This window comes from Urocitellus parryii, chromosome 15 (genome assembly GCF_045843805.1).
Source record: "Urocitellus parryii isolate mUroPar1 chromosome 15, mUroPar1.hap1, whole genome shotgun sequence".
Taxonomy (NCBI): Eukaryota; Metazoa; Chordata; class Mammalia; order Rodentia; family Sciuridae; genus Urocitellus; species Urocitellus parryii.
Window position 1 is genome coordinate 5,349,510 of NC_135545.1, and position 231,344 is coordinate 5,580,853.

General features: G+C 56.1%; 16 protein-coding genes and 1 pseudogene across 17 annotated transcripts; 14 read left to right on the plus strand and 3 right to left on the minus strand.

Moving 5' to 3' along the window:
- Positions 1–5,456: 5,456 nt before the first annotated feature.
- Positions 5,457–19,281, plus strand: LOC144250357 (sialic acid-binding Ig-like lectin 12). Its single transcript, XM_077793032.1, has 7 exons — positions 5,457–5,877; positions 12,293–12,310; positions 15,005–15,364; positions 15,551–15,829; positions 16,048–16,095; positions 17,914–18,171; positions 19,229–19,281. Exons 1-7 carry the CDS (start codon positions 5,457–5,459, stop codon positions 19,240–19,242), a joined length of 1,398 nt encoding a protein of 465 aa, XP_077649158.1. The 3' UTR covers positions 19,243–19,281.
- Positions 19,282–31,031: 11,750 nt separating this feature from the next.
- LOC144250492 (sialic acid-binding Ig-like lectin 13) lies at positions 31,032–34,103 on the plus strand. The gene is made up of 6 exons (XM_077793327.1): positions 31,032–31,452; positions 31,638–31,916; positions 32,135–32,182; positions 33,044–33,301; positions 33,610–33,703; positions 34,031–34,103. Exons 1-6 carry the CDS (start codon positions 31,032–31,034, stop codon positions 34,101–34,103), a joined length of 1,173 nt encoding a protein of 390 aa, XP_077649453.1.
- An 11,070-nt stretch (positions 34,104–45,173) lies between these two features.
- Positions 45,174–53,928, plus strand: LOC144250369 (sialic acid-binding Ig-like lectin 13). 2 transcript variants are annotated; one of them, XM_077793100.1, is made up of 7 exons: positions 45,174–45,603; positions 45,787–46,065; positions 46,284–46,331; positions 47,210–47,479; positions 48,071–48,167; positions 48,527–48,608; positions 53,712–53,928. In XM_077793100.1, exons 1-7 carry the CDS (start codon positions 45,174–45,176, stop codon positions 53,898–53,900), a joined length of 1,395 nt encoding a protein of 464 aa, XP_077649226.1. In that variant the 3' UTR covers positions 53,901–53,928. The 2 variants fall into 2 exon arrangements, with proteins under 2 accessions (XP_077649226.1, XP_077649225.1); XM_077793099.1 differs by having other exon boundaries at positions 47,210–47,467.
- Positions 53,929–60,425: 6,497 nt separating this feature from the next.
- Ceacam18 (CEA cell adhesion molecule 18) lies at positions 60,426–68,394 on the minus strand. The gene is made up of 8 exons (XM_077793379.1): positions 68,312–68,394; positions 66,366–66,725; positions 64,903–65,184; positions 64,027–64,321; positions 63,937–63,959; positions 63,165–63,279; positions 60,793–60,848; positions 60,426–60,511 (listed from the first exon to the last, which is right to left on the minus strand). Exons 1-7 carry the CDS (start codon positions 68,361–68,363, stop codon positions 60,830–60,832), a joined length of 1,146 nt encoding a protein of 381 aa, XP_077649505.1. The 5' UTR covers positions 68,364–68,394; the 3' UTR covers positions 60,426–60,511; positions 60,793–60,829.
- Positions 68,395–74,658: 6,264 nt separating this feature from the next.
- Positions 74,659–78,393, plus strand: LOC144250493 (myeloid cell surface antigen CD33-like; annotated as a pseudogene).
- A 4,791-nt stretch (positions 78,394–83,184) lies between these two features.
- LOC144250494 (myeloid cell surface antigen CD33-like) lies at positions 83,185–88,444 on the plus strand. Its single transcript, XM_077793328.1, has 5 exons — positions 83,185–83,331; positions 84,225–84,699; positions 84,885–85,163; positions 87,960–88,081; positions 88,385–88,444. Exons 1-5 carry the CDS (start codon positions 83,185–83,187, stop codon positions 88,442–88,444), a joined length of 1,083 nt encoding a protein of 360 aa, XP_077649454.1.
- A 4,954-nt stretch (positions 88,445–93,398) lies between these two features.
- Positions 93,399–99,190, plus strand: LOC144250495 (myeloid cell surface antigen CD33-like). Its single transcript, XM_077793329.1, has 6 exons — positions 93,399–93,545; positions 94,441–94,915; positions 95,100–95,372; positions 96,897–96,999; positions 97,310–97,391; positions 98,942–99,190. The coding sequence occupies exons 1-6, from the start codon at positions 93,399–93,401 to the stop codon at positions 99,185–99,187; spliced, it is 1,326 nt and encodes a 441-aa protein (XP_077649455.1). The 3' UTR covers positions 99,188–99,190.
- A 6,484-nt stretch (positions 99,191–105,674) lies between these two features.
- On the plus strand, positions 105,675–133,899 carry LOC144250496 (myeloid cell surface antigen CD33-like). Its single transcript, XM_077793330.1, has 6 exons — positions 105,675–105,754; positions 108,409–108,478; positions 129,655–130,189; positions 130,376–130,647; positions 131,249–131,314; positions 133,849–133,899. The coding sequence occupies exons 1-6, from the start codon at positions 105,675–105,677 to the stop codon at positions 133,897–133,899; spliced, it is 1,074 nt and encodes a 357-aa protein (XP_077649456.1).
- A 14,125-nt stretch (positions 133,900–148,024) lies between these two features.
- On the plus strand, positions 148,025–153,213 carry Siglec10 (sialic acid binding Ig like lectin 10). Its single transcript, XM_077792741.1, has 11 exons — positions 148,025–148,064; positions 148,140–148,523; positions 148,653–148,937; positions 149,174–149,221; positions 149,329–149,592; positions 149,848–149,895; positions 149,990–150,247; positions 150,326–150,610; positions 150,722–150,812; positions 150,897–151,005; positions 152,947–153,213. Exons 1-11 carry the CDS (start codon positions 148,025–148,027, stop codon positions 153,211–153,213), a joined length of 2,079 nt encoding a protein of 692 aa, XP_077648867.1.
- An 11,289-nt stretch (positions 153,214–164,502) lies between these two features.
- C15H19orf84 (chromosome 15 C19orf84 homolog) lies at positions 164,503–165,772 on the plus strand. The gene is made up of 2 exons (XM_026382241.1): positions 164,503–164,540; positions 165,262–165,772. Exons 1-2 carry the CDS (start codon positions 164,503–164,505, stop codon positions 165,770–165,772), a joined length of 549 nt encoding a protein of 182 aa, XP_026238026.1.
- A 1,160-nt stretch (positions 165,773–166,932) lies between these two features.
- On the plus strand, positions 166,933–170,635 carry Lim2 (lens intrinsic membrane protein 2). The gene is made up of 4 exons (XM_026382242.2): positions 166,933–167,107; positions 169,044–169,193; positions 170,229–170,363; positions 170,574–170,635. The coding sequence occupies exons 1-4, from the start codon at positions 166,933–166,935 to the stop codon at positions 170,633–170,635; spliced, it is 522 nt and encodes a 173-aa protein (XP_026238027.1).
- Positions 170,636–174,367: 3,732 nt separating this feature from the next.
- Positions 174,368–175,353, plus strand: Nkg7 (natural killer cell granule protein 7). The gene is made up of 4 exons (XM_026382243.1): positions 174,368–174,675; positions 174,751–174,897; positions 174,980–175,114; positions 175,209–175,353. Exons 1-4 carry the CDS (start codon positions 174,519–174,521, stop codon positions 175,265–175,267), a joined length of 498 nt encoding a protein of 165 aa, XP_026238028.1. The 5' UTR covers positions 174,368–174,518; the 3' UTR covers positions 175,268–175,353.
- Positions 175,354–177,552: 2,199 nt separating this feature from the next.
- On the plus strand, positions 177,553–178,911 carry Cldnd2 (claudin domain containing 2). Its single transcript, XM_026382244.2, has 4 exons — positions 177,553–177,721; positions 178,082–178,222; positions 178,477–178,596; positions 178,838–178,911. Exons 1-4 carry the CDS (start codon positions 177,553–177,555, stop codon positions 178,909–178,911), a joined length of 504 nt encoding a protein of 167 aa, XP_026238029.1.
- A 653-nt stretch (positions 178,912–179,564) lies between these two features.
- Etfb (electron transfer flavoprotein subunit beta) lies at positions 179,565–191,536 on the plus strand. Its single transcript, XM_026382240.2, has 6 exons — positions 179,565–179,676; positions 186,310–186,468; positions 186,587–186,745; positions 188,547–188,609; positions 190,374–190,532; positions 191,325–191,536. Exons 1-6 carry the CDS (start codon positions 179,620–179,622, stop codon positions 191,493–191,495), a joined length of 768 nt encoding a protein of 255 aa, XP_026238025.1. The 5' UTR covers positions 179,565–179,619; the 3' UTR covers positions 191,496–191,536.
- Positions 191,537–194,379: 2,843 nt separating this feature from the next.
- On the plus strand, positions 194,380–202,219 carry Vsig10l (V-set and immunoglobulin domain containing 10 like). The gene is made up of 10 exons (XM_077793304.1): positions 194,380–194,419; positions 194,506–195,363; positions 195,802–196,095; positions 196,226–196,510; positions 197,163–197,417; positions 198,344–198,622; positions 199,664–199,960; positions 200,774–200,887; positions 201,102–201,256; positions 201,742–202,219. The coding sequence occupies exons 1-10, from the start codon at positions 194,380–194,382 to the stop codon at positions 201,811–201,813; spliced, it is 2,649 nt and encodes an 882-aa protein (XP_077649430.1). The 3' UTR covers positions 201,814–202,219.
- Positions 202,220–204,610: 2,391 nt separating this feature from the next.
- On the minus strand, positions 204,611–218,333 carry Iglon5 (IgLON family member 5). The gene is made up of 8 exons (XM_026382246.2): positions 218,255–218,333; positions 210,633–210,711; positions 209,729–209,961; positions 208,207–208,326; positions 206,834–206,968; positions 206,527–206,647; positions 205,896–206,050; positions 204,611–204,699 (listed from the first exon to the last, which is right to left on the minus strand). The coding sequence occupies exons 1-8, from the start codon at positions 218,331–218,333 to the stop codon at positions 204,611–204,613; spliced, it is 1,011 nt and encodes a 336-aa protein (XP_026238031.1).
- An 8,539-nt stretch (positions 218,334–226,872) lies between these two features.
- LOC113177703 (SIGLEC family-like protein 1) lies at positions 226,873–229,329 on the minus strand. The gene is made up of 5 exons (XM_026382237.2): positions 229,146–229,329; positions 228,443–228,724; positions 228,203–228,305; positions 227,044–227,162; positions 226,873–226,877 (listed from the first exon to the last, which is right to left on the minus strand). The coding sequence occupies exons 1-5, from the start codon at positions 229,327–229,329 to the stop codon at positions 226,873–226,875; spliced, it is 693 nt and encodes a 230-aa protein (XP_026238022.2).
- Positions 229,330–231,344: the final 2,015 nt, after the last annotated feature.

Consider the following 231,344-nt stretch of genomic DNA (forward strand, 5'->3'; position numbering starts at 1 on the left):
TCACGCCTCATTCCAAGAGCAGCTAGGGCCTCAGGAGTCGTGCAAGAGTCTGGTTAGAGAGGAGCCATTTCACACGGAGAAAATGTCACCCAAGGGGAAGGATGTCCACAGGGAGGGAGGAGATGGGGTGTTCTATCTCTGTCCTCGGGGCTGCAGGTGGTGGTGGGGGCTGCTCTCCAAGGGCGGAGGCCACCCTGGTACAGGCGGGCTGATGTTCCTCCTCTAGAAGGTCACCATCCCTCCTTGTCCCCTTCCTGTGGGGCTCCTCCCTGTCTTGTAGCCATTAACTTTACAGAGAGGAAAGCAGACTTCCCCTGTGGCTCCGGAGACATGCTGCTGCTGCTGCTGCTGCCCCTGCTACGGGGCTGTGGGCGGGTGGAGGGCCACGGGGGTTATGCCCAGCCAGGTTACACCCTGAAGGTGCCCAGGGAGGTGACAGTGCAGGAGGGCCTGTGTGTCCATGTGCCCTGCCAATTCTTCTACCCCTGGAGCAGCTGGACTAACTGGAACCCAGTTCATGGCTACTGGTTCCGTGTACGGGACAGGAAAGAGGATGCTCTAGTGGCCACCGACGACTCTGGCCACAAAGTGCAGGAGGAGACCCAGAGCAGGTTCCAACTTCTTGGGGACCCAACAACCCACAACTGCTCCCTGAGCATCAGAGACGCCAGGAAGATGGACGCGGGGTCCTACTATTTTCAGGTGGAGAGAGATCACTTGAGATACAATTACCTATCCTACATGGTCTCAGTGCATGTAACAGGTAAGACTCGAGCAACGGGGACCCCAGGGAGAGTTGAGGGTTAGGGACACTGAGGGCCTGGTTCCTGGGGACAGACGTAGGAGAGGGAGCCCAGACTCCACCTTCTGTGCTGACTCTGGCTGTAGACGGAGGGGGGCAGCATCCATGGCCGCACCCCCACCCTGAGCAGGAACTTGCATCTCGTCCCAGACCTGCTCTCCCGGCACCACCGCCTTCAGTGACGTTCCAAGTAAGAAGGAAAGGGTGGGTCTCCGCCACCCCATGGCAGGCCAGAGCCCCAACTCATGTGGGCAAGGCTGGGGTCAGAGATGGGAAGTCCTTGTTCCCCTGCAGGCAGGTTCCTGTCCCACGACACCTTGACCAGCCCGTGACCAACTCAGGAGCTCTGCTGCAGTCCTCTCAGGTGTCACACGCTGAGCTTGGGGGAGCCTGGGGGGGCTGCAGGGCAGGGGCCTCAGCACCCAGTGCTCTGAGGGAGATGCTGGTGGGAATCCCAGGGGACTGTCCTCTGCCACCTGAACGTTCCCTTGGTAACACTGCACTGTCCTGACCCCACCCTGAGGCTCTGTTGCATTCTAGATTTGTTGTCCCCCCATAAATCTGTGGCTTTAATGGTCTGCCTCTGTGTCACCTACAGTGGGCACAGCCACCCCAGGGTTCTCAGGTTACAGACGTGAATGGGGGTCATGGGACATTTGGGGACAGGAATCCCGCCCATGACAATACCTGGTAACACTCAGACTGGCTCCTGCTTGCTTTGTAACTCTATGTCACCTGTTGTGGCTGGAATGTGTCCCCCAAAGTCCACATGGGGAAAGGTGGTCCCAAAGCCACAGGAGGAGGGACCTTTGGGAGTTGAGGAGGATTAGATGAGTTCATGGGGGTGGGGACCCCTGATGGCATTTGTGGCTTTGTAAGAAGAGACCTGGGCTGGCGGGCTTGCCCCACCCCACCCTGTGGTGGCCTCTGCCATGTTATGACGCAGCAGGGAGCCCCCCCAGGGGAGAAGATGGGGCTCCACGCTCTTCATGTGGAGCCTCCAGAGCCATGAGGCAAATGAACTTCTGCTCTTTCTAAATCACCAGACTCAGCCGCTTCATTATAGCATCAGAGAAGAGCCTGACTCTGTAGTGTCTGCCTGGCTGTCTCTCCCACCTCATACACACACACACACACACACACACACACACACACACACACACCTACCTAGGCACTGTACATTCTGAGTCCTGAGATGGGCCTTACCCTGCCCCCTTTCCTGGGAGGATGGGGCACTGTGAATAGGACCCTGGAGGTCAGGTCAGAGTCCTAGGTCACTGTCTTGATAAAAGTGAAATATCAGGGACGACATTTTCCCTGGTTGTTTGCATGTTGCTGTCCATTTCAGTCTTGGCCACTTGGGTCCACCTGGGCCACCAGTGCTTGCCCCAGCACTCAGTGATCCCTCTCCCAGTGGCTGTCCCCAGGACCCTCCCTCTGGCCTGGATGTAAGGAGCCATTGCGTCACACCAGTGAGATGACCAACAGATCCTGGTGACCTGTGACCCATCCCTGTAATAGCCCAGGCTTCCTGACCCTCCCAGCCCTGTGGCTGCTTCTCCTTCCGCCTGGTCCTGGGTCTGCTTTAGCCTGGAGCATGTGGAGCAAAGGATTCTGGGAATGCAGTTCTGGCCTGGCCAGGCTGACCGAGTGGAAACCGCCAGAGGGTCTTCACACAGGGCTCCTCGTGGCCAGCTAAGAGCAGTCCTCTCAGATCAGTGAGCAAGAAGAGCAGCCCAGTGCAGTCCCTCCTTCTCCCTCCGCTGTGCCCCGTGGCCTGCTGTTCCAGGCAGGTACTGCTGCCCATCAGCCCCAGGACTCATTGGATTTTACGTCCCCTGCTGTGGGTGGGCGGGACCCCGGCTGGGCACTGTGGCTGGTGGTTGGCCCTGGGCTCTCTCAGGCAGCTGCACTGAGATGGTGGCCTCTGTCAGGGTGGGACATGTGACATCTTGGTGCTCCTCCACGTGGGTCTCTGTCCAGCAGAGGCCCAGGATGCCCAGGTGCCCAGGGATCCAGGGGTGGGGTGGAGGCCGCCTGACCTCCTCAGTCTCAGAACTTCTCAGCCTCCACGTTCTATGGCCAGAGCAGCCCTGGGCTCCAGTCACCCCAAGAGGAGGGGCTGTGGGAAGGGGATAACCCTCTAGTGACCGAGGAACCCCTTGTCCTGTGGTTGGGGTCTGGGTTGTGTCTGGAGACTGTTTCCCACAGCGGCTCACCCACCTGCACACCAGCTGCCCCGTCCCCCTGCCAAGGACAATCCCCCCTCAGTCAGGGGTGTAGGGAGGTGAAATGGGGACAGAGCCAGCAGCCTGGCGTGGTCCATAGGGCATTCCTGAGGGTGGACAGGACAGAAGCAGAGATCTGTCCCCCTCCTGAGTGCCCCCTTCCAGGTGGACCTGGGCTCCCCCTGGCACACCTGACGTGCTGACCCCTGACTGCAGACTCTTGGTCAGGCTCCTGCACAGAGCTTGGGCATCTCCTGGGTCAGAACCCACTCTCATAGCACCATGGACAGCACCCCAAGGCCTCCCATCCCCAAGCCAGAGCCAGTCCTGAGCAGAGGCAGCGCCCACTCTGAGCAGCGCCCTTTTCCCTGCTGGGCAGAGTGGGAGTGGACACAGACGGAGCACAGACTCACTGCTGGCTGAGGACTTCAGCAGAGGGGCTTCAGAGGTGTGGGGAACTCAGCCAGGAATGGCCTTTGTCTCAGCGTCCCTTGGGTCACCCATGTCCCTCAGGTCTGCCCGACGTCCCCACCATGTCCTTCTGCCTGTGTCCCCTGAGAGTTCACCTTCCTCTCCAGAAGAGCAAGATCCCCCCCACCCCCAGCTGGTGCCCATCTCAGCCACCTGCCCTGTGGCACTGGCATTGTCTGGGGACTTGTGTGTCCCCAACCAGACGTTGCTGTCCCTCAAGGAAACCACTGGACCTGTCCTCTTCACCCCTTAGCTGCAGACCTCAGGGCCCAGTGTGAGTGGGCACCACCTGGCTGTGGCATGAATGCAGCTTCTCCTTGTCCCCTGGACAGACTGGACAGTCCTTCCCTCCCCATCTGACGGGACTTCTCCTCCCCAGCCCAGTCAGCCCTGGTGGACAACGTTTGATGAGGTGGTTGCCCCAGACAAGAGGCAAGAGGGGACCCACTTGCCTTCTGAGTCCTTGGGCTGTGGGGCAGAGGCCATCAGCTGGGGCTGTGCACAGCAGAGATCTGCTCCTCAGAGTTCTGGAGGCTGGACGCCCACAGCCCAGGGGCTGGCAGATCCCATGTCTGGGGAGGCCAGTGTCCTCCTCGACCCTGCCTCCTCCTTGTGTCCTCCTGTGGCAGGAGGGCAAAGGAGCTCCCTTGGGTCCCTTCTGTAAGGACACTAATCTCATCCATCAGGGCTCTGCCCCAGGACCAATCACCTCCCAAAGTCCCCTCCTGCTGTGACCCTCCCCTTAGCAGTTAGGATGTCAACATGTGGATTTTGGAGGGACACAGTATTCAGCCCAGAGCACTCACCACTCTGACCTGGGTGTCTTCTTCTAAATTGGGGAAGTGGAACAAGAGGGCTTCTCCAGCTCTCTCAGAAGTTCCTCTCTTACATGCAGATGCTCTGTGGCTTCCCCAGGTCTCTCCTTCCCGTTCTTCTGTTTTTCTTTGTAAAACAGAATGGTCATGACCTGCCCTTCTGACCACTGGGCTCTGCAGTTGCTCCTGCTGGGAGGGTGTCTGGGCAGCGGGGGGCCTAGGAGTGCTGCAGGTGGGACTGCAGCTGGCAATGCAGGGGGTGGGGGGGGGCTGTGTGTGGAACCCTGTTCCCTTCCAGCCATCACAGGGCACGACCCCACCCCAGGTTTTGGGAGCTGGTTCTGGGGATACCATGGAATGGACAGGTCCATGGGGCTGAGTGGACGAACACAGACCAACTTTCTGTGTGCACAGAGTCTTTGGAGGAAGCCATAGTGTTTGAGTGTTAGGGTGGCCTTAGACCTGAGCCTAAGCAACTCCATTTTAAAAACTCCAGTTTAACCTGCAGTCTCACCAGCATGCCCACAGAGCCCTCCAGGGTGGCCTCAAACAAGTCACTTTCCCTCGTCTCCTCTGCACAGTCCCCTGAGACCAAAGTCCAGCCAGGGCAGGAGTAGACCTCCATGCTGCCTTGGTGACCCCAGTGTGGCCCAGGTGCCTGAGGACTTAGTGTCTCTCCCCAAGGTGGTGACTTCTTGGGGACAGTGTCCACGTCTGCTGTGCAGAGAGGGTGTCACAGTGTGTGGCTGCTGAGGGAGGGAGGAGAGGGGACCTGCTCACTCCAGTGGCCTCCCTTGTCTCCTGACCCCACATCCTCAATGGCCCTGGGGTCACTCAGGGCTCTGGTTAGAGGAAGCCCATGAGTGACATTGCAGAAAAGTCTCCCAAGAGGAAAGACGTCAACAGGGAGGGAGGGACAGGGTGACTCAGGGCACCTCAGGGCTGCAGGCTGGATGTGGTGGTGGGGGCTGGTCTCCAAGGGCAGAGGCCGCCCTGGCAGAGGCTGGCTGAGGCTCCTCCTCTAGGAGGCCACCGTCCCCTCCTGTCCCCTTCCCGTGGGCCTCCTCCTGTGGGCTCTTAGTTCCTCAGAGAGGAGCTCTGGGGGCAGACTTCCCCTGCGGCCCTGCAGCCCCGGCCGACATGCTGCTGCTGCTGCTGCTGCTGCCCCTGCTGCGGGGCTGTGGGCGGGTGGAGGCCCAGGGGGGTTACACCCTGAAGGTGCCCAGGGAGGTGACAGTGCAGGAGGGCCTGTGTGTCCATGTGCCCTGCCAATTCTCCTACCCCGGGAGCAGCTGGACTAACGGGGACCCAGCTCATGGCTACTGGTTCCGGCGACGGGACAGAATGACGGATGCTCCAGTGGCCACCAACAACCCTGACAGGAAGGTGCAGGAGGAGACCCAGGGCCGGTTCCAGCTCCTTGGGGACCCAAGAACCGACAACTGCTCCCTGAGCATCAGAGACGCCAGGAAGATGGACGCGGGGTCCTACTACTTTCGGGTGGAGAGAGGACGCTTGAGACTAAGATACCTATATGACATGGTCTCAGTGCATGTGACAGGTAAGTCACCAGGTCAAGGCAGCCTCAGGGAGGTCACAGGACAGGGCTGGGTGGGACCCTGCCCTGGGGGAGCTGGGGTCAAGCATTAGGGGCTCAGGGAGCAGCTGGGTCAGAGCCTGAGCTTCTCTCAGGGCCCCACCTCCCACCCTCCCTCCTGACCCTGCCTGTCCCCTCTGCTCACCAGCCCTGACCCACACCCCTGACATCCTCGTCCCTGGGACCCTGGAGTCTGGCCGTCCCAGCAACCTGACCTGCTCTGTGCCCTGGGCCTGTGAGCAGGGGACGCCCCCCACCTTCTCCTGGGAAGGGCCCTCTGTGTCCTCCCTGGGCCCCAATATCATCCACTCCTCGGTGCTCACCCTCACCCCGCGGCCCCAGGACCATGGCACCAACCTCACCTGCCAGGTGACCCTGCCTGGGGCCCGTGTGACCAGGACAAAGACCGTCCACCTGAACATCTCATGTGAGAGCTGGGCTGGGACACCTGGGGCTCTGATGGGGCTGGTCCCTGAGGGAGAGGGAGAGGGGTCAGACCCTGGACACTGGGTGCTGGGTCCTGAAATCATGTGGGGTTGGGCCAGGAGGATGCAGCCTCCACCCCTCCCCACCATGAGGCTCCTGGGACAGAGGCTGATGTCCCCAGCCTCCCACTGACAGGTCTGCGTGTCCCCCTGCCCCAGACTCTCCACAGAACCTGAGTGTAACTGTGTCCCGAGGAGCTGGCCCAGGTAGGGAGGGGCCTCGCTGGGGCTGGGGGCAGGGCCTATTCAGCTCAGGGCGGGGCTGGGTCCCCTCACCCTGGACTCACCTTGTGACAGAACCCCATGTTGCAGAAACCAATGACCCCTCCTCATGGCTGCCTTGAGCTCCTGTCCCCACCCTCCCAGGCTCCCTGGACTCCAGCACCTGCCCCTCACCCCCACAGGGACAGGGTGACACTCTCACAGCAGAACTGGGCTCCCAGGCCCCCTCCCAGCCTCCTCCTGGACCCGCCTCCAGCCTCCTCTTCTTATTCCCCAACAGCTTTGATCTAAGTGCTTGTGGGAGGAGGCACAGTCCAGCGCACATGCAGAACACACTCAGCACGCTGTCCCCGGAGCCTAGGTCCCTCCCAGAGGTGACCACTGTCCATTCAGGCTGCGCTGAGCTTTGGATTGTCCACCTGGGGACTGAGAGGTCACTGCATGTCAGTAGCACTCAGGGTCCTCATTCTGGGTGATGAGGGTGTCCCATGCCCAGATGGACCCTGGTCTGTGGGTGTCCTCTGACAACCAAATTGGTGCCATGCACCCAGTACTGGTCATCTCCCAACAGGACTGTGCAGGGAACTGTCTCCTGTGTCCCTCCCTCAAGTCAGCTGTGAGGCTGGACAGTACTTAGGGTCCAGCTGCTGGGCAGTCAAGGCCTGGGGACAGCCTGGGCTGATGGCCCAACACTAGGGATGGAGGAGGCCTGAGGACCCATGTCCATGGCCTCAGGTGGAGGAGGGACCTGGGTTGTGGATTAGCAGGTGACCCTGGCCTCGTCCACTTTTTTGCAGGGAGGTCAGGGCCCATGGCCCAGGTGGTCCTGGTGGCCATTGGGGAGGTGGCTGTCAAGATCCTGCTCCTCGGCCTCTGCCTCATCTTGCTCAGGTCAGTGCTGCCCAGGGGTGGAGAGGAGGTGTGGGCAGGGCAGGCACCTGGCACTGAATCCCAGAGTCCCAGAGCTGGGGACCCAAAGGGTGAAGATTGCTCCGGCCAGGCAGGGGCTGAGTGGGTGCTGCCTGGGCCATGGGCCATCGCTGTCTGTCCCCAGTTCTGGCCCAATGTGGGGGGAAGTGGGTCTCATCAAGGAGGTCTTCAGGCCAGGCCTCCTCGGCCTCCCTCAGTTACCTCCAGCCTCCTGACCGGCTACAGGGCAGAGACCACTGCCCACTGCACCAAGCTGCCCCCCTGAAGGCCCTGGTCTCTTCCCTCAGAGTGAGGTCCCCCAGGAAGAGGGCAGCTAGGCCAGCAATGGGAGAGGAGCTTGGAAACACTGTCACCAGGTAGTCTCAGGTCAGTGACGCAGCGTCTCAGCCTCCCACATGATCAGGGACCCCTCTCTCCTCAAGGCCCCAGGTTGGCCACCTCCCCCTGGCCACAGGTGAGCTGCCCGTTCCCATCTGAAGCCCACCCTTCCTGCTGAGTCCCATATGGATAGTGGCTCTGGGCCCTTCTCTACAGCAGAGCCAGGTGGGTCCCCACCTCGACCTTGCTGAACTCCCTGGTCCCCTCAGCACCTGGCCTTTGTTTCCTCCTAAGCTGGGCCTCCCTGATGTCTGTCCATCCTGATGCTGGTCACGCTTGTTTCTCATCTCCCCTGATCACGGGATCCACCTCAGCTCCCACCATCTGTCCCCAGCACCAGCCTCCAGCATCGCCCACTTCCTCCACGGCTTGACCAGCTGCATGTCCCCTGGGAAACAAGGGAGCTAGGACGAGAGGGCCTCCCAGGGCCGTGTTGTGGACTCTCCCCAGAGCCGTCCTCCCTCCTCTGCAGACCCCCACACCCTCAGGGCCAGGCTGCTGGGGTCTGAGACTTGGCAGGCGCAGACCCTGTTCCCGACACACAGCTCCGCCCCCTCCTGCCTCTGCACGACTTGGTCACCTCCAGGTCTTGGTCACCAGTCTTCGGGGAGCCTGAGGCTGGGGGATTCCCTCCAACTCTGTGGTCCAGGCTTCCACTCGGCCTGAGGCTCCAAGGGCACTGCTGGGCATCTCCTCTGCGGCTGCATCAGGGTGCGAGAGGACCGTGGTGTGGATGAGGCAGAGGGCTGTTGCTGGTGGATCGCCTGGAGGGGACACGGCTTGTCCTGATTTCCTGGTTTTGTGGTCACTATAGGCTACAGGAATTATAGAACATAGGATTTGCACCCTTGGAGGTGGGTGATAACGCAGCCTAATTCCCTCTTAAGATGGGGAGCCATCCTGTCACTAAGGCATGAAAAGTTAACTTCAGCTTTACTATGAATCACTGCGATTTCTGCACTTGCTTGGAATGCCTGCCCGTGCCTCGACCTCACCCAGCCTGGCTTTCCCCGACCAGATAGCAGCCCTCTCTGAGACTTTAGTGACGCCCCATAACTCTTGGCCTTCCCTGGCCAGATAAGGACCTCTCTGAAGCTCTAATGGCGCCTTATGAATTCCGATGCTGGAATCCAATTTACTCCCCAAGTGCTCGACCATTACCTACTGCCTGCCTCTGTCTTATGCTTGTCAAAATCCTGCCATCTGTAAGTTCTCCAGACACCCCCCCCCCCCCCCCGTTTTCGTAACTTTCTGTGCTGTAAAGCTGTGCTCCTCAGAGCTGCGGGCTGTCTTCTGTTCCCACGGTTTTCAGGAGACAGCCCTGGCTGGTCAGAATCACAGGCTTGCTTTAATTTGATGTCAATTGGAGTTGGTGGCCTTTCTTTGCATCGTTGTTTAACAGTGGGGTTGCGGGGAGGGAGTGAAGTGGGGATGGGGGGGTGGGGGGGTGCAGAGACTCAGGACTTGTACTGGGCAGAATGCACATGCACAGGGCAGAGTCTTGGAGGATGAGGATGGAGTGGGTCTGTGTTGGCCCTGGGGGTGGTAGTGGTGCGTGTGCACAGGTGAGTGTGGGAGAGAGCTGCGATGGTGGGTGCACTTGAGGTTCTCCGTGCAGACCTCGGGCAGTGAGACGACTACCCTCTGATTTACCGTGGACCTGGGGTGGAGCTCAGGGTGGAGGACGTGGGTGAGGCAGGTCTTGATGGGATCCCCAGATGCGGGAGACCCAAAACTGAGGGGCCCAAAGGCTTCCCTGGCCCGCCTTTCTCGAATCTCCGTCAGAACCTGAGTCTTCCCTCAGAGTTCCCGATGGATGAGTGTCTCTCCCTGTGAGGACCCTGGCAGGGCTCCCCAGTGCCATCACGATAAAGCCACCTTCCTCAGACTGCACTGCAGCCCTGCCCACCTGCCGCCTCAACATGCCTTGCTCTCTGTAGGGTCACTGAAGCAACTGATGCCTGGTAGAGGGGACAGTGGTCTGGCCTGTCCCTGCCAGGTCTCTGTCTTTCTGTGGCCCTGGGGACTTTGGTCCATGCAGTGTCGTCCTACATTTCTGAGGGTGGCCCTGCACTGGCCCTGAGGGAGGAACTTGGGGATGCAGAAAAGTAAAGATATAGTGAGTCTCAAAAGAGAAGCGTCCATGAGCCACTGGCATGCCAAACAAGCCCTCCTGAGGCACCAACTCAGGACCTCAGCCCCTGCCCTGTCTGCAAAGATGGACTCGAGGGCAGTGCACAAGGGCCAGAGAAACAGCCCTGCTCCCCTCTAGTCCAGTCCCTAACTACTGTCCCTGTGTAAATGTGGACACCCCAGACCAAGGTGTTGCTGTTTCCCCTGGAGATGGCCCACGCTCCCCCTTGAACGTGAATTCTATTCTTTACTCCAGAAGCTTCTCACCCCCACGATGGCCTGCATTCTGTCTTGAACGTGTGTCTGCTGTCATTAATAAATCAGTGCCTCTGACTGGTCCTCCACCAGCAGCTTCAGGACCCGACTCCGTTCCCCAACCTCGAGAGTCGTCCTGGGGGACTCCTTCCCTTGTCCTTCAAATGACTGGAGCATCCGTCGGATCATGGCCTGTGAGAGGCCTTATGCTGTAGGACCTTACTCAGCTGCTCTCTGATTTCAGACCAGAGAAACCATGAGATTTGAAGGACGTGTAAGATCCACTGAGTCTTGTATCATTGGTTTGGCAGAGTAGATAATAAGGTGGTCATAGAGCGAGAACTGATGATTTTGAGCTTTTTCCACGTGCAGAACAATGCTGGGGACACTCCCAGGAGTCTTCTTAGTCTTTAGGATTGTGGCCAAGTTCCCCTGTCATTGGAAGTTGTCCCTGGTGGCCCCAGGAGGACCCTTTACTCTTGACTCAAGCTCCAGGACACAGTAGTTAAGTGTCTGTGAAAGGAGTCTAGTGCGTGGGCCCCAGACTTGTGAAGGCCTGGGCTGGCTCTGGTTTTGTTATGGGGAGGGGGAGTGGGGAGACGATGGGAGGGTCCTGAACCCAAAGGGGGGAGTAGGGGGGCCACAGATGGTTCACTCCTAATCTTATCCTCTCTGAGGATCCAGAGTTAGAGTGCTGAGGCCCTGAGACTGGCCACTCTGAAGATTACAGCCTGATTCCTCCTCATGGTCAGGTCACTGCCCTCCCCTCATCCTGACCCACACACCATCCATGTGTCCTCAGAGTGTGGCCACCCCAGGAGTCGACCTGCAGCATGCCAGAGCCCTCAGAGGGTGACCTCCTCCATTCCCATGGACGCCAGTCTCCCTTATATCCTGCCCCCAAGGAGTCCGTGTGGCCCAGTGTCCATCCCTCTGTAGCCTTGGAGTCCTTGGTTCTCCATTAGGTGAAATCCCCAGAGTCAGTGTGGCCAGGAGAACTGTCTTATCCCACATTGCTTCTCTGTGCAGAGGAAATGGGATGGCGGGTGGTGCTGGTGGTCAGAGCTGTGGGTGACTTGTGTCTGGATTCTGGTAACGATTGGGGAGCTGGTGGCACATCAGTCACCAATTCCTTCCTCGGATCCATGCTTCTTGAGTCCACACCGGCCCTCCTGCACCAGAACTTTCTTCTCTAGACGCTTCACAGAGACTGGCTAATGGCATGTTCTGGTGAAAGGGCGGTGGTAGGGCATGGCATGCCACCAAACTAAGAGCAGAGTTGGGACTGTCACTAAGTGAGGGACGGTGCCCAGTGTGCAGAGAGGCCAATGCTGGGTACCAGTGTATGCAAAAGAACTTTATTGCATGAAAGCAGATGAGGAGGGGAGGAAGCGAGCCCAAAGCTCCCCATCTGGCCAGTCGAGGGATTTAAATGACCCAGTGGATGGGGAAATAGGCCTGTTGTAACCTGGAGTCTGGGTGGCAGAGCCCACGTCTAGTGGCTGGTCCAGGTGTGACTGTGGGTATGCTACAACTGAGGGATTTCCAGTGTCTCTCATCAGGTCTGGGCTCTGGCTGTTGGTGGCCCCCCCCAGCTTTTAATCCAGGGCTGTGAGGCCCTGCTCCTGGGAGACTTTGGTCCTCTCGTGCCATCAAGGTAACTTTAGGCCGTCCTAGGTGCTGGGCCTCCACCTGAGGAAGCCTGAACAGTGACTCTGAGCACGGACGTTGGCACTTTATGGCTCCGTACCAGGACCTCTGGGAACTGAGGACAGAGATGGGACAGCTCCTCTCATCCTCCAGCTGCTGCCCACTCCTTCCTTGGAAGCCCTGTCCGGAGGCTCTTGTCCACCTCTGGCCTTGTCCTGCTCCTCCCCCAGGAGGCTCCTCTGAGTCTCCACACCTGCCCGGCCTCCCTTCTCCCTCATGGCCCCCGGTGGCTCTCCCTCCTTCTGTCCTGTCCCGTCTGCAGGGAGCCTCAGAGGAGCTCCTTTTCCCTCTTGGTGACGGAGCTGCCACCACTCCCCAGTGAGGACCCTAGGAGTCCCTGGGGTCTCTCTCACCCACCACACCCCACGACACGAGTCTTGCGAATGTCCCTTCCTGAAGGTGACTCACTTCCTCTGCCACATCCCCGTGGCCTCCACTCCTGGTGGGTTGTATTCACTTCCTCTTCTCAGCTTCACGCTGATCTCCTCCCATCTCTCCCACATGGGTCTTCCATACCGTCCCCTGTCCCCTCGGGGTTCTTTAAGAAGGGCCCGTCCCTCCCTTGCTCTCACCCTCTGCAAGTCTTTAGCTGACACTTGAGTCCTGCTCAGCCTAGTTCCCTCCTCTTCCTTCAGTGTCACCGTGCCTGGGTACCTCTGGGGTCATTAGTAAGTTCTCTGCCTTGCATGACCCATTTGTGAACACTGTCATGTGCAGCCTGGCCCTGGAGGGGACAAACCCTTAACAGCCCCTCTCCTTTATCTGCCTGTGCCACCCCAGGCATCCAGTCCTCACTGCCCGTTCCCAGGGCAAGTCTTTGCCCAATATTCGATGCTGGATGAAGGTGTTTTTATCTAGTTTCCTCAGCAAGGATGGTGCTGGATACATCCTCCCAATAAGTGCTTTTGTAATTTAGAAAAATGGTGCTACTGTTTACATGAACTTCTCATCTCAGGTCTTTGTTCTGACCCCAGCATTCTCCTGTCTGCCGTTCTGTCTTTAGTGACAGTTTCAGTGCCCCTTGTTCTGTCCTGCCAGATGGTGAGTGTATAACGGGGATCAGGTATTTGGTGGCTCTCAGGGTGACTTGGTTAGTTTTACTGGTAAAACAAGCTCAGAGAAACTTCTGGCTCAGCGAGATCCCCCAGGAAGCAAAGCAGACCAGCTGGAGAACCTAGTGGTTTCTGGGAAGCAGGATGAGCCTGCTCCATGTCCTGGGGAGACACTGTCTCATCCCCAGGGGTGCTCCCTGCAGGCACAGCCTGAGAACGTGGGTAGAGAAGTCAGTGCCTCGGGTTTCGGGTGACCCACCAAGATGAGCCCAACACAGAGACTCCCGGGGGACCCCCCTCCCCAGCAGGTTGCCCCCCTCTTCTTTAAGGTGTGGGCGAGCTCCTAGGTCTTCCTTTCCCAGGAAAGGGAGTCTGGGCAGCGGGGGGCCTAGGAGGGCTGCAGGTGGGACTGCAGCTGGCAATGCAGGGGGTAGTGAGGGGGGGCTGCGTGTGGAACCCCCCCTCTCCCCAGTCATTGCAGGGCACGACCCCACCCCAGGTTTGGGAGCTGGTTCTGGGGATACCATGGAATGGACAGGTCCATGGGGCTGAGTGGACGGACACAGCCCAACTTTCTGTGTGCACAGAGTCTCAGAGGAAGCCATGGTGTTGGGGGGGTGAGCTCAGATGGGGATCTGCAGAGGAGGCCAGGGCTGCCCGAGAGGGGCAGGGGCGGCCACGGGGAGCAGGACAACGGTGGCCCTGGGAGCTCTGCGGCCTGTCCTGCAGGACAGTCATTTGGCCCTCTATCACGGAGCTGTTGTTTTGGGGGGCACATTTACCCACATGACACATCTTTCCTGTCTCCCCCAGAAAAAGGTTTCAAGGAAAACCCACACGAGTCACAGGGCCCCCCTCCCAGGACCCCCATGACCTGCCCCAGCTGCAAATCACTCTACTCAGGCGCATGCTGCTGCTCACACGAAATCCTGGCCACCCCAGGGGGGACGTCCACACTGGCACTTCGTGCTCTGTGCCTTCTGTTCCTGGGACTCCTGGGGCAGAGCCAACCAGCTCTGGGGGCCCCAGGTCCACGTGCTCTGGAGTAACCGGGCAGCAGAGAGCATGGCGGTGAGGGAGTCGTCCTGGTGGCTGATGATGGAGGGGACGTTTGGTCCCTTTTAAAATCTGCCTCTTCCCTTCCCACTGTCTTCCTGGCCAGTCCCCCCTCATGAGGCCTCAGCCTGCGTCTCTGTCCCTCAGGCCACCTGCCAGCCGGGTCCCTCTGTGTCCTTGGTTGTTTTACCATAGAGAACGCAGCCCTGTGTCTCCTCTGCACAGTCCCCTGAGACTAAAGTCCAGCCAGGGCAGGAGCAGACCTCCATGCTGCCCAGTAGACCCCTCCATGGCCCAGGTGCCTGAGGACTTAGTGTCTCTCGCCTAGGTGGTAACTTCTTGGGGACAGTGTCCAGGTCTGCTGTGCAGAGAGGGTGTCACACTGTGTGGCTGCTGAGGGACAGAGGAGAGGTGGCCTGCTCTCCCCAGTGGCCTCCCTTGTCGACTGACCCTACAATCGTCAATGGCCCTGGGGTCACTCAGGGCTCTGGTTAGAGGAAGCCCATGAGTGACATTGCAGAAAAGTCTCCCAAGAGGAAAGACGTCAACAGGGAGGGAGGGACAGGGTGACACAGGGAGATCCCTGTCCTCTCTGTCCTCAGGGCTGCAGGCTGGACGTGGTGGTGGGGGCCATGGGCAGAGGCCACCCTGGCAGAGGCTGGCTGAAGCTCCTCCTCTAGGAGGCCCCTGTCCCCTCCTGTCCCTTCCCGTGGGCCTCCTCCTGTGGGCTCTTAGTTCCTCAGAGAGGAGCTCTGGGGGCAGACTTCCCCTGCGGCCCTGCAGCCCCGGCCGACATGCTGCTGCTGCTGCTGCTGCTGCCCCTGCTGCGGGGCTGTGGGCGGGTGGAGGGCCAGGGGGGTTATGACCTGCCGGACTACACCCTGAAGGTGCCCAGGGAGGTGACAGTGCAGGAGGGCCTGTGTGTCCATGTGCCCTGCCAATTCTCCTACCCCTGGAGCAGCTGGACTAAGAAGGACTCAGCTCATGGCTACTGGTTCCATGAAGGGGACAAGAGCACTGATGCTCCAGTGGCCACCAACAACCCTGACCGGAAAGTGCAGAACGAGACCCAGGGCCGGTTCCACCTCCTTGGGGACCCAAGAACCAACATCTGCTCCCTGAGCATCAGAGACGCCAGGAAGACAGACGCGGGGTCCTACTACTTTCGGGTGGAGAGAGGACGCTTGATACACAGTTACACGGATCACAGTGTGTCAGTGCGTGTGACAGGTAAGACTCCAGTTCTGGGGCAGCCTCAGGGAGGTCACAGGACAGGGATGGGTGGGACACTGCCCTGGGGGAGCTGGGGTCAAGCATTAGGGGCTCAGGGAGCAGCTGGGTCAGAGCCTGAGCTTCTCTCAGGGCCCCACCTCCCACCCTCCCTCCTGACCCTGCCTGTCCCCCTCTGCTCACCAGCCCTGACCCACACCCCTGACATCCTCGTCCCTGGGACCCTGGAGACTGGCCGTCCCAGCAACCTGACCTGCTCTGTGCCCTGGGCCTGTGAGCAGGGGACGCCCCCCACCTTCTCCTGGGAAGGGCCCTCTGTGTCCTCCCTGGGCCCCAACATCACCCACTCCTCGGTGCTCACCCTCACCCCGCGGCCCCAGGACCATGGCACCAACCTCACCTGCCAGGTGACCCTGCCTGGGGCCCGTGTGACCAGGACAAAGACCGTCCACCTGAACGTCTCATGTGAGAGCTGGGCTGGGACACCTGGGTCTCTGATGGGGCTGGTCCCTGAGGGAGAGGGAGAGGGGTCAGACCCTGGACACTGGGTGCTGGGTCCTGAAATCATGTGGGGGCTGGGCCAGGAGGATGCAGCCTCCACCCCTCCCCACCATGAGGCTCCTGGGACAGAGGCTGATGTCCCCAGCCTCCCACTGACAGGTCTGCGTGTCCCCCTGCCCCAGACTCTCCACAGAACCTGAGTGTAACTGTGTCCCGAGGAGCTGGCCCAGGTAGGGAGGGGCCTCGCTGGGGCTGGGGGCAGGGCCTGTTCAGCTCAGGGCAGGGCTGGGTGCCCTCACCCTGGACTCACCTGGTGACAGAAACTTGTGTTCCAGAACACAATGACCTCTCCTCACCACAGCCCCACATGTGCCTTGAGCTCCTGTCCCCACCCTCCCAGGCTCCCTGGACTCCAGCGCCTGGCCCTCACCCCCACAGGGACAGGGTGACACTCTCACAGCAGAACTGGGCTCCCATGCCCCCTCCCAGCCTCCTCCTGGACCTGCCTCCAGCCTCCTCTTCTTATTCCCCAACAGCTTTGATCTAAGTGCTTGTGGGAGGAGGCACAGTCCAGGGCACACGCAGAACACGCCCAGCAGTCTGTCCCCAGAGCCTAGGTCCCTCGCAGAAGTGACCAGTGTCCATTCAGGCTGCGCTGAGCCTTGGACTGTCCACCTGAGGACTGAGAGGTCACTGCATGTCAGTAGCACTCAGGGTCCTTGTTCTGGGTGGTGAGGGTGTCCCACTGCCCAGATGGACCCTGGTCTGTGGGCGTCCTCTGACAACCAAATTGGTGCCATGTGCCCAGCCCTGGTCATCTCCCAACAGGACTGTGCAGGGAACAGTCTCCTGTGTCCCTCCCGCGTGGGTCATGGCGTACATTCCTAACCACAGGAGCTGGCTCGTCTGTCCCTCTGACCTGGAGGAAAGGCCGAGGGTCTCCGGGGAGTCCCCTCCCAGCTCCGAGGGGGAGAGCGGGTCCTCTCTGCCGTGTTGGTGACGCCTGGGTGGCGTGGTCCGCATGGGCACTGTCTTCCCGGGATGAGGCCTCTCCCCAGGGCAGTTCCGGGGACTCCCACCCCCTCTGCTCAGTGCCCAGGTGACGTCCTGTCTGACTGTTGGTTCTGGGAGCTCTGTCCAGGCCTGAGGGCCCTCCTCCTCACACCAGGCCTGGCCTTTCCCTTGGAGCTCGCTGACTGTCCAGGGAGCGGGTGGAGGTCTGTCCTGCGTCATAGTCCTCAGGCTCTGTGGCAGCTCTGGTGTCCCCTCTGAGTTCCCAAGAACAAGCTCCTCCCCTGACCTCTGAGGCCCTGTGTGAGTGCGCCCCCACCTCCCTGCACACCCTCCCGCCTGCCCTGCAGGTCCTGGGCTCTCCCTGGTGCACCTGGCCTTGGTCCTTGGGCGCTCTCTGTTCCCCTTGGGAGCCCCTTCCACCCCCCACCATCTTTGCCAAACTTGACCTTCACTGGGTACTTTGTGTGTAAGGAAGCTCCGCCTCCTCCAGGAAGCCCTCCTGACCACATCGTCTCCCTGTCTCATTGACATTGCTGTCCCCATCACTTGTCACATGGCCTTAGGACACCTGCTCCTGGGTCCCCAGTCCATCAGACTCTGAGTGCCTGGGAGTGAGTCCCTCTTAGAAACAGGCTGATAAACCAGAGGCTGGCATCAGGTGAGGATGTGGTACAGGGCAAGAGACCCCAGGAAAGTCTGGCATCTGAAGTGTCACCAAGGGCCCCTGGGGACCTGGAATCTAGGGCTGGACTCACAACTTGCCTGAGGATCCTGTGGAGCCCAAGATGCTTCCTCTGAGAGAGCTGGGGCCTGAGTCCAGGGGACAGAGCCCATCAGGACAGAGATGGAGCTAGATCACCACGCAAGTGGGGGGCGGCTGAGTCAGGGCCCAGGGTCGTGCTCGCCATCTCTGGGTCTGTGTTTCTCTCAGTCTACGTGTCTGTCCCTGAATCGACCCTCTGCAGTCTCCTGTATTCTTCCTCTTTTCTATTTGCTCTCTTTGTCACTCTGACCCTCTGTCTCTTTCCCCACAGCATCCACAACCTTGGGGAATGGCTCATCTCTTTCCGTCCTGGAGGGTCAATCTCTGCGTCTGCTCTGTGTCGTCGACAGCCATCCCCCTGCCAGGCTGAGCTGGTCCTGGGGGAACCTGACTCAGTATCCCTCACAGACCATGGACCCTGGGGTGCTGGAGCTGTCTGCAGAGCACCTCAGGGGTGGAGGGGAATTCACCTGCCATGCGCAGAACCCTCTGGGCTCCCAGCACATCTCCCTGAGCCTGTCACCACAGAGTGAGTGTCCTGGGGCTGCTCACCTGACCCCAGCCCAGGAAGGACCTGCAGGTCCCAGGCCTCTGAGCAAATGCCCACGTGCCCAGCAGGGGGCATGAGGGTCCTCTGCTCAGCCTCAGGTCAGCTGTGAGGCTGGACAGTGCTTGGGGTCCAGCTGCTGGGCAGTCAGGTCCTGGGGAAGGCCTGGGCTGATGGCCCCACACTAGGGATGGAGGAGGCCTGAGGAGCCATGTCCATGGCCTCAGGTGGAGGAGGGACCTGGGTTGTGGATTAGCAGGTGACTCTGGCCTCGTCCACTTTTCTGCAGGGAGGTCAGGGCCCATGGCCCAGGTGGTCCTGGTGGCCATCGGGGAGGTGGCTGTCAAGATGCTGCTCCTCGGCCTCTGCCTCATCTTGCTCAGGTCAGCGCTGCCCAGGGGTGGAGAGGAGGTGTGGGCAGGGCAGGCACCTGGCACTGAATCCCAGAGTCCCAGCGCTGGGGACCCAAGGGGTGAAGATTGCTCCGGCCAGACAGGGGCTGAGGGAGTGCCGCCTGGGCCATGGGCCATCGCTGTCTGTCCCCAGTTCTGGCCCAACATGGGGGGAAGTGGGTGTCATCAAGGAGGGCTTCAGGCCAGGCCTCCTCGGCCTCCCTCAGTCACCTCCAGCCCCTGACAGGGCACAGGGCAGGGACCACTGCCCACTGCACCAAGCTGCCCCCCTGAGGGCCCTGGTCTCTTCCCTCAGAGTGAGGTCCCCCAGGAAGAGGGCAGCTAGGCCAGCAATGGGCGAGGAGCTTGGAAACAGTGTCACCAGGTAGTCTCAGGTCAGTGACATGGCGTGTCTGCATCCCACATGCCCAGGGACCCCTTCCTCATCATGGCCCTGGATTGGCCACCTCCCCATGGCTGCAAGTAAGCTGCCTGTCCCCATCCTGAAGGCCACCCTTCCTGCTGGGGTCCTGTGTGGCTACTGGCTCAGGGCCCCTCTCTACAGCAGAGCCAGTGGGTCCCCACCTGGACCTTGCTGTACCTCCCTGGTCCCCTCAGTCACCACCTGGCCTTTCTTTCCTCCTAAGCCTGGCCTCCCTGATGTCTGTCCACCTGACCCTGGTCTCCCTGCTCACCGGATCTAGCTCATCTCCCGCCATCTGTCCCCAGCACCAGCCTCCAGCATGTGCCCACTTCCTCCACGGCATGTCCAGCTACGTGTCCCCTCCATGGACGGTGACAGAGGAACAGGGGACCCTGGAAGAGAGGGCCTCCCAGGGCTGTGCTCTGGACTCCCCCCCCAGAGCCGTCCTCCCTCCTCTGCAGACCCCCACACCCTCAGGGCCAGGCTGCTGGGGTCCGAGACTTGGCAGGCGCAGACCCTGCTCCCGACACACAGCTCCGCCCCCTCCTGCCTCTGCACAACTTGGTCACCTCCAGGCCTTGGTGTTGCCTGGCCTACGACTCCCAGAATGCACCAGTCCTCGGGGAGCCTGAGGCTGGGGATTCCCTCCAACTCTGTGGTCCAGGCTTCCACTCGGCCCGAGGCTCCAAGGGCACTGCTGGGCATCTCCTCTGCACCTGCGCGGGCACTGAGCAGTCCCTGCTGTTGCTCTGGCAGAAAGCTTTGGCCATTGGATCACGTGGAGGGGAAACGGCTTTGTCCTGATTTCCTGGTTTTGTGGTCACTATAGGCTACAGGAATTATAGAACATAGGATTTGCACCCTTGGAGGAGGGGTTGCGGGGAGGGTGTGAAGGGGGTGCAGAGGCTGGGGACTTGTTCGGGGCAGAATGCACATGCGCAGGGCAGAGTCTCGGAGGATGAGGATGGAGTGGGTCTGTGTTGGCCCTGGGGGTGGTAGTGGTGCGTGTGCACAGGTGAGTGTGGGAGAGAGCTGCGATGGTGGGTGCCGTTGAGGTCGATGGTGGGTGATCAGGTCTTGATGGGATCCCAAGATGCTGGAGACCCAACACTGAGGGGCCCAAAGGCTTCCCTGGCCCGCCTTTCTCGAATCTCCTCAGAACCTGAGTCTTCCCTCAGAGTGCCCGATGGATGAGTGTCTCTCCCTGTGAGGACCCTGGCAGGGCTCCCCAGTGCCATCACGATAAAGCCCCCTTCCTCAGACTGTACTGCAGCCCTGCCCACCTTCCACCTCAACACGCTTTGCTCCCTGTAGGGTCACGGAAGCAACTGATGCCCGGTAGAGGGGACAGTGGTCTGGCCCGTCCCTGCCAGGTCTCTGTCTTTCTGTGGCCCTGGGGACTTTGGTCCATGCAGTGTCATCCTACATCTCTGAGGTGGCCCTGCACTGACCCTGAGGGAGGAACTTGGGGATGCAGAAAAGGAAAGGTCTAGTGAGTCTCAAAAGAGAAGCGTCCATGAGCCACTGGAATGCCAAACAAGCCCTCCTGAGCCACCAACTCAGGTCCTCAGCCCCTGCCCTGTCTGCAAGGATGGACTCGAGGGCAGTGCACAAGGGCCAGAGAAACAGCCCTGCTCCCCTCTAGTCCAGTCCCTAACTACTGTCCCAGTGTGAATGTGGACACCCCAGACCAAGGTGTTGCTGTTTCCCCCTGGAGATGGCCCACGCTCCCCCTTGAACGTGAATTCTATTCTTTATTCCAGAAGCTTCTCACCCCCACGATGGCCTGCATTCTGTCTTGAACGTGTGTCTGCTGTCATTAATAAATCAGTGCCTCTGACTGGTCCTCCACCAGCAGCTTCAGGACCCGACTCCGTTCCCCAACCTCGAGAGTCGTCCTGGGGGACTCCTTCCCTTGTCCTTCAAATGACTGGAGCATCCGTCGGATCATGGCCTGTGAGAGGCCTTATGCTGTAGGACCTGACTCAGCTGCACTCTGATTCAGACCAGAGAAACCATGAGACTTGAAGGATGTGTAAGATCCACTGAGTCCTGTGGCATTTGTTTGGCAGAGTGGATAATAAGGTGGTCCTAGAGGGAGCACTGATGATTTTGAGCTTTTTCCACGTGCAGAACAATGCTGGGGACACCCCCAGGAGTCTTCTTAGTCTTTAGGATTGTGGCCAAGTTCCCCTGTCATTGGAAGTTGTCCCTGGTGGCCCCAGGAGGATCCTTTACTCTTGACTCAAGCTCCAGGACACAGTAGTTAAGTGTCTGTGACAGGAGTCTAGTGCGTGGGCCCCAGACTTGTGAAGGCCTGGGCTGGCTCTGGTTTTGTTATGGGGAGGGGGAGTGGGGAGACGATGGGAGGGTCCTGAACCCAAAGGGGGGAGTAGGGGGGCCACAGATGGTTCACTCCTAATCTTATCCAGAAGTTAGAGCGCTGAGGACCTACAGTCTATGTTCACTCACTGTACCTGTAGGAGGGCTGTCACAGAGCACAGCCGACATCAGGAAAGGGGGAGTCCTCTGGTCTCCCCTGGATCCCCTGAAACTGTTGAATTAGCATAAACTGTACCAGCAAAGTCTGGTGAGAAGCACCTTTGAAAGACCCTGCTGGGAGACCGTCCTAAGGACAGTGACCCCACTTCTTGGTATTATGATGATCAATCTCTGGAATAGATGCCCCTCACCCATGCGTCCTTGTCACTCAGTTGTCCCCCTCTGTGCCCATGGCCCATCTCCCTGAATCCTTCTCTCTTCAGGTTTGGGATTTTCAACCTGAGGCCCCATGGGGTTCCCTGGAGACTCAGTGTTCCTAAAAGAGCAGGGACAACAGGAGAGTCCACGATGGACCAGGAAGGGGACGGCAGCTTTCCAGATCCCAGCCCATGGACGAGGTCTGCGTGTTCCCAGATCCTTCCTGTCACACAGGCCTGACCTTCCCGCCCACTCTCCTGGCCTGAGCTGGGTCCCCTCCCGTGGGCCCTGAGTCCTCTGCAGAGCTGGGTGGGTTTTAAGCCCAGGCCCCACCAACGCTGCTCAGCACCGTGGACAGCACCGCCCATGGCCTGGGACTCCCCAGGTCCCTGTCTTGGGAGGACAGTTTCACTGTGTGCTGAGCCACCTCCATAGGCCTCCAGACAGACGGGGTCAGGGTCAGGCTGGAAGGAGAAGGTTGACCCCAGGTCAGAAAGAGCAGGGCGCTGGCAGCCATTTCCAGGTCCTCGCTCTGTATCTGGGAAGGTGACATCAGGCACCACGCACGCTGTGTTCTGGGGCCGGTGAGTGGAGGAACTGTCCAGCTGGATGTCTCCTAGGAGTGGGGCTAGGACTCCAGGACCCTGAGAGCAACGGGGACCCCAGGGAGAGTTCAGGGTTAGGGACACTGAGGGCCTGGTTCCTGTGGACAGACGTAGGAGAGGGAGCCCAGACTCCACCTTCTGTGTCCTCCTGCTGAGAGCCACAGCCGAGTCTCTATGGCCCCTGGCATTTTGCCAACAGTATTGATTGACAGGCGAGGCATTACTATCCGCCTCTGCCACTACTTTTGACTTCTCGCACTATTTTGGAGTTCTCGTGGGGATTTCCGGGAGAGATATTTCTGGCTGGGGGTTCCTGGACGAGCCGTGTGGCATTTGGGAGAATTCCCCAGGAGAGTGTGTGAGGTTTTTTCTGGCAGTTCAAAAATAAAGTTTGTTCCTGCTTCAGTAGCTTGTGATTTGTGTCCAGCCAGACTGCAGCAATTGGTGGCCCGTACAGGGAATGTCTGAAGCTTCGGGGTATGTGAAATTGCTTGCCCCTAAGGGAAGGCAAGAGAATGGGTGACCATTTTAAAAAACAATGTGTTCTTGTTTTGATTTGTTTTGTGTTTGTTTCAAGCTGCCTATCCCTAGAATTTTCTCAGGCAGACTGGGAAAAATGGTTGGGTCAAGGTTTGAAGTTGTTCCTCCCTGAGGAAGAGATAGAAATAGACCACAAATGCACATGTCAAGAAAATAGGAAAATTGATACAACGATTTTTTGTTCCGTTTTTGTTTCATTCTGTTTCGGTTTTGTTTTGTATTATCTTATTGGGTTGTGTTAGCTTTATAACCGATTAGAAATTAGTAAAAAACAAACTGAAAGAGTGTTAAATAAATTGTTAGAGGTTCAAACCATGGAGAAAGACATTTTAGATCAAGCAAAAGGGAAGGTCTCTTGAGCTAGTCAGACAGAGGAAGAAAATTTAAAGGAAGAAAGCTTAGAGGAGAAACAGCTATTAGGGAAAAAGCTACAACAGGAGGCTACTACTAACACCGTTCTATCACCAGAGGGCATAACTCAACCAACAGCTCCACCTATGGAGATAGCTGAGTGGCCCTCAACCCCCGTAGTTGACAGATGGTATCCTGAGACAGGACCTCAAAGATTAGCATGCCCTGTACTTGAGCAGGCAGGAGGGCAGCGAATTCACCATGCTTTAGATTTCAAAACAGTGAAGCAGTTAAAAGAGGCTGTAACAACCCATGGTCCTCAAGCACCCTTCACTGTGAGCATGGTCGAATCCATTACCAACTTGGACCTGACACCAGCAGATTGGGCTAGTATGTGTAAATCTGTGCTAAATGGAGGACAATATTTGTTATGGAAGGTTGCCAATGAGGAATTTTGTAGGGAGACAGCTAGGTGCAATGCAGCATCCGGTGACCCTCAAAGAAATCTAGATATGTTGTTAGGAAAAGGACCTTATGAGGGTCAACGGCAACAAATCGAATATGATCCTGGCATATACGCACAAATTGCTGTAGATGCGGTTAGGGCATGGAAAATTTTACAGGGGCATGGAGATTTACAAGGTCAATTATCTAAGGTAATACAAGGAACTAATGAACCTTATGCTGAATTTGTAGATAGGCTTATTCAAGCAGCTTCCAGAATTTTTGGGGATACAGAACAAACAATGCCATTTATAAAACAACTGGCTTATGACCAAGCAAATTGTTGCTGCAGAGAGGTCATTAGACCATGGAGACATGAAGATTTAAACACATATATTAAATTATGTAGAGACATTAATGAACAAGGACAAGTCTTGGCAGCAGTACAACAGGCTTTGGATGCCAGGCCAAAAACATGCTACAATTGTGAACAAACAAGACATTTTAAAAGGAGTTGCCCCATAGGAGGAGGGTTTAACAAAGCTAGGTATCAAAGGAATAGAATACTGGGTATTTGCCCATGATGCCGTAGAGGGAGACATTTGGCTAATGAATGCCATTCTCAAACGACCATTGAGGGTACTCCGTTATCAAAAAATGGGCAAGGACCAAGTGTTTACCCATGATATTGTGTAGAAAGTCATCGGGCTCCATTGCCAAAAAACCGACAGGGGGGCCCAATGCTCCGGGGCCCATGACCACAAATGTACAGGGCACTGGAGGAACCCAGAAACACCATGGAGGAACCCAGCAACACCATCAGGGTAGTGCCCAGGACACATTATCCATCAGATCTCTCATCAGACGAACCAGAGGAGGGAGTGCAGGGTTGGACATCTGAGCCTCCGCCAGAGCAGTACTAACTCCAGAGATGGGAGTTCAAATCATTCCCACAGGAGTAAAAGGACCTCTTCCCCAAGGAACAGTAGGCTTATTGTTAGGACACAGTTCTTCTACACTAAAAGGACTTATGATAAGTCCCGAGGTAATTGATCCCGATTATGAAGGTGAAATAAAAATTATAGCTAGTTCCCCAAAGGGTATATCAGTAATTTCACCAGGAGATAGAATAGCACAGTTATTAATAATACCCAGCCTACATGATAAAATTTCCAGTAGTACTATGGAAAGAGGTTCCAGGGGATTAGGCTCCACAGGTGTAGATTGGGCTATGCTGTCTTTGAATTTAGATTCTCGCCCCATGCTAAAACTAAATATTCAAGGACATGAATTTAATGGGCTAATGGATACAGGTGCAGACCTTAGCATCATCTCTCGTCAAGAATGGCCAAAACATTGGCCATTACAACAAGCCACTCAAATGCTTTTAGGCCTAGGAGCAGCAACTAATCCCCATAGAAGTGCAATGGTATTAGATTGGAAGGATCCTGAAGGACATGAAGAAACTATACAGCCATATGTATTGGATCATCTTCCTATAATTTTATGGGGAAGAGATGTCCTAGATCAATTAGGTTTGACATTAACAAATAACATCAATCCAAATGCGCCCACTATTAGGGCTAGACAAGGTTTCAGGAAAGAAAAAAGATTAGGAGAACAAGGTATAGCAGCACCAATTCAAATAGATCAAGGAATAAATAGACATGGACTGGGTTTTCAGAAGGGGTCACTGAGGCATTAAAAATTACTTGGAAATCAGAAAGACCAGTATGGGTTCCTCAGTGGCCCCTGATTAAAGAAAAGATACAAGCAGCCCATGACCTGGCCAAACAACAATTAGCAGAGGGACATATAAAACCTTCCTATCTCCCTATAATACTCCCATTTTTGTCATTAAAAAGAAATCTGGTAAATGGAGAGTATTGCAAGATTTAAGAACCATTAATAATGAGATGGTTATTATGGGACCTGCTCAATCGGGGATTCCTCAATTGTCTGCTTTGCCAAAAACCTGGTATGTTTTAGTTATGGATATTAAAGATTGCTTTTTTTCAATTCCAATTTATCCTGAGGATAGTCCACGTTTTGCATTTACTATCCCTGCACTGAATCATGAAGGTCCTGATCAGAGATATGAATGGAAAGTACTCCCTCAAGGGATGGATAACAGCCCAACTATGTGTCAAATTTATGTTAACAAAGCAATCCAGCCACTTAGAAATCAAAATCCTGAACTACAAATATTTCACTATATGGATGATGTATTGCTAGCACACAAAGATAAAAACACATGGATAGAATGTTATGCCACACTTACAAACTTATTAAAAAATTATAATCTAGAGATTGCAATAGATAAAGTACAATTAAATTTTCCAATTAATTATTTAGGAGTTCTATTATCCTCAACCATGGTCCGACCACCAAAATTTTAAATACGAGTAGATCAATTCAAATCACTTAATGACTTTCAAAAGTTATTAGGAGATATAAATTGGATAAGACCTTATCTAGGCATACCAACAGGAGAGTTGGGACCTTTATTTGATATCCTAAAAGGTCCATCAGATCCAAATTCACCCCGCATGTTAACGCCTGAAGCAAGAAAGGCATTAAAAATTATTGAAACGTATATGGAAAATATGCATTTGGATAGAATTGATATAACTTTGCCTTTATTATTTATTGTAATACCAACAAAAAATATTCCTACAGGAGTATTTTTGCAAAAAGGTCCATTATTGTGGATACATTTATCTTATTCTCCTAACACTATTCTTACTAGGTATCCTGAGGCTGTAGGACAATTATACTCAAAGGAATAAAAGCAGCAAAGGGAGTGTTTGGAATTTCTCCCAATAAAATTATTACTCCATATACTATGAACCAAATTGATGAGTTAGCTAATGAGTTAAATACTTGGGCAATAATCATGTGTAAATCTAATGTTTCATTTGATAATCACCATCTAATCCTTTGTTGTCTTTTTGGTCTTCACATCCTGTAGTTTTTCCAAAAATGACAAGAAAAACCCCTATCATGAATGCTCCAAATATATTCACTGATGGGTCAAATAATGGTACAGCAGCAGTAGTTACCCCTGTTCAAACTTTTACATTTTTAGTACCCAAACAATCAGCTCAAAAGGTAGAGCTTAATGCAGTTTTACAAGCTTTTATGATGTTTAAAGATTCTGTATTTAATTCATTTTCTGATAGTCAGTATATAGTTAATGCTATAGTATCCCTTGAAGATGCTGGTAGGATTTCCCCTTCCTCTACTGTTTTCTCTTTGTTTTCCACTATACAAAGTCTAATCTGGGACAGAAAAGATCCATTCTTTATAGGACATATCAGGGCACATACAGGATTGCCTGGAGCCCTTAGTTTGGGCAATGATTTAGCAGATAAAACTACACATGACATACATATTTTCTCTACACTAGAAGAAGCTACACATTTTCATAAAAGGTTCCATGTCAATGCTAATACTTTACAAAAGCGTTTCAAAATAACTAAGGAAAAATCTAGACAAATAATACAACAATGTCAAAATTGTGTGACCTTTTTACCACAAGTTAATCTTGGAGTCAATCCTAGAGGACTGATACCTAAACATGTTTGGCAGATGGACGTCACACACTTGCCAGAATTTGGAAAATTAAAATATTTACATGTTACAGTTGATACTTCTTCCAGATTTTTGATGGGCTCCCTTCATGCTGGAGAAAAAACTAAAGATGTTATAGCTCATTGCTTACAAAATTTTGCCACTGTGGGCGTTCCAAAACAGTTAAAAATGGATAATGGTCCTGGTTATACTTCTACCTCTTTTAAACAATTTTGCTCATCATTTGGCATTACTCATATAACAGGAATCCCATACAACCCACAGGGACAAGGAATAGTTGAAAGAACTCATCAAACTATTAAAATGTACTTATTAAAGCAAAAAGAGGGAATTGGAAAGGGGTATATATCCCCCAAAGATAAACTTAAAATAACCCTTTTTACTCTAAACTTTTTAAATTTGGATTCATCAGGGCTGAGTGCTGTGGAAAGGCATATGTGTCCAAAAAATGTACATAAGCCCAAGGTACTTTGGAAGGATATTCAAACAGGACAATGGAAAGGTCCTGACCCAGTGATTGTCTGGAGTCCGGGTTCTGTTTGTGTGTTTCCACAGGAAGAACAGCAGCCGATTTGGATTCCAGAGAGATTAACTAAGGTTCTGACCCAGTGATTTTCTGGAGTCAGGGATCTGTTTGTGTGTTTCCACAGGGAGAACAACAGCTGATTTGGATTCCAGAGAAACTAACCAAAGCAAATTCTACGGACCAAAAAAAAAAAAAAGGTGAAAAAAGGTGATTTGACTCAAATCCGTAACAGCTGATATCCAGAGCTCCAGTTTGGCTATTCTTACATCTGCGACAGTGATTAACCAGGATGCTTTTTTCAATATTTATTTTATTATTGCCTTTTCCCACATCATAAAGTTCTATTTTATTTTTGAGCTCATACAGACCTAGGTTAATGTTTTTCTGATCAGTTTTATTTTTTGACTGTGGAGTTTTTAAACATTGCAATGGAGATTTCACCTAGGTAAAGCTACAAGGTCTTTACTATTGTCTTATGTGTTGTATGTTATGTGTGCACACTTCTGTTTTGTGTTGTATGTCTGTATGTGCGTATGTCCATATATCATATATGAGGAGTGCTCATGAATAAATGGATCCGAATTTTTTTTATTCACGTGATTTTAATGGTTTAATTTAGATTGGGTAAACAGCTGTTGAAAATTTTTTTTCTTTTTTTATTGGTTGTTCAAAACATTACAAAGCTCTTGACATATCATATTTCATACATTAGATTCAAGTGGGTTATGAACTCCCATTTTTAACTGAAAATTGTTTTGATATGTGAACAAATAAGGAGGTTAACAGATCGGTTTGTTTACTTTCACCTTTCCTTCTCATTATATTTAATAATTCTGTTCAGGATAATGTAAATTGTTCAAAAAATTGTTTTCTTAGTGCCTGTTGGAATGTTACATAATTTTTTCTTAGCATCATTGCCAGAATTCCTATCTTCATCCCAGTGCCGGTGAAGACAAAGATAAAACCAAACTACAGCTTCTTTGATTGTTATCACAACAAACTGTATAAACTGGTGCATGAATGAATAATAACTCAACCAGTAATGCTCAATCAAGGAGTCGATTTACTTTGGGAGGAAATGGACATATTGACAGATTCCTCTACTTTGAACTGCTTGCAGAACTTGCCTGGAGTATGTATCACTTGTATGCATTGTGAACTATCGTTTGGTGCAGCGAATTGTCGTAGTGTTGGGGTATTTTTGCTGATGGTGTCACCGGTGGTACAATTTTTCAAAGGAGCCCTCAATTGGCTTAGTGTCATGGCATTTTGCATCCTCCTCCCTTCTACTAGCGATGGTCTAAAATTTGGGGGCCAACAGAGGTGAGGCAAAGAACCTCACCCCCCACACTGGTGCAAAGGCCTATCCACAAGTATGGCTGTATGCTGGACAGGTAGTCAGTGACAGGTATGATCCAATTGCAGTGGTACCAACCTAAGACAGGAGGCTGACGCCTAGAGGTCAGCTCATCCGATGACGGGTAAGGACCATATGTTGAATTGGACTACCTAACAGGCACGGTCCCTAAGCCACATTGCTTGTTGTTTAATTAAACAGAAGGGGGGAGATGCTGAGAGCCACGGCCGAGTCTGTATGGCCCCTGGCATTTCGCCAACAGTATTGATTGACAGGTGAGGCATTACTATCTGCCTCTGCCACTACTTTTGAGTTCTCGCACTATTTTGGAGTTCTCCTGGGGATTTCCAGGGATTCCCCGAGAGATCCCATTGGTTAGGGAAGTGCAGGAGGAGGGATTTCCGGGAGAGATATTTCTGGCTGGGGGTTCCTGGACGAGCTGTGTGGCATTCGGGAGAATTCCCCAGGAGCGTGTGTGAGGTTTTTTCTGGCAGTTCAAAAATAAAGTTTGTTTCAGCCTCAGTGGCCCGTGATTTGTGCCCAGCCAGACTGCGGCATCCTCCTGTGGCAGAAGGGCAAAGGAGCTCCCTTGGGTCCCTTCTGTAAGGGACACTAATCTCATTCATCAGGGCTCTGCCCCAGGATCAATCACTTCCCAATGTCCCCACCTCCTGTGACCCTCCCTTAGCAGTTAGGATGTCAACATGTGAATTTTGGAGGGACACAGCATTCAGCCCACAACACTCACCACTCTGACCTGGGTGTCTTCTTCTGAAATTGGGGAAGTGGAACAGGAGGGCTTCTCCAGCTCTCTCAGAAGTTCCTCTCTTACATGCAGATGCTCTGTGGCGTCCCCAGGTCTCTCCTTCCTGTTCTTCCGTTTTTCTTTGTAAAACAGAATGGTCATGACCTGCCCTTCTGACCACTGGGCTCTGCAGTTGCTCCTTCTGGCAGGGTGTCTGGGCAGCGGGGGGCCTAGGAGGGCTGCAGGTGGGACTGCAGCTGGCAATGCAGGGGGTGGTGAGGGGGGGCTGCGTGTGGAACCCTGTTCCCTTCCAGCCATCACAGGGCACGACTCCTCCCCAGGTTTTGGGAGCTGGTTCTGGGGATACCATGGAATGGACAGGTCCATGGGGCTGAGTGGATGAACACAGACCAGCTTTCTGTGTGCACAGAGTCTTTGGAGGAAGCCATAGTGTTCGAGTGGCCTTAGACCTGAGCCTAGGCAACTCCATTTTAAAAACTCCAGTTTAACCTGCAGTCTCACCAGCATGCCCACAGAGCCCTCCAGGGTGGCCTCAAACAAGTCACTTTCCCTCGTCTCCTCTGCACAGTCCCCTGAGACCAAAGTCCAGCCAGGGCAGGAGTAGACCTCCATGCTGCCTTGGTGACCCCAGTGTGGCCCAGGTGCCTGAGGACTTAGTGTCTCTCCCCAAGGTGGTAACTTCTTGGGGACAGTGTCCAGGTCTGCTGTGCAGAGAGGGTGTCACAGTGTGTGGCTGCTGAGGGAGGGAGGAGAGGGGACCTGCTCACTCCAGTGGCCTCCCTTGTCTCCTGACCCCACATCCTCAATGGCCCTGGGGTCACTCAGGGCTCTGGTTATGGAAGCCCATGAGTGACATTGCAGAAAAGTCTCCCAAGAGGAAAGACGTCAACAGGGAGGGAGGGACAGGGCGACACAGGGAGAGTCCCTGTCCTCTCTGTCCTCGCGGCTGCAGGCTGGATGTGGTGGTGGGGGCTGGTCTCCAAGGGCAGAGGCCGCCCTGGCAGAGGCTGGCTGAGGCTCCTCCTCTAGGAAGCCACGGTCCCCTCGGTCCCCTTCCCATGGGCCTCCTCCTGTGGGCTCTTAGTTCCTCAGAGAGGAGCTCTGGGGGCAGACTTCCCCTGCGGCCCTGCAGCCCCGGCCGACATGCTGCTGCTGCTGCTGCTGCTGCCCCTGCTGCGGGGCTGTGGGCGGGTGGAGGCCCAGGGGGGTTACACCCTGAAGGTGCCCAGGGAGGTGACAGTGCAGGAGGGCCTGTGTGTCCATGTGCCCTGCCAATTCTCCTACCCCTGGAGCAGCTGGACTAACTGGGACCCAGCTCATGGCTCCTGGTTCCGGGGACGGGACAGAAGGACGGATCCTCCAGTGGCCACCAACAACCCTGACAGGAAGGTGCGGGAGGAGACCCAGGGCCGGTTCCACCTCCTTGGGAACCCAAGAACCGACAACTGCTCCCTGAGCATCAGAGACGCCAGGAAGACGGACGCGGGGTCCTACTACTTTCGAGTGGAGAGAGGACGCTTGAGATTCAATTATGTACATGACATGGTCTCAGTGAATGTGACAGGTAAGGCTCCAGCTCCAGGTCAGCCCCAGGGAGGTCACAGGACAGGGCTGGGTGGGACCCTGCCCTGGGGGAGTTGGGGTCAAGCATTAGGGGCTCAGGGAGCAGCTGGGTCAGAGCCTGAGCTTCTCTCAGGGCCCCACCTCCCACCCTCCCTCCTGACCCTGCCTGTCCCCTCTGCTCACCAGCCCTGACCCACACCCCTGACATCCTCGTCCCTGGGACCCTGGAGTCTGGCCGTCCCAGCAACCTGACCTGCTCTGTGCCCTGGGCCTGTGAGCAGGGGACGCCCCCCACCTTCTCCTGGGAAGGGCCCTCTGTGTCCTCCCTGGGCCCCAACATCATCCACTCCTCGGTGCTCACCCTCACCCCGCGGCCCCAGGACCATGGCACCAACCTCACCTGCCAGGTGACCCTGCCTGGGGCCAGTGTGACCAGGACAAAGACCGTCCACCTGAACGTCTCATGTGAGAGCTGGGCTGGGACACCTGGGTCTCTGATGGGGCTGGTCCCTGAGGGAGAGGGAGAGGGGTCAGACCCTGGACACTGGGTGCTGGGTCCTGAAATCATGTGGGGGCTGGGCCAGGAGGATGCAGCCTCCACCCCTCCCCACCATGAGGCTCCTGGGACAGAGGCTGATGTCCCCAGCCTCCCACTGACAGGTCTGCGTGTCTCCCTGCCCCAGACTCTCCACAGAACCTGAGTGTAACTGTGTCCCGAGGAGCTGGCCCAGGTAGGGAGGGGCCTCGCTGGGGCTGGGGGGGCAGGGCCTCTTCAGCTCAGGGCAGGGCTGGGTCCCCTCACCCTGGACTCACCTGGTGACAGAACCCCATGTTGCAGAAACCAATGACCCCTCCTCATGGCTGCCTTGAGCTCCTGTCCCCACCCTCCCGGGCTCCCTGGACTCCAGTACCTGCCCCTCACCCCCACAGGGACAGGGTGACACTCTCACAGCAGAACTGGGCTCCCAGGCTCCCTCCCAGCCTCCTCCTGGACCCGCCTCCAGCCTCCTCTTCTTATTCCCCAACAGCTTTGATCTAAGTGCTTGTGGGAGGAGGCACAGTCCAGGGCACACACAGAGCAGTCTGTCCCCAGAGCCTAGGTCCCTCCCAGAAGTGACCAAGCTGAGCCTTGGACTGTCCACCTGAGGACTGAGAGGTCACTGCATGTCGGTAGCACTCAGGGTCCTCGTTCTTGGTGGTGAGGGTGTCCCACTGCCCAGATGGACCCCCTTCTGTGGGCGTCCTCTGCCAACCAGCACTGAGTCCATTCAGCCCACAGGAGTGAGCAGTGGATGGTCCTGAGCCTCCGTCCACAGCTGGGTGTGCACGTCAGTGAGCTCAGCTCCTGAGCACAGAATACACCTGAGCCACATGTTCTGGTTCAAGAGCTTGAGTCAATGTAGCTGAAGGAGGTACAGGAACACACATCCGTCACAGGAACATCAACGTGGCCATGTTCCTGGGCACAGGTCAAGGGTGTGTTTTCCTGTGCTTCATTCAGTCCATGAGTGTGGGGGTCCCCTCTCTGGACTCCAGGGTTCTGTGTCCTTTGCTCTCTTTGTCACTCTGACCCTCTGTCTCTTTCCCCACAGAATCTACAACCCTGGGGAATGGCTCATCTCTTTCCGTCCTGGAGGGTCAATCTCTGCGTCTGCTCTGTGTCGTCGACAGCCGTCCCCCTGCCAGGCTGAGCTGGTCCTGGGGGAACCTGACTCTGTGTCCCTCGCAGACCATGGACCCTGGGGTGCTGGAGCTGTCTGCAGAGCACCTCAGGGGTGGAGGGGAATTCACCTGCCATGCGCAGAACCCTCTGGGCTCCCAGCACATCTCCCTGAGCCTGTCACTGCAGAGTGAGTGTCCTGGGTCAGCTCACCTGACCCCAGCCCAGGAAGGACCTGCAGGTCCCAGGCCTCTGAGCAAATGCCCACGTGCCCAGCAGGGGGCATGAGGGTCCTCTGCTCAGGTTCAAGTCAACTGTGAGGTTGGACAGTGCTTGGGGTCCAGCTGCTGTTCAGTCAGGGCCTGTGGGAGGCCTGGGCTGATGGCCCCACACTAGGGATGGAGGAGGCCTGAGGAGCCATGTCCATGGCCTTGTGTGGGAGGAGGGACTCGGGTTGTGGATTAGCAGGTGACTCTGGCCTCGTCCACTTTTCTGCAGGGAGGTCAGGGCCCATGGCCCAGGTGGTCCTGGTGGCCATCGGGGAGGTGGCTGTCAAGATCCTGCTCCTCGGCCTCTGCCTCATCTTGCTCAGGTCAGCACTGCCCAGGGGTGGAGAGGAGGTGTGGGCAGGGCAGGCACCTGGCACTGAATCCCAGAGTCCCAGAGGTGGGGACCCAAAGGGGGTGAAGATTGCTCCGGCCAGGCAGGGGCTGAGTGGGTGCTGCCTGGGCCATGGGCCATCGCTGTCTGTCCCCAGTTCTGGCCCAACATGGGCGGAAGTGGGTCTCATCAAGGAGGTCTTCAGACCAGGCCTCCTCGGCCTCCCTCAGTCACCTCCAGCCCCTGATAGGGCACAGGGCAGGGACCACTGCCCACTGCACCAAGCTGCCCCCCTGAAGGCCCTGGTCTCTTCTCTCAGAGTGAGGTCCCCCAGGAAGAGGGCAGCTAGGCCAGCAATGGGCGAGGAGCTTGGAAACACTGTGTCCGGTTAGTCTCAGGTCAGTGACGCAGTGTCTCAGCCTCCCACATGATCAGGGACCCCTCTCTCGTCAAGGCCCCAGGTTGGCCACCTCCCCATGGCCACAGGTGAGCTGCCCGTTCCCATCTGAAGCCCACCCTTCCTGCTGAGTCCCATATGGATAGTGGCTCTGGGCCCCTTCTCTACATCAGAGCCAGGTGGGTCCCCACCTCCACCTTGCTGAACTCCCTGGTCCCCTCAGCACCTGGCCTTTGTTTCCTCCTAAGCCTGGCCTCCTTGATGTCTGTCCACCCTGATGCTGGTCACCCCTGTTTCTTGTCTCTCCTGCTCACTGGATCTGCCTTAGGCACTTCCATCTGTCCCCGTACCAGCCTCCAGCAAGTGCCCACTTCCTCTATGTCTTGAATTTCTGTGTGTCCCCTCCATGGACAGTGACAGGGGAACAGGGGACCCTGGAAGAGAGGGCCTCCCAGGGCCGTGTTGTGGACTCTCCCCCAGAGCCGTCCTCTCCCTCCTCTGCAGACCCCCACACCCTCAGGCCAGACTGCTGGGGTCCGAGACTTGGCAGGCGCAGACCCTGCTCCCGACACACAGCTCCGCCCCCTCCTGCCTCTGCACCTCTTGGTCACCTCCAGGTCTTAACCAGTCCTCGGGGAGCCTGAGGCTGGGGCATTCCCTCCAACCCTGTGGTCCAGGCGTCCACTCGGCCTGAGGCTCCAAGGGCACTGCTGGGCATCTCCTCTGCGGCTGCATCAGGGTGCGAGAGGACCGTGGTGTGGATGAGGCAGAGGGCTGTTGCTGGTGGATCGCCTGGAGGGGAAACGGCTTGTCCTGATTTCCTGGTTTTGTGGTCACTATAGGCTACAGGAATTATAGAACATAGGATTTGCACCCTTGGAGGTGGGTGATAACGCAGCCTAATTCCCTCTTAAGATGGGGAGCCATCCCGTCACTAAGGCATGAAAAGTTAACTTCAGCTTTACTATGAATCACTGCGATTTCTGCACTTGCTTGGAATGCCTGCCCGTGCCTCGACCTCACCCAGCCTGGCTTTCCCTGACCAGATAGCAGCCCTCTCTGAGACTTTAGTGACGCCCCATAACTCTTGGCCTTCCCTGGCCAGATAAGGACCTCTCTGAAGCTCTAATGGCGCCTTATGAATTCCGATGCTGGAATCCAATTTACTCCCCAAGTGCTCGACCATTACCTACTGCCTGCCTCTGTCTTATGCTTGTCAAAATCCTGATACCTGTAAGTTCTCCAGACACCCCCCCCCCCGTTTTCGTAACTTTCTGTGCTTTAAAGTTTCGCTCCTCAGAGCTGCGGGCTGCCTTCTGTTCTCACGGTTTTCAGGAGACAGCCCTGGCTGGTCAGAATTACAGGCTTGCTTTAATTTGATGTCAATTGGAGTTGGTGGCCTTTCTTTGCATCGTGGTTTAACAGTGGGGTTGTGGGGAGGGAGTGAAGTGAAGATGGGGACTTGTACTGGGCAGAATGCACATGCACAGGGCAGAGTCTTGGAGGATGGGGACAGAGTGGGTCTGTTTTGGCCTGGGGGTGGTAGTGGTGCGTGTGCACAGGTGAGTGTGGGAGAGAGCTGCGATGGTGGGTGCAGTTGAGGGCGATGGTGGGTGCACTTGAGGTTCTCCGTGCAGACCTCGGGCAGTGAGACGACTACCCTCTGATTTACCGTGGACCTGGGGTGGAGCTCAGGGTGGAGGACGTGGGTGAGACAGGTCTTGATGGGATCCCAAGATGCTGGAGACCCAAAACTGAGGGGCCCAAAGGCTTCCCTGGCCCGCCTTTCTCGAATCTCCGTCAGTACCTGAGTCTTCCCTCAGAGTTCCCCGATGGATGAGTGTCTCTCCCTGTGAGGACCCTGGCAGGGCTCCCCAGTGCCATCACGATAAAGCCACCTTCCTCAGACTGTACTGGAGACCTGCCCACCTGCCGCCTCAACATGCCTTGCTCTCTGTAGGGTCACTGAAGCAACTGATGCCCGGTAGAGGGGACAGTGGTCTGGCCCGTCCCTGCCAGGTCTCTGTCTTTCTGTGGCCCTGGGGACTTTGGTCCATGCAGTGTCGTCCTACATTTCTGAGGGTGGCCCTGCACTGGCCCTGAGGGAGGAACTTGGGGATGCAGAAAAGTAAAGGTATAGTGAGTCTCAAAAGAGAAGCGTCCATGAGCCACTGGCATGCCAAACAAGCCCTCCTGAGCCACCAACTCAGGTCCTCAGCCCCTGCCCTGTCTGCAAAGATGGACTCGAGGGCAGTGCACAAGGGCCAGAGAAACAGCCCTGCTCCCCTCTAGTCCAGTCCCTAACTACTGTCCCAGTGTGAATATGGACACCCCAGACCAAGGTGTTGCTGTTTCCCCTGGAGATGGCCCACGCTCCCCCTTGAACGTGAATTCTATTCTTTATTCCAGAAGCTTCTCACCCCCACGATGGCCTGCATTCTGTCTTGAACGTGTGTCTGCTTCATTAATAAATCAGTGCCTCTGACTGGTCCTCCACCAGCAGCTTCAGGACCCGACTCCGTTCCCCAACCTCGAGAGTCGTCCTGGGGGACTCCTTCCCTTGTCCTTCAAATGACTGGAGCATCCGTCGGATCATGGCCTGTGAGAGACCTTATGCTGTAGGACCTGACTCAGCTGCACTCTGATTCAGACCAGAGAAACCATGAGATTTGAAGGACGTGTAAGATCCACTGAGTCTTGTGGCATTTGTTTGGCAGAGTGGATAATAAGGTGGTCATAGAGCGAGCACTGATGATTTTGAGCTTTTTCCACGTGCAGAACAATGCTGGGGACACTCCCAGGAGTCTTCTTAGTCTTTAGGATTGTGGCCAAGTTCCCCTGTCATTGGAAGTTGTCCCTGGTGGCCCCAGGAGGATCCTTTACTCTTGACTCAAGCTCCAGGACCACAGTAGTTAAGTGTCTGTGACAGGAGTCTAGTGCATGGGCCCCAGACTTGTGAAGGCCTGGGGTATTATGATGATGAATCTCTGGAACAGATGGCCCCTCACCCATGAGTCCTTGTCACTCAGTTGACCCCTCTGTGCCCATGGCCCGTCTCCCTGAATCCTTCTCTCTTCAGGTTTGGGATTTTCAACCTGAGGCCCCATGGGGTTCCCTGGAGACTCAGTGTTCCTAAAAGAGCAGGGACAACAGGAGAGTCCACGATGGACCAGGAAGGGGACGGCAGCTTTCCAGATTCCAGCCCATGGGCGAGGTCTGCTTGTTCCCAGATCCTTCCTGTCAGACAGGCCTGACCTTCCCGCCCACTCTACTGGCCTGAGCTGGGTCCCCTCCCTTGGGCCCTGAGTCCTCTGCAGAGCTGGGTGGGTTTTAAGCCCAGGCCCCACCAACGCTGCTCAGCACCATGAACAGCACCGCCCATGGCCTGGGCTCCCCAGGTCCTTGTCTTGGGAGGACAGTTTCACTGTGTGCTGAGCCACCTCCATGGGCCTCCAGACAGACGGGGTCAGGGTCAGGTTGGAAGGAGAAGGTTGACCCCAGGTCAGAAAGAGCAGGGCACTGGCAGCCATCTCCAGGTCTCGCTCTGTATCTGGGAAGGTGACATCAGGCACCACGCATGCTGTGTTCTGGGGCCTGGTGAGTGGAGGAACTGTCTAGCTGGGTGTCTCCTAGGAGTGGGGCCAGGGCTCCAGGACCCTGAGAGCAACGGGGACCCCAGGGAGAGTTGAGGGTTAGGGACACTGAGGGCCTGGTTCCTGGGGACAGACGTAGGAGAGGGAGCCCAGACTCCACCTTCTGTGTCCTCCTGCTGAGAGCCACAGCCGAGTCTCTATGGCCCCTGGCATTTTGCCAACAGTATTGATTGACAGGCGAGGCATTACTATCCACCTCTGCCACTACTTTTGAGTTCTCGCACTATTTTGGAGTTCTCGTGGGGATTTCCGGGAGAGATATTTCTGGCTGGGGGTTCCTGGAAGAGCCGTGTGGCATTCGAGAGAATTCCCCAGGAGAGTGTGCGAGGTTTTTTTGTGGCAGTTCAAAAATAAAGTTTGTTCCTGCTTCAGTGGCTTGTGATTTGTGCCCAGCCTGACTGCAGCAATTGGTGGCCCGTACAGGGAACGTCTGAAGCTTCGGGGTATGTGAAATTGCTTGCCCCTAAGGGAAGGCGAGAGAATGGGTGACCATTTTAAAAAACAATGTGTTCTTGTTTTGATTTGTTTTGTGTTTGTTTCAAGCTGCCTATCCCTAGAATTTTCTCAGGCAGACTGGGAAAAATGGTTGGGTCAAGGTTTGAAGTTGTTCGTCCCTGAGGAAGAGATAGAAATAGACCACAAATGCACATGTCAAGAAAATAGGAAAATTGATACAACGATTTTTTGTTTCGTTTTTGTTTCATTCTGTTTCAGTTTTGTTTTGTGTTATCTTACTGGGTTGCATTATCTTTATAACAGATTAGAAATTAGTAAAAAACAAACTGAAAAAGTGTTAAGTAAATTGTTAGAGGTTCAGACCATGGACAAACACATTTTAGATCAAGCAAAAGAGAAGGTCTCTTGAGCTAGTCAGACAGAGGAAGAAAATTTAAAGGAAGAAAGCTTAGAGGAGAAACAGCTATTAGGGAAAAAACTACAACAGGAGGCTGCTACTAACACCGATCTATCACCAGAGGGTGTAATTCAACCAACAGCTCCACCTATGGAGATAGCTGAGTGGCCCTCAACCCCCATAGTTGATAGATGGGATCCTGAGACAGGACCTCAAAGATTAGCATGCCCTGTACTTGAGCAGGCAAGAGGGCAGCGAATTCACCGTGCTTTAGATTTCAAAACAGTGAAGCAGTTAAAAGAGGCTGTAACAACCTATGGTCCTCAAGCACCCTTCACTGTAAGCATGGTCGAATCCATTACCAACTTGGACATGACTCCAGCAGATTGGGCTAGTATGTGTAAATCTGTGCTAAATGGAGGACAATATTTGTTATGGAAGGTTGCCAATGAGGAATTTTGTAGGGAGAGAGCTAGGTGCAATGCAGCAGCCGGATACCCTCAAAGAAATCTAGATATGTTATTAGGAAAAGGACCTTATGAGGGTCAACGGCAACAAATTGAATATGATTCTGGCGTACACGCACAAATTGCTGTAGATGCGGTTAGGGCATGGAAAATTTTACAGGAGCATGGTGATTTACAATGTCAATTATCTAAGGTAATACAAGTAACTAATGAACCTTACGCTGAATTTGTAGATAGGCTTATTCAAGCAGCTTCCAGAATTTTTGAGGATACAGAACAAACAATGCCATTTATAAAACAACTGGCTTATGACCAAGCAAATTGTTGCTGCAGAGAGGTCATTAGACCATGGAGACATGAAGATTTAAACACATATATTAAATTATGTAGCGACATTGATGAACAAGGACAAGTCTTGGCAGCAGTACAACAGGCTTTAGATGCCAGGCCAAAAACATGTTACAGTTGTGAACAAACAAGACATTTTAAAAGGAGTTGCCCCATAGGAGGAGGGTTTAACAAAGCTAGGTATCAAAGGAATAGAATACCGGGTATTTGCCCACGAAGCCGTACAGGGAGACATTGGGTTAATGAATGCCATTCTCAAAGCACCATAGAGGGTACTCCATGATCAAAAAATGGACAAGGACCAGGTGTTTACCCATGATATTGTGTAGAAAGTCATTGGGCTCCATTGCCAAAAATCGGACAGGGGGGCCCATGACCACAAATGTACGGGGCACTGGAGGAACCCAGAAACACCATGGAGGAATCTAGCAACACCATCAGGGTAGTGCCCAGGACACATTATCCATCAGATCTTTCATCAGATGAACCAGAGGGAGCGCAGGGTTGGACATCTGTGCCTCCGCCAGAGCAGTACTAACTCCAGATTTTGCCACTGTGGGCTGTCCAAAACAGTTAAAAACAGATAATGGTCCTGGTTATACTTCTACCTCTTTTAAACAATTTTGCTCATCATTTGGCATTACTCATATAACTGGAATCCCATACAATCCACAGGGATAAGGCATAGTTGAAAGAGCTCATCAAACTATTAAAATGTACTTATTAAAGCAAAAAGAGGGAATTGGAAAGGGGTATATATCCCTCAAAGATAAACTTAAAATAACCCTTTTTACTCTAAACTTTTTAAATTTGGATTCATCAGGGCTGAGTGCTGTGGAAAGGCATATGTGTCCAAAAAATGTACATAAGCCCAAGGTACTTTGGAAGGATATTCTAACAGGACAATCGAAAGGTCCTGACCCAGTGATTGTCTGGAAATGGGGGTCTGTTTGTGTGTTTCCGCAGGGAGAACAGCAGCCGATTTGGATTCCAGAGAGATTAACTAAGGTCCTGACCCAGTGATTGTCTGGAGTCCGGGTTCTGTTTGTGTGTTTCCACAGGGAGAACAACAGCTGATTTGGATTCTAGAGAAACTAACCAAAGCGAATTCTATGGACCAAAAAAAAAAAATGTGAAAAATGTGATTTGACTCAAATCTGTAACAGCTGATATCCAGAGCTCCAGTTTGGCTATTTCATCTGCGACAGTGATTAACCAGGATGCTTTTTTCAATATTTATTTTATTATTGCCTTTTCCCACATCATAAAGTTCTATTTTATTTTTGAGCTCATAGAGACCTAGGTTAATGTTTTTCTGATCAGTTTTATTTTTTGACTGTGGAGTTTTTAAACATTGCAATGGAGATTTCACCTAGGTAAAGCTACAAGGTCTTTACTATTGTCTTATGTGTGGTATGTTATGTGTGCACACTTCTGTTTTGTGTTGTATGTCTGTATGTGTGTATGTCCATATATCTTATATGAGGAGCGCTCATGAATAAATGGATCCGAGTTTTTTTTATTCACTAGATTTTAATAGTTTAGTTTAGATTGGGTAAACAGCTGTTGAAAATTGTTTTTTTTTTATTTTTTTATTGGTTGTTCAAAACATTACAAGGCTCTTGACATATCATATTTCATACATTAGATTCAAGTGGGTTATGAACTCCCATTTTTAACCGAAAATTGTTTTGATATAATAGATCTGTTTGTTTACTTTCACCTTTCCTTCTCATTATATTTAATAATTCTGTTCAGGATAATGTAAATTGTTCAAAAAATTGTTTTCTTAGTGCCTGTTGGAATGTTACATAATTTTTTTCTTAGCATCATTGCCAGAATTCCTATCTTCATCCCAGTGCTGGTGAAGACAAAGATAAAACCAAACTACAGTTTCTTCGATAGTTATCACAACAAACTGTATAAGCTGATGCATCAATGAATAATAACTCAACAAGTAATGCTCAATCAAGGAGTTGACTTACTTTGGGAGGAAATGGACATTTTGACAGATTCCTCTGCTTTGAACTGCTTGCAGAACTTGCCTGGACTATGTATCACTTGTATGCATTGTGAACTATCGTTTGGTGCAACAAATTGTGGTAGTGTTGGGATATTTTTGCTGATGGTGTCACCGGTGGTACGATTTTTTAAAGGAGCCCTCAATTGGCTTGGTGTCATGGCATTTTGCATCCTCCTCCCTTCTACTAGTGATGGTCTAAAATTTGGGGGCCAACAGAGGTGAGGCAAAGAACCTCACCCCCCCCACTGGCACCAAGACCAAATTTGGGGGCCAACAGAGGTGAGGCAAAGAACCTCACCCCCCACTGGTGCAAAGGCCTATCCACAAGTATGGCTGTATGCTGGACCGGTAGTCAGTGACGGGTATGATCCAATCGCAGTGGTATCAACCTAAGACAGGAGGCTGACGCCTAGAGGTCAGCTCATCCGAAGACGGGTAAGGACCATATGTTGAATTGGACTACCTAACAGGCTCTGTCCCTAAGCCACATTACTTGTTGTTTAATTAAACAGAAGGGGGGAGATGCTGAGAGCCACGGCCGAGTCTGTATGGCCCCTGGCATTTTGCCAACAGTATTGATTGACAGGCGAGGCATTACTATCCGTCTCTGCCACTACTTTTGAGTTCTCACACTATTTTGGAGTTCTCCTGGGGATTTCCAGGGATTCCCCAAGAGATCCCATTGGTTAGGGAAGTGCAGGAGGAGGGATTTCCGGGAGAGATATTTCTGGCTGGGGGTTCCTGGATGAGCTGTGTGGCATTCGGGAGAATTCCCCAGGAGCGTGTGTGAGGTTTTTTCTGGCAGTTCAAAAATAAAGTTTGTTTCAGCCTCAGTGGCCCGTGATTTGTGCCCAGCCAGACTGCGGCATCCTCCTGTGGCAGAAGGGCAAAGGAGCTCCCTTGGGTCCCTTCTGTAAGGACACTAATCTCATTCATCAGGGCTCTGCCCCAGGATCAATCACTTCCCAATGTCCCCACCTCCTGTGACCCTCCCCTTAGCAGTTAGGATGTCAACATGTGAATTTTGGAGGGACACAGCATTCAGCCCACAACACTCACCACTCTGACCTGGGTGTCTTCTTCTGAAATTGGGGAAGTGGAACAGGAGGGCTTCTCCAGCTCTCTCAGAAGTTCCTCTCTTACATGCAGATGCTCTGTGGCGTCCCCAGGTCTCTCCTTCCTGTTCTTCCGTTCTTCTTTGTAAAACAGAATGGTCATGACCTGCCCTTCTGACCACTGGGCTCTGCAGTTGCTCCTTCTGGCAGGGTGTCTGGGCAGCGGGGGGCCTAGGAGTGCTGCAAGTGGGACTGCAGCTGGCAATGCAGGGGGTGGTGAGGGGGGGGCTGCTTGTGGAACCCTGTTCCCTTCCAGCCATCACAGGGCACGACTCCTCCCCAGGTTTTGGGAGCTGGTTCTGGGGATACCATGGAATGGACAGGTCCATGGGGCTGAGTGGACGAACACAGACCAGCTTTCTGTGTGCACAGAGTCTTTGGAGGAAGCCATAGTGTTTGAGTGTTAGGGTGGCCTTAGACCTGAGGCTAAGCAACTCCATTTTAAAAACTCCAGTTTAACCTGCAGTCTCACCAGCATGCCCACAGAGCCCTCCAGGGTGGCCTCAAACAAGTCACCTCCCCTCACCCTGATAAACAGAGTGAAGCCCTGGCAGGCTGTCCTTGGCTGATAAGAGGGAAAGGCGAGGAGATCAGGTGGAGACCAAGGGACCCGATGTTTCTGACCCCAGGGCAAACGATGTCACTGAGAAATCTGGTGGTAGCTGACAAGGATCGAAAGTGGGGTCAAACCCCCCCAAATTTAGTATAAATAATAGAGCAAATGATCAGGGATTCAGCCAGCCGAAACAGGGGTGCACTCGAGCTGGAGAGCCTGACGAGGACCTGACATCCCATCACTTGTCGTCATTCCTGATCCTCTGCGTGACCCTCACTGCTCTCAAACTCTACCTTAGTGAGAGCCACTACTCCTCCCTAGGACCCCCTCCTCAGCTGTGGTCCACTCCACGCCTTGGTTCCGGACCTGGTCACCGCGGTCTGAGTGAGTGGGCGTCTGCTGGACGGAAAGCCTATGGCTTGAGACTTCTGAACTGAGCTGCAGAGGGGATGTCTGGTAGAGCCTGATGGTGAAGTGTGTTGCAGAGCCTGCAATGAATCTAGAGTTGTTGGCTGTGAATGGACTATGTCTGTGGCAGTGCCTGACATTAAAGATTGTCGTTTTCTTGATTAAGAACCTACAGAGTGAAGCTGTATTGAGTGATTTGAGGGAATAAAGCATTGAAATGGGGCAGAAGTGTGTGGACATTCTTTATTTCTCCCCTTGACTGCGTATGTCACAATTTTGCCCCCTCACAACATCGAGACGGTGAGCTCTGATGGAGAACTGCAGAGGAAGGCCAGGGCCTCCCGAGGGGAGCAGGGGTGGCCACGGGGAGCAGGACAAGTGGTTTTCCCTGGGTGCTGTGTGGCCTGTCCTGGAGGGCACTCATTTGGCCCTAATACATGGAGTATTTTTTTTCTTTTTTTAACTGTAGATGAGGGTCACACCCACTGCCTCACACACACGATTCAAGTGCTTTACCACTGGGCTACAGCCCCAGCCCCACGTGGAGGTGTTCCTTTGCCCACATTTACCCACATGACACATCTTTCCTGTCTTCCCCAGAAAAAGGTTTCAAGGAAAATTGACACGAGTCACAGGGCTCCCCCTCCCAGGACCCCCACCACCTGCCCCAGCTGCAAATCACTCTTCTCAGGCGCATGCTGCTGCTCACACGAAATCCTGGCCACCCCAGGGGGGACGTCCACACTGGCATTTCGTGCTCTGTGCCTTCTGTTCCTGGGACTCCTGGGGCAGAGCCAACCAGCTCTGGAGGCCCCAGGTCCACGTGCTCTGGAGTAACCGGGCAGCAGAGAGCATGGCGGTGAGGGAGTCGTCCTGGTGGCTGGTGATGGAGGAGACGTTTTGCACCTTTTAAAATCTGCCTCTTCCCTTCCCACTGTCTTCCTGGCCAGTCCCCCCTCATGAGGCCTCAGCCTGCGTCTCTGTCCCTCAGGCCACCTGCCAGCCGGGTCCCTCTGCGTCCTTGGTGTTTTACCATAGAGAACGCAGCCCTGTGTCTCCTCCGCACAGTCCCCCGAGACCAAAGTCCAGCCAGGGCGGGAGCAGTCCTCTATGCAGCCTGGGTGACCCCATCATTGCCCAGATGCCTGAATTCTTAGTGTCTGTAGCCTAAGCGGTGACTTCTTGGGGACAGTGTCCAGGTCTGCTGTGCAGAGAGGGTGTCACAGTGTGTGGCTGATGAGGGAGGGAGGAGAGGGGACCTGCTCACCCCAGTGGCCTCCCTTGTCTCCTGACCCCACATCCTCAATGGCCCTGGGGTCACTCAGGGCTCTGGTTAGAGGAAGCCCATGAGTGACGTTGCAGAAAAGTCTCCCAAGAGGAAAGACGTCAACAGGGAGGGAGGGACAGGGTGACACAGGAAGGGTCCCTCACCTCTCTGTCCTCAGGGCTGCAGGCTGGATGTGGTGGTGGGGGCTGGTCTCCAAGGGCAGAGGCCGCCCTGGCAGAGGCTGGCTGAAGCTCCTCCTCTAGGAGGCCACCGTCCCCTCTGTCCCCTTCCCGTGGGCCTCCTCCTGTGGGCTCTTAGTTCCTCAGAGGAGCTCTGGGGGCAGACTTCCCCTGCGGCCCTGCAGCCCCGGCCGACATGCTGCTGCTGCTGCTGCCCCTGCTGCGGGGCTGTGGGCGGGTGGAGGGCCACGGGGGTTATGCCCAGCCAGGTTACACCCTGCAGGTGCCCAGGGAGGTGACAGTGCAGGAGGGCCTGTGTGTCCATGTGCCCTGCCAATTCTCCTACCCCTGGAGCAGCTGGACTAAGAAGGACTCAGCTCATGGCTACTGGTTCCATGAAGGGGACAAGAGCACTGATGCTCCAGTGGCCACCAACAACCCTGACCGGAAAGTGCAGAACGAGACCCAGGGCCGGTTCCACCTCCTTGGGGACCCAAGAACCGACAACTGCTCCCTGAGCATCAGAGACGCCAGGAAGACGGACGCGGGGTCCTACTACTTTCGAGTGGAGAGAGGACGCTTGAGATTCAATTATGTACATGACAGTGTCTCAGTGCGAGTGACAGGTAAGGCTCCAGGTCAAGGAAGCCTCAGGGAGGTCACAGGACACGGCTGGGTGGGACCCTGCCTGGGGGAGCTGGGGTCAGGCATTAGGGGCTCAGGGAGCAGCTGGGTCAGAGCCTGAGCTTCTCTCGGGGCCCCACCTCCCACCCTCCCTGCTGACCCTGCCTGTCCCCTCTGCTCACCAGCCCTGACCCACACCCCTGACATCCTCATCCCTGGGACCCTGGAGTCTGGCCGTCCCAGCAACCTGACCTGCTCTGTGCCCTGGGCCTGTGAGCAGGGGACGCCCCCCACCTTCTCCTGGGAAGGGCCCTCTGTGTCCTCCCTGGGCCCCAACATCACCCACTCCTCGGTGCTCATCCTCACCCCGCGGCCCCAGGACCATGGCACCAACCTCACCTGCCAGGTGACCCTGCCTGGGGCCCGTGTGACCAGGACAAAGACCGTCCACCTGAACGTCTCATGTGAGAGCTGGGCTGGGACACCTGGGTCTCTGATGGGGCTGGTCCCTGAGGGAGAGGGAGAGGGGTCAGACCCTGGACACTGGGTGCTGGGTCCTGAAACCATGTGGGGGCTGGGACAGGAGGATGCAGCCTCCACCCCTCCCCACCATGAGGTTCCTGGGACAGAGGCTGATGTCCCCAGCCTCCCACTGACAGGTCTGCGTGTCTCCGTGTCCCAGACTCTCCACAGAACCTGAGTGTCACTGTGTCCCGAGGAGCTGGCCCAGGTAGGGAGGGGCCTCGCTGGGGCTGGGGGCAGGGCCTCTTCAGCTCAGGGCAGGGCTGGGTCCCCTCACCCTGGTGACAGAGCCCCTTATTGGGGAACCAATTGACCCCTCCCCACCTAAGCCCCACATGTGCCTTGAGCTCCTGTCCCCACCCTCCCAGGCTCCCTGGACTGCAGCACCTGCCCCTCACCACCACAGGGACAGGGTGACACTCTCACAGCAGAACTGGGCTCCCAGGGCCCAGCCCAGCCTCCTCCTGGACCTGCCTCCAGCCTCCTCTTCTTATTCCCCAACAGCTTTGATCTAAGTGCTTGTGGGAGGAGGCACAGTCCAGGGCACACGCAGAACACACAGCAGGCTGTCCACAGAGCCTAGGTCCCTCCCAGAAGTGACCAGTGTCCACACAAGCTGAGCCTTGGACTGTCCACCTGAGGACTGAGAGGCCACTGCATGTCAGTAGCACTCAGGGTCCTCGTTCTCGGTGGTGAGGGTGTCCCACTGCCCAGATGGACCCCGTTCTGTGGGCATCCTCTGCCAACCAGCACTGAGTCCATTCAGCCCACAGGAGTGTGCAGTGGATGGTCCTGAGCCTCCGTCCACAGCTGGGTGTGCACTCAGTGAGCTCAGCTCCTGAGCACAGAATACAGCTGTGCCACATGTTCTGGTTCAAGAGCTTGAGTCAATGTAGCTGAAGGAGGTGCAGGAACACACATCCGTCACAGGAACATCAACGTGGCCATGTTCCTGGGCACAGGTCAAGGGTGTGTTTTCCTGTGCTTCATTCAGTCCATGAGTGTGGGGGGTCCCCTCTCTGGACTCCAGGGTTCTCTGTCCTTTGCTCTCTTTGTCACTCTGACCCTCTGTCTCTTTCCCCACAGCATCCACAACCCTAGGGAATGGCTCATCTCTTTCCGTCCTGGAGGGTCAATCTCTGCGTCTGCTCTGTGTCGTCGACAGCCATCCCCCTGCCAGGCTGAGCTGGTCCTGGGAGAACCTGACTCTGTGTCCCTCACAGACCATGGACCCTGGGGTGCTGGAGCTGTCTGCAGAGCACCTCAGGGGGGGAGGGGAATTCACCTGCCATGCGCAGAACCCTCTGGGCTCCCAGCACATCTCCCTGAGCCTGTCACTGCAGAGTGAGTGTCACAGTGGGCTGGAGAGGGGCAGGAGGAGGGGACAGCAGCTGCCCCACGCCAGTCCCTGCAGCCACCTCCTTGGCTTGAGAGGGAAGCTCATCTCTGTGCTGCCCTCAGCTGGGGGCCTGGGACCCAGAGCCTCGTTGTCCTCTCCCTGCTGGGCCAAGGGGTGGGTGGTGGACCTTGGACCTTGGAGGCCAGGTGGGCCTTAGACAGGTGTGTCTGGGCAGCAGGGCCCTTGCTTTGTGGGCCAGGACTTGTGAGGCATTTGCCTTGGGCACAACATTTAGGATGAAGCCAGAAGCCAGAAGCCAAGAATAAAAGCAAACAAAACCCCCGTGAGAACAGAACCAGCCCAGACACTGAGCGAAAATAGTATCACGATGCAATAATCAAAAAAGTAGAAATGGATGGAAACCAATTCTATGATGAACAAAATACCAAATTTTAATAACCACACGGCGCCCCCCCCCCATCCTAGTTCTCCTGGTCTGGGAGAGGGACCAGGAAGGCTCAGTCCAGGGTCCTGCAGGGAGCAGCAGGGAAGGGAGCAGGGATCCTGGGAGCTGAGTGGGCAAAGCGATTCCCTCTGGTCGTCCACAGGCAAAGCGGGGCCTCCATCCGGAGTGACGCGGGGGGCCCTCTGGGGCGCTGGAGCTGCCTCCCTGCTCTTCCTGTCCTGCACCCTCCTCCTCCTCGGGTGAGCATTGGCGGGCGTCGGGGAGGCCGGGCAGCACCCTGGAGAGGAGGAGGGTGAGCGGGGCCCGGCCCTGAGCTGGAGGGACCTGGATGGCCGAGGGCTTGAAGCCAGGCACCTGAGGTCCAGGTGGGCTCTGGGGGAGCCAGCCACGCAAGCCCGCATCCCAGTAAGGGGCTCCCGGGCTGTCCCCACTCTCTGAGGCCGGAGCCAGGCGCTGCCTTCCCAGTAGGAGCCTCCAGGACAGGACCGTCCTCTCCCACGTGGCCGCCCTCCTGGGCTCAGCAAGAAGCAGGGGTGGGGCGGCCGTCTGCCCTCTGCCCGCCCTGGCCCCACTGAGGCTCCTTGGTGTCCCCATTCAGAGCGCGCTCCTACAGGAAGAGGTCCGCCAGGCCAGCGGCGGGCTCGGGGGATACCAACGCTGTCCAGGGCCTGGCCTCTCAGGTGAGTGACATGGCACATCCCCATACCTCCCAGAGATGTCCCCAGGACTGCTCTGCTGAGGGTGGCGCAGCTGCTCTCCCCTCTTCCCCGGGACAGCCGGCTGTCCAGCTGCATGCCCACACCGTGGGCTGCTGACAGCGCCCTCCTCCCTGCTTTCTCCCAGGCCAGGCCTGAGGGACCCCCCTCTGTTCTGCTGTCCTCCTGTTAAGCCATTGTGTCACATCATGGCTCCTCAGAGCAGCGAGCACCAGCCCCCACACTCCCTGACCCCTCATGGTTAGGGGCTGGGATCTCTTCCCTGGACCTGTTCACCTCCCGCCTCTGTCTCCCCTTCCTCCTGGTGCCATCTTCCAGGCGCCCAGTGTCCACTTCCTCTGCACTTGAACACCTGTCTGCAGGGCCAGACGGTAGACCCTTGGCTGCTGACCCCCTGTCCCTGTTGTGGCTACTCAGCTCTGCTACTGTGGCATGAGGCTCTGCTGTGTCACAGGGTCTGTGCACATGGTGACCATGGCCCTGTGCAAGGCTGACCACAGGGAAAGTGAGCTCCTCAGCCCCTGGTGGCCCCCACCTCCATCAGGTCAGGAGCCTGGGGGAGCCAGGAGCCACTTGCCTTCAGTGCAAATTTAAGGGGTGCCAAGAAAATCTCAGGAATGGAGACAAACAGTGTTCTAATGAGCTGACAAAACTAGGTAACTAAAGTTAGCTCAGGTGACTTAAGGTTGTCATTCAGTCCAGAGTCATGGTGCAGCGTGGCCGCATTCCCCTGAACAGAAGGGAAGCAAAGAGTAGGTTGTAAATACCGTCCCGTGTTCATCTCTAGCAGAGCCAGGAGGCACAATGACCTCAGGGCTGGTGGGGACATCAGATCCTCAACTTAGGAAAAGGCTGTGCTACATATTAATGAAACGTGACCATTTCAGTTATTTTAAAGTCCTCTAAAAAAGCTGACCATTACAAATGTCACTAAAACATACAAACAGAGTGTTCCTCCAGTTGGCTCAGCTGGACACTTGCACTGATGCTGGGTTTATTTTGTTTTCCATGAATTTTGGCATTAATTTTAATTAAAAAATATTTTTCATTAAAATATTTATCTCAATTTCTGACATTTTTCTCCCCCTTTTTAATTTTTCTCTCCTGGTGAGTGCCCAGCTCGCTCTCCTGGCCCCGTCCTCCCCACAGCCTGGTCCCGCCCCCCACACTGGGCTCCTCTGCAGAGGGCTTTCACTGTGGTCCCCAGAACAGAACAAGGTCATTGGTGCCTCTGGGCCTGGGCCTGCCTGTTCCTCCCTCTCAGAGGCTCTTTGCAGTCCCACTATTCATTCCTGTCACCCTCCCTGCTCCAGGACCTGTCACCCTCCTCCTTTGTGTTTTGTATCTAGAGCCTGCTTTGGAGAGTTTGGCAGCAGAGTAGCCTGCTCTGGAATTCCTTAACCCTCAGGGAATGTCCCTGAGACCTACCAGGGACCAGCTGTGTAGGGGCCAGGGACCCATCTATGAGACACAGCAGCAAACCTGAGGCTCGGAGCTTCTCTTCTAGACAGAGGGATGCGGCCAGCCACCAAGCAAACAGATGGTGGTGCATGGGCACATGGAGAGAGAGACTTACTCTGGGAAGGAGGGGTGCAGGACTGGGAGGGGCTGAGAGGTTCTGTTTTTTAGATTTGTCCTCGATGGTGAAAAACCATGCAGCGGGAGTTGACCATCTTAGCCGTGTTGAAGTTAGAGCTGGGCAGCAGATCCCTGGAGCACTTCATCTCCATCCATGAGCACAACCCGCTGCCCTCCTGCCCCCCCACCCTGCCAGCCTCCCTCCTACTCTCTGTCTCTCTGCCTTTGCCTCCTCTGGGACCTCACTCAGGTGGACGTGTCCAGGATTTGCCCTTTTGTGACTGGCTTGTGTCATGCAGCACGTCCTCAAGGTTTGTCTGTGTTGTAGCATGTGACAGAAGGTCTTTCTTTTTAAGGGTGAATAATATTCCACCACATTTTCTTTGCCCATTTATCTGTTAATGGGCATTCTGGTTGCTTCCATTTGTTGGCTACTGTGAATGATGCACAGCTGTGTGAGCATCCTTTCAAGATTCTGTTTTCTAGTCTTCAGGATATGTGCCCATAACTAGGATTTCTGCATTGTATAGTGTTCTATTTTTAACTTTCAAGGAACTGCCTGTTTCTGCAGAAGTTACACCATCTTACGTTTACCAGAATCCTACGAGGTTCCCATTTCTCAACATCCTTGGCCACACTGCTTTTTGTTTTTTTTGATGTTGTTTGATTTCCTATTATTTTCCTAATACTGTCCATCTAATGCATGTGAGGTGGCAGTTCTCTGTGGCTCTGATTTGCATTTCTCTGATCACTAGTGACACTGAAGATTTTTGTGTGTGTGCTTCTTGGCCATTTCTGTGTCTTTTTGGAGAAATGTCTGGGCACGTTCTTTGCCCACTGTCTCCTTGGGCTGTGTTTAGTGCTGACGTGCTGCAGGGTCCTTCTGCAGCCTGGCTCTTGGGCCCTCATCAGATGGAAGGCTCTCCCAAGTGTCTTCCCATTGTGGCGAGGGCAGTGACGAGGGGGCTCTGGAGTCTGTGGTGTGAGGGTCCAGGCAGAGGGAGCAGTGGGTGCAGTTACTCCCACAGGAGGCTGCCCAGGGCTGAGGGCAGGGCCTGGGCTCTACAGAGGGAGGCAGGTGACCCCAGGAGATCAGCTGGGAGAGGCTGAGCTTATGCAAATCCCGTCTGCTGTGGGGCTGTGCAGGGTCTGCAGGCCTGAGCACCAGGAGGGGGTCCTCTGGCTGCTGTGTGCAGGAGAGACCCTGTGTGTGTGTGTGTGTGTGTGTGTGTGCGTGTGTGTGTGTGTGCGTGTGTGGCTGTGTGTGTGGTGAGGCCTGGTATGTGTGTGTGTGCAGGAGAGACCATGTGAATGTGTGTGTGTGTGTGTGTGTGTGTGTGTGTGGTGGGGGGGCAGATGTGTGTGTGTGTGTGTGTGTGTGTGCACGTGTGCGTGTGTGTGTGTGTGTGTGGTGAGGCATGGTGTGTGTGTGTGTGTGTAGGAGAGACCATGTGAATGTGTGTGTGTGGGGGGGGCAGATGTGTGTGTGTGTGTGTGTGTGTGTGTGTGGCTGTTTATGGGGCAGGTATGTGTGTGTGAGTGTGTCTGTGTGGTGGGGGGCAGGTGTGTGTGGAGGGCAGAGGCCGGGAGGTTATAAAGGAGGCTGGGAGGCAGTGCCAGGCAGGAGGTCATGCTGGCTGGAACCTTGACTGGCCTCTGGCTGGATCCTGAGGTCAGCTGAGTGGGACCTCTGTGGACGGGGAGCAGGGGACTGAGTGACAGGATCCAGGATGCTTGACTCCGGGATCTTTGCCCTGAGCAGTCAGAATGGAGGTGTCAATCACTGAGGTCCAGACCAGGTAGGAGGAGGGGACTTGGGGAGGGAAGGGGGAGTTCTGTTGAAATAGGTTTTAGCTCTGGACAAGGGAGGGGTTCCGAGTACTGACAGCCCCTACTCACAGTGTTTCCATGGACGACTCCTCAACTTTACGAAGATGCAAAGCAGTTCCCACTCAGAGAAGCCACATTTCAGATTTAGCCTGTGGACCTTCTCCGGGACCAGGGATGGGAGGTACATGACACGCTGTGGCCCTGGGCAGGGGCAGGGTCCCCCACAAGCCACACCCGAGGTAGACCAGCGCTCTGTGGAGGCCTGCGCTGCCTGTTGTGGATGCGGTGTTGAGTGGCTCCGCGGCTGTTCAGATTCAGGGATCAGGAGGTGTGGACAGGACAGAGGGCTGCCAGGGCGGTGGATGGGCCTGGAGGTGTCCCGTAGCTCAGTGCAGAGGGCCTCTGCGTGGGAAGGTGTGCGGCTGCGTCCTGGGCTTCTGCAGAGTCCAGGAGGAGCAGGGCTGGGGGCTTCAGGGTGGAGAAGCAGCTTGAGTGTGAATCCTCAGAGAATCAGGAGGCAGGGGGAGGAGCCAAGTCACTGTGGCTCTGTGGTGCCATCTGCTGTCCAGGGTGGCAGAGAAAGGCCTAAGATGAGGGGGACCCCTGGGGGAGCCCCATGGCTCTCTGCTGCCTGACCTGCTCTATTAGCTTCCCGCTGCTGCTGTAAGACTTGCCACAGATTTAGTGACTTCAAACAAAATACGTGTCACCTTACCATTCGGGAGGTGACAAGTCCAAAATGGGTTTCCCAGGAATAAAGTCAGGGAGTGGGTGCTGGTTCCTGGGGGATCCGGAAGATGACGTTTTCTTGCTTTTGTGTCTTGGGGGCCTGGGGACCTGGGCGGGGCCTCTCTCCATCTGCAGAGCCAGCAGCATCCTCCAGTCCCTCACGTCCCCCACCCTCACTGAAGTGTCCCTCCTGACTACCCTGGGCTCACCCACAAACCCAGGATCCCTCTGCACCTCCACGTCCTGGACTTAATTCCGCCTGCAAAGTCTCTCTCACAAGGAAATGTATTTGCAGGTTCCAGGGATTCACATGAGGACATTTGGGGTCCTCTCTCTTCCTTTTGGGGGATACCATTTCTTTGGATGGCTCCTGCCCCAGCCCATCAGGCTGTAAGCATCTCGGGGCGGGCGCCATGTCTGGTCCAGGCCCGGCCTCTCCCAGGTGCCCTGTTCCTGCCCATCTTATCATAATGCACGATGGGATTTTTGGTTTTGATTAGTCCTAATTGTGACCACCGTCCATTAAGGAATGAGCTGCAAGAGGCCAGGCCTGTGTCTGCTGTGTCCACAGGGTGCACCGAGCCCCCAGCTTAGGGTCTGGCACCGGGGCCCTCAGGAGGACACTGGGCTTTGGGGCCAGGGAGAAACAGATGGGACCCTGATTTTACCCGGGAGTTTGGGAGTGCTGCGTCCCTACTTCAACCTCGGTTTTCACTTCTATGAAATGGAGACGAAATCATCCCTCCCCCATGGAGCTGTTGGGGGAAGTTCACGAGGCTCGGTGCGTGGAGCATTCGGTGCTTGGGGAAGTGTCCATGGGGACAGTTCAACTCTGGCGCACAAGGCTGTGTGCATGAAGGACACGGGCAGCCTGCAGCCCTGGCCTCCTCCCCACTGTCCACCCTGACTCTCTCCTCTCTCTCCACTCAGAGCCGCCTGGTCCAGCCCCAGGCAGAGGAACGCTCCCCAGAGCCAGCTGCCCTGGCCGTGGCCACCCGCCCCTCAGAGGACGAGGAGATCCATTATGCAGCCCTCAGGTTTCATGAGGTGAAGGCCAGCGGCCCGCAGGGAGAGCAGGCGCCCGACAGTGAGTACGCGGAGATCCACATCCAGCCATGAGAGGCTGAGACCGGCCCAGCTCAAGGAGGCCCAGCCTCTTCCAGGCCAAGGAAAAGTCAGGTCCCTGTAGAGGGACGCCTCTAGGTCCTGGCGCCACGCACAACTGGAACCCAGACCTGTTCCCAGCTGCGCTCCGTGCTGTGGCCACCTCCTCCTCTCCCCCCACCTGCCCACCCAGGGCCTCCGCTCTCCTCTCTGCTCCTGAGCTCAACTCTTTCTGACTCCACTGCAGTGAGATCCTGCTGTGCGTCTCTCTGGGCCTGTGTCATCCACCACACTGTCCTGCAGGTCCCCCAGGTGTCACCAAGGACAGAACATCACACTGTATGTTGCAAGAGAGGAGTGTTGTTTGTGGTGCTGGGGACGGACCCAGGGCCCTGTGCCCCTGAGGCAAGCACTCTACCAACTGGGCCATGTCCCCAGGCCTCAAGGGAGGATTTTAAATGTCCTCACCACAAGGGAATGAAGGGTGTCCCAGGTGATGGATGGCTAATGGCCCAGTGTGTCAGTCCTCAGGGTGTGAAGCTATTGAACATCACATTGTCCCTGATAAATGCACACAGTCACTATTTGTACATTAAAACCGAATAAAACTTTACAAAGCCCTACAGGTGAGGAACTGAGGGACAGAGTCTCTCTGAACCTGGGCTGAGACGTCCGCTTGCCGGGTGGGGGTTAGGGAGTCAGGCCCGTCAGCAGGGCGCCTCGAGGTGGGTGCTGAGCACCTCGGGTCCCTGTGCTCTGAGCAGCAGGACCTGCAGGCTCCTCCTCTGGAGGCAGCAGGGTGCACCTGCCTGTGCCCTTGGCCCCCCACGTGGCCATTCCACAGCTTTCCAGGAAGTGACCGTGCCTTAGGGTCAGGCCTGCGCAGCTCTGGCCCGGCCTCCTCCCCTCCTTCTGGCCTTGGGCTCCCAGCTGTCCTTAGCCTGTCACCTGCATGCAGTCAGGGGTCATTGGCACAGGGAGCTCTCTGCTCTGCTCGCAGCTCCCCGTGGCTCCCTGGTCCTGAGTGGCCCATCCCAGCCTCCTGCGGCCTCCCTCCACGCCCTCTGGGTCCTCACTGCTGCCCACGCCTCCCCTGGCCTTTCTGAGCCCTTTTCCGTCGGCCCCATGACGCATCCTTTGGTCCCTGGACACTGGTTCCCCCTCGAAGGCTGTCCTCCTGGTCTCCTATTCCTGTGAGCGTGGAGCTCCAGGGTGGAGCTGAGAGGGGAGGGAGCAGCCATGGTCTCCCCCCTCCAGGGCCAAACCAGGGAGTGGGGAAAGTGTCCCACAGTTTGAGGGTTATCCCCAGAATGAACCACGTGACCTAAAGTCTTACCGACACCTGTCACCCAACAAGGGAAGGAATGGGTCACGGCAGTCACTTCCCAGGTAGGCGGGAAGGCACGGGACCCGAGGACTGGAGGGAGCACCCAAAGCCCTAAACCTGGGCCCCAGCCCATTCACAGCAGCGTCACAAATATCAAGGGACAAGGATTGAGAACCGTGGAATACACCTGTCCCCACCCCACAGAGCACTGCCGCGGGAGCAGAAGGAAGATGCAAGGAATGCGTGGGGTCACCATGTCCAGGGGTTGGAAGACCCCCAGGTGAGGTGTCACCTTCTCCATGTGGGTTTCAAATACCCAGTCAAACCCTACCCTCTGAGTGTGAGTAGGTGCACGTGTTAGTAGACACAGGTGTGTGAGTAGATGTGTATGTGGATATACAGGAGGTGACGTTCCCCTCCATGTGTATAAATGCACAAGTGACTGTGGATCTTCATGGAAATATAAAGGGCCCAGAACAATGAGACCATCTTGCAGAAGAAGAAGAGCTGAGGGTCAGAGTCCCCTTCAGGCAGAGTCACCAGGCAGTGCAGTGGGACGGTGGACTCCATGAATGGCCCCGCACCCTGTCAGTGGACTTCAAGTTCATTCCCTTGGGAGAGGAGAGACTTTTCAATTAGTGGAGTAGAAGGAGAGGATCAAGGGTTGGAAAGGTGGAAACTCACACTCACCACGTCACACCCGAGAAACGTCTGCAGTGAGTCAGGGACCTGGAGGTGAGCGTGAACCTGTAAAGCGTCTGCACTGGGTGGTCAGGGAGGTAGCTGCCAGCCCCCAGGCCTGGGCATTCCCAGTGTGCCGCGTTGATTAGGCCAAAGAACACGGTGCTTCCTTAGTGATCTTAATACTTGATATTTTAATGTATGTGTTAAATGAAACATCATTAAAGTGATTTCACCTTTGACTTTTTATTGTGTCCACTAAGACACTAGAACCCACATGTGGGCCTTGCCTGTACCTCTACCTGGGGGCAGCTCTGGGTGGAGACCTGGAGGACATCGTCGGGTGTGCAAGGATTTCCTAGAGCAGATCCCAACCCTAAGCAGGAAAGGTAAGTCGCATGAGTTAGACGCCATCCAAACGCCTAAAAGTCCCTGTGTGGATTACAGGACCGGAGTAAGAAGATGAAGGGCAAGTCCCCACCTGGGAGAGAGTGTACCCACCTGTGCACACCTCCACATACACACATGTGCACACACACCACCTACACACATGTACACACACACCACCTACACGCATGTACACACACACCCCACATACACACATGTACACACACACACCACCTACACACATGTGCACACACCCCCCACATACACACATGTACACACACACCACCTACACACATGTGCACACACACACCACCTACACACATGGTCATACACACCCCACATACACACATGTACACACACACCACCTACACACATGTGCACACCCTCCACATACACACTTGTACACACACCACATACACACATATACACACACACCACCTACACACATGTGCACACACCCCACCTACACACATGTGCACACCCTACATACACACATGTACACACACACCCCACCTACACACATGTACACACACCCCACCTACACACATGTACACACACCCCACCTACACACATGTACACACACACCCCACCTACACACAAGTACACACACACCACATACACACATGTACACACACACCCCACATACACACATGTACACACACACCCCACCTACACACATGTGCACACACACCCCACATACACACATGTACACACACACCCCACCTACACACATGTGCACACACACCCCACATACACACACGTACACACAGACACACACACACACATACACACCCTCACACTCCCCCACATACACACATGTACACACACACACACTCACACGTGGCTGTGTATCATCTCACTGAAACTGGAACATACACAGAATACACACAGAATCCCCAGCTCTCGGGGACTCTGGGTGCTGGGAGCAGTTGTTTGACTGTGATTCTGGCCACTTGGGTGTGTCCTTCCCAGAACCTGGAGTTGCACGTGGAAGATGTTCACATTTTACTGTGTGGGATTGTACTTTGGGTGGAAACAGAAGTTAGTTTTTAAAGGATGGAAGGTGTTGGGTGAGACCTGACCATTTCTAGTGGACATGGGAGCTGTGAGAGGGTGGACGGGGAGTCCCTCTCACAGGAGTTGGGGGGCACAGCTGCCTCCGAGCTCGGGGGAGTGCGGGGGTCACTGGGCTGCGTTGCCCTTTTTCCTGTTCACGTGGGGAGGGTGGGGTGTCAGGGGGGTGTCTGTGACGGCGCCTGTCAGTCAGTTATGGCGGGAACAGGGACCACTGGACACTCGCATGAGCCTCGGTCCCAACAGCCCACAGCTGTTTCCAGTCTGTCCACCCAGGCTGAGGATGGGTCAGGAGACAGTGGCCAGCCCCTCTGAGGACCTGCCATTCCCTCAGGGGGACAGAGGTGCGCACCACCCCTCCCCCATGGTTCTGCCTGTGGAGGGAGGACTCAGGAGTCAGCTTCCCGGCTCAGGGCCTGGGGTCCAGAGGCGGACAGGAGTAAGGAGGGGACAGTCAGCGAGTGATGGGGACAGGGGGGGACCTTGGGGACCGGGGGCCTGCTCTTCCAGGTGTTGTGCCCTGTGCTGAGGCAGGCTGTTGTGGTTACTGACAGGCGCAGACGCTCTGCCCTGGGTTCCTGAGCTTCCTGGGAAAAGCACCAGCCTCCCCAGGGACAAGGTCCCATGTGCATGACGTGGAGTGGCTGCTGCCCGGCCCCACCCAGGAGGCTCTCTGGGCTTCCCTGGGGGATTCATAACCTGCCCCCTGCCCCTGTGGAGCCAGGCGTTGATCCCCAGTTCCAGGAGACTTCTGCACCTGTCTGCAGGGACGGACTGGGGTGTCACGATGGCAGATCACAGGGTGTCCTTGCTGGGCCACAGGTAGCACTGCATTCAGGTATCAGCTTTCCCCTTAAAAACAAACCCAACGCACGGCCATCCACCTTCCAGGGGCTTTTATGTGGCCTGGGCTGTGCTGTGTGAGTCTCCAGGCCAGGGGCTTTGCTGTCAGTGCACTCATGTGCTGGAGCGTCCTGTGAGATGACCACCCCACAGTGCAGATGAAGAGACTGAGGTTCAGAGAGGCTGTGCTGCTGTCTCAGGGTTCCTGTGCTGCTCTGGGCAGGGCTGGAATTAGAACTCCAGCCTGATTCTGAGGTCTCTTCCAGTCTGACATGGAGGGAGGCAGAGGGGACACATGTGCAGGGGACAACATTCCTTGGTGCTTCTCAGGGAGAGGGGCAGTTGCCGAGGTGAACCTGGAGGCTCCTACCCACCCTCTGAGCTGCTCTTAGTCCTCCCCCGCCATTGTTTGTTTGTTTGTTTGTTTGTTTGTTTTTAAATCACAGGTTGTTCTTCCCCCCTGAAGTGTCCACCGTTGATTGAGTCAGCCTGGTGATTACAGGACGCTTGGGGGTGGCCTGGTCAACCTCAGGGTCCTCAGGCTGACGTGGTCCATTATCTGATCAATAGATAATGCTGGAAAGTCCCCTAAATCATAGGTCTCTCAGAATCAGCATCTCCTGGCCTGATCTGCTAATCAACAGGGCACAAGGTCGAGCCGTAGACCTGGGGGTAGCTGGCCCGGGAGGGAGAGTGGCCTGGGAGTGACCGCCTGGGACAGTGGGTGGAGCCCGGGGGTCAGGACCTCGCTCCTGCCCCTTGGGACCCTCTGCTCCCTGCGCGTCTTTCCTGCCCCACCTCCTGGGCTGTGCCCAGCGGGCAGCGCAGGGAGCAGTTTGCGCTGTGTTCTGGGACTCATGCCACCATGAGCAGCATGTCTGTCCCTTTGTGTGGCCAGGGGGTGCCCTGGACGGGTCCATCCCGGCTCACTCACTCCCGTGCTCTTCCTGGGGACGTCTGGGTGGCTTCAGTCAGGGGTGTATGGAGACAGCGGCTGAGACCCTGTGTCCAGTGCTGTGGGGACAGGGCCACCACGGAGGCAATGACAGCAGAGTCCAGGGCTCCGGGCTCCTCCCAAGTCCACGGGGACCACCAGGAGGGAGGAGGGAGTGGAGGGCCTTGGGAGCATCAGGGTGTCTTGTCACCCTGCTCACTGACACCCAGAGCTGTGGGTTGCAGCCGCCCCCAGAGACGTGAGTTCAAGTCCTGAGCCAGGCTGTGACCCTGACTTGGGAAGGAGGGTCCCCGCCCGGTCACCAGGTTAATATGAGGTCCTGCTGGATTCGAGTGACCCCAGACCCAGTGCCTAGTGTCCTTATCCCAGGAGGAACTTTGGCAATGACCACAGAGTCCCATGTCCAGGCTCCAGGCTCCAGGGCCCTCTGGACAGGGACACAGGGAAGCAGCCACGTGGACATGGAGGGCAGGATGGACCGCAGCAACCCCGGAGCTGGAAGAAGCAGGCGGAGTCTTTCTAGAGACGTCAGAGGAGCCTGGCCAGCCACCCAGGAACTCAGACCTGGCCTCCACAGGGAGTCTGGGCCCCCTCCCCGGGCCTCCCTGGCCAGGCCCTGTCCTAGCTGCTGTCTTGCAGAACCCTGTGAAGGGGGGTCAGTCAGGCAGCCCCCGAGGGCAGGGACCCCTGAGCTGGCCAGGCGGCCGGCACAGGCCCGGGATTGGCCGCTGAGGAGTGTCTGCCCCCTCCCTCCTTCCCATCCCCTTCCCCTGAGTCTTTGTCCCTTTGTGGTGCCATGTGATCAGCACACTGAGTTAGACCTTTGGGGACATTCAAGAGACAGCTCAGAAGAGCCCGATGTCGTATCATGGACCTGGACTCAGGGTCCTTAACTGCTCCAACTTTATTGTCTCTTTCTTCTGGTTGTGAAGAGAACAGGCCGTTGGTGAGGGCAGAGACCACTCAGGAATAAGCAGGAAAGTCTACAGAGAGGAACTGGCACAGAGACAGCCTGCAGACCTGAGCCCCCACAGTGTGTTGCATGTGTGACACATAAACTGGGGACACCCCACGCCCACACTGCGCCTGCCCCTCATGTCCACTGACCCATACGTGTTCCTACGGGATCCTATCAGCTGCCGCTGTGCGTGGAAGGTTTCCACCTTAGAATTCAGCACCTGAGCTCTCCAACATGGCACAGGAGCTCAGCAAGTGCAGCGCCCAGGGAAGCGACTGTCTGTCTTGGGCATTTGTGGGCTGCTTCCTTCCCGTCCTCGGCAGTGCTGACCTGGGGACCCTTCCAGCCCCTCGGGTGACTCCAGGGCATGGGATGATGGAGATGAAGTGGGAAGGGAAACTCTGAGGCAGATGGAGAGGAGGTGAAGGGTTAGAGTCAGAGCTCAGCCCAGGACCCGCCCAGCCTGCTCCCATTGGTCAGCTCTGACTGACAAGCAGAGGGGCCAGTGGCCATGCCGCCCATGATGTCATCTCTCAGGTCCTAGAGGGGGTCCTCAGTCTTGTAGGAGCCTCTGTCTTCAAACTCCCTCCCCTGACTGTCCCTCCAGGGAGACCCTGAGGCCTTTCCAGTGCGGTTGTCCCTGGTTGGGACTCTGAGCTCTTCCCCGTCGCTCTCCACTCACCTCCTTGCTGGACGGGGACTGTCCTCCAGGTCTCAGGTCAGGGAGCCCGATTCCTCCTGGGGAAGAGTGAAGGAGTCAGGTCCAAGGACCTAAAGTCCTGGGGACACTGAGGCCTGAAGGAGCCCAAGGTCTCACCAAGCCCCGTCTCAGGGGACCCCAGGGGCTGGAGGAGATGGACTGCGGGCGTCCCCTCCACTCTAGTCCTCCACATGCCCAGACCTGACTTTTAATACCAGGTTGTCTTGACGTCAGAAGAAGGATGAGCAGGATCCGCCCTGGACGGTGCCCATCCTTGTCCCAGTGCAGGTGAGGGTCAGAGGTGCTGATGATGGTCTCCTGGGGAGGGTCCGGGACCCCTGGCCACGTGGGCTCCCTGCTTCCCTCCAGCCTCCAGCCCCTGAGATCAGGAGGGGCCTGCTCCAGGAGGGATGTGGCCTCAGGTGGGTCCCCCCTGCTCAGCGGGCAGCTCTGAGACCTGGTGTCCTCTGAGCCCTGCCTTGTGGAGGCCAGCAGCCCGCCTTTCCCCTGCCCTCCCAGGCTCCTGGGCTGCCCTGCCCTGCTCCTCCTCCTGCATCCTGGACACTCTCAGTCTCCTTCCCAGCTGCCCCCTCTCTGCCCTGTTGAGGATGAGGTTCTGTCCCCACCTGGGACTTTCCTTGTCCCATGCAGGGTGCTTTCTCAAGGGGTGGCGGGGGGGGGATCATTTGTGGTTGTCTCTCTACTTTTTATTGATAAAGACGTTGTTTTTTACTCTTCAAAACATCTCGTGTAACTGGCCTAGAGCAACTGTCCAGTAGAACCTTTGCAATGGTGCAGAAGGTCTGTGTCTGCATGTCCCATGTGGTGGCCACTGGCCACGGGGGCTGCCAAGCACTTGACGGATGGTGAGACTGAGGACCTGAATTTTTTCTTGTTTAATTTTAAGCCATTTTAAATTTACAGACCTGCATATGGCTAGTGTCTCCCATATTTTTAACTCAAGTCTAGAGACCCTCCCTTTAAGGTAGTATAAATTTAATATTCAATGAAGCCAGTACTATATGTCTTCATATGTGTGACCTTTAAATTAGAAGACCTTTCAAATAATTGTGATCTCAAGGTTTGCATTTCAGTTAGGTTTAAGTTTAGCTTTAATTTTAAAATGAAGGTTTGTTCAGTGGAGAAGAATTTTGGTGTGTGGATACCTGGGTGTATGGGCGGGTCCTTGGGGACTGAACTGGGACTGGACATGCCAATTCCAGGTGATGAGGACTGGCTGGTTGCCGTGGGTGACCAGCATGCTCTACCACACACTCCTGCTGTGACGTGCTGCCTCGCCACAGGCCCCAGGACAAGGGGACCAACAACCAGGACTGACTTCCCAACACTGTGGCCCAACATCAACCTTCATCTCTACAAGTTGCCTCTCTCAGGTGTTTTGTTGCAGTAACAGAAGGCTGACAGTCACCATTGTCAGCATTATTACCACTGTCACTGAGACCGTCTCACTGTTACACCACAGCATCACCATGATCAGCAGAGACACCATCATCAGCACCATTGTAACCAGCCTGGCCATCACCATCAGTACCAACATGACCAGTGTCACTGCTATTTATTAACACCCACTCCAGTTGTTCTCCACCAGGGGAATCTTGCCCTCCATGTGGACTTCATGGTGCCTGGAGAGATTTTAGTGGTCTCATCTGGGGGTGGGGGTGGTTTTTATTACTGGCCTCGAGTGGGCAGGGCCAGGGACCTACAATGCACAGGACAACCTTACCCCCACCTTGAAGAATTTTCTGTCCCCAAGTGACGGTGGTGCCGAGGTGAGGCACTGGTCCACTTTCTGCCCAGGACACTGGGATCCCTGTCCTCCAGCGCATGTCCAATGCCCACATCATCCTGCAGGGCAGGTGGGACTCTCAGCGTCCCCCAGGAGGGGCTGGGGAAGCTCTTGGAGTAGTGGGCTGCTCAGGGTCCCTGTCCAGCTAGTGCAGGGCAGGGTCTTGACCACACCGTCCCATCTCTCCCTGCCTGGTCCACCTCTGGCCCCTGTGTCCCCACTTGCTTGGCAACATGTGACCACTGGGTCCCTGTCACATGCTGGATGCCTGATGTGACCCTCCCACTGTCAGCCCTGCCCTCGAGGCAGAGACCGAGACCCACAGTTTAAACACAGAGAAACTGGGCTGAGGAGAAGGGGTCCCTGCAGCTACCTGGAGTCGTGGCCAGCGCTCACCACCCGCCGTCTCCCCCCTTATGGCCCTGGGTTCTGTCACCTGCTCCAGCTCCTGGCCTGTGTCCCCTCCCGCCCTGCCTTCCCTTCTGCAGCCAGAGCTGGCCTTGAGTCCCAGCCCCAGCCAGGTCCCCCCTGCCAGAGCCATGGGCACCTGCGGAGGTAGAGTTGGACCAGGCCGTAGACCAGGATCCCACAGAGGAGGCCGCAGCCCAGGGACGTCACCAAAACGAGGAACACCACCAAGGGGCCCGAGATGGAGAAGCCAGGAGGAGGTGGAGGAGCAGGCGGGGGTCCTGGGGAGAGAACACCCGGGTCAGGACCCCACTCAGTGCTCATTCACCCTCCTCCCTGTGCCCACCCCCCTCTGTGCTTCAAAGACTTATCAGCGCTGCCTCTGGGCACTGCACATGGTGCCTGGCCCCTCCTGGAGCCCAGCACGCTGTGGGGTGTGACCAAGTGTCCAGCCACATCCTGCCCCTGTCACAGCTGGCTCTGGGGTGACCGGCTGGCAGCCCCCTGGGCCCTTCCTTGCAGTCTCACGCTGTTGGGGACTGTCCTGACACTGCACATGGGGACCTGAGTCTGGAACCTGAGCTGCCTGCTCCTGCTCCGTGTGATGGCCAGGGCAGGGACAGCATGTGACCTGGGTCTGAGACCCCAGACTCCTCCTGCTCCCTGGCCTGTCCTGGGCTCTCTGGGCCAGTTGGCCTCTCCCCTCGACACAGAAAGCTGGATGTGTGGACGGGGAGCAGCCCTTCCCTGTCTCAGACTCAAGTCCAGGATTCCGTGACAGGCACACAGGTAGGAGGGTGGCCAGCACGGGACACGTGCTCAGTAAATGACAGCTCCCACTGTCCCCAGGATTCTCCCTGGTCCCTATGTGAGGGTCTGGAGCATTCAGAGGAGGCAGTTTTGGCCCTGGACCCTGAGGACAGGGAGGACACCACTGGAAGCCGTGAGCATGGGGTGGCACTGTCTAGGCACAGCAGGGAGGGGAGACCTGGAGAGGTGACCTGGAGGGGCTGTGGCACTCACGGGGAGGCTGGATCCTGACGTCCTCGTAGAAGGCCAGCTGGGTCACCGGGTTCTCTCCGATGCATCGGTAATTGCCCATCTGCTCCCAGGCCACGAGGGAGAAGTTCAGGTTTGCATCCGAGCTCAGCAGGGAGCCGTTGTGGAGCCAGTGGTACTTGGGACTTGGGTGGGAATCACAAGAGCACTCCAGCTGCACCTGGGAGCCGATGCCAGCAGTCAGGGCGCCGTCGAAGCCCTGGAGGTTGGTGGACAGGCTCACGTGGTCAGGCCCATCTGCAGAGACAGGGCAGGAGACCTGCAGCTGCGCTTCTGCCCTCTCCAGCCAGGAGGGCCCCCACTCTGTGCCCCAAGCTGCTCAGGACCCCCTGCCACCAAGCAGCAGAGCCCTGTCAGCGACTTTAGGAGCAGTGACAGCATCTGCCACCATCAGCCCTAGGGGCCCCTCAGTCCCAGGGAGATGGCCTCCTGTGACAGCGCAGGTGGATGTGCCACAGGCCAGGGAGTGTGCTGGTCTCTGTGCACCTCCACAGGCTTGGAAACTTAATCCACGGAATCACCTCAAACTGATCCTCTGAGAACTCTTGTAAGCAGCCCCCTCTGTACAAAGCCCCAGCTCAGGGACCTCCCAGGGCCCATTGCTAATCACAGAAATGGGGACACGGGTTCCCCTTGAAAACCGAGTGCAGCATGGTGCTGAGTGGGGTGGGGGCAGTTCCGGTCCAGAGCAGAAGATCCGGAGCCGGGATTCGAACCCGGACCCAGCAGGCTTGCCGGCTCTCCTGGTCTGCCTGCCTCCTGGCCACGTCCCAGGGAGGCCTTGCCCCTGGCCTCTCGCCCACCCCCAGAGCACTCACAGGCCACAGTCAGAGAGACGGTGTCACTTTTCTGAAGAATGTCTGGGAAGCTCTCGTATCTCTGTATGACACACTGCAGGGTCCTGTCATGGCGGCTGACCCTGCGGATGACCAGCGTCCTGCCGTCCGCAGATATGGCTATGCGCTGACTGGCCGAGATGGGCACGCTGTTCCGGTACCACTCGATGTGGGAGGCGTTGGTGTGGCATTCGGCCGCCACGGAATCCAAGTTCTCCACCACGGAGCTGGCGTGGGCCGAGATGACCGGTGGGGGCCCCAGCTCTGGGTGAAGCAGGAGAAGAGGGTTAGGTGTGGGGACTGGCCCCAGCTCTGCTCTCCCAGGGTGGTCTTGGGGTGTGTGAAGAGAAGCCAAGAGCTTGGAGCTCAGAGGGTCGGAGAAGCAGGGCGTGGGCCACCAGCTGCCCAGGTGGGCCCTTGCCTGGGCCCCTGCTGCCCATCTGCTGCAATATGATGAGCTCGTGGCATAACGACGGGGACTGATGGTTTCTGAACCCCAAACCAGGAACCCCCATCCGAGGAGCCATGAGAGATGGCATCTGGACCCCCCATGGGCTCCTGTTCCCTGGGTCTGGTTCACTTTACAAATCTCCCTCCGACCTTCAGCAGCCACATGGTGGGAACCTCCCCATGCCACGGAGGGGACACTGGGGGTCACAGGGAGAAGACACCTGGCTCAGGGCTGTGCCGCGCTCTGAGTCAGAGGCAAACACAGCTCCCTGTCTTCCCCGTGGACAGTCTCCTCCCCTGGAGCTGTCTGGTGGCCCCTGGAGCTGTCTGGTGGCCCCTGGGTTAGGCTCTGTAAAAGGACCACCCTGAGCATGGGAGGGGCTGATGGCTTGGGTCCCATCTGTAGATAGGTGGGGGGTGACATCCTATCACTGCTTTTCATTATATAGGATTCCGTCTCAGCCAACTAGAGAGGGATTCCCACTGACCCTAAAGCCATATGAGAAATGCCCGTGGACAGAGCCAAGGCGGGTGATCGCAGTGTCTTCTAGGACCCCAGGGCTCTGCTAAGCAGCCACAGGAAACAAATTCGGTCATCAGCCTGCAAGAGCTGGACGTGGCTTCTCCCCCAGCTAATCCTCTACTAGGGACCAGCGCTGGCCAGAGTCCTTGGGAGACTCAGAACAGAGACCAGCTGAGCGTCACCTGGACCTCTGGCCAGCAGGAGCTGTGTGGTAGTGCAGGGGTGACCTTAGGCAGCTGGCCTGTGGCTGGGTGTTACGCAGCAGTAAAAAGTCACACTTTCCCACATGAAACCAGAGCCCTGGAGGTGGCCAGCGGCCCTGTGCGCAGGGGAAGCTGGGGGCCATCGCCAAGGCTCCCTGTGCCATGCCTTCCAGAGACACTCAGACTGCATGAGCTCCAAGGTGTCCCCTCCTAGAGCCCTCGGGTCCAGCTCCCGTCTGCGGTGGGCAAAGGGACCACCTGCCATTCACCTAGAACCTCCAGCCAGCCAGTGGCTCTTTGGGTCCCATTGCCAGTGTCCACCCGAACCGTGTAGTTCCCCGTGTCATTTAAGGTGCACTTCCTGAAGGACAGGTAGCCTTTGCTGGTCACCGTCACCAGGTCGCTGTACAAGGGCCCAGGGACCTTGGAATCGGGGGGCCTGAAGCTCATGATCATGGTCTCCGCGCTGTCCTGTGCGCCCCGGTACCAGCTGTATTCCTGAACACCCTCGGGCACGTTCTCCAGGGCCAGGACATTCCTGTGTCTCTCAACGGCAGTGAGTGAGTCTGGGCTGATGAAGAGCTGCCCGGAGGCCTGGCGGGGCCCACAGGCCAGCAGGCCGGCTGCCACTGGTAAGAGAAGAGGAGAGACTGAGTCCCGAGCCACCCAGGGGTGGCCCCCGGAACGCTGTGTGCGAGGGACAGCGACTCCCTGGCCTGGCCCTTCCTCTCCGCTGCCCTTGGCCGCTGCCTGGTCCATTATTTCCTTCATCATCTCCTAGCCCGCCCTCCCCCTCGGTCCCTCAGCTCCCATCCACCCTCCCACGACCGTCACGTGGACCTCAACAAAGCCCAATCATGACCCTGCTGTCACCTCCAGGGCCTCCTGTGGCCCAGTGTTCTCAGGGTCAGTGCAGCACATCCTCAGGACTTTCTCAGCAAGAGGTGATCCTTTGGCCTCACCTGCCCCACTCCTGCCCCACACCTCTGCACCCCTTCAGTCCTCCATGTATTGAGGTGTTTTTTTTTTTGTTTTTTTTTTTTTAGTGAGAGAGAATTTTTAATATTTATTTTTTAGTTCTTGGCGGACACAACATCTTTATTGGTATGTGGTGCTGAGGATCGAACCCGGGCCGCACGTATGCCAGGCGAGCGTGCTACCGCTTGAGCCACATTCCCAGCCCAATGTATTTAGTTTTGAGAAGACGTGGCTTCGGGCTCTGCCCACTCACACGGGGCTCTCTGGATGCACCGCGCTCTCCCAGTGCCAGCTTGGCCCCCGCTGTTCCCCTTCCTGACACCGCGCCTGCTCCCCGCTGCACCCTCACTTCTTGGCTCTGATGTCCCCCCAGCCTGGGTCAGGAGCCCCTGCCAGGCTCTCCCAGCCCCTGGACTTTCCTCATCCCAGCCGGGGACACTGGGGCTCTCAGGGCCTGGTGACGGGTCCCTGTGTCACCCTGTGCCTAGAGGTCCAGGGGGTACAGGGCCGGGCACGTCTCGCTGAGCCCTGAGTGCGCAGCACCCTGAGGGGAACCCGGGTGCTCGGCAGGGGCTGTCTGGGTGCTATTACTCTGACACGGTCCACACTCGTCCAGTACTCGGGAGTGGTTGTGCATGGGGGTGGGACCTGTTACCACCCAGGACTCTGGCAGGTGTCCCCTGCTCTGTGCAGCCCACGCCTTGGCTGTGGGAAGAGGCAAAGGAGCCTGAGACCCTGCTGCAGGCCTGGGTGGGGGCACTGGCCATGTTCCAGGCCTGCGTGGGGCACTGGCCATGTTCAGGGACAGCACTTGTGACCCCCAGTGAAGGATGACCGTTGTACAGGTTCAGGGCCCAGAGGGTGCTGGGAAGGAGGAGTTGGGTGGGAGCCACCTGGAGCTGGTGCAGGGCCAGGCAGACAGGTGCCAGGGAGAGGTGGTGGCAGGCCGCGGGTGGTCCAGGTTCAGGGCTCTGTGGTGTGGGGGCTCAGAGCTGCGTGTGTCCCCGGGGCTGTGTGTGCCTGCGCACGTGTCTTATGGTCTGTGTGCGTCTGTGGCCTGTGTCTGTGGTGGGGTGCCCGGGTGTGTGAGCCCAGGAGGGTCCTGTGGGGTCCTTCCCCTCCCTCCCCACCGTCCTGGGAGTGGGGCTGGCCCTGGACAGGGAGGTTCTGGCTCCCTCGCAGCCTGACTCCCCCCGACCTTCCCTGGGTCCTGGAAAACAGGTCTGGTCCCGCTTACCCACAAGGAACAGGGGCCTGCAGGGGCCGCGCCTGGGGACGGGAGGGTCCATGAACTGCTGGGGGCCCCAGGGAGAGTGTCCCCCAGAGCCTGCAGCCTCTCTCCTGCCCGACCTGCGTCTTCTGAGCTGTGCTCTGTCCTGTCCCCTCTTCCTGGTGCTGGTCCTCCCAGGGTGGACTCTGCCCTGCAGGGCGGGAGTCGGGAGGAGGCCCCGGGAGGAGGTCATTATCTTCATGGCCTCCTGTGGCCTGGAGCTCATTACTGGACTCTAATTCTTCCTGTGTCTATGTTATATTTGTGACACAGACTTGCTGCTGGTGAGCCAGGAGACACGGAAAAGCACCTTGAAGACGAGCAGAGAGCACTTTACCTGGGGTCTCGCTTCCCTTTGGTCTGGGCTTCCCTCCAGGCTGGGCCCACGTTTTCGGCTGTGTCCTCTCGGGTTCTGGCTGCTCTGGCCCCTCCACCCTGTTCTTCCCTCCCTGTGTGGGGACAGTGGACATGCTCAGGGACAGCACTTGTGACCGCCAGTGAAGGGTGACAGACCTCCTTCCCCAGGGCCGTGTGGATGGCTGCAAGGTGTGCGTCAGACACCCAGACCCAACTCAGTGCAGGTGCGTTCCCTGCCAGGGGACCACAGGGTGGGGGTGGTCCCGTGGGTCACCACAGGGCTGGGACGCTCCCATCGCCTTGTGACCATGCCGCCATCCCCACCTCCTACCACAGGGCATTATCCACGTTTCTGGTGGGGCCAGTGTAAACCAGCCCACGTCCCCAATGCCACCCCCATGCCAGGTGGGTCAGTGACATATGGTGCGTGGTACAGAGGTGACCAACCCTGTGTTGGGGCTGACGTGTTCCCTGTGCTCAACTTCACGTCATCATTTCATCCTGCACGTCCACTTAGAAAAAACTGACTCCCGTGGAACAGAATGCCCCTCACGCCTGCAGCCTCCCACGGCCAGTTCCTGTGGGTCTTGACCACATCATTTTCTTTCTTTCTTTTTTTTTTTGTGTGTGTGTGTGTGATTTAATCTGATGTTCTGTTTATAGTGACCCTGGAAGTAATAAGCTCCATATATACAATGTCACTTGTTACATATAGTGTCTGTGTGCATGTACATAATGTAACTGTTTGCAGTCTTAGTGTGTCTAGAGGAACTTGTTACACATAATATAACTTGTTTCATAATGTGGATGTGTGTGCATGAGTGTGTGTGGTGACTAGGCAGGTCATAGGCTACACCATGCAGGTGTGTGTGAGTGCACTCTAGGCTGTTCACACTATAACAAGCTGCCCCAGGACACATTTCTTGAACCCTACTGGGTCCTTAAGTAACATGGGACTGAATGCAAACAGGGTACAGGAACGGGATGTCCCTGGTGATGGATGGTTGTCTGAGACCTTCAAAACCCCAGGACTGCACTGTGCAGAGGGAAGTCTGTGGCTATGTTGGTGACTCATATCAGCACCCAGTTATGAAAATCATGAGCTCCCAAACCTGGCTCTAAAGCTGTTATGGTGCAGTGGTTAAATCTTGCTGTTGTTCACAAACCTAACAAACTCTGATCCTCACAGGTGGACCCCACGGATCTCAGCAGGCATCATCCAGAGGATGCCTCCACCTCAGGAACTCACGCTCCTTCCCCAGGGGACCCCCGACTGGGCCTGGCCCACCCCTTCTTGGATCCTCCATGACTTGGAGTGTCTCATCTGAAACCCTGTCCCTTTAGTCAGGAGTGGTGGCCTCCAGTGACCACCCAGGGACAGGTGGGAACTTGGTGAGAAGCCCCAAGAAACCTTTAACCTCCTTCTGGGGTCTAATGCTGTTCCTTCTTGTTTATCAAAATAGCAAAACGTCACAGTCCCTCCCAGGGCAAAGTGCGGCCCAGCACAGCCAGAGTGGACCTGCTGTACCCCTGCCCCTCCCTGTTATCAGGTTGCAGCTGCAGGAACGGTAACTCGTGATATCTGGGGAGAGGAAGGCAGGGGGGTTCTCACCTCCCCCACCCCATCTGGGCAAGCCCAGTCACCCCAAAGCCTCCCGCCACCAGGTGAAGCCGGTGTGAGGGGAAACAGCCTCCTTGACCTTGTTGTGCATCCTCCTGGGAGGAATTCCTCCTGGAGCAGGAATTGGATAAAGATGGGGAGAGTCAGGAGCCCCCACCAGCTTTCAGAGAAGACGAGGCTCAGGGGACAGTAGAATAACATCACCAACCACAGCACTAACAGCACAAGTGTGCCCTGTGGCTCTCTTTCCTCCTTAGTGAGACTGTAAGTCTTGAGGCAGGAGGTCTGTGGAGGGCAGGGTCAGAGCCAGGCAGCAGGAAGCACTGGGTGGAAAAAGAGGATGGGTCCTGGGAGGCAGAGCTGAGCCCTGTAGCCTGGTGGGCAGCAGAGGGGCCCTCACCACAGTACCCACCTGCGCTGGGTGCACAGGGGGCTCCCTACAGAAGGAAAGCTGCCTGACCTTCCTGTGGACCCAGGTCCTCGTCTTAGAGTGGACACCTCGGCCACTACCTTTATAAACCCGAGATCTGAAACCAGGCAGAATAAAGTCAACGACCAGAGGAACAAGAACCAACAGCGGCGAGGAAAACCGAGGGGGAGACGGGCCTTCTTCCTGGACACCTGGAGTCCAGTCCACCAGAGCCACGTTTACCCACAGGTGTCCCAGGCAAGAGATTTGGTGCATTTTTTTTTTTTCATTTAAAAAAGCATAAGGTCATATTGGACGGCTGACAACTGGGACTTTTGTGAGAACATTGATTCCACGGTGGTGGTTCCTGGACCTGGCGCACACATTGTGGGAGAGGCTGTGACAGCAGATGTGCAGTCCAGGAGATGAAGATCCAGAAACAGCAAATGTCCAAGGGCAGCTGAAGGTCCTAGCATGCCTGTCCTGACAGGTGACAGTGACATGTCCACACCAAACCTGTCCCCATCTGACCAGTGGTGTCCTGGAGACCTCCAGTGGGCTCTGCCCAGGAGATGGGGGTCTGGTTGTGCCCCTGTGCTCTGTTTTACCTGCTGGAAGCTGTTTTTCTATGGGCGCCACGTTTTCGATGATTACTAAGAAGAAACTCCTCAAACCTACCAAGGCTTGGCTGACTCGTGCTCTGTGAGCCTGCAAGTCTCCATGACTCACCACAATCGCTCTCTACTTCCCTTTTGAGCTTCAACTTCCTGGGAGCCATGAAATAACCTCAGCACAGGCAGGAAGAAAGGAGACGGTGTTGGTTTTATTTGGCACACTCCACAGAAGCGAATCCAGACTGCATTTGTGCTGGCTGTCGTGGCGCACACTTGTAATCTCAGGGCTCGGGAGGCTGAGACAGGAGGATCGCAAGTTCAAAGCCAGCCTCAGCAAAAGTGAGGTGCTAAGCATCTCTGTGAGACCCTGTTTCTCAATAAAACACAAAACAGAACTGGGGATGTGGCTCCGTGGCCGAGTGCTCCAGAGTTCAACCCCAGGTATTGTTGTTCGTTGCCATCAGGAATTGAGTTTTCAACTGTAGCCCGACTCTCCTCTCTTCTCCAAGGAGTATTTCACAACAAATCTTACTCCTTGTTCCCAGCAACTTGACACTTTTTCTGAGAACTGTCTCTGAACAAAATTGAAATGCGAATCTTTGGATGACTGTTTATGCCTAAAAGAAATTAACTGTGTGTCTTCATGCCTTGGAGGGGTCAGGGTTGTGGAACTGGGTTCCCTTCCTTGGATCTTGTCACTGGGCTTAGCATATGTGTGACCAATGCGTGTGTCCCAGTGTGTGATGTGCTTTTCATTCTAAATACTAGGTCAGTTTTCCTTGAACACAGGTTTCCATTCCTCCTGGAAGATGTCTCCAAAATTAAACCCAGAGGAGAATTTTAAAGTCACAATGAAAAATATCGTCAGAATGGAATGCAAATTTTTTTGTGATTAGACATTGTTATTAAATACAAATAGGTGATCAATATAACAGTCACATTTAGTGTGCTAGGGTCACATCTCTATGATGAGAGTGAGTCTGTTTCTAACAGGTGGTGGAATTGAGAATTGCTATTTATTCTCTGACCACTGATAAACTTGACTGTTGCTGAAAAGCCTTTAAATGAGCTTCTCTCAGAGACCTGGCCCATACTCCAAATGAGTCCTTTAATTTAATTTTTTACCTGCTAAGATCCCAGATGCACGCTTGACTTCCATTTTTGAGAGAATATAGTGAACAGCTCAATTCTTCTGCAAATGCTTGGCCCCAGTCTGAACAGGAGGAAAGCACCAGGAAGCTCCACTAGAGGGCGCCCTACAAATCACCTGCCCCTGCAGCTCAGAACCCCCCAGGCCAGCCCAGCCCAGGGAAGCCAGGACACAAGGCTGAAGGCCATGTGGTGTCCTGGGGGGCCAGGGAGGAGGGCAGTGGGCAGCACAAATCAGCTATGGACTTGACTCATGGGTAAAGGACCAGTAATGATGTCTTCACTGTAGCCCATGTTCCATGCCAAAGTGAGATGTCCATCACAAGGGAAGGGGCAGGGCGAGGGGAAGGTCTGGGCCTTCCAGTGTTCTGAGAGCCAAACCAGCTCTGAAAACGAGTCTCCTCTGTTTTAATTTACATCAGATGTATTTTAAACTGCTACCTAAATCGTAAATCTGTAGACACTGATGGGAACCACGTGCTGTTCAGCACCTGCAAAGGCTGCATCGTGTTGGAGACGGCCAAACTCAGCTCCTGGGACACTCAGCAGAGACCCCGTGTGGGAGGAGGGGCAGGGCACGTCCAGACACTGTTAGGCCCTCACCTGGGCAGCCCTTGGCTCAGGCAGGTGACTATGACATCAACCCACAGAGAGGACCTTCCTGGGCCGCCCTGTCCACCATCACACCCAGCTCGGGGCAGAGGTTTGCGCTGAGGATGGAGGAGGCAGGACCCTTGTCCGCCCTGGCAGTGGGCAGAGCCGTGCACAGTGGGGTCTGTCTGGCGAGGGCCCTCTTGGTCCACGTGGTCCCTGCTCACAGTGGCCTCCCGTGGTGGGAGGGCCAAGGTGCTTCTCTACTCCAAGGACAGGGACCCACTCAGGAGGGCCCACTCTCAGGCCCTGATGGCCCCCCGAGGCCCCCCCCTGAACTCCGTCACCTCAGGGTTAGGACTTCAGCACAGGAACAGGTGGGGGACGGGGACACTCCTCTCAGAGCATCAAGCAGCTGTCAGCAGCCGCAGGTGTGGGCTCCATCGGGGACAGCGTGACCAGGTGGGGCAGACCAGGGTGCTGGGAGGTGAGAGATGGAAAAGACCTGCAGGTGGCTGAGCACCACCTTGGTGAGAAGGGCAGGTGAGCAGGGAGAGGGCGGGCGCTGAGGAGGGCCCGCCCAGCTCTGCCCCTGGCCAGGTCACCCCCCTGGCAGGGCCCTGTCTCTGGGAAGATCCCTCCAGTCCCCGGAGAGGACAATCCTCGTCCCGTCTCACATGAGGCCTAGACCCACAGCTAAGTGCTCGTTGGCAACTTGTCTGAGTCCCGCCCTGGGGAGGCCCTCGAGGGCGTGGACGGAGCTGGCTGCTGGGCTCTGAGGCCAGAGAGCAGAAGCCACTGTGTTCACTGGGAGTGAGGGAGGATGGCTGCCTCCACCCATCACCAGGACGCTGCCCACCTTCTGTGCTCCGGTGCCCACACCTGGCTGCACAGGCTGCCTCTAGGGCTCCTCACCTGGTGCTCTTGACCCTGCTGACCTGATGCTGGGGACTGCTCTCTGCAGGGTCAGATGTAGCCGCATCTCGGCCTCCACCCACTAGGGGGCAGCAGCTCCGCCATGTCCCAGTCAAATATTATGAAGTGCCTGCCCAGGGGGCCAGGGGTCCTGGGGTGGAATTGAGCAAGGCTGAGAGACAGCCTGGACCACCCTGTGACTTCCTCATGCCAGCCCAGGGAGGGACCACTTCCTGGTGCGAAATAAGGGGCCCAGCAGCACCCCAGCCTGGGCAGGAGCACTCCTAGACGTGGTGTTCCATCTCTTGGGCCTCAGAGGTCCCTGTCTGACCCCAGACAGGATGTGCATGGCTGATCCTAAAGGAACGGTGGGCGGTGCACACATTTCCCGCCCAGGCCCCTGGAATCCAGGAAGCACAGAGGAAGGGGCAGACGGGGTCCTGATCCCCCTCTGAGTGGGTCTCTGGGCCCTGGAGGTGGGGTTTCCGTCCATTCTGTGCAGAAGGGCAAGTTCCCCTGGAGGGTGGGCCTGAGGGTCCTCTTCTATCATTGCCCAGGCCTCGGCCCCTCCCCAGCTTCCGTGGGTCCTGCAGCTTCCCCTCCGCAGGCTCTTGCTGCTCTGCTCAGTCCCAGGAGCCCAGGACCCTCTGCCTCCCAGATGCTTCGGTTGGGGCTGCTGCAGTCCCTGCTGTGGGCAGTGGAGGGGGCCTGTTCAGAGGGACCAGGGAGGGGGCACAATGATGGCCCTCAGCTTCCCCCGTGGTGCCTGGCTCAGGATCCAGGATTTGGTGTGGATGTGCCCAAGTCCGTGATGGTGCAGGAGGGTCTGTGTGTCCTGGTGCCCTGCAGCTTCTCCTGTCCCGGCTCAGGGAGTGGCCCTGTCTCTGGCTACTGGTTCTGAGCAGGTGCCAATACAGACCACGACTCTCCAGTGGCCACCAACAACCCTTATTGGACAGGGCCGGAGGAGACCCAGGGTCAGTTCCACCTCCTCGCGGACCCAGGAACCAACAACTGCTCCCTGAGCATCAGAGACACACAGAGTAGTGACAGTGGCTTATACTTCTTTCAGATGGAGAAAGGAAGATTGAAGTGGAGTTATTGTGCAAACCAAGTCTCAGTGCATGTGACAGTAGGGCTCCAGCTCTGGGCCACCCTCAGGGAGGTCACAGGACAGTGACACCCTGTCCTGGGGGAGTTGAAGCTCAAGCATTAGGGGATCAGGGAGCAGCTGGGTCAGAGCCTGAGCTTCTCTCAGGGCCCCACCTCCCACCCTCCCTCCTGACCCTGCCTGTCCCCCTCTGCTCACCAGCCCTGACCCACACCCCTGACATCCTCATCCCTGGGACCCTGGAGTCTTGCCATCCCAGCAACCTGACCTGCTCTGTGCCCTGGGCCTGTGAGCAGGGGACGCCTCCCACCTTCTCCTGGAATTCAGCTGCCCTCACTTCCCTGGGCCCTGGGACCAACCACTCCTCAGTGCTCACCCTCACCCCGTGGCCCCAGGACCATGGCACCAACCTCACCTGTCAGGTGAAGTTCCCTGCAGCTGGAGTGACCACAGAGAGAACCATCCAGCTCAATGTCACCTGTGAGTGATGGGCCAGGACACCTGAATTCCTGGGTGTTTGAGGGGCAGGGAAGGAGGCTTGGGTCCCAGGGCTAAGGACAATTTTTGTTCATGTCCTGGGGACCTAGTTGAGTCAGGGACCTTGGAGGGCACAGGCCTGTCCCTCTGTATGTCTGTGGTCATGGGGTGGGTGTAGGGAGTGCTGCCTCATCTTCAATCCAACTAAAAGGGGAAACAAACCACCTTCCTGTCCACGGTGCTGCAGAGAACCCTGCAGTCAGTGTCTCCCCCAGTGGTGGCCCAGGAAGGGGGGCCCTCCCTGGGGCTGGGGGAGGAACAGGGCATCCTCAGTTCAGGGCAGAACTGGGTCCTCCTCATGCTGGACTAACGTGGTGACTGAGCCCCTTGTCAGCCCCACCACTGCCTTGAGCTCCTATCCCCACCCTCCCAGGATCCCTGGACTCCAGCACCTGCCCCTCACCCCCACAGGGACAGGGTGACACTCTCATAGCAGAACTGGGCTCCCAGGCCCCCTCCCAGCCTCCTCCTGGACCCGCCTCCAGCCTCCTCTTCTTATTCCCCAACAGCTTTGCTCTAAGTATTTGTGGGAGGAGGCACAGTCCAGGACACACACAGAACACACACAGAAGTCTGTCCCCAGAGCCTAGGTCCCTCCCAGAAGTGACTACTGTCCATGAAATCTGAGCTGAGCCTTGGATTGTCCACCTGAGGACTGAGGGTCACTGCATGTCAGTAGCACTCAGGGTTCATGTTCCTGGTGGTATCCCACTGCAAGAAGGGACCCTGTTCTGTGGGCAGCTTCCAACAACTGGCCGTCCTGGCTCTGAGTCCACTCAGCAAACAGGAGTGGGCAGTGGATGGTCCTGAGCCTCCGTCCACAGCTGGGGGTACACTCAGTGAGCTCAGCTCCTGAACCAGAGGCACCTGGGTCCCAAGCTCTTCTCATTCTGGGGCATGACCAGGTGCTTCTCCCCCCAGAGTGGAGACAGTAACTCCCACCAGCGAGGGGCCAGTGAGGGTGTCCACCAAGCCAGGGGGGAGGACCTCCTGTCTGGTTGTGCTTCTGATGCTGGGGTTGAACCCAGGGCTCGGGACCTGCTCACCACTGAGCGACACCCTCTACTCCTGGAAGAACCCTTGGATCTCTGCCCATGTCAGGTCAATTTCAAATCTCCCTGTGGTTTATAAATTTACATCCACACGTTTTTATTGAGATAAAACCCACCACAATCCACTTTACACAAGACGTGGCATCTTGTGCCTGTGCAGTGGTGTGACCCACAACCTCTATTTAGTCCCAGAACACGTTCATCACCCCAGAAGGAAGCCCTGCACCCAGGAAGCAGGTCTCCTCCTCTGGCCAACACCAACCTGATCTAGTCTCTGTGGATTTGCTCTCTGGACGTTGCATAGAAGTGGAATCACACAAGAGTGGCTTCTGTTCTGGCCTCGCTCACCAGACAGTGATGTAAGGTTCTTCCCTGTAACACAGAGGAGCACTGCACTGCTTCCCAAGTGTCCAGTGTCTATTGTGGGCAAGACCACCTTTGCTCATCCATTCACCAGTTGATGGACAGGAGGGATGTCCCCCCTTTGGCCATTATGAACATTTGCTGGGAGGGCTGGTGTTTGCTTTGAGTAAGGGTTTCCTGTTCCTGGGGTATAACCTGCAGGTGGAGTTACCAAGGCTCTTGTCACTGTCCCTGTGTCAGGATGCACGCCCCTCCCCCAGAGTCAGACACCCTGAATTCCCACCAGCATTGTCCACGCGTCCTGAATTCTCCACACTCTCACCAACACTGGGGCTTTCCTCTGCAAACTGTGCTCTGCTGTGGGTGTGAAGGGGACACGCACTGCAGCTTTGACTGTCATGAAGGTCCCCGTGGAGGGTGATGGGAACATTTTCCTGTACGTGTGGTCATTTGTGGGTCCCTTCAGAGGGGTGTTTTCAAATCCCGGGATCCTGCTTTAGCCTGGGTGTGTGGGTCCTCGGTCACTGGAGCCCTAGGAGGGTTTTCCACACACTGGACAGTGACCTGTCCTCCCCCAACCCTGTGACTGGCCACTCTGTGCTCCAGTTCTGTGGGCTGTCTGTTCATTTTCTTGATGGTGAAATCGATTAACGAAAGACTTCGTTGTGACAACGAGGAAGTTATGTCCTGTCTGTCCAGCTGCTGTTCAGCAGGGCCTGGGGGGCAACCTGCGCTGATGGCCCCACACTAGGGATGGAGGAGGCCTGAGGAGCCATGTCCATGGCCTCAGGTGGGAGGAGGGACCTGGGTTGTGGATTAGCAGGTGACTCTGGCCTCGTCCACTTTTCTGCAGGGAGGTCAGAGCCCATGGCCCAGGTGGTCCTGGTGACCATTGGGGAGGTGGCTGTCAAGATCCTGCTCCTCGGCCTCTGCCTCATCTTGCTCAGGTCAGTGCTGCCCAGGGGTGGAGAGGAGGTGTGGGCAGGGCAGGCACCTGGCACTGAATCCCAGAGTCCCAGATTGGGGGACCCAAGGCGTCAAGAACGAGTGCTGAGGACTCTGCCTGGGCCATGGGCCATCGCTGTCTGTCCCCAGTTCTGGCCCAACATGGGGGGAGCAGGTCTCATCAAGGAGGGCTTCAGGCCAGGCCTCCTCGGCTTTCCTTAGTCACCTCCAGTCCCCTGACAGGGCACAGGGCAGGGAGCACTGCCCACTGCACCAAGCTGCCCCCCTGAAGGCCCTGGTCTCTTCCCTCAGAGTGAGGTCCCCCAGGAAGAGGGCAGCTAGGCCAGCAATGGGCGAGGAGCTTGCAAACGCTGTCACCAGTTAGTCCCAGGTCAGTGACGCAGCGTCTCAGCATCCCACGTGCCCAGGGACCCCTCCCCTCTGATGTCCACAGGTTGGCCAGCTCCACAGATGAGCTGTCCCTCCTGTCCTGAAGCCCACCTTCCAGCTGGGTCCCCTGTGACCTGGCTCAGCCCCCGTCTCTACAGCAGAGCCAGGGGGGTCCCCACCTCGGCCTTGCTGAACTCCCTGGTCCCCTCAGCACCTGGCCTCCCTCATGTCTATTCCCCCTGACCCTGGTCACTTGTGGTCCTCGTCTGCCCTGCTCACTGTGTCCGACTCAGCTCTAGAGTGTGCCCACTTCCTCCACGGCTTGACCAGCTGCGTGTCCCCTCCATGGACGGTGACAGGGGAACAGGGGACCCTGGAGGAGAGGGCCTCCCAGGGCCGTGCTGGGGACTCTCCCCAGAGCCGTCCTCCCTCCTCTGCAGACCCCCACACCCTCAGGGCCAGGCTGCTGGGGTCCGAGACTTGGCAGGCGCAGACCCTGCTCCCGACACACAGCTCCGCCCCCTCCTGCCTCTGCATGTCTTGGTCCTCCTTCAGGTCCAGGCGTGTGTGTGTGTGTGTGTGTGTGTGTGTGTGTGTGTGTGTGTGCTTCCTGCAGGTGTTGGGGGTGGCGTCCACCCGTGATTAGGGCTGTGACGTCACTGATGTGGAGGTCCTCCCTGTCCCAGGGTCTCCTTGCAGAGGTGGCAGGAATGGAAACCATCATAAACAGTGGGCGAGGACACATGGCACTGACGGGGGTCTGTCGGAGGTGGTGCAGGGGGCAGCTGGTGGAGGGGGACAGGCTCTGGGGCCATGGCTGTGGGTGGTGTTAGGGCAAGGCCGGCGGGGGGCGGGGAGACAGGCTGGGGCTCCCTGAGGAAGGGACCTGGGACAAGGGTACAGGGAGCAGGGTGACATGGCTCAGACCAGAGGCCACCGCTGTGCTCTGTGGACTGACTGGGCGCAGAGTGGGGCGAGAGCAGAGGTGGGAGGATGCGGACTGGCCCTGTAGCCTGAGCCAGGACCCAGGGCCTGAGAGGACAGCAGGACCTGGGAGGACAGCAGGCCCTAGGTGCACCTGGCACCTGGACCCTGTGCTTCCCAGGTTGTTGGCCAGAGTGGGTCCTGGGTGCCCAGAGAAGGGGCCACACAGCCTCCTGAGGAGCTGGGGAGGCGGGACCAGGCAGGGTGTGGGGAGGATGCGCTGGGAAGAGCTGGAAGGTCAGAGTGTCCAGGGATGTGGTCAGTGTGGGGAGAAGGCACGGGTGGTGGCAGTCTGCTTCCCTGAGCAACCAATGGACACAGAGGGGCAGGGCTGTGGGAGGAGGGGGGTTCTGAGAGGCTCCTGGCCCCACAAGGGATCCTGGGAAGGGAGCTGACTGCACCCTGGGGACAGAGGAGAGAGTCCAGCCTTTGGATGTCACACTGTGTCACTGGGAAACAGTGAGTCATCTGGGAAGGTGGAGAGGAAGCCCAGTTGTCATTAGAGACCTTCACTGCTGTCCCCAACCAGCGCCTGCAGCTGAACTAAGGTCACCATGTGAATCTGCAGGGACAAAAAATAAAACACAGACACAACTGACCTTCACACAGGCTTCAGGACAGTGCAGGGTGGGGGGAAGAGAGAGAGGGAGGGGGAGGGAGAGGGAGGGAGAGAGAGCAAGGGAGAGAGAGGGAGGGAGGGAGAGAGAGGGATGGAGAGAGAGGAATAGAGAGAGGGAGGGAGGGAGGGAGAGGAATGGAGGGAGAGAGGGAGGGAGGGAGAAAGGGATGGAGAGAGGAACAAAGAGAGGGAGAGAGAGGGAGAAAGACAGAGGGAGGGAGGGAGGGAGGGAAAGAGGGAGGGAGGGAGAGAGAGAGAACTTCAGAAGTCAGTTTTTACTGGGGGACACTGTGCTTAGAAAGTGCTGTCCATAAAGGCAGAAGGGGCAGGACTACAAGGGAACAGGTGAGTGGATCTCAGCCCCAGGGTTAAGGCCACACAGAAGACCCCCTTGCTCTCCTAGCGGGACCCTGCCCAGGCCACAGTGAATGCCCTGGTTGGTCAGAGCCTGGTGAGTCAGGACTGGAAGGCCTGGCCACTCAGAGCGGCTCCCACACTCCAGAGCCACAGCTTTGTCTGTTGGTCTGACCATTTATGTGGATGCCTTCGACACGGTCAAGAGACACTTCCAGGTCAGTGTGGTCCAACCAAGAGATAAAATGTCCCGTATTTATGCACAACGTGGCTCTTGTGAATATTCACCGCTGTGCTCTGTTGTTACCATCACTAATGTCACTCTCTTATAGGCAGATAGAGGTGGCATCTGTTCACTGTGTGCAGCACTGAGCTGTGACACTCCCTACAGCGTGGAGGGCTGAGCACAGGGACTCCCAGGTGAGCGCCCTCAACCCCACCAGCCCCTCTGCGCTCCACCTGGCACACCCTGTGCTGTGGGAAGATGCTCTGTGCCCGGCAGTGTCTGCCCTGTTGCTCTGTCCTGGGAGATGGGAAGGAGCTCTCTTGGCTGTGCTGAAATACGCTGCTCGTCATACTGTGTGTGTGTGTGTGTGTGTGTGTGTGTGTGTGTGCATCACCTCTTCATATACAAATGCCTGCTGGTGGACACACAGGCTGGCTCCCTGCCTTGGCTCTTGTGGACAGTGCAGCAATGGACGTGGGCTGCAGGCGTCTCTCTGACAAGCTCATTTCTTGCTGTGGCCATTGACCCCCACAGTGGGCCTGCTGGATCCTGGGCAGGTCCTTCTCTCAGGGTTGGGGCTGTGCCCTTCCACAGGGCGGCTCTGCTGACGGACACCCCACAGACACTGGGCACGGGCTCCTTCCTCCGTGTCTTGCTGACACTCGTCTTTTCTCTTTTTAACACTGGCTGTCCTAGCAGGGGTGTGGGGACTGGCATTTTTGTTGTGACTTGCATTTTCCTGATGATTAGTGACGTGGTGTATTTTAAAATATGCCTCCTATTCACGTAAATCTTCTTTAATGAAATATCTATCCAGGGCTTGGTCCATTTTTAATAGGTTGTTTCTTGCTGTGAATTGTGTTTCTTGTGTATTTTGGATCCCTGATTCAATTGTGCCTAACTGAAAACATGTGACCCTCGCCCTTCTCTCCACATGGCCTTTCTGGTCACTTCTTGGAATCCATCTGGATTCTTTAGTTTGTCACATCTTCTTTGATGTTACCCAAGAAATGTTACAACTGCCAAAGCCAGGGTCAAGGTGCTGTCCCTGTGTGTCCCCCAGGAGTGTTAACAGCTCCAGGTCTGTCCTTCAAGGCAGAAAAAAAGTTACATGTGAGAGGAAATCCCTGGGAATAGGGTGTGTCCTGTGTCCAGAGCATCTCAAGTGAGGACCATCTGGCCTGGGCTGTAGCTCAGTGGTGGAGTCCTTGCCCAAAACCTGTGGGGCACTGGGTTCAATCCTCAAGAAAGGACCCTCCAAACTAGGCCATCTGCAAATGACAAAGGAACAAAAATGGTCCCCACCTGATTGGCAAATGGTCACTCTATAAGGAATACACACATGGCTGTAGTTAAACACTTGGAGACATTTCTCCAATGTACACAAATGGTGCCTAGCATGAGGATGTGCACACAGCAGCATAAGGAATCATCTGAGAAGTGCAGCCCCAAACCTCCACGTCACCCTTCACACTGCACCTGTTAAATACGTGCCCCTCACACCCACCATGAGGGTCCTATTTTAAAATGGGCAAAGCCAGGGAGGAGGAGGACGTGGGGCTGGAGGCCTGTGCTCTGTGCTGAGAAGGAGAAAGGGGCAGCCGCTGTGGAGGGCAGCGCCGTGGTTCCTCAAAAGACCAGGAACAGCTGATCCGGTCACCAGAGGTTCCACTGTGACCACCCCCAGGGAACCCACACAGACCTGGGAGGCAGTGTCACCCCAGGGTCACTGTGGCAGCATTCACTGTAGCTAAGGGGAAGCGGCCACCTATCCCTCAGCAGCTGCTGGACCCACCCAGCCTGCCCTGACCTGCAGGGGAGGAGGACCCAGCAGGAGCCTCAGCAGGGTGTCCCCTGAGCACAGGAGGCCAGGCACAGGGACAGCACCATCTCCACTGAGGGGCCTGGAGCAGGAGAGTTCACAGGGGAGTGGGGTCTCCATGGCGGGGCCCAGGAAGAGGCCTCCACTGGGCACAGAGAATCCAGGGCCAGTCAGTGAGGAGACGCTGCTCAGCAGCCTTGGCCTGTGGCGGGGGCTGGAGACTGCAGCCAGGGGTGGGGCGCGGCCTGCTCCAGGGGAGTACAGCGACCAGAGGGGGAGGACCGTGGACTGCAGTGGACCAAGTCCTGCTGTGCGTCCCCAGGAACAGGGCCTGAACCCCACCTTCTCCTGCTCCAACAGAGCCCCAATGAGAGGACAGTGAATCAGTAGAAGAGCCCAGTGGGTGGGGGAGGGGACAGGTGGAGGACAGAGGGGGACACAGCACTGGGACTGAGTGCAGCCAGTCACATTCCCTGCCCAGATGACAGTGTCCCAGTGACCCAGTGACCCCTCCCCTCAGGGAGTTGGGAGATGTCACCTAAATGGGAACCTACACTCTTGCCAGGGATCAGCCAACCTCTCCCAAATCTTTACCAAGTGACATGGGGACTCTCCTCCACACAAATTGTCCTTGTGTTTCTATATTTAGAGCAGCTTTCTGTCACTGTCACCAGGCCTGACAGCAACCCCACTGTCACCTGGTGAGTGTGTGAGAGGTGTCCACAGAAGCCACGTGGGTGGTCGTCATGAAAGGAGCTCCTGGGGACACAGCCAACCCGCGATGACCCTGGAACATGAGGAGCCAGGAGAGTGGAGCAGACCTGAGCCCCTGCTGGGGGCGGGGAACCCGCGAGCTGAGCGCTGCATCTTGTCCTGGGAGCCACTGGGGCTGTCTGCAAACCTGACGTCCCTCAAGGGCCACTTCACAGTGAGAGGCACACTAATGTAGAAGTGCCAATGTGTGTGACAGGGACGTCCCAAATGGCCCCAGTGCTCGCCCAGCAGGCATCACTCCTGGGAGAGAAGCCCCTCAGCTCTGGTTGAGGACACTGGCCCCTCTCTGTGCCTCCTGAGGACACCACGTGGCCCCTGTTCTAGAGGGTCACTGACCTGGTGTGTGCCCTGGACACTGGGACAGCTCTGTGCCCTATTGGACCCCCCCCCTCATGCTACCAAGGCAGGTGGCCGACTCCCCAGCACCTGGGGCTCTGGGGCAGACAGCTGAGGCCTGAGCTCCTGCGTGGGGCGCCCCAGGTGGAGACCAGGTGGCAGCCTCTTGTGGCCTCACCAGCAGTGCAGGGAGCACCTGGGGTTTGCACAGAGTGTCTGGCTGGCTGTGTCCCTCTGCCTTTCTTGTACTCAGACGTGGCCCTACAGAGTCCCTCCTGCAGGACTGACCACTCCACAGAATGAGATGAGTGTGGCCCCAGGTCCAGGCAGGAGTTGGCCAGCTCCTGGTGTGACCAGTACACACAGAAAAGCCCTCAGGGTGGGAGGACTCAGAACCCCACCAGTGTCACAGACTCCCAGTGTCCCCAGGGTCCTGGTCCCGACTGAGTGTTCCAGGGAAGCACCCAAGACGGGGCAGGGCCTGGTCTCCTCTCTCCTCTGCCCCTCTCTGGCAGGCCTCTGGGTCTCTGGCTGTGGGTGTCCCTCCTCAGCACAGAGCAGATGGACTGCAGTGGTGAGCGGGTCTGAGGTTCCTCTTCTGAGAACCGCCCAGGCTCGGCCCCTCCCCAGCTTCCGTGGGTCCTGCAGCTTCCCCTCAGCAGGCTCTCGCTGCTCTGCTCAGTCCCAGGAGCCAGGACCCTCTGCCTCCAGATGCTGCGGCTGCTGCTGCTGCTGTCCCTGCTGTGGGCAGTGGAGGGGGCCTGTGCAGAGGGGCTGAGGACCTTGAACTGTGATGACCCTGGGCTTCCCCAGGGGCCCTCCCCTCAGGATCCAGAACACAGCGTGGATGTGCCCGAGTCCGTGATGGTGCAGGAGGGTCTGTGTGTCCTGGTGCCCTGCAACTTCTCCTACCGCAGCTCAGAGACTGGCAAAGTCTCAGTCTACTGGTTCCATGCAGGGGACAATACACACCACGGCTGTCCTGTGGCCACAAACAACTCTACTCGGAGAGTGCAGGAGGAGACCCAGGGCAGATTCCACCTCCTCGGGGACCCAGGAACCAACAACTGCTCCCTGAGCATCAGAGATGCCAAGCGCAGTGACAGTGGCTGCTACTTATTTCGGGTTGAGAAAGGAAGGTTTAGGTGGAATTATTATAACAAAAAGGTCTTTGTGCATGTGACAGGTAAGACTCCAGCTCCAGGGCGGCCTCAGGGAGGTCACAGGACATGGCTGGGTGGGACCCTGCCCTGGGGGAGTTGGGGTCAAGCATTAGGGGCTCAGGGAGCAGCTGGGTCAGAGCCTGAGCTTCTCTCAGGGCCCCACCTCCCACTCTCCCTCCTGACCCTGCCTGTCCCCTCTGCTCACCAGCCCTGACCCACACCCCTGACATCCTCATCCCTGGGACCCTGGAGTCTGGCCGTCCCAGCAACCTGACCTGCTCTGTGCCCTGGGCCTGTGAGCAGGGGACGCCCCCCACCTTCTCTTGGGAAGGGCCCTCTGTGTCCTCCCTGGGCCCCAACATCATCCACTCCTCGGTGCTCACCCTCACCCCGCGGCCCCAGGACCATGGCACCAACCTCACCTGCCAGGTGAAGTTCCCTGCAGCTGGTGTGACCACAGAGAGAACCATCCAGCTCAATGTCACCTGTGAGTGATGGGCCAGGACACCTGGGTCCTCGGGGCTGAGAGGGACAAGGAGGGAGGCTTGGGTCCCAGGGCTAGGAAAACTTTGTCCATGTCCTGGGGGCTTGGTTGAGTCAGGGACCCTGGAGGGGAGAGGCCCTGTCCCTCTGTGTGTCTGTGGTCATGGGGTGGGTGTGGGGAGTGCTGTCTTATCGGCTGATGCCAGTGCAGATGATTAACTGTTCGTTCACTCAGGGAAATTCTCAGGGAGTTAGAAATAAAACACAGACACACAAATTACCTTTAAACCAAGCTCCAGGATGCCTCCTCTTGCTCTCTGCCTCAAGCTCCCCATCCGGGGAGTGAGGATCTCCAGGAGAGGCTAGCGAGAGAGGGCAAGCATGCTTTGGAGTGGGCTTTTATTGGGGAACTCTAAATTCTGGGGGAAATCCTGTCCAATGAAGGTCAAGGGGGGCAGAGTTGCAAGGTCAGGTGTAGTGATGGGTCCCTGGGTTGTGGAGACACAGGCCTCTACTCAAGACACTGTCCTCCAGTCCTGGAACCCAGGAAGGGCGGGGCACTCTAGTGGCATTTCTGCTACCCCATGCCTCAATCCCCCAGCCAGGGAGTGACTCAGTCACATGCCAGGTTGGTCTCCCACACTGTCTTATCTTCAATCCAACTAAAAGGGAAAACACACCATCTCCCTGTCCAGATGCTGCAGAGAACCCTGCAGTCAGTGTCTCCCAAGGGCTGGCCCAGGCACGGAGGGGCCTCCCCGGGGCTGGGGTGGAGGCCTGTTCAGCTCAGGGCAGGGCTGGGTCCCCCTCATGCTGGACTCACCTGGTAACAGAACCTCCTGTTGGAGACCTCAGGGACCCCTTCCCACTCTCAGCTCCACAGCTGCTTTGACCTTCTGTCCTTTCTCTCCCAGGATCCCTGGGACTCCAGCACCTGCCCCTCACCCCCACAGGGACAGGGTGACACTCTCACAGCAGAACTGGGCTCCCAGGCCCCCTCCCAGCCTCCTCCTGGACCTGCCTCCAGCCTCCTCTTCTTATTCCCCAACAGCTTTGCTCTAAGTGCTTGTGGGAGGAGGCACAGTCCAGGGCACACACAGAGCAGTCTGTCCCCAGAGACTAGGTCCCTCCCAGAAGTGGCCAGTGTCCATTCAGGCTGCAGCAAACATTGGAATGTCACCTGAGGACTGAGAGGTCACTGCATGTCAACCGCACTCAGGGTCCTCATTCCTGTGAGGATGGTCTCCCAATGCAAGTATGGACCCTGTTATGTGGGGTCTTCCACCAACTGGTCATCCTGGCTCTGAGTCCATTCAGCTCACAGGAGTGGGCAGTGGATGGTCCTGATCCTCCGTCCACAGCTGGGGGTGCACTCAGTGAGCTCAGCTCCTGAACCAGAGGCACCTGGGTCCCAGGCTCTTCTCAGACTGGGGCATGACCAGGTGCTTCTCCCCCCAGAGTGGAGACAGTAACTCCCACCAGCGAGGGGCCAGTGAGGGTGTCCACCAAGCCAGGGGGGAGGACCTCCTGTCTGGTTGTGCTTCTGGTGCTGGGGTTGAACCCAGGGCTCAGGACCTAGTCACCACTGAGCGACACCCTCTACTCCTGGAAGAACCCTTGGATCTCTGTCCATGTCAGGTCAATTTCAAATCTCCCTGTGGTTTATAAATTTACATCCACACATTTTTATTGAGATAAAACCCCCCACAATCCACTTTACACAAGACGTGGCATCTTGTGCCTGTGCAGTGATGTGACCCACAACCTCTGTGAAGTCCCAGAACTTTCATCACCCCAGAAGGAAGCCCTGCACCCAGGAAGCAGGTCTCCTCCTCTGGCCAACACCAACCTGATCTAGTCTCTGTGGATTTGCTCTCTGGACGTTGCATAGAAGTGGAATCACACAAGAGTGGCTTCTGGCCTCGCTCACCAGACAGTGACTTAAGGTTCCTCCCTGTAACACAGAGGAGCACTGCACTCCTTCCCAAGTGTCCAGTGTCTATTGTGGGCAAGACCACCTTTGCTCATCCATTCACCAGTTGATGGACAGGAGGGCTGTTCCCCCCCTTTGGCCATTATGAACATTTGCTGGGAGGGCTGGTGTTTGCTTTGAGTAAGGGTTCCTGTTCCTGGGGTATAACCTGCAGGTGGAGTTACCAAGGCTCTTGTCACTGTCCCTGTGTCAGGAGGCACAGCCCCTCCCCCAGCGTCAGACACCCTGAATTCCCACCAGCATTGTCCACGCGTCCTGAATTCTCCACACTCTCACCAACACTGGGGCTTTCCTCTGTGCAAACTGTGCTCTGTTGTGGGTGTGCAGGGGACACTCACTGCAGCTTTGACTGTCATGAAGGTCCCCGTGGAGGGTGAGGGGAACATTTTCCTGTACGTGGGGTCATTTGTGGGTCCCTTCAGAGGGGTGTTTTCAAATCCCAGGATCCTGCTTTAGCCTGGTGTGTGGGTCCTTGGTCACTGGAGCCCTAGGAGGGTTTTCCATACACTGGACAGTGACCTGTCCTCCCCCAACCCTGTGACTGGCCACTCTGTGCTCCAGTTCTGTGTGTTGTCTGTTCATTTTCTTGATGGTGAAATCGATTGACGAAAGACTTCGTTGTGACAATGAGGAAGTTATGTCCTGTCTGTCCAGCTGCTGTTCAGCAGGGCCTGGGGGGCAACCTGCGCTGATGGCCCCACACTAGGGATGGAGGAGGCCTGAGGAGCCATGTCCATGGCCTCAGGTGGGAGGAGGGACCTGGGTGTGGATTAGCAGGTGACTCTGGCCTCGTCCACTTCTCTGCAGGGAGGTCAGGGCCCATGGCCCAGGTGGTCCTGGTGGCCATTGGGGAGTTGACTGTCAAGATCCTGCTCCTCGGCCTCTGCCTCATCTTGCTCAGGTCAACGCTGCCCAGGGGTGGAGAGGAGGTGTGGGCAGGGCAGGCTCCTGGCACTGAATCCCAGAGTCCAGCAAAGGGGACTCAATGTGGTCAAGAGCACTGGTGCCTGGCAGGGGCTAGTGGGTGCTGAGGACTCTGCCTGGGCCATGGGCCATCGCTGTCTGTCCCCAGTTCTGGCCCAACATGGGGGAGCAGGTCTCATCAAGGAGGGCTTCAGGCCAGGCCTTATCTGTCTCCCTCGGTCACCTCCAGCCCCTGACAGGGCACAGGGCAGCGACCACTGCCCCTTGTACCAGGCTGTCCAGCTGAAGGTGCTGTTCTCTTCCCTCAGAGTGACATCACACAGGAAGAGGGCAGCGAGGCCTACAGTGGGCGTGGAGTGTGGAAATGATGCCACCAGTTAGTCCCAGGTCAGTGATGCAGCGGCTCAGCCTCCCACTTGCCCAGGGAACCCTCCCCATCATTTCCCACGTTGGCCACCTCCCCATGGCTGCAGGTGAGCTGCCTGTCTCCGTCCTGAAGCCCACCCCTCCTGCTGGGGCCCATCTGACCCTGGCTCAAGGCTCCTGTCCACAGCAGAGCCAGGTGGGCCCCACCTCAACCTTGCGACACCTCCCTGGAGCCCTAGTCACCACCTGGCCTTTCTTTCCTCCTAAGCCTGGCCTCCCTGATGTCTGTCCACTCTGACCCTGGTCTCCCTGCTCACCGGATCCACCTCACCTCCCACCATCTGTCCCCAGCACCAGTGTCCAGCATGTGCCCACTTCCTCCATGGCTTGACCAGCTGCGTGTCCCCTCCATGGACGGTGACAGGGGAACAGGGGACCCTGGAGGAGAGGGCCTCCCAGGGCCGTGCTGTGGACCCTCCCCCAGAGCCGTCCTCCCTCCTCTGCAGACCCCCACACCCTCAGGGCCAGGCTGCTGGGGTCCGAGACTTGGCAGGTGCAGACCCTGCTCCCGACACACAGCTCCGCCCCCTCCTGCCTCTGCATGTCTTGGTCCTCCTTCAGGTCCAGGTGTGTGTGTGTGTGTGTGTGTGTGTGTGTGTGTGTGTGTGAGGTTCCTGCAGGTGTTGGGGGGTGGTGTCCACCCGTGATTAGGGCTGTGACGTCACTGATGTGGAGGTCCTCCCTGTCCCAGGGTCTCCTTGCAGAGGTGGCAGGAATGGAAACCATCATAAACAGTGGGCGAGGACACATGGCACTGACGGTGTCTGTCGGAGGTGGTGCAGGGGGGCAGCTGGTGGCGGGCAGCAGGCTCTGAGGCCATGGCTGTGGGTGGTGTTTGGGCAAAGCCAGCTGGGGATGGGGAGACAGGCTGGGGTTCCTGAGGAAGGAACCTTGGACAGGGGTACAGGGAGCAGGGTGACATGGCTCAGACCAGAGGCCACCGCTGTGCTCTGTGGAGTAACTGGGCGCAGAGGGGGCGAGAGCAGAGGTGGGAGGATGCGGACTGGCCCTGCAGGCTGAGCCAGGACCCAGGGCCTGAGAGGACAGCAGGACCTGCGAGGACAGCGGCCCTAGGTGCACCTGGCATTAGCAGGACCCTGTGCTTCCGTGGTTGTTGGCCAGAGTGGGTCCTGGGTGCCCAGAGAAGGGAAGGGGCCACGCAGCCTCCTGAGGAGCTGGGGAGGCAGGACCAGGCAGGGTGTGGCGAGGATGTGCTGGGAAGAGCTGGAAGGTCAGAGTGTCCAGGGATGTGGTCAGTGTGGGGAGAAGGGCAGGGGTGGGGGCAGCACGCTTCCCTGAGCAACCAATGGACACAGAGGGGCAGGGCTGTGGGAGGAGGGGGGTTCTGAGAGGCTCCTGGCCCCACAGGGATCCTGGGAAGGGAGCTGGCTGCACCCTGGGGACAGAGGAGAGAGTCCAGCCTTTGGATGTCACACTGTGTCACTGGGGAACAGTGAGTCACCTGGGTGGGTGGAGAAGAAGCACAATTGTCATTAGTGACCTTCACTGCTGCCCCCAACCCTGAAGGTCGCCATGTGAATTTGCAGGGACCCAAAATAAAACACAGACAAAATTGACCTTCACACAGGCTTCAGGACAGTGGGGGGTGGGGGGGAGAGAGAGAGGGAGGGGGAGAGAGGGGGAGAGAGAGGGAGAGGGAGGGAGAAGGAGGGGGAGAGAGGTGGGAAGGGAGAGAGGGAGGGAGGGAGTGGGAGGGAGAGAAGGAGGGAGAGGGAGAGGGAGGGAGGGAGAGGGAGGGAGAGAGGGAGAGGGAGGGAGAGGGAGAGAGGGAAGGAGGGAGAGGAAGACATGGAGAGAGGGAAGGAGGGAGAGGAAGAGAGAGGGAGAGGGAGGGCGGGAGAGGGAGGGAAAGGGAGGGAAGGAGATGGAGGGAGAGAGAGAGGGGGAGGGAGAGAGAGGGAGAGAGGGAAGGAGGGAGAGGAAGAGAGAGGGAGAGGGAGGGAGGGAGAGGGAGGGAGAGGGAGGGAAGGAGATGAAGGGAGAGAGAGAGGGAGAGAGAGGGAGAGGGAGGGAGGGAGATGGAGGGAGAGAGAGAGGGAGAGGGAGGGAGAGGGAGAGAGGGAAGGAGGGAGAGGAAGAGAGGGAGAGAGGGAAGGAGGGAGAGGGAGAGAGAGGGAGAGAGAGAGGGAGGGAGAGGGAGAGGGAGGTAGGGAGTGGGACAGAGGGAGGGAGAGGGAGAGAGAGAGAGGGACAGAGGGAGGGAGAGAGAGAGGACTTCAGAAGTCAGCTTTTATGTGGGGGGACACTGTGATTAGAAAGTTCTGTCCATAAAAGGCAGAAGGGGCAGGGATACCAGGGAACAGGTGAGTGGAACCTGTTCATTCTGCTGAGATCCCATCTGTCTTGCTCAGGTCTTGTCACCTGTGCTTTGGGGATACCCAGGGAATGATGCCCCTGCCAAGGCCAGTGTCAGGGCACTGTGCCCGTGTTCCCTCCAGCGTGTGACAGCTCCAGGTCTCACATTGGGGCCTTCCATCTGTTGTGGTGGCCTTTGTGCAGGGGGAGGATAGTGGGCAACAGCAGTTCCAATGCAGCGATGGGGACAGGTGTGGAGACTTCCCTAGAGAACGTTCAGGAAACCTGGAAGGAGGGGCGGGCTGGCAGTACAGGCCTCCTTAGAGGAGTTTGGTTGCAAAGAGGGACACATAAATGGCTCTGGGGACAGAGGGCATTTCTTGGATCCTGCTCCACACCCTCCAGAGCTGCCCAGTGAATCCCCTCCACGTGCCCATTGGTCTGTGATGGCCACGGGGGGACAATTCCCACACTGTCTCTGCAGAGCTGGGGCGGGGTCCACCCTGCTTCTCCCAGGGTGTAGCCTGGACCCCTGGCTGTGGTCCCCCAGTCTCTTCCTCTGCGGATGCCTGGCCTCGTGCCCTAGAACATGTGCCTTCTCTCCCACAGAGAGACCCCTGATTGGATTCAGGCTCCTGCTGGATAATCCTGGAGGATCAACTCTGCTCAAGGTCATTACCTGATCTCATCTGCAAACCCCCTTTTAACAGCAAACATCTACAGCTCTGGTGGCTAGGGCCTGGGCCTCTTTGGATGGCTCCCTTCAGCCCACAGCCCTGTCCTGTGACCTTCTGCTCATGACGTGGCCCCTGTCCTATGTTCCTGACCTTTGCTTGCTCTTCCAGCCCCGACACACTAGTGGGCTCCTGGTGTGCAACACCCACGCTGCGGAACAGAGACTTGCTCTGCTGAGAAGAGCATTCAAGGGGGAAGAAAAAGTCACACATCAGAGGAAACCCTGGGACTAGGGCATGTCTTGGGTCCAGAGCATGTCAAGGTGGACCCTCTGGGATGGGCTGGAGCTCAGTGGTGGAGTCATTGCCCAGCACATGTGGGGCAGTGGGTTCAATCCTCAAGGAAGGACCCTCACAACCAAGCCATCAGCAAATGACAAAGGAGTAAAGATGGTCCTCACTTGATTGGAGATCTCTTCCATAGGGAATAAACCCATGGCTGGAGACACTTCTCCAAGGTATACAAATGGTGGCTGAGTATGTGGGCACACACCAGCATCAGGAATCATCTGAGAAGTGCAACCCCAAACCCCCACGTCACACTTCACACTGCACCTGTTAAATACGTACCCCTCACACCCACCATGAGGGTCCTATTTTAAAATGGGCAAAGCCAGGGAGGAGGAGGACGTGGGGCTGGAGGCCTGTGCTCTGTGCTGAGAAGGAGAAAGGGGCAGCCGCTGTGGAGGGCAGCGCCGTGGTTCCTCAAAAGACCAGGAACAGCTGATCCGGTCACCAGAGGTTCCACTGTGACCACCCCCAGGGGACCCACACAGACCTGGGAGGCAACGTGTCCACCCCAGGGTCACTGTGGCAGCATTCACTGTAGCTAAGGGGAAGCGGCCACCTGTCCCTCAGCAGCTGCTGGACCCACCCAGCCTGCCCTGACCTGCAGGGGAGGAGGACCCAGCAGGAGCCTCAGCAGGGTGCCCCCTGAGCACAGGAGGCCAGGCACAGGGACAGCACCATCTCCACTGAGGGGCCTGGAGCAGGAGAGTTCACAGGGGAGTGGGGTCTCCATGGCGGGGCCCCAGGAAGAGGCCTCCACTGGGCACAGAGAATCCAGGGCCAGTCAGTGAGGAGAAGTGCTCAGCAGGCTTGGCCTGTGGGGGGGGGCTGGAGACTGCAGCCAGGGGTAGGGCGTGGCCTGCTCCAGGGGAATACAGTGACCAGAGGGGAGGACCGTGGACTGCAGTGGACCAAGTCCTGCTGTGCGTCCCCAGGAACAGGGCCTGAACCCCACCTTCTCCTGCTCCAACAGAGCCCCAATGAGAGGACAGTGAATCAGTAGAAGAGCCCAGTGGGTGGGGGAGGGGACAGGTGGAGGACAGAGGGGGGGACACAGCACTGTGACTGAGTGGAGCCAGTCACCTTCCTGCCCAGATGACAGTGTCCCAGTGACCCTGCTCTCGGGCACAACTGTAACGCACCAAGGAGACCTTCACAAAGGAACAAGGAGGGTTAACATGACATAGGTTTATGGACACCCTGGTGGCCCCAAATGCTAGAGAGGACCTGCAGCCACCAGAGCTCCCTGAGGCTGTCAGCAGGACAATGAGTGGTACCTCCCCATGGGGAGGAGTTGGCAGATGTCACCTAAATGGGAACCTACACTCTTGCCAGGGATCAGCCAACCTCTCCCAAGTCTTCACCAAGTGACATGGGGACTCTCCTCCACACAATAAGCGGCTTGTCCTTGTGTTTCTATATTTAGAGCAGCTTTCTGTCACTGTCCCCAGGCCTGACAGCAACCCCACTGTCACCTGGTGAGTGTGTGAGAGGTGTCCACAGAAGCCACGTGGGTGGTCGTCATGAAAGGAGCTCCTGGGGACACAGCCAACCCGCGATGACCCTGGAATATGAGGAGCCAGGAGAGTGGAGCAGACCTGAGCCCCTGCTGGGGGAGGGGAACCCGCGAGCTGAGCGCTGCATCTTGTCCTGGGAGCCACTGGGGCTGTCTGCAAACCTGACGTCCCTCGAGGGCCACTTCACAGTGAGAGGCACACTAATGTGGAAGTGCCAATGTGTGTGACAGGGACGTCCCCACATGGCCCCAGGGCTCGCCCAGCAGGCAGCACTCCTGGGAGAGAAGACCCTCGGCTCTGGTTGAGGACACTGCCCGCTCTCTGTGCCTCCTGAGGACACCGCGTGGCCCCTGTTCTAGAGGGTCACTGACCTGGTGTCTGCACTGGACACTGGGACAGCTCTGTGCCCTATTGAACCCCACCCTCATGCTCCCAAGGCAGGTGGCCGACTCCCCAGCACCTGGGGCTCTGGGGCAGGCAGCTGAGGCCTGAGCTCCTGCGTGGGGCGCCCCAGGTGGGGACCAGGTGGCAGCCTCCTGTGGCCTCAGCAGCAGTGCAGGGAGCGCCTGGGGTTTGCACAGAGTGTCTGGCTGGCTGTGTCCCTCTGCCTTTCTTGTGCTCAGACATGGCCCTACAGAGTCCCTCCTGCAGGACTGACCACTCCAGGGAATGAGACGAGTCTGGCCCCAGGTCCAGGCAGGAGTTGGCCAACTCCTGGGGTGACCAGTACACACAGAAAAGCCCCTCAGGGTGGGAGGACTCAGAATCCCACCAGTGTCACAGACTCCCAGTGTCCCCAGGGTCCTGGTCCCGACTGAGTGTTCCAGGGAAGCACCCAAGACGGGGCAGGGCCTGGTCTCCTCTCTCCTCTGCCCCTCTCTGGCAGGCCTCTGGGTCTCTGGCTATGAGGTGTCCCTCCTCAGCACAGAGCAGATGGACTGCAGTGGTGAGCGGGTCTGAGGTTCCTCTTCTGAGAACCGCCCAGGCTCAGCCCCTCCCCAGCTTCCATGGGTTCTGCAGCTTCCCCTCAGCAGGCTCTCGCTGCTCTGCTCAGTCCCAGGAGCCAGGACCCTCTGCCTCCAGATGCTGCGGCTGCTGCTGCTGCTGTCCCTGCTGTGGGCAGTGGAGGGGGCCTGTGCAGAGGGGCCGGGGAATGTGCCCCGTGATGACCCTCAGCATCCCCATAGGCGCTCCCCTAAGGATCCAGAACACAGCGTGGATGTGCCCGAGTCCGTGACAGTGCAGGAGGGTCTGTGTGTCCTGGTGCCCTGCAACTTCTCCTACCACGGCTCAGAGACTGGCAAAGTCTTTGTCTCCTGGTTCCGTGCAGGGGACGATACAGACCACGACTCTGCAGTGGCCACAAACAACTCTACTCGGAAAGTGAGTAATGAGAACCAGGGCAGGTTCCGCCTCCTCCTGGACCCAGGAACCAACAACTGCTCCCTGAGCATCAAAGACACCAAGCGCAGTGACAGAGGCTCCTACTTCTTCAGGTTGGAGAAAGGAAAGTTTAAGTGGAATTATTGTGACAAGATGGTCTCAGTGCATGTGACAGGTAAGACTCCAGCTCCAGGGAGCCTCAGGGAGGTCACAGGACACGGCTGGGTGGGACCCTGCCCTGGGGGAGCTGGGGTCAAGCATTAGGGGCTCAGGGAGCAGCTGGGTCAGAGCCTGAGCTTCTCTCAGGGCCCCACCTCCCACCCTCCCTCCTGACCCTGCCTGACCCCTCTGCTCACCAGACCTGATGCCTGACATCCTCGTCTCTGGGACCCTAGAGTCTGGCCGTCCCAGCAACCTGACCTGCTCTGTGCCCTGGGCCTGTGAGCAGGGGACGCCCCCCACCTTCTCCTGGGAAGGGCCCTCTGTGTCCTCCCTGGGCCCCAACATCACCCACTCCTTGCTTCTCACCCTCACCCCACGGCCCCAGGACCATGGCACCAACCTCACCTGTCAGGTGAAGTTCCCTGCAGCTGGTGTGACCACAGAGAGAACCATCCAGCTCAATGTCACCTGTGAGTAATGGGCCAGGACACCTGGGTCCTTGAGGGTGTGCGGGGCAGGGACGGAAGCTTGGGTCCCAGGGTTGGGGACACTTTGTGTCCATGTCCTGGGGCCTGGTTGACTCAGGGACCCTGGAGGGGAGAGGCCCTGTCCCTCTGTGTGTCTGTGGTCATGGGGTGGGTGTGGGGAGTGCTGCCTCATCTTCAATCCAACTAAAAGGGGAAACAAACCTCCTTCCTGTCCAGATGCTGCAGAGAACCCTGCAGTCAGTGTCTCCCCAGGGGCTGCCCAGGCAGGGGGGGCCTCCCCGGGGCTGTTAGTGCTGTGCCCTCTGAGCCAGGCTGGCTGAGACCTGGCTTCCAGGTGTCGGAATACTGGAGAGGTGCAGGTCCCCAAAGGAAGTCCCCCTCAGGCCTCTGTCCCCAAGTATCTTCCTATAATTGCATAAGAACATTTGGGGTGACCAGCAATTAGGTCTTTGCATACTTCAAGGAATTTTCTGGTTTTTTTTCTTTTCAATCACTGATGCCTTGGGGACATTTGGAAAATGGACTTTAGGTTTTAGAGGAAATGAAGGTTCACTGCAAAATCAAGCGACAGGTGCAGAGATTTCCCATCCACCAGGGGCCCCTGTGTGTGCACCACCTCCTGAGTCGGGAGACCTCATGCTCCAGAGTGGGTCATTTACTACAGTCCACAAACCTACGTGGACGCGTCACTGTCACCTGGAGTCCTCAGTCTCGGCAGGGCCACCCTTGCAGTCGTACGTTCTGTGGGATGTGACCCCATAACACAGTCACACAGAAGAGCCTTGAGACCCCTCTGGGACTTTCTTGCTTTTCCTGTCAATCCTTCCTCCCTGGGCCCGACCTCTGCCCAGAGATCAGCACCACGGCCTGTTCCCATCGCAGTGGCATCTGGTCCCCTCGCTGGACAGTGAGACCCCAGGGCAGGGGTGGTTCCTCAGGAGTCCTCCTCAACCGTGGACCTCCACTGCCCAGGGACACCCCGACTCCAGGTGTCGAGGTCCCGGGAGGCTGCCCAGGTCTGACCCGAGGCCTGACATGGGTTCCCTGCTCCACCCTGCTTCTCGTCCCTTCTGCAGGCCCAGGGAGCCCTCTGACCCTGAGTGACAGGGCCAGCAGAGACCAGGACAGGAGACTAGGGAAGAAGGGAGGGATGAGGTCTGTCAAGGTCCTGCAGCTTCTCTGTCCCCGTCCCTGTCTCTAATGGAAAGTCCTTGTCCCCCATAGCTTCATGGCCCCACTGTGGCCAGGTCTGGGGTCTGTGGTGTGGAGACCCTGGGTGGAGAGAGACTGGGTTCCCAGGTCTGGGCAAGAGCCTGGGGTGGACAGGAGGCACAGGGTGAGCTGTGTCCTTCTCCTAAGGTTCCTGACAGGCTGACGTCTTCTGAGGGGTGGGAAGACTTAGGGGATGAACCCACGTGGGAGGTGAGGGCCCCCGAGTGCTGGAGAGGAGGGGACACGTGCCTGGTCACCAAGATTGGAGGTCACTCAAGTCTCTTCTCTCTGCAGGGAGTGAGGGGACAAACGCAGCAGCAGGAGTGCTCTGGGGGGCCATCGGGGGGGCTGGCGTCATGGCCCTGGTGGCCCTCGGTCTCTGTCTCATCTTCTCCATGTGAGCCCCAGCCTGGGGTCGGGGTGGGTCAGGGTAGAGAGGGGGGATCCAGGGTTGGAGGGACCTGGAGGGGTTCTGAGGGCCTGGGACCAAGATGGGGTGCAGTGGTGCTGAGGATCCAGGCTGCAGCCTCTGGGCAAGCCTGTCCCCTCCCAGCCCCAGCCTCAGATGCCCAGGAAGCAGGGTGGAGAGGGGACCCTGTCACAAAGTCCTGTGGTGACCTAAACCTGCCATAGTCACACACCCCAGGCTACGACAGTGACCCCACCGTCTGAGCAAACCAGGCTCAGAGACACCCGTGTCCCCTCAGAGTGAAGTCCCACAGGAGGAAGGCAGCCAGGGCAGCAGAGGACATGAGTGACACCCAGCCCGCCCTCCAGCCAGCCTCCCTGGTAAGTGACCTGGGCACCCTGGGATCCAGCCTGTCCCCAGGGCATGTCCCCAGGTGGCCACGGTGGTGCCCACTCAGCATGCCTAGAACTGAGCTGGTCGCCTGTCCCTTGTTTTAGAGTTTAGGTCTCAGTGTTGACACATGGCAAGGCCAGTCTGCAGGGGACGATGGCCTTGTGTGAAGACAGTGTGTGACTCCCAGTTCCTAGAGGAACGGGCAGGCCACGCCATGCAAAGCCACTCGTGGAGCAGGAGGGCTGGTCGGGGGACAGGGTGAGGGAAGACGGGGCAGGAGCCCATGCTGAGGGCCTGGGGGAGACCGGGCGGGCGGCGGGTAGGACTGGCTGCTCTGTGTCAGCAGAGCCTGGGGTTGGGGTGTCTCTGCTGCCTGGCGCCTTGCCCTAGGTTATTAGGGTACGTGAGGGTGACCAGAGAGGAAGGGCTCCAGGAGCACGGGGTTGGTCTGGGGGCTGGCACCTGGTCTGCAGGGACAGGTGCATAGTGGGCGTGTCCTCTGCTGTCCCTAGGGAGGGGCTCTGGGAGAGGCAGTGTCTGGGTGGGCAAGGCCCTGATGTCAGAACCTCAGAAGTGCGTGGCCAACACATCCCTGCACCCTTCACCTGCTGGGTTCCCCATCTCTGATGGCACTCCTGTCCCCACAGCCCAACAGAGACCTGGCCCCTGTCCACCCCAGTCCCCCACCCTTCTCCCTCTGCCCACCTGCACCAAGGTACTCCTGTTCCTCTGAATTCAGCCTAAGGCAGCCCTCCCCCCAGCCCAGCTCCCCCCCACTGCTTCCTGCCTCACACCCCTCCCCCAGCCCATCAGCAGGACCTGCACCAACTGTCCTTGTCCCCACCCAAGTTTGAAAAGCTCTGCTTATCCTCACTGCAGGAGAGGAGCCCCTGAGCAGCCTGCCCTGGCATTTGGGGCAGGAAAGGCAGGGTCACAGTCAGCGCAGTGGACCTAGAGCCCAGAACTGGGCCTCAGCAGAGAAGGGCTGGTCTCCAAACGCTCCAGGCAGCTCGGCCCCTCTCCATGGCTGCCCAGGCTCCTGTGGGCACAGCTCCCCACACCTGGTGGCAGCCGCAGTCCCTGGGCCTCCTCACCTAAGCTTTACAAGACAAGGACCTCTGTGGTCCACCTGTGCTCTGTCCTCTGCAATCGCCATTGACCATCACCTGCTACTCAGCAATCCGCACTGGTCCCCTCTGACACTGACCCACAGGGCTCCCTCTGCACTGCCCCCTCCTGTGCACCCAGTGCTGGGCACAGAGGCCCAGGACCCCAGTGGCATTTGGGATGGAGGGTGCATGAGGGGAAGCCCCCCTCTCTGAGTCAGTTCCCGTGTCTGTGAGACGGCAGAACAGGGGTCTGCACCCAGGTCTGGGAATGCAGAGCAGGACTGGGAGCAGCAGGGGACTCCTGTGTTGTGAGGCAGCAGGCACCTGGGGAGGAGGAGGAGGGGCAGGGAGTCCTGCCAGGGTGGACCCCGCCCAGCCCCTCCAGCTTCCCACCCTGCCCTGGGTGACCCTCTGTCCTCTCCACACAGGGGTGTCGGCAGGAGCCCCCGCTGCCTGGCCCTGCTGACCCCAGCAGCTCCTCAGGAGCTGGCCCTGGCTTGGGGCAGGAGCAGGAGCTGCACTACTCCACCCTCAGCTTTCACCAGGCCTCCTGCAACGTCCACAGGGCAAGTCCTGCAGAGGACACCTCCACCCAGTACTCAGAGATCAGGGCACAGGGAGGGACCAGCAGGAGCCTGTCTCAGCAGAGGACACCTGCTGTGGAGCCACACTGAGTGACCACGCCCTCCAGTCCTGATGCCGCAGGCTCTGGCCAACCCTGCATTCCTGTGGCCTGGACAGAGACCCAAGGGGACAGCAGGGAGGGCTTCTGTGTGGGGCATGTCCCTAGGGTGGAGTTACACTCACCTGTTCCCTTCTAGTCCTGCCCCTCTGCCCTTTTATGGATAGAACTTTCTAAGAACAGAGTCCCCCAATAAAACATGACTCCACATGTTCTCTCTCTCTCTCTCTCCTCTCTCTCTCTCTCTCTCTCTCTCATCAGCCTTTTCTGACTTTCTCTTGCTCTCCGTTTGGGGAACCTGAGGCCAAGAGCCAGGGAATCCGTGCAGAAGATGGTGTGAAGGTAAATTCTGTGTTTTATTTTGTGTCCCTGCAAATTCACAGGAGTCATCTTAGTTCAGCTGCCTGAGCTACTAGGGGACAGCATCCTACCTTCCTGGGAACAAGAGACTGGTGACTGGAGACTGATTCCCCATAGAGAAGGGGTCTGTAACAGCCCTGTTTGCAGAGTGGAGAGAAAGTGGGGTCCCAGGTCTGGGCAAGAGCCCAGGTTGTACAGGAGGCACAGGGTGAGCTGTGCGATTCCTGGTGTAATTATATTTTCTGAGAATTTGCCACCAGAGACCTGGATCACACCTGTGCTCCCTCCTGATGAACTGTGTGACACAGGCCAGCCACTCTGCCCCTCTGTGTACCAGATTTCAGGTCTGCATTAGTGTAACAGTGACTGTGAGGTCAGCAGAGGTGCTCCCAGCATGCACCTGCAGGAGCCCATGACTGTGCATCCTGGTCCTTCCTGCTGACCTTAGTCCAGAGGCCCCTGAGCACAGACACTGAATCAGCAGCTCATGCTCCCTCTGCCCACACCCTGCAGGGGGCGCTCTCCCCCTGACCTGCACCCCCTCCCTCCACTCCAGCCTCCTTCTCTCCATCCCTCCTCTCTCCTACTCAGCCTTCACAGCTCCTTTATGTCCTGCCACAGGCAAACTGCAGGCTAGCACTGAGAGAACTTTCTAGAACTCAGGGCTGACCACAGGTAAGCTAAAACCTCCGTGCCCTTCAGAATGAGCTCAAGGGCAGATGCTGGGTAGAGTGGTGAAGGAGAGCTCATGACTCTCCTTCTAGAAAGCCCCATTATAATAATGAAAGCTAGTTCAGGACGTAACTGCCCAACATGCACCAAGCAGCACCAGACCATGGCAGGGACAGCATTACCCAGAAATTCATGAGGACCAGTAAATAGTGGTGGACTCTGGCCGTGAGTGAAAAGCACCTGTGGCCTGGACGCCACTCCCAAGTCCTCAGCAGGGCGGCTGATTCAGGCTCCTGTCCAGGCTGGTGGCAGGCGTGACCAGCTCAACTTCACTGCTGAGACACTGGGAGGTGGCTCTGAGGCTCCTGGTCCCATGTAGTTGGCATTGTCCCATGTCCCCTGCTCCTCCCACCTCAGCACAACTAGGAACCTGTAAATGGTGCAAGAGACAGAGGGAATCTGAGAAGTGGGTAAGGCCAGCTGGTTTGGGACACAGGACTGGAGAGACAGGGAGGCAGAGCCTCTTCTGCCCCTTTAGCCGCCACCACCCCACAGTGGCAGGTCCCTCAGGACCCCGTCCCCACCCCTGGCCAGCAGCAGAAGGCAGCCACGTGGGCTCCTGGTAGAAGAGGATCCTCTGATGGGACAGCATTGGTAAGGAGCATGAGTCACTCACAGTGGCATTGAGAGCACTCCCAGACCCTGGGAGAATCGGGTTGGCTCTGGTGAGCAGCCTGCTCCAGGCAGCCCACACCCGCAGGGCTTCCCCACTCTTCCTCTGAATTTATTCCCCTTTTCCCTCAGAGGTTCCCCTCTGTCTTCTCACATTTCTGTCTGGAGAGTCCATCTTGCCAGGTGGCCTCAGGCACCGCAGGCCCAGCCCAATTTCTGCCCAGAGGCTTCCTGCAGGTTCTTCTCAGCCCAGGCTGACCTGAGCCCAGGGTCCTGGAGGGGCAGGGAGTCTGGGGGCCACTGAGCCCTGGGCACGGGACCTCATGCCTGCATCCCCCACCTCCCTGTGCCCCTCTCCTTCTGGTCCCTGCCTGCGTGGGGGCCACCTGGGCCAGCTTCCTCCTCACCTGTGGCCTCCCCAGGATCTGCTCCACCTGGAGGCCTGGGGCCCTGTCTCTAAGGCCAAGAGCACAGACCCAGCAGGGACCCCGTGCACAGAGGCACAGCTGGGTTCCTTCACTACTCCATCCAAGGACGATTTCCCCAAAGAGGGACTCCACCATGACTGTCACACAGGGAAAATTAACACACTAGACATTTTACTTCACTCATCACTAATGAGAGATCCAGGAAGGAGGGAAAGAAACACAAGTGTTTTGAGAGGAATTTGTGGATGAACTAGGAAACCAGCTCACTGTGTGGGCACCAAGGGCCTCCAGGAGACAGAAGGCAGGTGCATGTGTGGGAGGAATGGTTTGCCCTTCTCCATCTCTCCCTTAGGGCATCCTCACACAGCACACAGGCACAGCAGGCTGGGATCAGATCACTGCAGACAGGATGCTCTAAGAGCACAGAGTCGTCCCTTGGAGAAGCAATCTCATTTTGCATTTCTGTATTTCCTTACCATTCGTAAAGTAACTAGTGAGCACCTCAAAATTCACACATATTACTCGTGCAGACACACACATGCACTAGCAGATGAGATGCATACACACCTCAGACACATAACAGCTCAAACACACAAAAATCCACATGCACACTTCAGACATGTGCACCAAGACCATGGACACACATGCAGACACACATGCAGGACACATATACACTCCCGATGCTGACGTGCACACCACATATGCACACACACACCTACCTCAGACACAAACAGAGGCCACAGATACCAACACAAACACACCATGATGCACAAACCCTGGCCATGGACACAGGCAGGACCCGCTCATGCTACAACACACACAGCAGGGCAGCAGCCACCCTGGGTCCTGAGGGCTCCTTCACTCTGCCCTGGGACACTGGAGCCCTGGCCCTCAGGCCAGCCAGACCCAATGTCCTGGTAGGAGAGAAATGACAGTGTCACAGTGCCTCTGGCCACTGTCTGCCATCTGGATGACTTAGCTCCCAGGGCCCAGCTGCCCTGCTCACTGATGTCACCATTCTCCTCCTGCTGCTGGGATCCAGGGACCCCATGTCCTCGCAACCCTGGTGCTGGCCAACCTCGAGCACCAGCTGCATCCACGCTCAGAGTGACCAGTGCAGGATGGACAGGGCCAGGCAGCTTGCTCAGGAATGCAGGAAGGGACCAGCCAGGTCAGGGGAGAGGGGACTGCCCCCCTACAGGTGTGGGGAGTGCCGCGTCCCCTCGCCAGCAAAGGAAACATGACACAGGATTCTTCCTTCAGCAGTTTATTCAGGCCTTTGTTTTGACATGTCTTTTAGCTTCTTCTACTTCTACTATTACTACTCCTACTGCTACTCCTACTACTACTCCTACTGCTACTGCTACGTGCCCCAGCCTTAATAAAGCAGATAAAGCCCCAATGCACAACTGCCACGTGGATCTTTCTCATAGGGTGTTTTACAGCTACGTGCCAACCCTCCCAAAATAAGGAGTTGTTTATCATAGGCCACGGCGCTTATCAGCGCCATCTTGTAATGGCGGCCACAGTACACAGAAAGGGCTCACTACAGGGGAGTAGAGAGGCAGGAGGCTAAGAGGAGGGTCCTGGGTCCCAGGCCAGCAGGGAGCCCAGGAGCACTGGGAAGTGGACCTGTCCCTGGAGCCCTGTCCTAGGCCTGCCTGAGGGTCCATGAAGGTGAGGTGGACTCACAGGATGTTCTGAGAGCCCCTCAGGGTGTCTGGAAAGTTCTTCTCATCTCCTGGTCCACCCCAGCCCCAGAGGAACATCCCTTTGGAGAGTGTCCCTTCTCCTGCCAGGTCTCCAGGCTCCTGGGGGGACCAGTGTGCTGAGGAAGGGGCTGAACAGGAGGGAACCAGAGTGTCCCCGTGGGACAGCTGTGAGGGCTGTTGGCTGCAGAGCTCACCTGGTGGCTCAGTCACCACCCATGTCCCCAGAGAGCAGGAGGAGGATGAGGATGAGGAGGTGGTGATGAAGGAAGAGGTTGAGACTTGGGTTTCCCATGACCCCAGAGCAGACAGGGTAAGAACATGACTGAGGGGGAGGGGACAAGGGGTGGAGTGGGACAGCAGACAACCCCTGACGCCCTGTGGGTGCCTGTCCCAAAGTGAGACCTTCTAGGGGAACAGATGTGTCACAGTGAAACCCATTACCTGCCCTACCCATGGGACAGGCACAGGACTGGGGACGGGTGACCTAGAGCAGGACTGTCTTAGTAAGAAGACAGTGGAACCTAATGGTGCCTTGGCCTGGCAGGCTGGGGGTGACCACATGAACCCATCCTCAAGGAAACGAGCTTTCCACCCTTCAGGACAGTGACTTGGTCACTAGCACACACTGGCTGCCTTGTGACTGGTGACCCACTGGCTGTCTTCTGCAAGTCCAGGTGACTGAGGGGGACATGCTGAAAAGGGACCACTGACCAGTGAATTTTAGGAAAATATGTGGATTTTAGGAAAACAATTCAACATGCAGTAAAATTGAGTAAGTGCCCCAGTCTGGCTGGGCACAATTCAGGAGCCACTTATCATGCAGAAAGGAACTTTATTTTTAGAACACACTCTAAAACCACAAGAGCTCTTCAGGAATTCCCTCAGAGCCCCACTGCCACCACCAGCTTACAGCGAGCCTCTCAACCCCCACTCCTCCCGCTCTTGAGACCGATTGGCTGTGCCGCGTGGGTGGAGCCAAGAGTCCCCCAATGAGCAGCTCCGTGGTCTGAAAGGGCGGGGAAACAGCTCAATGAGCATCATTGCAGAGAAGCCAATCAGCTGGCAGCTGGAAGTTTGCTGGGGCCACAGTGAGCCAATCATCTGGAAGTTTGCTAGGGCTCCTTCAGCTGTGGCTCTCAACAAGTAAGAATAAGGTAATCCTCACATCTTGTGTCTCTCCCTGCTTGACTCTCCTTTCATAGGGAACCTCTGTGTGTACATTCAAATACACACATGTGTACATGCACGCGCGCACACACACTCTTTCTATGTATGCTACCTTGATGGTGATGGTGATGAGGCTGATGATGGTGATGGTGATGGTGATGGTGATGGTGATGGTGATGGTTATGATGGTGATGATGGTGATGGTGATGGTGATGGTGGTGATGATGGTAATGGTGATGGTGATGGTGATGATGGTGATGGTGGTGATGGGGATGGAAACTTGAAGTCAGAGCTCCAGGACTCTAATGCCTGCTTCACAGCTCCATCTCTTGCTTCTTCCCTTTGCACATCTGTAAATGGGGATAACAGGACCACTTAGCTCAGGGTTCATCTTGAGGATTCAGGAAGTGGCACAGCAGTCTGGTGCCTGTCTGGGGTGTGGTAAGCGTCCAGCAGCAGTCAGCTTTGGGGGACTGGTCAAAGTGCATTCAGTTGGTGCCACATGCTGCTGAGGTCATTGTTCAATTTTCTAATTGACTGTGTCAGCTTTTCACTGATGTGGCCCAAACACCTGGTGAGAACAGCTCAGAGGAAGAGGAGTTTATCTGGGAATCACAGTCAGAGGTTCAGTCTGTGGTGGGCAAAATCCATTGGTCTGGGGCCAAGGTGAGGTGGGACATCGTGGCAGAAGGGTGTGGTGGAGGACAGCTGCTCATCCCAGGGCAGAGGAGAGCACAGTGAGAGGCAGAGCCAGGGACAAGTAAAAGCCCCAAAGGCACACCCCAGGGACTGCTTCTTCCAGCCATCCCCACCTGCCTCCCATCACCACCCAGTAATCCCTCAAATTATTATCCATCACGTGGACTAATCCACAGATCAGGTGACAGTGTCACAGTCTCCTCATTTCACCTGTGACATTCCTGCATTGGCACAGGAGATTTCCAGGGAACACCTCATACCCAAACCATAATGGATGTGAAGGGGACACTCACTGCAGCTTCAATTGGCATGAAGGTATCCATGAAGGTAATGTGTACGTGTGGTCATTTGTAGGTCCCTTCAGAGGGTGTGTTTTCAAATCCCAGGATCCTGCTTTAGCCTGAGTGTTTGGGTCCTTGGTTACTGGAGTCCTAGGAGGATTTTACACACACTGGACAGTGACCCCGCCGACCCCCAACTCTGTGACTGGCCACTCTGTGCTCCAGTTCTGTGTGTTGTCTGTTCATTTTCTTGATGGTGTCGATGGATTAGCAGAAGACTTCATTGTGACAATGAGAAGCTTATGTTCTCTCTGTCCAGCTGCTGGGCAGTCAGGTCCTGGGGGAGGCCTGGGCTGATGGCCCCACACTAGGGATGGAGGAGGCCTGGAGGAGCCACGACTATGGCCTCGTGTGGGAGAAGGGACTCAGGTTGTGGATTAGCAGGTGACTCTGGCCTCGTCCACTTTTCTGCAGGGAGGTCAGGGCCCATGGCCCAGGTGGTCCTGGTGGCCATCCGGGAGGTGGCTGTCAAGATCCTGCTCCTCGGCCTCTGCCTCATCTTGCTCAGGTCAGTGCTGCCCAGGGGTGGAGAGGAGGTGTGGGCAGGGCAGGCACCTGGCACTGAATCCTAGAGTCCAGCAAAGGGGACTCAATGTGGTCAAGAGCACTGGTGCCTGGCAGGGGCTAGTGGGTGCTGAGGACTCTGCCTGGGCCATGGGCCATCGCTGTCTGTCCCCAGTTCTGGCCCAACATGGGGGGAGCAGGTCTCATCAAGGAGGGCTTCAGGCCAGGCCTTATCTGTCTCCCTCGGTCACCTCCAGCCCCTGACAGGGCACAGGGCAGCGACCACTGCCCCTTGTACCAGGCTGTCCAGCTGAAGGTCCTGTTCTCTTCCCTCAGAGTGACATCACACAGGAAGAGGGCAGCGAGGCCTACAGTGGGCGTGGAGTGTGGAAATGATGCCACCAGTTAGTCCCAGGTCAGTGATGCAGCGGCTCAGCCTCCCACTTGCCCAGGGAACCCTCCCCATCATTTCCCACGTTGGCCACCTCCCCATGGCTGCAGGTGAGCTGCCTGTCTCCGTCCTGAAGCCCACCCCTCCTGCTGGGGCCCGTCTGACCCTGGCTCAAGGCTCCTGTCCACAGCAGAGCCAGGTGGGCCCCACCTCAACCTTGCGACACCTCCCTGGAGCCCTAGTCACCACCTGGCCTTTCTTTCCTCCTAAGCCTGGTCTCCCTGATGTCTGTCCACTCTGACCCTGGTCTCCCCTGCTCACTGGATCCACCTCACCTCCCACCATCTGTCCCCAGCACCAGTGTCCAGCATGTGCCCACTTCCTCCATGGCTTGACCAGCTGCGTGTCCCCTCCATGGACGGTGACAGGGGAACAGGGGACCCTGGAGGAGAGGGCCTCCCAGGGCCGTGCTGTGGACCCTCCCCCAGAGCCGTCCTCCCTCCTCTGCAGACCCCCACACCCTCAGGGCCAGGCTGCTGGGGTCCGAGACTTGGCAGGCGCAGACCCTGCTCCCGACACACAGCTCCGCCCCCTCCTGCCTCTGCATGTCTTGGTCCTCCTTCAGGTCCAGGTGTGTGTGTGTGTGTGTGTGTGTGTGTGTGTGTGTGTGTGTGGTTCCTGCAGGTGTTGGGGGGTGGCGTCCACCCGTGATTAGGGCTGTGACGTCACTGATGTGGAGGTCCTCCCTGTCCCAGGGTCTCCTTGCAGAGGTGGCAGGAATGGAAACCATCATAAACAGTGGGCGAGGACACATGGCACTGACGGGGTCTGTCGGAGGTGGTGCAGGGGGGCAGCTGGTGGAGGGGGACAGGCTCTGGGGCCATGGCTGTGGGTGGTGTTTGGGCAAAGCCGGCGGGGGACGGGGAGACAGGCTGGGGTTCCCTGAGGAAGGGACCTGGGACAAGGGTACAGGGAGCAGGGTGACATGGCTCAGAGCAGAGGCCACCGCTGTGCTCTGTGGAGTGACTGGGCGCAGAGGGGGCGAGAGCAGAGGTGGGAGGATGCGGACTGGCCCTGCAGGCTGGGCCAGGACCCAGGGCCTGCGAGGACAGCGGGACCTGCGAGGACAGCAGGCCCTAGGTGCACCTGGCAGTAGCAGGACCCTGTGCTTCCGTGGTTGTTGGCCAGAGTGGGTCCTGGGTGCCCAGAGAAGGGAAGGGGCCACGCAGCCTCCTGAGGAGCTGGGGAGGCAGGACCAGGCAGGGTGTGGGGAGGATGCGCTGGGAAGAGCTGGAAGGTCAGAGTGTCCAGGGATGTGGTCAGTGTGGGGAGAAGGGCAGGGGTGGGGGCAGCACGCTTCCCTGAGCAACCAATGGACACAGAGGGGCAGGGCTGTGGGCGGAGGGGGGTTCTGAGAGGCTCCTGGCCCCACAAGGGATCCTGGGAAGGGAGCTGGCTGCACCCTGGGGACAGAGGACAGAGTCCAGCCTTTGGATGTCACACTGTGTCACTGGGGAACAGCATGTCACCTGGGCAGGTGGAGAAGAAGCACAGTTGTCATTAGAGACCTTCACTGCTGTCCCAGATCAGCGGCTGCAGCTGAACTCAGGTCGCCATGGGAATCTGCAGGGACAAAAAATAAAACACAGACAAAATTGACCTTCACACAGGCTTCAGGACAGTGGGGGGTGGGGGGGAGAGAAAGAGGGAGGGGGAGGGAGGGAGAGGGGGGGGAGGGAGGGAGGGGGAGAGAGAGAGGGAGAGAAGGAGAGAGAGGGAGGGAGAGGGAGGGAGGGAGAGAGAGGGAGGGAGGGAGAGGGAGGGAGGGAGGGAGAGGGATGGAGGGAGGGAGGGATGGAGAGAGAGGAATAGAGAGAGGGAGGGAGGGAGGGAGAGGGAGGGAGAGAGAGGGAGGGAGGGAGGGAGAGGGATGGAGGGAGGGAGGGATGGAGAGAGAGGAATAGAGAGAGGGAGGGAGAGGGAGAGAAGGGGGGAGAGAGAGAGGGAGAGAGAGAGAGAGAACTTCAGAAGTCAGCTTTTATGTCTGGGGACTCTGTTTTTAGAAAGTGCTATCCATAAAGGCAGAAGGGGCAGGACTACAAGGGAACAGGTGAGTGGATCTCAGCCCCAGGGTTAAGGCCACACAGAAGACTCCCTTGCTCTCCTAGCGGGACCCTGCCCAGGCCACAGTGAATGCCCTGGTTGGTCAGAGCCTGGTGAGTCAGGACTGGAAGGCGTGGCCACTCAGAGTGCCTCCCACACTCCAGGGCCACAGCTTTGTCTGTTGGTCTGACCATTTATGTGGACGCCTTCGACACTGTCAAGAGACACTTCCAGGTCAGTGTGGTCCAACCGAGAGATAAAATGTCCCGTATTTATGCACAACGAGGCTCTTGTGAATATTCACCGCTGTGCTCTGTTGTTACCATCACTAATGTCACTCTCTTATGGACACACAGAGGTGGCATCTGCTCACTGTGTGCAGCACTGAGCTGTGACACTCCCTACAGCGTGGAGGGCTGAGCACAGGGACTCCCAGGTGAGCGCCCTCAACCCCACCAGCCCCTCTGCGCTCCACCTGGCACACCCTGTGCTGTGGGAAGATGCTCTGTGCCCGGCAGAGCCTGCCCTGTTGCTCTGTCCTGGGAGATTGGAAGGAGCTCTCTTGGCTGTGCTGAAATACGCTGCACGTCACACTGACCTTGTCCCCTGGGCGCCCTCGACCCCGGGACTCATTCCTCCCAGGTGCAGCTCTGTGCCCTTGGACCCTCCTCTCTCCTAGCCCACCCCAGCTCTGCCACCACCCTGTGGTCTTACATTTGGATGAGAATTTGTCACATTCCACATAAAATGACAGATGGGATATTAGTCCTTCTATTTTGGCTTATTTCACTTAACGTCTTGTTGTCCACGCTCGTGTGCCTTTTGAAAATGGTAGGATTTCCTTCTTTTCCAAGGTTGTGTAAGATCATGCTGTGTGTGTGTGTGTGTGTGTGTGCATCCCTTTGTCACATACAACTGCCTGCTGGTGGACATGTGGGCGGTCCCATACCTTGGCTCTTGTGGACAGTGCAGCGATGGACGAGGGCTGCAGGTCTCTCTTTGACAGCCTCATTTCTTTTATCATGTTTGATAACTTTGTTTTGTTTTATTCTTATGTGGTGCTGACGATCAAAACCAGGGTCTCCCACGTGCTGTGCAAGAGCTCTGTCCCTGAGCCACCCCTGCAGCCTGACAAGCTCATTTCTTTGCTTTGGTCACTGACCCCCACAGTGGGACTGATGGGTCCTGGGCGGGCCCTTCTCTCAGGGTTGGGGCTGTGCTCCTCCACATGGCTGCTCTGCTGAGGGACACCCCACAGAGAGGCTTCTTTCCCTGTGTCTTTGCCAATACTTTCCTCTTTTTGACACAGAGGGGCATGGAGACCTCCCATTGTGTGTCTGATTTGCATTTCCCTGATGATTAGTGACATGGTGTGTTTTTAAATATAACTGCTGGCCGTGTACACCTCCTTTGGAGAAATGTCCATTGAAGTCTTTGACCCTTTCTAATTGGGTCCTTTGTTTTCTTGCTGTGAAATGTGTGCACATCACTGACCTTGTCCCCTGGGGTGCCCTCAGCCTGTGCATTTTGGACCACAGGCCCTTGCCCTTGAGTGTCCTCTCCTCTCCAAGGTCAGCTCTTCGACTCAGTCATCACCTTCTTGGCTGGGCAGAAGCTGTCCAACTTGCTGCAATGTCATTTCTCTATCAGCTTTTCTTCTCTGTGCTTTTGGGGTCATAGCAAAAAACATAGATCATTGCCAAGGCCAAGGTCACGGAGCTGCACCCCGTCTCCCTCCAGCAGTGTTGACAGGTCCAGGGCCCGACCTTGGGTCTAAGGTCATGGACGACAGCAGTTTTCATGGAGTCGTGGGGCTCCACGGGAAAGTTCCAGCAAAAACTGGAAGAAGGGAGGTGGCCAAGGGAGACCAAGAGCCTTCAAAACAGCTGCAGGCCATGGGGGAGGAGGCCTCTGCCCAGGTCCTTCTCTGCTGTCCCCTCAGCTGCCCGTGAAGCCCGGCCCCATCCTTCTCTGGTGGCCCCAGAAACAAACTGCGTCAAGCTGATGTCTCCAGCAAAGAGATTTTCCCACTCTCAATGTTCTAGAGGCCAGAAATCTGAAATCAGTGTCCCTGGGCCCAAATATAAGTGTCCCGAAGGGTTCCTCCCTGCAGAGACCCTCAGGGGGTGCACCCCCTGCTTCTCCCAGGTCCTCAGCCTGGGCCCTGGCTGCCGCACCCCGGTCTCTGCCTCTGCCTCTGTGGGTGCCCGGCGTCCTCCCCTGGAACAGGCGCCTCCTCCCCCACAGAGAGACCCTCGTGACAGGACCCAGGGGCCTGCTGGATGCTCCGGGATGGTCCCTGCTGCTCAGAGTCCATAACTGAATCATGTCGCAGGGGACCATCTTCAGCTTCCGGGGTTGAGGCCGGGCTCCGTCAGCCCTCCCAGCTGCCTGAGCTCCACAGACCTTGCCCCTGTCCTGGCCTTGCTCAGCCCTCCCACCCTGTCACCGTATGGTCTCAGGCGTAGTCAGATGTCAGGGCACAGGAGCCTGCTCTCCTGCAAAAGACCACTAAATGGATAAGAAAACAAGTTACACTCTGGGAGAAAACACCAGAAAATAGGGGAACGTCAGGTCTCCAGAATGCATCGAGGACTCTCAAGACAAAACAAAATCGGTTACCAAAAGAAATGATCCCAGTTTTTAAAAAGCCACACTCAGCAACAAAGGGACAAACGCATTTCAAAATGGGCAAGGCCGGGGCTGCAAGGACCCAGAGCCATGGAGGAGACGACCCAGGGCCCAGCTTGGACTCACAGCAGCACCTGGGAGGCGGGCTGGGCCCACATGGCTCCCCTCAGGGCTGACCGGAGGCCTGAGGCAAGCAAGGGTGAGTCCTCACCCCTGGAAGTGCAGCAGGAGACCTGGGGGGTACTCGCAGGTCCTGCAGATCCTGCTTTTTCCTTGGCCCCTCTACTTCCTTGGCTTTGGTCTTAAACATCCAGTTTTGATCTTAAACATCCAGTCTTAAAGAGTCTTGAAGTGGAGTCATGATGTTAACCTTAAAGTCTGTAATCACACAGTTACCATCTAAACACGGTTAGTACTAGTACTGGAAGTCAGCATTGTATCCTATCCTATAGGTGATGGCTTATTACCTTACAGGCAAGAGTTTCCAAGGGAAAGTAACAAGAGCAAGAACTTACCGAGTTTGTATAATAGCTCTAAACTAAGAAACATAATTTCTATAATATCAATAATGTATCTTTGGCATCTATTTAGCCTCTACAAAGACTCATAAATTTATCAATTCAATCACATATAAAATCCTTTATAAATTTAAGAAACAGTGTTGATGATCAGAAATAGATTTATTATCTGATGCTAAACTTAAGTAGCTTTCATGCTAATAACTTTCAAATAATGCTTGGACAAATGTATTTAGTTCTAAGATGCATACATATCTGTAGTCACATATGCTTAGGGTGTTGATAACCTAAAATAACTGTTGTTTGTTTAATCAAAGTTACAAAGCAATCATTTAAAATGTTTAAATTAGCTAGGATTCCCTAATTCTTTAAGACTTAGTTACCCTAAGTAATAACACCTAATAGAAACAAGAAATTATCTTGATAGATAGAAAAGAGAGATTAATGTTCTAAGAGACTTCATTGTTTTAAGAGGAATAGATTTTGGTTTTTATATAATCACATCAAAATTTGACCTTAGACAAATCCTTACATAATTTTAAATGTGAACACAGTTGAAACCTTTTGCACTTCTTACATGTAGAATCACATCTGTTAGAGTCCTAACTGTTGGTAACCTTGCTTTTAGTGGAAAAAGAAAAAAACAGAAATAAAGCAATCAAAATGATTTTTCACTTACCAACAATATATACAAACACATTTAGTAGAACCAAATATTTCTTTTTTTTTTAAGAAGCCAGAGTGCTTAGATATATATTTAGTAGTTGATGCTTTGTATTTTAACTTTGCAAATTAATCCTATGTGTCCTTTAACAAACACATTCATAAAGATTAATCTCATTGATGTGAAATCTAATTTACCCATTTTTAACTGTTATCATTAGGTTACCAATGAAAACCAAATATAAGTTAAAACTAGTCAACATTTTGAGCCATCTTTTCCTGATGAAGAAAAACCTTAAAAGCAATGGACACTATAAATATTTCATAGAAACCAACACTCTCTTGATTGGTTGACCACCTAGAAAAAAACATGGGTTAGTAATTTCAGTGACATCTACTTTTATCTTTTTAACCAGTTTAAATTGACCTTTTAAAAATAAATAAATAAATTGATCTTTTTATTAAGGGCTTACTTTACTTGGCTCCATTTCTTTGAATTTATGAGGGCTCATTTACTTATAAGCCAATTTTGGTGTCATGAAAATGGTACAGAGCATGTATCACATGCAAAACACAGGTGTGCAAAAAGGTACCCGAAAAAAGACAAGAAATATTACATGGCCTGTCAGATTTGACTCCCTGTAAATGAAGACAGAGTCCATCACAGATGTCCTTTGTGTGAGAGCACAGAGTAGGACATGGACCCGGGAGGCCTGGACAGGTGGCAAGGCTGAGGCAGGGTCTACGGATCACATCTGGACTGAATCAATGGCTCAGGTGGCCAGTGTCCATCCACGAGGCAGATCCATGGCACCCCAAGGGGATGATCTCTTTCCTTTCCAGGGTATTTGAGAATTAAACCGTGATTAATTGACCTCTGAATAAAGACAGCAGGAAAAAAAACCCCACAGGCTTAAAAAAAACCATGAGCTCACAAAAGAAGAAGTTTGTTTGTTTAAGAAATGGCCATAATTATTCTAGTAAAGGAGCAGATAGAACATCTACGTCAGACCACCGTGCCCTTTGAATCAGTCTCAACCCAGATATTTTAAAAATGTGGGAGCCCATTAGGTCCCTGGAGAGGGGGGGACCTCAGGACAATGTTCTGAAGAAAAGGAAACTAACTCCTTCCCTGAGCAGTCATCACCGAGATCCTGACAGAGAGCAGAGTCCCGGGTACAGGAAGGAGGAGCAGCCAGGCATGTCCCACAGTGGCTGGCATTTCATAAGACCCTTTCTCCTCTGGTGGGAGGTATGCAGGGGGTTACTGGTCTCCCCGAGAGACAAGAGAGCATCTGGATTTGGGGTGGTTGCCTAGGAGCCCCAGGACGTCTTGATGCACAGAAGTGGGGCTTGGCAGAGGCCCTGAAGGTTTGCACAGGGGCTTCTGGCCATTGTTCTGTCTCCCACAGACGAGGTCCAGCTGGCGATGACTTTGACTCACCTTCAGGGGAATTTGAATTCCCTGGCTTGTCCCGGGGCCCTTCAACAGCGTCCAGTCATCCAGATTAACCACAGTTAATACCCCCATTCCCCACAGGCAGGGAATTTGGGATGAACATCACAGAAGGGACAGGAGGTGTTTGGGAGGAGGTGACATCCACAAGCAAGGCCAGGGGAGAGTGGCCCAGAGGGAATGAGAGCTTGCAGAAGGCTGAGAAGGGCGTGGGGGCCCGAGGGACGCCCCAAGCAGAGAAGCAGTCAGCGAAGAGGATTGAGCTCTGGTCCAGCTTATTTCCTTTTAGAAAGGCCGTGGCGTTGGGGCACTGGATGATTGCACAACGTGCCTGCGTTGGTGAGTTCTGTCTTATTTCCAGCACAGATTAAGTCTAACCGTGGGGCTCGGTGCAGCAGTGGCTAAGAAGTGGGGGGAACACAGGCTCATCGGGAGGTAAAAAGGAAAACACAATGAAAACCCAAATCCCAACAAGTCCTGCAGAGTGTGGCAGAGTGTAAAGACTCACCAACCTTGGCTGGCACCTGTTTACCTCCTGGCTGTCTTGCCAGAGATCTTACTGGGCACCTCTAGGGAGCCGGGGTCCCACGTCCAGGTTCTTGGCATCCCAAGCACAGAACTGAGGGGACAGGAGAGGCTGGCAGGTGAGACTGAGGTTCATTGCAAGAGAAAGTGTCGCAGAGTAGGCTGAGCTGGGGAGTAGTCCAAGGTGCCATGGGCACAGTGGAGCTGGCTTTTACAGGGCTGTGCTGGTTCTCTACCTTCTCCCCTGGGGGGTCTGGTGTTGACTGGCACCCTGATTGACAGCTGAATTTCACATGATCTCGTTTCCTCTGCCCAAGCCAAAGTATCTTTCTCCACCCAAAAATGCACAGAGCGGGAGCCAACCTCAGTGCTAATGGTGTTCATTGGTGAAAGTTAACTTGTCAGTCCCTGGGCTACTGCGCGTGCCCAAGATTGGGGACTTTCTCTTTCACGGTCTTGAATTCCTCTTTGGGGGGCCCAACTTCCTCCCTTTCACTACAAGATGCCCCTGTTTCCCCTCACAGGAAGGGACTTCAGATGGAGTGCTGTGAGGGCCCTGGGTGGAGCCGAGCCCTAAGGGCCGGACCTTACCCACGCCCCATCTCCCACCCAAAACATCTGCAGGACCAAGGCCATGTGTGTGGATGAGGCTGGACCTCTGTCCAGCAGGCAGGAGGTGACACACCTGGTGTACACAGTGGTGCTCAGAAACACACCTGAGAATGGGGAACCTCGGACCCTTACCTGGGTCTCGGTCCTGGTCCTACTGCTCCAGAATAGCACCCAAGACAGAGGCAGGACAACACTTCCGCTCCTTCTCTGCTCTGGACCTAGGGTTCCACCAGTGGAGTCCTTGGCCTTGAGATTCCGCCCTCTGTGCCCAGGGGATGAGCTCCAGATCCAGGTGAGTGTGGGGTTCCTCTTCTGAGAACTGCGAGGGGTTTGGCTCCTCCCCAGCCCTAGGGATTGGCTCAGGGAGAGGCAGTGACTCGGGTCCTGGGTGTCAGAACCTCAGAAGTGCCTGGCTAACACAGCCCTAAACCCCCTTCACTTGCTGGTTCTCCATCCCCTGATGGCACTCTGTCCCCACAGCCAACCAGAGACCTGGCCCCTTTCCTCCCGTGTCCCCCATCCCTATTACCTCTGCCCACCTGCACCAAAGAGCTTCTAAATTCAGCCTCAGGCAAAACCACTCCCTGGGCCAGCTCCCCTCCCACTCCTTCCTGCCTCCCCACCCCCTGCGCATCAGCAGGACCTGCCCCTCACTGCACAGCAGGAGCCTGCAGCAGCTTGCCCTGGCATTTGGGGCAGGACAAGCAGGGCCACGGTCAGCACTGCACTCCACTGCGCTGGCCTTTCCCTCTCCTCAGACCGAGAACCTCTGTGCCCCAGGATCCCGGCTCAGCAGCCCCAGTCTGGCTCCTCCTTTCGCCCCTGACTGGCCTCTGGATGCACCATGGTTTGAGAACAGGGTCAGCGGCCACCTGTGAAATCCCCTCTTCCTTCAGCAGATAACTTGCCAGTTGTTCCAGGTGCTTGACCAGATCCCTACTTCTACAACATTCCACGTAGATTCATCTGAGTCATTCTGCACCTTGAGCAGAAGAGTGACATGAACTGAAACCTACTTTAATGGGGTCGCCCCGACTGCAGCACCCAGGAGGCCTGCACAGGGTGGGGTGGGCGAGGAGGCCAACAGGGGGACGCAGCGCAGGGTAGTGACGGTCTGGTGGGAAGCTGGTTCTGGGCACCCGGGAAGCAGCACGTTTGCTGAGGGTGGCACACTGCATGCTGGGCAGCAGCCCACAGCCCACCGCCTCCAGCTCACAGCTGAGTGGACGCTGACGATGACTCCCCACACATCACTGAGGTCACAGAAGCCCACAGGGTGTCGCCACTGGGGTTCTCTGGAAATCTCAGAATTGAAACTGCCAACTCTGCGGGAGGGGACACTTTCAAGAGAAGATCCAGCCTTATTTTGGCTTCTGGAAGTTTGTGTCTGTGCCTCTGAGACGTCCAGGTGGAGACGGGAAGTGCCAGGGAGAGGCTGGGGCTGCGGGAGGGTCCAGTGGACAGAGTCTGGGCTACCATGTCAAGGCCAGAGTGGCTACAGGAGAGCCTGGGGCCCTGTGGCTCTGGTGGCAGGGGAGAGAGGAGGAAGCAGCAGGGAGCCAGGAGGAGCCCAGGAGGGGGGGAGCCTCAGGGAGTGCAGCACCAGGCAGCGGGGCGTCCAGAAGGGGCGCAGGATGGGTGTGAGGTGCTGCCAGGCCCAGGGTGTCCAGGTCTGAGAAAGGGCCATTAACCGGGGACATCACAGCCCATCTGGACAAAAGCACTGCGGTCAGTGGCAGCCCCTCTGCAGGGATGTCCCTGGGCCAGAGTCTCCTGGTGGATGGAGGTCCCTGAGCAGAGCCTTGGCCACACTCCAGTGCAGACGTGGGTTACAGAGGGGCCTGGTGACACGCTGTCTGTGAGCTGGTCAAGGGTGTCCAGGACCCTGTGGGCGTGTGTCCAGGCTGGGGCTTCTTGTCCCCGGGGGTGTTAGCTAGGGATTCAGGCTGTCCTGTGGTGAGGGGGGGTTAGCCAGGGACATCCCCAGTGACAAGGTGGGAGTGGCCGTGCTGTCTTGGGGCAGCATTGGTAAGGAGCATGAGTCACTCACAGTGGCATTTAGAGCACTCCCAGACCCTGGGAGAATCGGGTTGGCTCTGGTGAGCAGCCTGCTCCAGGCAGCCCACACCCGCAGGGCTTCCCCCTCTTCGTCTGAATTTATTCCCCTTTCCCCTCAGAGGTTCCCCTCTGTCTTCTCACATTTCTGTCTGGAGAGTCCATCTTGCCAGGTGGCCTCAGGCACCGCAGGCCCCAGCCCAGTTTCTGCCCAGATGCTTCCTGCAGGTTCTTCTCAGCCCAGGCTGACCTGAGCCCAGGGTCCTGGAGGGGCAGGGAGTCTGGGTGCCACTGAGCCCTGGGCACGGGGACCTCATGCCTGCATCCCCCACCTCCCTGTGCCCCTCTCCTTCTGGTCCCTGCCTGCGTGGGGCCCACCTGGGCCAGCTTCCTCCTCACCTGTGGCCTCCCCAGGATCTGCTCCACCTGGAGGCCTGGGGCCCTGTCTCTAAGGCCAAGAGCACAGACCCAGCAGGGACCCGTGCACAGAGGCACAGCTGGGTTCCTTCACTACTCCATCCAAGGACGATTTCCCCAAAGAGGGACTCCACCATGACTGTCACACAGGGAAAATTAACACACTAGATATTTTACTTCACTCATCACTAATGAGAGATCCAGGAAGGAGGGAAAGAAACACAAGTGTTTTGATAGGAATTTGTGGATGAACTAGGAAACCAGCTCACTGTGTGGGCACCAAGGGCCTCCAGGAGACAGAAGGCAGGTGCATGTGTGGGAGGAATGGTTTGCCCTTCTCCATCTCTCCCTTAGGGCATGGTCACACAGCACACAGGCACAGCAGGCTGGAATCAGATCACTGCAGACAGGATGCTCTAAGAGCACAGAGTCGTCCCTTGGAGAAGCAATCTCATTTTGCATTTCTGTATTTCCTTACTATTCGTAAAGTAACTAGTGAGCACCTCACATATGCCAAACATTTTTCTAGGAAGGATTCAGCTGTAACTAGAAGAGATACAAAATCTTTCCTTAGGTACACAACTTAATAGTGAGAGAGTCAGGTAAATAATAACGAAGTATATTACATGTTATTCTGGTTGGTGACAAGAAGTTTGGAGTGAAACAAAATAGGATTATGTTATAGGGAATGAGGGATGGACTGGACTCTTCAATATGTCCCCCATGGACATCATCCCTGAGAAACTAATATTTGCACATGCACACACATAACATGGCAATCATACAGATGCACACACAATGCACACAATCACACACACAGAGACCACAGATATACACACAAAGAAATTCGACATGCACATACAGAGAGTGACCATATCACACACACACATGCACGCACACATTCAAACACACATTCACACATATAAACAGGCACACCTCAAAATTCACACATATTACTCATGCAGACACACATGCATTAGCAAATAGATGCATACGCACCTCAGACACATCACAGCTCAAGCACACAAAAATCCACATGCACACCTCAGACATGTGCACCAAGACTATGGACACACATGCAGACACACATGCAGGACACATATACACTCCCGATGCTGACGTGCACACCACATATGCACACACACACCTACCTCAGACACAAACAGAGCCCACAAATACCAATACAAACACACCACAATGCACAAACCCTGGCCATGGACACAGGCAGGACCCGCTCATGCTACAACACACACAGCAGGGCAGCAGCCACCCTGGGTCCTGAGGGCTCCTTCACTCTGCCCTGGGACACTGGAGCTCTGGCCCTCGGGCCAGCCAGACCAATGTCCTGGGAGGAGAGAAAAGACAGTGTCACAGTGCCTCTGGCCACTGCCTGCCATCTGGATGACTCAGCTCCCAGGGCCCAGATGCCCTGCTCACTGATGTCACCGTTCTCCTCCTGCTGCTGGGATCCAGGGACCCCATGGCCTGGCAACCCTGGTGCTGGCCCAACCTCGAGCACCAGGTGCATCCACGCTCAGAGTGACCAGTGCAGGATGGACAGGGCCAGGCAGCTTGCTCAGGAATGCAGGAAGGGACCAGCCAGGCCAGGGGAGAGGGGAACTGGCCCCCTACAGGTGTGGGGAGTAGAGAGGCAGGAGGCTAAGAGGGGCGTCCTGGGTCCCAGGCCAGCAGGGAGCCCACGAGCACTGGGAAGTGGACTTGTCCATGGAGCCCTGTCCTAGCCCTGCCTGAGGGTCCCATGAAGGTGAGGTGGACTCACAGGATGTTCTGAGAGCCCCTCAGGGTGTCTGGAAAGTTCTTCTCATCTCCTGGTCCACCCCAGCCCCAGAGGAACATCCCTTTGGAGAGTGTCCCTTCTCCTGCCAGGTCTCCAGGCTCCTGGGGGGACCAGTGTGCTGAGGAAGGGGCTGAACAGGAGGGAACCAGAGTGTCCCCGTGGGACAGCTGTGAGGGCTGTTGGCTGCAGAGCTCACCTGGTGGCTCCATCACCACCCATGTCCCCAGAGAGCAGGAGGAGGATGAGGATGAGGAGGTGGTGATGAAGGAAGAGGTTGAGACTTGGGTTTCCCGAGACCCCAGAGCAGACAGGATAAGAACATGACTGAGGCCGAAGGGACAAGGGGTGGAGTGGGACAGCAGACAACCCCTGACGCCCTGTGGGTGCCTGTCCCAAAGTGAGACCTTCTAGGGGAACAGATGTGTCACAGTGAAACCCATTACCTGCCCTACCCATGGGACAGGCACAGGGCTGGGGACGGGTGACTTAGAGCAGGACTGTCTTAGTAAGAGGACAGTGGAACCTAATGGTGCCTCGGCCTGGCAGACTTGGGGTAACCCATAAGAAACCATCCTCCAGGGGACGAGCTTTCCACCCTTCAGGAACTTGGTCACTAGCACACACACTGTCTGGCTGCCTTGTGGTAGACTGGTGACCCACTGGCTGTCTTCTGCAGGTCCAGGTGACTGAGGGGGACATGCTGAAAAGGGACCATTGACCAGTAAAGGGATGGGCTCTGAGTGAATGGGCCAGGAGTCTGCGCTCTTGGGGTCCAACCATCAGGAGCTGGTCATGCACACTGACAGGCCTGCAGGGCGGTGGTGAGGGTCTTGGATTCCGGGGCTTGATGGCCAGCAGCTGCCTGGCTGGCTACAGCCACCCATCAGGGAGCAGACTGGCTTCTTGCTGCTCAGTTTTTGGAGCCTCACTCAGATCCCACTGCCACTCCAGGGAGCCAGTCACCATTCTCCTGCAGTGCAGGGCACGGGGTGGGGGGCTTCACTGCAGCCCTGGGCCACTCTGGACCTCACAGGAACCACCCACCCCGCAGCCAATCAGCGGCTCCAAACCCTTGTTCCACTTCGAGCCTGTGGGACAGATGGCTCCAGGTGCCTCATGGAGCAGCCGCCAGAGCCAATCAGGAGCTGAGCCTGCAAGCCCCTCCTCTCTGTGTGGCCAGTGGGCGGAGCCAACCTGTGGTGTGGGCGGAGTCATGGAGTTTGGTGTTCCCTTCTCAGCCAGGCCCCCTGGACCACACTCAGGAAACCACACCCACCTCCAACCCATCCCTCAGTTCCCCTGATTGACCCCATTTCACTGTAGGCTCCGCCCACACCCCTGAGGGCAGGGCCTCCAGCTGCACAGAGAGGCCACGCGCCTTCCCCAGGCAGCACAAGCCTCTCCCCCAGGCCTGAGAACGCCCGCTCCCCAGGGTCACCTCACACCAGGGCCCCACGACCACGGCTCCTACCGCACCTTTCCTGTGACCTCCCTGGAGCGGAGGTGACGGTGGGGAGAGCTGTCAGGCTAAATGTGTCCTGTGAGTGCCAGGTCAGGGTGCCCAGGTCCCTAAAAGCCAGGACTGAGGGGGAAGGGGGAGCATCACAGACCCCATCGCCTTCCCCTTCCTAAATCTCTGGGACAGTATCCACAGCCACCTTCCTGTGACTTGAGAGGAACAGTCCTGTCTCCACAGAACCCGGCCATGTGAGATGGCACAGGGGGGCACAGCCACCCTCCCCGGGGTGTGATGGAGGTGGGGACTGTGTCAGCTTCAGACAAGACCTGGGTTTCACAGCTCAGGAGGAGGTCAGACCAGGTGCAGGACCAGCACAGGCAGGAACCACCCACTGTCACCTTCCAACTCCATCCTCCTGCTGTCCCCAAGGATCCCAAGGACACTTCCCCTCTCACCTGTCCCAGGGCTACATTCTTTTTTTTTAAAGTTTGGTGGTTATTTATTCATTCAATTAATAGCCCCTTCTACATATTTTACTCATAATGATTAAAAGATGCTCCTTTGCCTTCAAACCATATTCTTTTTTAAAAAATATTGTTTGTCAATGGACCTGTATTTTATTTATTTATTTTTATGTGGTGCTGAGAATCAAACCCAGTGCCTCCCACATGCTAGGCAAGCTCTCTACCACTGAGCCACAGCCCCATCCTCCAGGGTGACATTCTTGTCCCACACTCTGCCCTCATTCTCCTTAGGGTCCAACCCAGCCTTCTCCCCTTCAATCCTGCAATGCTATTGTTTTATAATAGTAAGCACACAGTGTGTCTTGGTCTGTTTGAGCTGCTGTAACAAAACACTGTGCACTGGGCGACTTAACAGAAATTTACTTTTATGTCCTGTGGGCTAAAAGTCCAGGTTCCAGGTGCTGGCCCATCTGTTTCCTGGTGAGGGTTTTCCCCCTGGATTGTAGATGACCATCTTCTCCTCTTCCTGTCTCACACTGTGGAGAAAGAGGACCAAGCTCTTTGGTGTTTGGGGGATGGCCTGAGGCCTGAGCCTAAGCAACTCCATTTAAAAACTCCAGTTGGAAACCTGCAGTGTCAGTGGCTCACCTAAGGGGGCCCTCCACGTGGCCTCAGACAAGTCACCTCCCCTCACCTGATAACAGAGTGCGCCCTGGCAGGCTGTCCTGGCCTGATAAGAGGGAAGGGGAGAAGATCAGGTAGAGACCAGCAGACCAGATGTTTCTACCCCAGGGTAAATGATGCTATGGAGAAACCCAGTGGTACCTGATAAGGGTTGAAGAGGGGGGGGGGTCAAAAGCCCCAAAATTTAGTATAAATAATAGAGTAATGAACAGGGATTCAGCCAGCGGAAACTAGGATGCACTCAGCTGGAGGGCCTGACAAGGACCTGGACTCAGGTCCCATCACTTGTCATTGTTTTCTTGATCCTCACCACCCTCTAACTCTACAGCCTTGTCTGGAGGGAAAGGCAGAGGCAGGGGACGTTGAAAAGGATGGAGGAATGTGACGGACATCATTATCCAGAGTACACGTATGAAGACACGAATTGGTGTCAAAGTGCTTTATATACAATCAGACATATGAATAATTGTGCTGTATATGTGATTTAAGAATTGTAATGCATCCACTGTCATTTATTTTTTAAAAATCATTTTAAAAAAGAATTAATTATCTGGAATTGTTTGCTGTGAATTGATTATGACCATTGCAGTGCCTGGCATTAAGGATTGTCCTTTTCTTGGTTAAGAACCTACAGAGTGAAATTGTATTGAGTGATTTGAGGGAATAAAGCATTGAAAAGTGCAGAAGTGTGTGGACATTCTTTAATTCTCCCCTCGACTGCATAGGTCGCACCTCTGCCCCCTGGTGACAGTGCTTCCTCCTGCTAGTCCTATGTGAGGGCTCTGCTCCCAAGACCTCAGTGACACCAGTCACCTCCCAAAGGCCTGTCTCCAAATACCACTGTATTGGGGGTTAGGGCTTCAATACATGGGTTTTAGGAAAACAGAATTCAACATACAGTAAAATTGAATAAGAATAAGGTAATCCTCACATCTTGTGTCTCTCCCTGCTAGACTATCCTTTCATAGGGAACCTCTGTGTGTACATTCCAGTACACACACACACACACACACACACACTTTCTATGCACGCTGCCTTGTATCTTATTTTTATTTCATTTTATTTTTCTGCAGAGCTGAGGACGGTGCCCCAGGTCTCATACAGGCTAAGCAAGAGCCCTACCCCTGAGCCACATCCCCAACCCTCTCTTACTTTTAAATAAATTTTTCATTTTGGAGGAATTTTATATTTACAGAAAAGTTGCTGAGATGGTACAGAGAGTGACTATAAATCCCTCACCCAGATGCCCTTGTTGAACTCTGAGATCACCAAGGGACATCGCCACAGGAGGAGGTGACAGTGGCACATGCACTCTGTCCTATGCACATGGCGGGTGGGAGGGAGAGGATTGTTCTCTGCATCCAGCTCTGATTTACCACTGAACGTGATCTCAGGCCTGTCACTCACAGAACCTTGTGGGACAGTCCCACCCTGTCATCCTCCAATCTCTCATGTCCCAGTTGAGGTCCTCTCTGCCTGTTTCTGTAAGGGGCCACTGAGCCTCTTCCTGATCTGGTGAGTCTTCCCCTCCTCCTGCTTCCCTGGGCCTGGGAGCTCTCTGGTTCTGTATAAAGTGCCTCAAGGCCCAATGACAAAGTTCTCTGCAGCATGTGCTTCTTCAAGTCCTTCCCACCACCCTGGGAAAATTCTAGAACTCCCCCCTCTTGGATCTCTTTCATCTCTTCTCTGTAGCTGTATATACAGGATCTAGAGACTGTCTGAATTGTCTGAGGGAAACAATAGAGAACATTGGGTAAACTTTAAACCCCTTTGTAACATCCAGAAGGTGGAGAAAAACCAAAAGCCCATCAACTCATGAATGGATTAGCACAATGTGACCTACCCATATGGTGGAGTATCACTCAGCCATAAAAGGACTGAACATGGAGGTCCACTCCAGCATGGATGAATCTCAAGAACATGATGCTCCATGAGAAGCCCGCCACGAATGATCACATATTGTATGATTCCAACAATAGGAAATGTCCCAAGGAGGAAAATCTATGGAAACAGATATTAAATTGGTGATGTCCAGGAAGTGGAGGAAGAGGAAATGGATAGCTTCTGCTTAGTGGATACAAGTTTCATAATTTTGAGGTTATGAAAATGTTTTGCAACTAGATACAGGTAGTTGCACAACATTGTGAATGTACTAAGTGTCATTGAATTGTTTGCTTTAAAATGGTTCATTTTATGTCATGTGAATTTTGCCTCAATTAGAAAAATAATAGGTTTGCATAGTGGCATGTGCATGTAATCCCAGTGCCTTGGGAGATTGAGGCAGAAGGACCACAATTTGAAGGCCAGCCTCAGCAATAAGAGAGGCCCTAAGCAATGTAGCAAGACCCTCTCTCAAAATAAAAAATTAAAAAGGGCTGGGTCTGTGGCTCAGTGGTAGAGTGCTCCTGGGTTCAGTTCCAAGAAACAAAATGTGATGATGAGGATAGTTATGGTGATAATGGAGATGGTGATGGAGAGGGTGATGATGATGATGGTGATGATGGTGATAGTTATGATGATGGTGATGATGGTGATGATGGTGATGGTATGATGATGGTGATGGTGATGGTGATGGTGATGGTGATGGTGGTGATGCTTATGATGGTGATGGTGATGGTGATGGTGATAGTTATGATAGTGATGATGGTGATGGGGATGGAAACTTGAAGTCAGAGCTCCAGGACTCTAATGCCTGCTTCACAGCTCCATCTCATCCTTCTTCCCTTTGCACATCTGTAAATGGGGATAACAGGACCACTTAGCTCAGGGCTCATCTTGAGGATTCTGGGAAGTGGCACAGCAGTCTGGTGCAGGTCTGGGTGTGGTAAGTGTCCAGCAGCAGTCAGCTTTGGGGGACTGCTCAAAGTGCATTCAGTTGAGTGCCACGTGCTGCTGAGGTCATTGTTCAATTTTCTAATTGACTGTGTCAGCTTTTCACTGATGTGGCCCAAACACCTTGCGAGAACAGCTCAGAGGAAGAGAAGTTTATCTGGGAATCACAGTCAGAGGTTCAGTCTGTGGTGGGCAGACTCCATTGCTCTGGGGCCAAGGTGAGGTGGGACATGGTGGCAGAAGGGCGTGGTGGAGGACAGCTGCTCATTCCAGGGCAGAGGAGAGCACAATGAGAGGGCAGAGCCAGGGACGAGTAAAAGCCCCAAAGGCACACCCCAGGGACTGCTTCTTCAGCCATCCCCACCTGCCTCCCATCACCACCCAGTAATCCCTCAAATTATTATCCATCACGTGGATATCCACATATGGAGAGTCCCCTGGGGGACTCTCCATCTCCCCTCCACCCCAGAGCCCTGTCTCAGCCCCGCCCTGCTCAGCACACCTGGTCCTTCCTGGGACTCTCAGGGAGCCTCTCCAGCCTCCTTCCAGTTCTGCCCCCTGCAGTCCCTCCCCTGTCTCCATCTTGGCAGGACATGGTCACCTGTGGCTCCAATCCCACCTCCCACCAAGTGCTCCCCGCATCCCCACCCTGCACTTTCCCACGGGGTGGCCTGGAGCCGGGCTCAGCCCCCTCAGCACCCTTCCACTTGGGCATTTGGGGCTGGTGACTCTGTGGGGTGGTGGGCTGTCCTGGGCACTGTGGGAGCTGAGCCGCCTCCCTGGCCTCCACCTACAGGACATGGCAGTGTCCTCTGTCCAGCTGACAAGCAGAACTGTGTCCACTCTGTGCAGACCTTCCTCCAGTGTCAAAAAAGAAGCCTGTGCTGGGAGCCTCCTGCACCACTTCCTACTTGTTCCTTTAAGGTCACCACAGGGGACATCACTCCTCTCCCTGTCGGGTTTCCACACAGTAAAACAGTGAAGTGCATTTGGTTCCTCCTCGTCACACTGTGAAGGAAACCCTGGGGTGGCTGGTTCTCCTGTTTCTCTGCTCTCATGCTCTGCCACATGCATGGATCTGCCACCCCAGGAACCTCGGAGGAAGGAGCACAGTGCTTCCCTCACCTTAAGACACCAGCTTAGGGGACACACCCCTCTTACTCAGTAACTTGAGAGGCTGAGGCAGGAGGGTCACGAGTTCACCGCCAGCCTCAGCAACCTAGCAAGGCCCTCAGCAACTGCACAATAAAAAAAAAATTGAAAAAGCTCAGGGGTAAGAGCATACTCGGCTTCGATTTCCAATATAAAAAAATGGATAAACTTAGGCACATTAAGATTTTAAAGAGTTGTTTACAGAGCAGGGGATCTGAGTCAGGCGGTGCCAGACCACTTTTATAAGGTATTCATAAAACAGAACAAATAGAAATATTTGACTTGGCGTGAGTGAAACCAAACTTTAAGGACCCATAAAGTTCCTAATTAAAGGACAGTTCATGGGCTGAGCAAGGTGGCACAAGCCTGTAATCCCAGTGGCTGGGGAGGCTGAGGCAGGAGGACTCATTGTTAAAAGTCAGCCTCAACAACTTAACAAGACCCTGCCTCAAAAAAAAAAGGTGCTAGGGATGTGGATGTGGGTCATTGGTTAAGGACCCCTGGGTTCAATCCTTAGTACCATAAAAAGAAGGACAGTAGTGTCTTCAGGAAAGTCCCAGTTTGAGGTTAGTTGACACTTACTGGGTGGTTGACCTCAAGCTTACTGTCCTGGAGATGACCAGTCACTATGAGTCCATGTTCATTTTCTTTACCTTGAAACCCCAGAGCCAAGAGCCAGATCTGGGAACTCTAATGGTTTCCCAGTGAATTATTTCTACCAATGGGTGGGGCTCAAACTCATGAGTGGTTGGGGTTTGGGAAGGGACAGAAATAGGTGACTTCCTAAGACACAATGTGACAGGTTCCTGTAAATAGGAGCCCAAGGTATTGAACAGGTCACTAGGGCCCAGGTCTGGGGCCAAGGGCACGAGCTCTTGGGGAGGGGAGTTGTGCAGCTTTGAGACTAAGAGGTGTCTGAAGGAAAGGGCTGGTGAGCAGCACGGATGCTGGCCCAGGGAGAGACCTGGTCCTGAGACCACAGGGATGTGGAAATCCTACACCAACCGCGAACACCCCGTGGGCAAGAGGAACTCCCCAGGGAGACCGACAATTCCTGGAGATGAGGAGCAGGGGACACAGCGTGAGGATCCAGGGTCCAGGGGGCAGAGCTGGAGAGAAATGTGAGCATCAGAGCTGACCTGGGAGGAAAGGTCTCCAACCAGCCACCTGACGTCAGGCAAAGACCAAAGTACAAACCTAACAGAGGGAACCACGGTCACACAGACACCATGACACCGGGACAGAAAAGTCACAGAAAATCAGGCAACAAGAAACTGCTTCTTAAAAAATCAACAGAATTGACCAACGTGTAGCTAGACTGACCAAGTAGAGAGCCTCACATCATGAAAGTCGTAAGTGAAAATGAGGATATCCCATGACTTTAGAGAAATGAAGAGGATTAATTGAGCCCCTGGGACAGTCCTCGCTCATGAGTGGCCCCACCTGGGTGAGGGGACAGATTCCTGGAACCTGCAACCTACACAGGCTGAGCCAGGAGCAGGCAGAGCCTCTGAGCAGACTCACACTGGCAAGAAGATGAGTCCCTCACCCCAGACCTCCACCAGGACAGTCCTGGCCAGATGGCCTCACTGGTCACCTCTACTGATCACGTGGGGCTAACGTGAACCTCAATCTCCCCATAAAGTGTGGAGAGAGGGGCACCAGCTCATTCTGGAGGCCAGCATCGTGCTGAGGATGTGCCAGATACCAGGACCACAGGGAAGTGGAGCTGCCCACCAGCAGGAACGTCCATGCCAGGGTCCCCACCGTGACACTCCAAACTGAGACCTCTGTCTTTAATGACACTGATTTTACACCTTAAAATGGTTAAAATCATAATTATTATTTCATGTTTATTTTCACAAAAACAATTAAAAGAGTATTGTACCACATTTGTGATCAATTCACCCCAAACCTTTCCTAAGTTCAGTAAATTCCAATCAAAATTCTGGCAGGGGTGTGGGTGGAGGCCTGTGCTCAGTGCTGAGAAGGAGAAAGGGGCAGCCGCTGTGGAGGGCAGCGCCGTGGTTCCTCAAAAGACCAGGAACAGCTGATCCGGTCACCAGAGGTTCCACTGTGACCACCCCCAGGGGACCGACACAGACCTGGGAGGCAGTGTCACCCCAGGGTCACTGTGGCAGCATTCACTGTAGCTAAGGGGAAGCGGCCACCTGTCCCTCAGCAGCTGCTGGACCCACCCAGCCTGCCCTGACCTGCAGGGGAGGAGGACCCAGCAGGAGCCTCAGCAGGGTGCCCCCTGAGCACAGGAGGCCAGGCACAGGGACAGCACCATCTCCACTGAGGGGCCTGGAGCAGGAGAGTTCACAGGGGAGTGGGGTCTCCATGGCGGGGCCCCAGGAAGAGGCCTGCACTGGGCACAGAGAATCCAGGGCCAGTCAGTGAGGAGACGCTGCTCAGCAGCCTTGGCCTGTGGGGGGGGGCTGGAGACTGCAGCCAGGGGTGGGGCGTGGCCTGCTCCAGGGGAATACAGTGACCAGAGGGGAGGACCGTGGACTGCAGTGGACCAAGTCCTGCTGTGCGTCCCCAGGAACAGGGCCTGAACCCCACCTTCTCCTGCTCCAACAGAGCCCCAACGAGAGGACAGGGAATCAGTAGAAGAGCCCAGGGGGTGGGGGAGGGGACAGGTGGAGGACAGAGGGGGGGACACAGCACAGGGACTGAGTGGAGCCAGTCACCTTCCTGCCCAGATGACGGTGTCCCAGTGACCCTGCTCTCGGGCACAACTGTAACGCACCAAGGAAACCTTCACAAAGGAACAAGGAGGGTTAACATGACATAGGTTTAGGGACACCCTGGTGGCCCCAAATGCTGGAGAGGACCTGCAGCCACCAGAGCTCCCTGAGGCTGACAGCGGGACAATGATCAGTACCGCCCCGTGGAGAGGAGTTGGGAGATGTCACCTAAATGGGAACCTACACTCTTGCCAGGGATCAGCCAACCTCTCCCAAATCTTTACCAAGTGACATGGGGACTCTCCTCCACACAATAAGCGGCTTGTCCTTGTGTTTCTATATTTAGAGCAGCTTTCTGTCACTGTCACCAGGCCTGACAGCAACCCACTGTCACCTGGTGAGTGTGTGAGAGGTGTCCACAGAAGCCACGTGGGTGGTCGTCATGAAAGGAGCTCCTGGGGACACAGCCAACCCGCGATGACCCTGGAATATGAGGAGCCAGGAGAGTGGAGCAGACCTGAGCCCCTGCTGGGGGAGGGGAACCGCAAGCTGAGCGCTGCATCTTGTCCTGGGAGCCACTGGGGCTGTCTGGAAACCTGACGTCCCTCGAGGGCCACTTCACAGTGAGAGGCACACTAATGTGGAGGTGCCAATGTGTGTGACAGGGACGTCCCACATGGCCCCAGTGCTCGCCCAGCAGGCAGCACTCCTGGGAGAGAAGCCCCTCAGCTCTGGTTGAGGATACTGCCCCCTCTCTGTGCCTCCTGAGGACACCGCGTGGCCCCTATTCTAGAGGGTCATGACCTGGTGTCTGCACTGGACACTGGGACAGCTCTGTGCCCTATTGAACCCCACCCTCATGCTCCCAAGGCAGGTGGCCGACTCCCCAGCACCTGGGGCTCTGGGGCAGGCAGCTGAGGCCTGAGCTCCTGCGTGGGGCGCCCCAGGTGGGGACCAGGGGGCAGCCTCTTCTGGCCTCAGCAGCAGTGCAGGGAGCGCCTGGGGTTTGCACAGAGTGTCTGGCTGGCTGTGTCCCTCTGCCTTTCTTGTGCTCAGACGTGGCCCTACAGACTCCCTCCTGCAGGACTGACCACTCCAGGGAATGAGACGAGTCTGGCCCCAGGTCCAGGCAGGAGTTGGCCAGCTCCTGGGGTGACCAGTACACACAGAAAAGGCCCTCAGGGTGGGAGGACTCAGAACCCCACCAGTGTCACAGACTCCCAGTGTCCCCAGGGTCCTGGTCCTGACTGAGTGTTCCAGGGAAGCACCCAAGACGGGGCAGGGCCTGGTCTCCTCTCTCCTCTGCCCCTCTCTGCAGGCCTCTGGGTCTCTGGCTGTGGGTGTCCCTCCTCAGCACAGAGCAGATGGACTGCAGTGGTGAGCGGGTCTGAGGTTCCTCTTCTGAGAACCGCCCAGGCTCAGCCCCTCCCCAGCTTCCGTGGGTCCTGCAGCTTCCCCTCCGCAGGCTCTCGCTGCTCTGCTCAGTCCCAGGAGCCAGGACCCTCTGCCTCCAGATGCTGCGGCTGCTGCTGCTGCTGTCCCTGCTGTGGGCAGTGGAGGGGGCCTGTGCAGAGGGGCTGAGGAGTGTGCCCAGTGATGACCATCGGCTTCCCCAAAGGCACTCCCTTCAGGATTCAGAACACAGCATGGATGTGCCCGAGTCTGTGACGGTGCAGGAGGGTCTGTGTGTCCTGGTGCCCTGCCGCTTCTCCTACCGTGGCTCAAGGAATGGCAAAGTCTTTGTCTCCTGGTTCCGTGCAGGGGACGATACAGACCACAGCTCTGCAGTGGCCACCAACTCTACTCGGAAAGTGAGTAATGAGACCCAGGGCAGGTTCCGCCTCCTCCTGGACCCAGGAACCAACAACTGCTCCCTGAGCATCAAAGACACCAAGCGCAGTGACAGAGGCTCCTACTTCTTCAGGTTGGAGAAAGGAAACTTTAAGTGGAATTATTGTGAAAAGATGGTCTCAGTGCATGTGACAGGTAAGACTCCGGTTCTGGGGCAGCCTCAGGGAGGTCACAGGACACGGCTGGGTGGGACCCTGCCCTGGGGGAGCTGGGGTCAAGCATTAGGAGCTCAGGGAGCAGCTGGGTCAGAGCCTGAGCTTCTCTCGGGGCCCCACCTCCCACCCTCCCTCCTGACCCTGCCTGTCCCCCTCTGCTCACCAGCCCTGACCCACACCCCTGACATCCTCGTCCCTGGGACCCTGGAGTCTTGCCATCCCAGCAACCTGACCTGCTCTGTGCCCTGGGCCTGTGAGCAGGGGACGCCCCCCACCTTCTCCTGGGTAGGACCCTCTGTGTCCTCCCTGGGCCCCAACATCATCCACTCCTCGGTGCTCACCCTCACCCCGCGGCTCCAGGACCATGGCACCAACCTCACCTGCCAGGTGAAGTTCCCTGCAGCTGGTGTGACCACAGAGAGAACCATCCAGCTCAATGTCACCTGTGAGTGATGGGCCAGGACACCTGGGTCCTCAGGGTGTGAGGGGAAGGGAAGGAGGCTTGGGTCCCAGGGTTGGGGACACTTTGTGTCCATGTCCCGGGGACTTGGTTGAGTCAGGGACCTTGTAGGGCAGAGGCCCTGTCCCTCTGTGTGTCTGTGGTCATGGGGTGGGTGTGGGGAGTGCTGTCTTATCTTCAATCCAACTAAAAGGGGCAACAGTCCACCTTCCTGTCCAGATTCTGCAGAGAACCCTGCAGTCAGTGTCTCCCCAGGGGCTGCCCAGGCAGGGGGGCCTTCCCAGGGCTGTTAGTGCTGTGCCCTCTGAGCCAGGCTGGCTGAGACCTGGCTTCCAGGTGTCCGAATACGGGAGAGGCTGCAGGTCCCCACAGGAAACCCCTTCAGGTCTCTGTCCCCAGGTATCTTCCTATAATTACATAAGGACATTTGGGGTGACCAGCAATTAGGTCTTTGCATACCTCAAAGAATTTTCTGTTTTTATTTTTCAATCACTGAATGCCTTGGGGACATTTGGAAAATGGACTTTAGGTTTTAGAGGAAATGAAGGTTCACTGCAAAATCAAGCGACAGGTGCAGAGATTTCCCATCCACCTGCTGCCCCTGTGTGGCACCACCTCCTGAGTCAGGAGACCTCGTGCTCCAGAGTGGGTCATTTACTACAGTCCACAAACCTACATGGACACGTCACTGTCACCTGGAGTCCTCAGTCTCGGCAGGGCCACCCTTGGAGTCCTACGTTCTGTGGGATGTGACCCCATAACACAGTCACACAGAAGAGTCTTGAGACCTCTCTGGGACTTTCTTGCTTTTCCTGTCAATCCTTCCTCCCTGGCCCCGACCTCTGCCCAGAGATCAGCACCACGGCCTGTTCCCATCGCAGTGGCATCTGGTCCCCTCGCTGGACAGTGAGACCCCAGGGCAGGGCTGGTTCCTCAGGAGTCCTCCTCAACCGTGGACCTCCACTGCCCAGGGACACCCCGACTCCAGGTGTCAAGGTCCCGGGAGGCTGCCCAGGTCTGACCCGAGGCCTGACATGGGTTCCCTGCTCCACCCTGCTTCTCGTCCCTTCTGCAGGCCCAGGGAGCCCTCTGACCCTGAGTGACAGGGCCAGCAGAGACCAGGACAGGAGACTAGGGAAGAGGGAGGGATGAGGCCCGTCAGGGTCCTGCACCTTCTCTGTCCCTGTCCCTGTCTCTAATGGAAAGTCCTGTCCCCCATAGCATCATGGCCCCACTGTGGCCAGGTCTGGGGTCTGTGGTGTGGAGACCCTGGGTGGAGAGAGACTGGGGTCCCAGGTCTGGGCAAGAGCCTGGGTGGACAGGAGTCACTGGGCGAGCTGTGTCCTTCTCCTAAGGTTCCTGACAGGCTGACGTCTTCTGAGGGGTGGGAAGACTTAGGGGATGAACCCACGTGGGAGGTGAGGGCCCCCGAGTGCTGGAGAGGAGGGGACACGTGCCTGGTCACCAAGATTGGAGGTCACCCAAGTCTCTTCTCTCTGCAGGGAGTGAGGGGACAAACGCAGCAGCAGGAGTGCTCTGGGGGGCCATCGGGGGGGCTGGCGTCATGGCCCTGGTGACCCTCAGTCTCTGTCTCATCTTCTCCATGTGAGCCCCAGCCTGGGGTCGGGCGTGGGTCGGGGTGGAGAGGGGGGATCCAGGGTTGGAGGGACCTGGAGGGGTTCTGAGGGCCTGGGACCAAGATGGGGTGCATTGGTGCTGAGGATCCAGGCTCCAGCCTCTGGGCAAGCCTGTCCCCTCCCAGCCCCAGCCTCAGATGCCCAGGAAGCAGGGTGGAGAGGGGACCTTGTCACAAAGTCCTATGGTGAAGGCCACCAGGCGACTGCTGACCTAAACCTGCCATAGTCACCCACTCCAGGCTACGACAGTGACCCCACCGTCTGAGCAAACCAGGCTCAAAGACACCCGTGTCCCCTCAGAGTGAAGTCCCACAGGAGGAAGGCAGCCAGGGCAGCAGAGGACATGAATGACACCCAGCCCACCCTCCAGCCAGCCTCCCTGGTAAGTGCCCTGAGCACCCTGGGATCCAGCCTGTCCCCAGGGCATGTCCCCAGGTGGCCACGGTGGTGCCCACTCAGCATGCCTAGAACTGAGCTGGTCGCCTGTCCCTTGTTTTAGAGTTTAGGTCTCAGTGTTGACACATGGCAAGGCCAGTCTGCAGGGGACGATGGCCTTGTGTGAAGACAGTGTGTGACTCCCAGTTCCTAGAGGAACGGGCAGGCCACACCACGCAAGGCCACTCATGGAGCAGGAGGGCTGGTCGGGGACAGGGTGAGGGAAGACGTGGGCAGGAGCCCATGCTGAGAGCCTGGGGGAGACCGGGCGGGCAGCAGGTAGGACTGGCTGCTCTGTGTCAGCAGAGCCTGGGGTTGGGGTGTCTCTGTTGCCTGGCGCCTTGCCCTAGGTTATTAGGGTACGTGAGGGTGACCAGAGAGGTAGGGCTCCAGGAGGACGGGGTTGGTCTGGGGGCTGGCACCTGGTCTGCAGGGACAGGTGCATAGTGGGCGTGTCCTCTGCTGTCCCTAGGGAGGGGCTCTGGGAGAGGCAGTGTCTGGGTGGGCAAGGCCCTGATGTCAGAACCTCAGAAGTGCGTGGCCAACACATCCCTGCACCCTTCACTCGCTGGGTTCCCCATCTCTGATGGCACTCCTGTCCCCACAGCCCAACAGAGACCTGGCCCCTGTCCACCCCAGGCCCCCATCCTTCTCCCTCTGCCCACCTGCACCAAGGTACTCCTGTTCCTCTGAATTCAGCCTAAGGCAGCCCTCCCCCCAGCCCAGCTCCCCCCCACTGCTTCCTGCCTCACACCCTCCCCCAGCCCATCAGCAGGACCTGCACCAACTGTCCTTGTCCCCACCCAAGTTTGAAAAGCTCTGCTTCTCCTCACTGCAGGAGAGGAGCCCCTGAGCCGCCTGCCCTGGCATTTGGGGCAGGAAAGGCAGGGTCACGGTCAGCGCTGTGGACCTAGAGCCCAGTACTGGGCCTCAGCAGAGAAGGGCTGGTCTCCAAACGCTCCAGGCAGCTCGGCCCCTCTCCATGGCTGCCCAGGCTCCTGTGGGCACAGCTCCCCACACCTGGTGGCAGCCGCAGTACCCGGGGCCTCCCACCTGAGCTCCACAGGACAAGGACCTCTGTGACCACCTGTGCCCTGTCCTCTGCAGTCGCCATTGACCATCACCTGCTACTCAGCAATCCACACTGGTCCCCTCTGACACTGACCCACAGGGCTCCCTCTGCACTGCCCCCTCCTGTGCACCCAGTGCTGGGCACAGAGGACCAGGACCCAGTGGTGTTTGGGATGGAGGGTGCCTGCGGGGACGCCCCCCTCTCTGAGTCAGTTCCCGTGTCTGTGAGACGGCAGAACAGGGGTCTGCACCCAGGTCTGGGAATGCAGAGCAGGACTGGGAGCAGCAGGGGACTCCTGTGTTGTGAGGCAGCAGGCACCTGGGGAGGAGGAGGAGGGGCAGGGGGGTCCTGCCAGGGTGGAACCCGCCCAGCCCCTCCAGCTTCCCACCCTGCCCTGGGTGACCTTCTCTCCTCTCCACACAGGGGTGTCAGCAGGAGCTCCCGCTGCCTGGCCCTGCTGACCCCTGCGGCTCCTCAGGAGCTGGCCCTGGCTTGGGGCAGGAGCAGGAGCTGCACTACGCCACCCTCAGCTTTCACCTCCCGCCACGTCCACGGGGCAAGTCCTGCAGAGGACACCTCCACCCAGTACTCAGAGATCAGGGCACAGGGAGGGACCCACAGGGGCCTGTCTCAGCAGAGGACACCTGCTGTGGAGCCACACTGAGTGACCACGCCCTCCAGTCCTGATGCCCCAGGCTCTGGCCAACCCTGCATTCCTGTGGCCTGGACAGAGACCCAAGGGGACAGCAGGGAGGGCTTCTGTGTGGGGCATGTCCCTAGGGTGGAGTCACACTCACCTGTTCCCTTCTAGTCCTGCCCCTCTGCCCTTTTATGGATAGAACTTTCTAAGAACAGAGTCCCCCAATAAAAGATGACTCCAAATGTTCTCTCTCTCTCTCTCTCTCTCTCTCTCTCTCTCTCTGCTCTTGTGACTTTTTCTTGCTCTCCCTTTTGGAGAGCCTGAGACCAAGAGCCAAGGAAGTCATCCACCAGCTGGTGTGAAGGTAAATTCTGTTTTTTATTTTGTGTCCCTGCAAATTCACAGGAGCCATCTTAGTTCAGCTGCCTGCGTTGGTCAGGGACAGCATCGTACCCTTCTTGGGACCCAGAGGCTGATGACTGGAGACTGCCACCCCATAGAGAAGGGGTCTGCAAACGGCCCTCTGTGGGTTTCCTGCTGTAATTACATTATCTGAGAATTTGCCACCAGAGACCTGGGTCACACCTGTGCTCCCTCCTGATGAACCCTGTGACACAGGCCAGCCACTCTGTCCCTCCAAGTACCAGATTCCAGGTCTGCATTAGTGTAACAGTGACTGTGAGGGCAGCAGAGGTGCTCCCAGCGTGCACCTGCAGGAGCCCATGACTGTGCATCCTGGTCCTTCCTGCTGACCTTAGTCCAGAGGCCCCTGAGCACAGACACTGAAACAGCAGCTCAGGCTCCCTCTGCCCACACCTGCAGGGGGCGCTCTCCCCCTGACCTGCACCCCCTCCCTCCACTCCCAGCCTCCTTCTCTCCATCCCTCCTCTCTCCTACTCAGCCTTCCCAGCTCCTTTATGTCCTGCCACAGGCAAACTGCAGGCTAGCACTGAAAGAACTTTCTAGAACTCAGGGCTGACCACAGGTAGGCTAAAACCTCCATGCCCTTCAGAATGAGCTCAAGGGCAGATGCTGGGTAGAGTGGTGAAGGAGAGCTCATGACTGTCCTTCTAGAAAGCCCAATTATAACAATGAAAGCTAGTTCAGGTCGTAACTGCCCAACATGCACCAAGTAGCACCAGACCATGGCAGGGTCAGCATTACCCAGAAATTCATGAGGACCAGCAAATAGTGGTGGACTCTGGCCGAGAGTGAAAAGCACCTGTGGCCTGGACGCCACTCCCAGGTCCTCAGCAGGGCAGCCGAGTCAGGCTCCTGCCCAGGATGGTGGCAGGCGTGACCAGCTCAACTTCACTGCCGAGACACTGGGAGGTGGCTGTGAGGCTTCTGGTCCTGAGAAGTTGGCATTGTCCCATGTCCCCTGCTCCTCCCGCCTCAGTACAACTAGGAACCTGTAAATGGTGCAAGAGACAGAGGGACTCTGAGAAGTGGGCGAGGCCAGCTGGTCTGGGACCCTGGACTGGAGACACACAAGGAGACAGAGCCTCTTCTGCCCCTTCAGCCGCCACCACCCCACAGTGGCAGGTCCCTCAGGACCCTGTCCCCACCCCTGGCCAGCAGCAGAAGGCAGCCACGTGGGCTCCTGGTAGAAGAGGATCCTCTGATGGGACAGCATTGGTAAGGAGCATGAGTCACTCACAGTGGCATTTAGAGCACTCCCAGACCCTGGGAGAATCGGGTTGGCTCTGGTGAGCAGCCTGCTCCAGGCAGCCCACACCCGCAGGGCTTCCCCCCTCTTCATCTGAATTTACTCCCCTTTCCCCTCAGAGGTTCCCCTCTGTCTTCTCCCATTTCTGTCTGGAGAGTCCATCTTGCCAGGTGGCCTCAGGCACCGCAGCCCCAGCCCAATTTCTGCCCAGATGCTTCCTGCAGGTTCTTCTCAGCCCAGGCTGACCTGAGCCCAGGGTCCTGGAGGGGCAGGGAGTCTGGGTGCCACTGAGCCCTGGGCACGGGACCTCATGCCTGCATCCCCCACCTCCCTGTGCCCCTCTCCTTCTGGTCCCTGCCTGTGTGGGGGCCACCTGGGCCAGCTTCCTCTTCACCTGTGGCCTCCCCAGATCTGTTCCACCTGGAGGCCTGGGGCGCTGTCTCTAAGGCCCAGAGCACAGACCCAGCAGGGACCCCATGCACAGAGGCATAGCTGGGCTCCTTCACTACTCCATCCAAGGACGATTTCCTCAAAGAGGGACACCACCATGACTGTCACACAGGGAAAATTAACACACTAGACATTTTACTTCACTCATCACTAATGAGAGAACCAGAAAGGAGAGAAAGAAACACAAGTGTTTTGATAGGAATTTGTGGATGAACTAGGAAACCAGCTCACTGTGTGGGCACCAAGGGCCTCCAGGAGACAGAAGGCAGGTGCATGTGTGGGAGGAATGGTTTGCCCTTCTCCATCTCTCCCTTAGGGCATCCTCACACAGCACACAGGCACAGCAGGCTGGGATCAGATCACTGCAGACGGGATGTTCTAAGCACAGAGTCCTCCCTTGGAGAAGCAATCTCATTTTGCATTTCTGTATTTCCTTACCATTTGTAAAGTAACTAGTGAGCACCTCAAAATTCACACATATTACTCGTGCAGACACACACATGCACTAGCAGATGAGATGCATACACACCTCAGACACATCACAGCTCAAACACACAAAAATCCACATGCACACCTCAGACATGTGCACCAAGACCATGGACACACATGCAGACACACATGCAGGACACATATACACTCCCGATGCTGACGTGCACACCACATATGCACACACACACCTACCTCAGACACAAACAGAGCCCACAGATACCAACACAAACACACCACAATTCACAAACCCTGGCCATGGACACAGGCAGGACCCGCTCATGCTACAACACACACAGCAGGGCAGCAGCCACCCTGTGTCCTGAGGGCTCCTTCACTCTGCCCTGGGACACTGGGGCTCTGGCCCTCAGGCCAGCCAGACCAATGTCCTGGTAGGAGAGAAATGACAGTGTCACAGTGCCTCTGGCCACTGTCTGCCATCTGGATGACTTAGCTCCCAGTGCCCAGATGCCCTGCTCACTGACGTCACCATTCTCCTCCTGCTGCTGGAATCCAGGGACCCCATGGCCTCGAAACCCTGGTGCTGGCCCAACCTCGAGCACCAGGTGCATCCACGCTCAGAGTGACCAGTGCAGGATGGACAGGGCCAGGCAGCTTGCTCAGGAATGCAGGAAGGGACCAGCCAGGCCAGGGGAGAGGGGAACTGGCCCCCTACAGGTGTGGGGAGTAGAGAGGCAGGAGGCTAAGAGGGGCGTCCTGGGTCCCATGCCAGCAGGGAGCCCAGGAGCACTGGGAAGTGGATCTGTCCCTGGAGCCCTGTCCTAGCCCTGCCTGAGGGTCCCATGAAGGTGAGGTGGACTCACAGGATGTTCTGAGAGCCCCTCAGGGTGTCTGGAAAGTTCTTCTCATCTCCTGGTCCACCCCAGCCCCAGAGGAACATCCCTTTGGAGAGTGTCCCTCCTCCTGCCAGGTCTCCAGGCTCCTGGGGGGACCAGTGTGCTGAGGAAGGGGCTGAACAGGAGGGAACCAGAGTGTCCCCCGTGGACAGCTGTGAGGGCTGTTGGCTGCAGAGCTCACCTGGTGGCTCAGTCACCACCCATGTCCCCAGAGAGCAGGAGGAGGATGAGGATGAGGAGGTGGTGATGAAGGAAGAGGTTGAGACTTGGGTTTCCCATGACCCCAGAGCAGACAGGGTAAGAACATGACTGAGGGGGAAGGGACATGGGGTGGAGAGGGACTTGTGTCCTCTTGGGGTCTGCCTGGGGACACGGCAGGAGAGCCAACCCTGAGTCTTCAGCTCGCAGTTGGCCTCCATCCTCCCACTGAGTTCTCCCTCAGACACAGGCCTTCCTCAGGTCGGGAGTGGTGACCCCGCCGACTTGAAGGGGACCGCCCAGGGCCACCAGATCCAGGGCTTCCTCCACCCTGACCACACAGGCAGCTCTGAATGGCCACCGCAGGGACACCTGGGGAAGGGGAGGCTGTGGTCAGGAAACCCAGCGGAGCCTCCTGACCCTCTCCTGCCCTGGCCCATGCACCCTCCCCGTGAGTTCCTGAGAAGTCGCCTTCTGGCTGCACGGGGAGGGGGCTTTCCCACAAGCCCTTGCACCACACCCAGAAGGCGCCGGAACATCTGGGGCTCCCCCCTGCTCACACCTTAGAGGACTGCTCAGGGACGGAGATGAAGTCTGCCACCCCCCGCCCCCACTTCCCTGCGAGGAGCAGATGCCCGTGTGGCCCATCGTTCAGTGCCACCTCACTCACCCCACCCTCCCACACGCGTGACACCCAGTCTCCCCCGCCTGCCCCTCCCGACCCTGCAGAGCATCTAGAACCTGTGGGTGGCCAGGCGGTGCCTACCTCCTGGTGTGGACAGTGGCGGGGGGAGAGGCTGCCCACCAGGGGCCAGGAGCTCGGGGTCTGTCCTCCTTGCTGGGTGTGGCCCCCGCGGAGACCCCACTGGACAGTAGATGCGGCTGCTCCAGGGGCCCGACAGGTGTCCTGAGGTTCCTCTTCTGCGGTCGTCGGCTGTCTGACCTCGTTCCTGGCTTGCTGTGTGCCTCCCCTCCACACACCCTCCCTTCTGTGCCTACTCGCAGAGCCCGGGACCTCCACCTCCACCTCCACCCTGCTGCAGCTGCTGCCCCTGCTGGGGGCCAGTGGGGGGGTGCAGGGAGAGAATCTGTGGGGGTTGCGCGGCCAACACCCTCTTTTCTCCAAAGGATCCCTGGCTCAGGGTCCCAGATACCTGCTGGAGGTGTGAGAGTGGGGGACGTGCAGGGGGTCTCTGTCCCCACGCCCTGCAGGTCTCCTAGCCTGGCATCTTCAAGGACTACCTCTGCACTGGCTACTGGTTTTGTGCAGGGGCTGGTACAAACCTGGACTCTCCAGGAGCCACGAACAACCCAGTGGGCGGAGCATAGGAGGAGACCCAGGGAAGATCCCACGCACTCAGAGACCTGCGGACCAGCAGGGACACTGGGGACACACAGAGGAGCCAGGGGGGTTCATACCTCTTCAGGTGGAGAAGGGGTACACTGTGAGGTACCGTTACCAAGAGAACCATCTCTCGGGGCTTGTGATGGGGAAGGAAGGACTGGGGTGGGATCCTCTGCTCCCCATCCTGTGGGAGACCATGGGGTGCAGATGGTGGGGATGCAGGCCTGGGGCAGACCACTCTGGGGTCCCTACCAGGGCTTGGGTCTCTGTCTCCTGCCAAGCTCTGAAACAATCCCCTGATGTCCACAGCCCGGGATCCTGGAATCTGGCTACCCCAGAACAAAACCTGTGCAGTGCCTTGGGCCTGTAGGAGGGGACACCCCAACCTTCTCATGGATCAGAGGGACCCTCACTCCTGCACCGGGACTGAGGATGCTCCGCTCCCCAGAGCTCACCCTCACACCAGGGCCACTCGACCCCGGCCCCACCTCACCTGTTCTGTGTCCTGCCTGGAGCTGGGGGTGGTGAAGAGAACTGTCAGGTTCAGTGTGCCCTGTGGGTGCCAGGCCAGGATGCCCAGGTCCCTGCGGGCAGGGCTGACTGGGTAAGGGGAGCCAGGGCCTGGGATACGGCGGGGGACTCTTCCCGGAGGCATGGCTGGGCCCTGTGACCTTCTGATGACCACCCAACACACTGCAGGTAGTCAGTTACTGCTCCCTGTCCCAGATGCCCCACAGAACCTGTCCACTCGTGTCCGGGCAGCGGCACAGCTAGGCGGGGCCTGCTCCCTTGGAGGTTTCGAGGTGGTGAGCCTTGCGACCTCCTCACTGACAGTCCCTCCCACCTCCAGGGCTGGCTCTGGGCCGACTTCTCCCTCCTCCCCCTTCCTGTGGCTCTCTCTTCCCCTCTTTCCTGCCACTTCTTGGCCTTGCCTTCTCAGTCTCCCAGAAGAAGCCTAATACATGAGCTCCACAGCTGGGCCTGGGTCTCTGTCTGCTCTCTGCATGACCCTGCCCCCAAGCCCTCATAAATCTCTGTCCAGGGCACTTGTCCTGTGCACTCCCTGATCTCCCTGGGGAGCCCCTGAGTTGATACCCTAGGAATCTCTTTGCGACATCTGTCTTACCAAACAGTCACCATCAGTCGGGCAGTTCTGCAAACCTGACTTCTAAGAAATGTCTCAAGCTGTTCCTTCCTCCCTCCGCATGGCCGCCGCCCCGCCTAGGCTTGGGCCTCTCGTCTGGACTTGTGCCAGCCTTTTCTCTGGCCTGCTAGCCCCTTGTTTGCCCCTCTCCAAGTGGCCACAATTTGGACCCCACAGGGATCTCTCTCTAACCCACATAGGACACTGTTTCTTGCCTTGGATCCCTCCATGGCTCCCAGTGGCCCTCAGGAAAAGGGTCAATGACACCACCCACGTTGGTATCGCCCCAGCCAGACCTGCGTGGGTTAGCTGCTCTCCGCGGATTTGCACTTCAACGTCCTCTCCTGCCCACCACGCCCCTGTCTTTTTTTTTTTTTTTTTTTTTTTTTTTAGTCCTGGGGATTGAGCCCAGGGGCACGTAACCACCGAGGCACATCCCCAGCCTTTTTTATCTTTCATTTAGAGACGGGGTCTTGGCGGAGTTGCCCAGGCTGGCCTTGAACACGTGATCCTCCTGCGCAGCCCATGCACCCTCCTGCCCAGCTTCCCCTGCTGTCTTGCTGGGGCCCCTCCCCTGGCCCAGGTCTGCACATGGCCTCCTCACCCCTCTCACCCGGGGTCTTCTCCCTGATTGCCCCCTCAGTGCTGGCGCAGAGGGGCTGCCTTCCATTCCTGCCTCCAGGGGAGCCAAGGGACTCAGCCCTGCCCTTTCTCTCTCATCTCCTAGTCCCAGGGGTCCTGGGCAATGCCACCACACTGAGAGCCAGGAGGGCCAGTCCCTGCACCTGGTCTGTCATGCTGACAGCGACCCCCTGCCACACTGAGCTGGACCAGGGAGGCCTCACCTGAGCCCCTCTCGGCCCTTGGATCCTGAGGTCCTGAACTGCCCCAGGAAGTCATAGGTGATGAGTCCACCTGCTGAGCTCCCCCATCATCTCCCTGAGCCTGGCTGTGCAGGGTCAGCATAAGCAGGAGACCTGCATTCAGAGATGGGGCACAGGCAGGGCCTGAGGTGGGGACCTAGGAGCCTCGGGCCTCTGTGCCCCTCCCATCTTCCTTCCCCAGATACCTCCTCCTCCTGCCCCCAAACCTCCAGGGAGCAGCAAGGCTCCTGCCTCTAATCCTCACCCTGCTCAGGGGGCCCGCTGGGTGGCTGGCTTCCTTTTAACCTACGGCCTCACCTGGATCCACTACACCATGTGAGCAACATGCCTCATACTGTCCTGGAGTTTCAGCCCTGGATCCCTGGTGGTTCCACCTGTCTCCCCCTGTCTCCATCTATCTTCCCCTGTCTTCCCCTGTCTTCACCTGTCTTCACCTGTCCTCACCTGTCTCCACCTGTCTCCACCTGTCTCCACCTGTCTCCCCCTGTCTCCATCTGTCTCCACCTGTCTCCACCTGTCTTCACCTGTCTCCACCTGTCTTCACCTGTCTCCACCTGTCTCCACCTGTCTCCCCCTGTCTCCACCTGTCTCCACCTGTCTCCACCTGTCTCCACCTGTCTCCACCTGTCTCCATCTGTCTCCATCTGTCTCCACCTGTCTCCACCTGTCTTCACCTGTCTCCACCTGTCTCCATCTGTCTCCACCTGTCTCCACCTGTCTTCACCTGTCTTCACCTGTCCTCACCTGTCTCCACCTGTCTCCACCTGTCTCCACCTGTCTCCACCTGTCTTCACCTGTCTCCATCTGTCTCCACCTGTCTCCACCTGTCTTCACCTGTCTCCACCTGTCTCCCCCTGTCTCCACCTGTCTCCACCTGTCTCCCCCTGTCTCCACCTGTCTCCATCTGTCTCCACCTGTCTCCACCTGTCTCCACCTGTCTCCACCTGTCTCCCCCTGTCTCCACCTGTCTCCACCTGTCTTCTCCCAGAGCAAACCCTCCACATCCCAGTCTCTGTCTCACAACGGTTTCCCACAGGTCCTGGGGTTCCCAGGGAAGCAGAGCTGTGGAGCCCCGATGGGTACAGAGGATTCCGAGACACCCCTGCCCAGCTCGGTGCAGCACAGCGCTCACCTGTGACTTGGCCCTGTGTCCTCTGGGAAGACAGCCTCTCCTAACTCTCACCTCAGGCCACAGGAATCTCCCTCACGGTTCTGAGGGAAGGGCTGGGGGCTGTAGCTCAGAGGCAGAGCACCAGCCTCGTGTGGGTGAGGGCCTGATTCGATCCCCAGCACTGCCGAAGGGGGGGAGTGAGGAAATAGATGGGTTTTAATAAATAACATATGGTTTTTATAGTCCACATATACTTTTGCTAGTGTATACTTTGATGTGGTTTTGATAGTCCATGATTCAAGTCCATACTGTTATGAATTCCATAATATATCGTTTTTATTTTTAACCATCAAGTTTTAAATAGTAATTTAGAAACTAAAAAATAAACTTCTATGTTTGTCTGTCCACGTAGTAACCATTTTAGTTGCTCTTCATTCACTGGGTACACCCAGACGTCTCTAACATGTCAATTTCCTTTTGCCCAAAGGTCTTGTGTTATTTCTTATAACGTAGGTATGCTGCGACAGGTGCCCTCCGCTGTCGTTTCACAGGGAGCGTGTTCACTTACATTTGCTATGGAAAGATATTTTTATTGGAATTTAAGTCCATATGGAATACTAGGCTAGCAGGTTTTCCATTCATACCTTGAATTCTTTTGACTCGGGTGATGTCCTATGAGAATTCGGCTGTAATTTTTTATCTTTTTTTTTTCTGTGTGTGTGTATGTGTGTGTGGTGTTGAGCATTGAAGTCAGGACTTAGCACTGAGCTACTTCCCCAGCTAGTCTTGGGTTTTATTTTGAGAGTCTCACTAGGTCTCTGAGGCTAGCCTTGAACTTGGGATCCTCCTGCTTCAGCCTCCTGAGTAGCTGGGATTACAGGCATGCACCACTACATCCAGTTAATTTTTTCTCTACTTCTTTGTTTGTAGTTTCTATTTTTCTCTCACTGATTTTGATATTTTCTCTTTGTCACTGGAGTTTGACTATTTGATTTCAACTATTTGATGTGTCTGTATGGGGAGGTGTGTGTAAGAGAGAGACAGAAGAGAGAGGTTATCCTGTTTAGAATTAATCAAATATCTTGGATCTGTGGATTCACAGTTTTTATCAAGTTTGTGAAAACTCAACCCAGTACTTATGTAAATGTATTTTTCTGTTCCTCTTCTCTCTGAGTGTCACACATTGGGAATTTGCTATGGCAGACTGCTTGGTTTTGTTGTATTCCTTTAAAGAGCACCAGTGTTTTTTCTTGAAAGCAGTTATTTGCATGATAAGCTAGTCTTTTAAGTCTCTTTAATTTTTAGCTTTTCTTATGATAGGTCTAACTGTCTTATTCTAGGACTAATGAAATCTCATTTAAATGCTATGGCTCTTTTGGACTTTTTATTGAATCTATGTTCAAAGAGGTATTTTCATTCTGAGAATCCAGAAATAAACCCATCACTGATTTTCAATAAGGGTACAAACTATTGAATGGAAAATATAATCTCTTTTAAAAAATGGTGCTGGGACAACTAGACAGACACATAAATAGAAATGAAATTGGAGCCAGATGCAGTGGCACACACTTGTAATCTCAGTGACTCTGGAGGCTGAGGCAGGAGGATCACAAGTTCAAGCTAGTCTCAGCCACTTAGCAAGGCCCTAAGAAACTTAGTAAGACCCGGTCTCAAAATAAAAATAAAAAGGGCTGGGCGTGTGACTCAGTGTTAAAGAACCCCTGGGTTCAATCCCCAGTAAAAAAAAAAAAAAAAAAAAAAAATTCCAAGGCTAGCCTTAAATTTAAAATAGATGACTTGGACTTCATCAAAATTTAAACTCTTATTCAAAAGGACATGTTAAGTGAAAAGAATGGGAGTGGATATTCATATAGCATGTGCAGCATCTGAAGTGCCTAGCGTCTAGAATGTATAAAGAACTCTTACAACTTAGCAAATAGACAAAGTCCCACCTTCAGAATGGTCAAAGGACGTACCAGCAGCTTGGGAGGCTGATGCAGGAGGATTGCAAGTTGAAGGCCAGCCTAGCAACTCACGTGGCATTTGTGGATGGTGGCCCTAGACTAGTGTGAGATGGTGGCCCTGGGCCCCCTGGGAGCAAAGCTGTGAAGCCCTCCAAGAAGGGACGAGTGGCTGACGGAGCGTGACCAAGCCTCCTGAGTGGGAGGCCCCCAGGAGACACGGGAATGGTTTCAACAGTCTGCAGGTCTCTGGAGATCTGAGTGAAGGGCGGGGAGGGACTGGGCTAGGATGGAGAGTAAGGGAAGAAGGATGGATCCTCAGGGAAGTTTTCCTGCGAAAAGAAGAGGGTAGCTGAAGGTTTCAGAGGAAGGAGAGAAGAGCTGATGGTCTCAGAACCACCTCCAAGCCCTGGGCGACTGCCTGCAGACCCGGGAGGGCCGGCCGCCCACCCCCTGCTGTGGTTTGCTCAGCCCCGAGACCTGCCAGGCTCCAGGCTGCCTTCGCCTGCTCGCCTCCACGTGTGGAACTGAAAGCTGTCAAATCAAAACAGAGCCACTTGTGCACAGCCCTGGTTACAGCAAACAGACCTACCTGTGAGGTCATGAAGGAGGGGGTCAGCCTTACACACCTGTGCCTGCTAACAAGGACTGTCACCCGGACTCTGCCACAACCGCGGCCCTGTGCAAGGCCACAGAAACCCTGACAGAAAGCACTTGGCAGCTCATGGCAGCCCTGGTCTGTGGTCCCAGCTCCTGGGAGGCTGAGGCAGGAGGAGTGTAAGCTCGGGGCCAGCCTGGGCAGCTTCATGGGCCCCCGCCTCAAAATACAAAATAAAGAAGGGCTGGGATGTGGCTCAATGGGAGGGCGCCCCTGGGTTCAGTTCTCAGTGTGAGAAAGAGAAGAGACTTTCTGCAGGGACAGGTGGCCAACAAGGTTTGGGCTCAGAGGTCTTTCAAAATACCCTCCTTCATCAGCTCCTTCTGCTCCACAGCTCCCTCTTCCTCGGCCTCCCTGAAGACTGCGCGTTCACTAAAGCAGGTCCCGTTGCAAGGCAGCTCCCAATTGCACGTCTTCGTCTTGGGAGAATCCCTCTGTTATTTAGGTGGACAGGGATTCGATCTGGGGTTCAAAGTGAGACCTATTCCAAGGGCGTCCACCCTCCAAGTGGAGTCGGCCTGGAGAGGCCTGGGAGTTGACAAATGGCCTCTTTCAACCCCAAGGTGGGCTTTGCCCCTCCCCGATTGCTGCCCGCTAGTCCCGTGGAGGTAAGGAAAGGCTCGAGGCAGGGTGGGCTGCTTCAGTGGAGGCTCAGAGGTCCACCCTTGGGACAGCACCCAGGCATCCTTCCCTCCCTCTCACCTGGGTCCCTTCCTTTGGGGCCTGTCGAGAGGAGGAGGTGATGTCCCCCAACATGAGGCTGTCCCAGGAGAAGACGCCTGATTTGCCTCTGAGAAGATCCAGGTTGGGCTTTGGGGACCCGGGGATCAGAGTGAAGGTGTAGGGGGTTGTAACTAGTTGAACTATGACACCCCCAAACTCACATGTTGAGGTCTTAGCCCCCAAAACCTCAGAATGTGACTCTATTTGGATACAGGGTCTTCAGGCAGGTGATTCAGTTAAAATGAGGTCACTAGGGTGGGCCTTGTCCAGTATGACGGTGTCTTTGTAAAACAAGACAAGGTCACAGACACTCAGGACCACGGGAGGACCCAGGGAGAAAAGCCACCTACAGGCCAAGGAGAGAGGCCGCAGAAGAGGCAGCCCTGCCCACACCCTGGGCTCAGACTGCCAACCCCAGACGTGAGGAAAGAGAGGTCCACGTCTCAGCCCTCCACCTGCGGTACAGCCACCCTTGGTATCCAGGGGAGGTGGGTTCCAGGGCCACCCTAACACAACCTGAATGATGTTGTGGGTGTCCTACTCTATTGTTTAGGGAATAATGACAGGGACAAGAAATCAGTACATACTCAGGATAGACACAAAGATTTTCTAGTACTTTCTTTCAGCAATGGTTTGAATCCATGGATGCGGAACCTATACCCAAGGGAGGGTGGAATATACTAGGTTGCAGCAGCTTGAGCAGACTAATCCAGTGGCCGTCAGAACAGAAACAGGCACAGGCAGGGACACCAAAGGTCACCTTCTCCAGGAGATTCGTCCTGACTTCCCTCCACCAGAAAGAAATGACCACACCCTCTCCAGGGTCCCTGCATGCAGGCTGGCGCCTGCACTCCCTGCATTCCAACAACCCTCAGTGCTTTTCTGTTCTTAAGAATCTTTATCTACAGCTGGACACTGCGGTGCATACCTGTAATCTCAGTTGCTGGGGAGGCTGAGGTCTAGGAAGGATCACAAGTTTGAGGCCAGCCTCAGTAACTTAGTGAGACCTTGTCTCAGAAAAAATAAATAAAAAGGGCTGGGAATGTAAGTCACTGGTAGAGCACTCCTGGGTTCAATTCCCAGCATAGAATAAGAAGGAGGAGGAGGAGGAAGAGGGGGAGGAGGAGAAGAAGAATTTGTGTTTACCAAACCCTTGTGGGGTTTTCCCTGTGTGTCCCCACATGCAGCAGTGTCTGGCATGAGGTGCTTGGTGGCTGGGTGGATAAGCCTCGGGTCTCTGCGTGGCCCAAACAGGGGGACTGGATAACACTCGGAGCGGTCCTTCCACTGGCTCAACCCTAGCCCCCTACGTTGCCCAGCACCCCCAGCGAGGACCTGGAGCTCAAGTCCCAACAGGGATTACAAGCACGGTGACAACTTTTCGACAGAAGAGGAAGGGGAGACGGGGAAGTGGGCAGAAGCCTAGTGGGGGCGGGTGGGCAGTGGTCACCAGGGAGGATGAGGGGTGGGACGGAAATCAGTCCAGGGTTGCAAGATTCAAAAAATCAAAAAAGCAAGACATCTAGTCAAATCTGAATTTCAGGTAAACCCCTGCTCCCCCCCCCCCAAAAAAAAAAAGTATAAGTAGATGAATTCTTATACCAAAAAATAAATATATTCTTTTTTCTGATCGGAAAGTTAATTTACCAGGTGTCTGTCTTGTCTGGCGGGACCAGCCCTCCTTGCCTGCACCCGCCGCCCGCCCCCCCCCCACCCCAGGACAGCTGCTCACCATGCACTTTCACTTCTGCTTGCTCAGTGACCCAGGGCCCGGAGGGAGTGCCCCCACTTCCCCACCCACAGCCAGACCCCAGGCCAGACGCGGCCTTGCCCTCCCCCACCCAGAGGTGGCCGAGACCCCGCAGGCTCCAGGCAGTCAGAGCCCCGCCCCAGGTGGAGAGGAGGGGCCAGGTGGAGAGGAGGGGCCAGGTGGGCAGGGCCGAGAGACGGAGTCTGAGCTGCTCTAGTGATGGGCTGCAGTCCCTGGGCTCAGCTTCCGCCAGAGCTTCCCCTTCTGCCCTCCCTGATCAGCACAGCACGAGGGGAGAAGGAGCCTCTAGCAGGACCCAGCCTCCGGAGGCCGAGATGCTACTCCTGCTGCCACTGCTGTCCTTGTTGTTGGGTGGTGAGTGGCAGGGACCAGAGGGACCCTGCTGGGGCCAGGACTGGGGTTGCAGGTTGAGCCTCTGTCTCCCCTCAGGGTCCCAGGCTCAGCTAGAGGAGTACTGGCTGCAGGTGCAGGAGTCGGCATCGGTGCAGGAGGGCCTGTGCGTGCTGGTGTCCTGCTCCTTCTCCTACCCCAGGGACGACCCCAGAACTGCTTCTAACCTGGCTTATGGATACTGGTTCGAAGAAGGGACCAACACGAACAAGGGGGATCCAGTGGCCACAAACAACCCACATCGAAGGGTGCAATCTAGGACCCAAGGCCGATTCCAGCTCATGGGGGACCCCAACAGAGATGACTGCTCCCTGATGATCAAAGATGCACAGTGGCGGGACAGGGCGACCTACTTCTTCCGCGTGGAGAGAGGACCCATAGTGAAATTTAATTTCCAGAAAAAGTTCTCTCTGGAAGTGACAGGTAGGAGATGTGGTGGGGACCCTTGCCTTTCATGCTAGGGATGAACTGTGGGCGACGGCCCCAGGACCTGAGCTGGGTGGGCTCTCAGGGACACACTCCAGACAACTAGGATTGGCCCCCTCTCTCCAGACCTAACTCAGAAGCCAGATGTCTTCATTCCCGAGACCCTGGAGCCCGGGAAGCCTGTGAGCGTTCTCTGTGTGTTTAATCAAGCCTTTGAGCAATGCCCGACCCCTTCTTTCTCCTGGACCACGGCTGCCATCCCCTCCCAAAGAACAAGGCCACCAACCTCCCACTCCTCAGTGCTCAGCCTCACCCCACAGCCCCAGGACCACGGCACTAGGCTCACCTGTCGAGTGGACTTCGGCAGACCAGGCATCAGCACACACAGGACCGTCCAACTGAGTGTGGCCTGTGAGTGTGAATTTGCACACTTTGGGGTCAGGTGGAGAAGCCTGCAGCTCCATGGTCTAAAGAGTCCACAGAGAGCAAGGTGCAGTGTCCCAGGTGTTGCCTGGGAGGGGCTGGGGCCTTTGGTGGCCCTTGGTCACTTGTCCTTGTGGGAATGGTCACCCTCTCTCTTCCAAGGGAGTCCTTTCTTGTTGTGAGGAGCAAAACCCCCCTGAAGTCAGCTCCCACTCTTGTTGCAGATGCCCCTCGAGAGCCTGTCATCCAAGTTCTCCACAACAATGCATCCGGTACCGAGGGCCCGCGGGGCTGGCTGGGTCAGTCCTCTCTGGGAAGGGACGAGGCTTGGCGGGAGGGGAGGTCTTTCTGCAGCTCTTCTCTGTCTGTCCCTCTCCAGCCCCAGTGGCCCAGGGAAACTTCTCACATCTGGAAGTCCAGAAAGGCCAGTTCCTGCGGCTCCTCTGTGCTGCTGACAGCCTTCCCCCGGCCACTCTGAGCTGGGTCCTGGAGGACAGAGTCCTCTCCTGGTCCTCCCCCTTGGGCCCCAGAACCCTGGAGCTGGAGCTGCCCGTGGTGAAGCCTGGAGATTCGGGGCTCTACACCTGCCGAGCAGAGAACAGGCTGGGCTCCCAGCAGGGCACCCTGGACCTCTCTGTGCAGTGTGAGTGTGTCCAGAAGGTCCTGGGTCTGGGAGGGCAGCAGAGGAGGGGCAGGGCCATGACAGGGTCCCAGAGCTCTGGGGGGCCTAGAACCCCAGGGCCCTGGCCACAGGCTTCTGTCCTGCTAGACCACTGGGCAGTCAGTGTGGGGACCCAGCTCGTGATTCTGCCCTCCCACCACCTCAGTGTCCTGGGCTGGATCCTCTGCCCAGAGGGAAGCCCAGCCCATCTGGAGCTGGTTCCTGTCTCCATTGCAGATCCTCCAGAGGACCTGAGGGTGACCGTTTCCCAAGAAAATAGGACAGGTAGGAAGGGCAAGAGGAAGCAGGGCCTCTGGGTGCCCCATTGCGGGCCCAGGTGACGGGGCCACAGGTCAGTTCTGCCTCTTCCCTTCCCTAGTCATGGAAGTCATCAGGAATGGCACGTCCCTCTCAGTCCTGGAGGGCCAAAGCCTGCGCCTGGTCTGTGTCACCCACAGCAACCCCCCAGCCAGGCTGAGCTGGACCTGGGGGACGCAGACCCTGAGCCCTGAGTGGCTTTCAGACCCTGGGGTCCTGGAGCTGCCCCGGGTGCAGACAGAGCATGGAGGAGAATTCACCTGCCATGCCCGCAGCCTGCTGGGCTCCCAGCACCTCTCCCTGAGCCTCTCTGTGCACTGTGAGTGCGGGAGGGGAGGGAGGGCACGCCTGGGTTGGGACGAGGTGGCATCTGCTGACCCTTCTCCTTGCTCCTCAGACCCCCCAAGGCTGCTGGGACCCTCCTGCTCCTGGGAGGCCCAGGCTCTGCTCTGCAGCTGCTCCTCCAGCGCCTGGCCGGCCCCCTCCCTGCACTGGCGGCTGGGGGAGGGGCTGCTGGAGGGGAACAGCAGCAATGCCTCCCTCAGGGTCAGCTCCAGCTCCGCGGGGCCCTGGGCCAACAGCTCCCTGAGCCTGCACGGGGCGCTCAGCTCCGACCTCAGGCTGAGCTGTGAGGCCCAGAACGCCCATGGCACCCAGAGCGCCACCGTCCTGCTGCTGCCAGGTCAGGGGGAGGTGTCTGGGTGGGGCAGGCGCAGGGTCCCGCGGTGGGCACAGGAGCTGGGGAGCTGGGAGGACCCGGGGACAGTGAGCGGCCGGCCCTCTCCTTGTGTAGAGGAGGCGTCTGTCCCCACCGCGTTCTCCCGCGGAGTGTTTCTGGGAATCGGCGTCATGACGGTCCTCTCCCTCTGCATCATCCTGGCCATGTGAGTGGGAGCAGGAGCGCCCGGGCCTGGGGCTGGGGAAGGGCAGGGGCAACAGCGGGGTCAGGCCAGGGTCGCTTCCCGCAGCGTGAAGACTCTGAGGAAGGCGCCGCCCCAGGCAGGGGCGAGGCCCAAGGTGTCCCGCGGCAGCACCATCCTGGAATATATCAACGTGGTCCCCAAGGCCGCCCGCAGGGTGAGTGGCCACGCTGCTGCCTATCGTTTCTATCTCTGGTCAGGCATCCCCCTCTTGTCCTGCCCACGTTCTTCCCTGCCCTGCCCCCGCCGTTGCCTTGTAGACTTCAGGGTGGACAAAGAATCAAGTGTGGAGTTCAAATTCACCTCGCCAGCCTTCATTTCTGTGGCTTCTTCCTTGCACTCCACAGCCACACCCCTTTGACAGCATCTCCACCCTGATGCCTGGTGGGCATCTCACACCGAGCCTGCCCCAAACCATCTTCTGACCACTCTCCATATTGCCTCCCCCTCCATCCCCACCTTAGCCAACACCACACCTGCCCAGACAAGTCCAAAGCCCCAGAACCATCTTACAGGACTCTCTGCACTCCCCACAACCAACCGGGCAGCAAGTCCCCTCAACACACACCCCCACCGCTCCCCCCACACTGCTGCAGCCCATGCACTGACTCCTTCCCCAGCCACCACAGCCACCGTCTGCAGGCCCACTCGGTGCACTCTGCCCCACCCCATGACATCCTGCAAGCAGTATGCCCATCCCACAGAACACCACTCAGCACCCAGAGGAACTTGCTTCTGAAGCACGCAACAAGTTGGACAGGTCTTAGGGACCAAAAAAAAAAATTGTGAAAAAGGCCAGTCTCATTCAATATTCATCCCATTGTCAAATTGATGAGATTACAGAGGTGGAGAACAGGGGAGGAATAGGGCTGGGCCCTGAGCAGGACTTGGAAGGACAGCAAGAGGAGCGTGCTGGTGACATGCAGTCCTGGGTCTCCGCTCCAGTGGTCCCGCGGGCCTACCTGTGTGTTCTAGTCTGTGGAGCTGCCGTAACAAAGAACCCGGGAACAGGCAGCTTAAACAACACAAATCTGTTCTGTCACACTTCTGGCCGTTGGAAGTCCCTGATAAATGCAGGCAGGGCTGGTCTCTCCTGAGGACCCTCCTTGGCTTGTTCAGCTGCCTCCTCCCTGGGTCTTCCCCTGGTCTTTCCTCCATGTGCCTTTGTGATCCGCAGTCTTACGGCACTAGGGCCCATTCACTCCACCTCATGTTACCTTAATTACCTCTTTAAAGACCCTGTCTCCAAACACAGTCACATTCTGAGATATTAGGAATCAGGCCTTCAGCATATGAACGTGGAGGAGACTCCGCGCAGCCCGCAGCACCAGCCAGGCAATACCATCACACAGAACACTCCACACACATTGTACCACAGCCATCTTCCTTGTCTGGATGCTGCCCCACAAACTCTGCAAGATGTAACCACAGGAAAACCAGGCGAAGGGCCTGTGGGACATCCCTGTGCTATTTTTGAAACTTCCTCTGACTCTATAATATATAAGATATAAATTTAAATAAATCCATAAATCAAAATATCTCACTTTCCAGCGACTTCCAGCCAGACTTTGAGTAAATCCAAAGACCTCTCCAGGTGTACAAGGCCCTTGCTGACCTGGCTCCCCACCTGTCTCTCCAGACTCACCTGCTTTACCCACGGGGCTTGCTCTTCCTCACACTCAGACGCCACTCTCTGCCCAGCCCTCCAGACCTGTCCGTGTTGTCACAAGTGGCAGGGCTCCTCCCCTTTGTGGCCGAGTAAGATCACTGCATCTGCCACGTGTGCTCTACCTGTTCATCCATCCAGGGACTCCCCTTTCTCAGCCCCCGGTGAATACAGCAGGCATGTCTTTGGGATGGTGCTTCCTCTTCCTGGACACCCTAATAGTGACCCCACCTTCCTTTCCACTGTCTTCCCCCTCTGCTTGAATTTCTCATGGATTCATTATCACACTTTTGCTTGTCTAGTGTTTGTGCTGGCCCCCAAGATGGAATGTGGGCTCAGCAGGGCAGGACGCTGCGTCACTCCCAGACCTGACCCCTTCCCCATCAGCACCTGGCACGAGGTAGGCCTCAGTATTTGTTGTTGACTTTGCAGGCTCAGGATCGGAAGGCTACACCAAGCAGCCCTTCTCGGACCCCCTCTCCAGGCACTCACTCCCCAGAACCAAAGAAGAATCCAGAGGAGCTGTATTCTGTTCCCCTCGGTTGCCCAAAGCCCAGATCGTCCACCCAAGCTCTGGACCCCAAGAATGACCCAGAGGAGCTCCACTATGCTACTCTCACCTTCCCAGGCCACAGACCGTGGGCCACCCACATGCCCAAAGACACCCACACAGATTACGAGGAAATCAAGTTCCACTGAGGGCTGTTGGGCTTTAGGGTTAGGACCTCAACTGGGGAGAAAGGCAGGCAATAAAGAGGCTCAAGGAACAGGGTCCTAAGTCTCTTATTTCAAGAAAATCCTCCCAGATAGGTGGCCCCATCCCAGGCCCAGGCTGTTGGAAACAGCTTAACAAATCTGTCCCCACTGGCCTTCTCTGAATACAGTGTTTGGAGAAGCCAACTCGACGTTTCTCATATACATGCAGGACCATCCTGGCTGAGCGCTGCCATCCCACAGACTCTGACAGGCGGGGCCTCTGGAGGTGGCTGCTGTGACTTGGACATGGTTTGAGTGTGTGTCCCTCAAGGGCATGTGCGCTGGATGCTGGGTCTCCAGTGTGGCCCTGTTGAGGGGTGGAACCTGCAGGAGGCGGGGCCCAGGGGAGGGTGGCTAGCCTTGGAAGGGATTGATGCCTACCTCGCAGAGTAGCTTTGCTCTCAAGAGACGAGTTTTCGAGCCCAGCTTTCTCCACTCTCTGGCTTCCTGTCTTGCCACATGACCTGCTTCTCTCACTTCCACCATGGTGCCAGCCGCCATGTTGGGATGTAGCCACAGGGCCTTCACCAAAGCTAAGAGGTGCCCGGGACTCCAGAACATCACATTGTAAGCCAATCACTTATAGCTGTATCCTTCAGTAAAAAATGTATAAGACAGAGAGTATCTTTGAAGATATCTGAAACTCAAGAGAGGTCAACTTCAACTAGCTTGTCTGAAGCCACACAGGAGCCAAGAGCAGAACCAGGAGTCCAGTTCATGGCTCTGACTCCAAATCCACAGCTTTCCCCGCTGTTTCACTATCTCTCCTGCAGGGGGCGCTCCTGAATGAAAAGCAGCCCAGAGGGCCCCAGGCCAGACACCTCTAAAGTCAACAGGGTCAAGATGCTCAACAGCTGGGAAAGGGTTACAAAAGAAGACATCTGATTTCAAAAATCAGCCACTTAGGAGGTGAGGAAAAGCTGGTCGGGGATTCACTGACGTTTCCAAGTTTAGGTAGAGGAATGATGTCAGTAAGCAATCTTTCTCTTGGGTCAGAGCAGAGAATAGCAGATCACGTTCAAAGATAACATCCACTTCAGCCCCATCCTCTCAAACCCAGAGCTATGGGTTTGTGAAAATTTGTATAATAGTGGTTAACATATATTGAGCGCTTATTATCTTCCAAATGCTGCTGTCCAGTGCTTATATTATCCAATTTAATACTTGTGAAAAAAAACGTTAAAGGGATTTTTGACCAAAGAACAGGGAAATCTCCCTTTATCTTACCAAGCCCCAACTAACTGAGTCTTTTTATTTAAAAAGAAAAAGCAAGAAAAGGGTCAGAACTTTAAGAAACAGGTATTTGTCCAGAATTTGTTTTGAAACCTCTTAATTTGTCTACCTAACATAATATTTGATACCAGGATTTTTTTTTTTTTTGGACACTCGTTTCTTAGCAATTACTGAAAAGAGTTTGTTATCTAATTGTTTATCTTTCTAAAGACTCACCACCCACCCACTCTTAAGGAGGCGGGGAGGCCATAATCCTGGCCAGCCCCACAGACAGAGCTTATCACTGCTTCCTCTCTAGATGAGGTGACCAGACAGCCTTTCTATCTATCAGGTGACTGACAGTCCATGATTGACAGTCATGTGGGCAGTCCTGTGCTCAGCCACACTCCACCTCATCAGAGGCACAAAGAGGCAGGTTCTAATATAAGCAATATATTTACTAATATTAACATTACAAAGATGTTAATGTGTAAAAATTCTTACAACATAGAACCCCAAGAAAATCGAGGAACTCATAATTTTATTCAGTAGTCATAGCTCATTCAAAAAGACTCTCTTAGCCCTTGGTGGTATGGACCTAGAATCCCAGCAACTTGGGAGGTTAAGGCAGGAGGATTACAGGTTTGAGGCTAGCTTCAGCAATTTAGTGAAGTCCTAAGAAACTTAGACCCTATCTCAAAAAAAAAAAAAAAAAAACCAGAAAGGGCTGGAAATGTGGCTCAGAGGTTCAATCCCCAGTACATAAAAAAAAAAAAAAAAAACTGCTTGGTAGTTCCAAGATCTACTAAGGACAGTTTAATAAACCAGTCTGGTTCCCAGGTGAGGAGCTTCACAATGGGTTTTCTTATTTCTCTGCCTTCCAGGGGAGTGTACTGGGGCGTGAGAGATGATAGGCCATTAGTAAAGTTGATCCTAGAAAATCTGAGCCTAGAGCCCAGGTTCTTAAAGTTGACACTGTGTTGGTCTCCTCTGAATCCTTGTCCAGAAAGTTCCTGTTACAGTGGTGTGCCAGCCAGGCACAGTGGCACACACGTGTGATCACAGCAACTTGGGAGGCTCAGGCAGGAAGATCAAAAGTTCAAAGCTAACCTCAGCAAATTAGCAAGGCCCTAAGCAAATTAGCGAGACCATAACCAAATTAGCTACAAGGACTGCAGTTGACCCCCAGAAGCCAGTGCGTGTAGGGTGACAGCATTACAGAAACATCCTGTGGGGTCACCCCCACAACCACCTCATTTTATAGATGAGGTTAAAGAGGGACAAGGTCTTGCTTAAGGTCGTGCAGCTAAACAGCAGACTTGGGGGCCACCTCAGATAGCCCTTCCAGTGGATGATCATTGCAGGCTGAGCAGTTCCCTTTATCTAAGCTGAGAGTCAGGTGGGTGCTAGAGGGTTGTGAGAAAAAGGAGAACAAACCACAAAAAGGACGAGAGATTCTGTTCTCTATCTACCACCGAATCCTGCCATGACAGCAATCTTTGAAGTCTGTTTGACCTTGGAAATTACAAGACTGTGTTGCTAGCACAAGTTTGGCCAAGGGTCAGTAACTTCAAAATATGTGTGTGTTAAACTCCTGACTTGTGCAATAATGGCTTGGGACTTGGAGGGAGGGTGGCATTTGGCCAACACTCATGGGGAAAGGCAATGTTGTGTACATGAGGGAAAAAACAATACTAGGCTTGGAGTCAGAAGACCCAGCTTGGACTTTGGGAACTGCCAGATACTCTCTTGAACCAATTAATCAAGATCATTAACTCTAGGAAATATAAGGATAAAACAGTTCTGCTTCGCTAATCACAGATTGGATTACACTATGAAAACTTTTTCTCATCCCTTAACGATGTCTTAGACATTATATAACTCCCTAGTCACGTTCTGATTATTAGAACTCTGCCTGAGGCAAGCATAGTGGCACATACCTAAAACACCAATGATTCAGGAGGCTGAGGCAGGAGGATCACAAGTTTGAGGCCACCTCAACAACTTAGCTGGGCCCTGAGCAACTTATCAAAATTCTGTCTGAAAATAAAAAATATAAAGTGCTGGGGATGTGGCTCAGTGGTTAAGCAGCTTTGGGTTCAATCCCCAGTACCAAAAAATAAAATACAACTCAGCCTAATCTTAAATCTTAACCCCCAAATTGAGTTTAAATCCCATCACCTCTCCTCCTTGTCTGGTGTAGGTTCCAACTGGCACCTGACCCCAGGAGATGACAGGTAGAACTTTGGCTTTAAGATCCTTTTTTGCCATTCCCACTTTATGACCTTGTTTCTCCAAGGTATTAGGGCCCAAAATAGGGACAACTAATAGGACAAGTGACTTTTAGCCTAACTGGTCACTGGTCAGCAGTGGTCTCTGATGGCCAAAGCTGTGATCTGTGTCTAAAGCCAGCTGGCCCTCTGCAGGGTGGGTATCCAAAACTCTGATTCTCATGGAGCAAAAGCATAAGGACTTGGGCAGACCCAGTGAGGTTTCGTAATTCCTCTGTCTTTTGACATGAGAGTAGTGATCTCCACCTCCTTCCACACCTTCCCCAGTTCTACTGCTGGAAGATGACGCATGGCTTCTTAAGACCTTTTTGGTGAGATTCTCTCTAGAGAGCTGAAGCTTGGTGCCCACTCAACCCGCTATACACTGCCTGTGTCTCCCCCAAATTTTGTGTTGAAAATCTAACCCCTAATGTAGGGGCTGGGTGTGGTGGCACACACCTGTAATCCCATGCTCGGGAGGCTGAGGCAGAAGGATTGCTAGTTGGAGGCCTACTTCATAGCATCTTAGTGAGCCCTAAGCAACTTAGTGAGAACCTGTCTCAAAAAGGGCTGGAGATGTGGCTCAGTGGTTAAGCACCCCTGAGTTCAATCACCAGTACTCCTCCCCCAAAACAGAAAGAAAAAGAAAATAATCCTAACCCTTAATGAGACAGACTTTGAAGGTAATCAGGTCCTGAGGGTGGAGCCTTCGTGAATGGGATCAGTGTCCTCTTAAAAGAAACCCCAGAGTGCTTTCCCCTTTCACCATGCGAGGTCACAGAAGGCAACATCTGTGACCTAGGAAGTGAGACCACATCACACATTGGACCTGCCTGCCTCTTGATTTGGGCTTCCAGCCACCAGCACTAAGAAAGAAATTTCTGTCATTCGTGAGTCACCCAGATGGTGGTGTTCTGTCAAATGGCCTGACAACCTCTGAAGCAGGAAAACTTAGTCAGCCAACTCCTGGCCCACTCTAGGAGAGCTGAACAGAACATCTGCAACCCTCATGGTGGACCTGGGGAGGCCGAGAAGACCCTCCCCAGTGGAGACTCTGCCCTGCACCAACAGCCTCCAGCTCTAGAGGGCGCCATGGCTACTTCTGTTTCAGACCTCTCTATCTGACTGCCCTCAGCACCTCCCCAGGTCCAAACCAGCCATCCTCCTGCACCACCAACGACCTGCAAAGCACAAAGCACCTCACTCCACCATCTCCCCCAGACCCCCATACTCCAACTTTTAGGGACAACTTTGACTTGTCCCTCAATCCCCACTCCAACAATCTCAGCTATTTTTTGTCCTAAATAGCAGGTGGGGCTGCCTCCTCTACCTTCCCTGTGACTATTGATTTTGATATCCACATTCTGCCACTTGGAGTGTGCGTGTGTGTAAGTGGATGTTAAAAAGCATAGGTGCCCACGCGCCACTGACGGGTTGCTCACTGAGAAAGAGTTTCAGGCTGGGCCTGGTAAATACTCTGTCGTGTTCTCAAATCAACAACACTGAAACAAGTGTTATTAGCTAGCCCCACAGTGAAACTAAAGCTCAGAGAGGCTCAATAACTTGCCCTAGGTGACACAGCTTTTCAGGGGTAAAGTCAGGTTGTGACATCACTCAACATGCCAGTTGAATTTCATGCCCATGATTTTAACACATCCCTGTACTCTCTTTTATTATTGTTGATTTCTAAATTGTCTTGACCTTCCAAACTGACATACAGATATTTTTCTAAATAGCTAACCAATTGTGATTGTCCCTCTGCTTAAAATTTTCTACAGGCTCCCCACTGCCTAACAGAACACAGTTGAAGCCCCGCTGAACCCCAATAATGGAGACCCTGCATAAGCTGGTCCTATCTACCTTTTGGTCTATGTTTCCATCACTCCTCTGATGAACCTTCAGACATATCATTTCTTCTTGCTTTCTTTTTCTTTGCAGTGCTGGGGACCAGACCCAGGGCCTCATGCATGCTAGGCAAGAGCTCTGCCACTGAGCTACACCCCAATCCCAGACATATAATATTTTTAATTTCCTGAATTTGCACATATTATTTCTTGTGCCTGGAATAACCTTTGTCTGCCTTGGAAATTCCTACATCCCACAAGACCCAGTTCAAATATTGGCCTAGTCAAAATGAATTTATGGTGCCAGACATCATGGCGCACTCCCATAATACCAGAGATTTGGGAGACGGGATGAAAGGATTAGAAGTTTAAGGCCAGCCTGGGCAACTTAGCAAGACCCTGTCTCAAAGTAAAAAAAAAAATTAAAAGGGCTGGGGATAAAGCTCAGGACTAGAGTGCTTGCCTAGCACTGGCAAAGCCCTTAGTGGAATTTCCAGTATCAAAAGAGAGAGGGAGAGAGATCATTTATAATGAAAAAAAAAAAATCACAACAGAACATGGTTGCCTGTGAGGGGGGTTGGCAGGAAATGACTGGGGAGAGGGGACTTCCTGGTGACAGCAATGCTCAACATCTTGACAGGAAAGCATGTAAAGGGGGGGCTCGTCAAATGATGTACATGTGTTGGGAGGTGATTCGTCAGGAAAGCTCCCCGCAGGAATGAGATTGGGACATCTGTAAAAGAGGCCCCAGAGAACTGCCTAAGCCTGTGCTAGAGAAGGCGAAGGCACCAGGCAGCAAACCTTCCCCGGACGTGGAATCCACCATCACCTCGGTCGTGGATTTCTGAGCCTCCAGAACCGTGGGAAACACACTTCTGTTTACGAAGGACTCGGCTGATGGCGCTTTAGTTAGGACCAAAACAACAGAGGCTGACCACCACTCCTCCTCGTGGTCGGCGCGATTCCCAGGTGCTCGGAGGCGGCTGGGACTAGACCGAGCCGGGAGGAGGGGGGACAAAGTCCGAAGGTGACCCCTGCCTCTTGACGGAGCCGGGAGGGGGGCTGCGAGGTGAGCGCCTCTAGAACGTGGGGAACTCTAGGGAAGAGACCCCCAAGATGGAGAGGGCCTGTCCAGCTGGGGCTCCGGAGGGGTCGAACAAGGGGGAGGTGGAAGAGGAAAAGGAGAGCCGCCGCGGGGTTCCCTGAGCAGCAGGAGGGGCGGGAGCGGCTCTGAGGAATCTTGAGCACCTCTGGAAAGGGAGGCCCCGAAGGTCGAGTCTCGGAACTTTGAGGGTCTAAGGCCGGTGAAAGGGCCGTGAGAGAAATGAGTTGATCCCAACAGGTGGACTCGGCCAGGGGCCTCCCCGGCGACTCATCTCCCTCACGCGTTTGCTAGCAGTCTCCGGGCCGGGCTGGCTCCTCAGGAAGCCGCCGGGCGCGCCCAGAGCCACCGCAGACAAAGGCCTCAGTAATCACGCTTCCAAAAGGCGCGGAAAGAAGCTAGCCAATCAGAGGGCGGGGAGGGGCTGCCGATCAGAAAGGCAGACCAACCAGGGCGAGGGTGCCGACCGCGCCTCTGGGCCCGGGGCCGGGACTTGGAAGCGACTCCGCCCAGGACGGCGGGGCGAGGGGAGTTGAGTGACGGAGCTTTCCGACCAATCAGAGATGAGGGCGTGGCTAGTGCTGCGTACGTAACAAGGGACGGGCGGGGCTGAAAAACAAGCGCTGCTGCTGCATTTCCCGGCAAATCCACAGCCCGCTCTACCCAACCGCTGAAGTCCGGTCTGTCGGCTTTCCGAATTTGCCAATCTTTTTCGGAAGCTGCCTTTTACCGACATTTCCTCAAGTGGCGCGAGGTCCCGCCTCCGCTCTCCTAGCCAGGCAAGCGGACTTTAAAGGGCCAGGTACTGGGTAAGCAAAAATGGACCTCTGGTTCCCAGTGGAGTCGCCCGGGATGACATGAATTGGAGGAGCAATAAATAGCAGTGCCACTAAGAACCGACTGAGCTTGAACAGCTTGCTTGAGGTCACACACTTGAAGTACCTGAGCGGAGATTCAAGCCCTTATTTCTGAGCCTTGTATAGAAATAAGATGCCTCTTTGGCAAATGAGGTATTGAAATGAATAAAACCCACATTTGAAATCTGGAGATCCGGTTTTCATCAGTTTCCAGGAGAAAGGAAGTCAAGCCTCTTGATAAAAATCCTTCTACTCCAGCCGCTTGGTGTCATCTGTCGTGGGGCTACCCTCCATATCTGGAACTTCTCATCCTTAAAGTGGGATGTTGTGAATTTTTCGCTTTAAAAAATTCATATTAAAAGGGGCCAGGATGAATACTTAATTATCTTTGATTATCCTTACCCACCCCGGCAGTCCAGCAGCAAGTCCTAATATCCCTTCCTTCAAATACACCTCAAGTCCTTTCGCATCTCCAGATCTCCAGCACCCTCACCCTCCTTGGAACTACCACCACGTCTCTCCTAGAGAAGAGCAGCGTCTTCCCTAGACTTTCTGATCTCACTTTTGCTCTCCACCAAATCTGTTCTCCAAACTTCAGGAAAAGTGCTTGTAAAACATGTCTGGTGCAGGTGCTCACAAACGTAAATCTCAGTGACTCAGAAGGCTGTGGCAAGAGAATCAGGAGTTTGAGGCCAGCCTGGGAAATTTATCCAGTCCTCATCTCAGAATAAAAAAGGCTAGAGCTGGGGATATGGCTCAGTATTAGAGTGTCTCTGGGTTCAATCCCCAGTACTCAACAACCAAAAAAAAAAAAAGCAACCAAATTATATCATACCTCTGCTTACAACTATTCAGTTTTTCAATATTCTTACAATTTAAAAAAATGCAGATGCTGGGGATGTAATTCAGTGGTATAGCACTTGTCTAGCACACATGAAGACCCTGGCTTCAATCCTTAGCATCACAAAAAGAAGAAAAAGGAAAAAACCCCAAATTTTTCATTGCCGCCTACAAGATTCTATATAATCTGGATGCATCTTGTTTCTCCATTGAAAACACGGATGTTAGGTCCAGGTTTCTGAGTTCAAATCCTAGCTGTGCCACATAGGTAACTTTGGGCAGGTTACTTTACCTCTCGGAGATACAGTTTGGTCATCTGGAAATAAGGATTGAGTTTGTGGTATTCATGAAGACAGATCTAACAGACACATAGACCAATGATACAAAATAGAAGACAGAGACAAACCTACATATCTTCAGTCATCTGATCCTCAACAAACGTCAAAAACATGGGCTGGGGTTGGTTGTGGCTCAGTGGTGGAGCACTTGCCTTGCAAGTGTGAGGTACTGGGTTTGATCCTCAGCAAATCATAAAAATAACTAAAGGTAGTGCGTCCATCTACAACTGAAAAATACATATATTTTTTAAAAGATGTAAAAAACAGACATTGAAAAAAAGACAGCTTTTTAAGGGCTGAGGCTCAGCGGTAGTGCACTTGCCTGGCATGTGTGAAGCACTGGGTTTGATTCTCAGCACCACATATAAATGAATAAAATAGTTGTCTATCAACAACTAAAAAATAAAACAAAAAAATTCAAAAAGCTTTTTAAACAGTGCTGGGACAACTGGTTGTAGAAGAATGAAATTAAATCCTTATTTCTCACCCTGCACAAAAATCAACTCAATGGGTCAAAGGCCTAGGAATTAGACCAGAAACTATGTAAATGCTAGAAGAAAATGGAAGGTGAACACTCCAGCATATGGGCACAGGCAATGGCTTTCTCAATAGGACCCCTAAAGCTCAGGAAATAATACCAAGAGTTAATAAATGGGATGGTATCAAATTTTAAAAATTCTGAACAGCAAAGGAAACAATTTGGAATGTGAAGAAATAATCTACAGAATGGGAGAAAATCTTTGCTAGTTTCTAGTGACAGAGGATTAATATCTAGAATATGTAAAGAACTCAAAAAACTTGATTCCAAAAAGTCAGATAACCCAATTAATAAATGGGCAATTGAATTAGACACTTCTCAAAGGAAGAAATACAAATGGCCAACAAATATATGAAAAAATATTCAGCATCACTAGCAATTAGGGAAATGCAAATCAAAACTACACTGAGATCTCATCTCACACTAGTCAGAAGGGCAGTCATCAAGAATGCAAATAATAAATGTGGAGAGGATGTGGAGAAAAAGGAACAGTTACATTGTTGGTGGGATTGTATATTAGTACAACCACTATGGAAATCAGTATGGTAGTTCCTCAAAAGACTAGGCTTGGAACCACCATATGACCAAGCTATACCACTCCGTGGTATTTATCCTAAAGAACTGAAGTCATCTTACTACTGTGATACATGCATACCCATGTTTATAGCAGCACAATTCACAAAAGCAAAACTATGGAACCAGCTTAGGTGTCCATCGATGGATGAGTGGATTAAAAAAATGTGGCATATACATTCAATAGAGTTTTATTCAGCCATAAAGAAAAATAAAATTATGGCATTTGCAAGAAAATGGAAGAAACTATAATCCATCATGTTTAAATAAAACTCAGAAGGTTAAGGGTTGTATGTGTGCATGTACGAATATGTAACAACAAATTCCGCTCGTATGTATAACTATGATGCACCAATAAAAGTGGGAAAAATGTGTAAAGATAATTTTAGGTATCAAAAATAAAGACTAAGACATACAAAAAAGAGATCTCCATTTTATAAAATGACTGACTCAGTACTCTACAAAATTGTTGAGGTTGTGAAAACTAAGACTGAGAAAGGGCAGCAGATCACAGATGTAAAAACTGGTGAGATCTGAAGTGTTGAGTTCACTTAATGTCATGTCTGTTTCTTAGTTGGGATAAATGTACCATGCCAATGAGAGATGATAACATTAGAAGCTGGGTGAGGATTATAGGGGCCTTCCACGTTATCTTTGTAACTTTTCTGTAAATATAAAAGCGTTCCAAAATCAAACGTTTATTTTAAAAATTATCATTTCTTCTAGCTCATTCCTTTCCAATCCTGCACGCGCTATCCTTGCTCTACCCCCAGAGCTCTGCACGGCTGTTCCTTCCAATCTCCAGGTCTTCTGGTGCCTTCCCACCATAACATTGCCTAAGGACCTTATCTAAACATCCCTTGCCCTGATTTCACATCTTCAGGTAATGAGTCCTACAGAAAATGAACTATTTATGTCTTGTCCTTCTCCCTCACAAGCATGCAGTTTCTTGAGTAGTGGCCACAGCTCTTTTGTCCCCAGCTCCCAGCCTGGAGCCCAGCACACAGCAGGAACTGAATAAGTATTTCTTAAATGCATGGAGAGGAGAAGGACGATTACTTCTCAATAAAACACTACCGGGACAGGGACAAGCAACAAGCCAACGCATTGGTTCCAGACTGACATCTGTTCAGACTCTGTGTTACGGCTTTGCACACGTGGTATCACGGGATATCACGAAAGCTTCACAAGAACCTGGGTGTAACATTAGCCCCAGTTCTCAGGCAAACATTAGGTCTCAGTTCTCGGACTGAGGCAAAGAGAAGAGGAAGACCCTAAAGTCACCAAGTCAGGCCGCACAGAACGGAATCCAGACCCTGGGGAGGCTGAGATTTCCACCATCTAGCTTCCCCTTTGCCCAGGAAGTGTCTAAATGTCCAGTTTTCCCTGACTATAATGTCCAGGTAGTCCTGAAGGATGTCCTGAGGCCACTTGTAGAAAGAGGCAGAGAGAAGGTGGAAGGACCCCTTGTCCTCTGGGTCTGAGGGAGGAAGGGGCTAGGTCAAAACGTGACGCCAGGGCTGCACCGCTCTGCGCCCCTTGAGCCCCAGCTCTGCGCACTAGGCCAGAGCCCCGCCCTCTTTCTTCCCAGGCCCCGCCCCTCCGTCCCAAGCCCTGGAAGGATCCACGCGAAGTTGATGGAAGAGACTCCCGTGAAGATGGAACAACTAAAGAACGGACCAGCTGGATCCGAGGGGTAAGAGACAAAGACCCCTAAGAAAGAGATAAGAGGCCCAGAGAGAAGAGGGGTCAGAGAAAGTGGGAGGGGGTGGGGTCTGAACAGACCCCCAGAGAGTGTCTGGTGGGGCGTTGGGGGCGGGGATCAGGATATCATCACATGGAAACAGAGTCTTAGGGGATTTTGGTGACTGTATCGAGCCAGAAACTTAGAAATGGGGAGAGGCTAGAAAGATATTCTTCCAAGAAATTTCCGAAAAGGAACCAGGAGACTTGAAGGTACTGGGGCAGCCATAGGGCTGAGAAAAAAGTAAGTGACACGTTTCCTGAGCATGCACCAGACTCAGCCCTTAAACACTCTCCTTTGATGCCGCCAGGGTTATCTTTTTCCGCCCCTTCAGTGCTGGGTATTGAACTCAGGGAGTCTGGCATGCTAGGCAAGTAAGTGCTCTACCTCTGAGCCACTCCCCAGCCTCCAAAGCTATGTTTTGATATGAAAAATGTGGGTTTCAATGAGAAATGATTTGCCCAAGATGCACCACAAGGGAGGCAGCTGCGAGTCAGAATTGAGTATTAATGGCACAGCTGGGCCCGCTCTGCAGGAAACAGGGGGGACAAAGAGAAGGAACTGGAGTGAGGGTGTGAGAAAGTCAGAGGGGAGGTGCAGAGGCTGCCCTGCAGCGACAGGAGGAGGAGTTCAGAGAGGTGAGACCCACTGACCTGTCTTCTTGTCATCCTAGGAACAGCCTGCCCCTCCTGACACCTGGAGCTGAGGGCTGGTCCCCTGTGTCCATCCCAGCCCTGCCACCCTCGCTCGCGGGCACCCCACACCCAGCCCACCTGGGACTCCCTGAGCACCTGGCCTCTGTTACTGTTCCCATCCGCTTGGATGCCCTCTCCTACCTCCTGCACAGTGCCCTGATGGGGGCCTACAGCCTCCAGCAGTCCTTCCCCTCCTGCTGCTGCTCCCCACAGGCGTGCCACACCCAGCCAGGAGTGGCCAAGAGGCCGTTCAGGGGGCGTGGAGGGTGGGATGCTCCCCGCAGGCCCAGCCGGGGCCAGGGCCAGTCAAGACGCGGCCTTGGGAGAGCTGAGCAACCAGAGAGGGACAGGGCAGGGGTCCCTTGGGCTGGCCCCAAGACCCCACCGGTGACACCTCCATCACCACCCACCCTGCTGGCCCAGGATGGGAAGAAGGAGCCACTCCTGGACCCCACACCTGCTGCTGAGGACTGGGAGACAGACTATTAGGACCCAGAGGAGGGTCCAGCACTTCGTCACCCACAGTTTATTTTTTCCTGGAGCCCAGAGTGACCTTAGCCCTTAGCCTCCTGTTAACCCCACCCCACCCCCAAATCTGTGAGCCACGTGGTGAAGCTGGGACCTGCCTTAGGATCCCAAGTCAGGAAAGCCCTGAACCTGGACCTCACATCCATGTCCACACCCATGCCTGCCTGCTGCATGGCCTCAGTCTCATCCCCTGCACCATCCCCAACTGCAGCTACACTCCTGAGCCCACCAGCACCTAGGGCTCCTCCCAGGCCACTCCGGATCCCTCAGCCCTTCCCCCCTGCCTCTCCACACCTCCATGCCTGTCCCCAAACCCACTGGCTCCTTCCCCTATCCCCAGCCCCAGCCCAGTCTCGGCCTTCCTTCCCAGCCCCATTCCCTGTGTGCATCAGCCCCCCCGCCCATGTTCAGCTCCATCTACAGACAGCTGTACCCCAGTACGGTCCCCTGCTGCTCAGGGTGCCCTGCTTGAACAATAAATGGAAGGCTGCACTTCGTCTTGGTGTGTTGTGTGTGCACGCAGCTTAGGCTAGTCCAGTGGGTGCTGTGAGAGGAGGAGGGTCCAGGGAGGGTCACAGAGAGAGGCCAGTGGGGCCAGGGGCAGGGGCAGGAGCCACCTGGATCCCTGCTTCAGCGAATTCCATTTGAGGCCTCTGCCACCTCTGCACTTCTGCCTGCTGGAAGCTGCTGGGCCATGGAGCCATTGTGTAGGGAGGCTTAAGGGATTTGGGGGACACACGGGGCAGAGAGACCGGCGACCTGGCTCGGCTCAGTCTGCACAGAGGGGCTGTGGCAGAAGAAGGGCTCAGAGCAGGCTCTGCCACTCAGGTAGGCATCAGGCATGAGACCTGCAGCCCCCTCCCCCAGGACCTGAGGTCTGGGCTCCCCGCCCCCACCTTGTCCAGGGACCTGGTGTCCCAGCCCCAGCCCCCTCCTCCCCTGGGATCCAGGAATCCAGGCCTCTAGCCTGCTTCTCTCACAGAACCAGGAGTCCACACTCCAGCTTCCTCCCCACAAGGACTCAGGGGTCCCAGGCCTCCCCTCCTTCCCAAGTCCCTTCCTCCACCAGCACCCAGGTGCTCAGCTCCCAGCCCCCTCTCTCCCCTTCCCTGCAGATCACCATGTACAGCTTCATGGGTGGCGGCCTCTTCTGTGCATGGGTGGGGACCATCCTCCTGGTGGTGGCCACAGCAACAGACCACTGGATGCAGTACCGGCTGTCAGGGTCCTTCGCTCACCAAGGCCTGTGGCGGTACTGCCTGGGCCACAAGTGCTACCTGCAGACGGAGAGCATTGGTGAGCCCTGGGACAGAGCCCTGCCACGGGGTGTTCCGGAGGGAGATCCTCGGGCTTTAAGGAAAAGGGACCACAGGCCCACAGCCACTGGGCTCGGAGGGGCAGAATCAGGATTTCAGGATTGTTTTCTAGCTGCAGGGGCAGGATGTATTAGTGTGGAGGTTAGGCTAGGAGGTGGCATTTCCTGAAACAAAGAGGTGTCAGGCACAGCAGTTAGAGCTGGGTTGCCTGAACAACATTTTATAAATATCTGCTACAAGTGGGTTTAGTGGTGATGCAGTCCTGTCATCCCAGAGGCTCGGGAGGCCAAGGCAGGAGGATTGCAAGTTCAAAGGCAGCCTCAGAAGATTAGCAAGACTCTGTCTAAAAATGAAAAGGGGCTGGGGATTGTAGCTCAGTGGTTATGCACTGGTGGTAATAATAATAATTAATAATAATATACAAATAAATATCTGCTATGGACCAATAATCATGTTAGGACCTGGGAGGCAGAGAAGCTGTTCAGGTGCTAAATACTGGATGATGTACTTTATTACTTACTGCATGCCAGGCCACCTTGCACACAGACATACAGAGAGATGCACATACAGATGTATAGTATATTACATAGAATAATAGTCTATCATATCCATAAATTATATATTGTGTCTTATGCATACAAATTATTTTAATAACACATTACATTTGATAGATTTGTAGTATATAATATAAATTAATAATATGTAATTGTAATACATTACATAATAGTTAATATGTTATTTAACTAATATTATAGTTACTAATAGTACTAATAGTAGTAATAGTAATAATAGTAGCAGCGTGCATTTATTGAGTGCTTACTGTGTCCTACGTGCTATTCTTAACACTTTGTGTGGGTTAAGCCCCTGCTGTCTCCCAGCACTGCCAGGAGGGCAGGTCAAAGATGTGTGTGAATAGAGAGATTTGACTGTGAATAGTCAAACATCCTCTGAGGGGCGCATCTTTACCAAGATTTCGCAGACTCCCTTGCTGAGTCAGCCTTGAGAGAGGGGCAGCACAATTTGCTGGGGGACATGCTGAGGTGGGGAGCAGTGGGAGGGTTTGTCATCTGCCTGACACCACACATGCTTTTCCCTTGTGGCTGACCCTTGGTGACCCTTTCCATCTCTCCCACTTCAGCCTGGGCCCCCTGTGACCGGCTGCTCTGAGTTGCCTCCTCAGCTCATCCCTGCCAGGTTTAGTGCAGGTTTCCAGTTCCTTTGACATCCTTGGGGCCACAAAACCAGGGACAGCCACCTGCATGGATTCTTGGGTATTTGCTAAGACAGCTGACTGGATTTGAATCGGCTGTAATTTGCTCCCCCAATTTAAGAGCAGGAGCCCTTGACTTGCTTCCTGGGTGCCTAACCCAGTTGCTGGTTGAAGATAAGGAGTGGGAGACTGTACTAGGGCCCTGGTAGCAAGGCCCTGTCTTCACAGAGCTGAAAATTTGGTGGGAACAGACAGGCACTGTGGACAAGGTAAAAGTAAATGAACAGGACTTTGGAGATGAGCGAGGGGCCTGAGGAAATGGAAGAGGGCACCCAGAGAGCGCAGAGCGTGCCGAGCAGGAGGGCGCGGAGAATCTGAACTCACCGCTAGTTCAACATGTCTCCAGACCCGTGTGCAAACCAAACCTGGGCTGAGGTTGTTCACGGCAAGAACCAACACAGTCCCTGTCCTCAGGGAGAAATCAGGACCCTGAACAGCAGGTGAGTGCGATGCCTGGGAGGAGAAGGACCTTCTCAGAGGAGGTCTTGAGAGACAGGAGGATGAGTAGGAGCTTGCCAGGTGGAAAGGAAGGCGTCTGCAGAGCCCAGGGCAGCTGGCTGGGGTCACGGAGAGGGCGAGACGTCCGGTCCCAGGGAAGCAGGGTCCCTGCTAGAGCAGCCTGGGAGTGACCTGGGTGTTCCCACAGCCTACTGGAATGCCACCCGGGCCTTCATGATCCTGTCCGCTCTGTGCGCCACCTCGGGCATCGTCATGGGCATCCTGGCCTTTGCGCAGCAGTCCGCCTTCACCCGCCTGTCGCGGCCCTTCTCCGCGGGCATCATGTTTTTTGCCTCCAGTGAGTGAGCCCGCCCCTCCCCCCTTCCAACTCCCAGCTCCCCCTCATTCCCAGCTCTGCCCCCTAATCGCAACCCACTCCCCAAACCAACTTCTCAACCGCCCCCCTCCACTGAGAACCAGCCGTTCTGATTCCGGTCGCATCTGACGCCACGTGGTGCACTTTACTTCTGGCCTAACCACCCAGAGTTAGCGTGGGACTCCACAGGTAGGGTCACAGCTGCTGGTCACAGCTCCCAGGCCAACGGTACTTCTGACCAGCTGACTACAAATCCAAGGGTTCCTGAAATGTGTTGGAGAGAAGAGCAGCACACCCCTGTAATCCCAGTGACTGGGGAGGCTGAGGCAGGAGGATCACAAGTTCAAGGCCAGCCTCAGTGCAACTTAGCCAGACCGTGTCTTAAAATAAAAATTAAAAAGGTGGGTGGGGAGCTGGGGATATAGCTCAGTGGTAGAGCACCCCTGGGTTCAATCTCTAGGACCAATACACACACACACACACACACACCCATATTGGGGCATCTCGTACAACTCAGGAAAGTGCTCTCTTACAGCGGGATCAGACAGGTTCCCCACGCACCCCACAGTCCTGATCTGCAGGCAGACTCTGGGTTTTAGTCAGTGTCGTTACACAGGCTTGCTTGACAGAACAACTGGCCATGAGTGGAGCCTGACCTCCAGCCCCCCCCCCCCCGCTCCCCAAGGGGCTGTGTTGACATCAAGGGGCTCAGAGCTCCAGCCCCAGGCACACATAGGCTCTCCTGGTGACCTGCAGTCACGGATGTGAACTCAGGTGTGGCCCACGGGCTCAGGAATGACAAAGAGAGTCCTGTTACTCAGGGGCTCTCAGGGATTCCACCTCCCTCCTGTGTGTACACTGCCCCCCTGCCCCAGTTCCCCAGCCCCCCAACCCATGCACACCCTTCTCCCTACCCCCATCCTGCCTTCCCTGACCTCTGCCCCTCCCCCGGTGGCAGCCCCCTGCCCACCCCACACCCAGCCCCCCTGGGCCGTCCTCACCATCCTCTCTCCCCAGCCCTCTTCGTGCTGTTGGCCTTGGCCATTTACACGGGAGTCACGGTCAGCTTCCTAGGCCGCCGCTTCGGGGACTGGCGCTTTTCCTGGTCTTACATCCTGGGCTGGGTAGCCCTGCTCATGACCTTCTTCGCAGGTACCAGGGTGGGAAGGTCGATGTCTGGGGCAGGGTGGGCACTCGGGGTGGGGGCGAGATGCTGGGGTGTTCCCCATGCACCCCACAGTCCTGATCTGCAGGCAGACTCCAGGCCTGCGGGGCCTGGGGCCTGTGTCCACCCAGGGATGGAGGGAAGGAGTGTGGGGGCTTGGGAGGGGTCTGCAGGTCCACAGGGATCCCTTCCCGCAGGGATTTTCTACATGTGTGCCTACCGCATGCATGAGTGCCGGCGCCTGTCCACGCCCCGCTGAGCCCGACGTCAGCCCAGTTACAGTGAGGTCACTGGAGAGGAGGAGGGTCTGGAGGCCTGGAATCCTGGTTCCTGGGAGGATGTGGGGCTCAGTCCCAGACTCTGGGAAGGGGCCTCTGACTCCTGTGTCCTGAGGGGAAGGAAGAAGAACAGGGCCTGGCGGCGGGAGTGGAGGTGACCCAATCCCCAACCTGCCGGGCCATTGTTAGAGAAACAATATCCTTTAGAGTGACATTTTGGGGTCTAATAAAACTGACGTGAAACTACCGCAGTGTCAATCTTTGGAGGTGAAAAGAAGCAGAGGTGAGTGTGGTAGGTGGGTGTGAGGTAGGGGAGGCCCGGCCCTCTCCATTTCTGTAAGTTTGGGGACAGAGATACATCACGTGGTCTCACCCGGGAGTTAGTCATGGATGTGTCAGATCACAGGATGGATGAAAAGGTGCGGGAGTAAACGGCCTCCCTCGCAAGCCACCCCCAGTCCCCGTGGGCTCCTCCAGTCTCCTCCCCCGCCCTGGCAGGGGCTCCTCCAGCTGGAAACACCACACTCGGAGCTTGCACCGTTGATGAACCTGACTTCTCTTCATTCACCCACTCATTAGCTCATTCAGTAAACAGGTGCCAACCACAGGAGACCAGTTAGTGAGGTGGATTCTAATAGTAAGCATTTTTATCACAGCCTCTGCGAATAAATGTTATGTGAACAGGAGCTTATTCCCTAACGTATTATTTATTGGAGCCTCCTCAAAAAACAATACTGTATTTATAGAGGCCTCCTCTGATAATAATGGCAGTTGAGGCCTTCTGTAATAATAATGTATTGGGGCCTATGTAGGTACAAGTATTTACTGAGGCTTATTCCAGTAATCGTATTTATAAGGGCTTATCGGGCAATAATAATAATTATAACTCCAGAATCAGATCTCCAGCTACTGACTCAACATTTCCTCTTGAAAAGAAGAGACATCTCAAATGTCACAGGTCTAAAAATAAGTTCCTCTCTCTCTCTCTCTCTCTCTCTCTCTCTCTCTCTCCCCCCCCCACAAGTGCTCCTCTCATGCTCTCCCCTTCTTAGAAAATGACAACTCCATTTTTACATAGTTGCTCAAGACAAGAACGTTGCAGATCATCAGTCCTCCCCTCCCTCCCTCCCTCCCTTCCTTCCTTCCTTCCTTCCTTCCTTCCTTCCTTCCTTCCTTCCTTCCTTCCTTCCTTCTTTCTTACTTTTCTCTTTCTTTCCCAGGGATTGGACGCAGGGATATTTAACCACTAAGCACATCCCCAGCCTTTTCTCTTTTTATTTTGAGACAGGGGCTAAGTTGCTGAGGCTAGCCTCAAACTTGAGATCTTCCTGCCTCAAGCCTCCCAAGCCACTGGGATTACAGGTGGGAGCCACCACGCCCAGCTCTCAGTCCCTTCTTTCCGTCACATCCAACATCTAATCTATGAGCATATTTGGATCAGCATTATTATGTTGACTCTACCTTTAAAAATGTATCTGCATTTTGGCTCCTTCTTGTCCATCCACAGTTACCACCTGGTCCAAGCCTTAATCATCCCCTACCTGACATTACCACAGCCTCCTAGGCAGCCTCCTGGCCTGGTCTCCCCTCCCGACCCCTGCGGAATCTGCTCTGCACAGCATTCAGATGCAGTTTTGTGAAGACACAATTTGAATGGTGCCAATTCTCTGCCCGGGTGCAGGCATTCACTTCTTCAATGGAATGCATGATATAATGTAGGTTCGGGGACAATCAGGGTCCTACATGCCTTGTGCAATGCTGTATTCTCAATTTTGGGCCCCTAAATCAATAAGATCTTATTTCTGTTAAGACAGAAATAACTTCTTGAAGTCTGAAAAAAACATGGAAAGTAGTGGAAGGAGAGAGACTTTGGATATACCAAATAAAAGAGTAGAAGTGTGAGGCACGGGAGGAGGGTCTTGGGTGCGGGTGGAGCCTTGGGATTTGAGGCAGGGGGCATTGGCCCTGAAGACAGAATCAACACCAATAGAGCCAAGAGCAGCTCTCTGTGTGGCCAGGGTGGGTGGAGCAGACCCTTCACAGAAGACCCCTGAGTGATGACACTGGGTGGGTGTTCTGTATGGTTGGGGGCTGCTAAGGAGTTCTCAAGCCTGGAGAGGCAGGAAAGGCCTGGAGAGACCCGGGGTGAGTCAGAAAAACTGGCAGCACTTAGACAGGTAGAGATCTAAGGAAACCAGCAGTTTGACAGTGTGGACAAGCAAGGAACTCATGTGCACTCTCAGGAAAAGCTTCAAAACCAGCCTGGTTTCCCCTCTAGCCACCTCAGACCAACCTCCTGTTCAAGGTCACATTTGGCTCTCCTGCCTTTGTGCTCTTCTTCCTGACCTCCACCTGCCCCCGCTGGCTCAAGGTGTGTGTGCCCAGCCTGGGCCCAGCCTGGGATGCTCACATGTGCAGGGAGTTGCTGGGGCCAGGTGCAACTCACCTGTGTGTATGAGGCAGGCCTGGATGTCAGGGTGCTCACTTGAGGGAAGGAGAAACAGGGGTGTGGGCTTGGACCTGGAGGTGAAGATGAGGGTGACAGGTGGGCAGGGAGGAGCTAGAGGGGCTGGGTTTGGGGCTGCGGTTGAGTTTGGAGCTGGAACTGGGGTTATGATGGGGTCACTGTCACAGAAGGCCTCTGTGTTCACCACCCACCAGTAGCCCCGACTTCCCGAAGCTGTCTGGCTGCTCCTAGCCACAGACCTGTCTGTATGTTTGTGCTGGTGACCCTCCTGCTCATGATGACCTTCACCCATGTCTGCAGGCCTGTCCTTGTTCTCAGGAGCACCCACTTGCCTCACTGGTGGGGACCTGAGCAGAGATGGGGCCTGCAAATTGAGGAGAGAAGCTAGCCTCCTGGGACATTTCTTGTTCTCTCCATTCTCCAGCCGTCCTGGGACAGCTGGCCCAGTTCATTGTCATGACCAATGTCCCCTTCCAGGCCATTCCCCACTTCATAGGAGGAAGGTGTTCCTGGGCCTTCTCCCTGGGCTGTGGCACTTCCGCCTCCCAGGTGAGGTGTTGTCCAGGACCTGATGCTGAGAGGCCAGAGGCCGGCCCTGACATGTTTGTCCCCACTGCCCAGGCACCTGCCGCCCCCGTGCTGGAGAACCCACCACGGGGCAGAGTTGCCTCTCATTTATCAGATGAGGATGTGGGCAGGTCTTCCTCTCCATGGCCTTTCAGAATGCTAGCTGTCCACCCCATTTGCCTGCCCCAGGTATAAATTTCAGCCCTGGACCTGGAGTCTAGTTCTGGCCCCCTAGTCCCTTCCTTTGGTGGAGACCCTCCCTGGAGTTGGGGCCCTCCTTTCCCAGAATAGAAGGTTACAAAACCACAGGAAAGCATGACAGGTCACCAACTGTCCCCTCCAGCCGCAACTCCCCTCCCATTTAACTCACACCAGAGCCTGATTGGCCACCTCCCACCTCCTCCGGGGCCCCCAAGTCTCTCTTTCTCACCCCTTCCAGGAAGCTATCTCTGGTGTTAAGGGTTCCAAGGGTGGGAGGTATAGAACCTGCCACAAAGACACAAGTTCTAAGCCACCAGCTAAACCACCAATGCTTTGACACCCCCAGTGCCCGCCCTCCACACACGGCAGCAGGGAGCCCAGCCTTGCCGGGGAGGGCGGGCTTGGTTGTATGTGCAACTCAGGAAGAGTCAGCTGATGGGAACTGCGAGAAAACAGCCTGGCCTCTTCTGAGGTTGCACAAGGCACCTAGCAGATCCTGCTGCTTGCTGGCTTCTTCTGGAGCTCAGAGGACCCAGGAGTCTGGGCGCACAGTTCCTCCTCTCTCCAAGTCTGCAGCCTGGGTCTGAAACCTTTTCATTGCCTGGAGCCCAGAAACCCAGCACTCACCCATGGAGCCCTGCCGGTCTCTGGCCCTGCTTGCTGGCTTCCTGGGCTTGATAGCCACCCTGGTTGCTCTGAGCACCGATTTTTGGTTCGTGGCCATGGGACCCACCTCCTCTGCTCACTCAGGCCTCTGGCCATCGGGACATTGGGAGTCAGTAGCAGGTAAGGGGGAGAGGGCTCTCATGTGGGAGGATGGCTGGTGGGGAATGGACACTCAGAAGTCTCATCTGCATCCAGCTTCCATCCACGTGACCCAGAGCTTCTGCATCCTGGCTGCTGTGTGGGGCCTGGTGTCGGTGGGCTTCCTGGTCCTGTCCTGTATCCCTTCCTTGTCTGCCCCAGGCCGCGGCCCTCTGGTCTCAACCATCACAGCCTTTGCTGCAGGTACTCTGGGAAGGGTTTGGGCTTCGAAGCCTGTGAGCTCCTCCAGAGGCCTGAGCCAGCTCTCTCTGCTCCTTGCCCCCAGCTCTCTCCTTGGTGGTGGCCATGGCTGTGTACACAGGAGAGAGGTGGGCCCAGCCTCAACACCCCCAGATCCAGACCTTCTTTTCCTGGTCCTTCTACCTGGGTTGGGTCTCAGCCATCCTCTGGCTTTGTGCAGGTAACCACCCAGCCCTGGGGAGCTGGGGAGGCCCATCTAGAAACAGTGAGGGTGCAAAGCAGGAGGAAGTGCTAATTCTCTCTGGCCACCCCAGGTGCCCTGAGTCTAGGTGCTCACCGTGGTGCCCGGCAGCCCGGCTATGAAAGCTTGTGAGTGGAATGCGAGAATACCAGGATGAGTCTGGGGCGCTGTTCTCTGAAGGCATCATCAGAAGCTGCAGGAACAAATGCCTGACTCTGCCTTTATCCCTCTCTCCCAGCCCTTCCCCCTCCATTTATTATGTCTTCATTCATTCAATAAAAATTCGCTGAGATCTGATATTTCAAGATTAATTCAGTCAAGATGGAAACCAGCCACACATTGGCTCCTTGGTGGGTGACAGTGGGTGTCCAGGGTAGGTGAGAGCTGGCCAGACCTGCCTGCAGGGTGCTTCTGCCCTATGTGGGCACAGGCTCAATATGTCCCAAGTATGTCTCCTGCTTTCTTTCTCTAGTGCTTTCCTTTTCTTTCTTTCTTTGTACTGGGGATTGAACCCAGGGGCACTGTATCACTGAGCTCAGCCCTTTTTTCTTTTGAGATAGGGACTTACTAAGCTGCCCAGACTGGTCTGGAGCTTGTGATCCTCCTGCCTCAGCCTCCCGAGTTGCTAGGATGATAGCTGTGCACCTCTGCACCTGGTTCTAACGCTCTTCTTTCTCCCTGTATCACTTTCTCATTTCTTCTGTGTCCTTTCCCCTTTAGCTAGCTTTTTACTCTTCTCTCTCCTTCGCTGGGCCATGCTAGGGTCACTGACATGTCAGACCCAGTTCCTGCCCAACAGGGGCTCAGTGAGAAGAGGAGAGGCAGTTCAAGACTAGCCTGGCAACTTAGCAAGACCAGGAGGAAGTGCCAGGGAATTTTTAAATAAAATTTTAAAAGGATCTGGGAATGTAGCTCAGTGGTGGGGTGTTTGCTAGCATGTGCAAGGCCCTGGGTTTACCCATGGGAGCAGGAAGGTGACAGGAAGACCAGCCCTCTGGTAGAAGTGCAGAGATGAACTCTTGAGGGGAAAAGGCATTTAGGAACTTCTTGAGGGCCAAGACAGGGTGATTTTTAGGTAGAGGGACCCAAAGATGCAGGCAATAGGAAGTCCAGACGTTTTCAGGGGATGGAGAATGATGTTCTGTGGCCAGAATGTGGAATAGAGAGGGAGAGAGAACAGAGAAACAGATGGGATCTGGGGACCTCTAATGCCACAGTGGGCTTTCTCCTCAGGGTGATCTGGAGTTAGGAGAAATTTGTGAGCAAGGGAGGGACAGTGTCCCTAAGTGCCAGAAAGATTCATCTGGGAACATGGAAGTGAGGAGGCCTGGAGGTTAGGGAGGCGATAGGAGAGGGGAAGGGATGGGGCCTGAGCTGGATCAGGGCCCAAGATGGAAAAGAGGGGATGACCCTGACAGATGCAGGGGCCTGGACAGTGCCCAGGGCTCTGCCTGGTGAACTGGGTGGGTTGGTGGGTCCATCCCAAGTTTGGTGGAAGCCTCTGAGCTCTGTTAGGATGTGGTTGAGTGTGAGGTCCTGGGGGACAGCCAGGAGCAGGTGAGGACTGGTCTGGGTCTCAGAAGATGTTGGAGCTGGATTTGGGTTGTTCTCAGAACATCAGGTGCCAGCTGGGGGAGTGAGGAGGCCCACCTGGAAAGAGGTGCAGGATGGGGCCTCAGGGGGCAGCAGCGCTGACAAGGGCAGGGGAGGAGATGCCAGCATCCTGAGCCCGCATGTGGACTGAGAGGGCACAGCTGGAGAGCTGCTGCAGACCCAAGCTCCTGGGGTGCCTTGAATGTCAAGGGAAGGGAAATTTCTCGAAGGACTTGATCTCCCACGTGGTGGCTCTCAAGCTCCTTTACCCCTAGGCCTGTGGTTGAGAGGGCTGCTGGCCGGTGTGTGGAATGTGGGAAGGGGCGGGGGTATTCCTTTAAATGGCTGCTGAGGGAGGGAGTTCTGGAACTTTGGCTGCCTCACAGACACCCAGTCTCCCTTCCCCCACCCCTCTGGGCTCCGAGTCTAAGAAGCCCTAGGGAGCTGAGTGTGAGTCACTTGGGTGGGAAGGACACTGGCCGGGTTGAAAGGACATTCCACCTGTGGAGGGAGGCCCCGGGAAGAGGTTCTGGAGCAGAGCTGAGGCCTGGGGTGAAGGTCTCAGGGGCCTCCATGGGGGGGTCTCAAAGTCCCTAGTAGGAAGGCTTGGGCACGACTGAGGGTCTGGGGGGAGGGGCAGTGGGTCCCCAGGCAGACTTACTAAGGGAGGGACCTGGACGTGGGGGTCTAAAGGAAGGGGGTCTTCAGGTTCCCAGGAGTAGCGGCCCCAGAGAGGGGTACTGGGGCCGAGAGACATCCTGAAGCGGGGCCTCTGGGGTGTGGCCAATCCTGCCTGTGTGGTCCTTGGCAGCAGCCTCCTTGGCATGGGGGTGAAGCGGAGCCTTCAGAGCGGGGGCACTTTGCTCACCATCTTGGCCAACGTCCTCACGGTGCTGTCCACTGCCACCAACTACTGGACCCGCCACCACCAGGGCCACAGTGGCCTGTGGCAGGAATGTACCAAAAACACCTGCTCCAACATCCCCTGCCAGAGTGAGGCCCGCCCTCCCAGATGTCAGACCACACTTGTGAGCCCCCCAGACAGCCCCAGACACAAAAGCTGGGCCCAAGAGCAGGCGCCCGCCCCGCCCCTTTCACTCCAGGCCCAGACCCAGCTGCCTTCCACGGCTCGGGCCACTGCCGACTCCCACTTGTGGACCAGATTCCGGGCCACGACATTAACCGCCCATCCCGACGTGACCTCTAGGTCCCCAACCAAACACCCGACTCTGGGTCGGGAAAGCTGGGCTCTTGGCGGGTGGACTTGTTGGCCAGGACAGCTCCACCTTGCGACCGAAGCTGTCGCAGGAGGGGCAGCTCCCGCTCAGGGCTGATGCGGCCCACTCTCCCCAGCCACGCTGGCCGTTACCGCGGCTTGCATGGTGCTGACGGCTGGCTTTGGCATCGTGGCCATGGTGATGGGGATGCGGATTACGTGCCACAAGGGCGAGCCGCTGCGGGCCCGGACTACAGTCTCCTTGCTCTTCCTTAGCGGTGAGAGGCAGCAGCCACCAGCAGAGGGTGGGCCTGAGAGTGACCAAGGGGCTTGAGCTGGGCAGGAAACGAGCAGAAGGTGTGGGGCAGTATTTGGAGCAGGAGGAACTAAGGGGCAGGACTCGACGCGGGGCTTCGAGGGGGGGTGGGCGTGGTCACAACGGGGCGGTTCTTAGGCTTAGGGGTGTGGCCTGGGTGGTGCCACGGTGTAGACCCACCTGGCCACGCTCACCTGGCGGGCGGGCGTGGCCCAGGGCTGCTGCTGCTGACCGCCCTGATAGGCTACACGGTGAAGAATGCCTGGAAGGACGACGTCTTCTTCTCCTGGTCCTATTTTTTGGGATGGCTGGCTTTACCCTTCTATATTCTCGCGGGTAATTTGGACAGTCGGGAAGAGGGTTGAAGAGACTGTCCAGAGGACCCCCCCCCCGAGACTCCCCAGCCACTCCCCCGGGACACCCCACAGTGACTTCCAAACGCACTCCACTCCATACTCCCGCGGACCCAGCAGAGACGCCCTTGGCACCCCAAATCCCAGTCCCCCGGGCCCGCCTGGTCACCTGCCCCAGGGCCCACTTTCCTCCACCCGCCCTCCGCTCCCCTCCCTCCCGCCAGGCTTCTGCTTTCTCCTGGCGGACATGATCCTGCAAAGCACCGATGCCATCAGTGGATTCCCCGTGTGCCTGTAACCGCGTCTGCCTGGGACAGAATAAAGGAACGGCTTTTATCGCCATGGCTCCAAGTGCATTTCTGGGGGACACAGGGCCACGGGGTCGCTGACGTCGGGGTACATAGAGGCTCAGGGGGGACAGAAGGGCACGGCCTAGAGGGAATGCGGAAGCGGAGGAGGGGACGCGAATCTGGAAACACGAACCTGGAGTGGACACAGGGGAGTGGAGCCACGAGGGGACGACATGGAGAGGGTATGGCGACAACGCAGAGGGAAAGTGGAGACTGGGGTGGACGCGGATACGGAGGCGATGGGAAACGCCGGCAGGGAGAGAACCTGAGGACTCAGAGGCGTACAACAAGGGCACGGGGTGGGGACCTGGGCACGGAGATTTAGAGAGGAGGAAGAAGGAGGATCTGGAGGGACACCGGGAGGAGCTTAGAGAAGCCGGGAGCCCGTCCCTCCCCGCAGAGCCGCCCTCGGCAACGCTACCTTTCCCCTACTTTCCCGCCACGCCCCGGGTCCCGCCTCTCTCCTGGGGATCCGCCTCCCATTGGCTCCCTCCCTCCAGCCTTCTGATTGGTTCCCTATCGGGGCGGGGTAACGGGACCGTGGTGGTTGACTGGCTGGCCGCGAGGTGCGCAGGCGCAGAGACGGGGTGGGCGGGGGAGGTGGAGGACGGAGGGGCCGGGTGCTGGCTGACCCAGCAAGTGGCTGCGGCGGGAAGATGGCGGAGCTGCGCGCGCTGGTGGCTGTCAAGAGGGTCATCGACTTCGCCGTGAAGGTGACCGGGCCCCCTTCTCCCACTCCCTGAGCCCCGAGGCCTTGAGCTTCCGGGATCACGCACGCACTGTTCGGGGATCTTCTCGTAGCCGCTGATCTCTGCCGCTGTCCCCCGAACGTCAAAGTCACACCTGGGGGCAAAGATCAAGGGCTGTTAGGTTCTGATGTCCACCCCTTTCAAGGCACGGACCATTTCCTTTCCCTCGCTCTGGACTCAGTTTCCTAATAACGGTGCAAAGCGAGTTGCTTTCTGTATTTCTCACTGACTCCAAGAGCCACAGTCGCTGTTTAACCACACGGGGAAGCTGAGCCACAAGGAGCTCATTCGGCTAGAAGGTGCAGAGCCCAGAATCCTGCCCAGGTCCTCTGAGTCCACACTCAGACTCGGGTTTTGCACACGAGCCAAGCTTTCACCCTCTAGGCCCCATTGCCTGCTCGATTACAGTCCTCCAAATGTCCTAAGACCCCGTCAGACAGGGCACGATTGGACACCCCAACTGTCTTTCACCCTCATAGCCACAGGTGGGAGAGGGAGCTCTAGCTAGGAAAGGAGGGAGACATGTTTGTTAGAGAGGAAAGTTCAAAGGGCCAACCTGACTGAGCTGGGGGAGTGACTCACTTAAGGGGTTGGGGTAGGCAGCATCCCTAAGGATCTGGCTTGTCCCCAGAGGGAAACTGGTATGGGCAGAGATGAATCAGACATGGATCCTCAGGCCAGTTTCTCTTAATGCTTGGCCTAAAATGCTGTCATGTCTGACCCCCCCATTAGACTGGGAGCTCACCTGTGTCCCCAAGCATTGCCTGACACAGGGTCTTAGGGTGGGTGCAGCTGGGCCATTGATAGTACCCCTGCCTGCTTGGGGCACTTGGGGAGGAGGGTACGTATCAGAACAGCTGACATTAAGTGGGTACTTACCCTGTGCCAGGAGACATTCTGAGTCCTTTACAGAGATGAACCCATTCAGTCCTAACCTTTTCTATATCCACTGTTATTAATCCCATGGGACAGACAAGGAAACCGAGGCCTGTGAAGTTCTCTTACTTGCCAGATAACCGAGTTAGTAAGTAGCAGACTTAGGAAATCCAGGCAGGTCCTGCTCCAGACTCTGTTGTGCCTGACTCCACTCAACAGCCACTTGGCCTGATGATGCCTCAGGCAGCATAGGACAGGGGTGTCACTTCCATCCTGTTTTGAGACATGCTGTTTTGAGGTCCTGGAACCTGACTCCTGATTTCTTCCTACCTCTGCCTGTTCTTCAGTGGCCCCCATTTGGACTCCTATGGACTCATCCCCCTGCCCCAGCACTGGTCTCCCTGGCCTGGGCTATCTGGGGTCAGCTGTGTCTCCCTCACCATGCTTGACACAGCTGTGGTCGCAGTGGCACCCAGCACAGAGCCTGGCACATGGGTACCCGTGGTGTGTTAGGTAAGAGAACAGAGAGCAAAGTGTGAATGCAGAATTGTATCGGTTTCCCAAGGGTCAGTGCCACTTCCCCTCCCACACTGGCCCAGGGCTCTCTCTTACTTCCTGTCTGGATTGGTCTGATTATGGCCCTTTTGGAAACAAATAAATGATTCAGACAATACTAGCCATCTCATCACGGGGCCAGACCAGGCCCCAAGCCTGTTCCTAACCCTCACCTACTGCAGCCCATCTTCAGCCTTCTCTCCCTGCCCCATTGTCTCCTCTCTATCCCCTCGGCTCCTGCTGTGCAGGCCTCCTCTTGTCATCTGGCTGCAGTACCAGTCTCCCCTTTTCCCCCAACTCAGCCTTTCCCTCCAGCCCATCTTGTCCTAGCCTTAGGGGCCTTCCTGCATCCAGAGCTGACCCTGCTCATGGCCCTCCTGTGGCTCCCCAGCACCCTCAGTATGAAATCTTGGCTGTTCAGCCTGGCATTAGAGACCCTCATGGTCAGGTTCAGCCATCTCTATCCCTTGTGGGACCCTCCACAGCTGCTTCCACAACTCCAGCCTGTGCCTCCTCTCCTGATACACCAGGCTGCTTCTTGCTGGGGCCTTTGCCAGTGGTCTGCCTTCTCCCTGGGTGCCCTTCTTGCTCCTCCACCACCTTCCACCCTGGCCTTTGTGTCCCTCTCCTGTCTTGCTCGCCTGCTTTTTTCCTTCTTTCTTTCTTTCCTTCCTTCCTTCCTTCCTTCCTTCCTTCCTTCCTTCCTTCCTTCCTTCCTTCCTTTCTGTACTGGGGATTGAAACCAAGGGCACTTAACCACTGAGCCACATCCCCATCCCTTTTTAGTTTTTATTTTGCTACAATGTGATGCTAAGTTGCTTAGGGCCTCCCTAAGTTGCTGAGGCTGATTTTGAACTTGCAATCCTGCTGTCAAGTCGCTGGAATTATAGGCATGTGCCACCATGCCCTACCTGTCCTGCTTCATTCTGATCCATCTATTATATCAGAAGTTTGTCAACCTCCAGGAAGCTTCTCACCCGACCCCAGGCTACCTTGGTGTGTCTTTGGATACTCCTGAAGCCCCTGGGCGTGGTCACTGGCCTTTCTCACACTGGACTGTGATCCTCTGTTTGCCATCAACCCCAGACTTGCAGCTCCCCACGGGGAGGACCAGGTCTGACCCATCTGTTTCCCGCATCCCTGAGTTGCCTCATCTCCTTCAAGTCTTTGCTCAAAGATCACTTTCTCTGTGGCCTTCCCTGGTCCTCTCAAGATTACAGCCCCAGAGTCTCTGTCCTCCTCTTTGCTGTACCCACTGCCATACTCTTATCACATTACATTTATTATTTCAGCATTTTGTCCACTCCTTCTGGAAGTTGGAGTCTGTCTGGTGTGTCTGTCTGTCTTGGCAGCTACGCTACTTGAGTGCTTCAGAGCCTTGACTCCCAGACCAGCTGCTTGGGTCCACTTCCTGCTGCATGACCTTGAGGAAGTTACTTAGCCACTCTGAACCTCGTGTCCCCCTCTGTACAATGGGGATGATGGTAGTACCTGTTTGGTTGGTGGTAGTGAAGATGGAGTAAGCTTTTAGGACAGCACCTGACACAAAGTTTGTGTTGACTGGCATGGAGTAGGTACTGTCACTATTGTGTGTGTGTGTGTGTGTGTGGAGGGGGGGGGCTCTTAAGAGGCAGTTGGCAACCATTGACGCCCAGCCTTGGCCAGGGATACATTTTCCATGAAGCCATTGGAGGCCTCTTTTAGGGGCCCAGGAAAGGCAAGGCTGGGGCAATTTTGTATTCATAATTTGGGCTTCATTTTCTACTTATCGACTAATTGTTGTACTGGGGATTGAATCCAGGGGTGCTCTACTACTGAGCTGCATCTACAGTCCTTTCTCTGTTTTGAGACAGGGTCTTGCTAAGCTGCTCAGGCTGGCCTTGAACTTGCCATCCTCCTGCCTCAGCCTCCTGAGTTGCTCCAAGACCTTGAACAATGCTAGGCAGGTGCACTACCCCTGAGCTACATTCCCAGCTGGGATTCAGGACAGGAACTTGAAGCCCAGGAAGGCTGTTTCCACCTTGGGCCCACCAGCCCCACCCTCTCCCAGTTCTGGGTGAGAATGCACCTTGGCTCCCCACTTTCCTCCACTCCCCATACTTATGCCCCCTGCTTCCTCCTCTGCCAGGGCGCACATACCCCCTCCTCAGGACTCTTCTCCATTGGCCCAGGAGCTCCCTTATTGAAGGGTTCAGAGCCCCAGTCCTGTAGCAGCAGTCTGTGGCTGGCCTTGCTCACTGGCCACAGTCCCTACACCCGGCCTTGCTGTGCTACTTGCTCTGGGTCCCAGGTTGTACCCTTTCCTACCATGCTAGACAGAGAAGGCTAGAGGACAGAGCAAATGAGTCCTTGCCCTGTGTCCAGGAGGGGCTGTTGAAATCACACCGTCTAAACCCTGTCAGATGTAGTGGCAGGAACCCGAAGGCTGGCTGTCCAAGGCCAACTCAGCCTCTTCCAGAGCCCCTCATGCCAAGACAGTCTTGGGGTCAGATCCCTGATCCTGCCACTTTCTTGCTGCATGACCTGGGGCAAGACACTTTGCCTCTTTGCCTCAGTTGTCCCCACTGTAAAATGAGTCTGGTAATGGCAGTGACCAGCCTCTCAGGATGGCAGGACAGGAATGGGAGTTAATGCATATGAACCCTGGGGGTGTTGCCTGCAAGGATCGAGGATCGTGGCTGTTTTTGTAGAAGTTCAGCCTGTTGCCCCCTTAAGAGCAAACCTAGAAATGTATCGCTGAATCTTTTGCCTCTGGTTCTAAAGCACCATTACGTAAAGCAACACAAGGCCTCGACTCTCCCGTCTCTCCATACAGCCTCAGGGCCTGTCAGTTCCCTTTCAGATCCTCGAGTCCATCTACCTCTTGGTCTGCACTTCACGGTGGTCTGAGCCACTGTCTTCTCTAAAGTCAGTGACTAACAGCTGCCTGTCTCCCACTTTCTCTTGTCACTTCCAACTTCCCCCACCAAGAATCCAGAATGACCTGTGAAAACTCCAGTTGACTCCAGTTGACAGCCTCTTGGCCCTGCCCTGAGGTCCTTAGGCCAAGCCCAGCCCCTTGCTTCCTCCCGGGCCTGCGCAGTTGTCTCCTGTGGCTGCGGTGGCCAGATAGGTGCCACAAAGCCATCCCCTTACAGTTCTGGAGGCCCCAGGTTGAAATCAAGGTGTCCGCAGGGCTTCGTTCCTTCTCGAGGCTCCAGCGCAGCCCGGGTCTCCGCCTTCCCAGCTCCTGGAGACCGCCTCATCCCTGAGGGAGGCCTCTCCCCTCCTCCTGCGGAGCCAGCAGCGGGGCACCTTCTGGCCTCTCTATGACTTGGACAATCACTCCCTCAGCACCCTCTTCCACTTATAAGGACCCCTATGATTACATCCGGGCCCACCCAGGTAACCCAGGCAGGCCAGTATCCCATCTCAAAACTCTGAATTTGGTCACACCCATACAGGGCCTCTTGCACATAAGGTCTCATTCTCAGGTTCCAGGACATGGACAACTTTGGAAGGCCATCTCTATGCCTGTCACAGTGGTCTAGCCCCTGCTGTCCTCTCCAGCCTGATGGCATCCTGCTCCCCACTGGCCACATTAAGTCTCCTTTGACTCCACAAACCCTCCCTGCACCTTCTCACCTCAGGGCCTTGGCACGTGCTCCTGCCACTCCTGGAACCCTTGTCCCTTGCAGTCCACCTGGTCAGTTCATCTTTCAGATCACAGCCCGAGGACCTCTACTCCAATGAGGCCTTCCCTAGTTGGCCCCATCATCCTCCCTCCCCTCCCTGGACGTGGCAATGTCAGGAGATACAACAGGGGTCCAGTACACACGACAGACCCAGTGCTGACCTCAGCCAGATGCTTCAACTTGGAGCCTCAGTTTTCTTGTCTGCATAATGGGACGATGACATCTCCTCCCTCTGTGGGCTGTGGCCAGGATGAACACATCAGGACATGTGCAGTCGCTGAGAGCGGGACTTGGACACGGTGCTCCTGCACTGTGGTGGCCAATAATGTCTCTGACTGCTCTCCAGAGGACTGGATGGCTAGGAAATGGCCCTAAGGAGTCCATCCCTAGCCCTGGACTGAGGAGGGCCCGTCCAGATGCTATGCATCACACAATTTGATTTCCTGGAGTGCCTGGTGGGCCCTAAATACCATCTCAGGGTTCTTGTGCTAGAGTGGCCCCAGGGATATTTGACACACAGAGGAGAGGCCACTTGCAGACAGGTGACAGTGCTGGCCTTGAAGACAAAGTGAGGCAGCCGTGGGGACCTGGAAGAGCAGGGAGCAGATTCTCCCCTGGGGCCTCCAGAGGGAGTGCCCTGGCCTCCAGAACCAGGAGCCCCAGTTCACACTGCAGCCCTGGGCATAGCAGTGACCCAGAGTGCCGTGTGGGCCAGCACATGGCACCGTTCAGTGCAGACAGGCCACGTGGAGAGAGGGGTGAGAGGGCCTTGGAGGCCCACCGCCTCACCTGTCAGGCAGAGAGGCCTTCTGCGCTGGGGTTTTCTAGATTGGGTGAAGACGACACGTGAGGATAAAACGAAGAGGGCTGGTGTTCAGTGAGAACGGGGTGTGTCATGGGGTGGGGTGCATAGCAAGGTGGGTAATGCCACAGAAGGTGACACTCAGGTGTTTGTGTGCAGGTGGGCCTTCTGGTACACTTGAGGGTGTTGCAGACTCATCTTTCCCTGTGGGCAAAAGCAAACAAAGCTTGAGAAACCCTCTGCCAGACCTGAGGGCCAGAGACACAATAGTGATAATCACATTGCATGTCCCTGGTGCTCAGGAAGGTCTGAATGAGAGGCAGTGTCCTCCCTGTAAATTCTTTTTTTGTGTGGGGGTGGGGATGGGTATTGAGAATTGAACTCAGGCACTCAACCACTGAGCCACATCCCAGCCCTATTTTGTATTTTATTTAGAGACAGGGTCTCACTGAGTTGCTTAGCACCTTGCTTTTGCTGAGGCTGGCTTTGAACTCCATCCTCCTACCTCAGCCTCCCAAGCGGCCAGGATTATAGGTGTGTGCCACTGTGCCCAGCTCCCACCTGAAATTCTAACCCTGCCCTGGCCCTGGAGCTGTGTGGGCCACTGTTGTCCCCATCCACCCATGAAAGGGTTGGTCCCAAGGTCCTACCTGACACCTCCTGATCTTGCCTTCCCCTCCTGCTGGGCAGATTCGGGTGAAGCCGGACAAGTCGGGCGTGGTCACTGATGGTGTGAAGCACTCCATGAACCCCTTCTGTGAGATTGCCGTGGAAGAGGCCGTAAGGCTCAAGGAGAAGAAGCTGGTGAAGGAGGTCATTGCTGTCAGCTGTGGCCCCTCACAGTGCCAGGTGTGCAAGGTCGCTGGGGGTGGTCTGGACCCCTGGGTCTGAGGGAGGAGGGTCTTGGGTCCAGGTTTCCAGGTCCTTCTCATGACAGAAACCACACGAGCCCCTCCTTCCCTGGCAGGAGACCATCCGCACTGCCCTGGCCATGGGAGCAGACCGAGGCATCCATGTGGAGGTGCCAGCCGCGGAGGCGGAGCGCCTGGGTCCCCTGCAGGTGGCTCGGGTCCTGGCCAAGCTGGCCGAGAAGGAGAAGGTGAACCTGGTGCTGCTGGGCAAGCAGGTAGGTCTCCAGCTCCTCCCACTCCACCTGGTCCACTCAGGTGGGGGTGTCAGGTGACACTGCTGGTGGCCCCGGAGTTCACACATTCCAGGTTGAGCAGGGGAGGGCAGGTCACTCTGGGTGTCATAAAGATCCCTTGGAGCCCTCTGAAGTGAGGCTGAAGCTCCAGACTCTGAGGTTTTGGTGCAGGAGTTAGAAGGAGGTCAAGGGGGAGGTGGGGCCAAGGCCCCGGGGAGTGAGGGAGGGACAGTCCCTGGTCTGGCCTGGTAACACAGGTGAGGAACCCTGGAAGACCCCGTGACCACTACTCAGGGAGTGTGACAGCCAGGGACATCTGGGGGATACAAGGAGGTAGTCTCAGGAGACAGGTGTGGGCTTGAAACAGAGACTTGGGCCTTTAGTAGGCACTGGGGAGCCACAGGGGCCTGTGAGCAGGAGGGAGTGGGACCAGCTCAGTGCAGAAAGACCAGAGGATGGGCTGTGGTTGGAGGGGACACTGGAGGCCTGGCACTCAGCTAAGGCAGGTGTTCCCTCAGGGCCCCAGGGACACTGCCTTCCTTGGGGTATCATCCTTGTTTATCCCCTTGGAGACCAACCTGGTGGCCTTACCCAGGGGAGGACAGAGGTGGATGACAGGCTACGGGGAGTGAGGGGAGAGGGAATGAGGCGTGGCTGCTGAGAAGGAAGGTCAGAGGCTGAGGTGAAGCAGGAGCGGAGGTGACAGGGCACAGGAAGCTCAGAGGGGTGGGGTTCCAGGGAAGAAGCGGAGCCAGGCAGATGCAGACAGTCCCTGGGTCCTCCGGGCCCTGCGGAAATAGAGAACAGACAGCTGACCCCAAAGAGGGGCCCAGGAGCAAATGAGTGGGCTGGGGCAGAGGCCACCCGAAAAAAGGCCAGGAAACAGGCCCTGTGGCTCTGCCCAGGTCCCACAACCGCTCCCTGGCACGTGCTGGCAACCTGCTGTTTGAAGCCTGTGCATTTCCTGTGGCTCTGACTCAGTTCCTGGGGCTGGGGCCTCCCGCTGGGGAGACGCCAGATGAACTGGTCAGGGTGCTTTCAGTCTGGGCAGCCAAATCACAGCTCACACTGGCCTTAGCGAGATAGCCGGTTCCTGAGCTCCTGTAACTCACGTGGTGCAGCCTGATCCGGGGTTATGTGTCAGCACCCGGCCCTGCTCCTCTGCCTCTGCTCATCTGCATCTCCAGCTCACATCCCACTGACTGAGTGACCCAGCAGAAGGCAGAGAGCCTCTTTCCCAAGCGCTCCACAGAGCTCCCTGGGCTGGCCACTGCCCAGTTTGAGTCTCAAGCCCGTGCCTGAACCAGTCACAGGGGTCCGGGGATAGATGGTTCTCATTGGCCCAGATCTTGTTCATCCAACTTCCCATGGTGGCTGGCTCAGGGCCTGGCTCACAGAGGCTTCTGTGAGTATTTGTACAGAGGGCAAAGATTTCGCTCTGGGAATCCTGGGGCACGCCCGTGTTCCTGGAGGCGACTGTTTGCTCTGCGTCCATGTGAGGGACTGTGCTAGAGCAGGAGTCGGCACACCATGGCCACGACATAACCTGTTTATTTTGTGAATATGGCTTTGTTAGAACACCCGCACACGTTCATTTATATGTTACCTGTCACTCCTTGTGCAGTGCAAGGGCAGAGCTGAGAGGTCGTGACAGAGACTGGAAGACTCGCAGAGCCTAAAATGTTTAGAAATATAGAAAAAGTTTGCTGACCCCTGTTCTAGCAGAGGCCTGAATGGACATGAGAAGCTCCACTGATCGTAGTCTTCTCTCTCCCCCCACTAGGCCATCGATGATGACTGTAACCAGACAGGGCAGATGACAGCTGGACTTCTGGACTGGCCGCAGGTGGGGCTGGGTTGGGGAGCAGAGCTGAGGGCCTCATCCCGGAGCTCAGCCTGCCTCGGGGCGTTTCCCTTGCCCTTCCCTCCTCCTGGGACCCTGTCTGCTCAGATGGCTGCATGGCTTCCTCCCTCCCTGCTTCTGGATCTCCGCTTGTCCACCCTGCATGAAATCCTCAGGTGCCCTCAGCCCTGCCTCTCTGGTCCCCATCTATGGCAGTGCAAGTAAATTTAGCAGTATGCACAGCCACATTGAAAATGTAAAAAGAAGCCGACAAGCCAGGCACAGTGGTGCGTGGCCAGAACCCCACAGCTCAGGAGCTGAGGCAGGAGGACGCAAGTTCCCGCCCAGCCCAGGCAACTGAGCGAGACCCTGTCTCAAAATAAAAAATGAAAAGGACTGAGGATATGGGATGTGGCTCAGTGGTAAACCACCTCTGGTTCAATCTCCAGTATCAAAAGAAAAGAAACAGACACATTACTTTTTCTAATGTTTAATGTAATCCCATCATATGTAAAATGCTGTCATTTCAGCATGTAATCAATATGAGAATACTGAGACTTTTTACATTTTTTATTCTTTTCTGTACCAAGTCTTCAAAATGCAGGATGTATCTTATATTTGCACCACATTTCAGTCCAGATGTTGAGTGTCATCAGAAATACTTAATTTGGACTTCTAAAGCAGTTCACGTGCCCACGTGGTGCCAACAGACTGAAATTTCCCAGTAACTGTGAGGCTTAGGGCTTTTACAGCTTTGCCCACAGTGACCTGCACACATCTAAAGTGTGCAGTGGACAGGTTTTGACACAAGGACGCACACATCTCCACACTCATGATAATGTATCAAATATCTGTTTTTAAATTTTAATTAATTAATTAAAATCTGAAGTTCCATTTGTCAGCTGCACCAGCTGCATTTCTTAGGTTCAGTAGCCCTCGGTGGCCAGCAGTGACCAGAGGGAACAGCACAGTTCTTGACCATTCTCCTGTTTAATTTTCTCCGAAGCACTTATCCCCACGTGAGCAGCCCCTGAAGTCGCCTTCCTCCCTGGTGCTGGCCATCCTCCCCACTTCCGTACATGTCCCCCAAGGCTGGGGCGATTGGTCGTGTTCACGTTGTGTCCCCAGAGCCTGGCTCACAGGGGCACTGGGTGAGGCTGCTTCTGTGACGCCCAAACTGTCACCTGAAAGATGAATCCAGTGAACGAGTGAAAGGAGGCAGCAGGTCAGCTAAGCAGAGGCATGTGGGGTGTCGGCCAGCAGGGGAGGAGACGTGGATTCAGGCCCAAGCGGCCTCAGCCAGAGGATGGGGTCCCAGAGGGCCGTTTAAGGACCAAGGTGAGCTCACCTTGTTCTGCTTTGGGCCAGTGGAGAAACCTCACAGAGCCCCTGGGGAGCTGGTTGCCAGCTTCAGGAGTTACTCTGTGGGTGACGGGAGCCTGTTGTTGAGCTGTGGCATGTGCCTCCTGGACTCTCTGAGACGCGATGGTTTAATACACGTGAACTGCCTGGAGCAGGGCCCAGCACTCGCACACGCTCACTGTCATTACTGTGGGGACTCCTATCCAGCAGGGCCGGGGAAGTGGGACCCCTCCTGGACTTTTGAGGTCCCTTTCTGTGGCTCCCTCCCCAGTTGTGCTGTGCAGGACTCCGTCTTTTGCCACCCTCTTCCCTGACTGCTCAGCATGGCCTGACGTACCCTGCTGAGGACCGCTCTCTACCCGGCTTGGACTAACCTTGCCTGCTGTCCACACTCTCCCTCCCCAGGGCACATTTGCCTCCCAAGTGACGCTGGAGGGGGACAAGTTGAAAGTGGAGAGGGAGATTGACGGGGGCCTGGAGACCGTACGCCTGAAGCTGCCAGCTGTGGTGACTGCTGACCTAAGGCTCAACGAGCCCCGCTATGCCACGTTGCCCAACATCATGGTGAGCACTCAACTCGCGGGTCACTGAGGGCCTAGGAATGGGCCAGCACACTGCAGGCCCAGTGCCTCTATCATGGATGGATTGAGGAGGGAAGGGCCCCAGGGGTATCCCACCCAGAGGAAGGGATCACCTGGTCATCTGGCAGATAGTGGGTTTGCTGGTCATCTCTGCTAGTGATGAGGGGACTACTGGGCTGTTCTGGCTAATTCTCCCCAATAGAAAGATTCAGTGGGCAACAGAAAAGGTCCTCCTTGTCATTCCAGCCAGTGGAAATGTTCACTGGGCAATCTTGGCCAAGCAAAGAGGATCCATGCAGTCATCTCGGTTCATTAGGGAAGGTTCCCTCGGTAATCCTTGCCATCAGGAAGTTATCGCATAGGCCATCTTGGCTACCAAGGAAGGGCTTGTGCAGTCTCTCAGCCAATGGGAAGAATTCACTAATCATCTCCAGGACGAGTTCCCTGTGTCATCTCAGCCACCAGAGAACATTCAGGCATCATCCCAGCCAACAGGAAGGGTTCTGTGGGTCATCCCAGCCCAAAGGATTGAACCATTATTGCCAAAAGGAGGGGTCTGTGGGTGCCTTGCACTGGTGCGGGGCTCCCCAGGGTGGCTCCCAGGAACTGTCACCCAGGTGTAGCCCAGGAGAGGGTGTGTGTGTGCCGGCCAGCAGGAAGGGCAGAGGTTCAGCCAATAGGAATGGCTCTGCAGATGTGGCCGCCCTGGGGAGGAGGCCGTGGGAGGCTGGGCAGGGGCTGCGGCAGCCCCTGAACTGAAACTCCCCATGTGCAGAAAGCCAAGAAGAAGAAGATCGAAGTGATCAAGGCTGGGGACTTGGGCGTGGACCTGACTTCCAAGCTCTCTGTGGTCAGCGTGGAGGACCCACCTCAGCGTACCGCCGGTGTCAAGGTGGAGACCACCGAGGACTTGGTGGCCAAGCTGAGGGAGGTGGGGCGGATTTGATCCCTCCCTGAAACTCAGCAATAAAACTATGACCCTCTTAATGCCTGTCTCTGTTACCTCATTCTCTGGAGGTCTGCTCTTTGATTCATTCAACAAATATTTACTTAAATCTGCTGTGTCCCTGGCCCTGTGCAGAGCGATTCTGGAAGCCAGGTGAGTAACATATAGTCCTGCCCTTGAGATGCCTCTGTACTGAAGGGGACAGACGCTGACAAAGGCAGCTGTAATACAGGGTGATGGGTGCTAGGTGTGGAGACACACAGGGCTTGGAACCTAGCTGGGGCACTTGGCCTGGCCTGTGGGGTCAGAGAAGCTCCCCAGGGAGCCTCATTCAAGCTGAGTGTTGGAGGACTGTCAGTGAGGTCAGTGAGAAGGACTCTGAGCTCAGAGTGTTTGCTGGGCCTCCTGGTACCAGATCCCTGTTGAGACTTGGGACACAAGAAGGATTGAGGTTGGAGGCTCTGGTTCTGGTCAGTGAGACAGGACTGCAAAACTTCATTTGGGGACGAAGAGCCCAGGGCCTACAGTTGGATGTATTGCTTTCAAATCCTCCCTCTCACCTTTACCTGCTGAGAAGCGTTGGGTGAGTTGCTTCCTGTCTGAGCCTCACTTTCCTCGTCTGGCAGGCCAAAATACAAGGGAACAGCAATGGAGGACTTGGGTTCTGGATCCTGAGACCAGGGTTCAAACCCCGGCTCTGACCAGGGTCTGGCTCCAGGAGGACCTGAGGCAGGCACCACTCCCTGGGCCTGGGTTTCTTCTTCCATTGGATGGAATTAATAATATCTTGTCTTTTTTTTTTTTTTTTGCCACATAGCAAACTACCCCAACACTTGGTGGCTTAAGACAACAGACGGATCATCTTGCTTAGGGATCTGAAACAGATCTGAAACTCAGTCAGGCTCAGCAGCTCTTGTCTCCATGTAGCATCAGCCAGGGTGGTGTGAACGGGGCCAAAGCATCATTCCAAGATGTCTCACTCCAGGGCCAGCAGGCTGGCTGGGACTCCTGACCCAAGCTGACTGCTGCCTGGGGACTTCAGCCAAGGCTGTGACCAGGGGCCCTGACCCTTCTTCTTGGGGCTGCTTGAGAGGCCTTATAGCATGGCTGCTGGGTTCCAAGAGGGAGTATTCTGTGGAACAGGAAGTGGAGCTGGCCAGCCTCTAGAAGCAGGAAGTGACCCCAGTTCACTTTCTCTGGACCCTCTTTTCTTTCTTTTCCCTTGATACTAGGTATTGAACCCAGGGGCCCTACCGTTGAGCTACATCTTTAGCCCTTTTTATTTTTTGAGACAGTTCCACTAAGTTGCCAAAGCTGGCCTTGAACCTAAAATCCTCTTGCCTCAGGCTCCTGAATCACTGGGATTACATGTGCGGGCCACCACACCAGACTCTCCAAATCCTCTGATCTAGCAATGACAGAGCCTGCTGAGACCCAAGGGGAAGGAACATAGACCTCACTCTTAGTGGCAGGAGGGTCAAATTTGCACCATCCTTAAGCTACAAAGCCTACCTCAGGGGTTTTAAAAAGGTAACTTATGTAGCACTTCCAGAACCACACCTGACACACAGAAAATGCTCAACATGTATTATTGCCATGATGATTATCAGCATGGCAAAGATTGTGCCAGGTCTGGGAGGACTGGGAGCTGAACTGAGGCACTAAGCCCAGTATGGGGTAGCCGGAAGGAGCCTTCTGACCATCCTGGGCCCAAGTCCAACTTCTTTTTCTGGCTGTGAAACCTCCTGCAGTTCCCTTGTCCTCTCTGAGCCATAGTTTCCTTCTCTGTAAAGTGAGGATAAAGACTCCCACCCAGCTCAGAGGGCATTTAGAAGGATTCAGCTCGATAGATTCCTGGCACAATGTAAATGGTAATTATCATTATGGTTCTTAATAAGGTAAGACCTGAAGGACAAGTTGCAGTTTAGCCAGATTGAAGGGTGGGGATAGTGAGTTATAGCATGCCAAGTAGAGGAAGAAGCACAGGCAAAGACTGGGGAGTGAGGATGGCATAGGAATGGCGGCAGGTTCAGAGTGGGTGCTGGATGGGTGGGAGTGACTGGGTCTGCTGAGGAGCTTGGGCTTCTCCAGAGGGCACTGGGGAGCCAGGCAGGGTTGTAAGCAGGGGAGAGCAGCAGGAATTCTGGGTGTGGCAAGACCTTCAGGTGGACTGGAGGGGACTGGAGCCTGGGGGGTGGGGAAGGGGACAGTTGGAAAGGATAGGCCTTCCTGTGCTGGGGCCTGGGCCCTGAGATTCAGATGGAACCATCCTGGAAGTGGAAAACCAGGGGAAGGATGCTGAGTGCATAGGAAGCAGGGCTTGTGAGAGCCTGGAAGACACAGAAATCCGGCTCTATGGGTCTCAGGAGAGGTAGGTAGAACTAGGGACTTGAGAGCAACAGGGAACCCTGGGATGATCTGGAGCAGCGGGGAGCAGGGTCAGATGTGGATATCAGAGGCCACAGGCAGGACAGAGGGAGCAGAGGGAGAAGGCTGGGGAGGAGGAAGTCTGAGCAGAGGGGAGGCTCTCCAGCAGGCCACGTTGCCTTCCTCTGGGAAGCCTTCCTGGATTTGCCCGACATGTCTGCTACCTCCTTTTCAGCTGGGACTCTGTTCTCCCCCTCTCCCCCTGTGGGTAGAACATGCAGGGATAGGGCTGGGTTTCCCCACAGGCAGGGCCAGCCTATGAGGACAACAAGTAGGGTGGGGTGGGCGGCTTAGCCACCAGTTCAGCCAGGGGGACCCTGCACCTCCTGCTGGGTCTGGCTCCCTTCCCCGCCCAGGAAGCTAAGCTACCAGTCCTGTTGGACTTGTCCAACCCAGGAGGGACAGATGCAGGCCCTGGGTCTCTCTCCAGTGTCCTCTCAGGGGTGCGGCCAGCACCATGGACATCCTGCAGGCTCTGCTGCTCTTCCCACTCCTGGGTAAGTTCCTTTCTTGACCCCTTCCCCACCAGCCCCCTTCCTAGCAGCCTCCCCCAAAGCCCACCCCTCCTACCTCTCCTCTGCAGCCCCTCCGTTAAGGATCCTTGCCCTGGGAGCCACTTCTGGACTTCAGCAAACCAACTTTACCTCCTCCTCCTCCTTGGACTCAGCCAGCTCCTCCCTCGGCCTGGGCTCCAAAGTTCCCTCCATCAAACCCCCCAGCCAGAACTTTCCAAAACTCTCTCTGGATTCACAAGCCTCTGCTGAAGTTCCTGATTCCAACTGGCTTCCCAAGGCCCGAAATTCAAATGATGTGTCTGAGTCCCTCTGGTCAAATATTTCTGCCGAGGGTCAACATTTGAGCCCCCATCCCACCTTCTCTAAGATTCCTGGTTCAGAAGTGTTTCCTGAGAGGTTGGATTCCCCAGTTCCTGCCAAAAGTCCTGTGCCTTCCTTCTCTGTTAAGACCACAACTTCAAACATTTCTGCTCAATTTCCTGACTCCAAAGTGACTGTTGAGGCCCCAGATTCAAAACTCCCCCCTAAGAATCGGGACCTTGAATTCTCTGCCCAGAGACCCCAATCCGAAGTTCCTCTGGAGACCCACTCAGCTGCAAGCTTCCCCCAGCAGGTTGGGGGGCCTCTTGCTGTGCTGGTGGGGACTACCATCCGACTCTCCCTGGCTCCAGCCCCCAGCCCTGTTCCTCCTGCCCCTCTGGTAGTTTGGCGAAGAAGCTCCAAGGTGCTAGCAGCTGGGGGCTTGGGGCCAGGGGCTCCTCTGATCAGCCTGGACCCTGCACACAGAGACCGCCTGAGATTCGACCAGGCCCGAGGGGGGCTGGAACTTGCCTCTGCCCAGCTGGATGATGCCGGGGTCTACACGGCTGAGGTCATCCGGGGTGGGGTCTCTCGGCAGATTCAGGAGTTCACAGTCAATGTGTATGGTAAGTGGGCCCTGGAGTCACAAGTGCAGGCTGCTGAGACATCTGGGCAAGCCATTTCTGTTGTAAGGATGCTTCCTCCCCAAAGGGACAAGGGACCGAGGCAGGGGTGCTGAGGAAGGTTGGACCTGGATCAAGACTGGGGCAGGGAGCACCTCAACTCCTGTGTCTGAGGGAGGAGGGCTGGGGCCTGTACTCTGGGTCTGACGGAGCAAGGACTGGGGACCCAACCCCTGGGTCTGAGTGAGGAGCCACTGGGACTGGACTCCTGGGTTGGAGGGAGGAGACATCATGGGTCAAGGAGAGGAAAGGGAAGGGACAGATAACCAGACTCCTGGGGCTAAAAGGAGGCAGTGGCTGGGGGCGAAGTCCTGGGAATAAGAGAGTGAGTACTGGGGCCTGGCTCCTTGAACGGATCCTAAGGGCATTGCCCCTCTCCAGAGCCCATTCCCCAGCTGTCTGTGCAGCCAGAGACCCCAGAGACGGAGGAGGGGGCGGCGGAGCTCCGGCTGCGCTGTGTGGGCTGGAAACCAGGCTGTGGGCAGCTGAGCTGGACCAGAGACGGCCGTGCTCTGAATGCAGCGGATTCTGAGGGAGCGGAGTCGTTCCGGATCCGTGTAGAGGGCGACCAGCTGCTCATCGCTCGCCCTGTGCGCAGCGACCATGGGCTGTACACCTGCCGCGTCCGCAGCCCCTTTGGCCACACCGAGGCTGCGGCCAACGTCAGCGTCTTCTGTGAGTGGGGGCTGCCTTGAGCCGGCTAGGAGTCCCTCTGGAATCCCAGGAGAGAAAGGACTAGTGGCCTGGTCTCGGGATTTCTGGAGACGCCCCGGTTGAGCCCAATCCCGACTCCCTCTTCCCCCAGACGGTCCGGATCCGCCTGTCATCACAGCGTCTTCCAATCGAGACGCCGCCCCGGACCTGTATGTCACTGCGGGCAGCAACGTGACCTTGCGCTGCACCGCCGCCTCGCGGCCGCCGGCTGACATTACGTGGAGCCTGGCGGACCCGGCCGAGGCCGCAGTGCCCGCGGGGCCGCGCCTCCTGCTGCCAGCCGTCGGGCCAGGCCACGCGGGCGCCTACGCCTGCCTCGCAGCGAACCCGCGCACTGGCCGCCGGCGCCGCTCGCTGCTCAACCTGACGGTGGCAGGTGAAAGCGGCTGGGGCGCCACAGCTGGGGCGGGGCCAGCTGGGGAGGGGCAGGGCCAGCTAGGAGGAGCTGGGACAGCTGTGGTGGTGTGGGGTGGGCCCGCGGCGGGGCGGGGGGCGGTGATTGCTGGTAGAAGGGGCAGGAACGCCTAGGAGAAAGGGCGGAACCAGAAGGAGGAGACGGCGGACGGCGCAGAGTGGGATTAGAAAGGGAGGGAAGGGACCCAGTTGCTTGGGCCAGCAAGTGATATCAGCCAAGGGAGAGTTACCTGGCCAAGGGGGTGGAGTCACAAGACAAGGAGGCTAGGGCCACCCTGGAGGGCGGAGCTACCTAGGAAAAGGGGCGGTGTCTCGTGGAGTAACCCAGGAGGGGGCGGGGTGACCTGGGAGAGTGGAGCCAGAAAGGAGAGGGCTGGGTTACGTTTGGAAAGAATCAGTGTGTGAAGTTGCAGTTTTACGAAAGAGGGGCTTTCAGGAGTTGCGCGCTTAGCGGGGATTACTGGGAACAGGGAGCTGAGTCAGCCAGAGAAAGGGACAGGATTTGCACCTCTGAGGCGGGGCTAGGTGAAGAAGTGGTGGGGTCCGAGCGCGGAGAGGCAGCCCTGGAGAAGGTGGGGAGACCGACTCCGTCCTTGATCTCTACTTCTCTGCAGATCTGCCCCTCGGGCCCCCAAAGTGCTCAGTAGAAGGGGGTCCTGGGGACCGCAGCCTCCACTTCCGCTGCTCGTGGCCCGGCGGGGTACCTGCAGCCTCCCTGCAGTTCCAAGGTCTCCCCCGCGGCGTGCGCGCGGGTCCGGAGCCCTCCGAGCTCCTGGCGGTGGTTCCCGCCCACCCCCAGCTCAGTGGAGTCCCCGTCGTCTGCCTTGCTCGCCACCTGGTGGCCACGCGCACCTGCACTGTCACCCCGGGTGAGAGAAGGGAACTTTCCTTTGGTCCTTTGGGACTTGTGGGGCGGGGAGAATCTCCCTCTACTCCAGGAAAGGGCAGAACTTCACTTTCTTTGAAACTAAAGAGGCAACAAGTTTTTTTTTTTTGTTTGTTTGTTTTTCTGTACTCCAGGGTGGGGAGGGGGCAGGGGCAGGGGCAGGGTTTTCCCCCTGGTCTCAGGAACAGGGCAGTCCCTATATTTAGAAAGATAGATCAATCTTTTTATTTTCATTTTTTCAAAGTAATGAATAGCTGAGCATAATGGGCTTCCCAGCCCTTGTCCATGTATAACATATGTTCAGTTAAGTGTTTGCTGAGGATATCAGTGAATGAATGAATGAGAGAGTGAATGGGCAGTTCCCCCACAGTGCTGGGTTCACCACTATTTGATTTATCGAAGGACACAGGACTTATTATTCCAGTGGAGAATAGGGTCTTGCCTTTTTTTTTTTTTTCCTCCCAGTTCTAGGGATTGAACCCTGGGTGGTTATACCACTGAGCTACATCCCTAGCTCTTTTTATTTTTTGTTTTGAGACAAGGTCTCTCTAAGTTGCCCAGGCTGGTGTGGAACTTGTGATCCTCTTGCCTCAGCCTCCTGAGTTGCTGGGATTACGGGTGGGCCTCACCACACTAGGCAGGTCTTGACTTTTTTTTTTTTTTAAAGAACACTTTATTTTTTTTTTTTTCGTGAGAGAGGAGAGAGAGAGAGAGAGAGAGAGAGAGAGAGAGAGAGAGAGAGAGAATTTTTAATATTTATTTCTTAGTTCTCGGCGGACAAACATCTTTGTTGGTATGTGGTGCTGAGGATCGAACCCGGGCCACATGCATGCCAGACCAGCGCGCTACCGCCTGAGCCACATTCCCAGCCCAGGTCTTGACTTTTCACTGGGCTTCTGTCACCTACAGAGGCCCCCAGGGAGGTGCTGCTACATGAGCTGGTGCAAGAGACAAGGTCAGGGGAGGCAGAGGTGGCTCTGGAGGCTTCGGGCTGTCTCCCACCCTCTCGAGCATCCTGGGCCCGGGAAGGAAGGCCCCTGGCCCCAGGAGGCGGAGGTCGCCTGCGAATCAGCCAAGATGGGCAGAAGCTTCTCATCAGCAACTTCAGCCTGAATGTGGACCTGGGAAATTACTCCGTGTTCTGCAGTGGGGCGCTGGGTACTGGGGTCGACCAGATCACCCTTATTGGTGAGCCCCGCCCATTCCAAGAACCTGTCAGTTTAAGTCTCCCACCTCCTCCTCTCCCAGACCCAGGAGTATGTCCAGGCCCCCTCTCTCATCCCTGAGGTCCAGGCGCCCTCCTCCCTCAGACCCAGGGTCCAGGCCCACCCTCCTCCCTCAGACCCGGGGTCCAGGCCCAGCCTCCTCCCTCAGACCCAGGGTCCAGGCCCAGCCTCCTCCCTCAGACCCAGGGTCCAGGCCCAGCCTCCTCCCTCAGACCCAGGGGTCCAGGCCCAGCCCTCCTCCCTCAGACCCAGGGTCCAGGCCCAGCCTCCTCCCTCAGAGCCAGGGTCCAGGCCCAGCCTCCTCCCTCAGACCCAGGGTCCAGGCCCAGCCTCCTCCCTCAGACCCAGGGTCCAGGCCCAGCCTCCTCCCTCAGACCCAGGGGTCCAGGCCCAGCCTCCTCCCTCAGACCCAGGGTCCAGGCCCAGCCTCCTCCCTCAGACCCGGGGGTCCAGGCCCAGCCTCCTCCCTCAGACCCAGGGGTCCAGGCCCAGCCTCCTCCCTTAGATCCAGGGGTCCAGGCCCAGCCTTCTCCCTCAGGCCCAGGGGTCCAGGCCCAGCCTCCTCCCTCAGACCCAGTGTCCAGGCCCAGCCTCCTCCCTCAGACCCAGGGTCCAGGCCCAGCCTCCTCCCTTAGATCCAGGGGTCCAGGCCCAGCCCACTCCCTCAGACCCAGTGTCCAGGCCCAGCCTCCTCCCTCAGAGCCAGGGTCCAGGCCCAGCCTCCTCCCTCAGACCCAGGGTCCAGGCCCAGCCCCCTCCCTCAGACCCAGGGTCCAGGCCCAGCCCCCTCCCTCAGACCCAGGGTCCAGGCCCAGCCCCCTCCCTCAGACCCAGGGTCCAGGCCCAGCCTCCTCCCTCAGAAGCAGAAAGCTGGGCCCCTAGCTCCTTCCTCTTTCCAGATACAGGAATGTAGCTCTCCATGTAAGGGATTTAGGAGTCCAGTTCCCTTTCCCTCTCCTCTCTAGCTCCCAAGAATCCAGCCACCCCCTCCCCTCATCCCCAGGCCCCTCCATCGCCTCATGGAGGCTGCAGAGAGCCCGGGATGCGGCAGTGCTGACTTGGGATGTGGAGCGTGGGGCCCTGATCAGCAGCTTTGTGATCCAGGCACGGACAGAGGGACCTGAACTGGGCAGAGCCACAGCCTATGAGGACTGGATCTCCCTGCTTATCCTGGGGCCTCGGGAGCGCTCAGCTGTGCTGCCCCTCCCTCCTCAGACCCCCAGGGCCTGGACCTTGCGCATCCTGCCCATACTGGGGTCCCAGCCAGGGTCTCCATCCCAAAGCCGGGTCTACCAGGCAGGTGAGTCGGGCCGTGGACATCTTCTCCTGGACTTCCTCTTAGAACTCTGGCCAGCCATTCTCAATCTGTTGCAGTGGCTTGTCTTCCCCCTCTGGTAACCTGCTAGGGCACCATAACAATGTACCAGGACCTGGGAGACTTATAATGGCAGACGTTGATTCTCTCATGGCTCCCAGGGCCAGAAGTCCAAGATAGGGGTGTCTTCAGAGCCATGTTCCCTCTTTCTGGCTCTCTCCCTCTCCCTCTTTCCCCCTCTCTCCCTCTCCCTCTCTCCCTCCCTCTCCCCCTCCCTCCCCCTCCCTCCCCCTCCCTCCCTCTCCTTCCACCCACATTACCCTGTACTGAACACAGAAGGCTCTTCCCAACCTCTGAGCCTTCTCATTTTCTGTTCCCTCCTCTTGAAACACCCTTTCCCAGGTTTAGCCTGACTAACTTCTTATTCTTCCGATCTCTGCTCAGCTGTTACTTTTCACCCTTGCTAAACATCATCTCCCCTCCCATTGTGTCTATCACGGGGGTTTTATCCCTTCTTAGTCCAGTCTGTCGTTGTGCTCGTTGTTGCTCCTTATTCTGCTGCCCTCCTAGGATTAATCCCCATGGAGTAGGCATCTGGGCTGTCTTACCCACCAGTGGATCCTCACCACGAGGCCGAATTGCCAGGCACTGGGTAGTCCGTCATTCAGAAAACGTTAAATGAACTGAGAGTGCTCAGCCCCACGTTCTGTGTTCTGAGAGGGACAGTGCACGGGATCCTCACAGGAAGGGTGAATTAGGGGTTTGGAAACTTCTCTTCCTTCTGTTTGTCTCTTCCAGGCCCCACCTTGGGCCCCGGTGCCATTGCTGGCATTGTCCTGGGCTCCCTATTAGGTGTGGCACTGCTCATCACGCTCCTTCTCCTCTGCATCTACTGCCTGCCGCGCTACCGGGGTGAGTGGGGAGCCTGCAGAGGAGGCCGACTGGGAGGGGCTAGAAAAAGGGAAACCTAAGTGAGCCAATCAGCGCAGTCCTAGCATGTCCCACCTTCCTACCTCCATATCCATCAAAGTAAGGTCCCGCCTCTCACCTCAGCTTCCCTTGCTATTGGCTGGGTCTGCATGTTGGGGCAGCCAATCACAGGTTCCTATTTCCCTGCCTCTCTCAGCGAAGGCGCCAAAGAAAAAGAAGCATCCTGCAGCCTTGGCTCCTGTGGTCATCTCTCCAGAGGAGAAGATGCAGACTGTGAGCCCAGTTCAGACCCCACAGCCACTGCCCCTCCAAGTCCCTCTGAAGGACTCTAACCAAGCCAAGGCCTACCAAGTGAGTGCACCTGTCCCCATTTCCTCCCAGAATGGGGACGGAGCTTATTTCATACTCAGGGAGATGAGCGTTTCTTAATTCCGGTCTCCAACTTTGTTTGTTGGCTTACAAAGTTGGTAAAACCTTATTTCTTAATAAAAAAAAAAAAATCTGGACAGGATTTCCTGCACAGCTTTTAGGTATCCCAACAGAAGCGTGCATCCTAGTATCTTCTCCAAAGGAGAATGAGGTGAGGCCTCCTTTGATTTTCATAAAAATTGGTCAAACCTTCCATTTTTCTCCCTGAGGCAGTGGAATTTCCGTGTTTCCCATTAAAGTTGGGTTGCTGCATGTCTTAGCCCCTCCAATGGTGGTCAAATATGGGGGGCAGGGGGAGGGACAGCTAGGTTTTGAAAAGTTTGAGCTAGGCTGGGAAAATGATGTGGGTGAGTCATGTCACATCCAGGGTGCCTCCTGAGATCACCCCTACTTTGCTTCTCTTCCAGGCCACCAGCCCCAGTCCAGTCATCTTTCCAGGTGGGGGACCAAGAACTGTTCGGACAGCCACGCAGGTGTGATCCGAGCCAGTGCCCCACTCTTCACGGGGGATTTTGGGGCAAGGATCCTGTTTTGCCCCAGCAGCAAGTAGGGCCAGCTATGACTGAGGGCTGGGCCCTGAAAGTGGGACTCCCTGTCTCGTCACAGAGAAGACTTACCCTGTGTTTGTAGACTCCTGGGACAGGAGGTCCTGCACATCCAACAGTGCAGTTCTCACAAGCCCCAGCTCTGGGGCGGACAGGCAGGGCCGGCGTGCTCCTCTGAGCTGGAGGGGAGCCTGCCCAGGTTCCCTGAAGTGGTCTCCTGTCTTCATCTTGCCTCCTCTGGGCCACACCCACTCCAGCTCCCAGGCTTCGTCCTTCTCTTTAGACTCTTTAGATTTTATCTAAACTCCTCAAGGACCTCCAAGGTCTTGTGCTTTGGCCTGTTGGCCTTCATCACCCTCTTCCCAGGACTAACCCTGCTCCCTAGCGTTTCTGTTTCTTTTAAATACCTTTATTTATTTTTATTGGTGCTGAGGATCGAGCCCAGGGCCTCGCAGGTGCTAGGCGATTGCTCTACCGCTGAGCCACAACCCCAGCCCCTCCCTAGCGTTTCTCTCAGCCATATTTCTCCCCCTCCAGGCCTTTGTCCCTGGATTCACTCTGTCTGGGCACTTGTCTTCCCCATATCGATCATCAACTCCCAGGTAGCCGTTACCATCTTTCCCCTCACCTCTCTTTGGTCATGGGTTAGGTCCCAGAGCCCCTGAACTTTCCCTCCTCACATGTAAATACATCATGATGCGTAGCTTAGGTTCCAGCTCTGCACTGAGAACATCACAGAGGCAGAAACCACACATTATCTCAGCACTTATCACAAAGCCTGGCACACAGCAGGCGATCAATAAATTATTTGTTGACTGATAGATGTTTTGGTGCCAGTGAAGGGCTGGGCTCGCTGCTGCTCTCTCCTGCATGTCAGCTATCTCACTGAGAACTTGGGGTCCACCAGTGGGATTCTCTTGGCTGCAGATAACAAGATAAATGGCAGCAAGAAATATGGAGGCGGTTGGTTTGAGGTTACGACCCAGTGACCCTGCAGATGCCCGCCGTGCATCCTGGAGCCCTGTTACCCAGCAGACGCACCACTCCTCATGAATCTACCCCCTCCGTAGCCCAGCTGGGCCATGTGCCCACCTCTGAGCCACTTGTGGTGGGAGATGGGCTCTGGGGAATGGCTTAAGCCAATTAGGGGCCACTGCTGTAATGGGCCAATTTAAAGGCCCCAAAGAGAGAGTGGGGGATGGGAATGACGCTGGGGAGGCACCTCCAGAGATCCACAGCCCGTGCCCTCCACTCCCAACTCCTAATGACACTGACAGCTGCAGGCAGAGACTTTGGAAAAAGGCGTTTATTGGTGCGGTGGTCTCAACACTCCCCATGAATCGGAACACACAGCCCCCAGGGCCCCCCGCCCTCCCCGCCCAGCAGCCCTCCCCTCCCTACCCGATCCCTGGACCCTGGGAATGGAAGACAATGTGGGATGGGGCCCACGCCCCTGTCTGAGGTACAGTCACTGCCCCTTGCTCCCCCGCCCCTCTCTGCCCTCTTCTCCACCAAGCTCTGGGTGGTGTGGGTGGGTGGGTGGGTGGTTATAGAGGGTCTCCAGGGAGTTGGAGCTGGTGACATGGCATCTTTTCTGGGCTCAGGATGTCTGTGACGCCTCCCCCCCACTCTGTGTGTCGTGGTGTACCTGGGTGGGGTATCTGACAATCCGAGCTGAGGCCACAGCCTCAGCATCCCTTCCTGACACCAGGGGCCCACCAGGGATCAGCAGCTGGTCACCGGCTACAGGACAGCTGGAGCCAGGGGGCTATTGCTGGTCACAGTTGCTGGTGTGTGGGTGTGTGTCTGTGTGTGAGGACGGTCAGGTTAGCCTTTGGGAGGTACATTTGGTGGAGGCCAGGGAGTGGGAGGCCGGGAAGCCCACACCTGTGGGCCAGCTGCAGGGCCGGGGGGAGCTGGTTGGTACTGCAGGTGGCCAAGGGGAGTGGTGGCGGGAGTGGGGCAAAGCACTGAGGCAGACAGGCGACTTAGGTCACCAGCCTGACAGTTGGATGGAAGCACCGAATGGCCCAGGAGGGGGCCAGAAAGTCCAGGGTGGGGAGGGGCAGGGCAAGTGGAAGGTCTCAGGCCACTGAGCCAGTGATGGGGCCTCTGGCTACAGGCAGCAGGTGGCGCAGCAGGAGGGACCTGCCAAGGCAGCCCTCACCTCTTCCTGAAGGCTGAGCAACTGCCCAGCTCCAGACCTGCCCTAGTGACAGCGAGGGGGAGGGGCGGGCAGCGTGCACACGTGGGAAAGCCTGGCCGTTCTCTCGCAGCCTCACAGAGAAGCACCCACATACCTACCTCCAGCCAGAGGAGAGAGGCAGCAGGGCGGGGCAGGGGACACAGGGTGGCAGCGGGGGAGGACTGCTGGTCCCCTCCTCCAGCCTCCCCCCACACACACCTACACATACGTGCGGGCTCACACTCACACACCCACCCACACACGAGCCCGTTGACAGCCTGAGCTAAGAGAGGGGTGTGGGGTGGCAGGGGTGGGTCACAACTGGAAACGTGAACGGGTGGCGAGAATGGCTGTAGAAAGATGCATAATTTTGCGTTATCCCTCACAGTGATGGGTTCTCTAAAGATCCTCCTCCTCCTCCTCTTCCTCTCGTCCTTCTCGGTGGCTGAGAGCTCTTCTGCCCGCTCGAGACCCACGGCGCTGGCTCCCCCTTTTCCTCTTGCTCTTGGCCCGAGGCCCCCTGCAGGGGGAGGCCCTGGGCTGCACCTACATCCTCCACCACAGCCAGCCCAGGGCGGAGAGCAGGGCCAGCGGCCCGGGGGGCCTTGGGGCTGAGTTCTCCAGGGATCCTGGGCCTGAGGGAAGAGGAAGGGTCAGGGATGGAGGCAGCAGCGGGAGGCTTCCTGCTGTCCCTCTGGGTGCCTCCTCTGAGCCAGTCTCTGGGGGTCTCTTAAGCCGCCTCTCAGGGGGCCTTCCTGAGACTTTTCTGCTTTGTGAGTCTTAGCACGCTCTCCCATCTTCTCCACGCCGTCCCACTGTTTTAGCCCTGTCCTTCTGTCTTAGGATCTGTCTGTCCAGCATTTCCACCAGTTGTCTCATCCTCTGTATGCCCAAAATTGTTTCTTGGACTTTTCTGCCTTTGGCTGGCCGCCCTCCCCTCCCTCTTCAATACTTGAGCATATTAATACTTCAGCTCCAGCCCAAGCCTCAGAAGCACTCTGACTCAGCTCTTCCCTTACCTTAGCTCGCACATCAGTCTGGCACCTAGCCCCAGGGCGCCACCTCCAAGGCGACTCTGGACAGAGGCTTCACGCTGTCCATCCACCCAGCTCTGGATCTCTACAGCTGCCCTCCCCACCAGCTCTCTGCCTCCATCTCAGAGCCCTAAGTGATTGTCTTTAGAAGTCTCAACACATGTCACTCCCTGCTTAACTGTCCCCAGTGGCCTTACCTGCAGTACAGTAAGCCCAAACCCCTTACTAATGGGGCAAGGGCTACTTTCCCTTTTCCTCCCAGGTTCCCTGCAGTTTATCTGCCACACCAAGCTGTTCTCAACGTACCTTTGCAAATTCTGTTCCCCTGCCTGTGAAGCCCTTCCAGCAGAATCGCACAGGCTGGCTTCTTATCATTCTGGTCTCAGAGTAATGATGCCCCTCAGGGTAGCCTGACTGATGACCTTGAGTAACACCTGCCACCTCTAATCCTATCTATTCCTTTCTTGCCAGCTCTTCTTGATAGTCAAAATAATATTTTGTTCATGTATTTGCTTATTTATCTACGTGCCCACATAAATGCTTTCCTATTACTACTAGGCCACGAGCTCTGTGCATCCCCAAATCCTGTCTCTTTTGTGCACTGCTATGTCCCCAGCACCTGGCCCTTAGTGGGCGCTCAATGAGTATTGATCCAGTGGATCGGTTCTTTGCCCAGTCGAGTTGCTCAAGTCTTACGGTTCCTCTTTCCTAAATTCGGGGCCAGTCAGGGGGTGGGTCCCGGGGTGTCTGCCTCCCCTTCCAGACCCCCCCACCCCTGCCGCCACGCGCAGACGCACGCAGGAGCCTCATGGAGGCGCTGGACGCTCCGAGCCGGTTGGCGGCGCGGCACGTGTAGTTGCCGTAATGCCGGGCGCTCACGTTGGCGAAGAGAAGCATCGAGCGGGTGCGCTCCGTCTGCACCTTCAGGCCCTCGGCCGCGCCACTGCTCAGCCTGCCGGGGACGGGATCAGCGTTGGGCCAGACCCTCCTGGGAGCAGCGCCCAGTCCCCCGACTCGGCCTCCCCCAGAGACCACTAGCATCGGGCTCTAGCTCTCTAGCTCCTCAGGGATGCCTTCTCCAAGCACGGTGGCCCCGAGGGACACTGGACTCTCCCTGTGTGCGCCACAACCCCCAATTCCTAGGGGCTCTCAAACCCGGTCCCAGTGGTCCCCTTGCACGCCAGATCCTCAGCAGACTCCAGACCCTAGACCCCTCCCTGAAGAGTCCGGGAGACGGGCTCCGGCGTTCATCCCGGGACCCACGTTAGTCTCCCTGGACTCGGCAGACTCTACCACCTAGAAGCTGGACCCTCACTTCTCAGAACACAGAACTTGGCCCCTCCACCCCCGCGCCCTGGCCCTGCCATTCCAGGGACCGAGGGCCTCCCCGTTTCCTCCTCTCCCGGCCGGCCCCGGGGCGGTCCTCACAGTCTGTCGTCCTTGTACCACTGGAAGTCCGCAGGCGGCACGGCCATGGCTTCGCAGCGCAGAAGGGCTGCCCGGCCCAGGGCGGTGCGTGCGCTGGTCACGTCCGTAATGGTCGGGGGATCTGGCGAGGGTGTAGCATCGGCTAATTTTAGCAGCGTGGGGACTACAGGGTGCCACTCCAGCAGCCTGCTCCCTCGGACCCAGGAGCCCCGCCCAGATTCCTTCTCCCACATACAGACCCCGCCTCCCCAGGGACCTAAGGCCCACCCCTCTCCTGCCCAGTGCCGGGGTGGGGGTGGGCGCTCACAGTTGACTGTGACCAGCACGCGGCGGCTGTCGGGCGCCGAGTTAACCCCGTTGTGAGTCACGCACTCGTATTCCCCGGCCTGGCCCCGCTGGATGTCAGAAATCTCCAAGATCTCACCCTCGGAAGTGAAGCCGTCTGTGGGGGAGGGAGCAGGAGGGGGCGGGGCCGGACACAAACACTTAACACGGGACAACACGGGCACAACACGGACACACATCAGCGGGGCGGGCACAGCAAGGCCTGGAGTGCCCGGGGCAGTAGGAGCCGGGAGGGGCCTGAGGGGTGGGAGAGTGAGGACAGGGACTTAGGCACTTCAACCCAGTGGGGAGGGTCCTGGAATTTCAGGATTCAGAAGATCCAGGGATCTGGGATCTTATGATTCAGATCCTGGTCTTCAGAGGATCCAGTGGGGTGGAAGATTCCAGGATCTTGGATCTCAGAAGGATCCAGGGAACACCATGGGAAAGAATCCAGAATTCTGAGACCTAGTTCTTGGGGTCCAGGGAATTGATATCTGATTATTAGTTATCTAGATATCTGCAATCTTGTGACAGTTCTGCACACAGAGGACCCCTAGGACTTAAGGAACCCAGGGATCCAGGATCTCAAGATCAGGATTGTGGGGTTCATAAGACACAGTGGGGCAGGACCCAGGGATCTGAGGCTTAGTAATGGGGTTCTGGGATCTCAGGGGATCCAGGGATTAGGGACTAGCAACTGGCACCATGGGTCTCCAGAGACCCAATGAGGGAGGATCCAGAGATCTGAATCTGGCAGTGAAGAGCAGGTAAAGGGCTGGAGGGTGATGTCTGGGCCCAGAGCTGTCGTATTTGGAGGGAGCCCTGAGTGGTGGTTCTCAGGGCTTGCTGAAAAAGACGGGTGAGGTGGAGGGGGCTCCTGGTCTCCTCTGGGTCTGGGCAGAGGCCTGAGAGTGTGCCTTTCTGGCAAGTTCCCAGAGGATGCTGATGCTGGGGTCCGGGGACCACATTTTGAAACCACTGGGCTATAACAATGAGCTGCAGAGAGGTGGAGGTGTGACTAGGAGGTGAGTGTATGGCCAGGGCCCAGGCTGCAGCTTGGCTTAGGGCATCTGGTGGTGGGGGGCTGAGTCTAGGAGAATCAGTGAGCAGGTGGGAGAAGCCAGAGCCAGGGCTTAGTGGGGTCTTTGGAGGTACCAGCCCAGACTGGGCAGCAACTGGGAAGCCAGTACTGGGGTCTGGTGAGGAAATAACTGGAGATCCGGCTGGAAGGGAAATCAAGACACCAGAAGGGCTGGAGAAGGGGGATCTGGGAGTCCAGCCAGGAATATGGGGAATGAGGGGCCCAGGCTGCAGAATTGGGGAAGAGGCTTTGGGTCAGGGGTAGGGCCTCACCTCGGAGCTGCCTCCAGGTGACCGTGGGCTCTGGCCGCCCTACAGCCAGGCAAAGCAGGTTTACGTTGCCTCCCTCGTTTACCGTCACAGGGGAGGAGATGTTCACAATGCGGGCAGGGACTGTGGGCAGCGGGAGAGGTCAGTAAGTCCTGTGTGCACTCCTGGAAGTCCAGCCTGCCCTCTTCCCTCCTCCCCCAGACCCAGGGTCCAGGCCCCAGACCTTCTAAACCTCCCTTTGTTTCCTCACTTGACTCTTTGCCCTCTTCTCAGCGGTCTCTGCCTGGGCCTGGCCCCCTGTCTAATTACCGGCTTTGTCTGTCTGTCTGTCTTTTCTGCTTTCATCCTAACTTTATCTTTGGTCTGATCTCCTTCCTCCCTGGCTCTACTGGCTCCACTTTTATTTATTTGTCATTATGATTTTTTGGGGGGTATGTTGGATTGAGCCCCGTAGTTTCCTATCTGGGAGCCACATCCCCAGCCCTTTTTATTTTGAAACAGGGTCTCTCTAAGTTGCCAAGGCTGTCCTCCTGCCACCATGCCTGGCTATTTTATTTATTATTATTTTAAAATTAACTTATTTAACAAATAAGTTAAATAAGTTATGTGGTAGATTGTGTTCTAATTGCTTTACAAAAACCCAGCCACTAGGCCCGCACCCTGTTTTCTGGGTGGGCGTTACCCTATTTCCCCAGTTCTAATACACTGTGCCTTACTTCCCCTCCTCCCTGTGGACATTCTCTAATCAGGATTGGCTTGTGATATAGGAAAACAGAGTTTAATTGGCAGAAGGTTTCTCTTCTCTTATAAAGGATAAAATACAGGTGGCCCTTCTGACTGAGGACGTCCTGCACTGCCTGAGTGCCAGCACCGTCCCCATCCCAGGAGGAGGAGGCTGAGCCCGAGGCCTCTGCTCACAGGTGGGTGCTGGCCCTGAGTCTGGAACCAGGCAGGCTGGCTCCTGAGCTGTCAGGACTCCCTGTCTCGGGCTGTTTCCCCTCGTGTGCTGCTGTCTTCCGGGCCACTCTGCTGACCAGGGAAGTAGCCTCCCGAGCTTCACCTCTAGGCCCTCTGTGCCTCCCCCCCTGCTGTGGGCCCTTGCAGCCTGGGGTCTGGTCTTGTGGATCCCCGAGGCTCTGTTTCTTTTCTGGTACCAGCTTTGTACCTGGGAGCCCTCCCTGAGCCGCCCCCCGGGGAAATCTGCTCCCAGGGAGCAGGGACAGCCTGCCTCGTTGGTATCCTCCGTCTACAACAGCCCCACGCGGTGGGCACGCAGGAGATGGCTCCGCAGAGTGCCTGTCTTCCTCTGAGCGCCCCTCACCCTGCAGCTCTCCTGCTCTAGAAACGGTCCAGTGAAGTGTCACCAGGAGTGTGACGCCTCCCTTCTGCTTGGCTGAAATCCATGAGGGCAGGGTTGTGCCCGTCTTCTACTTGAATGTGTCCCCACTCCCACCATAATGCAGCCTGTCACGAGTCCCCTCCTCCCACGCCCTCACCCTATCCCGGGCCGTGGCCGAGGGCTCACCGTGGACGATGAGGTAGACCTGAGTGGTGTACGGCTGGTGGCGGGTCTGGAAGGAGCAGGTGTAGAGGCCCTCGTCCCCGAGCCCCACCTGGGTGATGAGGATGGAGAACTCTTCAGGCGTGTTGATGAGCAGCCGCACACGCGGGTCGCTGGTCCAGCGGTCATTGCCAGCGTACAGGATGTTGGAGCGGTTCAGCCAGGCCACGCGGGTCACATGCTCGTCGATGAAGCAGCTGTGGGGTGGGGGAGGAAGGGTTTCTCTACACCGCAGCCCAAAAGGCTGACCCTGCTGTGCACCCGGGCAGGTGGCAGCCCATGTGCTGATGTTAAGTGCCAGAGACCCAGAGAGGCACGGGCACCCTGGGAAGAGGGGTGATGAGGACACAGGAGGGGTACAGAGACCTAGACAGAGACAGAGACCCAGGGAAGGAGCAGAAACCCAGAAAGAGGGGCAACAGAGGGTCAGAGAGGGGGAGTCAGAGACCTAGAGAGAGAGAGAGAAAGAGACCCAGGGGAGAGAATAGAGACCCAGAAAGAGGGGCAACAGAGACCTAGAGGGAGGGAGACAAGGACCCAGAGAGGGACAGAGACCCAGAGAGAGGAGACAGGGCCCTGAGTGAGGTGAGGAGCAAGCCGGCGAGGCAGTGACCCTGATCTCATTTACGATGCGGCCACGTCATGCCAAGCCTGGGGTGTGGGCACTCTCCATCCTGGACGTGGTGTCTCAGGCGCAGCACTCCTGGGACGGACAGGGACACAGAGGCTCTGGGGCAGAACTGGGCTCAGAGTCCACACTCCTTTGGGTCTGATGGGGATGGCGTGGCCCCAGCCTGCCCCTTGCCAGGCTGCCCCCACTGGGGAGGGACAGAGGACTTGGACTCCCGACTCCGCAGGCAGGAGGTACCTGAGGGTGGCGTTGTCGCCTTCGCACACGGTGTAGTTGTCTGCAGGGGAGCTGAACTCCAGGCTCTGGGACAGCAGCCCTGTGGACGAGAGGGCAGGCAGGAGGGACACGTGAGCACACACCCTGGGGACACAGAGACGTCTTCCACACGCATCCTCTGATGCTGTCAGACTCAGACATGGCAGACACACCCATACACACTGGGCCTGACTGATAGATAGATGGGGACAGGTGGGCTCACAGGGACACACAAACACACATCTCCAGACACAGAGGCAACAGCCAACACAGCACAGGCACAGATATACACATGCATGTGTGTATGTTCACAAACAACACACACACACAGACATGGGTATGAAGACACACATCTATGTGCAGTTACATGAGCACACAGAATACATTCACAGTGCACAGGGACATCCATGTGCAAATTCATAATTACACAGATACACATGCATGTGCACAGATGAGGCACGTGTACACATTCACACATACAGATACACCACATCACAGATACAGGTACAAGCACCCAGGCACTTGTGTAGATGCATGCGTATACACACACACATGCATGCCCACACATATTCACAGGCTGTGAACGTGCAGGACGTATAAACACACACTTAAGGAATGCGTGTGCAGATACACATGCACAGACCCACGTGCACACAGACCCCCATGAGCACACAGACACACATGAATTCAGAAACATGCCACAGGCACACAAAGCCAGCATGCTCCAAGCAACACAGACAGACATCACACCCAGATCTGCAGACATGGTGCGTGGACACACACAGACCTTTGCACACACACGTGTGCCAGACACACCTGCGGCCTGTGCTCACAGGCATACTTGTGGGTACACACCCATGCCCACCTGCACACTCCAGTGTGGCCCACGGGCCCCATCAACACCCCCCCCCCACTCATCCCTCTGTGGACCGTGGCTGGCCGGCTGGACCAGGGCCAGGGAGTGGGGGCTGGGCACGCGGAGGCGGTGGAGACAGCCCTGGGCAGGGAGGGAGGGAGCGGGCTGGATGACCTTGGTGCCTGGAGCGGGAGGGCCCTGTGCGGCTGCCCTACCCCCAGCCTGGGAAGAGGAGCTAATTAATCTAATGAATTAATTGCCCATGCTGCCCCGATGACTCCCGGGGGCCCTCTCCATCAGCAGCCCCTCAGGAAGGGGCCAGGACACAGCCAACTGCGGTGGGCTGGCCGGCGCCAGGCGTGGACCTGGGCCGCCAAGCCCCTCAGCCTGGCTCCCAGGCCAGGGCCTGGTCCTCCCCCTGAGGTATGGAGCGGGCTGCCACGCACAGCCTGCTCACGACAGGATGCACACAGTCGCCAGGGCCTGGCAAGGACACACAACCACAGCAGGCCAGGAGACGGTCCCAGCTCCTCCGTCACACACAAGGCTATGGCTCTGCTCAGAGGAACACTGAGTCACACTGACACCCACAGCCCCAGACACACGCCAGCAGGTCAGCTGGAAAAGCAGCTCTGCCCCAGGAGCAGTCAGACTGTCACACTCCGCCGAGGGGGACAGTCCCTGTCAAGCAGCACCTGTAGACCAAGCCCCCCCCCCCATGCCACTGATTCCCGCAGGGTTCCTCGCACACCAACGTCCACGTTCCTCCCCATGCCAAGTCCACGTCTGGTTACAGCCTACCCAGGGGAGGCGACACACGCTGGCCTGAGCTGTCACGCTGACACCGTGGCCTGAGGGGACGCGCCCCAGCCCCACTCTGGAAGGCCCTGGGTCAGAGTTCCACAAAGCCACACCCTGCACGAGCACACAGCTGCACTGTCACATCCCCTCAGACACCAAGGCCACCCCAGGCCGAGGATCAGGTGCACCAAGTCATGCTGTCACCTACGGTCAGATCACACATGGCCACACACAGCCACACAGGGAGTTGGATGGAGAGGCAGTCATGTCACGCCATTCAGTTCTGAGACAGTCACACGTGGGCACCAAGATCCCTTCCCAGGCTGGCCAAGACAGACAGACAGACAGACAGACCTCGCCTCCCCAGGACTTGGCCACCTCCTGGTGACCTGCATCCTAGGCCAGGGTTCCCAGGTCTCAGTTCTGCTGGCATTTGGGGCTGGACAGTAGTGTGCACTGCAGAGTGTTAAACCTCCTGCTCTGGACCATAGCTCTCCCCGCCCCACAAACAGCAGACTGTGGGATGCCCGCTAGGGGCACAGCACATGGCATCGTCCCACTGAGAGGTGCCTGCAGGACAGGAAGGCCTGAGGCTGAAGGTGGAGCTGTCCAAGGTGCCACTCCAGGTTCAGGGGATGCAGGATGCAGGGCTGGGCCCTGGGGTGGGGAGGGGGCCCTCCAGAGGTGAGCAGGACACTCTGGGTCAGGATCACTGACAGACACACACACACATTCCTGCCACAGGTGTGTCTCCTGTGCCCAGAGCTGACTGCACCCCTGGGGCTCCCAGGGTCCCCCCTCAGCCTGGTGCCTGTTGGGAATCCTGGTGTCACTCTCGGGCCCTGTCTCCCTTGGCTTGTGAGGTCCAGCCTGCATGGCCCTCTTCTCCCAGCACATGCACTGTCCCAGTGGAACCCTTCTCCAGGTTTCCTAGGGCACAGGGGCCCTCCCAGATTTCCTAGGGGAGCTCCTGCCCTGCTCCCAGGTCACATGACCTTGGGTAGAAGTTGTCTGTCTCAGAGCCTGGCTTTCGGGCAGTCGGAGGAAATGTGCGATGAGCAAACCCATCCCTCAAGCAGGTCTTTGGTTCCTAGTCTATCTATGAACATGGAGAGCTCAGGCCTTTGCATCTGTCTCACAAAACCCCAAAACTCTGAGATCAGGAGGCCCCCTCTGTGCTGGGTGGCCTTGGGTGAGTCCCTTTCCCTCTCTGGGCCGTAGTGAGTGGGGGTGGGAGTCAGCCACTCATTGGTTCAGGGCTGAGCTTCTTCAGTGACCACAGCCGACTCTGTCCCTGAACCTGGTTCCTCCCCTGCATGCCCCGATCACCCTGGGTGGTGTCAGGTCTGCTGTCCTCACCAGACGGAGGGTTCCAGCAAGGCCCGGCTCCCCTGGTCTGCAGGAGGCCTCAGGAGACACTGACCAATGAACAGGCGAGCGTCTGCTTCCCACGTGCTTGGGCTACCTCTCCTGGAGCCCAGGACACGGTGCTGTCTGACTTCCCCCGCAGACTAGGAGTTCCTTGAGGGCAGAGCCTGGTTCTGACTCACGTCTGGGTCCCTAGCATCTTCCCACACAGGAGCTGGCCGGCTGGAGGCCTTGAAGAGTGAATAACTAAATGGACACGGTGACACACCTCAACTCCCGACACAAACGCCCCTCCTCCAGGAGACCCTCTCTGACTGCTCAAGGCAGAGGCCATGCCCCCTCTTCTGGGCCCCTGTGACTCAGTTGAGTTGGAGTTCATGACCCTCACGGGACCAGAGCTGGGAAGTGTGTGAGAGGGAACGGAAGGTCCTCAGAGACAACAGATCCCCAGGAGCTGGACTGGGAAACCAAATGTCTGCTCACCATGTCCAGCCTGGGTGACCCCCGGTCAACCTGAGCCTCAGTTTGTCCAAACGGAAAAAATGAAAACAATACGAGTTCTCCACAAGGGTTTCCGTGAAGGATCCCCGCGACCAGCCTGGCAGGAGGGTCCGATGTGCTCTGTTGGTGCTGGAGAGTGAACCCGGGGGTGCTCTACCACTGACCCATATCCCCAGTTCGTTTTTTGAATTTGGAGACAGGGTCTCCCTAAGTTGCTGAGGCTGGCCTTGAACTGGCGATCCTCCTGCCTCAGCCTCCTGAGTTGCTGGATCACAGTCCCGCGCCACTGTGCCTGGCCAGCACCTTCTTTTTTAAAGAAACATCTATGGCTGTTCCTGGCCCGGCGCAACCCAGCACAGCTCCACTGGGGGCCAAGAGAACAGAGCAGGGAGCTGAACAGCCCGGTTCAAACCCCAGCATGGCCACAGAGTCCCACAATCACTTCCCTTCTCCGAGACTCGGTTTCCCCACCTGTAAGTGGGCTTGGTGACCACACCTCCCTGCCCTGGACACAGGTGGACTAAAAGAGGAACTTTGAGGGGAACATGTAGGGCTGCTGGTGTGGCCCCATCCTTGCAAGGGCTGTCCGGGAGTCGGCTGTTAGGAGGCGGAGCTGCAGGCACCAGGAGCCTCCTGGGGGACCCCGGGACCACACAGGATCCCCGGGGATCCCTGCCTTGAGGGACTTACAGTCCACACAGTCCAGACTAGCGGGCCTCACACTCCTTTGATAAATTCAGGAATGAAGGTCACAGACAGGTGGGTTTCCTGGAGAGAGAAAGAGATTTCTAAAAGCTGAGTGACCTTGAGTTGGGGAAGACTCTCCGAGGTTCCTGGAAGAACTGAGGCCCAGCGGGGACCCTGCAGTGGGCTGGGGTAGGAGTGCTCCGATCCCACAGTCCTAGAAACCATGGGTCGGGGCCCTGGGGCCCTGGCAGTGGGTGTGAGCCTGTGCGGGTCCTCCAGGATCTGGCTGGGGAGGGCCGTGAGAAGGGGTGGGCCTGGTGCAGCTGGCACAAGGGACCCCCAGACTCCCCGCTTGCTGACCCGGGAAGCCTGCAGGCTCCCCTCCTGCACTAGGGAGGCCCTGGAGTCCGGACGGTGGGCCCGGCACCCTGGAACCGGATGCTGCGTGTTGGCTGCCATCTCACTGGGGGTCCACACCACAGGGCCTCTGCTGTCCCCAGGACCTGTCCAGGTCGGACTTCTCGTCTTCCTTCAGGCCACTCTCTGCTGCCTCATCTTCTAGACCACCCAGAATCAAACTGCCAACTCATTCCCAAGTCACTTTTATCTTTTTTATACCATTTGTTACTCTCTGAAGTGACCCATCTACTTGTCTGTGAGACTTTGCGATTGCCTTTTGACCTCTCTGTCCCACGGTGGTACAAGCTCCATGAGGGCAGTACTCGGTCTGGCCCGCTCACGGCCATGCACGTCTCCCGAGTGCCTGGGGCAGGGACTCCAGGCTCAATAAACATTGGCTAAATGAACCAATGAAGCAGAGCCCACCATTCCGTCAATCTGGGAGCTCAGAGGTCCCATGGACAGCTGGTCAGGGGCAGCACTGGGACTCGACCCTCCTGTCCCCTTCTTGGCTATTGTCCCTCCACCAGCTGCCCATGGAGCAAAAGAACTCCAACCCTGCTACAGCTGCCTTTTGATTTTGTTGAATTGTTTCATGATACAGTGTAACTACTTTTGTGAATGAATATGTACACTTGAGGATGTGTGTATGCCTGTGTGTTGGCATAAAAGATTTAGAAAAAAAAAGTAGATTAATATTTATGGATGCCACGGAGCTTTTTTTTAAGTGGAAATAAGAAATGGGCTTATTTTTGTTTCTATTTTGGGAAAAACAAACAAACAAACAAACAAACATCACCCAACCAACCAGTCCTCTTCTTCCAGTGACCTGTTGAGTCTGAGCCTGTGTCAGGGAGAGAAGCCGCCGCTGGCCCGGCTCTGGGAGAGCAGGTGTGAGGAGGGCAGGCTGGGGCACCGCAGGGTTTGCTCTTATACCTGTTGCAAGGTGCACTGTTCTACTCATGTGCAGCTCGGAACTTGGAAAACATCACCATAAAAGAGGAGAAGGCACTATTTTGCATATCTTGCCAAGGGCTTATTTTCAGACAATGCAAATTGTGGGTGGGTGGGTGGGCTGGGTGCCTGTCTGGCACCTAGCTGTCATGGCTCACCCCCACCCCATCATCTCTTGTCCTTGGTTCTCAGATGGGGAACCTAAAGCACCGATGGGGCTGGAATTGACCAAGGTCACAGGCTACTCCTGGCTTTGCGAGTGCTCCCACCCAGAATGTGTGCATGGCAATGATTTCTGGGGTCTTGAAGACAGAAAGTGGAAGATGGGAAGTTCCCTGGAGAGTAAAGGGGGAAAGGGAGGAAGGGAGGAGAAATAGGTCACAAAGGGACAGGGGGTTGGGGGAGGAAGAAGGCAGCAAGAAGGGAAGAATGAAACAGGTGAAGGAGGACTGAGGTACGAACAAGGGAGCCAGGAAGAGAGGTGGGAGGTGACCATGGGGAACAGTTTGAGAGGCAGAGAGACAGATGTGACACTGAGCCGAGACCAGCAGGAATGAGACAAAGACCCAGAGACAGAAATGGATGGAATGTCACCAGCAAATAATAGACAGGATAGGAGTCTCTGGAAATGGCCAAGACACAGAGATCTAAGGAGACCATGACAGGGACAGAGAGGAACACAGAGCAAGTCTGCAAATCAGATAACCACCCAGCCTTCTGCACCAGCAAGGGGCTGGTGCTCTGGCCCACTCTGGCCCTGACCTGATCCGATGTGGGGACGTAGATGTCCTGTCTGGACGAGGATGTGTTTGTGCGACTGTGGGTGTCTGCAGGTGCATCTTGGGGCAGAGTGCTGTGGCGGTGTTTGTGTGGCTGTGCATATATGGTAGGGAGGCTGAGAGCAGCTGCCTCTTTGGTGCTGAAGTCACTATGTTGGGGTTTTTTGTCCCTGAAGCTAAGCCTTGTTTGGGTCAAGGCCTGAGGAATCCTCCAGAGACACTGGATGAGCACTGTTCCCTGCCCGCGGAGCACCCACCCAGCGGCTTCCTACTCTCCTTCCCTTCCCCTTGGGGGCATCTCCTTGACCATCCCCTCCCAGCCAGGCCCTGCTGGGGAGACACAGGCTCCATCCACACATCCTCTATCAGGACTCCCTCCAGCTCAGCTGGAGACCCTCCCCCAGTCTCCACTGGTGGGGTTGAGCTTAACCCTGTGACCTGCATTAACCCTTCCCCCTCCCCTCCTCTTCCAATGGGTCCCTGTCCTTCATCCATCCATCTCTCATGCTTTGTCCAGCACCAGAAATCCAGACATTCATCAGAGCTTTGGAATCAGTTCCCAGCCCAGCACCCCAACTTCCTGGATCCCAGTACTGTTCCCCCACATAATTGCACCACCCCAAAAGCCAACACTTTCTCTTAACCTAGAAGATTCAACCGGGAGATTCAGCTCTTGGCTCCCTTTTCCTGGCCCTGGGATTTAGGTCTGTGGACACTGTGTCCCCTACTTTTACTGACCCTGGGAAGATATCCATCCCCCCCACCCTTCTGTCCAGAGACGCATGCCCCAGCCCCCAGGCAAGAACTCCCTTAGGGACCCTCTCCAGGCAGAGGCAAGACCCTTGACCCGCATCAGACCCGCATCATTCCGAACGTAGCACCCCAACTCGGTTCGCAGATCATGTCTGGGGACCCCTACTCCAGCGTCAGAGCCCCCTCCCCGATCCAGAGGCACACACTCTGGGCCCCCAGGCCCGGACAAGGTGTCCGCTACCCCCTTGCTAGCAGGCGACGAGAAGCGGACCTCCGCCCCTGGGCCCAGGATCCAGCCCCGGGACACGATCCCCCGGCCCCAGGGCGCGGATCGGGACTTGCGAGGACCCCCTTCCCGGCCAGGGAATGCAACCCCTGCGGCGGGCCCAGACCTCGGCGTCCAGCGCTCCCCTTCCGGCCGGGGGACGCAGCCCTGCACCCCGTCCCATCCCCCGCCCCAGACCCAGGCGTCCCGGCCGAGCCCCCCGCCCCCGGCGCTGCGGTACCTCGGCTGATGACGGCCAGGCCGGCCAGGGCGGCGGCGGCGAGGAGCCGGAGCCGGGCCCCGGGCGCAGGGGGGGGCATCGCGGCAGCGGCGGCGCGGAGGGGGAGGGGAGAGGGGGGGCCGGTCCGGGGCGCGCGAGGCCTGGGGGAGAGGGGGAGGGGGAGGGGGACCCCGCCTGCGGCTGCACCGGCCCGGGGGGCGGCGGGGGCGGGGGGAGGGGGCTGGGGGGGCGCGACGAGGCGGCCGGAGCTGCAGCAGACCCGGGGAGGGGGGCGGCGCTGACGGGCAGGGAGACCGGCCAATCAGGGGAGGCGGGGGGCCGCGGAGGCGGGGCCGAGGGGGGGTTGCTTGTTGGAGGGAGAGGCCTTTGTTACTGCGGCCCGGCCCCCACCCTGCCGCCCCGGGCACCCCGCGTCTTCCAGGCTCCAACACGGGTCTGAGACTCTTCCTAAACCCAGCTCCCTCCTGCAGGTTCCAGTCTCATTCTCCCCAGACCCTGGAGTCCTGGCTCCAAGGCCCCTCCCTCAGACCCAGGGTCCAGGCCCAGCCTCCCCCCTCAGACCCAGGGTCCAGGCCCAGCCTCCTCCCTCAGACCCAGGGTCCAGCCCCAGCCTCCTCCCTCAGACCCAGGGGTCCAGGCCCAGCCTCCTCCCTCAGACCCAGGGACCAGCCCCAGCCTCCTCCCTCAGACCCAGGGTCCAGGCCCAGCCTCCTCCCTCAGACCCAGGGTCCAGGCCCAGCCTCCTCCCTCAGACCCAGGGTCCAGGCCCAGCCTCCTCCCTCAGACCCAGGGGTCAAGGCCTCTGCCCCCCCTTCCTGTGGGACACAGTTCAGCTCCTCTATTTCCTCCCTTCACCCCATCCTCATCAGGAGGATAGTAGGGCAATGGGGAGGGACCCTGAACCTGATGATGGAAAAGATAACGCAGGGTTGAGACACAAAGCCTGGGATCCCAGGGCTTTCAGCGATTTGGTTGTGTGTCCTTGGATAAGTCAGTTCTCTTCGGAGACCTGGGTGCTTTCAACTGCAGGGGAATAACTTTGCTTTCCCAAGGTTGTAGAGAAGGATGAGAGCCCCTGGAGAAGCTGTGGCTCAGGACCCGTAGTTAGTCCCTTCTTCCCCTTCCCACTTGGCGTCCCACATTAGGGCGTTGGTCTTTGTGGGCACCCCCTGAGGGCGCCAGGCACCTTCTCATTGTGACCAGCCTGGGGCCCCTGAAGAAGGCCTCTCCAAAGACAGATGGTGAAGGACAGACCAGAGGGTGCAGAGCCACATGGCCTGGGCTTGAGTCCAGACCCTGGCTCCTTGGCTGTCTGTGGACAGGTAGCACTGCCCTTCTGGGCCCTAGTTCCCTAACCTAGACAGTGAGAGTCAAAGTAGTTGTACTTTGAGAACTGGGAGTTGGGTCACCAGACATCTTCATAGGCCATAAGAGAATTCAGTGGGCTGTTAACACGACAGATGGCTCAGGGCATGGCAGACACTCAGTAAGAGGCAGGAATCAATATGGGGTGGTGGGAAAGACAGCCCAGGACAGAGGTGAGGAGCACAGGACCACAGAGCTCAGCTTCCTGCCCACCCTCACCCCTCTCTCCATCACTGCAGACTGCTTGTGTTCCCTAGAGTGATCCAGAGCACTCTGTTCCTGCTGTCCCCAAGTGTCCCTGCAGCCTGAAGCATCCTTTCCCTCCTCTGTGCCTGTTGAACACTCTCTGGGACTTAAGAGTCTCACTGGCTTGTCCTGTGTATTTGTTCCTGCCTCTGTCCTTCCCAAGTGACCCCACCCTCCCAGGGCTGAGTTTCCCTTCTCCCAAATGCTTAGGACCATAGTGTTTCGGATTTTGGAATATTTGCATACAGTCTACTGGTTGAGCATCCCTAATCTGAAAGTTTGAAATAGGAAATGCTCCCCAATCCAGAGTTTTAGGAGTGTTCTGTCAGGACTCAAAAAGCTTTGGATTCCATTGGAGCATTTTGAGTTCCAGATTTTCACATTAGGCATGCTCAATCTTCAATACCGCTTTGTTCTTGCCTCTCAGCTTCATAGCTACCCTTTATTGTCTGCTTGGCAAAAATGGAGCTGCAGACTTTCAATAGATTTCCTTTGCAGCAGAAGGAGCCAGAGGGACTCTGTGGGAGGAGCAGGGTTCTCTGTGGTTTGATTTTTATGTGGGCTGCTTTGTGCTCCTGTCTCGAGGTCGCTGGAGACAGGTACAGGGGACATTCAGCGGTGCTCAACTCCATCAGGTTTCAGTGGCTTCCCTTTAGATGGTTTCCCAGTCTGTCCCAGACTCGAGTCTCCTGGCCTCAGCCTGCCTGCCAGCACCTGTGGATCAGCGCTGGCCTGGCAACCCAGAACACCTCAGGGCAGCTCTGTGAAGTGGAGGTCTTAATAAGCCCAGTGTTTGTGGGGCACAGAAAGATTAGCAACTTGCCCTGCCAAGTGTTCTAAACTGAACACAGAAACTTTAAGGAACTAGTGACGGTAATAGGTGGTCCTCTACGGAGGGGTAAAGAAGAACGCAAAAGGATGGCCTAGGACTCAGGGAGGGTACTCAAAGGAGCTACCCTGGAAAAGGGCTGAGGTTCAGCCCTCACTGGAGATGGTGGCTGTGGCCCAACAGAGTTGCCCTGGGAAGTAAGCAAGTTGCCTCGTGCCTGGAAAGCATGTCGCTCAGCACCTGGCTCAGGGTGAGGGCCGTGAGGGCTTGCCACTGGGCTGTCTCTAGTCCACATGCCCGCTCCCATGTGTATTAGTTCCTGTGGCTGCTGTAACAAACTATCACATATTTGGTGGCTCAAAACAACTCACATGGGGTTGGGGCTTTAGCTCAGTGGCAGAGCGCTTGCCTAATATGTGTGACGCAATGGGTTCGATCCTCAGCACAAGAAAGGAAAAAAGGAAGAAAGAAAGGAAGAAAAGCATTTACAACCCCCCCCAAAAAAATTTTAAAAAAACTCACATTTTTTTCTCTTGCAGTTCTGGAGGTCAGAATCCACCATCAAGTGTCAATAGGGCCATACTCCCTCAGAGGCATTAAGGGGAGAACCCATTTCCTGCCTTCCATTTCTGGTGCCTGCCCTCTGCCTTGGCCTCCTGCCAGATCTGCCTAGTTTCTGGGTGTATTGACATGGCCTTCTGTCTTCTGTCTCTGTTCAAATTTCCCTCTGCCTCCCAGAAGGACACTTGGGATTGCATTTAGGATAGAGCTGCATCATCTAGGATAATCTCATCTCAAAATCCTTATCTTCATCACATTTTAATTTTTTTTATTCATGTCATCACGTCTTATAAACTTGCTAGGCTCCAGGGTTCCGACCTGATGTCCTTGGGAACCCTTACTCAGGCCAGCACACCACATCCCTCCCCATCCTCTGTTTGCCTGCTCCATGCCCAGGGGTGACCTTGACCACATCTGCAAGCTCCCTTGCCCTTCGTCCTCCAGGTCAGCTTGGACAAAGGGAGGCACGGACAGAAGGCTGGTGGGTGGCTGGAGAGTACACCCCTGGGCCGCCGCCCCACCCTGGTTCAGTTCTGGCAGTGGAGGCCGCGACATCCTCAGGCAGCCCCTCTTTGTGATTGGCATCCTCTGCAGGTGGCAACTACGCCATTTCTCCCCCCTGCTCCTCCAGGACTCGGCAGAACCTGACAAGGACCCACCCTCCCTCCTGTTGCTGGAAGCTGGGAACCTTCCCATCCCTGGGCAGAGAGAACCTGACTTAGGGCGGCTCAACTTACTGTTTTTTGATTCAGGAGCAACTGTGCTTTGAGTTTGGAATCTGACCTTCTCCTGGGCTGGCCACAGGCTGCGTGGGACTGTCACATGCCCATAGGGCCACTTCCCCATCAGCCCTGGGGTCCCCAGGGTGAGCCACCGGCATCCCTGCCGTGCACTGTGCTGTTCAGCTGGATGCTCAGTTGGTGTGTGGACTGCGTTTTCAATTTATGGTATTTTCAACTCACCACAGGTTTATTGTGAAGTGACCCCTTTTAGGTTGGGGACCGACTGTGTCTGTAACCCCGCACACACCTGTAAGTGGTGCCTTTATTAGAAAGTCTGTTTAAGAAATACCACTGCAAGGGGCCGACTCCTCCCTGGCAGGACCCGGCTGACCGAGCGCCACTCAGTGGCTCTGTTGTTGCTCACTGAGTGTGCTCCTTTGTGCTAAGGTTTCATAGGGTCTAGGTGGCAGCCAGAAGCCCAAGTGACAATGCTTGGAAGGCGCAAGAGTGTGGAAGATGCTCAATTTCACAGCAAATAAGCAAAGTAAAGGACCTTAATGGCCACAGATACTATTTCTTCATCTATTGTATGGGCGATAAAAGGAGCCTGGTTTCACAGGAGATTGGCACTGCCAGTTATTGACAGGAATGACGTCGGCTCCCTTTCTGTGGAGGGCAATTTGGCCTGATCCATGAAAGTGATGTAACTGTTCTGTGACCTGGAAAGTCCACGCCCCGGGTTTTCTCCTGCAGAGTTATCTCATGCCTGCCCAAAGGCGACAGACAAGGATCAGCAGCTTAGGGTTGTCCCTGTGCTCGGGGAGGACGGTCTGCCTGAACGCCCATCACCAGGAAGGCTGCTTCCATGCCCTGGGGGTCCTGGTCCACTTGTGTGGCTATAACAAAATACCCGATGCTGGGTAAGGCATACAGAAAGAGGTTTATTTGGCTCATGATTCTGACGGCGTGACAGTCCAAACAGCACGATTTCTGACACCCCTCTGGGACCAACATGGCAGATGGCATCACATGGAGGGAGCATATTTGAGGAGACCCACATGGCCAAAGAGTGAGCAAGAGACCAAGGAGGGGCCACTCTTTTAAAGAACCCAGTCTCCTGAGAACCAACCCAGCCCCACGGGAGACCTAACCACTCTCTCGGAGACCCACATTAGTCCCTCCTGAGGGTGGTGCCACCACGGTCATTCCATGACACCCCCCACTAGGCTCCACGTGTGACCGTCCCGCCACCTGTCAGTAGAGCCAACTGGGGACTGGGCTTCTGGCACATGAACCCCCCGCAGGACAAACCACGTCCAAAGGACACTGATCTGGGGCGGGTTCGAGGGCTTGTTCTGAGGACACTGAGCACGTGACACTGCGTGATGAGTCTGGAGGTGCAGCAGCACACCATGGGCCTGCGTGTGCGTCAGCCCCTAGCCAGGGCCGCTCCACCTCGGCACCGTGGCCCCCCGGGCTGACGGTCCCCGGGGCCGGAGCGTCCCGTGTGTTGCAGGTGCCAGCAGCAGCCTCGGCCTCCCAAGCAGCAGCCTTTCTCCTGGCCCCGTGAGGGCAGAGCTCCCGCTGGGGACGGCCTCGGGAAGGGAGCACAGGGCACCAAGGACGGTGTTGCCTCCTGGGAGGGGACTGAGGAGGAGTCGGGCTTCACCCACCGGCGAGTCCTCGGCCGGCCTCAGCGTGTCCTGGGAACCCGGCCTCCCTGCGGAGACTCTCTGGCTGGCTGCGTCAGCTCTGGCTGCCCTGGGTCTCTCTCACCTGGTCCTCTGCAGGGACCCTCCTCTCACTCCCTTGCCTGTCACCTCCACACAGAGCCCTTCCGCAGCCACCCGGGCTGGGCAAGGACCCTCTCTTCTCCACCTCTCTCTCTGGCCCTCCGCATCCCTGATGTTTGTTACGATTTCTACCTGTGCCGTGTCTTCCCTCAGGGACTCCCTGAGGGCAGGGGCCAGTCCGCCTCCTGAGGGGCTCTGTCCTCAGGGCCGGGCACAGAGCAGGCAAAGTGTTCTTGAAGGATAGGAGCCTGCTCATTGACCAAATGCCCCTCAGCCTCAAAGATCCCCCCCCCCCGGACAAGATCAGGCATGACAGACACACAGGGACACACTCTCCGTTTCTGCCCTGCCCCTGGTGGTAGGAAGGGCAGCTGAAGTCACTCGCCGAATGTCGTCATCCACAGGGTGGAGGGGGGTCCATCAGCCCAGCTCCTTACCCCTCTCAGTCTCGTCCTTGCTGGTTCACAGATGGTGTCTATACCGCGTCCTCACGTGGCAGATGGAGGACTCTGCCTGTAAGGGAATCTGTCCCATTTGTGAAGGTTCAGTCTTCATGACCTAATCACCTCCCCAAATCTGGGGGTCAGATTTCAACACAGGAGTTTTGGGGGAGCACGGATTCCGGCACCTGCCTGGCCAACCGACCCATCACGGGAGCCCATCTCTGCCGTGGATCTCAGGGTGGGGCTGCTGCTGGAGCTGTTCCGCTGGTGGAGCCTGGACAGATACAAATGGGAGCATCCATGGAACATGCCCAGAATGTGGCTGGCGTGGACAGAGGGCTCGGGAGACAAGGGCTGCTGCCGTGGTGCCCAGGCCGCCAGGCTGGCTGCCGAGTGACCAGGCACTCTTCACCTGGCTGTGATATGGGCTGGGAAAGGGACACGGCTACCCCGTGCTCAGCGCCAGGACTGGGATCCTAACACGCGGCCTGGCTCCAACATCCCCATGGCTGACCACAGGTGCATACTCTTTGCCGTGACCCACTGGGGGGGGGTGGCTGTCCCCTCCCAGGAGATGGTGGCAGCCTTGCCCATGGCCATCCTCCAACCAAGCAGGGTGCAGGTGAATGGACGTAGGGGTGGGGTGGGAGGCGCAGCCTGGCCTGGCCCTGGAGGTGGAGCCCTGTCTCTGTTGGGGCAACCCCGATGGGTGTGGCCCTGGAGCAGGCAGGAGAGGGCAGGAGACCATCTGCCCTCGCCCCTCAGGCTGAGGCCCTGGGAGGAGCCCTCTGCTTTCTGTACTGCAGCTTCCCTGTGGATAAGGATAGGGCCCACTGGGAACTTTGGGTGCTTCCCTTGGGTGGCTTCTTGCCCCCTCTGGGCCTCCGTTTCCTCCTCTGTAACGTGGGCCTGCTAACCTGGCCAGGTGCATGGGCTGCTGGGGGAAGTGGGCGAAGGTGTGCGGGGCTGGAGCGTGCTCAGTCCCGGCCAGCGCCTCCTCCTCGGTCGCTCCCACCTCCTTCTGAAGCACGGGCTGCCCGGGGCTGTCCGTCACCATCTCCTGGGCTTTTACCTGTCCTGCTCCCTGGGGACTTGGCTCTCCTCTTTGTTCCACAGAGCTTCTCCAGGAGCCGGAAGTGGCCTGGCCTAGAGGGCAACACAGGTGTCCTCTGACACATGCATGGTCCCACACGCATCCCGACGTAGTAAGTCTGTCCTGGTCTGGGGGCTGTTGGCCCATCGGGGCCGGGTCCCTGCAATGTCCTGTGTAGTGTGGCACCTGGGGTCAGTTGGGAAATGAGCAAATGCAGGAAGGGAGGGAAGAGCAAGAAAGGGAGAGAGACAGAAAGAAGGGACACACACACACACACACACAGGAATACTACACAGCCTTTAAAAGAGAGGGGACCTGGCCATTTGTCCTGGATGAACCTGGGGACACTCTTAAGTGAAGCCAGACACCAAAAGGCAAATACTGCATGATTTCACTCATCTGTAGGACCTAAAACAACAATGTCAAACACAGAAATGGAAAATAAAACAGTGGTTACCAGGGGCGAGGAGAAACAGGGAGACATGGTGAAGGGACACAAATGAGGAGGTACGCAGGGTGCACAGGTCCAGGGCTCGCATGACCCTGGGGCCGCAGCTGATGGTACTGTGTTCAGGAGCTTTGCTAAGAGTAGACAGCAGGTGATCTGGCTACACGAGGGCCAGCTGGCTCATTTCTCGGGATGGTCTGTCCTGCCCTTGCCCGGGTGCTCTGAGTCCCTGCTGTGTGGGGAATGCCGTCACCTCCCTGGGAGTCTGCACAGCTCAGGTACACTGCCAAGCCCTCCCTCTGCAGGCCAGCCCTGGGCTCTGAGGACCTCGAGTTCCAAACGGGCAGGACCTGGCTCTGACTCCTCTGTGTCCCCGCCCAGGGCCTGGCAGGTGGGGGCCGGGGAGAGGAGGTTTGTCCAGCAACTGATGAGAACCAGGCACCGGGGCCCCAGGCCTGGAGCTGGGGCTGCAGTCTGTGCAGGCTGGACGGCACTGGTGGCACCAACGCGTGGTGATCCTCTAGTTCACAGCACACGCTCTGCCTTCTCCTGCCAGAGCCTTGGGCCGTGGGGGAAGCACACGCTCTGTCCCTCTGCCTTGGGCAAGCCTCCTGCCCTCCCTGGGCCGCACACAGGCTGGGATCCCTTTAATCCTCTCCTGTGGGTGGAACTGGCTTCTCTTTTGAAGCCCTCACCCCCGGCACCTCACTGTGCCACTGTATCAGGGGAGCCAGATTTACACAGGTACTCACACTAAAGTGGGGTCAGGTGGGGGTCTTAATCCTATGTGCGCTGTAAGACAGGTCAGGACACAGACACACAGGGAGGAGCGGGGCACCCGCAGGCCCTGCCCACACCTCGATCTCCAGTTCCAGTCTCCAGAATCGGAGAAAGCTCACTGCCGTGTTCGAAGGCTCCCAGTCTGTGCTGCTCTATTGTGGCAGCCCCAGCAGAGTGATGAAGACCCGCTGCGAGTCTTCACTGTCCTGCGTCCCTCCGCAGGGCCTTCCCCAGGGCTGGGGGCCGGGCCTGACGCCTTCCCTGAGGAGGGTCCTCATCAGGGGCAGCACAGGGCTCCCCTGCTCTGAGGGACCTTGGCGCAGCCCCTCGTGCGGCCGTCACACTGGGAAGGAGTTGGAGAGCGTGCTGCCAGCGCAAGGGTGCTGTGTGGGGGCTGGGTAGGAACCGGTCCCTAATAAGTGCCCCCTGGTGGTTCTGCTGGGCCAGTGTGGCCCCGGCTGGCAGCCCCACAGGTTGGTGGCTGAGCTCAGCCTGGCACAGGGACTTACCTCCAGCCCAGGCCTGTGGGGTTGCAGCTTCCAACACGTTGGGTGCTTCTGGCTGCCCCAGCAACTCTGGTCTCCTGAGGGCCAGGGCTTCTTTGGCCCTCCACCGAAGCATCTTCATCCTAAGGCAGTGAGCCCTCGGATGAGTGCTGGGCTCAGTCCCACTGCAGTCCCTGCCTCCCCCACTATTCCCACAGGGAGCTCAGCCGGGAGCCAGAACAGGCCCTTCCTCTTGCTCCCTCTGTGATCAGCACTGCCTGCTTCACCCCAGCGGACAGACACAAACCCCTGCTCTCTGGGTGTGGACCCTCTCCCAGCCTCTTTCCTGGCTGCGGCCTCCAGTCTGTGCCCAACTGGCCTTAGAGATGGCCCTGCACCTCCTCAGCTCCAGGCCTCCTATGGCACCCGGCCCTTCAGCCAGGCGCCCCCACCCTGCTTGTCCATAGCTTACCACCCTGTCGCTATGTGTGCAGCTTGGTCTGGGGACTTTTTATTTTACACATTCTTGTTTATCTTGATATTATGGGTAAAAGTCTGCATGTCGTACAAGGGGCTTCCTGTCTCTGTGAAAGCTGGGTGGTGTGCGGGCGTGGATGGGCCCCTTCGCCTCTCACTGGATGGATCTTGATTAACGAATCATAGATATATCAAAGATAAATGGTGATCATGGATGAATCCTTTATCTACAAATCATGGATAATTCAACAAATGTAGAGTAACATATTCTTTTTAAGCCCACATGGAATGTGTATTAAAAACTAAACAAAAAATGTGCTACAAAGAAAATAAGAAATTGAAGTAATACATAGTGTATTTTCTCATCTTATTGAATTTAAGCTAGAAACAAAAAGATCATTAGAAAATATTGGTATCTACAAGATCCTGTGGGTCAAAAAATTATCATGGAAATTAGAAATATCCTAACCAAATGAGAATATAAGTAATTTATATCAACATCCATGAGGTGCAGTCAAAGTGCTGCTTAGAGGGCGATTTTCAGCCTTGAATGCAGATCAAGCACAAGGGCTGAAGGTCAAGGACATGCAGTCCCTTTCGAGAAGGGAGACAGACAAAATGAACTGGAAGAAAATACGGGGAGGGAAATAAATAAAGGCAGCGTGCACTGGGCAGGCTGGCGATGCCCTTGAACTCTGGTACTCACGCAAGGAGGACAAGGCAGAAGAGGAGCAGCGAGGACGCCATGGCCCCGTACACCGTGCCCTGGACCAGCCCTCGCAGGAACACGCTGGAAACGGAGCTCTTACCTGTGATGGGGAAGCGAGGGTTGGTTTTCTCCTAGGGCTTTGAGGTCGGTGCTCTCTCCTCCCACCCTGGGCCCATCCCGTCCTGGTCCTGAGGTGTCTTCACTGTGGTGGGGGTTCGCAGGCCCCAGCACACTCACCTGGTATCAGGAAGATGCTGGAAGTGTGGATTCCATACGGATTCCTGCCCGCACAGTGCAGCCTCCTGACTATTTCTGGATCCCCCCTGAGGCTGATGGTGCTGTTGGCCCAGGGGCCAACCGTGGTGGAAGTCATCTGGAGGCCGCCATCCACGCTGTTCACACCCACAGGGACACCGCCCACCCACCACTGCACAGAGGGCGTGGGGATCCCGTGGAAGGAGCAGCTGCACTGCAGTGTCTTCTCCCAGGAGCAGGAGGCGTTGAGCAGCCTGGCTGGTGCTGTGGAGAGGGAGTGGGAGTCGGCAAGGCACCCGACTTCCCTGCTCCCCTCAGGACCCAGCTCTCCCCTTAGTTGTTCTTTTCTTTTTTAAAATATTTATTTTTTAATTTTTAGGTGGATACAATATCTTTATTTATTTTTTACGTGGTGCTGAGGATCGAACCCAGTGCCTCACAGGTGCTAGGTGAGCACTCTACCGCTGAGCCCCAACTCCAGCCCTTAGTTGTTCTTTTCAGGGAGTTTCAGAATCTCAGAGTGGGGCTGGGACACAGAGAGGCTCCCCATCATCTGCCCCAAACTCGGGCTCTGCTCTTAACCCTGACCTCTTGGGCCCAGAGGGTAGGGGAGATGTGACTGTTGCAATCAAGGACCCAGGACTTTCTCTTGGGGTCACCATTTTCCCATGTCCCCAGCACTCACAGACTGCTTGGAGCTTGGCCAGGCTACTTCTGGTCCAGTTCTCTAGGGAGAAGTTCAAGTGACGCCCAATGATGGTGCCATGGTCCTCGGGCTTCAGGGTGAGGTGCAGCCCGGAGGAAGAGGAGAAGGAGGAAGAGGAGGAGGAGGAGGAGTCATTGCTGGAGACAGCAGTATTGGAGGACATGGTGGCTCCTTCCAGGAACTGGTCTCTTTGTGGGTGTCTAGATGGTGCAGGTCAAGGTCACCTCCCTCGCCGCAGGAATCCTGGGATGTAGAGGTCTGGTTCTGGGTCGGGTCTGAAGGAGAGGGAGGGAGTCCACACTTGGGGTCAAGAGACCCTGGTGGACACTTCACTGTGTTTCCATCTGGAACCCCTCCCCGCTGCCACCCTCCCAGCATCATCATGGAACCTGGGATTGTGATCTTGGCGTGGACTTTCACACCCAGACTTCCTTTCTGTGCACAGAGAGGGCACACCTCGTGGCAAGGGTGAGTGCACTTCAGAGGCTCATGTAGGAGGCAGAGCTGGAACCTGACCTCTGCACTTTCGAGACTGAGGGTGAGCACCTGTTCTGAGAACCTGCTTTGCCTGGTCCCTCGGCTGTCCTCAGACTGAGTCCCCAGTGCTAGCTCCTCTGGGTCTCCTCTCACCACCCCACTCCTCCTCAGGCTCTGCCCCTTCCTGCCTGGTCTCTTTATTACGAGCTGGAAGTTGCTGGGAAAGTCACTTCCCTTCTCTTTGCCATTTCTATCCCGAAAAATAAAGTAACAGCTGCATTTATCTAATGGTATTGTTCATGTAAAAATTTAATATTCAAGGTTTTGTAAAGTACTTGGTGAAGTAAAAGTGACACAATTATCAGAACCCCCTCTGGATTGCCTTCTTTGCAAAGCACTTAGTGCAAGAGACTCAAAGTCACCTGACACTCGGAGTTCAGCATCATCCCTCAGGGACAGCACTACTTTGTTCTCTTAGATCTGTGTAGAACAAGCAGCCACGCTGTCCTTTCGAGTATATCACGGACCTGCAGGGCCAGTCTTGTTCCTCAGGACTCCTCCCAATGGGGGACTCTGTCCCTGGCATCACCAGCAGTGGTGGCACTGGGTTCATCTGCAGCCGCAGAGAAGCTGATGTTTTCATTGAGCCAGTAGCTTACCATCATGGAATGCCTGGGGATTCTTTGGGAAATTCCCACAGGGGATTATAGCACACACTCATTCACTGATGTGTGTGTGTGTGTGTGTATACACACACACACACACACACACACACACACACACACACATACACACATATATTTGGTACCAGGGATTGAATCCAGGAGCGCTTTACCACTGAGCCACATCCCCAACCCCTTTTTGTATTTTATTTAGAGACAAGGTCTTGCATAGTTGCTTAGGGCCTTTGCTAAGGTGCTGAGGCTGGCCTTGAATCTGCAATCCTCCTGCCTCAAGCTCCCGAGTCTCACTGGTATATTCTTGACTTCCATCAATACAGAAGAAAGTCTAACATGTAAAACAGGTAGGGAGGGATCTAACTTGAGAGAGGGACCTCCCTCAGGTCCTCAGTATCTGCCCTGTGCATCTAGAGAGCAGGGTTTGTACCCATTCCCTGGGTGGGGGTGGAGCCTGGAGCAGGGCTGTGGTTGACACCCACACAGGGAGCCTGGTGCCCTAATGGCCTTGTGGAGTTGCTACACCATCCTCCAGGCCGTCCCTGTGCTTCTATCATCCTTTCCAAGCCAAAAAGGAAAACGTGTCCTATCTACACATACACCACATGTTCCTACCTCTCTGTGTTGGCTTGGGCCACTGCCTTTTATGACTCTTTCTTCTGCCTACTTTGAATCCCACCTCCTTCTAAGCCCAGGTCAAAGGTAACTTCCTGCTGGAAATTCCTCTCTGGATCCCCACAACCTGGACCCCAGAGGCTCTTCATCAGCTTCTGAGGCCTCTTCTAAGGCAGTGTTTCAAGCAGTCCTGAGGGTGACTCACCTGATACCCAGCCTCCTGGGGTCCTTATTTCAGATTTGTTCAGGCAATCAAATCCCAAGTTTGAAACAAACAAACAAAACCCTCTGTTTTTCTGTCTCCTTTATGCCTAAGAGTGTAAATGTGACAGCTTTGGCCAGTGAACCAGGTGGAAGACAAATGCTATAAAATTATTATCAGCAAATAAACACCTATTCATCCTCCTCC

What these genes read in the sequence shown, in the direction of transcription:
- LOC144250495 (XM_077793329.1), top strand. Translation starts at nt 93,399, where the DNA reads ATGACCCTGGAATATGAGGAGCCAGGAGAGTGGAGCAGACCTGAGCCC. An exon ending in CCCTCGAGGGCCACTTCACA is followed by an intron (nt 93,546 to 94,440) that starts GTGAGAGGCACA and finishes CTCTGCCTCCAG; the next exon opens with ATGCTGCGGCTGCTGCTGCT. An exon ending in CCCTCCAGCCAGCCTCCCTG is followed by an intron (nt 97,392 to 98,941) that starts GTAAGTGACCTG and finishes CTCTCCACACAG; the next exon opens with GGGTGTCGGCAGGAGCCCCC.
- Etfb (XM_026382240.2), top strand. Translation starts at nt 179,620, where the DNA reads ATGGCGGAGCTGCGCGCGCTGGTGGCTGTCAAGAGGGTCATCGACTTC. An exon ending in TCATCGACTTCGCCGTGAAG is followed by an intron (nt 179,677 to 186,309) that starts GTGACCGGGCCC and finishes CCTGCTGGGCAG; the next exon opens with ATTCGGGTGAAGCCGGACAA. An exon ending in GACTTCTGGACTGGCCGCAG is followed by an intron (nt 188,610 to 190,373) that starts GTGGGGCTGGGT and finishes CTCCCTCCCCAG; the next exon opens with GGCACATTTGCCTCCCAAGT.
- Iglon5 (XM_026382246.2), bottom strand. Translation starts at nt 218,333, where the DNA reads ATGCCCCCCCCTGCGCCCGGGGCCCGGCTCCGGCTCCTCGCCGCCGCC. An exon ending in CACCTGGAGGCAGCTCCGAG is followed by an intron (nt 206,969 to 208,206) that starts GTGAGGCCCTAC and finishes CCTCCCCCACAG; the next exon opens with ACGGCTTCACTTCCGAGGGT. An exon ending in TGGTACAAGGACGACAGACT is followed by an intron (nt 206,051 to 206,526) that starts GTGAGGACCGCC and finishes CGTCCCCGGCAG; the next exon opens with GCTGAGCAGTGGCGCGGCCG.
- Cldnd2 (XM_026382244.2), top strand. Translation starts at nt 177,553, where the DNA reads ATGGGGGTGAAGCGGAGCCTTCAGAGCGGGGGCACTTTGCTCACCATC. An exon ending in CTCCAACATCCCCTGCCAGA is followed by an intron (nt 177,722 to 178,081) that starts GTGAGGCCCGCC and finishes CACTCTCCCCAG; the next exon opens with CCACGCTGGCCGTTACCGCG. An exon ending in ACCCTTCTATATTCTCGCGG is followed by an intron (nt 178,597 to 178,837) that starts GTAATTTGGACA and finishes CCCTCCCGCCAG; the next exon opens with GCTTCTGCTTTCTCCTGGCG.
- Vsig10l (XM_077793304.1), top strand. Translation starts at nt 194,380, where the DNA reads ATGGACATCCTGCAGGCTCTGCTGCTCTTCCCACTCCTGG. An exon ending in CACCTGCACTGTCACCCCGG is followed by an intron (nt 197,418 to 198,343) that starts GTGAGAGAAGGG and finishes TGTCACCTACAG; the next exon opens with AGGCCCCCAGGGAGGTGCTG. An exon ending in AAGCCGGGTCTACCAGGCAG is followed by an intron (nt 199,961 to 200,773) that starts GTGAGTCGGGCC and finishes TGTCTCTTCCAG; the next exon opens with GCCCCACCTTGGGCCCCGGT.
- LOC144250494 (XM_077793328.1), top strand. Translation starts at nt 83,185, where the DNA reads ATGACCCTGGAACATGAGGAGCCAGGAGAGTGGAGCAGACCTGAGCCC. An exon ending in CCCTCAAGGGCCACTTCACA is followed by an intron (nt 83,332 to 84,224) that starts GTGAGAGGCACA and finishes CTCTGCCTCCAG; the next exon opens with ATGCTGCGGCTGCTGCTGCT. An exon ending in CATCCAGCTCAATGTCACCT is followed by an intron (nt 85,164 to 87,959) that starts GTGAGTGATGGG and finishes ACTTCTCTGCAG; the next exon opens with GGAGGTCAGGGCCCATGGCC.
- Lim2 (XM_026382242.2), top strand. Translation starts at nt 166,933, where the DNA reads ATGTACAGCTTCATGGGTGGCGGCCTCTTCTGTGCATGGGTGGGGACC. An exon ending in CATCATGTTTTTTGCCTCCA is followed by an intron (nt 169,194 to 170,228) that starts GTGAGTGAGCCC and finishes CTCTCTCCCCAG; the next exon opens with CCCTCTTCGTGCTGTTGGCC. An exon ending in GCTCATGACCTTCTTCGCAG is followed by an intron (nt 170,364 to 170,573) that starts GTACCAGGGTGG and finishes CCCTTCCCGCAG; the next exon opens with GGATTTTCTACATGTGTGCC.
- C15H19orf84 (XM_026382241.1), top strand. Translation starts at nt 164,503, where the DNA reads ATGGAACAACTAAAGAACGGACCAGCTGGATCCGAGGG. An exon ending in GGACCAGCTGGATCCGAGGG is followed by an intron (nt 164,541 to 165,261) that starts GTAAGAGACAAA and finishes TTGTCATCCTAG; the next exon opens with GAACAGCCTGCCCCTCCTGA.
- LOC144250357 (XM_077793032.1), top strand. Translation starts at nt 5,457, where the DNA reads ATGCTGCTGCTGCTGCTGCTGCTGCCCCTGCTGCGGGGCTGTGGGCGG. An exon ending in CGTCCACCTGAACGTCTCAT is followed by an intron (nt 15,830 to 16,047) that starts GTGAGAGCTGGG and finishes CCCCTGCCCCAG; the next exon opens with ACTCTCCACAGAACCTGAGT. An exon ending in GTCCCGAGGAGCTGGCCCAG is followed by an intron (nt 16,096 to 17,913) that starts GTAGGGAGGGGC and finishes CTTTCCCCACAG; the next exon opens with CATCCACAACCTTGGGGAAT.
- LOC144250492 (XM_077793327.1), top strand. Translation starts at nt 31,032, where the DNA reads ATGCTGCTGCTGCTGCTGCTGCTGCCCCTGCTGCGGGGCTGTGGGCGG. An exon ending in CGTCCACCTGAACGTCTCAT is followed by an intron (nt 31,917 to 32,134) that starts GTGAGAGCTGGG and finishes TCCCTGCCCCAG; the next exon opens with ACTCTCCACAGAACCTGAGT. An exon ending in CCTGAGCCTGTCACTGCAGA is followed by an intron (nt 33,302 to 33,609) that starts GTGAGTGTCCTG and finishes ACTTTTCTGCAG; the next exon opens with GGAGGTCAGGGCCCATGGCC.
- Nkg7 (XM_026382243.1), top strand. Translation starts at nt 174,519, where the DNA reads ATGGAGCCCTGCCGGTCTCTGGCCCTGCTTGCTGGCTTCCTGGGCTTG. An exon ending in ACATTGGGAGTCAGTAGCAG is followed by an intron (nt 174,676 to 174,750) that starts GTAAGGGGGAGA and finishes ATCTGCATCCAG; the next exon opens with CTTCCATCCACGTGACCCAG. An exon ending in CATCACAGCCTTTGCTGCAG is followed by an intron (nt 174,898 to 174,979) that starts GTACTCTGGGAA and finishes CCTTGCCCCCAG; the next exon opens with CTCTCTCCTTGGTGGTGGCC.
- LOC144250496 (XM_077793330.1), top strand. Translation starts at nt 105,675, where the DNA reads ATGGCCCAGGTGGTCCTGGTGGCCATCCGGGAGGTGGCTGTCAAGATC. An exon ending in CTCTGCCTCATCTTGCTCAG is followed by an intron (nt 105,755 to 108,408) that starts GTCAGTGCTGCC and finishes CCCACACTCCAG; the next exon opens with GGCCACAGCTTTGTCTGTTG. An exon ending in AGGAGACCTCGTGCTCCAGA is followed by an intron (nt 131,315 to 133,848) that starts GTGGGTCATTTA and finishes TGTCCTCTGCAG; the next exon opens with TCGCCATTGACCATCACCTG.
- LOC113177703 (XM_026382237.2), bottom strand. Translation starts at nt 229,329, where the DNA reads ATGTCCTCCAATACTGCTGTCTCCAGCAATGACTCCTCCTCCTCCTCC. An exon ending in GGCCAAGCTCCAAGCAGTCT is followed by an intron (nt 228,725 to 229,145) that starts GTGAGTGCTGGG and finishes CCCTCTCCACAG; the next exon opens with CACCAGCCAGGCTGCTCAAC. An exon ending in TTCTGCCTTGTCCTCCTTGC is followed by an intron (nt 227,163 to 228,202) that starts GTGAGTACCAGA and finishes TCACTGCCTTAG; the next exon opens with GATGAAGATGCTTCGGTGGA.
- Siglec10 (XM_077792741.1), top strand. Translation starts at nt 148,025, where the DNA reads ATGCTACTCCTGCTGCCACTGCTGTCCTTGTTGTTGGGTG. An exon ending in CGTCCAACTGAGTGTGGCCT is followed by an intron (nt 148,938 to 149,173) that starts GTGAGTGTGAAT and finishes CTCTTGTTGCAG; the next exon opens with ATGCCCCTCGAGAGCCTGTC. An exon ending in CCTGGACCTCTCTGTGCAGT is followed by an intron (nt 149,593 to 149,847) that starts GTGAGTGTGTCC and finishes TCTCCATTGCAG; the next exon opens with ATCCTCCAGAGGACCTGAGG.
- Ceacam18 (XM_077793379.1), bottom strand. Translation starts at nt 68,363, where the DNA reads ATGGACCCTCCCGTCCCCAGGCGCGGCCCCTGCAGGCCCCTGTTCCTT. An exon ending in CGTCTCTCTGACTGTGGCCT is followed by an intron (nt 64,322 to 64,902) that starts GTGAGTGCTCTG and finishes CTGTCTCTGCAG; the next exon opens with ATGGGCCTGACCACGTGAGC. An exon ending in TGTCCTCCCTGTCCTCAGGG is followed by an intron (nt 63,280 to 63,936) that starts TCCAGGGCCAAA and finishes CTCCACCTCCTC; the next exon opens with CTGGCTTCTCCATCTCGGGC.
- LOC144250369 (XM_077793100.1), top strand. Translation starts at nt 45,174, where the DNA reads ATGCTGCTGCTGCTGCTGCCCCTGCTGCGGGGCTGTGGGCGGGTGGAG. An exon ending in GTCCCGAGGAGCTGGCCCAG is followed by an intron (nt 46,332 to 47,209) that starts GTAGGGAGGGGC and finishes CTTTCCCCACAG; the next exon opens with CATCCACAACCCTAGGGAAT. An exon ending in TCCAGGGCCTGGCCTCTCAG is followed by an intron (nt 48,609 to 53,711) that starts GTGAGTGACATG and finishes CTCTCCACTCAG; the next exon opens with AGCCGCCTGGTCCAGCCCCA.